This window comes from Hypomesus transpacificus, chromosome 6 (assembly GCF_021917145.1).
Source record: "Hypomesus transpacificus isolate Combined female chromosome 6, fHypTra1, whole genome shotgun sequence".
In the NCBI taxonomy this organism is placed as follows: Eukaryota; Metazoa; Chordata; class Actinopteri; order Osmeriformes; family Osmeridae; genus Hypomesus; species Hypomesus transpacificus.
This window is the reverse complement of record NC_061065.1, coordinates 14,531,358-14,741,812: the sequence shown is the minus strand read 5'-3', so window position 1 is coordinate 14,741,812 and position 210,455 is coordinate 14,531,358. Positions and strand designations below refer to the sequence as shown.

Here is a 210,455-nt window from a genome sequence, read left to right as displayed (position 1 = left end):
CTGGAAGGAAATTGGTGCAGAAGGTTGTGATGTCACTGCCTGCGACATCATATCGTACAGAGGACGGCGTTCAGACACAAGCCGAGGCTGAAGGTGAGTTCAAGGTGAGTCGTCTTGTCAAGCTTTTGATACGTTTGGCCAACCTCGGCTAGGTTTCAAAAAGTTGTTTCTTAACAATTCTAGACCAAGTTGAAAAAAACAAAACAGTCCTTTTGTTTGAAACTCTGGATGCATCTGGCCAACAGAGGAACGATTTCGGAGTCCTGGTTAAAATCTATATCAACCCTGCATTAACAACAAACTGGTCTTTACTTTGATCTCCAAAACGTCAATATGAGAACTGCAGGCGGTGAAGGATTCACTGGTTTCCACATTTCATACCCACTCAACTGTGATCTCAAGCCAATGCTATATATGAGTGGGGAGGAAGCCTGCAGTTTTGACCCATCATTCACTTGACTTGCAGATCTCATAGTGTGAAGCTCCAATTAGCTGATAGTGCTGAGTGCACACCTTCGCTGAGGAGATGGTAGCAGCTCTCCAGCATGGAGCACACGCCTCACGCTGAATAATTACAAGCATCCAAGCAGTGGAGAGGGAGGTGTGTGTGTGTGTGTGTGTGGTGAGCATCTGTGTACAGCGTGTGCACATGCATTAGAGAGAGAGAGAGAGAGAGAGAGAGAGAGAGAGAGAGAGAGAGAGAGAGAGTGTGAGTGTGAGAGAGAGAGCAAAGGAGAGAGTGCCAAAGAGAGTGAGACCAAGAGAGAGATAGACAGACAGAGAGGGAAAGATAGAGAGACAGCGAGAAAGAGAGAGCGAGAGAGTTGTTACTGCAGGTGTAAAAATCAATGGCTGTGGCAGTGCAGCCCTTCCAGTCGGGGTGCAGAGTGTGAGATTGCCTTGTGTAGCGTTTAATTACAGCCCGAGTCTCAGAGCAGAGGAGGCCCATTGATTTTCCCTTAGTCCTTCATAGCGGAGCTGGAAAATAAAGGGCTTGTTTCACGTGCAGGCTGTGTACACAGACACAGCTCTCAGCAACAAGACAATTCAAGTCACTGAAACAATAGACGCTCAATCCACAATTGACTACATAACAAGGGAATGGTCCATGTGAGAACGAAATACTAGGTATAGAATTTGATCTCAAATTCAAAGCTGAAAGTATAAGTGTGGACAAGTGTGTGTGCTGATGCTGCATGTGTGTATTGATGATGTGTGATGATGATGCGAGTGTGAATGTGGTGTGTGTAGCTGTGTGTAGCTGTGTCTCACCTGTAAGCTGAGCAGCAGGGCGTGGTAGCGGGCGGTGAGCAGCGTGGCTCTGGTGCTGACCCGGGAGCTGACGTGGGTCTCCTCCATCACCTGCTGGGCCAGAACCGACAGGCCTCCGCTCTGCTGCACCAGCGCCCCCTCCTGCCACCGCTGGGAAACGCAGGGCAGAGAGTTAGCATGTACCGCTAACATGGCTAACGCGCCATGAACTACGGTGTACTGCAGTTGATGAAAATGTCCTGCTCTCCCCTGTCTCTCTAATGAACTTCATTCTCTTCCTCACTCCTTCCCTCTCACCTGAAGCTGTTTTAGCTGGGCCTCCTTGGTAGGTCTGTCAGACCGGCGGTGAGTCCTAATGTTAGCCTTCTTCTCCATATCCTCCAGCCATTCAGCCAGACTCTGGAACTTCTCCCCAAGTTGCCTTAGCCTATCCAGGGTGGAGCCCAGCTGAATGCCAGTCTCTTCCAGCCGGGCCTGGTAAGCACCCCACTCACGCTGCACAGTGTCCAGGGCTCGGTCCTCAATCTGGGGCACGCCCCACGGGATAACGCCCTCTCTGCTGGAGAGGACGGAGCAGAGCAGGGAGCAGCCCTCCAAGCAGCGTTCCTGGAGAAGCTGAGGGAGGGAGGGGGAAAGAGGAGAGAGAGAGAAACAAAGGATGACAGGAGGACAAAGACAGGGTGGTAGTGTCAGAATGCTGATCGAAAGGAAAGTGATAATTGTCTAGTATCACCTCATAGAAACATCATTACAACCCCCAGTGTCACACCCCATGTCTGACCATTCAGGCTTTTTACAATGTTGTTAAAATAATCAATGCTATCTGATGCAGAGTCAAATAAACAAACAAACCACTCCTGCAGTGTAGCCCCACAGTACACGGTAACCATAACTACTCCCTAATCTCAAAATCCTAACCTCTAATCCTATCCTTTACCCAAACCCCTGAAACTCTAAACCCTAACCTTTAACGCCTGCCCCATTAACCCCATCCCCCTCCACCTTTTCCCTGCCAACCCCTCAGAGTCGCTGCGGGGTGCTGACCTGTAGCTGCTGCAGCGTGGTCTCCAGTGTCTCCACATCCCCCTCAGGGTGGATGAGAGGGCCCAGGGTGGCCTGCTCCTGCTCCAGCCAGTCCTCAAACACGTGCAGCCCCCTCTGGTACTCCTGATGGACCAGCACCAGCTGCTTGGCCTTACTCACGGCAGCCTGGGGGGGGGGGGGGGGACACACACACAACAGGAGGGAGAAAGTTTGAGCAACAGAGGAGTCTGCTATTTTATTAGGACTTCTTACAACCCATGCTTTCAACGTATTGTTTGTGGTGTGGAGACATATGAAAATGTAATTTGAGACGGCTCAAGAGTTTCACCTCTCATCAGTTTCGGCAGTTTAAAGACATCCAGACATTGGTTAAGGCCCAAACAGTCCATGCATACTTAATTGGATGAAGAAGTATAGTGTAGTGTAGATGCTTTTGAAGTTGTTTTGTAATGGTTTAACCCATCAAGCAAGTAAATTAAAAGCACATTCCTAATTCCAGACACAGCCCGGATGTGAGTTGTTTTGTGTGTGTGGTGTGTGGGTGTGTGTGTTTGTCACCTTGGCCTTGTCTTTGATGGAGGAGTATCTCTGCTGCAGCGCCTGGACCTCCTGCTGGGTAGTGTAGTGTTCAGCCATGTTGGAGCCTTTGGTAGCAATAGTCTCCAGAGGGCTGCTGTGGCTTAGAACTTCCTCATACAGCAGCTAATCACACATGCAAACAGGGACAAACAACCACACAATCACACATCGTTACACTAACCGGACCTGAATCCAACATTTTGAGAAAGCCCAACTTCGTATGGATCTTCCATTATCGGTAACACCACAGCCGTCCAGCACCTTGGTCTTGCCCAGGTTGGCTGTCTTGTCCCTCATCTCAGAGTACGGCCTGTCTGAGCAGCCCAGAGTCTCCTCCACCCTCTCCATCCACAGGGTGAACTGACCCACGTCCTCCTGGTAGCTGGTCCACTGGGACAGGGCGCCCTCCAGCTGGCTGTGAACACACAAGCACGGAGACACCCTATTCATCCCAGACCGATCAGCTCCTCTCCCATTCAAACCCAGCTGTGATCCATCACCGGACCAAACGGACAAGGTCCGCTAATTGACGGATGGATCCTATTTCCATCGGTGACCTTCTCTGACCTTTTGCACTGGATGGAGGCGGACAGCAGGGCGTCCCAGGAGTCCTTGAGGTCCTGGATCTGCTTGCGGACCACGGGGACGCCCTCGGCCGACGTGTTCCTCTGGACGGCCTCGCCCCGCGTCAGCAGCATCTTCAGCTGGATCTCCCTCTCCTGCCGAGCAGCCAGCAGACCCTGGGGGTCAACAGCACCAGAAATAACACCTTAGGGCTCGGCTGGACTTGGTTTGTCCAGTTCCTTGCCGTTTCATCTGTTGTACTGTTACTTCATTTCAATTCAGCATTGAAAGGTTCTACCAGGAACCTGAGAGGTTTCTCAGGTGGTTCCCCCCCCCACCAACTGACCTCCAGCTGGATCATCCTGTCCTCCAGGACACCCTTGTCTGCGGTGGGGGAGAGGCAGGTGAGCAGGACCCTCTGGGCCTCAGACACCCAGTCCTGGAGCTCCTTCAGGCCCTGGGAGAACAGCCTGTGCTCCCCTACGATGCGCTCGATCCTGGATGCCTTGTCCTGGGAGGTGGAGGGGGGGGGGTGGGGTGGAGGTTGGTAAAACCTAGGGATCTTGAACGTCTAAATAATCGTTTTGGACTGGACTGGAACAACAGTAGGTAACAAAGATATACTGTAAAATGACTTGAAACCGGTGTTTCAAAATACAATGAGCGTGTGGAGGGTTTCAAAGTCATGTTTTGATTATAATTTACAGAATTCTGCACTGAGTCGAGAATAATGGAGACATACTGTAAGTGCCTGTGTTACACCTTGCATACACAGAGAGAGAGAGAGAGCACCTGAGATTGAGCTCAGCTAGCCACAAGTGGCTTATCTCCAACGTCGCTGTGCCTGTTTCCATGTAACTGAGGGAAGAGTATCTATAAATAGCTCACTAGGTACATAGCTAGCCTAGCAAGTAAATAAGGTTCATTCATCATCCCTGGATGGACACTCTCAGTGTGAGAGAGAAGGGCTAGCGGTCAGCACAAAGTTCACTGATATAAAACATGATGAGGAAAACGTGGTTTAAAGGTCACAACTATTCTAGAATAAAAAACAATTTCCTGTCTGGTGTTGTCTAGTGTTCATAAATGTTGGGTTGTGGTCCAATAAATCTGGTGCTGTCCTCAGTAACGACACTCAAGTCTTTCCTATGGTTGGTGACTCGGCAATTCCTCAGGCTAATTTAAAATAAACAAGAGGGAGAGGTGTGTTTTGCTGACACACAGAAACAAGTGTTTTAGCTGAAACGAGCATGTCGGCCCTATGATTCATGAGCTAAAATGCCCCATTCCGTTACGCAGGGAATTCTGCTCGACTCAGCAACATACCGCAACTACATGAACACAGACACAGCCACACAGTTGACGACATGAACAGACAGATAACCCGACAAGATGTTTGGAGTCTTGGAGCGAACAAGGCGTGAATGAGGCAACGGCACACCACCAAGCCACAGTCGAGCACAGAGAGAAGGGGGTTACAGAGCAGGGGTCAGGTGGGGCTGGGGTGGGTTGGGGGTGAGAGGGTTACCTTGGTGAGGTTACTGAGGGCCAGGTACTGTGCCGATAGCTGGGACACTCGGTGGACGAAGCCCTTGCCGGCTGTCTGACCCTCCCAGAGGTGGTGGGCCTTCTCCCTCAGCACCCCCAGCTCCGCCTCGCGACCAGCCATCTCCTCCAACACACACTTTGATGTGTGTGGGTGGGTGTGTGGAGGGGGGGGGGGGGGGGATTGGGGAAGGAGGGATTGGGGAGTTTTGGGGGGGAGTAAGGGGGTGAGGAGGAGGAGTTGATGAGAGGTGAGTAAACAGGAGACGGAGACCGGACAGAGGCACAGCAACAGGAGCACATTAACACCCAGGGATCACAGAACAGTGTGCTTGGGAAGAAAAAAACAGCAGCGTTTTCAAATGAAGTTGTTTTGAGACAGGAGGGCACGTACGCCCAGGTAGAAAGACAAAGGAGCTAATACAACTGGAGGTGTGGATCGTGTGGAGGTGGGGGTTGGGGTGTAGTATTGTAACCATGGTTTAGGCAGATACATACAGAGCCTGCATTGTGCAGAACAGCAGTAGTGCTTTTGTTGAGGGAAATGTAATTGCTTGCAGGGGCCACAGACAAAAGCTAGCATAAAGAGGAAGGGTGACAAAGTAAATACAGAAATAGCAACAACGATAAGGGCAGGCTTTGATATTGTTTTTTTTTCTTTTGTCAGTAATCTTTTCAGTGCTCCTGTCGCGCTCTAGCTCTATCTGTTTCTCTTTCTCCAGTTCTCTCTCGTTTCTTTGTCGACAGGGCCGTTATCGCATCTTAAAAAGGTCCTTTTAGCCGCGCGGTACACTGGCTCTGACAGAAAAGAGAATTAATTAGATTTTGGACTTATCCACGACTATTGTGTCAAAATGTGTGAGGCCCAATCTGATTCTGTGCTGCTTGACAAATGTGATTAGGGCGTTCCGCACTCTGAGTTGATTTGTGATTGAACTCCTCAGAACCGCATCTCCTTTCCTACTCAGCTGATTTCATAGATATTTCCAAATACATTTTTATTATGAATATTTAATGGAAAAGGTTGAGTGGCAAGCCTTTGATTTTACCCCCCCCCCCCCCCCCCCCAATTATCTTATTCCTGTGGAGGTTGCTGAGGCAGAGTGGGGTGTTACAGCGGTTGTAGTATAACAGTTGGATAAGCAGGGGGGAGTGTGTTCACTTGTTGGCGGGAGAGAAGGTGGTTGGTACCTGTAGCTTTCCGAGCTCCTGTTTCTTGGCCGAGAGGTCGTGAAGCCGGGCGCTGCTCTCCTGAACTCTGACCTCTGTGCTGTTCAGCCAATCCTGAAGGGGTGCGGCACTGGCCTCGAACTCTCTCATCTGAGACTGCAGGCTCTGATGATTGAGGATGTAAGTACACACTCGTATGAAGAAAACAAAACAACAAAAAAAGGTCACGCTGACACAATTGCACAAACACACACAAACACCTTCAGGGCTGTCTCCCTCATCTGCAAGTTGGACATCAGGCTCTTCCAGTCCTCCCTGGCGTTGGCCACCTTGGCCCGGACCCCGTCCACCCGATCACCGGGGACCACAGCCATGAGCAGGTCTCCGCAGGCCCCCACGGTGCTCAGCCTGGACTGGCCATGCTCCCTGTCTCCCAGAAACTCCTACATACACAGGGGCCACAGAGGTGAGGAACCCAGAAAATAAGTGGTGAAAATAAAGAAGAATTCCAAAGAGAGACTTTTTTCCTTCAGCTTTCTATTTCTATGGGGAGGAGGGGCAGATACATAAAGGGCAAAGATGAGAGTCGGTGAAACTTTAAAAGCGTGGTTAGACATGCCCTTCAACCCTTTCACACAGCCCCCCTCTCACTCGCGCACACACACACACACATGTCTCTCTGGGAGCTGGGCAGAGCTGGGCAGAGCTGGGCAGAGCCGGTGACAGCGACACAGCAGGGACTGCTGCGCCATCTGTGCAGTCAGCACATCACTTCCACACACTTGAGATCCAGTTCTGGTCCCCTCACACACACACACCATCTCTCTCTTTCCCTGTCTCCCTCTATCCTTGTCTGTCTCTGTTTCTCCAGTCCTTCACTTCAATGCCCTCTCCCTTCCTTTCACACCTCCTCCCCTCTCCCAGCCAGAGTAACGCCATAGCGCCAATTAAGCGTGACACAATGCCCTGTCTCCCTCCCCGCCCGCCCCCCGCCCCCTGCGTGGGGCTTCCTGAGGGTCAGCCATGTGGAAACATTGTTCCACATTCTCCTCCGAGTCAATAATAAATAAAACATGACCGCAGCCATATTTCTCTCCTCCATATCCCCCTCTCTCAAGCATCCCCCTTCACCCACAGAGTCCCACAGGGTACATTAGAGGACAAGTGGAACATAGACGCTGTAAATATCCCCCCACTCCCCCCCCCAAAAAAAACACTGTCACAAGCGCATTCCCCTAAGCAACCTTTGCCGAGCTCACTGTTTGGTTTCCACAAGGTGACATTCCACAATGGGAATTCTGCATTCCAGAATCTGCTTTCTTGTTGCTTGGTTCTAATAACAGCAGGTAAGTATGTGAGGTAATTAGCCTGGCTGGAGAGCTGTGGTATTGTACACCTTGACAGACACAGGAACAGGCATGTCAATGACTCCTAGACAGACCCCTAGGGTCTTCTAAAGACCCTGTCACACCACCCTGTCATGCTGCCAGCCTCACGGGCAGAGAAGGAGAAAGGGGGGAAAAGAAAGAGAGAGAGAGAGAGATAGAGGGGGGGGGGAGAGCAAGGAAAAGAGAGAGAACAAAAGAACGAGGAATTGAAAGGAAGAGAGATGGAGTGATGTAAAGAGAAGTAGAGATCGCTAAGACGGCGAGATTGAAAAGAGGTAGATAGATAAAAGGAGGGAGAAAGAGACAGAACCTTCTGTGAAGCCCCTGGCTCTAAGCCTAGGTCTAGCACATCCAGCCCACCAGGTTCCTGGACCACCTTGTGCTTGGAGTTTCAACAGCCAGCTATTGTTCTACACTGTGAACACTGTTCCATTGAGCAGCACCCTGGTTACTCCTGGCCCGTGTACAGTGTATGTACTTAGCTACTTGCTAAGTGTACTATACACCAACATAAAATGTGTCAGGGCCCATGCGTCTGGGAGCCGTAAGGCCTCACCTGGATCCTCTGTAGGCTGGTGGTTGCCTCGGCAACGCTTTGTGGCACGTCAAAGCACTTGGCGGTGCTGATCTTGGCGTTGACCAGCCACTGCTGGAAGTCCCGGAGGGCGGCTCGGAACTTCTGCTCCAGCAGACGCTCCTTGTTCTGACACTCCCTGGACGCGCACAGGCTCAGACTGGAGGAGGAGGGGAGGTGGAGAGATGGAGGAACAAGGAGAAGGATGAGATAGAGAGAGACGGAAGGAAACAAGGATAGAGAGGTGAATGGATGGGAACATTGAATACAAAAAAAAGAAGGTTCAAAAGGTTATCTTCCCGACATACCGCGACAAAGAGAAGCCATTGTGAGAAGAATGCATAAACATACATGCACAAAGCAGAGTAGCTGTTTGATGCACAGTGTAGGTAAGATACAGTCTGTGGCTTGGATGGTAAAAGAGGAGGAGATGTGGAGGGGTAGAGGGTCAGGGAGAAGTGAGGGATGGGCAGATGGAGAGATGGAGAAATGGGTGAAGTGGAAGGGATGACTTGGGGGGAGGATGGGGGGATGGGTGCAGAGGGGTGCAGAGGGAGGGAGAGGGGAGGGGTTTAAGAGAGAACATATGTGAGGGTTAGGATTCAGGGGGAGTTGTAGTGGGGAAGAGAGGATGAGACGGAGGGGCGGACAGGTCAGAGAGAGGTGAATGCGGAGTGTGGGAGCATGTGAAGCAGTGAAGGAGGGATGGGAAGGAGGGGTTGGGATCACAGAGGTGGGGGGCAGTTTGGAGGGAGTGATGAAAGGATGGAGGAAGGGAAAGATGGAGGGATGGAGGGATGGAGGGATGGAGGAAGGGAAAGATGGAGGGATGGAGGGATGGAGGAAGGGAAAGATGGAGGGATGGAGGGATGGAGGGATGCAGAGAGAGGGAGGTGAGCAGAGGCAGCTGCTCCAATGACGGGTACAGTCCAGGGGGAGGCATGAGAAACTGACAACCTGGCAAAAACATCATAACACACACACACACACACACTGCAATTACACATACACACACAGCAATGCTTTACGTCCAAATGTAAGCCTCCACACACACACACACACTTGATGTTCAATGATGCAAGGCGTGCAGGGAGAGATGCTACATCGGGAGTGAACCTGATGTGAGAAGCACTTTTTCTGCTGTGAAGACAAAACACTGCATGGGCTAAAGAGGAGTGGAGAGCAGTTTAGCTGCCCCTTCAAATCCTTCCCTCTCCCTCTCCCTCTCCCTCTCCCTCTCCCTCTCCCTCTCCCTCTCCCTCTCCCTCTCCCTCTCCCTCTCCCTCTCCCTCTCCTCCGTTCGTACCCTTTAATGCAGGACAGGTGTTGCGAACGCGACAGCCAAGACTGCCCTCTGACAGACTGAAACCTTGCGAATATTTAGGCTGGACATGTCGAGTAATTCCTTCTCCCTGACAGAACAGACCGATCCTGTTGCAGTGGTAACCGTTCTCAGACTCCACAGACCCTGCCTCCAGCAGATCGAGTCCAGCAGATACCCTCTCTCTGCACTACAGAGGAGTCACAATGGAGGGTGTCATGAGATCACTCTGAACTCAGACTACTGCAAAGAATTATCAGGCACAATTTTACACACACAATCACACAGACACGATTCACTGTTATTGGAATTCCCAAGACGCCCTGTGGGTATATTGTAGCTGTTTGAAGAGCATCACATGGCGTGTTTGTAAACGAGCTCTACGTAAACATGTGGACTCAATAAGAAGCAATTAAAGATCTGTAAACACAAACACACACACACAAGCGTGCTGCAGTTCAAGTCCACTGAACTGCGTGTGTTTGACTTGCATAAAACCACACTCGGGAAACGACAACAACCAAAACAGAGACAGACACTGGCGGAGAGGAAAGAAGGAGGAGAAATGTCGCTTAGCAACCGGTGGCTCCATCTCCCTTCTCTCGTTCCCTGTCACCTATGACCCCCCTCCTCCCCCCCTCCCCTTCAGACGCGCCCAGACACGCCCACACACACGCCCACACACACACGCGCGCGCTCCTACCGACAGGCACCGCGTGAGGCTCACCTGTTGTGCTGCTTGATGACAGCGGTGACTCTGTCGGAGTGTGGAGCCAGGTCCCGGGAGTAACGCACCAAGTCGTTCAGCTGGCTCTTCAGTCGCTCCGCCATGGGCTCTGCGCTCTGCAAGCCCTCCAGCACCTCCTGCAGACACGCACAACCACGCTTAGTGTGTGTGTGTGGCGGGGGGGGGGGGGGGGGGGGGGAGTGTGTGTGTCAAAGCCAAGCAGCCTCCTGGATCTGCATAACACAGCTTAGTGACAACAAACACACTCCTATTCCCATCCTAGTATGGTCCTTGTTCTCTCCTTACACACTCACACACACACACACACAGGCACGCACACTCAGACACCCAGAGCAGAGTGCTGTTGGTATAAAAGCATGTCTGTTCTTCAGGGAGTGGGGCAGGAAGGACTGTGGATCGCTTCTCTCCCGCTCTGCTTGGCATGCCTTGCATTCTGCTCTTGCAGTCATGATCTCCCCTCCCAGAAAAACATGGACAACCTCTCTCTCCCCCTCTCTCTGACGTTCCTTCACCGAACACTCCCCCCCCCCCCCCCCTCTCTCTCTCTCTCTCTCTCTCTGAGTCTCTCTCTCCGTCTCACACACCCACACTATACTCACACTCTCGCTTGTTTTCCATGCTCCTCTTGTCCTTCCGTCTATGTCCCTCCCTCTCCCTCGTACTGGTCTCACTTTCTCGCTCTCTCTTGACTCGCCTCTTTCCTCCCCCTCCCCCTTTCCCTCCTCCTCCTTCTTCTCACTCTCTGTATCCCTTTCCCTCTCTGTTCCTCCTTCTCTGACTCTGACTCCTTATTCCTGCTGCCTGCTCTCACACTATTTCTCTTTCACGCTCTCACTCTTTCTCTCTCTCTCTCCCCCTCCTCCCCTCTCACACTCCCTCCCCGTGGAATTCAGCTGTCAGCTTGTGCAGATGCAAGAAAGCTCAAACAAACACGCCACACACACACACACACACTCAAACGAGCGTGTAACATAAACAGGGCCGGACACAGGAAACGGGAGAGCTCCTTGACAGCCCTCATTCAAGAGAACAGCACAAAGAGAGACAGGAGAAGGAGAGGAGCTAAAGAGAGGCGCGACGCAGAGCGGGACTGTGGCCCTGGCCTTGAGGGGGGAGAGAGAGCCAGGACTCTAAACATCCTGCAGTTGTTTTAACTAGGGAAACGGGAGGACAAGGAAGGAGGAAGGGAAACAGCTAAAGTTAGAGAGAGAGCTGTTCCCAGAAGAAGGAAGGGATTAGTGTTCGAAAGTACGTTCATGTCCACAGAGTGACAGGGAGAGAGAGAGAGAGAAAGGGAGGGAGTTACAGGAGGAGGAGATAGAGGGGTTCTGTGCAGGGAGAGTTCGTGAAAAGGGGATAGAAAAGGAGGGGGAGGGGAGGAGAGGGAGAAAGAGAGGATTGTAGCTGTCACTCGTCGGGTGTCCAGGAAAAGCTGATTTGTGAACCTAATCTGTGTTGTGTCTGGATTTACAAATTAAATGGATAATTACTGACGAGGAAAGCATGTATGTGTGTGTCGACAGTGTGTGTTTGCGTGTGCACAGTGTGTGTGTGTGTGTGTGTGTGCGTGCGTGTGCATGAAGCTAAAGTGTGGACTTGCTATACACACAGGATTGTTCTGCTTAGTCTCTGCTGCCAAGTTTGACAAACTAGCACCTGCATGTTTATCAGTAAGCCACCACAGACCGTCCTCTCTCTCTCTGTCTGTCTCTCTGTGTGTCTCTGTCTCTCTCTCTCTCCATCCTTCTCTCCTTACCTTTGCCAGTTGCCACCCCTCCACCGCCTCCTCCCCGATGGTCCACCCCTCCGCCCGGCTCAGCTCCCGGCTCCACCCCGCCAGCCTCCCGTCCAGCTCCCTGAGCTCCTCCTCCAGCCTCTCCGTCAGGCGGCCGTACTCTTCCTCGGAGGCGGTGGCCGTGGCGAGGGCTCCCTCCAGGCTGTCGCGGGCCCTCAGGGCGGCGCCCTCCCACTGCTCCAGGGCCTGGGCCAGCGCCCCCAGCTGGCGGTCCATGGCCTCGCAGCCGCCCGCCGCCGTGTGCTCCGCCGTGAGCGCCGCGCTCCTCCGCACGCGACTGAGGCGCTCGCGGCCCTCCAGCAGCCGACACTCGACCCGCTCCTGTGGGTGGGGAGGGGGGGAGGGCCGAGAAGAAAAGTTGCTACGGTAACTGCTGCTATCGGGCGCGTTCAATTGTACTTGACAGCTGAGGCTATTTCAGGCAGCCTATAGGACGAGGCTTTTTTTTCCCCACTCTCTCTCTTCGTCTCTCCCAGTCCTTGACTGAAGTGGTATAGCTGTGGATGTGTGCAGAGTCGCTCTCTGCATGAGATAGCAGCATCCTGACCAAGGCCACATTCAGGTACTCACACACCGGGAGAAAACATTAACCCTGCGAGGGCATGTTCAGGCAGTGTGGAAAACGGAAAAAAACTGTGATAAAGCTGTTTGAATACGTGCCTATAATCATGTTTTCATTCACGAGCCCATTGGCGGGCCCCGCTACGCTGGTAATGTGATAATTAAAATCCACACGTGAAATGTAAATGTAAATGGAGGTTTTCGCACATTTTTCCTCCCCTGTGTAATTGTCATCCCATTGAATGAAGAACGGGGGGGGGGGGGGAAGCAGGAACCGTGAGAGGTGCCAGTTGTGAGATGAATGATGAATGCGTTTGACATGTGAATGATGAAGACCAAAAATGTGTGAGCTGTCGAGTGAGCTGGTCTTGAGAGTTTATTCAGCTGGGAGCTCAAACTGACAACAATGGAAGGAGGATGGAGGAAGAGCTTGAAATGGATATTATGATCTGGATTCAAGTCCAGTAGAAGCAGTTCCAGGTGTATGTACGCGTGTGTCAGGTGACTGCTAGACGTGGAGGACCACTCACCCTGACCTCAGACAGTTTCCTCTGGATGGACGCCGAGTCTCCACACGTATCTGACCAGCGCTGAAGCTCCTCCCCCACGGACATCAACCAATCAGTGAGCTCCCTCACCGCCTCCAGATACTCCTGGTGTTCTGTGACCACGTCCTCTGCCCTCCTCACTCTCTCCTGAGAGAAGATCGGTTCGTTACATCACTTCTATACCATGACATCTATACAGTAGTCCCAACCACACACACACTCAGAATCCCAAAACCCCAATCTCCACCTCACCTCAACCAGGGTGCTGAGGTCATCAAACTGCGCCTGGATCTCAGAGCGCGCTCCCTGGTTGAAGTTGGAGTCGCCGGTCTTCTTGTGGAGCTCTGCGGCCTTCTCCTCCAGGCTCGCCAGCGCCACCTGGTGGTCCTCCAGCTCAGCCTGCAGGGCCCTGAGTCTTCCCAGCTGAGACGCCTTCTCCCTGGGGCCCAGCTGGGGGGTGAGGGGGGCGCAAACCTCCGCCTCCACGGCCTCCAGCCAGCGCTGCAGCTGGGCAGCACTCTCCAGGTAGCCACCCCACTGGGAGACCGTCCACTCCAACCGGCTGGAGCACAGGAGAGAGGCGGATAGAATGGACTGGATGTTACAGTGGACATATATAGCATTGGAAACCATGCTTCTCCTGTAGGAGATGGAAGTACACGTTATACTGTGAGACCATGTAAGATGTTGTGCACACGGATAGAACGGCTTCAACATCTAGTCTTGCTCGTCCACCCCTGTTTAGTCACACTGACGCCAGAAAACACACAAACACAAAAACACGTAGAGAAACATGGACCATATCTCAATGACCTCTGGTCATCACACACGCGCACACGCATCACCTGCTACCAGCCTTGCGCCAATAGCCTACACTCACACACACACGCACGCACGCACACAGATGTACATACACACACACACACACACACACCCGCATGCGTACATGCGTACACATACACACACACACCATGAGATCCTCTTGTTTGCTATCCTCCATTAAGTCTCTAATGAGATCGATCTATTCTAGCAAGAGGGGCAATAACCGCTCAATTACACACACGCACACACCTTTTTCCACAGACGACAGATCCATCAATCAGGGTTACAAAAACAGACAAATCCGTCTCATTATGTACTTAACCTAACTGTAATGAATGGTATTTTGAAAGGGGTCTGACGTGATGAAATTCATCCGTCCCAATCAGAGGGGACTGTGGAAGCACAGGTGGTCCTAAACCGGCTTAATGGCCTCAGCCACACCCCAGGGCCCCAGTCATGACAACACCGTCACCTAGACAACTGCCAGGGTCAAAAGGTGGGAGACAGGGAGACGAAGCCTCAGAGAGCTGTGATGTCAACTATGTGCAGGCGCTGTAGCTGGAACGAACCATCCATCTAGTACAGCCCTGCATCTGACTGCAGCCCGTCTGATAAATGGAAGTGGACTGTCGCAATGCGATCAAAAATCGGATGGTATTTAAAGTGAGAGCAGCGAAAATGAAAGCATGTGTGAAAAGTCACAGTTGAAGCAGCTTGTGAAATGGATTAGTGTAAAAGTCAATAAAAAGGTCTGTCAGGTCGTTAATAGTGTCGGTAACAAGGAGGTTGTGTTATGAGGTTGTCGTTAGAATGCAAAAGGTTATCGTTTGGTTAGGTAGAGGTCAGCGGGCCATCTCGACAGACACAGCAGAGCTGGGCTTCTTACCTGTGGCAGCTCATGGCGGTCACCAGCAGCGTGGCCCACGCGTCCTCCACTTCCTGGAGCTGGGAGCGGATGGCTTCCTGTCCCGCCTCCCCGCTGCAGCTCCTGACGGCCAGCTCACCCTTCCCCACCGCCATGTTTAGCCTCACCTCGCCCTCACCCTTCAGCAGCAGGATGTCCTGTCCACACACAATGCTCTACTCAGTACTGTTCCTGTACTGTACTGGGTAAAAATAGGAACGGTTTGTACTGTCAAATAGCACCCTCTTGTGTCTCATCAAAGAACTGCAACAACGTGTTTCATAGGAGTAGACTCAGTAGAGTGTTTTGTGGTGTTGTCTTTAGACGGTCATTCACTGTGACTGGTTCTCTGTCTGTGTGATCATTTGGTGTGTGTGTATTAAATTGATCCTACATTTGTGTAACAAACATATCATAGTGTGTGTGGGTGTATGCGTGTGCATATTCATTCTTGCACTCTCCCTTTCCCCGTCCAGTGACCTCCCCCACTGACCTGCACAGTGTCCAGCCGGGTCTCCAGCTGGTCCTTGCTGCCCATGGTGCTATCCACCGTCCCCAGCCTCTCCTGGATCTCCTCCAGCCATGTCCACAGGCCCTGGAGGCTCTCCCCGAAGGCCTGGCTCTCCTGGCAGCCTCGCAGGCGATCCCTGGCCCCCCTCAGGAGGGCCTGGTGGTCTGTCTGGAGCTGGGACGCAGCCCTCAACTCCCCTCCCGACCCTCGACCTCTGTCACTCATGGACTGGGAGTCCAGGCAGAGACGCTCTATGGAGCTCCTGGAAAGAGAGCATGAGAAGAGAGGAAGAGAGAGGGAATTTAGGGAGTGTGGACAGCGAGACTACACTGAAGTAAGTAGGACAAAGGCCACTTTGAGAGTTTTCACAGTTGGAAGTCACAACAATGTATTTGGATAGTGCTCTAAGACTAGAGCTGTTCCCATGTCTGATCCAGCCTACACTGTACAGTCACGTACACACACACACACATACTCACACACACACACACACACTGACACCCACCCACCTCCTTGTCAACAGCTCTCTGTGGATGTCCTCCACCCTCTCCAGCTCGTGGGTGCTAGCGTGGACTCCTTCCTGGCAGTCTGCCCCAGGAGCAGCTTCTGTCTTCAGGCTCAGCTCCATCTGCACCAGCCAGCCCGTCAACGCCTCCACACGACCCTCAAACCTAATGGGGGGCAGAGCAGAGGGAAGCTCGACAAGGCTCCATGATGCCAATAGCGATGCACTGTAAGCGGTGAGATGGCCGAGGCTGAAGCTGTATACCACACAGCACTGTTTTAGACCAACACCATGGACACCCACAGTGGAATGGCAACACGTAAACAGATGTAAGCACAAATCACCCCCCCCCCCCCCCCCCCCCCCACTTAACTGGACCTAACCTGCTGCCCACACACAGTGGCACACTGAGAAACACACACACACACAGTTACCCGGTGAGGATGGCGATGCCCTCCTCCAGGTCTCCCTGGGTCTGCTCGCACCCCTCCAGGTGCTGCAGCCACTCCCCCCGGCAGGCGGTGAGGCGCTCCTGGACCTGTCCCGCCCCAGCCTTAGGCAGGTGGAGCACCAGCCTCTCGGCCTCCTCACCCACCCGGGCCAGGCGCTGCTCTCCCTCCGCTTTGTGTCCTAGCGCCACCTTTGTACGAGAGAAATGCAGCTGCCCATCAAAGGAGTTGTGCATTCAAAGTCAAAACGTTTTTTTTGCTAAATGACCAGTAGCAGACTCCTATGAAAATAACTTGTCAACATGAATGGCACACACATATTCCTTTTCATCAATGATTTGATAGCAGCAAAAAGAACATCTTAAAATAGAACTCAGCCTTTTAGGGACAGCTGAACAGAGTGATGTCAGACCGCAGTCCCTACCTTTAGTCTCTCTAACTTGCTTCCCAAGATGGTAACATCTCCTGATTGGTCAGAACATTGTTTTAGCTCCGCCTTCAGCCCCAAAAGCCAGGAGTGAAAGTCTTGGACCAGCTCTGATCAGAAGAGGAGGAAGAGAGAACGCAAGAAATGAGAGAAAAACAAGAACGAGGGAACAGCCAAGAGAGCGAGCGAAAGAGTATTGACCAGGGAGAGTAGAGAGTGTTTTACACAGACAGGGAAGGAGAACCGTGGAATGGAAGAGAGGAGGGAGAGAGAGAGAGACAGAGATTACATGAGCACAGGAGGAGGGCAAAGGAGAGATGCACTGAGGCAGATGGGATGTGTGGGTGTGTCTGCATGGTGCAGCGCCAGGTTGCCTTGGCAACAGGCCCAAATGACTCCCCTGGGAGCAGCTGTGACGAGAGCGAGCGACATTACTCTCCGAGGCACAGGTGTGTGTGGGGCTGTGTGTGTCGAGCACCAGACGGGGTATGTGCTGCGGCTGACAGTTTGAGAGTGGCCCCTAAGAGGAAATCAGGGCTAATCAACAGGCAATCTGAGAAGCACTGGCACCTGAAGACCACATGACACGGTAGTGCACTGCTACACCGTCGACCTCAGCTCTGCGTCGTGTGAACTGTTATTCGACCCACAATTGACTTACATGCTTCAGCGTGAAGCATCAAAACATGGTGACCTTAAAAGGGCACAAGATCAGCCCATACAGTATTAGGAATCAGTGCTTCAACACCAATGTGACCCAGCCAAACCCAGAGTTGACACCCTAACCCGTAACCATCGTTTATCCATCACGATGGCCTCCTCATACCACTCCTCGCCAGGCACCTCACCGTTGAAGTTGGTCTGCAGGCCATCCTGTAGCGTGTCCTTGGTCCTGGACAGGCCCTGGACCGCCACCTCGCTGCGCTTGTTGATGGCGGTGAGGTCGGCGGAGAGGTGGGACAGCTCAGGAGAGGGGTGTGACCTGCAGAGGGCGCTCAGGGCCTCTCTGGCCGAGTCCATGTCCCCTCTGTGCTGCTGGAGGGCCCTCTGGAGCTCCTGTGAGGGGGGGGGAGGGAGAGAGAGAGAGAGACAGAAAGAGGGACAGAGAGAGAGACAGAGAGAGGGACAGAGAGAGGGACAGAGAGAGGGACAGAGAGAGAGCGAAAAGGAGAGAAGAAAGAACAATTTAGAAAGATATAAGACCCAGGGAGACGGGTAAATCACCTCCATTTGACAGACAGACATTGGAGTTGGGGCCATCAAAGCTCAGCAGGTGTTGCTGCACTGAGACGTCACCTTGACTCTGCTCATGTCCTCTGGGCTCGAGGCCTCAGTCAGGCCCGACAAGCAGCCCTCCACCATCTCCAGCCGCTCGGTCATCTGGGATATGAGGTCCTCCAGCCTCTGCTTCTGGAAGCTGTAGTAGGTGAGGGTGTGCTTGACTTGGTCATACACTTCCTGGGCGTGGCCCACTTTCTTCCTGAGGTCACACTCCATCACCTGATAAGATACAGCAACACACGAGTCACTCATCACCGGTAGAGAAACGTATCGCCCCGTGGGGAGAAAAACCCAGAGCTGCATGATGAGAGGAGTAAGCAGTCCTGTAATGACGCGACATTGGAGGGTCAGGTACCTGGAGCTGGACAGGGGTGTCCTGGAGCTTGGCCCGGTCCTTCAGCTGGGCCACTCTCTCCTGCAGGGCATCCAGCTCCTGCTCTCTGGCCTCCACCTCAGCCTTCACACACAGACAGAGGAACACCATGTTTCTCTAATAGTAGTTCTATTATTTTGTTTCAACGCTGACAATGGGGAAATTCTGTATTCTTAATTTAATTCCTGGACCACATTAGGCGACATGCATTTGCATATGGTATAGCATTCAGTACAGTATCATTAATCTTCTCAAATGTTATAGTCCAATGGGGTCCGACCTGAAAGGTGGCGAGGCGGGCTTCTGTCTTCGACTTGTCACTAAGATTGGCCAAGCCATCTGTGAGGTCAGCGATGGAGCTGGTTGCCCATTGGTCGATACTGAGCTCCATGGTCTTGAGGTCATCCCATAGAGACACACAGTAGCTCAGTCTCTCTGTGTTGGTTTGGATTGTCTCAGATATCTGCAGGGGAGACACAGATACCAGCCGCCAGTCAAATGGGTTGATTTACAGAGCGTACCAGCAAAGAGAATCCCTCATCTTCTTTCTCCATCCCCATCTATCTCCCTCTCCTGTTTGCATCACATCCAGTTTCTCATGTTCTCTATATCTCACTTTCTCTCTCCATCGCCCTCATGTTCTCCATGACATCCAGTCTCTCTGTCTGAGCCTTTGGAGGTCCTCTGAGACTGTCTCCACCAGGGACACCTCTCTCTCTCTCCCCCTTTCCCCCCCACCAGGGACACCTCTCTCTCTCTCCCCCTTTCCCCCCCTCTCTCTTTCCCTTTCCCCCCATCTCCCTTTCCCCCCCTCTCTCCCCCTTTCTCCCCCTCAACTCACTTTCTCAATTTCACTCTTAAAAAGATGTTTAATGGATGTGACAGAAGGCAAGCAAAAGAGAGAGAGCGATGTGGAACAAGGGAACATTAGAAAGGGAGGGGGGGGGGGGCAAAGGATGAAAAGGCGGATAATATGTCTAGACTTGTTTATGACATGCTTGTGTGTGACAGCTGAGCAGACAGCAGATTCCCGGGAGGAGAAGAGGAAGGATAGAAGGGAGGGGGAGAGAGAGAGCTAAAGAGACAGAAAAGGGACACCTTTAGACAGTGGAGGCTGACTGACACAACAAAGGCTGGTGCGTCGAGAGCTCCAATCTTTTGTCGACGGCAACATTATTATTACGGCTTTCCTTAGTCTACCTTTAAAAGGATTTACCAAAACGTTCCTCGAAGGCTGAGTTTACACCTGGGTTTACATGCAGCTGAGACGGGTTAACTCTTTGTTCAACATCAATCCAACTCAATCAATATTCACATTCAGATCCTGTCAAGCCCATTCGGGGAATTGAACTGGTGATTAGGCAAAGCTTGTTCACACTGTGGAGCTGACACCAATATGTACATTTGTACAGTGTTTATCCTGTACAAACCAACCTTCACCTACTCTTTATAATAAGTCATGTCTTGATTTCATTAGTTAATGAAATAATAGTAGTGTAATAGTAATAACAGTTGTCCTCTCTGTGTTAAGGTGACCTTGAATATCCTGACAGGTATCAAACTAATAAATCGACTAACCCATATCCCCAGCCCTCATCCCAGCCTCAGTCCCTAACCCTAACCCCAGCCTCAGCCCTCACCCATATCCTCCGCCCTAACCCCAGCCTCAGCCCTCCCCCATATCCCCAGCCCTCACCCCAGCCTCAGCCCTCCCCCATATCCCCAGCCCTCACCCCAGCCTCAGCCCTCCCCCATATCCCCAGCCCTTATCACAGCCTCAGCCCTTACCCATATCCCCAGCCCTAACCCCAGCCCTAACCACAGCCTCAGCCCTCACCCATATCCTCAGCCCTAACCCCAGCCTCAGCCCTCACCCATATCCTCAGCCCTAAACCCAGCCCTAACCCCAGCCTCAGCCCTCCCCATATCCCCAGCCCTCACCTCCAGCCACAGGTCCCTCAGCCTCTGCACGTCAGTCTGGATGCTGAGGGAGTCACAGAGAGGAACCTGGTCCAGCTCCCTCTGCAGGTCCTCTCCAGTGCTGATGAACAGGTCCATGTCCCCCTGCTTCTCCCTCAGCTCTGATTGGACCACCTCATGCTGAAGGAGACAAACAGTCTGAATACCTGAATACTCTCACAGGTCAACCCTCTACTCAGCACGTCAGTAAATGTATTGCTCAGCAATATTGTGAAGAGAAGAACACACCCTATGACTTGGAACTGTGATGTTTCATTGGGTAACAGGGACAGAGATGTAATGACTACATATCAACACTAGAGGGACTGTAGGAATACAGCACTTTGGCTTTTGTAACTCTATAGAGAAACCAGTAAGACATAACATGGCAACATGGCAACTACTGTACATAATCTGAGGACTAAATCATTTCATTTTATATACTGTCTGGTATGCCTTGACCATTTGTTACGAGCATATGAATAATAAATTAAGACTCAACATCCTGTGGCTTGCTGAAATCGTACACAGACACCATCTCAGGTGACTGAATCAAAGACATGGTAAGTTGACTAGAATGACTTGAATGGTTCTGACCCGTGAGAGGGTTCTCCTGGCCTCCTCAGGGTTGTGGTTGTGGTCAGGTTGGTTGTGGGTCAGGCTCTTGGCGTTCTCCACCGTGGTGCTCAGGCTGGCCCTCAGACCGTGGAACTGACGCAGGAGATCCACCAGGCCCCCACACTGCTCCTGGCTGGACACACCATGGATACACAGGGGCTCAGTCATCATGAGATCCAGACAGACAGACCACAGGACTTCATTAAAAGTGTTTAAACTATGACTTTATTTTACTGTTCTTTCTGATTCAAGAGCTACCTCGGTATATAACTTCCAAGTTCCAAGCCTCCCTCCTTCACTGGATACATCTTTCTCTTCCTCACTCTCCAACTCACCCATTCACAAGGAGCCTTCGGAGGTCGTCTGAGGCTGTCTCCACCAGGGACACCTCCCTGTGTGCCTCCCCAGCCAGCTCACTGTCTCTCTGGGCCAGCTGCTTGCCTCGCTCCCCCAGCCACTGCCTGGAGTGCTGGAGAGACTGCAACTCTTCCTCCAGCTGGACAAAGAAACGTAGTCTGGGGAGGGGGGGGGGGGGACAGTGGTGAATAACTGGCGTCCAGAGAGAGACTTTATAAGCATATAAGGCAACGAATACATCTACACGTAGAGTTGGGTCAAGGTGAAACTAGGATGGAGTTGAGAAGCGACATTAGCCAATGTATTTTTGACAGTGGAAATTGCAACTGAGTGAAATGAGCTCCCACCTGTTCTGAAAGGCCAGGACGGAGCTCTCCCTGACCCCCTCCTGTCTGGCCCTTTCCTCCACATCCGTCAGGCTCCTCATCACCTCCTCTCTCCTCTCCCTGAAGGAGCTCCACAGTGCTCCCAGGGCCTCTGCCTCGCTCTGCCTCCACCCCAGGCCCCTCTGTACCCCCTCCAGAGCCACCATGAGGGCCACCGCCTGCCCCCGGCACGAGGTCCTCCCCTGGGCATGCCCCATGTCCCTGGAGCCCCTCCAGTCCGCGCCACTCAGGTGGAGGTGAGCCTTGCTCAGCCGTCCGTCCAGTCCCACCGCCTGGGCCTCCATCCGGGCCACCTCCCCAGCCACCTCCCCCAGCTGACAGTGCAGCTCCTCAGCCTTGGTGCGGTCCCAGCTCCCCCTGCCCTCCACGGCTTCCTGGAGCTCCTGGACGGCCCTGGCCGCGGCCTCGTGGCTCTGGAGGTAGACCCTCAGCTCGGCCAGGCTCTCCCTGCGGAGGTGGAGCAGGCGCTGGGCTTCACTGAGGGGCTGCAGGCAGGCCTCTCTCTGGCCCTGGAGCTGCTGCTGGGCCTCTGGGCCGGAGGAGGAGAGGAGGGAGGCCTCTCTCTGGTGAAGGCTGTCTCTCATGGGGCTGTGCTCCTGGAGGGAGGCCTCATGCTCCTGGAACACAACAGAACAGTCACAGCGTCACCTCCATGCGGCTATGTATTGTTAACATGGATGTTCGGAGGATGAATCACTTCTACACCCAACTAAAACATTGCAACCCACCTGGACCTGGTTGTCAGCTGCCTCCAGGTCAGCTAGGTCAACCTGGGAGGAGCTTCTGAGGACAGACAGGAAGCTCTCGCTCCACTGGGTCAGCGTGAGCAGGTCCCGGTCAAACAGCTCCACCTCAGACAGCTGGGACTGCAGCTGATGGAGCCTTCAACGGAACAAGAAAGCAGCCAGAAGAAAAGTTCAATACTGGATGGATCTGGAGCCAAATGGACACGGCAAGCTTCCCTTTGTATAATGACAGATGTAGTCATGCTCGATTGAGATGTTTAGAAGTTAGGTTCAAATGGTATTCACTTTGTCTATATGTCCATAGAACATTGTAATGCAACACTTGTACTGTAATGGTCAGTTGCCTTTTCTAGTCTAAAACAAAAGGAAAATAAGGGGTTTCATCTCATCTCTCTCTTTTTACGTGATGTTTAATCTCTTACCTTTGAGCTATGCTCTCCCTTATTATGCTGAATCTCTCTTCCTGCCGAGTGAGGTCATCCTTAAGCTCCTGGCCCCGCCCCTCGGCCACGGTGGGGTGCAGACACGCCCCCAAACTCACCACCCCCTGCAGCAAAGCCTCATGGGACGGCACGCCACTCTGCATTTCCTAGGGAGCACAAGCGCAAGCTCAAACTGCCAGTACATTTGAGCAATTTTGCGTATGTCAGTCATTCTAAATGGGGAGAGACTCTGATAGAGGACGTGATGGAAGGCGTAAATTGATTTAGAGAGAGACCGATGGAGGATATGCCAGGCCCTACCTGCACTTCTTGGAGTTTCGTTTGAAGCTTTGCTTTGTCAGTAGAGAGGAGAGGAGAGTCTGGACAGCACACAGACTCACAGCGGTCCAGCCAGCATTTGAGGGACGAACCCTCTTTCTCAAATCTGAACAAAAATGAACAGTGGAACATTATTTCAGTTACAGTATGGCAAACACACACACACAGATACACTTATACACACACCAACACAATGATTCTTGTTCTTTACCTTTGCCATAGAACCAGCAGGTTTTCCAGAGTGGCTTGTTTCTCTGTAGCTTTCTCAGAGTTCACTGCCTGGTCCTTTTGGAGACCAGTTATCTCTTCATCCAGCGGACCCCCCTCACCCAGAGTCTTCATGCCCGCGGATAGAGCCACCAGCCTGGGCTTTACCTGCTCCAGTGCCTGGCTCACATCCTGGAACAAAAGAAAACACATACAGTTACATGCCAATGGAACAACATGTCCTGTCCTGACACCTCAGTATCTAAAGCTGACATGGAAGAGGATTCCAGAAGGCTTGTTTGAGCTTCAGTATTACCATATGCTCCTGGAGAGTCCGGTAGGTATCAGAAGACGAGCTGCAATGCATGATGGGACAGTCCAGCTTCACTTGAAGGTCACTCATGGTTTTCTTCATCTGATAAAGTGACCATTCAAAACACAAATGATTGTTGATAACAATTTGATTATTCTCCATTTACAGCATGGTGAATACCTGACACTAAGTTCTTCTTTGCCCTCACAGGGGTCTAGATTCATATCATGTACAAGCTCAATTCATGTCTCCACATTCCATTCCAGTGGTTCTACCTGTTCCAGGTTGTCCTGGAATCTTAGCCTGCAGGAGGCGCTCTGGTTCAGCTGTCCCTCCAGCTGCTCCGCCCTCTCCCGAAGCTCCTCCCAGCGCCGCCTCACCTGGCCCAGTCGCCCCCGGATACGCCCCACCTCTCCGGGGCTCTGGAACATGGCCAGGGCCTCGGACTCTGCCTCCAGCTGGGCCAGGCCCGCCTCCCTCTCCTCAAGCCCAGCCCCCACCGTCTAGGAGTGAGAGCGGGGGGAAGGGGAGGGGGGGGGGGTTAGAAGAGAGAGGATGGGACGAGGGAGAGAAAGAGGGAGGTGAGGAACGGAGAGGGGGACGTAGAGAGAGAGAGGGGGACCATGGGATAGAGAATGAAGAGACACGGACATGAGAAGGAGAGGTTTTTAACAACAACAAAAAGATTCTGTGATCGTTCCAATCAGTTAGCCAGGCTGTGGCTCACAGTAGGGCATAAAGACCCTGCTGCATGGGCACTGACAGTGCTGAATCTACACACTGGATCACAGCCCACTGTACAAGATTCTCTCTGGGAAAGACAGTGAAGAATCCAGATGAGATCTCCCATACCTCCACCGTGCTCATGTGTTTAACAAGGTGGTCGGAGGGAGAGGCGAAAGAGGAGGATGATGAGGACAAAGAAGGGTTCACTGCCTCCAGATCCTTCTCTTTTTCAGAGATCCAGGAGGAGAGGACCTCTGATTGGCTGTTGAAGTGTTCCCACTGTACACAGACGGCCTCCAGCTGACCAATACTAAGAAGACAAGAGGAACACACTAGTCACCTGACCAAAACTACTGTACACACACACACTTACAAACGCACCTCTATGGAAAATACCACTTACCAAATAACACACAACCAACACTGTAAACATCTAACTGCAAGTCTCAAAACCGCAAAGAAAATCGAATGGGGAATGTATTAAAGATGGGGTCCATACTTGTCCTTGAGGGTGTCTTCCAGCTGAGTGACCTGGTCCTTGGTGGTCTCCGCCTGCTGCAGCAGTGTGGTCTGGTTCACCGCTCCCAGAGGGATCTCTGTAGCCATCTCCAGGAGGATGTCTGCTCGAGCAACAAACTCCTCACTGCACATGTACAGGTCCTGTGAACACGGATGAGGACATGTTGGACCTGCCGGACACTTCTCAGTCCCTCACACAGACATCCACACATTATTGGTTGCGTGTATGCATACACCCACACACATACCTTGGTGTGGGCCAGTTCAGTGTGAAGACTGTCCATGCCGCTGAAGATAAGCTCCCTCTGCAGGACAGAGCCGGTACTGCTGACAAACTCCCACACAGCCTCGCGCTCCGCCTGAAACTCCTGCCATGCGCACAGAGTGGCCTGGAGGGAACATACAGGTACAGTACAGGGGAGGAGACCAGACACACAAGGAGACGGTAGAAGCACAGAAGCACCCATGAGCAACTACAAACAAATACACACACACGTGTGGATTTCAATGCACGCGCACACACCATGTGCAGTGTACTATGCAGAGATGAATCAATCGCATGGTAGTAAAGCTGTGGTGTACAGTGAGTCCGTTAATTAAGCCCCTGGATGAGACTCACAAACGTGAGCGGTCTATAAAACACGCCGATCAATGACACGGTTTCACAGAACATGACCAATCATTGATCAGACAAGGGCCAAGTGACACACACGCACACACACACACCTGCAGGTTGTGCTCCTGCTTCCCCGCTTCGCGGTCCACCTCTCTGAAAGCTCCCTCCAACTCCAGCAGGGACGGGCTAAGCCCCTCCCCCATCTGACTCTGCTGACAGTGGGCCAGCAGAATCTCCGCCTCCTTCCTGTCAGCATGGAGACGCTTCAGGTGTTGCTGCAGGCAGACAGAGAGAGAGACAGAAGGACAGAGAGGAAGAGAGCGAGAGAGCGAGAGAGAGAGGGGGAGGGAGACAAGGAGAGAGAGAGAGAAAGAGAAAGGGGGGATATAGACGTTGAGAAACCGAGAGAAGCCCAGAAAGAGAGACAGAGAGAGATACTTTATTGTACAGCACCCGTTTCTTCTCACCCTTTTGAGGATAGAGCCACAGGCAGTAACAACCCACAGACAGACAGATAGACAGACGGGCTAACCCTAACTAGACATGCAGACAGACAGACAGACAGACAGACAGACAGACAGACAGACAGACAGACAGACAGACAGACAGACAGACAGACAGACAGACAGACAGACAGACAGACAGACAGGCAGACCTGATGAATGAGGAGCAGCTGTTGAGCCTGGTCTGGGTTCTCTGCCTCCAGGATCATGAGGGTCTGCTCCTGCGCCTCCTTCCTGGCCCGGAGCACCTCCTCGAGAGCACCACGCACCTCCTCCCTCAGCTCCTCACTGGGGGTCAACGCAGAGCCTTGAGCAACCTGGGAGGGGAGGACAGAGGGACAGAGATGATGGGAGACATGAAGGAAGGACATCAGCAGAGACTGAGACTATAACAGGGACTACAAGTGTAGTCAAAGTCCGTCATGGACACAGTGGCGTCTTGCCTGGGAGAGCGAGGAGCGGAGGGCTCGGAGGTCGGAGGACAGCTTGTCCAGGGTCGCCCTCTTCCTCCTGACCTGCTCCTCAGAGCTGACCTCATGCAGCACGGCCAGGCGACTCCTCAGCCAGGACACGCTCCCCTCCCGGGTCTCCACACACTCCTGCAGCTCCTGGAGGACAGGGGGAAGAGAGAGAGACAGAGACAGAGAGAGGAGGAGAGTGAGGGAGTGAGTGATGACAGGAGAGAGAGATAGCGTCGAGGGACACAGGAGGAAAGTTGAAGGTGGGAGGATGCAGGTTTTTCAATATCCAAATCCCATGTGCGGGATAAGAGTGGGAGAGGGTTGGAAGTGGATTAAGATCTCGGTGCTCACCCGGACAGCAGCGTCCACTTCTTCCTGGTAGGCGGAGTCTTGCGCTTTTTCGCGCAACACCCTCACCTGGCTCCTCTGACACGACAGCCAATCAGAAAGCTCAGAAAACCTAAAAAAAAAAGAAGCCATTCGGGTCTAGATTACCATATTCATAAGCAAAACTGTAATGTCAGTGAGAACAAGGTCATATGTGCTTAAAATAATATCCATGGGAGGTTCCTGGAGAATTTGTACTGAATCTTATGCATTTGAACTTTTCTATTGTTCCTTCTCGTCTTCTCTCACCTGTGATCCCACTCCCTCCACTTGTCGGGGTGCTGCTGCATCTTGAGGTACATGGCATCTATCTGACCTTTGACCTCTTGCAAGGCCCTCTGGGTGGTCTCCAGGGCTCGCTGGGTGGGGTCGTTGTCTGGGAGCTGCTGACAAAGCTCCTCCATGGCGGCCAGCCTCCTCTCACATGCAGCGAGAGGATCTCGCTCTCTGAAGAACATCTGGGGCCGAGACGGCAACAGAAGAGAGAGGGATTTTGTGAGTCTTTTATCACCCACAAAAATCGGTCAATAAGCCTCCCTCTTCTCTCTCTCTCTCTCCCTCCCTCTTCTTTTCTCTCTCTCCCTCTTACCCTGTGCTCTCGGATGATTCTCTCGCTGCTGGTGGCAGTCAGAGCCTGGGCCTCTCTGGCGAGCTCCGCCCTGCACTCCTGAAGCGCCGCCCACGCCCTCCCATGCTCCGCCTCCACCCTCAGACGCTGAATGTGGGCTGGCGCCTCCGCCTGGGTATCCTTCAGCGAGACAAAGAGAGAACAAGAGTGAGAGAGAGAGAGTGAGTGTGAGAGAGAGAGAGAGAGAGAGAGAGAGAGAGAGAGAGAGAGAGAGAGAGAGAGAGAGAGAGAGACAGAAATAGGAAGACAGAAATAAACGACTTTCAATCAAAGACAAAAATACCACAAAACATGTTAGACGCAAATTACAAATGGGTTGATAAATGAATAGCAGTTGACCATTAAATCAATTTGTCAATACGTTTGTACGTGTTTGCATACCAAACAACCATCAATATCAATGACAAAAACAACAGTATATAGATTGCAGGTAGAAATAGTTAGCTCATTAGTGAGAGCGATGTCATGATTCGACCTCTGACCTTCCAGAGCTTGTGCAGCCGGCGGACGGTGTCCTGCAGTCCCGGCTGCTCGTCCTCTGGCAGGATGTCTGTCAGCTCGTCGCACGCCTTCAGGAACATACTCAGGACCCGCTGGTCTAGCTGCCCAAAGAACTCCTGAGTAAAATAACCACAGTGGCTCGATGATGAGGTTGCAGTAAACGTTGGAGCCAAAAACAAGATTTTGAATGGTTGTCTTTTTCTCTCACACAGTCATGGACACGCACTCTGGAGTCTCACAAAACACACAGGCACACAATTATCAATCACAATATCCCCTCCCTCTCTGTTCTCCTCTTCTTCCTCCTCCTTGTCAGGTAAACATACAGACACACACACACAGACACTCCCTCAGAGGGTCCTGCTCACCGAGTGCTTCTTCAGCAGCTCCTCCGCCTCTCCTCTCTCCCTCAGGCAGCCCTGGGCGGTCCTCAGCACCCGCTCCAGCTCCTGCCGGGACTCCTCGAACCTCCTCCTCAGGCTGCTGTCGGCCTCCTCCTGGCGCCTCCACTCCCCGACCTCCTTCACCAGAGCCTGACCGCAGGGAAGAAGCACAGGCAGGACTGCGACATGGTTCCACGGGTGTATGTCATTCTTCACTTTCAGGAAATGCAGCTTTGATCTATGGGATTGTCAATTAGGTGTGCGGCCCTGGGATGACATAGAAAATAATTCCCCCCACACTGTGAACATTTCCCAACATGGGGGGAGTGTATTTTCTACAGAATGTTCTGGTCTTTTACATAGCACCTGACTGAGGGAGCACTGACAAGCCGTGTTCCATCCCAGACCAACACGTACCTGTGCAGAGGACTGCAGGTCGGCCACTCTCTTCTGCTGGAGGGTCAGGTCGAAGCTCTTGAGGGCCCTGCTGTTAGACAGCACCCTCTGCAGGGCGAGGAGGTTCCTCTCGATGATGGCCAGACAGCGCTTGCAGCTCTGCCGCTGACTCAGCAGGTCCTGGAGGGAAGGGGGGGGGGGGGGATGTGCATCAGCAGAGATAAGAAATGACCAAATCCGTTTTCTGTGTAGATTATATAGACATCGACAGGGACACACAGTGCACATGTGTATCTCTAGCTATTTGCCCATCCAACGCTGTAACATGTCCTCTGTGTAACCAGTGACCTCACCTGCCAGCTGTGTTTGTGTGGAGAGTCGGGGTTTCTGGTGCTAGCTGTGATGCGGCTGGCCCTGTCCAGGGAATGGTAGAAGCCTGCGATGTGCTTCTCCATCTCCTCCAGCAGGGGGAGCAGTGAGTGGCACTCCCTCACCAAGCAGGGGCATCTCTCCCTCACCTGAGGAACACACAAAAGACCTTCTTAAGGCCCAAAACAGCAGCACACAGTTCCTTGGCAGCTAGCTGTGAGTTAGCTGACGTTGACTGAAGATTTTTTGTTGTTGTGCTATGACAGGCTGACAGTGAAAAGTCATATTTCAGAATGTAGTTGAGATATCTAAGTGAGGTATACAACATTATGTATTTCTAAATGTTTTAAACACAGTAAGTCAACTTTAATCATGAAAAATGTCCTCTCCTCTCAGTGGGCTCTGATGATGCCTACCTTACTCAGCTGACTTTTGACCGTTGCCATGGTAGCCATGGCCTTTGCGCCCTCGTCTTGCGGAGCGTCTTTGGCAAGCAGTTGGGCGCTGCGGGCCGCCAGCTTGTACTGAGTCTCCATGGCAACCACCTTTTGCTTGGTGTTCTGAATGTGAGATTAGACAGGAGGAAAGGGCAAAGTTTGTCTGAGTCATGTCAACGACTGACTTCATCGCGTTTCCAACACTCAGTCTGAGCTGCCATGCCAAAGTTTGTGCTGTGCTTTGTTTAATTTCCTACATCCCATATGAAGGTGTTTTGATTGTGACCAAATCCCATGCAAAAGATTTGAATAATTCCAATTTCTACCAAATGGCCCCAGTGGTATTCATCTGAAATGTATTTGTTTTTCCTGCAGCAAACCATCTGTGGCCTAGTTTGTGCGAACTGGAAACGAGGGGGCGCTGGTGTGGAGAGGAGCCTGACCTCCACGTCCTGCAGGAAGGCCCTGACGGTGAGGAAGGACACCAGGACGGGAGCGCTGAGCTTGGTCTCAGCCGTGTCCAGGAGCTCCCTGAGGGACGACACGGCTCGCACGTAGTCCCTCCGCCACTTCTCCTGCTCGTCCGCCCGGGCGTACTGCGCACAGGAGAGACAGGCGGTCAGGTCCCCGCGGTTACCGTGACGACAGAGGTGTCACACTCAGCCAGCTGAGGCCGTCCGCCAACGTGTCAGGCCCAGCAGCAGGTAACAGGTGTGCGGGACAACTGGGACGACGAGGGACTGACACGAACACAGCCTGCCAGGATTCCCTGGTGTCTTGTCATGCCGTTTTAATCGTTTCAGCTGAATGTTTGGTTTCGGTGGGGGCTTGTGTCTGGTTTGTGTTTGTTTTGTTCTGTTACCTGTTTGACTTGGACAAAGAGGTCCCTCCATCTCCCGTTCAGCAGGAGCAGCTGCTGCTTGAGCTCCCGCGACGCCGCCTCCTCGCACGTCTCGATCAGGAAGTTGCCCGCGTCGTTCATGGTCGCGTGCTGCTCCATCCACTGAGGCAGGGTCCTGAAGAAATCCTGGGGGGGGGGAAGAGAGAGAGAGAGCGAGAGAGAGAGAGAGAGAGAGAGAGAGAGAGAGAGAGAGAGAGAGAGAGAGAGAGAGAGAGAGAGAGAGAGAGAGAGAGAGAGAGAGAGAGAGAGAGGGGAAATGAAATTCAAGGTAATTAGCTGTCTATTCTTTGGCAGTTTATTGGGGTAATAATCTGACAGTTGGGGTAACCATGGTGACCTGACAGTTGGGATGTCCTCTGTGACCTACTGAAGTCAGATGAGATGCTTTGACAGTCGGGTGAAATTCCTTGATTTAGAGGTTAAAACATACTAATAACTCAAACTGGGAGATTTGGTCTTATTGGTTGGTGACAATCTTGTCACAATTTCCTCTACATCCCCAATCTGATACATTTTAAACAACTCTTTCACTGTCTGCATACTTACATGATCTGTCCTCATTTCACTCAGTAAGTTGTTCACTCATTAACTCGTTAAAGCATGTAATACTCCCACCCTTCCCCATGCACTCAGTAGTGATCAGTGTGGCGTACTCCCTCCCTCCCCCATGCACTCAGTAGTGATCAGTGTGGCATACTCCCTCCCTTCCCCATGCACTCAGTAGTGATCAGTGTGGCGTACTCCCTCCCTCCCCCATGCACTCAGTAGTGATCAGTGTGGCGTACCCGCTTGGTGTTCTCCGGGTGGCTGAGGGCTGCTTCGCCGTCCTCCAGCCAGGCCTGCAGCGAGGCCACGGTGGTGCTGTACCTCTCCCAGTTACACAGCACCTCCTCCAGCATGCTCCGCACACTGCGCACCTCCACAGACAGGCTCCTCCACTGGGTCACAACCTCCCGCATGAACCTCCGCACCCCAGCCTCCCCCTCGTCCACTGTGACACACACACACACACAGAGTTGAGAACGTATACACAAATACATACACACACTTGCACATGCACAATGTGGGGAGGATATACACAGAAATAGATACGCCCTCTCAACATACATACATTTACATACATATGTGTTTGATTGTATAACTTGATTCATAGAGCACAAATGGATCTCCACTGAATGTGCCACACCAGAACTGGGATCTGCATGGTCGATGCAGGACTGACAGCCCTGTCCAAAAAGGACACCCACATTTAAATTGCACATCAATAACTTGTGCAATCACTCCCAAAATTGTGGGAAATTACCCATCGAATCTCTTCTCCTCCTATTTCGGCTCTTCTCATCATTCTATAATCATCTAAGTGTAGCCTTCAGACAGACAAGACTGACCAATCAGAGCTCAGGACACAGGCCACCAGCTGGGCTCATGCAGTCCTTTTTCAGCATCCAACCAATCAACATTCACATTTTATTAAACTCCCTACTAGTCTCTCTCTCTCTCTCTCCCCCTCTGTCTCTTTATTTTCCTGTATACCCTCAAGCACTGCAGCCCCGAGACTGAATCAACAAGCTAGCAGGCTGCTAGCTAGCGTCCAGAGACTGCAGAAGTGGGGCACCAGTAGCTTTAATGGGGTTGATTCCCCACTGAGAGAAGAGCATGGAAGAACCTCATTTAGACATAGCCTGGAGAGAGAAAGAGAGAGAGAGGTCTCCACCAGCAACACTGATAAAGAGAAAAGATTCTGGAGGAGGGGAAAGGTTGATTGGTTATTGAGTCGTTGAGAAGAGAATGGTGGAAGGTGGTATATACGGTGAGAAGAATGATTCAGTCGTTGAGTTTCAACATTGAGAAAGTGTGGAGAAAGTACTTGACAAGTGAGAAGAGGAAATGTCTCCAAATTGTCAATCAAAGTCAAACACAATTGGTGTAATTGAGGGGAAAAAAAGAAATCTTCAATTTGAAATCTAAAAAGGATTGTGGAGCCTTACCTGTGCAATCCGCCTTGACATAGAGTTCAGCACTGCATTTCAGAGTCTGGAACAGAGTCTCATACTTCTCAAAGAACTGCTGCCCTTCAATAAAAGACTGAGCGAGAGAAAGAAACAAACTGCTTATGAACAGTTCACTTTCACAATGACAATCCATCTCTACAATGATAATCTCTGTTGACCCAATTTCAAACCAAAATCTAATTCTGGGATGCTGGACGCGCCTTGGGAGTATTCTAGTTCTGTAAACTCACAAGGTAGTTCTGGAGCATCAGCTCCACAGATTCCTGACGTCCATATTTGATAATCCAGGATTTGAGCTTGGACTCAGCCAGTGCCAGGAAGGCCTGCATGCGCTGCTGGCTCTCCAGGTAGTCCATCTTGGCCAGGTGGATGTTTGAAGACGTCGATACGAAATTCATTCTAAAAGACGACAGAAGAAAACGCCTACTTTATTCACATGCTTTGCTAACGTGCTCAAATCTAGAACTGTAAACTGACAAGGTAAAGTCTCTGGGGAAATGCTTGGTCAGCAGTTTTGTGTGAAAAGGGAGGTGTGTGTGGACTGTGGAGTCAGGATGGGAGGTCTGACTCGTGGGTGAGCCACACACCTCTCAGCCATGTCCTGGAGCTGCTCTGGGGGAACAGGGACCCCGCTGACACACCTGTCTTTGTGGATCTTCTGAAACACCTGCTGGTGACCCTCCAGCCCCTTCAGAACATCCTACACACACACGCACGCAAACAATCCATCAGAATCACATCCACAACGCTTGATCTCAAGTGCCATTTCCCAACTTGCCCCCCCCCCCCCCCCTTCCAACACACAAACACTGTCTCTTGCCTACCTTGTGCTGCTGCAGGGTCTTGTGCACGGTGTTAGCCGTCTCGTCATGTGCCTGCTGAACAGGGACTTCCTGCCGCAGCGCCCCCTCAGCCTGGTGGAGCCACGATCCCACCACACTCAGGGGGGCGGGGAGCGCCCGGTCCAGCTGCAGGTGCCAGTCCAGGAACTGGGGGGGAGAAGATAATCAACATGTTTAATAGGGCTCATATGCAAACAACGTCTTGGTCTCAGAATGAGTCCCAGTCTAAATATGAGTGAAATCAAAAGAACAGCGGAAGCAGTTTGTCCCCCTCACCCTGTTGGACACCCTGTCCCAGGCCTGCTTGACCAGGGCCTGGTCCATGGTCAGCATGCCCTCCTTCTGGGTGGACTGGAGAGCAGTCTCTGTCTTCTTCCTCCTCATCTCCAACTGGACACGCAGACTCTTGAACAACTAGGAGAATGGGGGGAGAGAGAAAGAAAGAGACAGTGAGAGAAAAAGAAAGAGAGAGAGAAAGAAAGAGATGGTGAGAGAACGACAGAGAAAGACAGAGAGAAAAAAAGAAAAAAACAGAGGGAGGGAGAGACAACGAGAAGAGAGAGAGAGAGAGAGAGAGAGAGAGAGAGAGAGAGAGAGAGAGAGAGAGAGAGAGAGAGAGAGAGAACAAAGAAATGACTAGAAGTAACTTTAGAACTGGGGTCAGACTTCCAGAAGATGAAAGAAGCAAAAACCTGTTAATATTGTAGGACATCAATTTCATGCACATCCCACTCCGAAAGACGTGCCCGACAGTTCCAGCACGCACAGGACAGAATATCTCATGCATTCATGGAACCTCTCGAAATCTGTCGCTAATTGTCTTTCAAGCCTCCTCCTTACACTGCCTCAATATTTTCCTACTTTCCTGTATAATGGGAGAAGGAAAAGGGGATCTCCCAACTGCTGTTGAATATGTATCGTATCCTGAGGCTGAGAAGCTGAGCCAGATTGGGTGGAAATGCGGCAGCAGCAGCATTGTGATCCCCGCTGTGTAATACCACTGATTACGCTGATAATAGGAGCGTCTGTGCCCGGAGAGTGTGTGCCCAGACAGACTGTGTGTGCATATGTGTGTGTGTGGGGGGGGGGGGGGCGTGTTTGAGTGTGTGTGTGTGTACGTTTGTCTTCTATGGAGCTGTTTGTGTGTGCTTAGCTGCATGCAGACACCCAGATGGACACACACACACACACACACACACACTAACCTGGTACTGCTGAGTGAGATTGCCCTGGTCCTCCTGAGCCTGTGCTGCCTCTCTCTCCAGCTGCTCCAGCCAGGTCTTCAGCTCCCGCAGGCTCCGACACTGCTCTCTCTGGGTGGGCCGCGCCAGCCAGGGAGGGAGACCGAGAGGAAGAAATGGACAGAGGGGAGGAGAGTGGGCAGGGAGGGAGAGAGGGAATTTAGGGGATGGGAGGATGAAGAGAGGACAGAGATTTTGTCCAACGGCAAAAATGGAGAGAGGGAGAGTAGAAAGAAAGGAAAACAGCAGGAAGGAATAAAGTTTGGAAGGGCAAATGAAGTGGTAAAGAACAAAGGAGGACGGATGAGTGTAGGGCAGCGTGGATCGACACATTCCGATTGGAAAATATGGGAGAAGAAGAAGGAAAGATAATGCAATAGAGGAGTCAAGATGAAGGGAGATGACAGGAAAAAACATACATTAATGAGGGAGGCAGAGAGAGAGGCAACACACGCTATTATTAGCAAAATATTTAATAGCAGTAGCTAATTTCATGGCTATCAGATACACTCAGCTCAGCCCAAATCCTGTCTGAGACACACAAGCACCATTTCATTGGATTAGGAATACCTACGACGATAAATCCTATTTAAAAGGTGGTTAAACACTCCATTTAATTTGAAAGCCATTATTATGAAAATGTTTCAGTACATTCAACTTCAGTTGGCCAGCCCATTCTGAGACTCTTTTCTGTTCATTCAGAATGAGAAGCCCTGCTGAGGGAAGCCTTCTGCTCTCTCAATAGCAGTGTTCCAGTCTGGAGCACCCTACAAATCACTTTACATGGTGGCTAGGTGAGTCGCTCTATTTCCCCCTGCTATCCAATCATTCCAAAATCTTTATAAATTAATAAAATCAATATGTTTGTATATGACGATTCAGTGAACAAAATCTGAACATAAAATAAACATGAAAGGTATTACATTTGACAGTGATCAAAAAAGGGGTATAAAACAATGCCACAGATGCAGGAAATAATACAAATAATAATTATTATTATACAAAGGTCAAAATCTGGTTAAGGACATATCTAAAATCACAAGAAACAAGGGTGTGGTTATCGAGTAATAAAGTCAGAGCTGCAACCCCCTTCACCTTAAAATACCCTAACTCTGTTCCTAGGTTTTTCATCAGACCTGCATAGTTGAGCGTAGAGCACATTGCCAGGGGCCCTCATTGTCATGGTAATGGAACCGACAGCCTCAGTGCTAATGCTAATATAATGTTAATATCGCACAGCATATAATACAGGCTGTAATACAGAACTTCCTTTTCTTATTATGACGGGGAAATGCTCCTGCTGGGATTCCCCTCAGGTAAGATTAACAGAGGTTGTAGAAAGAAATGACTTCCTTTTACCACATCAAACATTGTTGATTTGTTTCACCAATTGCGATGCATCCTTGTGATGCTACTATAACATGAATGTTTTACAGACCGACACAGATGTAACAATAGCTTATCCCTAATGATCTGAAATAGCATGAAGCGCTGTCTTTATTGAAGTACTGCATAAGGTACTTAGATTGGTGGGAATTTTTAATTAATATTGTACTACAGTTTGGGACAAATCCTAAAAAGTTCTTCCTGAAGGTTTGATGGAGAACCTTGGCAGATTTTAGGATCTAAACGTACCTCCAACATTTCCTCAATATCTCGAGGAGCGAGACCACACTGTAGATTAGAGGCAGCCACAACAACCATAGGGATGCAGTCACCAAGCAACCACACCACAAAGAGAAAGGGAGGGAGGGAAAGAGAGGAAGAGAGAAAGATAAGCGTGCAAAGAGAAAGTGAATAACTGGCAACACACCATATTACCAACGAGTAAGAAACAGGGACATGTTAGTAGCGAAAGGCAGAATTATGAGAAAGATAGAGTTTCAGGGGATTGAAAGACACAGCAATCTCTAGCCTGTGGATTTGAGAAACAGATATCTGGAATGGTTCAAAACAACGCAAAGTACAAACACATGTAGGCCTACAGGTGGTACTATGAGTTTATCTGAGAAAAAGAAGAAGAAAAAAAGGTTGAAGGAAGGAGTGAGGAGGAAGGGAGGGAGGTGGGTTACCTCTTCCTCCAGCTGTCCCTCAGAATCACTGTGTTGGCGCTGAGGGTGGTGCTTGAGGAACTGAGCCACGTAGGTCATGATGGACTTCTCGTCTGGTTGGTCCACATCTACGTCTGAGGACGGAGGGAAAACACAGAGGGATGGCGGTCAAGATGGAAAACACCCTGAGATATTAGATGCACTGTACTCATTGATAAAGAGCACCTTCAGACCACCAGGAAACTGCTCTCAGAACCCTGTCTGTGAGAGCCTGACTGAGGATGCTCCAAAGCGGTTGACTCCTGTAGCCTAATTGCCCTTAATTACTCTGGTGTCAAACTGCATCAGGCAAAGCTCATTGGGAGGGCAGGCGTGAAGGGGCACAGATGCTGCTGTGTCGACGCTGCACTCTGTAGGGAATTCTCTGATAAGTAAACGGGCCAGAATTGTAGCCCCCTGCGATATCGAAAGACCTGTTTGCTTATAATGGAACATTATAAGATGGGATATTGTGTTTCTGCCTCTGTGAAGGTAGTATCAACCTAAATCAGTGTTTCTCAACCCTGGTCCTGGGGGACCCAACATGTTTAATGCATTTCCCTCTTCCAACACACCTGATTCAACTGAATGGCCTATCATAAGGCTCTACAGAAGCCTGATAACGACCCATTCATTAGAAACAGGTGAGAGAGTGTGTGACTTACCTTCTGGGTCAAGGAGCTGTGGGATACCCAGCTCTGTTTCAGCCAGTGAGAAGGCTTCCTGCAGATTCTCCCGATTGGTCCTTTTCTGCACGCACTCTATGTCGACAAGGTTGGGTCGTAGAGCGAGGAGAACCGCAAAGAATGCTACGCCAGTACGCCAGCTCTGGCCAAAGTCCCTCACCTCAATGCCCAGACACCTAGCATGGTAGAGAGCAAAAACAATGTGCCACACTCTCTAATGATAGACAGATAAAACAAAGTTTCCACATTAAAAAGTCTAGCTTAGCATCATCATGACAAGTAGGCCAATCCACACATGTATAGCTTCTCACTGCAATTAGCAGATGACATTATTGCCACTATTGGTTTCAAGGATTTTACACTATCAGTATTTGCTGTGGCTCCTGTCAATCATACTTAGTGGCAGTCTGCTGGACCCATCTGAGCAGTGCCTTCCTGGCCCCGCCCTGCACAGGAGGGAGGGACTTCCTTTTGATGGGTGGGCTGGTGGTGTCAGTGCTGCTGGTGGAACTGTCCAATGAGGAGGTGCTGCTTGACAGAGCCAGAAGAGCTGGTAAGCTACTGGTCAACTCTTCGATCTGTCAGTGGAAGGGGGTGGAGAAAAGGCAGCGATGATATATTGCTGTAAAGAACTCGACAGAAGCCTACAGAACCTAGCCTGAAGAAGTACAAACAACAAACAGATCCATTTTTCTTTTACTTAAAATGTTTTTAAGGTGCAAAAGCTCTCTGTAAATAAAACAATGATGCTAATTGATAACATGCTAATTACAATTATGATCATCTCTCCACAGATAATCTCAATTCCAATGAAAAAAAACAAAACAGACATTACCTGGAAATAGAGGATGATTGTCCACATCAACCCCAGTACTATGGAAGGTCTTCCATCCACAATGTCAGTGGAGTTAATGTTGACTAGCTTTATCTGGGGCAAAACACATGGAAGAAAAACACAAAAAACATGTAAGAAAATATCTTCAAATCAAGCTGCCATCACTACAATGCGCTTGACTTGTACAAGTCTGTGCAATTTGGGTGATTTAGACTGTAAAGGACACACAGAATATGTGATATGAGAATAACTAGATCCAGATAATCCTTACAACCATCAACCTTTTATACAAAAATGTAGAACATTCAGACAATTAATGACAAATCGTAAGAGGTACTCACCGGAGATCCCCTGCATGCAGACTGGAGAGACAGACCAGAGAGAGAGAGAGGGACAGCAGTTAGAGGTGGTAGTGTAGTCTTTATGGGGTTATTGAAGGGGAGGTGGCTCATTGACTGAAAGGGCAGGTGATAAGGACTCTTTGTGGTGAGATAGCCTGGATGGCTGGCTGAGATGAGAGATATATCACCTCTATCCAGGCACCGGGGATTACACCCAGCAGAGAGAGAAGGAGAGCGAGAAGGAGAGAACGTAGGAGAAAGAACTAGAGAGGGGGGGTGGAGTAGAGAGAGGAGAGAGAAAGAGAGAGAGGGTGGAGGGATAGATGGAGAGGGCCTGTGTGTAGATGTGATCCTGGACACCATATTGAATAACGCAGGGGGTACATCATTGAGTTCCCAGTCTGAGTAGTGTAACACAGCAGGTCAACATTAAATAACTCGGTCAAGAGAGCTGAATGGAGGGAGGGCTTGGGGAGGAAAGGGCTTGTGCCATTGATAGTTCCATTTAAGAACCCACAGGGGGTATAATCACAGCCACCCATCACAGAAGACAGATATGACCAGGTCACATCAGATCCTACATCATATGAGACTAAGATAAAAAGGTGATGACTTGTGGTGATGAAGGATGACCCAACCTATCTGATAAGAAGAGACATTAGAAAAGCAACAGGGAATAAGAAATGTTGCCAGTGGCAACTGATGTCTGAGATCTGAGCTGAGAAATATGGCAGGCGTAGTAAGGCTACAAATACATTGGAATAATGTCTAGACCTACCATCACACAAGATTTACACTGACAGTCTGACTAACACTCACACAGACACGCTCAGCAGTATACAAGCAGACACACACACACACACACGCTCCCCTCCGAGGAGCACGGCAGGGACGCCCAATCTCCCCGTCTCCATTGCAGACGACAGATTACCAGGGTAGGATTTACAGTTGAACCCTTGTCACTCTGGAGGAAGTGGCATCACTGTCCCACGAGACCCTCCGCCTCGAGCTTTATTTATGTATATCCAAGGACATGATGCTGGGTGGCGGCACCAGACGTCTAATACAGATGGGGAGGGAGGGAGGGGACTGCACCAATATCCTGTTCTGTGAATACCGTCGTTTCTCCGTTCGAGGAGAGGGGAGGAAGTGGTGAACAGAAGTACAGAACAATAGACGATGCGGGAGAAGAGGAGAAAACTTGAGAAAGCAGAAGAAGGGGGATGATATCAGACGTGAGGGTGGAACGAGGCACGAGAGAGGGGTGAAAGAGAGAGAGAGCAAAAGTGCTAGTGGAAGATCTGAGTCGTGAACAGGGCTGAGGCGGAGGACAAGACGCTTGCGAGAAAAGATCAACTTGGGGTCAAGATTCAGTGTTTCTACCCCGAAGGCCAGCACCTGAGCCTGGTGTCCAGGGAGTGGGGGAGGGGGGAGAGGGAAAAAAGGAAAGAGAAGGAGAGCGGAATAGAGGGGGAGAGGGAGAACTATTACCTTTCTGCCCTCCAGGAACTTGAGGGCCGTGCCGATGTTGGAGACCCAGTGGATCCTCCTTAGCTTCTTGCCCTGCTCACATGGCTAGAGGGAAGAAAAGAGGGGGAGGGAAGAAGAGGGGGAAGGGGAGAAAGATAGGGGGGGAGGGGAGAAAGGGAGGGCGGTGGAAGAGAAAGGAAGGGGGCAAAAGGGACATAGACAGAGAAAGGAGACAGAATAATTTAACAAAGTGATTAAACAACAGGGTGAAATTGAACGGAAAGGGAGGAAAGGCAGGGAGGAATGAAATCGGGAGAGAAAAGTAGAGATAAATTGGGAACAGAGAGACAGAAAGAGAGAGATAAAGACACAGAAATAAAATCAAAGTGAATGTTTGCCCATCAGCAAGGAGATCAATATGACATAGACAGACAACAACCTGAGGCTATACTGGCCTGGTGGGATTACAGTGTGTGTCTGTGTGTGTGTGAGTGGGGGTGCGTGTTTGTGTGCAGGGTATGTGTGTGTGTCTGTGTGTGCAGGGTATGTGTGTGTGTGTGACCTATTCCTGTTCTTCCCATCAGTTAAGTTCAAATCAAACATCCTAATAAAGACTGATCAATAAGTATTTCCATCTAGCTCTGACACATTTCTGGCCCACTTTAAAATGCTTAAGGACCTCCTCTACAGAAACATGAGTCCTTTGCCAACCCAATTCATTGTATTCAATGTCTCTATTATTTAACCAAGGGGCTTAGTGTCATTTAAACTCAACGTGATCAAGTGAAGGTTGGTTGTTGGAACATAATCCTGCATACCAGGAGGTCTTGGAATGTGGTTGACACATAAAACAGTAAGATAACAAACTGGTAGGCTGGTACAGGCCAGACTAGACCCAGTCTGGCCGGACCAGACCGGTTTACAAAAGTTGATGCCTGACATGAATCCAGAGCATGACGAGTCCAGTACTCACCAGTTTCTGTCCAGAGAGGACCTCCAGGAGGGCCAGTAACATCACCCCATCCTTGATGTCCTCAAACAGGTCTGTTACCACCAGGGGAGGAACATGCTGTGGACACGCAAACACACACACACAACAGCCAGAAGTCAACACAGTCAACAGTTTCAAAACGTGGTTGTTTATGTAACTTTTGTGTGCCCATAGATCCAACCTAAGCCTGAATCCAAATATCTGAGATTTATGCTCAACCGATCTTGAAGTACCGGTATTATATGTACAGTACATCTTATAGGCCTAGAGGTTTAGCTGCAACGCTTCTTGCAACATTACTTTAAGCGGTGAATTATCATTTCACACATTCAGTTCCCTTAAGCTGGTCATTTTACAGACTTTCATTGAAGAAATGTAGATAGATATTAGCCTATATTTCTGAAGAGCTTGGCAGAACACTTTTGATGGACAGCTGGAATCAAATCTGAGAGGCTTGTCTGTAAAATGCCTCCCTAAATCCACAAATGTGCTGACGACTTGAAACTGAGCCTCTCTCTTGTCCTGACCTGCCCAAGCCCTCCTCACTGCAGAAATCCCCATCTCTACATTCTCCCCAACCCGACGCCACATCAAGGATTTTTACTTAAAGCGCAGTCACATGGTGGGGCTGAGGCGGTTTAGAGGGGAAAGCATTCAGATGGAATGAGCCATTCACAGGGAGATTAGTGGAGGGCGGGGGGGGAGAAGACAGAGAAATACATAAAAAAGAGACAGACAGCAAGAGAGAAACGTGAGATAGAGGGAAGACAGAGATGGAAAGAGAAAGAGAAAAAGAGAGAGGATGGAGAGATGGAGAGGGGGTGGACGACAGAGAGAAAAACAGTGTCAGAGTAGATGTAAGGGACAGGAAATTGAAAAATAGAGAGAGACGACTCAGCCGTTTAAGGACATGAGAAAGAATGAAAGTGGCAGAGATAGAAGATGGATGATTGGGCCTTGCCCCACACACCAGACAAGGTCCCCTGCTTTCATCACATAAACCCATCTCCAAATTAATTAGCAAATACCACTTTTCTAATACACTGTCATGGCTTTGAATATTTTAATACGCAGAAGACTGCATTTGTGCCGCTTTTCATGACTGACAGAAAAACACTTAACATAGGCTCTTACAGAAGGATGAATGATACCACAAGCTAATTGAAGTTAAATTTACCTATTAGTTCATAATAATCCTCTGGCTAATGAGAGTGTGGACTAATTACAAAATAAGAAAGTAATATCCATTTTCTCAACTCAAGTCACAAGAATCTGAAAAAAATAAATCAAGAGCTTAACAAACTAATTACATGTGAATGTCTGTGACTTTAATTGATTGAGAGCTTTGCGGCTTCTGGGAGTGTGCGTGTCTGTGGTCTCAAGTGTGTAAAAGACTCGCCTGGCATATCTGAAAACACTCAAAGATCCCCCCCCTCACACACATAGTGCAAGATGGTAGGATGGACACATGTATATAAATGGAGGAGAGTGTAAAATACTGTAAGAGGATGGAAAAGACGTGAGAGGAGTGAAGCTCACTGGAGGAAAACGAGAGTACAGGACAGACAAAGAGGAATACTGGTATACAATACATGTTTTGGGATGACAGAAATAGTGAGAAGAGAAGAATCCTAAGAATGCCATGCTGCATTGCATAGAAGAATGAGTGATGGATGGCAAAGAGAAAAAATCAGGGTGAGAGATGGCGCGCGAGAGAGAGAGAGAGAGAGAGAGAGAGAGAGAGAGAGAGAGAGAGAGAGAGAGAGAGAGAGAGAGAGAGAGAGAGAGAGAGAGAGAGTTGAGAGTATGTGAGTCAGTGTGAATGGCAGCCGTACAGAGAGGAACGGAGGAGGAATGTTTACAATGGTCAGTGGAGCTTCACTTCCTGGAGCAGTAATCACTGTGAACACTTGTCTGCTCATTACTGGGGCTGAGGCTGCGTGGCTGTGAAATGATGATGAGCCAACGCTCACACTGGCCTGCTCATAATTAAGCCCTAACCTTCTCAGAGAGGATTTGTCCAAATGGAAAATGAGAATCCTTTACGATATCTCCCGTTCTCTCTCACACACACCCATGCTCGCCGCCACTCCCTTCTCCGCTCCTTCGACAACCAGAGTCAAATTTAAGTGCTCAAAAAGCTGAGGGGCGTGGATTGTACTGTACCCTTCACACAAAGACTACTTTTGCTGAGATTGATGAGGTATTCTTTTGTTATACCTGTGGATGAGAGGGGGAAGGGAAGAGGAGTAAGAAGGACTAAGGGCTGGGTGTAAAGGGTAGCCTATACCCCAGCCTTATCTCACCTAGCTGTGCTTACGATTAATCACATACCCCTAGGCCCTGAATTAAAGACCTGAGATACGATGACTGCTAATCATCCACATTGCCAAGGGCACGTTCTTTCCTCTGAGAGCTAAACAAAACCCACTATCTCAGCTGAGGCCCTTCTTACTTCTCTCTATCTCTGGCTCTCCAAGACTCCCACCAACTGACTTCAAGAAGAGGTCATATGGAACCACAAAGTTGAAAAACGTGGTTTTCTTTGTGCTGTTTTCTGTGGGAAATTGCAGGAAAACTGCTGTCAATTATAGCACAAAGTACTGTACATGCCTATTCATCACGCCCGTCAACGAGCTCAATATTAAATGACGCGGTTTTTCGCACCTGCTGTTTTGACTTGTGACCTGTTCTAATCACAAACCGTCTCGTTCCGTTCACCGACCTGACACCGCAATATACCAAGACAAATATAGAGTTATCATCGTCGCTATGGTAATGTCATGTTTTGGGATTGAAATGTTGAAAGCGGAGAGCTTTAATTGGGGATAGAGATTGAATCAACAAGAATCTGAAAAAGGTAAGTACTAATTATCGTTTGGTTGTTGAGAGCAATTAGAGCAGGAGTTGAATTACTTCCTAGACGAGGAGGAAAAATGTATTTGTTTGAAAGAGATAGGCCATTGTTAAACTACCTGGACTAATGAACTTACAATTGTAAGTGAATAAACTCTTTCACAGATACTCCAGTCACCTGAGTTGGCCTAGGCCTACTGGCGATTTTGACGCATAAAGTGAAATTACAAAAAGTTCAGCAGTTCAGCCTTCCATGTTTGCGGATGGAAGCGCATGGAAAAGAACAAAATCTAGATCACACAAATCTTAACAAATACAGGATAAAGTGTTTACCTTAAACGTCATTAAATATTATCGGACGGGTAGTAATTTTCTGCTGGAGAACTCCTGATACGTAAACGTTTAATATCATGTCAAGGTTTATTCGCTACAGACTGTCTGCCTCCTCCAAATTAATTTTCTGCTCCGCGTCTCCTCGGATCAAGTCAGGCCGCGGCAGCCGTTGCTCATCAAATTGAAATGGAAACCTTGAGTGGGGCGGCTTGGATTTAAATAACACTTAATTGCAAGACGTGGTGTCGCGGTTGCCTTGTCCACTCGCTCACGACTCACACTTCAGGCTCTAATGGGTTAAATTGAGGTGCCTAATTCGGTAAAATATCATAATTATACTCACATGACGAGCCGTTTCATAGCTGTGACGGCTGTAATTGTTTAGGTTACAGACAATAGAGAGACAAGTAAGGTTAGTCCTTACCCAAAGGCAAAGCTCTTATCAAGAACAATCGAAATTCATTTTTTATAAGAGAAATGAGGTAAGCTGTTAAAGCCCCAATCATATAAATATGAAGCAGAGCCTATAGCTTGAAGAAAGGGTAGCATGATATTCTTTCAGAACGTCGAAGCAATTATTATCTTTTTGGAAAGGTAGAAGAAAGCCTGGCTACAGGCTGTTGATTTCAGGCTACAGTAGTCTAACATGAGTTAGATGAAAGTATGTGAAGGTGTACGTGCCTGTGGCTGTGAATGTACTTGTATGTGTGTGTGTATGTGTGTGTGTGTCTGTGAGTGTGTGTGTGTTGTCTTGGCGGGCACACAGTCTTATGACCCACTAATTCCTCAGCAGCATGTGTTGGCATGGGGAACAGTTGACTGGAAAGTGGATGGTGCAAGATGCCTGAAGAGGACAGGAAGGGAAAGAGAAAGAAAGACAAAGAGGGGGAAGGGGAGGAGAAAGGGGCAGTGCAGGAGGTGTGTGGGTGGAGGGACCATGGTGGATGGGGTGGATTTCAATCCAGGCACTTAAGGTAGAATATGGTTTGTTGATGCAACACAATACTGGCAGCAAACGACAGCCTTACCTTGGCCAAGTGGGAATTGATCCATTTAGTGAAGGTTCGTTTCTGTACCGCTTCTTGCTCATCTGAAAATCCAACATCAAAACAACAGGGGATCAGTTCCATGTTACACAAATACATCCTGTTTTTGAATTGAATTTCTTCTTGTTCTGGAAAGTGGATTGAGCTTTATCGGTTAACCTTGTTAGGGTCCACTTCAACCACGTCTAATGTGTCTAAATAGTTTCATTGCTCTCCATTCTCTAGTCATGCAAGGAGAAGTGATCTGACATTTAGATGCCATTTCCCCCCAACTGTTACCATGCCCATATTGACTCCAAAGTCCATGTCCATCACTTAACGGATGCCCTTTCAATGATAGAACGAGGTCATGATGACATTAACAATTCTTAATCATAATATGTGTTCCTCGGGTTCTGTTTCTGTATTCGACAAGCTCCTACCAACTGTCCTGGCAACAGGACAGTTTTTGTCTGGATTCACAGGTAATGTAGAAGCACCACTGTAAACATATTGATGTACTCGGGGTTGAAGGGCACGTCTTGTTATGGTCACAGTGATATACATCTGTAGCTGGAGGTCCAATCAATACCACTGATGTTTCCTGACGATGTCCTTTAGAAAAACCACTCAACGTAAATGAAGAAAGGACTTCATTATTCTATGGTCCCTAACAAAGACAGGAGAAGAAGATACTTGGCGATTTGCAAAGCAAGAGACCTTCCCTAGACAAGACTTGAGTTGTATATCCTGTTAAACGCCCATACACCAGTCCACATGTCCCTGTATCCATCCCAGGCAGTCGCACACAAACACACTTAGTCAGCAGTCACAAAAGTAAACACGTGTTCCACACAGCCATGGAGGACCAACCCCCCCATCGACAAACACTTCCCACCACGCAAACACTTTCCTTCTCTCCCTCAACACACACACATCAAACACACACACACACCATGTTATGACGAGGCTGCATAATGCTTTCCCCTTTTTTCCCCCCTCCTGGCTTATGCACAGAGCAATATCCTTGAGATAAGCGTGTTATCAGGCTGAGAGGACGCCTGCCACAGAGCTTCACCCTGCCTTAATGAAACACGCTGACTGATTGATTGCACACAAGTCGGTTAGTGTGTCAGTGATCAGTGCAGGGCAGATGTGAGTTGGGTAAGGACAGAGGAGGAGTTGGGGGGGGGGGGGGGGGTGCCCATGCATAATGCAGTCCTATATTCACGCACACTCACATGTGCCACTGAGCAGGTCTCGCTTTTATGATTGAATCGTTTGATCAGGTCTGAAAAGGATCTAATATTGATGAGAAGGAAAATGGGTGTGTGTGTGTGTATCTGCCTGTGTGTGTGTGTGTAGGTGTAGGTACTGGGTGTGTATGTCTGTGGTTCCAAGCTCCTCCTCTCAGGGACGAGGTGACTTTGAGCGGTACTCAGGCACATGCACTTACAGCACAGAAATACACACAGCGCAAACACACACACATGCAGTATATTTCCACAAAGGAAATAGCCTTTCTCAGCAACCAAGCTTCACAGCAGCATTTTAACACACATGATTACCCCCTGTGCCATAGATAGCCTGTATCATTAATGTGATGCCCAGCCTCTCTCTTCCCCTCCCTGGCCCCTGTGGTGACAGCGACCTTAGTAAAGGACCATGACAAACGCGTTTGTCCTCTGGCCTCTAGAGTTGAACTGCATCTGCTAAGTGACTGTCACATGACAGGCAGACAGACAGACAGACAAGCACAGGCTGGGAGACAGACAGATGGTCAATTACAAGAAAAGGACCGACAGTCTGACAAGAAGGCAAATGTATAGATGGACGGAAAGAAAAAGCTTGTAGACAGAAAGAAAGAAAGAAAGAAAGAGAAATACATACAATACATACAAAGAAAGAAATACATACAATCAGACAAACTAATGCTGGTAGACAAACAGACAAATAGTTAGATATAGACAAACAGACTGGTAAACAGCCAGACAGATGTATAGTTGGATAGGACACAGACCAGCAGCTGCTGGTAGACAGACAGGCAGCTGCATGGCACAGTCAAAGTGCTGGTGTTGAGTCTGTCTGAACTGCCACAGAGGCAGCGCGACCTCCACATGCCCCTGTGGCTGAGGGGAAACGCCCCCTTAACAGACGCGCGCACACAGAAACGCTACACGCGTTCCCCTCTCGGTCGTCCTCACGTAACACAGTCTGATCCCCAACTGTGTTGTCCTGTCTGCGAGGCTAAACGAGGAGGATGACTGCTCCCACGTACTCACTGCACCAACACACTTAGACACACACGTACACACACACACACACACACACACAGATTGTGCCCCACTTACCACGCAGGTAGTGAAAGAACCCAGTGACCAGGTTTAGAGATGTGTTCTTATTGGGGGAGGCATCCCCTCCCGTTCGCCGTGCCATCCTGTACCCCCCTCGGTGCTCAGAGCCCCCCCGGCCCTCATAGGTATGTGGAGAGGACATCCACAAGCGTCCTCCGGGAGAGAGGACACTCGCCCTTCCTCCTGCCCTTGTTGCTTCCTCCCCCGGCTGGGGAAGTGTCTCTTCAAAGCTCCCTCCCCCTTTTAGTTCTTCCAGGAGCTTGGGTGGCAGGTTGGCAACACCAGAACTGTTGCTCTTTGCTGGTTTGAGGATGTCCTCTTCCTCCTAGTCCCGGTGTCCTCTGTGCTCCGTCAGTCGTCCAAACGTGCTGTTCGCTGAGTATTAGTTTTGCATGTCCGTGTTTTTCCTGCCTCCTAAGCAGCTTGAGTGTGTGCGTGTGTGTGCCTGTGTTAGAATGCAAGCCAATGTGTGTGTGTGTGCGTGTGTGTGTGTGAGTGCAGCGCAGTGCCGGCTTCTCTCAGCATCAATCTTTCTCACTCCCTCCCTGCTTCTCTCTCTCTCTCTCTTGCTCCCTCTCTCTCTCTCCCTCACTCTCGCTCTTAGTTGGCTGCAGGAACAATCCATTTCCCTCCAATGGACAGCCAATCAGAGTGGGTGGGAATGGGTGATGTCACCAGAGCCCTTGCTGTATTTGGTGAGGTGTGGGGGGGGGGGGCAGTGAGACAGGGGGGTTTAGCAGGTTGGGGGGGAGAGAGAGAGAGAGAGAGAGAGAGAGAGGGGGGGGGGGGGAGAGAGAGGGGAGGAGGGGGAGAGAGAGAGAGAGAGAGGGGGGGGGGGGAGAGAGAGAGGGGAGGAGGGAGAGAGAGGGAGTGGCAAAGCTCTGTCCCAGGGCTCCCACAGTCATGCTCTGAAACACCGGCCGACAACGTCAGGGGCAGATAAACGTGCAGGAATTCCCTGTGAGCGACATTCTTACACTGCGTGTCGCTCTCTCTATCCCCTTCTCATCTTTCTGTTTCTCTGTCCGGCAACTTGGTTAGGTTACCCCTTTTCCCTTTACCCATCCCTCTCATTCTCTTCTGTCCCGGTCTAGCATGCCTCGCAGTCTGAATCTCTCTCTCCCCCTCTCTCTCTTTGCCTCTCTTTGCCTCTCTCTCCCTCTCTCTCTCTCCCCCTCTCTCTCTTTGCCTCTCTCTCCCCCTCTCTCTCTCTCTGCCTCTCTCTCCCTCCCTCTCTCTCCCTCTCTCCCTCTCCTTCCCCCTCTGTCCCTCTCTCTCTTTCTCCCTCCCACAGACTACGGGGCTCAGAGTGATGCAGTGCTTCCATCGTCGTCTGCAGGGGAGCAGACAAGCGGAGGCTGAGCCTGTGCCTCAGCTCCTGTCTGGTCTCCACCTGCACTCTCCTCACAAGCTGCTTCTCTCCCCCCATCCATACTGACCACTTGCTTTTCCCTACAGGAGTACATAAGCGGGCGAGGAATGGAAAGAAAAACAATGGATGGACAAAATACACAGTTTTAGTCCTTCACTTTGCTAAAGGTTCAAAATTAGCAGTACCACTCTCTCTCTCTTTCTCTCCTTCTCACACACACATTCTGATTTGCTTGGGCTGGATCGGAAAACGTCATTATCGAGGATGGTTCCTGGAAAGTAATTCTGAATGCAGATTTGTCCTATCAGCCTAAAAAAAGAGATGAGAACCATTCATCATTACTGTGATTTTCTCTTTTGTTCTCCCGGTTTCCCAAAAGGGATTTTAATTATGAAGGTCATCAATAACCAATGACAGCCGTCATCTGCTTTCAGTCTCCAGATAATAACCCACTACTGATAGCCCTCCTAGGAACAGTCTAGAACGGACGTTACAGCTACACTCAATGGCAAAGTACATCTGAGAGAGAGACAGAGACAGAGACAGAGAGTGAGAGAGTGAGAGACTGAGAGAGCGAGAGAGAGAGAGAGAGAGAGAGAGAGAGCGAGAGAGCGAGAGAGCGAGAGAGCGAGAGAGCGAGAGAGCGAGAGAGCGAGAGAGCGAGAGCGAGAGAGAGAGAGAGAGAGAGAGAGAGAGAGAGAGAGAAGGTGAATGTGTGTGTGTGCCTGTCTGCCTGTGTCTGTGTTTGAGATTGTATGGAGAGGTGATATTTCTTTACTGTCAGGTTTTCTGAATTTACATATACATTGCCTTTACTTTTGCATCTCAAAGCCACAAGCTTACACTCTTCATACCTGCAGAGTCTACCTCACTCCAACCACTCACAGCAACTATTGCACACTGTATGAATCCACATGATTGTCAATGATTTCATCAAATTCAACTCATTAAAGTATTATCCCTGCAGGTCAATTACCTCAGGCATATCTTGCAGGAAGATGTTTGAAAAACAGGCTTAAAACTTCTGATATAAACATTTGTTTTAAATATAAACAGGGTGACCCAAATGGATCCCTCCCTGTGCTTACGTAACGTCTGACCAGAGTGCTATTAAGGACGTCTGAAATGAATTAGACAGTATTGACTGGTGAACTCATCAAACCTGCCCAGCTTTTTACTATACCTATCCTCTGCCACAGAGCAACGTTGACCTTGTCCAGGAGGTACTCTTTATCTCATGCTATCTGTTAGCTGCTGGTAACGGTTAACAACACTCTATTTTTAAGCTTGAAGCAAATGCATTCCCCTGTTTTGCAGGTAGTACTGAGGTAGGCTTACACATGAGCTGTCCATGGTGCTGAACAGCTGCAGGGGACTACCAGCAACACTGTTTGAAACTGTGCATATGTGCACACTGTGCATAGGACTATGCAACTGTGCATAGTCCTGCTCAGTTCATTTGAGTTAATTTGCCTTTTGTTTTGAACATTTGTGATTACAAAACCAATTAGGTTTGTCTTGCTGGAATCTACATTACAGCGTGAGCCTCATTTGGTGCTATCGTTAAGAATGGTTCTGCCAGAATGTTTGTGTTAATGCCCTTGTTCTGTGGAACGTTTTGACTGTTAACACACTGTGTCCTGGAGCAGATGACAAACTGTTTTAATTGTCTCAAGGGGACAAAGAGTTTAGAAAAAAACAACAACAGTAAGCCATACACAAAACTTGAGATATTTATAGGGCTTATTACTCTTCTAGAAAAGTAACACTCACACACACACACACAAAAACACACAAACTGCAAAACAACAACAAATGCCCTCGTGGGATACACCAAGCACAATCCTTGAGGCTACACAGGCTCAGTATAAAGCCCTGGAGACTTCCAGATTAGTCCAGGACTAGAAGCAGAAAAGAAGAAGAAGGCTGGTTGGTGGGGCTGGAAGACCAGACCACATTTGAGCTGCTCTGATTCCCTGGTGGAGCCCCCCCCCCGCCCCTCCCCCTGACAGGGCCAAACCTGCAGACACGTCTCTGGTTGTGGAGGGGGTTTCTGGGGTCAGGGCCCCAGCACTCACACAGGTGCGAGTCTCCAAGGGGGAGGCAGCCTGGAGGAGTGGGAGACCGGGGGGGGAGTCGTTCTTCCAACCATGAAAGGAAAAACAAATGGCCTCCTTAGAGAACTGCGTTGGCTCTTGTTGTAATCTATTCACCCAGAGGATATTTGGGTTTGTTGTCTGAATGGCCAAACGCTTTCCTTCACTCTCACTGAGCGGAAAGGGACACAGCGCCACCTCATGGATAGCTAGGGTAGTACCACAATACTGTTTTTGTGGAATTGACTTGAAACACATTATATAAGCAAAGATAGGAATCCAGCTCAAGGGGATGGCGTTGATTTGTCAATACGTTTTTTTCTTTTGCTAAAGGCATAATCAATACAGCCATGCAGTCACCTGCTACTGAGAGACACGTTAGAGGAAAGGAGGGAGTGAGGAATAGAAAAAGGGAAGGGAAGGAGAGAACCCGGCAAAGACAACGACATAAAAGTATTAGGAACGATAAATGACGAGAGGAGAGGGGCTGCTTTTACCTTGTGATTTCCCAGAAGGCCTTGCAAGTCTCCATTTGAGCATCTCTGATCCCTGATTTCATCTGTGAACGATCGTCCTCATTAATCAGCCGTGATTACCGGCCACATACAGACAGGTGCCATGACAGGGAGACTAGGAAGCTAACCAACCACACAGACCTGCTACTGGAAGTCTGTCTGCTTTACCCATTATTTGTATCATTTTTTGGGGGGGGGGGGATTGCTATAGCAACGATGCATCGCCTACGAGGGTATTATTTATATCTCGCTAATGTACCATGCCTGTTAAAGCAGAGGAGGAAGGGGCCAGATATGTCTGGTTATCTCAACGTACACACTTGCAACAACCCGTTTAACTCGCTTTAATGGCTTTTTCTTTCCCAGTAGGCACACACACACACACACACACACACACATACATCTTCAAACCGCACTTCCTGAACTCCATCCTTAACCCCTCCTACACCCCTCCATCACCCTCTTCACTCCGCATCCGCCTCGCCACTTTACAGCAACACCCTTTGAACAGCCCCTCTTACAAAGCCCACTCCAACGTCACACAAACACGCACACACACACGCACACACTCACACACGTTCATTCTATTCACCCCCTCTTCACCCCTCTCCCTCCAACACCCACCCATCCCATTTAATTTTGGAACACACTTTATACCATGAAGTAGTAAGGAGGAACTCCAAACGCTGGTCCATTAGCATGGCTAATTGCATTTCACTAATAATGACACCACACTTACTGAGAGGAAGAGAGGGGAACAAGTCAGAATGATTACCAAAAACACCCACTTCCCCCCTCACACCCAGCACAACCCTCCTCTCCAATGGCAGATGTTCAGACAGCGGAGCGTGCCGCTGACGAAGATGTCAAAATATCACCTTTGTGTTCAAACCACTAGGCTGCTGAGAGCCGGTAATTTCGCCACAGTCCCACACCTGCAGTTGGGTCCTTTACACATTCAAGAGCTTCACATGAAAGGGGGAAAAAGGAGAATGGATGATTTAGCTAACTCACTCAGTACACATACAAGTTGGGGGGGGGGGAGAAGTGGGTCTGTACTTTGAAATATCACTTTGATATATTTTCTGGCGACTGTCGTTTGCTGTAATATTGCAAATTAGCTTCGGAAACGACACCTGGGCTGGTGAAGGATATTTCTCTGATTATTCGGGGCTCCATAATGATTTAATCAACGTAGGATCAAGCCAAGCTTGGACAAAAATAACATCTGTGGGATCAATGGAATTGATTCATTTCTTCTAGAGAACTCTTTTGTGGACAGTCCAGCAGGCATAGGCTATTGATAACACTCACGTTGACACTGAGGGCATTAGGGAGCTTATATTTGGCCAAGATTAAAACATGTTTGAGCTGTGGTGTGTGTTTCTGTGTGTATGTAGGGGGCGGGGGGGGGGGGATATTGCAGGAGTGGGTCAGACAGTCTAAGCTCCTTATCCAGTTTCAGCTGGCCAGCCACACTTTGCAGGCTGGAGAAAAGTAAAAGGATTGGTGTCTAAATAAATCAAAGCATTCAATCCAGTAAACCATCTCCTGTCCATCTCTCTAGTGCATGGCACAATACACTGACTCATATGACTTAAAATACTAAAGACAGACACAAAAAAGCACTCAACTGCACTCCAAAAGGGTTGTCTACATCAGCATGATGCAGCTGTCCCATCCATCGTCTACTATTTTACCAAGACCCAAGTAGTTCAACGATAACAACATAGTACACCTTTTAGGGTTATATTTAACACTTTCTTCTTCTTTTTTTCTCAATTTATCAGTCACCATTGATAGACCTTGAGGACACTACTGTATGTAATGTTTCCTCAATGGTCCTTGTGTTTTGTAACAGAACAACCGGGCACCAGTTGATGGGCACAGGACAGGGTTTGTTGGGTCAGGTGGTAGGCTGAGTTTGTGTCTGGAAGGGGAGCCTGGAGGACAAAAGAGAGCCCTTGGATCCAGGTACCAGCACACACGTACACACACGTACACAAACATACACTCCCCCCCCCCCCCCCCCCCCACCCCACCCCACACACACACACATACACACACACACACTCCCCACCACACGAATAAGCCTCTGTTACTCAAGCACAGATCACCACTATGAACATACAGCACCACACAGGAACATAACTCACGTACTGTGCTTTCTAACACAGCTTAAACACCATAAAGGATGAAAGATGACAAAGTAATTATCTTACATTCTGGGTCACATTCTGGGAAAACTTCAAAGACAGACGATCTTGTCGAATTCTTATGTCAAAGTCTTAAAAAGAGGATATTCAAGGACATTTCAAAGAAGTGATCTGATGCCAGTATGGCCTCAAGCACAGCTTGGGGATGATATTGAGTCACATCTGGTAACCCGTGATGTTCTCCAGTACCTTATCCTCAAGGGTCATTCCAAGACCTTTTGACCTTCAACTCACACCTCCAAATGCCAAACATGGTACCAGCGGCCAATCAAATGACATCGTCTTCATCTGCCAATCACTTGAGATGAAAACAGATGGAGAGAGAAGCAACGCGGTCTGTGTGAAAAAGATAAGAGAGGAAGTGATGTTGAAAAGTGGTAGGGGTAGAAGAAGAGCTCTTTCACTGTCGTTGAATGCGTGTCAGGGTTTATCTGTGAAGCCCTCTGCCTTGTCTGTCAATCAAAATCTGTATCAGATTGTCTTGTTGGACAGAAAGTGTTATTGGCTCAACCATAGAGGTTACTTATACTGATGTGAGATGAAAGAGAGGGCACAATGTCTTCAACCTGATTTGGGATTCACACAATATTCCTCTCCCTCTGAATAGAGTGTTCCAAATAACCATGAAATCCATGGTTCCATGCTTTCTTCTGTGTTGTCTGATTGGTTGTTTCTTACAGTTGATGGTTGGGTAGAAAAGGGGAGCGATTGTTCTCTCTTTTCTTCTCTGCTAGTCTTCTTTACTCTTTGTATTCCCCCTCATCAGCCTTGGCATGAGGTATTTTTTATCTCTATCTTTCTCTCTCTCTTACAATATTTGATTTGATATGATAATGGTAATACTTGAAACCACTCATTTAGTAACAAGTATGTCTTGGAATTCCTTTGTGCTGTTAGTAAATATAAACTCATCTAATTTAACCCATGGTGTCAAATAACCATGATTCAGCACATTAGATTTATGTTAAGGAACAGTTTACTTCCATCAGACCAAGGCTTATTTTTTGTTGTTACAAAACTTCTACACTTAATGCATTTTTTCTGTGAGTAAACTACCTTGAAATAGAAATCTACTGTACATGAAAATAAATATACATAAAACAATGAATGATGCCTTTATGACAGTGCAATGTAACTTCATGTGAACTTGTCACAGAATGTAAATTGCTTCATTGTATTTGTACCTGAACCATAGAGACCCAGCTGACCTTCCAGAGGGTGTTAACATTAGAGAATGACACCGTTTGATTGACAGCTGCACGAGAACGTCATTAAAAAGGGCGGCAGACTGCAGTGCCTACTGCTTTGTTTGGGACGGACTGCCAGGAGCCCCAATCCTGAGAAGTGTCACTCAAATGTTCTCTAAATGGCAGGTGAATAGAGATTATAATCTAGAAGATAATATTAGATAGAAAGCACCCACACAGTCACACAGACACACACACACAGGCTCTCTCTCACACACGCACACACATTTAATCAGACATATTGGCGTGACACAGAAGCAGAACCAGAGAGAGGCAGACCCGCAGGGCAAACAGACCCATGCTGATTGTCATGTGACTGTTGCTGTGGCGACGGGTCATAAACACAGTCTGGGATGTAGTGCGTCTTTAGTAGGACAAGGTGCCACACGCCGCCAATGTTCACACCCACACACACACATCCACCCACACCTTCTATCTGGGTCTAGAATAATGATTACTGGCTAAGGGACTTGGGGTTACACGGCAGCCTGCTCACTCTCTGTTATTCAGTTTAGAGCTAACTGGGCTACCAGAACCACTGACTCCCAACGGTGCAATGAAAAAAGAGGCATCACAGCTATTTTTAGCTCCTCCTGTGTGTGTATGTGTGTGTATGTGTGTGCATGTGTGTGCATGTGTGTGCATGTGTGTGTATGTGTGTGTATGTGTGTGTATGTGTGTGTATGTGTAACCAGAGCCAGATTCGATGAATGGTGGTGTCAGAATCACAGAGGAGGTTGGACCGGCTCAAGGTGACCGTCTGCCTCGGCCCATTTCCGTGCTGGCAGAACCACTACATCGCCCCTGGCAACCACATGTTACCGTGGCACTGTGCCAACCTGTGGAATTGCGCCAATCCCAGGAGCCACTGGGAGACTTATCCCACATATCTGTTTTCAATCTGTCTCGGTGAGGTGTGATACACGACTTCCTTTTTCTCACACGGTTGTGTTTCTCCATGTGATCATCTGTGGTACATTTTTTTCGGTAGCCAAAGAGATGTTGATGTCTTCCAGATGTTCTCATGTAGGCTTCCCTTCCTTCTCTTCCCCCCACCCTCTCCTTCCTTTCCTTCTTGTCCGTCATGACTACAAATGCAGAGGAAGCTCGTAAAAGAAGGGGGACCACATTCCATGTTCATGGACAAAAAACACCCTCCGAAAAAGCCATGTGCTCTGGACACAAACACCCAGACATCCAGGTCGAGCCAGGGTGGAAACTCATTGACGAAAAGAAACTAAAGTCTAACCAGAGTCAATTGACCACACCACTACACCTGCAGCCCAAGAACAAAAAACACACACACACATGGAGACATTGTCACAAGAGGCTAAACGTATGCCAACACACTGCTTCTGTGCTTTTTCCACCCACTAAAGCGATCCAAAAAATAAAACAGGTGATCTATTTACATAAAACCGTTTCCTTGTTAATGAGCGACAACAAAATGCCCAAATTCCATGGCATATGGGAGAGTTCAGTCTGGGAGGCGTTCAAAGAAGCTTCACCGTTCCCTGCCATATGGTGTCACTAATTGCTGTTTTTCCCTGCAACACTGTGTGCACAAGGTAGCATACAAGAAGAAGAGAGCAAAGAAAAAACCAAACCAAAGAACCAAAACTGGGGCAGAAGTTTGTGTTTGTATAGATGTTGTTTTGTTGAACAGTTTATTACTGAGAACTAAATTAAGCCTGAAGGGAATATTATGAGTAAACATTTTGAGGTATTGATGAGCGCTGATTATAGAAAACTATTGTTTTATTTTTATGGGACAGTGGGAGGAATTTGCAGAGTAATTAGTGAAACATAAGATCTGTTGGGATACCCTGTGTTTTTACTAACATATGATTGTTAGAGTAAGGGAGTCAGATGGCTGAGCGGTGAGTGAGTCGGGCTACTAATCAGAAGATTGCCGGATCGATTCCCCGCCCCGCCAAAATGACGTTGTGTCCTTGGGCAAGGCACTTCACCCTACTTTCCTCGGGGGGAATGTCCCTGTACTTACTGTAAGTCGCTCTGGATAAGAGCGTCAGCTAAATGTAAATGTTAGAATCCATGCAGATGGGGGCATTTGATTTACAATGGTACACTTTTGCAACACATGCAACTGCAAATATATTTTCAGATAGCATATCTAGGCAGGACGTTTTATTTTGCCTGCTCGGCTGACTTGATGCTGCTAAGCATCTTCTTGAAGGTCCACCTCAATATTTTGCATGTGATAAGGGCGACTCAAAAATTCAAGGATGTTGACGACATGTATCTCAACAATCCACCTTCCTTCAACCACATAGGAGGACTATACAGCAACAAGGACTCCTTATCTGCCAAGGCCTTGCACGACAAATTGCACTCACAATAAACCCCTGCCTGCTGGTGTTAGGCAGATAAAGGTTTTGCTTACTAGTGTCAGAAAGACACACCCTAAACCACAGGACCAAGCCATCTTCTCCAGGGGAGATAAAGAACAAGTCATGCTTTGATGGAAGCTGCATTACATTTAATGTGTTACATGTGATTTGCCTTAAGTGAACAATGTTTTCTTGTGTGACTTTTGTGGTTCATGCTGTTTGGTGACATCCTTGGGCTTTGATTGAATTACATCACTTTCTCAAGGATTAAATTAGATCTCCCAGAAAACATGCAAGGACCTTCTTAAGATAGAAGGAAGATAAACTTGAACTTGAAACTTGACCTTCCATGCCCTACAGGGGCCATAAGATTCTTCAGAACAAAATAGCCCTACAGGCAGAAATATTTTCTTTTCAAATTGAAGAATGACATATTTCTATTACTAGCTCTGAATAAATTATTCCATTATGTGCAATAGCATTCACCAAAGTTCCCTCGGAAGAATACAACTTCTTTAAACCCACTCTGAATAATGATTTGAGAGCGCCATGTGTTGAGGGATGCTGCCTCAGCTCTGCTACAGTAAAACCTGCCACCTCTGAAGCCATGCTGGACGCAGCCATCTTGGATCCCTTCCAGCACTCCTCTGTCACCTGACTCCCCCACTACTTGGATAGGGGCAATCAATCCAGTCCAGAATGAGATCTGGGAGTGTTATGTGCTACGGATCCTTCTGCAGCTGAGGTTGTTTCTAAGCAACAAAGCAAATATCAGCTATAAAAAACAACTTAGCAGAATGATGCCAGTGTTGACAGAGATTAGCCCAGCTTAAATTTGTTGTAAGAATACACTGACAGATGAGTAATGATGATTGCAGAGCAAGACTATAGCAATTTATCACGGATCCCATTTGAAAAGTTGTGTATGACGTTGGATGAGATTTGCAGTGGTTTCGTGTGTGTTCTTGTGGATGTCGGTGTCCACACGGTGGCAATAAAAAGAGTAAGCAGTCCTTCAGAGAGGAGCGACGAGAGCAGAGACGAGAGCAGAGAATAGGCTTCTCTTCGTCAGCTCCTCTGAGGATTAGCTTAACCACTGTCTGCCACTACACACACACGCCAGGATGGCAGCAGCACACGTACATTCAGCTACACACAGATGCACACACACACACACACAGATGAACACACACACACACATAGATGCACACACACACATGCAGACATTCAAAGTGAACTGCCGGAAAACATTCCAATAACTTCAGTAACAACACACACTCCATTATGTCCTGAAACTCGCTTAAAGTTGACCTTCAGCACAAATGAGCAGATGACATGCACACTGTACAGACAAAACATCATTGAATGCAACCTCCAAATACCTACATGAACACAGTATGATGTTGCCTTGGACACAAGCAGTCATCCGTTATCACAAACCTTATCATGCCAGGAACTCACAAACACAGACAGCACATAGCTTTGGTACTGCCCAGGAAATAGATGTAACATATTTGAGCTGCACATAGAAGCTCCCATATATGACAACAAGAGGAACAGTGCAAGGAAACATACCTTTCAGGTTCAAATCACTTTTTGCTGTGTCATACCTCAACCTTAGCAGTGGGTCACCTTTAGAACCACTGCAAACAGAGCAGGAGAATGAATGAGTAAGCAGAAAGCCCCTACCTTGCAGCCTCTGCATCACATTGGCTATGTCCCTGGCAGAGCGCCCATAGTGCCTGGGTGATGCCATGCTGCTCTGCTGTTCTCAAGTCAGCCAAGTTGTCCTGCTGCCTCAAGCTGTCACCACACCAGAGGCTGGGACTTCTGATCTGGGATCAGGCGGGAGTGCATGCAGTAGAACAGTCTCCAAACTGCGGGTTAAAGTCTGGGTGCTGTGTCCATGATGCTGTATTTCCCTCAACTAGTCATCCCTGTTGCAGTAGCAGGCTGCAATCTCTCACACTCGCAAGCTCCTCCCAGTCTACGTGTGCGTGTCTCGGTCTCCCACCCTCCCCTCTCTCTGTCTCTCTCTCTCTCTTCCCATCGGTCTCCCTTCACTTTCTCTCTTTCTCTCATGCAGAGAAGACAGCTTGCTGCTCTGTGTGTGATGCCACCTAGTGTCTACTCGCGGCACATCTCTGGGTCTCTTGCCCTGCCCACTGAGCTAGAGAGAGAGCGAGAGAGAGAGAGAGAGAGAGAGAGAGAGAGAGAGAGAGAGAGAGAGAGAGAGAGGGAGAGAGAGAGAGAGAGAGAGAGAGAGAGAGAGAGAGAGAGAGAGAGAGAGCGAGAGAGAGAGAGAGACGGTCATACTGCAGTTGGCTTTGTCATTTTTAAATACCTTTTATTTATCTTATTGAATTCAATGGAAGACAAACTAAGGAAAATCATATCCTCCCAATTATTCACAATACAGTTGACAACAACATCTCAGGATGTGAAAACGGACCAATAATCAATACACATACATGCCAATGATACACCACTGCACATTACTGGTGCTTTCTCTGTGGCTGATCGATGCTCTTTAAGATGCAGGGGACGAGCAGACTGCACCGCTGGCTCTAGTCACTTATCGAGATCCGTAATCCCATTAGACGGACCCTTTTATCTCCACAGAAGGGCTCTTGAAAGAGGGGTGGTCTGGTGGCATGCTGCTCCTCTGAAAAGAATGAGAGACTAACTGATTTTTTTCTCATTAGGGCCCAACACATCTTCTACGCTGCATGGGGCTTTTAAAGCCCAACCTCTTCATTCTTCAAACAGACTTGAGTGATTTGTGGTTTACTTGATTGGTTTAGGTGATATAGCCTATGTAGGTTAATGATATAATTGATATATTAGCAGGGTATCTTCTTTGGGGCAGGGGTGACAAAAGAAAGGGCAGTTCCAAGCAGTCATATAACCTATAGTATAAGCTAGCCTACACTAAAACTTTGACACTACGCTTTGTTGGTAAGGTTTGAGGAATTTGTGTTGTGATAATAAGATGTTATGTCCTTGTCTTTCTTCAATTCCAATGCAGTTAGCTATGTTCCCAGGCACAGGAGTTTGAGTTGCAAGTCCAGACCAGAGCAGTGTCGTGTAGTTCAGAACGGCCTACACAGCAGCAGCAGCAGCAGCAGCAGCAGCAGCAGCAGCAGCAGCAGCAATGCTGACTCCGACATTTTTACGCAGCGTGTATCTCGGGGTGACCTCTATCGGGCGGGGCCCCACAGGACCGGGCAGAGTGCGGCGGAGGATGTGGTGCGTGGTAATGCTGCAAATGTCTGAAAGAGAAGGTGCAAAAAAAACATGATGTGAAAGGGATTTCCTAAGCCTCGTAGCCCCAGCGAAAGCACACTTCTGTCTCTCTCTTATCTGATCACACCTAGCTCTACAAAAGCGTGTAGGTAATCTTCTTCAGGCGCTGTCAGCACTTACAGTAGCCTACTGAAATCGTATTAGCAATTGTTCGTTCCCTACCTGTCTGTCGACCCCTTTCCCTTGACACTAGCAGACAGACTGACAAATAACATGGAAAGTGGCCTCTAACGTGTGTGCAAATGGTTCGTTCGTGCATGAAACAAACAATTCCACCTTAGTAGGATAAATTAGGCTATTTTTCAAATTAATCTGCCTGCATCATCTGCTGCTGTATACAGCAGTTACGCCGAGACAGAAATCCCAGTTTGTCCATTTCCTATGAAAGTGATACGAATTTGTTAACTGAGATTCCTGAGGAAGACTTTTAGCAGAAGTGAACAGAATGTTCAGTGGATAACGACTCCACCTACTGTTCCTTAGTAGAAGACAGCCTACAATGTGGAGACCGGGGTTATGAAGGCATTTCACGAAGGTTTTTCTTTATGACCTAATTGTACATTGCTTTCATCTCTACGGTTCCACAGCTTTCCATCAAAGCTCAGTTCTGTGAAGGCTAGATGTTCAGCATAAACTTAGCATAAATTCCTATACACAAGTCTACAAAACATTGCCAAAGAAAAAATAGGATACTTCTCCCATTTCCCCCATTCCATCTATCTAAAATCTGCCCTCCAGAGCATGTTATTAGTTGTATTTTTATCTGGGCAGGATAGCAGGATGGGTATGTGTCAGGCCTATGAGGCTGTGAAATGGGCAAATCAACCACACTTTGTGTGTGTGTGTTACCAATTGGATCCTGAGCAATACATTGGAACTTCATACAATGCCCGGTTTGTGAGATTATAAAGCTACAGACACACACACAAACAGAAATTCCTGAAGTTATAATTAGATATGTCAGCCATCATACATTATAAATGATTCAGCCATTCGAGGCTTTATAAAAACCCACTTGTGCACAACAATCCTGCCATTGTATAGCATTTTGTTTATTTAGGCGGGGATATCAAATCCCATAAACCTACTACCTCAGCCACCCACACCCTTGAACAAACCATCACAATGACCAAACAGCCTTCAGAACAATACTAATCAACTAGCGTAGGTTTGAACTTCAGCTGTAGCATCAACACATTCTTCTCTATAGAAGATTTGCTGGACCTCCCAATCACACAATGTGTTAACAAATCACACTACATGACCCGCCCATGTGGGTGTAACGGCTGTTTCCTTTTTACGGCCTTTAAGACGGGGCAACAATTAAAGGAAGTCTCAGCTGCAGTGTAGGTACATGAGCTTTTCCATTTGCTCTCTCCTAAAAGGCCCCAATATGAAAGTTACTCAACTTCCTTTTCCCTCATCAACCAACCACATCGCAGACCTAAAGGGGTTGGTTAGGGGTTAACAGCGTTCAATAGAAATTCCTTGTGGCTTATCATAGGCCCTGGTCACAGCGGTATAATAGTCACTAGCCAAGTCTTGTTAGATCTAAGAGAGTCTGAGAGGGGAGAGGGGAGGGAGCCAGAGGTGTACAAAGCGAAATCTTGGTTGTGGTTGCTTCCCTGTCTTATCAGAACCAAGTGTTTTCACTGGACCTCTATGACCAGAGCGTTCCAGACAGCATATAAAGGAACCACTCACTATCCTGGCACCCTCTGTGGAAAGACTGAGGTTACTCCCAAAGAAGCTGCAGTGGAGGGCTCTGATATCCCCAATTCTCCATTAGATGTTTTTGCAGCATTAAGTAACAATCGTGTGTTATGGTTTCTGCGTGTTATTGAGCTTCTGTATTGAAGAGTGTCACTGCTCTGGCCTGGTCTGGTGTTGCCTGACATATTTAGCTCAAGCCCAAGAGGGTAATTGGTGGTGTAGGGATACTGTCGCCTGTGGTCTTTTCTGCGGTGTATTGAGAAAATAAAGATTTTTGTTTTTACATGTTTATAATTTCTGGAAAAATGAGAAATATGAGAGGGTAGTGGATTGTCCCATGACGAAAGCACAGGACAGGGAAGGTTGGAGGTTGAGGGGGGGTGACTTTGTATCTCATTAATCAACTTTCAAGGAAATGATGGGAGGGGAAGTGAATGCACCAGGTCCCCCTCCTCTTCAACCCACTTCTGCAGGAACTCTGTCCAGTGCAGATAAGAGGGCCTCAGAGCTAATTTTGCGCAGGAAAGCAGGAAATGTGACAGTGAATTTTTCCGCTTCCACAAACAAGAAAGCCGCCAGGCTGGCCTTGGAGGGAATCCTGTGTGCCTCTGGGCTGTAGAGAGAGGGGGAAAGACAGTGTGTGGGTGTGGGTGTGGGTGTGTGTGCACGCCTGTGAGAGAGAGAGAGAGAGAGAGAGAGAGAGAGAGAGAGAGAGAGAGAGAGAGAGAGAGAGAGAGAGAGAGAGAGAGACAGACAGACAGACAGACAGATATATAGACAGACAGAGAAAGTTAGCGACTTAGGCAGATCGAGAATAGGAGAAAGAGAGGGTGCAGAACACAGAGGCAGGGAGGACGGGGAGAGTGAGTGAGTGAGAAAAGAAAAGAGGGATTGACAAGAAAGAGAAGAAAGACAGAAAGAGAGCCAAGGAGAGAGTGTATGCGTAACGTTCTCTCCTCTACTTCTCTGAAAGCACTGAGAGCGTTATGGCTGACAACAACACAAACCTCTTTCTGGAAATACTTAAACCCTTTGATGTTGGTGAGTTCTCTATTGCTCTTTCCACTCATGCCCCAAGAAGGTTCTTAGTTGCCACATCTATTCTCTTAAACACTCTTTATTAAGTAATACACAGTAATAAGATATATACATTAAATTATTTTTGAAACTGAAAACAATGCAACTGCATGTATTTCATCACACCTTATAGACCAGTGTGGACACATAAGACTATGACACACTAAAGTCAAGAGTATTGCACTGTCCTGACTATTGTGTGTTTTTCCCCTCCATCTTCCTAAATGTCATTTCCAGATGATCCCTGCTTAATGTCTGCTATATCCCTTTCCCCAACAGAGAGGAGACAAAAAAAAGCTGGAAGCAATTTGCTTTACACTTTATGAAAATGAACTGTAGCTAAAGGAAATGTTTTTTTTTGGACTAGCTTCATTCCATTTCGATGAACCCCTGGTCCTTCATTCTCTCTCTCGTTTCTCCTGAACACATGTGGCAGCCGTTGCTTTCAACTACAGACTACAGAGTATGTTGATCCCTATTTTGTGGGAAGGAGATGCCATCAGTCAGCATTCTCTGGAGGCTTGCGCTGGTAAACACCACAGAGGAAGCACTGATTATTTTGTCTGGAGGTGCCATCTTGCAAGACTGTTGGCAGAGAAGGCTCGACGATTTAACAGTCAAGGATAGCTACTACTAGGGGGCTTTAAAATGGACATCATTGCTTTTGGTTATGAAGCATTTCCCTGTACTTGTGAATGTGAATACCCATGCCCAGTTGTCAGTGATGGTCACATTACTCTCTGAAATGTACAAATATCTAAACCTTAAGATTTTGCCTGTTGAACTCAAAAGATTGATAATGTGCTACATTACTTGTCAAGTCTTAAGAGAAACCGTTCCTAGATCTACAAACAAGAGACTATATCATAGGAATGGACTGACTGTTCAGTACCCTCTCAGTTTTAAGATCTCTAAAGTCTGCTCAAACTCATTGTCAGTGTTCCCTTTCCTTCCACTCTCTCTGCTGTTTTCTATCTCTCTCTGTTACTCTCTTTGTCTCCCTTGATCTCCCTCCCAGTTTCCCTGATCATAGCCTTCTGTGTGTCCATGGCTGTGGGTCTCCTCTTGGGGGCACTAATCTACGTGGTCCTGACCTGGATGTCTCGACGCAAAGCCGGCTCTGTCAGCATTACCCGCCGGCCCCCTCGCCCGTCCCGCGTCTCCCCCCGCGCCCGCCCTGGCTTCAACCGCAACAGCAGCTACGACCGGCGCAGCAACAACAGTCTGGTCAGCGCCGCCTTCAGTTTCCACCGCCAGGCCTCCTCCCCGGACCAGGCTGACCCTCTGGGCCGCAAGCCCAGCTTCAGGGCCTCCACCTTCCATCCACTGCTCCAGTGCAGCCAGATTGCCCGCGAGGCAGAGGAAGGGAGCCAGACCACGCTGCCTCGGACTCCGACTCTGACCACTTCAACTGGGTCCGCTCAAATCGCAGCCCAGGCTGCCACCCCTCCCAGGCCAGTGTCTTTCTGGAGCACTAGTAGTCTGAGAGGGTTCCATGCCACACAGACCCCACCTCCAGCCTATGAGAGCATCATAAGGGCCTACCAGGAGACCTGCACCTAAGGGTGGTGTGGATGTCACTGTGGGGCTGTTGACTGTTGACAAGGCCTGTGGAGTTTATGGACATTTGTAGAAATAATGAGAAGCTTTGGTGCTGTGTGTGTCTATGCGAAATGCATGTGTGTTTGTGTGTTGTGCGGGTAAGAAGTGGTGATGTCAATGGTTTGTGAAGATGAGGTGTGTGCGATAAATTCAGTGTATGTGTGTGTCATATTGTGGTATCACATTGATTTCCATCACAAATTCAGGAGTATGTACCCGGATGATTTCCAATTTAAGAGGTAACCAAGACATTGACCAGCTCTTCATGAAACAAACACGGTTTGCAATAACCAAGGAAATCAAGAATATGACAAGAATTGCATACCAGGCAATTTACTAAATACCATGGGAATGTGATTATGAAGGTATTTTTTGTGTGTGTATATTTTGGATGGAATTGACTCGACGATATGATTATAAGTTATCAAAATAAATGTCTGAAATTGTTGATATACTGGTAGTTCATCAAAGAATGTGAAGGTAAGCTAGTAAACTGGAACATGAATGTGTCCATATTTGGTTTAGATATGGTGTCAGCTCTAAGGTCTCCCCCGTACAGGAAACCCTGTCACTGTTTCCTCAGGAGGGAATTATTTCACTGGCCTGAAATGAAAGGTCAGGTTCCTTGGTGTCAAGTTACTGACCATCACTGGAAAACAGTATCCATTACAGTATTTTGACTACAGATTACACACAACACTGTTGAAAACTGAAACAAAGATAGGCCTACACAAACACACACACAAACTCCTTTAAATGCAGAAAAAAATATTTGACCATTAAAGCTACCATTAAAAATACTTCGAATTGTTACGGTAATCTTTGCCGCGCTTTCTGTTGTTTACGGTACGTGACGTGTTTCGTGAGACCATTGCATTAGTTTGCCATGTTTTTGAGGACGCCGCTAACAGTCGAGGTCTAATTGGAGGGAGTCATCTAGGCGCCCAAATCACTGTAATTTAGCTAGTCACCAAATGAGGTAATGATGTATAAAACGTTCACAACTTTATGTACAACATCAAGTGTCAAGATATCAAGATAATGCATGACAAACTAAGCTAGCTAGCAAGTTAGCGTAGCTTTCATAACATTTCAGTAGCACACAGTGTCCACACCACACAAAACAAGATAGCAATCACGTGTGGTTGTCAGTAAGAATACTTTGCTTGTTTGATCCAGATAAAAGCAGCTGTAGACATGACGGAAGTCCGTTTTTGGTACGACAACTTTAACTGGTGATTTTTTTATACTGCTAGGTATCTAGTACAAGGGTTTGTCCTTGTTTCATATGCAGGTGGAAGATGTCTGTGGCTGCGCTTCGAATGATCCGCTGTCGGCGACTGAGCACCACTGGCCCGAGTATGAAGAAAGTCTTGCCCTGGAGGGACATACGTACGTTGCATTGGAACTGTGACCCATGGCTAGTAATGTATCCTTATGGTTAGGCATTGAAGCTAGTATAGACAGACTGAAGATATTACCAAAAGACACTGGTGTTGTGTGTGGTCACCTTTCTCACTAAAGACGGCATACATTATTAGTATCAATGTCCTCATTAATGGACTTATTCTTTTTGACATTTAGCGAAAATTGCTAAAGTCACCGGTGCTGTTGTGTTGGGGTATGTCAAATTGACTTGACAACGTTTTTTTCTGTATATATATATATATATTTTTTTTTTTTTTAAATAAATAAAATAAAACCTCCTTAAAAGCTTTTCTGGTCTGACAATGTCTGTCTATCACCCCCCAGGGGCTGTGTTTTCATCACATATGAGGTGGTGACCTTGAACAGAGCTGTGACTATTGATACGCAAGCCATTCTGCAGGAGAAACAGAAGTCCTACATATACCTGCGCCCCACGCCTTCAAAGGAGCAGGACAAGATAAGCACAGGTACTGGAGGATTCACCTTAAGCTTTATGACAGGTCGTATGGTGGTATCTCGGATAGCACGCATGTATGCAGTAACATAACGTACAGTAGGCCTACATTACTTTATTGTTTGTGCTAACTGCTCTGTGTTACGCCTGCCACGACACAACAACAAATACGGTTTCAGTAAATGATTATTGAAATCAATAAAGCGCCACATCCAGACCAGGTGTCCATCTTAACAATCACTCCCTTCCTTCCCCTCTCTCGCTCTCTCTCTCTCTCTCTCTGTGTGTCTCTTTCTCTCTCTGTGTCATTCATCTCGTCTGTTCACTAATCTCACTTCCGCTGGTCAAGGCTGACTTGTTTATGAAAGAAAAAGAAATAGCCTCCTGCCAAACCAAGCCAAATTAAACAATTAAATTATGCATGCTTACATTATGAAAGGTGAAAATGTCATTTAAATATTTGCTATAGATTTGTATTGTTTCAGGGATCACAAACAAAGCTAGGAGAGAACTTCACAAAGCAGTTCGTACATTTCTGGAACTCTCCTCGAGGATTCTTCTTCGACCACTCGATGGTAAGAAAAATAACATAAAAAATCCCTGCTGATGTCCGATAACTGTATTTTGCCTCACCACAAACAGGCAGGCTTCTTATTCTGAGATAACTGGAAAGCAGAAGTCAGTGATGGAAACAGAAATATGCTCAATGTTGCAAAGAGGAACTGAAGTCCAGCTGTGTTATTGGAGATGGTCTTAGACAGACTTTTGTAGTTTTGTTGGTGAGCCTCAGGATGCACCTGTCCCTTCGTCTCCGTGTGTGTGTGTGTGTGTCTCCATGTGTGTGTGTGTTTTGTTGAATTCAACTGTTGGGCTAACTACCCCTATCTTTTATGCATTTGTTAGACTTCATGAAGTGTGATTTGTATTGTATGACTACTTTGAAAAGATCACACAGAAGAAAAAAAGTCTAAATGCTTATAAGGAATGTCATATTTTGAAACTTCACAGTTTTCCAATTGAAAGCAGCCCGATTGAACGGTCCAGGTTGGCAAACTCTTTATCTAGGTTTATTGTATAATAGTAGCCTTCTGTGGTAGTTGTTAGAATCCTAGGGTTTTCTTTTGTTTGGTAACTATTTGTGATTTACATTTAGACACCATGGTGTTGAGCTTATGGCTTGATGTATATATCATATTGATATTGTGTCTATGTGTATTGTAGAACACCTGAGTCGTGTGGATGCAGATCCCCATGAGGTGGCACTGTGGGTTCTGTTGAAAAGGACGCGGTCCAACACCAGGTCTGTCAGACTGCAGGCAGTTCAGGACCTGGCAGGCAACCACCACTGGCATGGTGAGGAAGACCGACAGCCACCACACAGCCTCATGACCTTTCACCTCCCCATCCCACCTCCCGCTTCCAACTCTTCAGTTTCTTTCTCCAACACTTTTCCCGTCACGTCGGTTACAGCCACCATCCGAAATGTCTCAGTTAGCTCGTTCTCCTACTGTTGTGACAGTAGGAGAACGTGAGCTCGACGTCACACACAGCCGTGTGTTGCAGACTACCAGTTCCAGACCGCGGCCCAGGTGGTAGACCAGCGGACGGTGGTGGGGCTGGCACGCACCCATCAGGTGGACCGGCGCTTCTTCCTCTCCCCACCTCTTCTGCCCGAGGTCCAGGATGTAGGTATCTCCTCCTTTCACAACGACTGTATCTCTGAAGTTCCACGTATCTCTTCACTTGTTTTCACAGACAGCGAACAGTAGATGCTCGCGCACGCACACACACACACACACACACACACACACACACACACACACACACACAGAGGTTGGCTGATGAGAGGTTGCTCCCTCTGCTCAGGGGTTTTCTGTGGAGGATGGCCTCAGGCAGCTGCTGGCGTCTCTGCCCCAGTCGGAGGTGGACGCGTGTGTCCAGTACTTTACCTCGCTCGCCCTGCGGGAGAGCAGTCAGTCGCTGGCGACACAGAGGGTAAGACACTCACACACACTCATGCAGTTACGCATGCACACACACACTCTGAGGTGAATCAACTCTTTTAACCCCTTCACACACATTTGCCCATATACCTGATACAACCTACTTGTGTGTGTGTGTGTGTGTGTGTCAGGGTGGTCTGTGGTGTTTCGGGGGGAACGGCCTCCCTTATGCTCAGAGCCTCACTTCTGTCCCCTCTGAGAAGGTGGAGTCCTTCTGTCTACAGGCTCTGGTTCAACACTCCAAGGTGAGGACCTCACCGGTCTTTATAACATGTTGCATCACCTGTTTACCACTTCTAGTCTCAGAACTCGCCCCAATCTCCATGTCCCTCGTCCAGGTACAGAGTCACTGTGACCACATTGTGGCCAACGGGGGTCTGCAACTCCTCCAGAGGGTCTACCAGCTTCGCAAAGACTCCCAGAAGCTCCAGAGAAACATTGTACGCATCATTGGCAACTTGGCGCTTAACGACAGTGCCCACCAGGCCATCATACAGTCAGGTAGGTGAACGCCACTGATCACTGACCGGCCAACAGATCCATTCCTCTGCGTTTCCGAGGTCTGAATAACATGAATATTGTATGGAATATAGTTCAGTGTCATGTGACTTTCGTCCACAAATACAGGAAAGGTTCAAAGTGAAGTTAGTTTTGTCATGTGTGGTGGTGTTGTTTGGCAGGTTGGGTGCCTGTCCTAGCAGAGCTGATGCAGTCCACACACATCATGCAGGCTTCCCATGCAGCCCGCGCCCTGGCAAACCTCGACAGAGACGCAGTGAAGGAGAGGTACCAGGATGGGGTTTATGTTCTCCACCCACAGTGTCGCAACAGGTACTGTGAGGTCTTCACCACTGTCATCACACATAGGAATGTGTTTCTCATCTTGATATCCAGTATACACAATATAGCATATCAGTCTATTTGTTGCTCTTGATTCTTGTTCAGCCAGCCAATCAAAGCGGACGTGTTATTCGTCCATGGGCTCCTGGGGGCGGCGTTTAAGACATGGCGGCAGAAGGATTGTGATGTGACTGAGGAGGAGAAGGCGGTCATAGAGGACTACACAGAGTGCTGGCCCAAGGTAACCACTGCTGCGTGGAATGACTGTGTCATTACATACAGACATGACATCAGTTTCAATGATCTAGAAGCGTGCACATTCTAATGCTTACTCTTTGCTTTGTGATTGGCTCCTTTTTGTCTGTCCCCTTAGTCGTGGTTGGCTGAAGACTGCCCTAACCTGAGGGTTCTGTCGGTAGAGTACGACTCTCACTTGAGCGACTGGAGGTCCAAGTGTCCTGCTGAAAACCAAAGGTATCTGTCTATATATTTGTATATGTACAATTATATTTTGGATTGGAAGACTTCGGAGATGTTTGTGTCTCTTTTTTCAGTATTTTCTACTGTATGGGTTTTTATATATCACTTATTGCAGACTGCTTCTGATTATTCGACTCCATGCTCCGTGTGTGTGTGTGTGTTTCTTCAGGAAGTCTTTGGCCTACAGGAGCAGAGAGCTGCTTAAGAAGCTCAAGTCGGCTGGGGTAGGAGAGAGGCCTGTGGTCTGGGTGGCGCACAGCATGGGAGGTATAACACACTGGGTCGTCACATGATTCTGCTGTTCAAAAGAAACAATATCTTCGATTTTGGAATATATTAGTATTTTAGCTTCATAAACAATAATATTGGTTATGGATTTTAAGGATGTTCCCAACTTTTGAAATGTTATGACACGGTTCATCTTGTTAGGCAACCAGTAACAGCACACCCAAGCCCATTGACTGATTTTCCCCCTAGGGCTGTTGGTAAAGAAGATGCTACTGGACGCCGCCAACGACCCGGACCTCCAAGACCTGATGAAAAACACCAAGGGCATCATGTTCTACAGTGTTCCTCACCACGGAACCTTCATGGCTGAGTACTCGGTCAACGTCCGATACCTCCTCTTCCCCTCTGTAGAGGTCAAAGAGCTCTGCAGAGGTTCGTTTTAGGCTCAGACAGACATGACAGAAATGTGATGGGGTTTAAAGACATATTGAATGTGTACTGTTACCCCCTGGACCATCAACTTTGATTAGGATCTGTAGTGAAAACCCCTCTGTTCTATATCTGTCGATCAGTTAGAATTGGCATTGTAGCTAGATGTTGTTGCAAGGTCTTCACCTCACTCCCTTATTCGTCGCCCTCTTCTGTTCCAGACTCCCCGGCATTGCGTGACCTCAATGAGAACTTCCTGGACATAGCCAAGAACAGGGACATCAAGGTGCTGAGCTTTGCCGAGACTCGGCCCACCACTATTGGACCCATGATCAAGATACAGGTGGTGCCCCCACAGTCAGCAGGTAAGGTCTCATTTCTGGAATAAATATGTGCAATGGAGTGAGGGGACCAAGGGAATGAACCACAGATCACGGTTGTAGTTTTAACCGTTTTGATCTTGAGACCGTTGACCCTTCTCCTAATCCTGTGTCTTCCGCCTCTTCCAGACCTGGGGATCGGGGACCTCATCCAGGTAGATATGGATCACCTCAACATCTGCAAGCCTGAGAAGAAAGACTCTTTCCTCTACAAGCGCAGCCTCCAGTTCATCCAGGATGCGTTGCAGGGCTACGTCAGCTGATGAACACTGATGGGGTCCAGACACTTGAATAAGAGGTGGGGGTATGTTGGGGTAAGGCACCACCCCTGCCCAACCTACCTGCCAATCTTAAGAAGACCTAACTGCCTCTCTTTTGGACTATTAGTAGAAAGATTTTGATCATGGTGTTCATAGGAAATATTTTGTGGTGACTTGAGAAATGGCTGGGTTTATGTTGGATAAATCCAAGGTGCTCCAAATGTTTTCCATCAGAAGTCATCCTAAGAAAAAGAATACATGAACCACTAATAGATCATGTTTTAGGAGATTGTTTTTAAACATCATCTTGACCATGTTTACAATCAGTAATTGAGTGGATGAAAAAAAATCTAATTGTTCCATTTTGGTCTTTTATCTTAATCATGTAGTGATTTTAATACTTCAAACCCTCTGCACATGCTTTTCTAAGTATAGACCGCACTGAATTGCCATGCCAAGTCAATACGTGAATTGCAAAGTATGAATTTAATTTGTCTATTTTTAATTTATCTTATATATGTATGATACATAACCTTGTTAAGTGCCATGATGTATGTCCTCTCAAGCCTTACCTCAGCAACTAAAGTATTATGTCAGGTTGATTTTTACTTAATCTGACACTTGCTTATCAGCTCCATTGGTTTTCTCTGTTAACAAGAAACATTTTGTGCATAGCATTACCATCAATATTCCTGTCAAATAAACGGGCTGTGCAATACTAAATTATAATCATTGTTTCATGAATGTTCTCATACATCGACAGTGGCTCACCTGTTAAGAGTGCGTACCACGTAGGCTGAGGCCTCACCTGCATGACCTCCTCTTGCACCCCTACATTTCCTGTCACTTTAACCCAATACATCAAAAAATGCCGTAAAATACATAGAGAAAAAATATTTTCTCATACCAGCACATGGCTGAAAATATACCCATAGTTGGGTCCTTAAAAATGTGTCGGTGTTTTGTCCCTCATGAGACCCCATACATCCCAGAATTCTTAGAGGCAACGTTAGTGAGAAGCAGTGAACGTAAACAAAGCCAGCAACACAGGTAAAACGGGAGACAAGTTTATTAATAATTGCATATAAGTAGCAGCAGCTGTATGTTGTTCATACGAATAACCATGCGTGTGGTGTGGCATTAATTAGCTTGCTTGTGCTAACTACATTTGATCACAATTAGCAACTCACAAATTCTGGAATTGCCTGCAGTTCATGTAGCTTAGCCACTCCGTTTGACTTGTTTCTGGTTAGAAAGACAATCAGCAAATTCACATCTCTATATTTTCTGAAGGAACGGTATATTTTTTGTTGTCCTTTTAGCTGGGTCCCATTTTTATTGCTACCCAAGTCCTGTCTGCCTGATAAAATGGTCAACGTACTCAAGGGTGTCCTTGTTGAATGGTAAACCTAAAGTATTATAATCTATATTCTGTAGACTATTTACATGTATGCATTTAGCAGAAGCTTTTATCCAAAGCGACTTCCAAAACAAAGAGGAAACTAGACTGTTGTATGTTGTTCTACATAGCGGTATTTAATCATCCCCCACACCCCAATAGTGACCCGGCCATGAAGCAGTTTCTACTGTACCTAGATGAAACGTCAGCCCTGGGAAAGAAATTCATCATCCAGGACCTGGACGACACGCACGTGTTTATCTTGGCTGAGGTGGTCCATATCCTCCAGGAGAGGGTGGGAGAGCTCATGGACCAGAACTCTTTCCCCGTCACCCAGAAGTAAAGGAGAGCAGAAAACTGTGCTCGTCTAGAATTAAGGACAATGTACCTTTGACAGCCAGTCTTTGCTGACTGGACGGATCTTGTGAATTGATTACATTGTTTGCAGCAAATTCACTATTTATATTGGGTTAAGAAACACCCTTTAGATATAAAAACATTGAACAGCATTATCCTTTACATGCATTACATATTTGCATTGCTGTCAGCACATGTATCAGTGGTAGGAGAGTTTTTATTGGGATTTACGACTCGATAGGTTTGTTCATATAATTGATCCAGTGTGGATGTAATTTTTTTCTGCATAAAACAAATACGCTTTGATGGTTGTGAGATGTACTCACCAGTAGAGTGAAGATGCAACCAGTGTTCACTGTTCTCTTGGTGTGTTGTAAGTGCTGACTTTAATACATAACTCTTTGGCTTTTCAAAAACGTGGAATAAACTTTTGATATGCTTGTAGTTTCCGACTGGTTTTGACCTTATACTTCAATAAATCTAATTAAATGCAAATGCCCTGTACATTTTCAAGCACGCATCTTCCTCGTGCGCCCCCCAGCCTGGGCTCTACTAATCTGGCATAGCAACGTTGATTGACTGCGTAACGGGAACTGCCAAGAGCAGCTGGCTAGCCAGTTATCATGGATGAGTTTCAAACTGGAGAGGAGGTTAGTGGACATAACATCTGTTTCAATAATGTGGTTGGATGAATAGCGAATTGTATGCACACATATTCTGAATATAACATACTGGGAGCTATAGCTCTAGTAATCTGGCTAACTACAATTTTGCTATTTTGCTGACGCTCGGTCTGTAGGCTAGCTAACTAGCTCTAGCTAAATCATCTTTTGTTTCTGAACCAGACTGCCTTTGTCGTCGACGAAGTGAGCACTATTATCAAAGAGGTAATTAGATATCGAGAGAGTTACCATTTATGTCCCAATATGATTCATTTATTTAGACCGATTTCTTTCATTATTTTGCTAGTCTTCTGTGATAAACATAACCTATCAAGTTAAACCCTTCCCGTTGCTAAGGTCATCAATAATGATACTGGTTGCTAGCCAGTTTCCTAGTCGTCACGGGAGGGGACCTAACTCGGTGTGAATCTGTATTTAGTCAGTTGAAGGAGCTATTGGTGGAAATGCTTATCAGCATAGCCGAGTGAACCAGTGGACCACCAATGTAGTGGAACAGTGCCTGAGCCAACTCAGCAAGCTGGGCAAGCCTTTCAAATATATTGGTATGTGGTCATGTGGAAAGACTTACCTACACTACTGCGTTCATCTGCAAGACAACATGACATATCCACCTCTTCAGTCAATTTAAATACACTTACTAATGTGTCTCAACAGTGACATGTATCATCATGCAGAAGAATGGGGCAGGTCTGCAGACAGCCAGCTCATGCTTCTGGGACAACACTACGGATGGTGAGAGTCTGGCACTGTCTCTCTCAAACATAATCCTGATACCTACACTACAGGTCTCAAACCACATGGTGTTCAAGATGGAACTCATCCTGGTTGTCTTCTGTGCTTTCAGGTAGCTGTACGGTCAGGTGGGAGAACAAGACCATGTACTGCATTGTCAGTGTTTTTGGCCTGGCAATCTGAACTCCTTACCTGCACAGACCAGACACTAGTGTTCATGAATTAACTTTTCTGTGTATCTAACCTGCTGGCAATTTGACCAAAATGTTCCCAAAAATCTTTTTTTATACCTTTTCCGGGCCTTAACATTGTCATGTTAAGATTTGCTACAGTTTGATTAGATTATTTTCTGTTTCCAACAATTTGTCCTTTGACTTATTTATCAATGATATGCACATCACACCTAGATATGTTTAGTATAAAACTACAAACACATTCTGAGTTTGTTTTAATGAATACTTTACTGGATACAGAATAGTGCTTTATTTACATGTGGTATTTACAGTGCAGACAACTCTTTCTATTCTCTTTCGATTTCTGTTCAACTCAAATCAAGCTCCTCCAAGGTCACGTTTATATTATTGAAAGAATTTCAGTCACAAACACTCACATCAAAAATATTTACACCACTTGCTAGACCTATTGAGTGAGAACAAGGCACAATCTATCAGAATGCGTTCCATCAACATGTCCACCTTTTTCTTTTCATCCTCAAACGTTTTGCTTCACACTTCAAATGACCAATGCCTTTTACACCTTTTACCGATTACAAATGCATGTATTTCTTTTTGAAATGTAGTACCATTTTATATGAAAAACAATGAGTCAATGTAATAGGTTGGTTAGTGTGAGTGGAGTATCGATAATACAGTTCAGATTTAAAAATGAAGGAAGAACATAGTCCCCCTTAATAAAAAGGCAGAATGACTTGTTTGAAGAATTGGCATGAAGTACATTCGCAGGCCAACGGTTTCATACAAATAAGCGCAAACAGTGAAGCATTCATGAGACAGTTCATTGGAATGATGTCCAAAGTCATTCGATTCCTGTTTCAGGAAAACGAAAGCTGATGACAACAATGAAAGCCAAAACAATACAATATCAAAAGCCATCACTGGGGCAAAGGTAGAGTACATTCCCAAACATGGAGTGCAATCATAAAGCTGCTACAGGTATGTAAAGGTTGGCAAAGGAGAGGACATATATGTAGTCATACCAACTCCACTTAAGGTACAATGTTACTATAGTAACATGGGTCACACTGGACGTCCTCAGGGGGTATCAACAAAATACTCTACAATTAACTACTGAACACATTAAATATGTGGATCAAGATATGTGCATGAGTCATAACAGTGGCAATCTAGATTTCTAGAAATACTCCCCTTAAAAATGGCAAAACAACGCAAAGACCAAGCACAGACAGATATGATAGTGGTTTGACACAATTTCAAAACAAACATTGATAACCTTTCATTTTCTCTATAAATAAAAAAAATCCTATCATCATTATTGGCACTGTTCCCTTTACCACTGTTCATCTATATCAATTAGAAATAAGGAAATGCCAGTCATGAAAAAGGGTAGTTTTGATGTGGCTAAATGTAGTTTCCTTTCAAATTCCACCGAAAGTTTTGAACTATGAAATGCTACAAAAACTTTGTCCGACACACCTGCAATATTTTCCTTTCAGTGAAATTACATTCAAAAGACTTTTCAGTTTTCTATTTAAAAATATAGTTATGTACACTTACAGTATATCACTATTTGCATAACCTATGCAAACACTCCTTATTGAACTCGGGTGGTTTGTTAAATACACCACCTGGCACCTCAAACATGACAGGAGAGCAAGTGATGCTCCAATCAGAGATCACATCAGTCAGTGTCGCTCTCATCCTGGTACTTGGCGGTTGCTTTGATGGCACGGCCATTTTGTAAAGGCATTTCCTCGTAGTCGCTCCTTAATAAAAAATAAAAAAAAGATGAACAGAGTGACAAAGTGGAACATAGTAGATGAACGCTGAAGGGTTAGTCAAGGATGTTGTACAAACGAGATCACTCACCCATATATAACTTCATCATCAGAGTCATTCAGCATAGAGAAAGCAGGATTGTCCTTCAATTGGGAATCTGGGGAACAGATAAGTAGTCCTAATGTCATACATTTCTGGGAGAAATGACAATGCGTACACGTATGTTTTCTTCTCAACTGACTTACCATAAAGAGCATTTTTAGAAGGTGAGTACACAAAAGCTAATGTGTATAAATAAAAGTTGAGCAGGCCGTAGAATGATAAAAATTCAGCTGGTATGTCTGGAGTTAAGGAAATGTATGAAAATATAATATAACATGAACATGGCATAGCATAATATGGTTGAGGTTTTAAACTGTTTTACTGTACACAACACTCATAACAGGTCAGACCGCCCAATGCAGTCTTAGTAAAGGATATAGTTCTGGTAGTGGGTAGACAACTCTGCAACAAAGTTGTCTTGTAGAGCCTTGGAGCCAAACCGGAGGTACAATATGACCATACTAGGGGAACAGAAATGGTTAATGCATGTCGAGACAAGGTCACAGAAGACAAATAAAACAAACTTACAGACTGATGGATAGATACTTTATACAAACACATACCTTATCACAAGGACCACAAATGTCAGGGCAGTCAGAAACTTCAAGCGCAGATCTAGTGCCCAAAAAATGAAGAAAATACATTTTGAGAAAAGTAGTGTCTTTAAGAACTTCACTATAACTTAAATCAGCAGGAATAAACAGGTAACCCGTAGTGAAAGTTAGTGACGTGAAAAGGGATGGTGGTTCTGTAGAACCCATGTCAACAGTAGCCTACCTGTGTACGGCATGTTCTTGAGCTCAGAGCATGCTCGGACAATGAGGAAGATCAGGTACAGGATATACAGCGTCACCACAATCAGGAAGAAGATCTTCATACCCTGCAAGGAAAACGTAGACCTTTAATGAAGAGGTCGGACCAGCACACAAAACAACCCACGTGAAGAAAGTAAAAAAAAACATCACATAACTTGCCGACTAGATATGCTATTGAATAATTGCAAAGAAGAGTTTATTTTACCTGGAAGTTTGATATGTCAACTTTGTACTGGTAGGTTGGGTCCTGGAGTTCATTGACTCTGTAAGTACAACAACGTGGCATTTTAACACACTGATGAACACAGAGAGGTGGTAAATTCAACAGAGACATTGGCAGAGTCCAGACTTACGTCTGCCAAATTCCCAGTGTCACTGCAGAAAGCCACAGGAGGCCTACGACCACCAGCTTGGGCAAGTAGAACGTCAAACATTTCCTCTCACCCTAAACAAAACACATGAACGATGAACCCAAGATGTCAGTAAGGGGTTGATGAACCAAGCACAAACATGGATAGGCTTTAGGTTGGAGGCTGGACCCACCTGAACCCTGATGCCATGGTAGACACAGAGCCAGAACAGTAACAGGGCACACAGGAAGAGGGCCTGGAAGAACGCGTCCAGGGTTCCTGGGAACCAGCTGTTCACCAGGAACGACAGAGGGAAAAATGGATCTGAAACCCAAACATCCACAGTCAGAACACAGGGATTAACCCAAAGACTTGGGAGGTTGTGCTAGGTGTCAGGCAGTTACTGTTACAAAGTACATTGAGTATGATTTAGTAGTACAACACACACAGCAGACAGAATGAAAACTAGTATCCAGTCAAAATTCAAAGAAAACAAAGGCTTAATGTCAATCGACTACAGTACACTGTTGACTACACTGACTACATACACACTGACTACATAACTTGCATAGTGCGACGACTGAGAGAACCTGGATAAAGACAGAGAATGGGCTCACCGTTGTACAGCAGAAGGAGAGGCAGCAGGATGGACATCCACTTCTGCTCAATGCCCCAGTCCCTCATGGAGAACTTCCTTAGTGAGTGGGCAAACATGCACTGGAACACACAACAACAGTCAACAAAAGTCAGTGCACACATGCATAGGAGGTCCACTCACAGGCGCGTGGACTCACGTGCACGCACAGCCCCACACAGACATCCCTTACCGTCACCATGAAGGTCAAAACCACAAAGACGAAGCGGAACCAGATTTCCACTTGCGAGAACAAGGGATTATACATCTTCCACTGTGGGAGAGAGACAGAGCGAGAGCGAGAGAGAGAGAGAGGGTGGGGGAAAGAGATCACTGTCACTCCTCAGGTCCAACTTCAAAGACACTTTTATCTGATGAAACAGCGATAGACAGAACGATGGGAGCGAGGGAGAGCGAGAGAGAGCGAGGAAGAGCGAGAGAGAGACCAGTGTTTGCTGGGCTGCAGCAGCTTACCATAAAGTTGACTTTGACGTCGTAGGTAACATTCTCTAGGCCTTTGAAGCTCACGTTAATCTGGTACTGGGTGTAGTTCAGGTAGCCCAGGTGTACCACAATGATCTCATCACACTTCTGCAAGGGCACATATGCGGGGCAAAAAGCAAACGAGGATTGGAAATACTCATATGAACGGCTTAACTAATAAACAAAGAAAATATCAGCCCAGTGCCGTGTGGGTCAAAGTTTGATTGACGACTGCCAGAGTGATGAATGGATGGCTCATTGGGCTTGACACGTACAGCTCCGCAGTGCAGCGTGCGTGGTTTCTGATGCACGTTGTTACTGATGTGCATCACACTGGCGTCCTGCATCACTCCCTTCAGCTCCACATTGATCTCAAAGTGCTGCTGGAAGTCCACCACTGACCAAGGAGCAAGCACACACAGCACACGGTGTCACACAGCTCCTCATTACACTCAAAAGGGAATATTTTGCTTGTCTCCTAGTCGATCAATACAATTATAATGGGTTCTGTCAGCAGATGCTTTGAGCCGAAGCAATGTACAAGGGGCTGGATTTGAACCTGTGACTCTTCCACTAAGCTATATACCCCCCTCCCCTGTGAAACTTAGGGTTAGGTCATCTGTTTGCCCCAAAAAAGGGTCTTAACTCCAAGCTCAAGCTGAAGTACTTTTTCATCAGGTCTCACCATTGCTGTGTTCCACCTGCATCAGGCAGGTGAGCCATAGCTGCTGGTTGTAGGTGGTGAGGGGAGGAGACTTGAGGTGAAAGGGGCCAGTCTGAAAACAACAATTACACATCTTATCATACAAGCTAAGCCCTGTGAACAGGAGAGTGAGATGCATGCAGCCACATCAAAAGGCATGTATCCTGTTTTTCTGGGCACAGAAATGATGAAGAGACTGGAAAGTTATTTTTGGATAGGGCAAATAACTGGTGCTAAAATTAGAATCAAACACATGCATTTTGTGCTTAAGTGGCCGCAACTGTGAAATCCATGACTGGAGTACGACAAACAAAGGTTCATTATTCCCTTTCTATGTTCCTTCTCACCCCTGGTTTTCCTTACCTTTATTGAATGGTTTTTGACAAGCAGTTCTTCCCCATTGTATTTGGTCTCTGCAATTATGCTTGGGCCTAAAATTGAAAGAAGAATGATTCAACAATGACACACAAAGAATGATCCCAGTGTACACAGCAAGCTCCAAAACGAGTATTACTTCCTCAGAAAGGCACTTCTGTCCGTTTACTGAGGTTGTTAAGGTGCATTGTAAAAAGAAATCCCCTCAAACTAAAGTGTAATGTGACCCATAAGGGGCTTTCTGATGTGTGACGTTACTACCTTGAGGAATGTAGCAATATTTCTGCAAACGTTATCAGTCAGGGAGTTGTCTGTCAGCGGGTTTTGATTATATGGGCCAGATTAAGTTTACATACCTACTCAAGTTTTGCTCAGTTTTACAGCCAAATTAGTCAATAGGATTACAAACCAATTCAGTCTTTTTCTTGTCAACAAAGCAATAAATGAAGCCTAAATTCGCTCAAAGAGTTATTTCTTTCCATACCTTCAATACCGATGAAGACTGTGAGGCTAAAGCAGACCAAGAAGACCACGAACACAAGGACAAAATGTCTTTTGGAGAGGGTGTAGAGCCGCATAGGGGCCAACCTGTCACAAACTCAATGTCAGAATTGCACCTCTATCTTTCTTTCACATACTTTCACCCACCCACTCTCTCTCTCTCTCTCTCTCTCTCTCTCTCTCTCTCTCTCTCTCTCTCTCTCTCTCTCACACACACAAACACAGTTAACACATGTTTTACTTGGGTATTGGGAGATCATTAGCTAAAGACAAAAGACAAATTCGAATTTCAACTGCTGGAGGCTAAACTCTTTTTGCACCTTGTATTTCAGCCAGGTGTGGCCTGTTGGCTGTGTGCACTGGACAAGCAATGGAAGAAAACTGTAAAACCACGAGCCGACGCTAAAATAAACAGACAGTTAACCAATCCTATGGTTGACTATTGAGTTAACAGCAGCCATGGAAAGGTAGCTGGTTGGCGAACCTAAACCTGGTATCGCTACTGCACCAGCATTTGCAGACTAGCCAGCGGTGCTGACTGAACATGGAACAGACACACAAGCAAGCAGCGGGCAGGGAAACCCAACCATTCGGCACATAACCGGACATATCAGAATAAAAGTAACATATCGTTGATGAAGACAGACTTGAACTGACTAACTTACAAATCCATGTCGTTGTTTTATCACCCTTGAAAGCGAGATAAAATAACAAATGTACAGAAAGAATCCACATCCGTATACATCAGACTCTGCGACAACTGGAATGCTACGTCATCGTGTGGGTAGGAAGCAAAGTCACGTGGTTTCGTAGGGAAAGGGGGCACTATGGGTGGCAGTTCCTCCCGCACGATTGTAAATCTTAGTTAGTGCAGTATTGTCTTAATAAATAAAAAACACTAATGTACAAAATATCATACGTACATAAAATCGTATACACTGTCGCATAACTAACAAGGTCAAATGCACAGGCTGCTTTTTATAGCACGAACCTTTGCAGTTTTAGAGGGTTCGCCTCATCACACTTGTTGCCCTCTGTAGGCCTTCATCAATAAGGCATTTTCTATTGGTCGTGGAAACCCACACCAACAACCAAACCCAATGCTATACAAAGTCAACGCATCATTGCAATATTGGCAAAAAAGTGTTTTTTTGCCCCCCCCCCCCCCCCCCCCCCCCCCCCTCAAAATGACTAAATTAAACATGTACAGCTACAATGCATAACACTGCGGTGGTACGTGCATTGACGTTGCATACAACCATGTTGAGTGTTTATAATAGCCTATTGTTTGTGTGTGCTTGGATGTTATGTATAATGTAGGCCTATGCACGCCTACGTGTCTACAATGTAGACCATATTAATTGATGTAGGCCTATACATTTGAAGATGTATCTTATATTTATGTAAATGTGTTGGTCGCGTGTTAGATTAAACACGCAGATTACATAATCAATAAATGGTTGTTTAATACATAAAAATGGTTGTTTAATACATCGTGAATGACATACAATGAAATAGGTTTCATGTTAGGGTAACAGCCAAACCTGTAAAATCGATCGTCTCGATAAGGTGTCAAGTCTTCTTTTAATTCGTTGTAGGCTTCCTGTATCTTTTTACAGAAATATTTCAGCTCGCTATAGAGAGGGTTTTCTAAACCCGAGTAGTCGGTGTCCATACTGCCGGTGTCTGGTGCCTGAAAATGGCGATGGGAAATAATCCGCACCCTTTAGAAAACAACACCGGTGTATTTCTTTTGTGTTCTCTAGTTTAATTGAAAGTGCAGTCAAAGCTTTTTTGTTTGTGCAGGTCCAAAGAAAAACCCCACTAAAAACGAAGAGGGGGCGGAAGCGCACATACAAATACAGGGGTATGGGTCACGTGGATAAAAATCAGCACCAAGGATAGAGACAGCTCAGTGAACAGCGCTCTTGATGCATGACAGTTCACTGCAGTAAGGCAGATGTGTTCAGCCCAATAATATCGACTGTAGTAAATATTTTTTATAATGGTTTAATTGCTTGATTACGTAAGTGTCATGTGTAATGTGTAATGTTTCTGTGTTTTATTTTTAGACGATCTGATGATAGTGTTATTAACGCACATCATTGACAAGCAAAGTTCTCTGAAACAATGACATTTTATTCAAAAGATGCGTGACATATACAATTGTAAAATAATTTACATGGCATGCCTTACTACCGTTCACTATAAACATTCAGTCACCAAATCAGACTCTTTTTTTCAAGTTTTTTTTTTTTCTCCTAGATTTTTCTACGTCTACATGTACGAAGCACATTTCTTCTCAAAAGAAAAGCCAAATCCTACAATGTCTATAATAGGTCACCTCATCAAAATCATTTAATGAACAAGCCTCACAACCAACAACCAGGCAGCATGTATTCAGTGATTTATGTGAACCCAGGTGGACTGTGATTTGTGACGAAATAACACATAATAAAGAGAAATGAACATGTCAGCATTGATCTTGTAGATTTTCATTGCATTATGATAACAAACAAAAGGATTATCGTAACAGTAAAAAATGCATTTGCTTTCTGAAGGGGGATTGGTGGAAATGCACGCACTGACTGAAGATAATAGATAACACTGATGGGATCCATTGACCTCACAATTGAACACAGACACACTTTAACTTGACAGCTACATCCTAAACGACTACAATACCAACTACACTCAATAACTGGGCACTTACTCTTTTCCATCCAATGCAAACTCAATGACAGAAAGTTTGCCTGGTCAAAATCAAATCACCTACCACACCCCACAAATGAGCTGTCAGTAACAAACCCATAGCAAGACAAATAAATGTTCAGCAAAAGTCAAGTTATGTACAGCCTTTAGTTCAGGAAATAATCTCATATAAATTAAATGTACAGACAAGCAAAAAAGATGGTGATTACAGTTTATCTCCACATAACTTGGGGGAAAATTGTTATTGAAAATAAAAAGAAGCGGGAAAAATATTTCCTTCGAAAATATTGCACAACTAGACTAACACAATACAAATGGGTCATTGATTCAAGCAAAATTCTTCCCAGCTCTTATTCAAAAGTTTCGCTTTTGAATAAGAGAGCCAACTGTCATGCATCTTAGAAGAAGAAAAAAAAGCTTATAAAATCAAAGAAAAAATCTAATTGTTGTCAAGATGCATGTCTGGTCAGGAGTGATCTATCCCCCTCTCTTGTTCGCAAGCTCAAAACACATAACACTGAAACCTCTCTTCCCCTTTATATCGTCATCATGTTTCTTACAATTGAGCTAATCTTTTGGCACACACTTCTGGAGTAGGCCTATACTTCTCATCAAATTAGGCCAAGCTACCCTATTCTGATCCTTGTCAAATATACATTTGCAATGTAACGCTGGTGTAGTTCCATTATGTACGTAATTAAACCTAAAACGGATAATGCTGACAACAGGCTACATCATCAGCTGCAGCTCAAGCACCACCCTGAACCTCCCATATTAGTCTCCATTTAAACAATGCTTCCATTTCAGATCGTTAAACCGCGGGGATGTCAAACCGTTTGACGCTTTACCAGAGCTAAGACCGAAACTGCATGAGTGATTCCGAATGGTTATCTGTTGTAGATGCATTAATGTCACACTACCCGCTTTTCTCTACGTCAGAACACAGTGGAGAGGTATGTAAACTGCTGTCCCTCAAACTCCATCAGATGGTTTTACTCAACATTTACCAGTGATATGTTGCAGATATTTACATGACGTAAAAAAACCAACAAAAAAAACAAGTATGAAATGGCATAGGTGAAAAATAAAAATATATTTCCTGTACCTTGCTTACATTACATTTAGTAGGGGGTGAAGAGCAGGGACTCTCACCACCCCTACCCACTGATTCACTTCACAGAAGTGACAGCACGTGACAAATCATTTCACGGCCCTTTATAAATACTTTTCAAATGCACCCTCCCTTGCTCTCCTCCATCGGGTAGTCACTCATTGACTACGACGGGACATGAACATGTGTCACACTGCTTTGTCACCCGAAAAAGAAATTCTAGATCAACGACTCCCTCATGAGAGGAAGAGGAGGGAAGCATTTCCGTGTTGTTAAAACAGGACATGATGTTGAGAGCAAGGCCAGGGATCAGATGGTTGAACCTTGACCCTCTAGGACCTCTTCTTTGTGACCTATCACAATATCACAATGACAGAGAAATGGGAGACGCATCAAAGAGTACAGGGTGTCGGTCACAGTTCCTTTGTTCACACCTCAGAGTCTAATTCTTCTAACTGTATTTGTTCAAAAATCAAACATTATTGAAATAGTAACCTGTCTCCCAACTAAAGCTGACACCTTGAAATCTACATAAACAAGGTCCTAAGTATGACATCATAATAATATTAATATGAACAACCATTATTACACAAATAAAATTGAGAATAACATATGACGTATGCAACAGGAGGGAAAACAAATACATTGATAAATAAATCCATGTGTGAGCGACATGTTTTTTTCCTTCAAATTTCAACTTTGTGAAACTTGGTAAAAGGAGTTCAGCTTACATCTCTTTTTTCCCCTTTGCTCCCGGAGTACTTAGCAACAGGACACTCGAGACAATTTGCACCAGTGCTCCAACAACAAAATGCATATATTGAAGCCTCAATTCCAGCCAAGATTAATTTAGATTGTAACAAAATAAGAGAGCATTAAGAGAAAAGAGAGAGAAGTCTTTTCTTCGTCCACAAAGTTTGATCTTTAAGTTCAAGCCTAAGAGCAAAAAGCAGTCTAACAACGTTTCTCACTGAAGTTTCATACAGCAATGGATTTCAGTGCCCAGCAGTACCTGTGCGCTCTGGGAAAGAAAGAAGTAAAGAGAAAAAGACAATAGCGACATCTTCAATCTCCAAAGATAGTTTTTTTTCAAGTATTACTGCCACTCTTTTTCATGACCGCACAGAGATGACGACTCTTAAAGAGTCATCTGGAACTCAAACCGTTTGGTTGTCAGTTAAGTGTCCGCTAAACTCTATTAGCTTCCTTCAGCTAAAGCAGCATTTATATGCATGACGACTACAGAAATCAGAGATCTTTGACCCAGAGGGCATTCTGTAAGACCACTGCCTCCCTGACATGGCAGACTATGAAGCCCCTCCTTGGCACCTGCAAGCTTATTGCACCCTCTGGTGGCACCATTGTGCAGTGCAGTACTGCCTGTTTCATTTCCCCGTCTGCAATCCAGGGTTTGATTTCTGTCTCTTCTTCTTCAAAAAAAGAACAGTAACTTCAACTTAAATAACCATGTCGCTCCAGCAGATGAGTCGTAGGATTCAGGACAAGGGGGCGGGACCACTCATTTCAGGCGCTGAGTGACATTGGCCAGAGCCACTGCAAAGGCTTGCACAGCAGAGAATGGGTACTGGAAGTCTAGGATGTAGGCGTTGCCATCAATCCTGCCAAACTGCATCACCTGGACACAAACAAACACATTGGTGATTCAGTTCAAACAATATCTGGATTACCTCAAATGCTACTGCTCTGTTTGATTGTATGCTGACTTACTGATCTCTCTGTAAACAGTGTTTTCTATACCTTGCCTTTCAAAATGCCTCTCTCTATTCTAACTGCCCAGCCAGGTTGAACCTCCTCCTTACCTGTCTGCCCTCCAGCTCGATCTGGAAGTTCTTGGCTGACTCCTGGGTGACACGACCTCCAAAGTCAAGCTGGTACACCTGGGTGGCCTCGTTCCACAGAGGCTGCTTATTGGCCATGACGTAGACGAATCCCTGGCTTCCCAGTCCCCGGTCCTCCTTCTCATTGGCCTTGCGGCATTTGATCTCATCCAGCTCGCTGGCCGCGCGGAGGCTCCTCTTGCTCTTCCAGCCCTTCTTGCTGCTCTGGCACTGGTTGAGCAGCTCGTCCCCGCTGATGAAGAGCTCGGGCTCGCTCTCCGAGCTGTCCTGGAACTCGCTGGTGGTGGTGGAGGCTTTGCTCAACTTCTTGGCCTTGAGCTGCTGCTCCTTCTGGCCCTTGAGCTTCTTCTTGTCCCTGCCGCCCAGCCTTGGGCTGGAGATGAGAGAGTTGAAGTCCCCCAGAGCCCTGCCCTCCTTCTTCGACTTGCCTCCCTCTGCCAGCGGAGGGACGTTGGCCTCCTCTGCCCGCCCGTCCGGCCGCTTGCGGTTCTTCTTGCTGAACTTGTCGGCCGCTCGCTGTGGCACGGGGCTCTCCGTGAGGGAGAGGACCTCCTGGAAGCCGGCGTCCCCGGCCTCCGCCATGGCTGAACCCTCCTGCTGGCCCCCATGACTCTGCAGCTCCGCCGGGGGTGGGGGTGGGGGAGGCGGGGGAGGAGGAGGGGGCGAGAGGAGGGACTTGTCCACCGCCATGTGGGAGGCTTTGGGGGGCAGGGGCACAGCTGGGCTGGGCATGGGGGGGCAGGGGTTGTAGGTGCCCCAGGGTGTGTGGAGGGTGATGGGGGGAACGGGGAGCCCGGTGCAGGAGCTGCCTCCTGGGTACATGGGTGGCAAAGGGCAGCAAGATAGGTTGGCCAGGCTGGGAGGGTAACCAGGGGGTAGGACCAGTGTGGCATCTTGCTGGGAGAAGGGAACTGGTGCTACCAACTCCTTAGGGGAGCATGGGCGCGGTGAGCCCGGCATGGGCTGGAGCTGGGGTCCATTGAAGGTGGTGCCTGGAGGGTACTGGAGGGAGATCTGGTAGCCTGCGGCGGCCGCCGCAGCCTGGAAGGAGGCTGCTGCGCTGGGACTGGTGGGGGACTTGGGGGAAAGGACGAAGGGCAGCCTGGACACGTCGAGGTGCTGGGTGGGACTGAGGATGAGCGGGGGCGGTTTGTGGTGTCCCTGGGGCCCGGCGGAGGGCAGGGTGGCGGTCCGCTCCTGAGGCACCCACACCTCCTCTGTGGCAGCCGGGTCCCACTGATACGGCGGCGGTCGCTTCAGGGTCAGTCCCGACACGTCGGCGCCCCCTAGAGCCAGGTGCCTCAGCGACTGACTCAGAGCCTCGTCCTCGGTGAAGGCGGAGTTGACGTAGTCGGCCCTGTCTCTGTTCCCCCCCCCTCCTCCTCCTCCGCTGACGTTCCCGTCCAGGGCGCTCAGCAGGTTGTAGGAAGACTGGGAGGCCAGCGGGGAGGCGCTGTTGGAGTGGACGATCACCGTGCTGTGCAGGGCTCCGTTCCCCGGAGGGAAGTCCTGTCTGATGATGGTTCCCCCGGCTATCCCGTTGCTGCTCCCCGGCGCACTCCCACCCCCACTTCCTCCACCGTTACTGCTGCACTGGCTGCAGGTGTAGAGGGCAGTGGGCACCCTCTGCTGGTAGGAGGCTGCCAGCGCATTACCAGCTTTGGCCTTCGGGGGCAGTGTTCTCTGAGGGTCCAGCATCTGGGAGACTTTAAGCGCCGCTTCTCGGCTGTTCCTCCTGAGCGTGGCGTGGATCAGACTGCTGTCCAGCCTTTGGCCGGGGCTCCGCCCACCGCCGTTGCTCTGGTTGGCTGTGTCGGGGTAAGGGGGCGGGTCTCCGCTGGGGATGGAGTAACGAGGTACGGTGAGTCTGTTGAGGGTGGCCGAGGCGTAGGGCAACTGGATCTTTTTCCCATCGCCCGAGGAGGATGACGACGACGATGTGACCCTGAGGGTGGCTGAACTGCCGGGGCCTTGCAGCGTGTACACGTTCTGGTTGCAGACGAGGCGCGTCCGAGGGCGGCACACCTCCTCGACATTCCCGCTGCTATCGAAGGTGGTGATGCGTTCGTACCCCAGGGGAGTCGGGTATTGCGCCGCCTGCTGGCCTGGAGGATACAGGGAAAACTCACCCTTCTTCAGGCACAGCTCCCCCGGAGGTGGCGTGCCGCCGTTGCCCCCTGGTGTCCCGGAGGCGGCGGCGGAAGCCACGGCGGCGGTGGCCGCAGAGGCGGCGGCAGCTGCAGCTACCGCGGCGGCGACGGTCCCGGGGTACGGGGGCGGGGGGTTCATCTTACTGAGCTCCAGCGGGGCGCTGAACACCACCGTGTCCCCTTCCGCCAGCTGTGGCGTCGAGCGCGTGGGCTTCATCTTCAGCAGGTGCTCGTGCTCCGCGGCGACCAGCCGCTCCGGCCCCAGGTCAGCCTGAGGAGGGTGAGGGATCTGGATCTGTAGAGCCCCCTGCTGGAGCTGGTGGACTGTGGCACCCGAGCCCGGGCCTGCCGACAGGGAGGGGACAGGGCTCGAGAGCTGGTGCTGCTGCATCTGATGGTGCTGCTGCTGTTGCATCTGCTGTTGCTGCTGCACCTGATGGTGCTGCTGCTGCTGTTGTTGTATTTGCTGTTGATGTTGCAGCTGTTGCTGCTGTTGATGTTGATGCTGCTGGATCTGCTGCTGCTGTTGCAGCTGCTGCTGTATCTGTTGGTGCTGCTGTTGCATCTGCTGCTGTTGGAGCTGCTGTTGGAGATGGTGTTGGTGCTGCAGCTGCTGTTGGTGCTGCTGTTGGATCTGCTGCTGCTGCTGCTGCATGTGTTGGATCTGCTGTTGGATGTGCTGCTGCTGCTGCTGCAGTTGCTGCTGCTGCATCTGTTGTTGTTGGAGCTGTTGTTGGTGTTGCTGTTGGAGCTGTTGTTGGTGTTGCTGTTGGAGCTGTTGTTGGTGTTGTTGTTGGAGCTGTTGTTGGTGTTGCTGTTGGAGTTGCTGTTGGTGCTGTTGGAGTTGCTGGTGCTGATGATGTTGCTGCTGTTGATGTTGTTGTTGGTGTGGTTGTTGGTGTTGTTGTTGGTGTTGTTGAAGCTGCTGTTGGTGATGCTGCTGAATTTGTTGTTGTTGGTGCTGCAGTTGCTGCTGATGATGTTGCTGCTGTTGTTGCTGATGACTTTGTTGCTGGGGGTGATGTGAGGGCGGGGGTCCCACTAGAAGTCGGCTCATCTCCAACCCTCCAAAGATCACCTGCCCAGGACTTGAGTACCTGGCAGGGACCGAAAACTGGGCGGTCAAGATGGTGTCCTGACCCTGGTCCGACCCCCCACCACCACCAGAGGCTCCGGCGGAGGTGGCCGTGGGATTGGACAGTACGTCCAGTTGGACATTCTGATTGGCTAGAAGGGACTGGACCAGGCCGATGCTTTGGGTAGGGGACATGGCCTGGGCAGGGCTGTGGATGGGTGCGATTGGGATGTTAACGGTGCACGGCGGGTTGTCGTCGGAGACCCTAGAGGGCCCTGTGACAGGAAGGTCATCCTCATCCTCACTGAAGACGTTGGGGCTGAAGACAGGCAGGTTGATGTAGTCTATGGAGATCTTCCTCACCTCCGGCAGGTAGATGGTCATCTGCCTGGGCTGCAGGTGCAGTAGACTGGTCTTGTAGATGACTGGAGAAGAAAGTGACATTGAAGTAACTGTGATCCATGAGTAAAAACTAAAATATGTTGTGTTAGGGCAACACAATTAATCCAATTTTAATCACGATCACAATTTTGGCCTCCCACGATCAGATTTGCGTGAACGAGCGATGTCTAAAATGCGTCATTCCGTTCGTAGAACGCTCCTTATCGAAGTTTCTTTTTTTTTGGCTTCCTAGAATGTATTTACACAATGTAAAATGGAAAATAGTGCCCTGTTGAAGTTTTGCTACATTTTCTATTTTGTTTTATTAATTAATTTATTCTTTAAGGAGATGCTGAATTTTGGTGAATAAGAGGACCTATTTCATTTTGATGCACATATTTGTACGTTAGCAGGAATGTAGCACAATACGGATGTAAAAGCAGTTATAATTAGCCTATGTGACAATAACATTAGTTTAGGTTAAAATCAACAAATAATCGTGTTAATTCATTGTGATCTCAATATTGATCAAAATAATCGTGATTATGACTTTGGCCATAATCCTGCAGCCCTATGTTGTGTAATGCAAATCTAGAATGAATACTAATACATTCTGCAGGGTAGTTACCTGCACCAAGATTCGTGGGCAGGAAGGTGGCAAGCCCCACAATCTTAAACTTGGTTCCCCAAATATTGGAAGTGACCTGAGCAAGGTAATTATGCTGCAAAAGACCAAACGAAAACATACCTTACAAAACATTCCAAATATTTAAAGAAACCAATTATTCACAGAAATAGGAAGTGGTCACATTATGAATCAATTATAAAACCATATCGACCAATCCAATTCAGTGGCTGATTTGGCTGACTACCTGTGTGATGTCATCCAGGGGGAACTCTCTCCGGGTGAGACTAGGAGAACCGATGGAGGGCTTGCGGATGGGTAACCGTGGCGACCTGGAGATCTCCTGAGTAGTGCGAGAGAGCTTGGGCGACTTGCGGGGGTCGATGTTAATCCTGTTGGTAAAGGGACAGACTAAGTCTCTACAGAGAAGGTAACACACGAAAAGAGAAGGTTTAGGCATGCGGTGAAATAAGATCTAAACAAAACAGTGAAGCCCAATATTCCTTCCTTCTTGCAAAAACACTTGAATTAAGCATCGGAGAAAGCACAATATCCATGTTAAGATGGGAAATAGGCTTTCAAAATATATTGTTACTTAAAAAATCTTGCGTCAAAAATCAAGGAAAAGGACACCAAAGTGGTGAGTACACCATGCATTAAGAAAAGTTACAAGAATCAGAGCAAATCATTCGAATGTATTTGATCCGAGCACACCGAGGGGCGAGTCTCTACCTGGGAAGCTTGGGGGACTTGCTCCCTCGGGATATCTTGGGAGACTTCTTCCCCACCCAGTCATCACTCAGCTCGATGTCGCTGGAGTCTGAGCAGTTACAGCTGTCGATCATGGAGGAGATGAGACTGTTGCCGTACACTTCGTCTGGAGAGGGAGAGGGAGAGAGAGAGAGAGAGAGAGAGAGAGAGAGAGAGAGAGAGAGAGAGAGAGAGAGAGAGAGAGAGAGAGGAGGTGGAGGAAAGAGAGAGAAAAGAAGATGAACGAGCGAAAGTTGAGGGAGGTAAATAGGGGTCGACCCATTATAGACGCCACTTAAATGTTAATAAGCATTTTTATGGTTATCGGTATCGGCCATTTTCAAAACCTGGTGCTGCTGGATTGGGACTACTAATTGTTACCCATTTTATTAGCTTATAAAAATCTTCAGGGAACTATTACATGTATTTTCCATTATTTGTTCATTTGTTGCTTGTTGTGGTTTAAATGTACTTGAAGCTTAAGTTTAAGATCCAGTTTAAGTTTTACAAAATGTTTACAAAATGCTGCTGGATGCTCCCTGCACTTTTGATGTTGTAGAGTGCACACCCAACCAGGTACTTAGACTAGGCAAACTTCTAACTTCCCGTCATTAACATTTAGACCGATTCAGTCCCAAACTCTCCTCTCAGAGTAACTTTCTCTCCTCCTTCGTCCCTCTCATTCATATGTCATCCATGAACCGCAGAATACACCCTCGTCTGGGTCGAGCTCATTTATTTAATGGGCTTTCAATTCAGAATGGGGCTGCATGTATTTCATGGCTGGCTTCATTTATCACTGTGTGGGGTGTGTGTGTGTGTGGTATGAGTGTGTGCGCGTGGTGTGTGTGTGTGTGTGTGTGTGTGTGTGTGTGTGTGTGTGTGTGGGGGGGGGATTGAGGGCATTGCTGATTTATGGCTGGCCCAGGGGCCATCCGAGTCCCCATTAAGGAGTTTTTAATTAACACAGACCTGCTCGGCCCCTATGCATCCCAGACACACACACACACTTACTTTCAACCCTCAACTTGACAAACACAATCACTTGCTCAATGGCAACCAACACTGGATAACTGTCCTGTATCAGTCATCCCATTCTTACAGGGAACCTGGGTACAAGCCTGATGCCCCCCCTAACACATGACAGATAGAGATAAAAGATCACCCGCAAAATGCTCTAACTTATTATCAAGACGACAGCTCGGTATCCATTTCACTACCACCACCTTTGTGTTGAGGACATTCTGAAGGGACGGCCACATCGGGCCTTAGAAGGGCAGAAGCCTATTAAGTCTGGATAGTGAAAGTCACAGCAGGGAGGAATTCTAATGCACGGCCATGTTCTCCGAGAGAGTTTCCTCCTGTGCGATGTCACATGAGGATAAGGGGCCCTTCGCTGTGTGCACGGCTTAGAAGAGGAAAACACACCGGTCTGAATTGGCGGACTTATAGAAGAGCCGGTCTTGTATGTAGAACGTGCATGGGGGAAATCATCGGTGACATTCTACTTTGAGGGAGATTCTTTTTTTTTTTTTACTGAATCAACCCTGATGACGAGAGATTCTTCTCCGTCTCCCACTCACCGGCCTTCCCGTCCGTTTTGGGGTCCATGATGACAAACTCGGGTCGCAGCTTGCTGATTCGCCGTCCCTTGAGGATGGGCACCAGGCCGCCGAGGTACTCCAGGTAGAGCGTGTAGCAGGGCCCGCCCACCTCGGGGTTGTCCTCCGTGCGCTTCATGGTGCAGTGCAGGCGCTCGTTCCCCACCGTCGGGTAGCTGACGAAGTCGCGCATGTTGTTGGGGTCCGGGATGGGGGGCTGGAGGGAGAGAGAGAGAGAGAGTGAGAGAGATAGACAGAGAGGGAGAGATGTGAGACAAAGAAAAGTGACAGATGGACGCAAAACAGGTGAGAACATTCACCCCCATTCACCCCCCACCGAGACACCCGGCCGACGGGCCGAGGAACCCCGACTTCACCTTGATGGTGGCGGCGAAGGCGGTGGTGACGTAGGAGCCCAGGCGCGAGGGCATGGTGAGCTTGGCCACGTCCTTCTCCTCCCTCAGCGCCGTGGCGATGCCCTGCTGGCACAGCAGCTGCAGGCCGGCCACGCGGTGCTCCACGCGCACCACGTAGAGCGCCGGCCCCGACGCCAGGAACAGGCGCGAGTCCCGGTGGCCCCAGCACAGCGTGGTGATGGGACGCTGGGGGGGAGGGGAGGGGGGGGCGACAGAGGGAAAGAGAGGAGAAATAATGCTGATCACCACCACAGTGATCCGGGAGAAAACCACGAGGGGCGCGTTTGTGCGTCTGTGCGTGGGCCTTCCCCTGCGCCTCACCTGGGTGGGCGTGTCCAGCGTGTAGATGTGTTCTCCGTGGACGTTGTAGAACTTGACGACGGCGTTCCGGGTGCAGTCGGGAGGGGGGGCGGCTCGCTCCATCCCCGCCACGGCCAGCAGGTCGCCCTGGGAACACCACTGGACCACCACATCTGGGGAGAGACAAGAGGCAGGTCAGAACACACACACACAACACACACACACACACAACACACACACAAGGTGACACGAGCCGAGGAAGAAGGAGTAGACAGAAGAAGGGGAGAGAAAAAGGCAAAGGAGAATGAATGCACACACACACACACACACACACACACACTAGTGTACCTTTAAGGCCGGTGTGGATGAGAGTGGGAGAGAGGTCGTCATAGTTGTTCATCAAGCTGATGTCTCCCGATGTGAAGCTGACCGTCAACAGGGGCTTCAGGCTGTGCACTGAGGACGGAGACCAACCACACGACTGCGTTAGCACAACCGCTTACCACCACGACCACCACGGCATGTACAGGATGGACCACAGCGACCACATTAGACGCGTCACGGCGACATATTGAAAGAAGCAGCCCAACCAAAAAGGCAGGTTACAAATCACAGGGCAAGCCGGTCAATCGTAAATCCATTAAGACCGCTTAATGGTTGCGGTCCCTACACAAAGAAGAGGGTAACAACCTGAGCAGGACAGTCCTCTTTCTGTGGTTTGATGAAATTCAGATAAATTGATTATTTGAAGGAAATTGATGGGTCACATCGAAGATAGAGACCACATGAAAGGATAGTAGGTTGGATCAATAAGCATTTCCAGTGTGGGCCATAAATATAGATGGGAAGTAACTGTGTGTGTGTGTGCGTGTGTGCGTGGGTGAGATGAGAGGGGGACAAGGACGTTTCAGTATCTTTGGCAGCTGGTTTAAGTGATTTATCTTTAGTAGGTGGTGAGTGCTTCTCTTCAAACAGACAAACACACACAGCCTTCACCTTACTTCCATCCATCTCCTCTACTGGCGCAAACAAGTGCGATGGTGTTCCACTGCTATGAATAACGACACGGAGACACGGTCACCTTTACTGTTCACCATTTCAACTCGAGCTCCTTTTTGAGGCCGTCCTAGACAGGGACCATGGACAATTAGCACAAGCATGTTGTGCTTCACTGAGATGTAGCGCTGACACTGTCCCCCGCCACCCTCCAAAAGAGAGTCCCTTGCACTCAGTCCCACACGAGCATGAGAATGTTTGCTGTGCTGTGTTCTGAAGTGTTGCGTTGCATGTAGTGCATTCTAACATCATCATTTATGTTGGTGGAGTCTTGGCAGCCAGACAGAATGGTAGAGAGTCTGGACAACTCCGACCGACGAGCCCTACGGACATGGAGATGGAGAGAGCAAGAGAGGGATAAACGGAGAGAGAAAACAAGTGGGAGAGAAAGAGAGGGAGAGAGAGCAAGAGAAGTGAGAGAAGGAAAGCGAGAGATAGCTACGGAGATCATTTTCCAGGGCCCAATCAATTACTATCGACTCGTTTAATTAGTGAATTAGGGCATCATCAGTGTTCCAGCAAAGGCAAGCACTTTGGATCTTTACAACACAGCTGCACTGTAAAACCATCACTGGGGTGGGGGGTGGGGGGTCATTGATGCAACCATAGCAACAGAAGGAGAAATAAACGAAAGGCAGAGAGAGAGATAGAAAGATTGAGAGAGAGAGATAGAAAGAAAGAGAGAGAGAGAGAGTAGAAAGAGAGAGAGAGAGAGAGAGAGAGAGAGAGAGAGAGAGAGAGAGAGAAAGGGGAAGACGGGAAGCAAGAGCTGGGAGAAGAGAGAGAGAGAACCCATAAACACCAAACCCTCCCCCACTGACTGGGAAACCGCTGAGGCGGGCCGACCGCTGTTCCCCCAAGCCGCATGCCCCGCGAACCTGCAGGAAGGCGTGTTCCGCCCGGACACTGAGGGGTGGAACAGAGCCATTAGCGAGCCTCGCTAGCAGCTGTGTGTCTTTGAGTTAACTGGGGCATCACATTACTTTGGAATCAAACATCCTGCTGGGACGAGGAGCTGAACAGAGGGCGAGGCCTGTTTTCTTCCTGGTCATTTCCGAGGGGCACGATGTGTGTTGGTGTGAAGGGAGTTAGAGTAAGGGCCAGGTGTTAACGCCATTCAGGACAGTCCTTTATTATTTAGGGCCCGTCAACCATTCGGCTGGAGAATGCACCCATGTTGAAGAACGTACGCATGGTGGAGAACGTTCTCATGCATCCTGTTTGTTTCCAGTAATAGCAACTAACTGTCATCAAGGAAACCAGGTGGTGTTTATAAGCATGGGTTTTATTGCTCAAGTTTCCGCCAATAAAGACCTAGCTGGCGATCATCATGATCGCATCAGTAACAGCGTTTGTGTGTGTGCATTAGTGTGTGTGTGTGCATTAGTGTGTGTGTGTGTGTGTGCATTAGTGTGTGTGTGTGTGTCGCAGACCCAGGGGTCCGGTGACGTGTGCCTCAGCCTGTGTGACAGCTGCTGTTGTTACGACAACAAGCCCCGCCCAGCCTCAACCACCGTCCCCCTGCAGCAAGTCAGCAATCAGGACTTCCTGTGGCAAAGTCGGACCAATGACACACACGTCCGCCCCGCCACGTCCTCCCCTCCTGCGCTGGGCCCTTTTCCCCCAATCCCCCACCCCCCCCCTTTCCACCCTCCTCCGTCCGTTTTCACACTCTCTTGATTTTAGTGGCCATCGGAGGCCCCATCGCAGTGTGCACGTGTTCAGTCCTCAGTGGCCCCCCCCTCCCTCCGTTATCTGTGGTTGGGTCAGGAGTTATCACGCTAGCCTGTCAAGAGAGCATCGCCGGCACAAGTACCTGAAGAAATTAGCTCAGCGTCTTTCAGTAGATGTATGGGGAGGGGGGGGGGGGGGGGACGAAGCCAGTGCTTTAACATGCCTTTAACATGGCACATGAAAGGTAGAGATGCGAACATTTTGATTTTTCGAACGCAGTTTGAATGTACAGCACGCAGTGGCCTTAAATGGCGGCTAACATTAAAATAACTTTCAGTCGAGACCTTCAGGAGAAAGACATTTGGCCACAGACAAGCTCTCTTTACTCTTCTCAAAACAGGTCACCAAAGGAAAAGAGCGGAGAGGGAGACAGAGATGAGCGAGAGAGAGAGAGAGAGAGAGAGAGAGAGAGAGAGGGGGGGGGGGGGGGGGGGGAAACGGAGGAGTAGAGGACAGATGGCCACACATCTGCTTTCATCTCCATCCGTGGGATGGAACCAGCTGTTCTCTGGTGTTCCGTTTCCAGAACATACCATCTCCTACGGTATCCTCCATCTTACACAGATTAAAACTGTGTGCTGATTAAATCATTGTTCTCAAAGATTATAAAGATGAGTGGGGCTGATTCACCCAGGTGGGGGGGGGGGGGGGGGGAGGCAGGTATTAATAGCCTATCCTATCTAGGGAGAAGGGGGTATGGGGGGTGGACATACAGAGGATGGAAGGGGGGAGGCTCACCTTGCCGGAAGGATTAGTCATTGGAGGCTGTTGGGACAGGGACCGCACCGTGTGTGTGTGTGTGTGTGTGTGTACCTTGCGGTGGGAAATAATCGTCCGAGTCGGTGTCGCTCTCGCTGCTGTCCTCCACCAGGAAGTTGGGGTAGTTCCAGGACATGCTGACGATGCCGTCCGACTCGTGCAGCAGGATGTGGGCCAGCATGCGCCCGTGACAGTCCATCACGATCACCTGGCCGTCCGCAGTACCAAACAACACCTGCAGGGGGAAGAGGAGGGGCCCGGGACAGGTGAGCGCGATCCGTCTGGCGGACATGCTGAGACAAAAGAAGAGGACTATTCCAGAGGAAGCCTACTCTACAGGGGCAGACACGATCCCACACTTTCTGTCTATGAGTAATGTACCAGAACTGAACATACGAAAGACTCTTTCTCGGATATGAGAGAGAGAGAGACAGGGAGAGAGAAAGAGAGACAGGGAGAGAGAGAGACAGGGAGAGAGAGAAAGAGAGAGAGAGAGAGAGAGAGAGAGAGAGAGAGAGAGAAAGAGAGAGAGAGAAGGGGAAGACGGGAAGCAAGAGCTGGGAAAAGACAGAAACCATAAAAGGAAGAAAAAGGGAGAGTGACGGGGGAGAGAAAACAGTGAAAGAGAGGGAACTCAAAACAGACAAGAGAGCTAGTTCAGTGACACCTGAGCTGAGCTGAGCTGACGTGGCCACACGGCCAGACCCAAATGCACCCCGACAAAACCGACAAACACGGAGACGGGGACATCCCTGACAGTGGCCCTCTTCAAATACCACCTGACGACGCAGCCTGGAGGGCGGGCGACCTCTGCGCTCTGACACAACGGCTCTCAAAAAGTCCGTTGTGGTGAAGACGCACTCAGACTGAGGTTCAGTTAAACACGCCGAAACTCCGATGCCCTGACCGCCTGTCTTGTTATGTAGGGCTGTTCTAGGTATGTAAGGGGAACAGCCGTGCCACAAAATGGCGACCGTCCGCCACACAGGCTGGCTGCCCCGTGCTCTCAGTTTCCAGCCTCACGACGGAATAATGAATGGGGTCCTTGGAAACTGCCGGGTCACAGATCCGACATGGCCGACGCGCTGCTCTACCTGCTGGTCGTCGGGGCTCCAGATGCCGCAGGTGATCTGGCTCTCCAGGTTGATCTCAGACGACCAGTGTCTCTGGCCGCTGACCGAGCCCACCAGGACGAAGCCGTCCCGGTACGAGATGAGAGCCTGCGTGCCGTCATGTGACCAGGTGAAGTCGCTCACCTGGAGGAAGAGGTTAAAGGTCAGCTACAGGGACAAGGTCTATTTATACACGTGATCATTTCGCCAAAGCAACGTACGGGGGAGATTTGAACCTGGGATCTCTGGACCTCCAGTCAAAGCCCTCTACCACTGAGCTATGCTTCCCATGTCCCTCCCCATCATAACCCGCAGTGCTGTGGTCCGCTTAGAGGCACGGTCAGTGTTGGGTCTGACCTGGGCGCCGCGGTCGTTGACCAGCTCCACAGACCAGCGGCCCTCGTACTGGATCCACACGAAGATGCCTCCGTCTGTGTCGCAGGTGGCCAGCTTCTGGAAGGGTTCGTTCCAACGCACCAGCACCACCTAGCACACATACACACACACACGCGCATCACAGAATAAATGGAAAAGAGCAAAGTTAGTTAACTAGATTTGAGAACATATTGAGGAGCTAAATTCAGAGCCTGGAAGGGAATCAATCAGAAAGTGGGTCAGCCTTGTTTCCAACGTGACGCAAACGAGGTGCTAATATCCTTGTGTCTAAAATGAGTTCTTATTAGCCCCCCCCCCCCCCCCCCCCCCCCACCCATCACACACCACTCAAGACTACAGTCTGGTACAATCAAAAACTCGTGTGTAATACTTGTAAAAATAGCTCTCTTTCCACAGCGCCATTCAAACTCATCACTTGAAACTGGGTGGGGGGCTAAACAGCACTTCCCCTGAACAAGGGGGACGTGGATGGTGTCGTTACTGACTGACTCAACACAAAGAGAGAGAGTGGATGAGGGAGGTTTGGAAAAATAGCACAGCAGAAAACACAAGTCGGAGAGAGAAAAGCCAGACAGGCAGAGAATGAGAGAGAGCAGAAAGAGGATAAAAAAGAGGTGTGCTGCAGAGGAGAGAGAGAGACAGAGAGAGAGAGAGAGAGAGAGAGAGAGAGAGACAGAGACGGGGCTGGGTTGAAGGACCAGATCCAGCTGTCTGGTGTGCCGGTGACAGCAGCTCTGGGCGGAGCCACGACCCCCCTGAGGTCAATGGAGAAGACAGAGAGACACAGACACCCAGTGTACCTGCAGCACAGCTGCGACCTCTGACCTTTTGGCAGTACCTCACACCAGGGGAGGTGGGAACGGAGAGTAGGTGTGAACAGTCTCTCTCTTTCTGAGCTTGCTCTCTCTCTGTCTCTCTCTATCTTTCTGAACTCTCTCTCTCTTTCTGAGCTCGCTCGCTCTCTCTCTCTCTCTCTCTTTACTCTCTCAGGTCTGTAGCGTGACTCTGCCTATTCCCATAGGTATAATCTCAAGCCTGGTGCAGATCTCCTCTCGCTGTAAAGCACGTGGAGAGCACACACACACACACACAGAAACAAACACAGCAGAGGCTTTCCAGCGGCTTAGACTGACCGCAGGTCCATCAGATCAGCTCTTGTATGGGTTCAGCAGTAGATTACCCCCCCCTCAATCGCTCGCTCGTCCACCAATCACGCTCAGCAGCAGCTTTCACGGGGGAGCACGTTGGACGGGCACGCTTCAGCCGGGCTGAGCGCTCACCTGTCACCTGTTTGTGGGCTCATGACTTCTGGTCCAAGCTGGTGCGTGCTGGAGATTGGAGGGGGACGGAGACTGTGTGTGAATCTACCGTGTGGGTGTCCGAAGGAGCGCACACACACACACGCGCGTGCAGACGGACACACACACACTTCACCATGAAAATGCGCTCCAACCAACGGCCGCCCATTTCCACTGGACACGAGGGGAAGTTCTCTCCGATAACGGCCGTCCCTCCGGCCTTCCATTCTCCCCGTCTCTCGCGTGCGCGCAACATGAGTTGCCCTGCACGCCAGACTGACACCGTTCAGCCACCCACTCCCACAGACCCCCATCCTGGAGGAGGTCTGAGGGTCCTGTCCTGTCCCCCACTCCCGTCCAGACTGATAGGAGGCCGGACAAAGAGAAGCGCCGTGCACCGGAGGAGGAGAGGGAGGATGGAGAGGGAGGATGGAGAGGGAGGATGGAGAGGGAGGATGGAGAGGAGGGGGAGAGCGGGGCAGACACACAGGGGACAGCCTGCCCTCTCCATCATGGCCCTGGACCTCCGTGTCACAGCACGATAGAGAGAGAGCCTTGTAAGGCGCGGAGCCCAGGTCGATTCGAATGGATCTTTTCGTTGGTCAATGTCGCTCCCTCCGGAGGGCTTTGTTAGGATGTGCCGGCGACGCCGTAGTGGGTTGTTGTGATTGTTAGGGGGTAGGACAGTCACAGTTAGGGTGTCGTGTGCGTTTCTGTTTCTCCGTATGACATGTTTGTGTGAGCACAAAGCTCTTTCCTGCTCTGTAATGCGTGTTGACAGGGCTGGAGACAGAGACACTAGGCTCGACGTCATGTGACATGTTTCTGGCGGCCATCAAGCGGTGATTATTTCGGGATGTTCCAGTGCACTGTCTGCGACCCCTCTCAGGCTAACTAGATTGATTTACTGGATCGGTTTCTTTAAACAGTAAAAAAGGTTTGCAGACTCAAAAGGGAACAGCCGGAAAATAAAGAAGTAACCACTTACACACACGGACACATGGAAACACACACACACGCACCTGGTCTCTCCACGGAGGTGAATGCAATTCTTGAGTGTGTGTGTCTGTGTGTGTGTGTGTGTGGGAGTGTGTGTGTGTGTGGGAGTGTGTGTGTGTGTGCGAGGAGATTAGTGTGAGCTGGGCGGGTGGCCGTGAGGGACAGCAGAGCATCACACAATGACACAGTGTTTCAGAGGATCAGACGTCACATGGAGACAGTGAAGACAGTCTGCTGGTTACACACTTAACCTCACAGTCACAACCCCCCCTCAGAGACTGACACACTGGAGGACAGGGAAACACGACGCCTCACAACCCCCCCTCAGAGACTGACACACTGGAGGACAGGGGAACACAACGCCTCACAACCCCCCCTCAGAGACTGACACACTGGAGGATAGGGGAACACGACGCCTCACTACCCCCCCTCAGAGACTGACACACTGGAGGATAGGGGAACACGACGCCTCACTACCCCCCCTCAGAGACTGACACACTGGAGGATAGGGGAACACAACGCCTCACAACCCCCCCCTCAGAGACTGACACACTGGAGGACGGGGGAACAAGACGCCTCATAACCCCCCCTCAGAGACTGATAAAACAATAACAGTAACCAAATGGCTTTCTCAAAAGTCTGCGAACACACTGTGTCTATTGGACCACCTTCATAAGTTCCATATTCATTTATTCATGAAACCGGAAATCTAATGAATAAGTTAATGAAATCTGCGGAATAGGATATGAAAGTGGTTTAATTTGGAAGGTGTGAGACTAACATTTTCTATGCATAGAAGCAGCTTTCCCACTGGTGAATTGCACACAGGCTCTAAACATGTTTGCATTCACCATGGATGGATGAACACACACACACACACCAAGAACGCAAGTGCAACAGAGAGAGAGAACAAAAGGAGAGGGAAAGATAATGTCCCTCTGGTCTCTCTTCCTCTCTCCCCCCTTCTGTGTCAGTGTCTGATGGGACATTCAATCAGAGGGGGAACTCAATTAGAGGAAAGCACTGCGCTAGGACCTGATGCCGGGGGCGGGAGCAGGAGGGGGGATGATTTGCTGCGGGACATGAGGGTCAGCAGGAGGGGACCTTGGAGGTGGAGGGGGGGGCGTGCAGAACTTTATTACATATCAATATCTGATCAAAGCGCATGTCCGCTGGTTATAATGGGAGGCTGGGCGCTGGGCGCTGGGCGCTAGTGACTGGACACGGCGGCCTTGGACAAGACTTTATGGCGTGTTGCTTTCTCATTCTCTCTCACACACACACACACACACCTACTCTCTCAGGTGTAGGTGTTTGTGTGTTACATAATAAGTCCTCGACAGATAGATTAGCGTGCTAAAGCTGCCAGTAAGCACATTCAGCTTTTGACACTTGAACGCGCCGCAGGTCTGCTAACCTAATGAGAAGAAACAGACAAAGAGAAAGGAGGGGGGGGGGGGGGGGAGAGAATAGAGAAAGATTCGAGGGGGGAGAGGTAAGGAGAGAGACATAGGAGAAAAAGCCAGCAGGTTTTGCATGGGGGGGGGATGGGGGGACTACGTCGGAAGAGATGCAGCCAAACCCGACTGGACACGGCTGAGGATGACCCGAGCTGTTACATTAGCCATCACCTGCTCATCCACTGCGACCCATGAGGACTGAGCCCCGGCTAGATGAGCCACCCTCTCTTCCCCCACCTCTCCCTTCTGTCCTCCGCTCGTCCTGGCCCTTCCCTTCCCTGTCCCCGCTTTTAATCTCCCCACTCATCTTTGCTCTCCTCTCCCCCCTTCCCCCACCCCCTCTCCTCCCTTCCTCTCCAGGCAGGTCCCAGGTCAGCTGTGGGCCTGTCCCCACATGGCCTCTTCCTCCTCCACAGCTCTAAGCTGATTTATTCATGAGGCTCCAGGATGGAGCGTCACGGGGCGGGAGGAGGAGGAGGCTGCTTTTAATGCGCGCGTGGACACGTGTCCCAACATAGACTCACATCACCACCACCACATCTGGGCTTCAGGGATGGGGCGGCGGGGGTGGGGGGGAGGAGAGCTTTACACAGGGGCAAACAGGCAGAGGGATGCAGCTCTGTGCTTTATCAGGATTACACAACCACTTTGGAGGCTAGGCTTCAGACCGTGCTGTTTTCCTGGCAAATCATCATCTCTGATTGGACTGGCTTGTCGAGTGCTAGCAGTGGTGTAGTGCAGACCAGGGGATATGATCCCTACTGGCGACCCACTGCAGGCTGCAGGCTGCTACGTCATGATGTAAACACAGCTATTCACCCGCGGGCCCAACAGAGTGCCCAAATGTGATTTCCGAGGAGACTTGAGGGAGGTGCTCTGTCGTTGGGTGTGGTAAAAAGAGCGCAGTTAAGGATCCGTTCCAGTCATGAGCAGACGTATATCAAAAGTAGGTCTATGTGTGTGTGTGTGTGTGTGTGTGTGTGTGTGAGTGAGTGAGTGAGTGAGAAAGAGAGACAGAGCTAGACAAATCAACAGTCATCAGTGGTCCCAGGGTCTCCTCCACCTGGTGGAATATGACACCTCCAATCAGCCTGCAGTTTATTACCCCCAGAGGAGAGAACCAGGAGGGAGGCCAGGGGACAGGCTGCTCCCAAACCCACTGGGGAAGACAGGGTGTGGTCCTCCTGACACAGAGGGACTGAGAACAATGCACCAGCCAGCACACTCACAACGGAGTTGATCTTCATATTGTACTTGTCCCCCCTCTCCCACACACACACACACACACACACACACAGCCTATTTTCTTTATTGCAGAGTCTCCAATGACAGTACACATTTCTTATTTTTAGCCCCAAAAGTAAAACGCCTCCCTTGAGATTGTCACTGTTAATGCTCCTTCATCTCACTGCTTGCCACACACACACTCCCTCTCTCTCACACACACACACTCCCTCACACACACACACGCACACACACAAACAAACAAAGAGACAGAACTCAAAGCTCAGTGTTGTCATCAGCCGGCGTGATCTGTTCTGGTGGGAATAAGATTGACAGGCAAACCACTGTTAACTGTCAAGTACTTGTCCTATTTGTTGGATCGTTGAAAAGTTCCACTCTTCCCAGAGATGGGGGGAGGGCTGCTTTTTCAGATGATATTATTAAAACAAGTCTTGGAGCAGATGGAGGCTATTACAATCTCATTGAAAGGCCCATCGCTTTACTTGTTCTTTTCAATTGGGGCAAGCTACTGCAGGATATGTATTTCTGATGTACAAACAGATTTGTAGCAAAGATGCTTATGTCCCACTGCCAGCTGTTGCTGTAATATAGGCCAAAGGAGAGCCTCACTGCCCCTATAAACCAATGTGCGCGCCGCACGTGCACAACTGTGCACACACACACACGTACAAACAGAAACACCAACACAACCACGTACACACAATCGGTGATGACAACTCAGCGTCCTTCAATGAGGTAGATGTGGGACATGGCAGAAACGTGCTGACATGGCAGAGCTGTGGTGCTACAGTCTGGTCAGGGGGAGCTGTGGTGCTAGCACACAGTCTGGTCAGGGGGAGCTGTGGTGCTACAGTCTGGTCAGGGAGAGCTGTGGTGCTACAGTCTGGTCAGGGAGAGCTGTGGTGCTACAGTCTGGTCAGGGAGAGCTGTGGTGCTAGCACACAGTCTGGTCAGGCAGAGCTGTGGTGCTATAGTCTGGTCAGGGAGAGCTGTGGTGCTACAGTCTGGTCAGGGAGAGCTGTGGTGCTAGCATACAGTCTGGTCAATGAGAGCTGTGGTGCTAGCACACAGTCTGGTCAGGGAGAACTGTGGTGCTAGCACACAGTCTGGTCAGGGAGAGCTGTGGTGCTAGCACACAGTATGGTCAGGGAGAGCTTTGGTGCTACAGTCTGGTCAGGGAGAGCTGTGGTGCTATAGTCTGGTCAGGGAGAGCTGTGGTGCTATAGTCTGGTCAGGGAGAGCTGTGGTGCTATAGTCTGGTCAGGGAGAGCTGTGGTGCTAGCACACAGTCTGGTCAGGGAGAGCTGTAGTGCTATAGTCTGGTCAGGGAGAGCTGTGGTGCTATAGTCTGGTCAGGGAGAGCTGTGGTGCTATAGTGTGGTCAGGGGGAGCTGTGGTGCTAGCACACAGTCTGGTCAGGGAGAGCTGTGGTGCTAGCACACAGTCTGGTCAGGGAGAGCTGTGGTGCTAGCACACAGTCTGGTCAGGGAGAGCTGTGGTGCTACAGTCTGGTCAGGGAGAGCTGTGGTGCTAGCACACAGTCTGGTCAGGGAGAGCTGTGGTGCTATAGTCTGGTCCGGGAAAGCTGTGGTGCTATAATCTGGTCAGGGAGAGCTGTGGTGCTATAGTCTGGTCAGGGGGAGCTGTGGTGCTAGCACACAGTCTGGTCAGGGAGAGCTGTGGTGCTAGCACACAGTCTGGTCAGGGAGAACAGCAGGACTGAGTGGCCCTGCCGGAGAAGACGAAAAATAATTAGGCCTGCGAGGTACACACATAACCAGATGATGACATCTCCTGCTGCCCGCTCCCTCGCTTGCCTCGCTTCTCCTCTCCGTTTGCTTTCTTCCTTCCTTCCCCATCTCCCTCTGTCTCCCCCCGTCTCACACGTTTCTCCTACCTCTCTGGAGCCGTGACGCTTTGAAGTCCACATCACAGAGCGTGTGCGAGACTCACACCTGGCCAGAGGAGCCCTGCACGGCCAAGCGTCTCATCTCCTGGCCGCAAGGAGCCTTTCACCCTTTCTCTTCCCTACTACCTCCCTCTCTGTCTCTCTCTGTCTCTCTCTGTCTCTCTCTGTCTCTCTCTGTCTCTCTCTGTCTCTCTCTGTCTCTCTCTGTCTCTCTCTGTCTCTCTCTGTCTCTCTCTCTGTCTCTCTGTCTCTGTCTCTGTCTCTGTCTCTCTCTCTGTCTCTCTCTCTGTCTCTCTCTCTCTGTCTCTCTCTCTCTCTCTTTCATACCATTTCTTCCCATTAGTTTGTCTTCTTTTGTATCACCTCCTTCTCTCGTATCTCTCGCCTCTCTCGTCTCTCTCTCTGTCTCTCTCTGTCTCTCTCTCTCTGTCTCTGTCTCTCTCTCTGTCTCTCTCTCTGTCTCTCTCTCTGTCTCTCTCTCTCTTTCATACCATTTCTTCCCATTAGTTTGTCTTCTTTTGTATCACCTCCTTCTCTCGTATCTCTCGCCTCTCTCGTCTCTCTCTCTCTCTGTCCTCCTCAGTCTCCCTCTCTTCCTGTCCTCTGACTTCTGTTGTCCTTTCCACTTTACAACTTTTGGAATCAACAGTGTGTCTTCTGTGTTCCTCTGAATTTTCCCTCTTGTCCCCCTCATCCTTTCATGAGCACGTAAACCAGAATGGTAGAAACAAAGACAAAGTATAGATGGCAGGTAGTCCAACATGGTGTGACACTTTACACACACGCCCCTGAGAACTAGCTACCTTGTAATCAGCGTTGGCCCCAGCCCTTACTGAGTGGTGAAAAGTAAAGCAAACAAACTAAACAAAATGTAAACTAGGGCAAGAACACAAGCATCCATCTAGAAGGTCCCGTTCTTGTTATTACCTTGAGACCCCATCTTTCAGACGTCCACCTCAGAGATATACGTGCCAGACAAGTGGCTGTCGTTCTACACAAACTGCCATCCACTTTTCCTCCATGACCAGGACTGGCTATCGGCCAAAACACCCCTCAGTTCAAAGCTCCTCTCTGTTCAAAACCTTGTGACACTTGTGGTTCAAAACAAACTTCCACGTTGTAAAGATAACCACAAATCCTCATGTCGTCAATGCAGCTGGGGTGAACAATATGCTTACTTAACCTTGGCTCACATAGCGGTGTCCTATGAGGATAAGCTAACGTATTCTGGTCTGTTTTACACTGGGAACAGTGAGTCTGTCACAGCCAGGACATGATGTCATTTCAGCCAGGATGGCAATGTTGAGGGCTGGTGTTTGAAGGACGTTTCCCCCCAGGATGCTGAGAGAGCAGCTTCTTGGGTTTGCAGAGGGGTTTTAACATGAAGGGAAACATGTCTCCTCTCCTTCGATCATCTATGGAGCATTTCTAAAACATGGAGGATAACTACAGCGTCACCGTCATCATACTCAGCATCAATGCGTTCAGTGGTTCGAAAAGTAGGCTAACTAAAATGACTTCCTTTCCTACAGGACACCTCCCTGCGTGTCTGTTCTACACCATGTCGCTCCCTCACCAACAGGTCCCAGGAGAAAAAACACTTCACCCCAAAATCATCTCACCAGAGAGACACTCCTCAGTCTCACAAACCAGAACCTCAACTCTCCATTTCACTGCTCGTCACCAGAGCTGTGATGTGAATGAGCGAGCACATCTGTCATAACCCGACAGAACTCATTAGGCTACGTAATTTCCCGACTGTCAAAGACGCAGAATTATGCGCCGGGCCGAGGCGACCAAATGATGGATTTTACATTCCCCCCAAAGCGTCCGCTTATTTCTTGCCTTAGATCAAATATGGGCCGAGGACAGACATGATCGACTTCATTACGGGAGAAACGACGAGGAGGGGAGAATCTCCGTCTCTACGGGTAGACAGGAAACCCAACCCTGGGGGAACGCAGGCTGCTGTTCTGAGGCTACTCAGCACCACTCAGCAGCACCCCTCGCCACAGTAGGCCCGTATTGTGGTGGACCAGCGAGCCACATGGAGCACATAGGCCCTCGCTCCGCCATATTGTCACTGTGAGAGCCAGGAACTAGCTTATAGCCCTGTGTGAGTGGGCAGAATGGACAACACTTCAGTGCTTCACTGTAGGGCTCCACTCTCCAGTCAGCTGCCTTCTGGAATGCTGACACAGCAGCTTGGCCCATCTGACCCACAGTACCAAACGACACTCTCACGCTGAGAGAACGTTTCAAACACTGTTGAATTCTGGGATGAGAGGCATTGAGAATACAGTGCATTCAAATCTGTTCACACAAACGTGCAATTATGAGTCAAGAGTGCTTAATTGACATGGCATCAAACATGTCTATTCCTTACCACTAAGGTGATGATAAAAAAAGTACTTTTTGAGCATAATGCATTAACTATTTTGCAAGAGCTTCAATAATTAGGATAAACATTCTTCGCCATCGAAATGTATACATTTTGTTGATAAAACAACCAAAGTTATTTTACCTCACTGTTATGCCCTCGGAGGTTGAAGTTGATCCTCTGTGGAGTGGGCCGGTCTCTTCTACAATGGCTGGATGTGAACGTAACACCAACAACTCCCCTCCCGTTCCCGGTGGCCAGCCAGCCTTCCTCATAGTAGCGTCTCCTACACACCGGTTTTTCCTTCTCGCTCTTGGGCACCCGGCCCTTCCACGACAAGCAGAGGATGTTGGAGTCGCTGCAGAGCACGGGTCCATGTTCCACGGCGGCGAACATGCCTTCCTTCTGAGAGCGCTGCTCCAAAATTATCCGGGAGATTCGGAAGTAAGGCGCCTGTTTGAAGCTAGCGCGGACCCAGTTATGGGTACTTCGCCTCCGATGTAAGGAAATCGGTACCGGGCAACAAAAAGTGTTGCATAATACTTGAGGGTATCTTGGGTTATTACGGATTCCCCATGCTATTCAAGAATGTACTAGGACTATGGACCCATTCGTATTTTGGCAGTTCTTGTCTTTTAGGTTAGGGTGTCTGATTGAAATGATACAAGTCATTCACTCAATTATTCCAAGATAGTTGATTGCGAAAGTATGCCCGTCTACAACGTGGAATGACAGTGGCAGATCAAGATTGCATAAACGGAAAAGGCACTGGTGAATGTAATGATCAGATCGGTCCTACCTTTAGCCACTGTATCAGCTGGTATAATAGTATCGATCACAGGTCGGGTGGCAAACTACTGACCAAGATTCACTAAAAGGCCCATCCATGTACCATTTAATTACAATTGTGGCTTCATCATTTCATCCATTCAACCAACTAATTTAAAAATCGTTCTTCTTGTAATCTTCAAAAAAACAAACAAGAAGCATATCCACAGACGCACCGGCTTTTGTTTCACTTGATCATGATATGAAAACTAAACCAGAAACTGCCCTGTATTAAAAAGGGGCGTCTTTTTTTTCTTTGTATGGTCAAATTCGGTGTGTCATAGTTAAACCGTCTGTCCGCTTTCCTTGTGCGATTTCCGTTGTCTGAAAGGAGTAGGGACTCCTCGCATCAGCTGTCTACCCACGGGAGTGCCGCTTCTCCCGGCAACGTCATTACGTCACCTAACTTGTCTTCCAATCCACGTCGGGAATCCCGTCAAGGAGCGCTGATGAGAACAAAAACGGTATGATCGAAAGGATCAAAGAAAGAAAATAACACCACACTTCATATTACTGGCATAAAAAGCAAGCAGAAAGAGAAAGGAGATAGCGATAGGAGGAGATGGGGAGTGAGAGAGAGTGCGTGGGCGGATGTCAAAGCCAAAGAACAGTAGCCAAGCTGTCATTACACTAAAAATACAATGAATACAAAAACCGAACAATATAAGATGGGAATGAAAATGAGAGGAACTATATTTCCATCGTATAACACAATAGAGGCTTTCGAGAGACGAATCAATGAGTCTCTCCTCTAAAGAAGCTATAACCTATAGAGACAAAATGCACACAAACAATCTATCAGAATCTTAAGGTAATTTTACCACAATCTCAATACCTATGGCTATGGGAAGTTCCACTGGACAATCGGTTTGCATGAGCGTTTAGGTCTTCTAGACACATTGACAAACAGATTTGGCACAGCCAGAAAAACTGAGTGCTGGTCTGACTGGGTAGCCCATAAAATATCAAAGTAAAAACACGGTTAAAATGCCCACACACTGCCATTAGCTTACTTGCTAGCTAACAAACTAGTCAAACTAACAAGTTCATATTCCATTAAGCAACCTACTACCTTGTTACGTTTTTTAAGCAGATACAATAACGATGTTTAGTTTCCTAGACACTTACTAACGGGCTAGGTGACCATTGTAGGACCTTGGCACTACTATCATCAACTATTCGCTTTCGCTAGCTTGACTAGCAATAGCATTACTTGGATGGATTTGCTAATTAGCATTAGCAACCTTTTTGTCGTTCCTATCTCGATAGATCCAATTATTTTGACCATTATAGTAACAAGGGGATATCAACGTTGTCCTTGCTATATAATCACATGAAACCTGTTGTCATTATCGTCAGATTCATATCAATGGATGATCAATTGCTTACTTACCTCTCTTCACTGTCTCTGTTGCTGCCACTGTACTGGCAGACACAGGGCCCTGGTTACTGTATCACGTGACACACACATGATTTGCCCTGCTTTGTCGCTTTATTCTAGCCCAGATGAGAGAAAGATTTACCATAAAGAAGTACCATTTAAGGTCACGATTCCTAATCATTCTGAATCTACCAAAAATTACTTAAACACAAATTCCCCTTATCATAGTATCAGTCAGAGCATTATTTCCTCAATTTCTCAACGGCCGCTTTGTATTTGTATTTTTTTGATGTACTATCACTTACTGAAATATATGAATATAATATATCGTTCATAAAATACGTCTCGTGGTCACACCTAAATGTGTAGTTATCATCCTTTACAAGAGGGGCAGCATAACATCGTCTCTAGAGATTCAATTCGTGCACTGCCACTTTAAAAGAATCATGGCTACCCCCATGGCTGTTGGTCGAAACATTCGCACTGCAGCAAGGATATTCGTTGGAATCTCACAATCGGTACGTTATGTATTTAACAAACTTGAAATTATAAGTCTGCATTGTTTAAGTAGGAATTGTACACGTTTCTAAGCAGCTCAACAGCCAGCAATGTATTCTAGAGATGGATTAGCTCTCGAGCTGTCATTCACACCTCTTGCCAAAAATCTTTTTCTTAGGGACCACGCTCTTTAAATGCCTACAGAGGGCAAACACAATGCACAATTATTCGGTAAGTAGGCTATATTTTTTCGTAGATTAACCTTTATTAAAAACACCAAATTTGGATACTGGAATCATGCTCATCATTAGTCTTGAAAGCCTCAGTATTCTCACAAATTTCCCAAACTGTTGAAGCCGAAGTATGACTGATAGATGAAGTCAAGCTTTATTCAGAATGGCTGAGTGCAGTCAAATACGACAGGACCGATGGATGCGTTTTTAGTGATGGGTATGTTATTCAAACGTGTTAGTTAGAGGGTTGAATTTGACAGCGTTCTGTTTACCCATACAGCAGGCTTCCTTTGACGTCGACCGCATGCATCCACACTGGAAGGCTCTCTGCATCAATCCCGTCTTTGGTGTGTTTATACATTTTCTTGAATAGGTTACACATATTACACATACGGGTCTGGAATGTATTTATTTAATGTCCCATACACATTTGTTTCTAAACATCTTGGTAACACATTACTCAGGTGTTTTGTTTCTCATTTTAGGTGATGGGTCTGGAATGTATTTATTTAATGTCCCATACACATTTGTTTCTAAACATCTTGGTAACAAATTACTCAGGTGTTCTGTTTCTCATTTTAGGTGACAGAAACAAAGGAGCCGGATGTACTTTTCCAGAAGGTGTCTGTGCTGGTGAAGGGCCATGAGAAGGCCGTCCTGGACAGTTATGAGTTTTTTGTTTCTTTGGCAGCCAAAGAGCTGGGCATCACTCTGGGCAAAGTGTGAGTTGTCACAAAGGCTCAGAAGTTCAGAATGTTACGTAACCTACTTCATACTACCTGATAATATTGGTGTAGGCCTATTCAAAACATGATTACAATCCATTACTGGTAAAACTCTTCATATTATAGTTTAATTCATTGAATTGTAATTATGTTAAAAACATAATTCTATTCACTTACTTGTGGGATTGATTGACATGTAGCTTAGTAATATTCAGTCAAATTGTCTTTATCATGCTTGTTCGCCATCAGATTTGAGCCTCCCAAAAATATCGAAAAATTTACACTGCTCAAGTCTGTCCACATCTTCAAGAAGCACAGAGTCCAATATGAGATGAGGACACACTATCGGTGTATTGAGGTGAGGAATTCATAACCTTATGATTCTTTCTATACTCATTCTATTTCTGTTCCCCACCGTTGAAGGACTACAGTAATCAAGGATGTTCGTTTAGGCAATCTACCCCATCGGTTTTCATGATATCCTCTTGTGGTCCATAAGCCTGTAACTCCAGACTTAGCTTTAATGTATTTTGTCACTGATTATGGGAAAGAGTCAATGGGTAGATGAACAGTGGGGTGAGGTGGGACATCAGTTGTTCATGTTTATGTTCTTCCCTGCCCCCCCCCCCCCCCCCCTAGCTGTGTCATGTGACAGGCTGCACAGCAGATGTGTATCTGGAGTACATCCAGAGGAATCTACCAGAGGGCGTGGCCATGGAAGTAACCAAGGTATGATTGACATATGTTACAGAGAGCCATTAAGATGAGTTCAGTGCTCTAGATTACCTTGTTAATTAGATTGTGCTTTGATATTTGGTGTTTATGCTTAGTCATTCGGCCACTGTGCACACAGTTCTTAACGTGTCCATTGTTCCATCTCCTCAGACCGCCATGGAAAAGATTCCTAAACACATCATGGAACCAATGTGGAAGGACCTGACCTCTGAAGAGAAGCCCAGCCAGTAAGAATGGAGTGAACAGAGTAGCTGTTCATTCTCTGGATGCTCTTAGAAGTCAATAGTCATCAAACCTCCAACTTTCTTGTAGAGATCAACAGAAGGTGATTGTTCTAAACATGTATATTAATACATTCTGGTTTTGGACATCAGAATTATAAACACCTCTGCACTCCCCCTAGTGACAGCATTGGTGAACAAGCAAGATAACATGTAAGCTGCAAGGATCGCATCCGTCAAATATACAATTACTCAACTTTTTCAGTTGTCTGCTGTTGACTTCATACCAGAGGTTGCTAACATGCAGCTTATTTGAATAGGTTTATTGTTTTTCAAGTATGATGTGAGACTGAATTATGTAAAAAAAAAAATGTTTGTTAATAAAGTGTATATATATAATTATGACATTCTAGCATCCTGTTTTGTTTTGGTGCATGAAGCTTTAATTACATGCAGTGCTGTGTCATAAGGGAGTGAATAGAACAACAGTTATCAACATGGTCTGCGGTGTGTTTGTGGTACAGGAAAAAAACACAGCAAACAAAAGAAATGTAATTGAAAAAATAATTTAATTGAATAATGCTGTACAAACAGACTGGTGCTGTGAGAACAAGCAGGAGGCGAAAACTATTCCCCCTTGTCTGTCCATTGTCCTCCCCAAATGAAGTCCAGTCATGTGCTCATCAACATATGGACTCTATCCCTGTACTAGCTGTTCTATTTCAAGCCACCCCCCCACCCCCCTCCCCTCATCTCCTTGGATCAAGATGAGTCATATATGAAACCTAAAAGAACACTTGGCATTAATCATATAAAGACCCAGAATGACTCATCTTCTCCACACAGAGCAGCAGACTACAGTACATCTTTGGGATCATCTTAATCGCTGATAATTCAGGCAGTGTAATGGGTCGGATGTCACCTTTAATGGCAAGAATACTCTACCTTTTCACTTATCAAACTCATAACTGAGGGTATAGTAGATGATGGACTAGGAAATACTTACACACTAATCTTATAGGTTGTCATCGAATAAAAAAGAAAACTGAGTCCAGACATACACCCTGCACTTTACATGTGGTAATTATTAATGCCTCATCAATCGCTGTCAACATAGTGTTCTCTTGGGAATCATTATATCCACTGCTGCTGCATAAGGAAGATGTGAAAGGATCAATTATTCTGTGTTACATAGATTATTTTGTAGGCTACATCTAATGCAATGTGATTCTAATCATTATTGAATAGAAGACGAATGAGTCGTCGATGCAGATCCACTTTTTCACTGTACACATATAACCCTGTAACAAGAACATATCAAAAGAGTTTCTATCCCAACATTCGTTTCTCCAGGTCTGTCTCACCTGGCTCAATGGACTCCTACGCTCTGGCAGGGCTTTCTCTTCATATCTGTCCTGTAAAAGACAATCTGCAGGTATTGGGGGAGGGGGGGGGGTGTAGGGAGTTGGGGATGGAGGGAGGGAGAGATGGGCACAAGATGGGTCTCACCTTAGAGGAGAAAGAGTGGGTATGACACAGCACATCACGACAGAGGGATGGGGGGAGAGGGAGAGAGAAGCTGGGTCTGGATCCTTCAGGACACAAAGAAGGTCAGTCTGTGATCATCATTGTAAGAGGATAGCAGCTGGGGCAGGGGGAGGAGACTGGAGGGGGGGAGGCAAAGAAGCACTTATTTATTGATGGGGGAAATGGACAGAGAGGAAAAGGTGCAACACCTGCAGTGTGCTTCTGTGACGTGGCATGTGTGTGTGCGTGTGTGTGTGTGTGCGTGTGCTGCTAATGGACTAGACGTGAGCCTCCATTGATGTCTTTTGCCGTAAGGGTACCAAATAAAGTGTGTCTGTGAGTCATTGGATACGTGATGTGCTCTACTTTTCCTCTGGTTGTTATCTAGTTCTGGATGATGCAGAGGAAAAAACAATGTTCTCTTCATGTTCTTGATCATCCGTTTTAGGAGGGTTTGGACCATGACATATCAGTGCATTTTTCATGATGAAAGGTATTCTAAAAATAAAACTAAAACTATTTCTCATTTCACGTCATGCAGGCGACCCTATCCTGCTGAGGGTGTGTAGGAGGTATCGCACCTTTACATGCAACTGCATGCATTGCAACAGACTGGGACAAGATTAGGGGAAAAAGTCAAAAGAGATCAAAACAAATGAGGATAAATAGAGGCATCGTTTATCAAAAATATTAAACAGAGACCCTATGGATAGGTTGGAGAACTATCATGACACTATAAACCATTTGTCTGTTCCTGGGATATGTACTTAAGTCATGCTGTAATTCCTAAAAATTGCAATATATTATATCACAATTCATATGGGGATGATGATGTCCTCCTTTTAAACAGACTACCACTTAATTCTGATTGTGAGAACGTTTTGTATATTTTGGCGGGAGTACATTTCCAGCACACTTCCTGTTTGAAATGAACACACGCTACAAACTGTGGTCCTCAGAGTAGTTCAATACAAAACTGTGGTTGCTGTTAACCTCAGCCCTCAGCACAGCTAAAATATCATAACATATTTTATCGACCCATCTTATATCTACAGGACAGATTTAAATTCCCTTAACGGCCTTGGTCCTCCAACTTCTTTTTAACAAATATTGTGATGTGTGCTCCAGTGTATATGTGTGCAGCAATTCAGCTAGATAATGGATACAGAACATTCATAAATGATGTGCAGTGTTTGATCATTTGCTTAGCTTTCATGGAAGCATCAGGACAACAACAGCAATATTTATGTGTAGCTGTATTCTCTTCCAATACATTTTTGAACAAAGTTGTTCTCTTCATTCAACATGACATGAGTTGTACGGTTGCTTTAGGGTGACACTGAGGCGATGCTCAGAATGTGACTTTGAATAACCAGTAAAAAGAATACAGTTCAGTTTAGGTTTAGTTTTATTTTTCTTTCTCTCACGACTACGTCAAAACTGTTGACGGTTTTCAAAAAGCACATTCACAAATTCACAAATTGTAAGTTATGTCAGTTACATAAAGGTAATAACACTTTAAAACTAAACACAAGAAATAGTATCTTATGGTATAATTAAGCAAATACTTTTGTCATTTGCTTTCAAATATAATAGAGATATACTAATATATATATATATATTTGTTCAATATAGTATCCATTTATATTCATAGATTTTATTTTTGTCATTCCATAGTATACTGTAGATTGCTGAACACAAGCATGTTCCAAACAGCAATATATGTATTAACTAAAAATAGCTGCACATTAATGATATAAAGTAGCACGTATAGGAGCCATGAATGCATGAATGTCCAATATAATCTTCTCACTTACAAAATGTGTAGGTGAGTCTACACAGCGTTTGTGGTGATAATGTACTATTTGTGAAGTCATGTAATACAAAACTATGTCCAGTAATGTCCAAACTATGTCCAGTAATGTCCAAACTATGTCCAGTAATGTCCAAACTATGTCCAGTAATGTCCAAACTATGTCCAGAAGGAAAGGGAGGTCCAAGGAGTCATCCACTACAGCTACTGTACACTGATGCTTGAGGGCTGTTTGTGCTCTGGTATCTTTTCACCTGTATTTGTTTTCTCTCACGTCTTTCCCCTCTCACTGACACATACTGTGGTACACTTCTAGAACTCTCTACTGAGGGTCGGAAAATACTTTTTAAGGCTCACAGGGTGACCACAAGAACCACAGGACATCTAAAGAACGGAAATGTTGACACCTTCATCTTGGGTAATAATCATTCCAATGTGTTAACATTAACATTTTAATTTTAAGAAACAAACTTGTGTTTTTACTTCTAGTAACAGAATTTACAATAAACAACGGTTTTACACTGTATGAGGCATTTTAAGTGTCCTCACTTATTGTAGTCTGTTTCACCTATTCTCCGCCATTATACAATATCAATACGCATTTGGCTAAAGGAAGTGTTTCACATTGTGTTTAAAAAGGTAGGCTTTGTATGACACTTTTCTATGTCTGTAGCCGCCGCTATACACCCCACCTTGCTACAAAACAAGTCACTTGTTTATTTATTTTGGGGTCAGGCTGCGTTAAAAGCGTCGGCCACCAGGGGCCCCTGGCCACCTCTGGCCTCTACCAGGTGGTGGGTGTTGCGGAGGAGAAGCTGGTCCATTGTGGTAGCTGTGTAAAAGGATAAAATCACATATTTGATTCTCTTGCTCTGCCACTAGGAGGCACACTCTGGAGTGTAGTGCACTGGAGGGTCTCCCCCTTCACATACTGTGCTAATATAAAGGTCATTTCAGTTTTGGTATGTTCACCTAAACCGTTTCATGCACTATTTAGAACAGGTGCCCTTGATTTTGAGCAGGGTTTATGATCTATTGGCCCTAAATGGAGGTCTTTACCTAATGTTTTTTTAATAATTTGATTCAAAATGAACTGAATGGGAAAGGCAGGGGAAATGGAAGGGAGTGAAACTGGATATTATTTTAGAGCTGTAGAGAGGAGAGGATGTTCTGTGTATGTGGTGTTAGTAAACGTCTTACCCTCGGGTGCCTCTGGGGTGGAAGGGTCGAGGGGGCCCGTGGGGCATACCCCTTCCACGCAGGTGAGGGGGTCGCCCTCTGAACCCTGGATGCCCCAGGGGGGGAGGGGGGCCATGTCTACAGGGGACAAGATCATATCAGGACATCGTGTCAAAAAGGAACTCCATGGAGAACATATCCATGGTTGTTAAGATAGCTACATAAAAGCTGATGAATTGATAAAGACCCAGACTACCTGCATGATATTGGTGCCATTCAACATTATAAGTCCAATCTATATTCTATTCTACTAATTACTTGGGGCATAGTGTGGTTTAAATCTAGTTCCACAGTGACCCTATAGATCACAGATATGGTGTGTTTCACCTGTGCATGGGCGGGTAGGGCCCTCTGAGGTGCAAGGGAGGGGGTGGGGGAGGCGGAGGACCCATGTGCATAGGCCCACCCCTTCCTCCACGTCTACCCCTGAAGTCTGGGTATGGGCGCATCCTTCCTATCCCTCTCCTGCACGAAAGGCAATGCATCATGGGAGAATGAGTCATTTGTCATGTCATTCCAACCATTGGAGAAAAACAAGAATAGGCTTTGTGGAAGGAAGATTCCATGTGAATACCTGTCAATCATGTTTATACAAACTGCACAGCTCGCCTGACAAATATCAAACTAATCCCAGATTCCTTCAGCGCTGTCTCTTTCCCAACCTCGAACATGGTTTACTTTTACAGCGAGAACCCAAAATAAAATACTGATATACTGTTGTTGGATTTTCAATGACCAACACATGACAAAACATTTCTTATATTGTGTGCAGATCATACACATCATACTCCTTTAACCTCATGTACAACTGTTGTATTCAGTACTGTTACCTCATAGGCCCAAATCCGTTCATGAGCATGTCCCGCCCTCGGCCTCTGCCACGCCCAGGGGGACCAAAGCCTTTCGTCATCATGCCCCGCCCACCACGAAAGCCCCGGCCCATCCGACCCACTCGACCTTGACCTTTGAACCCGCGACCCCTGTAGAGGTAGCGAAAAAAACAAACATCATATGGATGGATGTGATGGATGGATGCAAAGTTAGACGATGGCCAGAAATGCTCACATGACAGACCTGGCTTTGCTCTCTGATATGGATTCCTCAGATGCATCTTGGGAGGTTTGTGTGGTTTCTGTCACCTGTTCTGTGTCTTCCATCTGCAACAGACATCACATGTGGTGGAGTCAGATTACTAGCCTTTAACGAAGACCTTCAATAAAACATTCCAGTGGCTCATTTGCTCACTGATAGTAGGACTTCTCAGTTAGGTTTGGCTCCTGTTGCACCGAGGTCATAGGTCATCATTTAGTTCTATATACATATGACACAAGGCATTCAGCGTAAGACAGTAAGGAGACAGTAGAGACTTACAGTCCATGATGAGTTATGATATCGTCATGGTACATCCGTTCAAGGACAGAAGATTGTGGTAGTGTGGAACACTGTAGTATTTTGTGGCTAGTGGCCCCAAAATCTTTCCTATAGATATTCTCATGACACTGACTCAGGAGGGCATAACAGTGAGTGATCTATGCATAAAAGCTGTGGTCTGGTGTCCGCAGACACACAGCCTACCAACATGATCATTAGAAGTAAACCTTATTTATAAACTAAAAGTTTTAAAGAGATCAGTAGGATGTATGTTTTAGTTACATTAAGGTTTGACTTTCAGTAGGGACTAGCAAACTAGAAAATTGAGGGGTAGACCTACACATTTTCTTATCAAATTAGTATGCAGACAAACCAGCAACAATTCCTCTCATGGATAAAGTCAGGGACAGAGCTAGAGATTTTCATTCGGGGTGGTAATGGGTTGGCAGAAGGAAGTTGTTGGGTGGCCTCCCAGAGGCGAATCAAACCCAAAGTAGGGGGGTACAGTACTCCCTATGGTAAATGATTAGGCTAGAACATTGTAGTTTAAATTAAACAGTAATCATTAATAAATCATCATTGATAATTGATCATAAATCATCATAAAACATTAATATTATTTATTGAAATGTTCTGTAATGTACAAATAATATTTTTCCATAGGAAGACAGAAGTTCATGTTGTTTAATTGTAACTTTCACTACATGCTCTTGTGGTTCTTCCCTTTGGGACAGATTTTTCACAATGTACGCTTCATGTTTTGGCTACCCGCAATGTTTGGGGCTATCTCGTTGTTATGATCAGTGACCTATGCACTTTTGTAAAGCTCTCTATTGGAAGTCGTTTTGGAAGCATAAGCTAAATGCATTTAAAAAATAATAATAATTGGGGTGGCAGTTTTTATTTATTGGGGTGGCAGCTGCCACCCCTTGCCACCCCTTAGATCTGCCACTGGATAAAGTGTACAGTTGAAAAGGCCTACTTGATACAACCCTGGGTGATCCTAATGGGGAGTGTGAAATTGATCGCGCATCAGCCAGCACTGTGGGGACATTACCTACTGCCAGTCATCTAATCTGCCATCTGTTCACGGTGGAAACCACTTGCATCACATTTGAATAAGGGGCAAATTTGAATAGGTAAAGGGTTAGGGTTAGAATATAATAAAGTCTAAGGCCTCTCACTCAACAACACCAGACAGTTAAACCCAGACGTCCAGCTAATGAGGTTGGGTGTTTACAGCAATGTTTAAGAGAGTGGTACTGTGTTGTTAATAAGGTGCTACTGATTTCAGCTATAACTTTTACAAAGCCTTCAGAAGACGGGGAAATCACACAGATTTCATTTCCTGGGGCTAAATGAATAAATGGTTGAGAAGATAAATCAAGCCGTCCTGAAGCTACAAGGTAATCAAGCGGGCAAAAGACAGTTGCAGTCCCACAATATTTAGTGGCTGACAATCTACACTAGAACACAGGGTGTCCCTATAACATCAGATGTTATTAAAAGGCTTGTTGAACAGTGCATGGTCTTCAAAAAGACACATACAATAAAGAACATCCCCCCCCACACACACACACACACACACAAGTAGAGATCCTTCAAGATCCGTTAAAGCAAATCTTGACATGACATGATCACAATTAATAACTGGCTGACACATGAAACGCTCACAGGAGATTCATAAATAGTTCCAGTCACATACTGTAGCTGGGGATGGTAAGCATGCCTACACTAACAGACAGATAGACGGACCTTCAGAAGGAGAGAAGGAGGGGGGGGGGGGGGGTCGTCTGATTCAACCAATCTGTGTCATGGGAGTTTTGCAGTCAGAGTGGCATGGAGGAGAGCTGCTGAGGAATACTGCTGTACAACGTAGAGTATTAATAGTGCAGAGGCCTGGGCCCATAGGAGAATGTAGCACCTGCATCATTGCAAGGCCAGGAGTGGGGCCGGGAGTGGGGCTGGGAGTGGGGCTGAGTGTGGGGGATAACGGGGGAACAGGAAAGACTGGCGTACAGACACAACACAGACACACCACATCTACATGCTGACAGCTGGTGAATTTTCTTTGAGAACCAAATGCCCCCCCCCCCACACACACACACATGCTGGTAAGAACTTGACCTATCCATTGGTGTGGCATTTTAAAATCTGCCTGAAGTGCTCTGTGGAAATAAGGACAGTTTCTTTCTGCTTGTTTTACCATGTCAAAAACCAAACCAGCAGTAGCCATATTGAGGTGTTGTTAAGGACTGAATTTCTCCTCACAATAAAGGTAAACTTACCAAACTGAAAACACCATGGAAATTGGAGTGCCCATGCAATTATGTTTTGGAATTCAAATGAATAATATACTTGGTTGTGGATTTACTGCTTCATAAGATGGTAGGCCTATTATCTATGCAAGAACACACTTTCTATCTTTAGATTTGAAGCTCCTTGGAGGTTTGAACTATACCCAAATTGAAGATTAATTTAAATTTAAGGATTCTTTCCTTCACAATACACGTCTTCATAAATTGTGCTTTTCCTTTGCAGGTTATATTTCTCAGATCACTGAGCTTGACATTTACTGCTGTCCAAATTATTTATTATGGAGCAACGATTAAAATGTTCAATTCAGCAGATATTATACTTTAAAATCATGAGGATTTAAGCCGTACATGGTCTACCTAGGGTTATAAAGGAATCCCTCCGGAATAAATGCAAATATCATTTTCCAACTGTTGACCATACAAATAGCACGTTTCTAATATATATATATATATATATATATATATATATATATATACAGCTAATGTTAATGCTTGAGGAGATGAGGAGGGAAATTTCCCTTAGCCTGTTTTGGTTCGCATCGAAGATGAGTTAATGTGCAGACAATGTATTAGTTATGATATAAACACTTCGGATCATTCGTATGAATGAGTAAGTACCAAAATGCTTTACATTTTCAGGGGCGTTCCTAATGTTGCTGTAAAATAATACAGAAGGAATGACTTACTGTTGCCAACCTCTATGTTGTAGTAAGGCGAGGAAGGTCCAGAAAAAAACAAAATACTGTTGTTTTTTCTTTAAATACTTAAAAAAATTATAATCTGCATAGAAAAATAGAAACGTAAAAAATGTTGTACCGTGCACCCTGTCCCTATTACGCTTTGAAATGGCGACTTCAGCCGACCCGAATACATCCAAGGCTCAGATTGCCTTGTCAAGGATACATTGTAAAGGAGAGCCACGCCCCCAGGAAATTAAACTGCTCTGCGATTGGTCGATCTTCATCATTGCGATGGCCTTAACTTTGACACTGTAGTCAAATAAATAGGTTTAATGTTTGTTTTTTAATAGCCTATTGATATGTGTTATCAGAAATTGATTGCATTAGCCTTCATAAACCCAACTCAACAACATATCAGCCCATAACCAGTAAAATATTTAAACCAGTGCAACCAGTCATAGGGACAATCAAATTCAATTGGGGTATGGCTAAAAGCCTTAAGAATATGGCTTATTTGTAGATTGGACCTCGCAGAAATTATCTAATGAAAGTGTGGCAACAGAAATGGATATACAATAACATGCAAAGCCCAAATTATAGCCTACATTTAATTCATCATGAAAACAATGACACTTATGAAAGCAAATGTCAAAAGAGTACTTTTCAAGTGCCCACATAATAACAAATATTTACAGACATGGGGCATGAAAATAATATGGAAATTAAGTTATTAGAGACAGCATCACCACTCTCATGCAAATAGGTACCAAACAAACCGAACCAAACTTTTTGCCAATGGTTTACAATCACACCACTGGCCTACAGCAGGTACTATTTCCTAAAATTGCCAGTTTTGAGCACATCATTGCGCACAGTTCAGAATGTTTGAAAGTTCTTTGATGTATTCAATGGTAAATTTAAGAGTTTGGATTTTGGTCAGCGGCTGGCCTCTTTTACTGTAATCCGGAGGCAGGTAGTCGCGGAGTTGGTGTAAAGCCTCTGCTAGACTCCTCATTCGCATTTTCTCCCTCTCGCTCGCCTTCATTCGCCTCTTAGTCGACATTTTTGGTTTGGTCAGCTTCTGCGAAGTGCACAGGGTCGGGTTGCGTCCTGATTTGTCGTAGGAAAAAGTACCTGGTGAGGAGCACATCGAGTCAAATGATGACTCGGGTGAGGTGGATTGACTGCTTCCAAATTCCCTTTCTTGTGCTTTCCAATCCCAAGTGGAGAGAATTTTTGCTGTAACAATTTCTATGTCACTATCATCCATGTTAGTAATATCTGCAGACCGAGTCTCCATGCGTGACAATAGCGCCAGATGATGAGAAAATTCTGAGGAATGGTAAGGTGAACCGTTTTATACCAAGGCAGCTTTCCTGCATTTTATGAGTTCACAGCTGAGGCGAAAAGTTCAAAGAACCCTAAGTGCCAAAATGCGACCTTTCCCGAAGGACGCCGTTAGTTGTCACCAAAGTGCGAATATGGCTAAATAGACGGATAATGTGTAAAAGAAAGAAAAATAATTGGATTTTCCTTTGTGGGCAATCGTTCTAAAAGACGACACGACATCAATTATCAGTTTCATGTGATTTGTTTAATGAACGAATGAAAGGGCTTTTCACACGTCCTTGACATATGAGCAGCGTGCATGTTTTTCTTCTGGCATGGAGAGGCAATTTATGGAACATACAAAAAAAGATAACGTAGGCATATGCTGAAAGACAAATTACCCAAATACACTGATGTAAGAAAATCCCTGTAATGAAGTAGAATTCACAGTTCGCGGGCGCGTAAAAACCATTACGCACATCAAGTAACGGCTAACAAAATGCACAAATAATATATTTGAAAGTTTATGTCTTCTTTCCTGTATTTTACAGCAAATTATAAACCCACAGATTGGTTTGCCGGATGTTCTTACGGAGGATGTCATTACGCACACGAGCAAGGAGGATGCAGCTGTCACCGAGACTCTGTGAGACGCACTAACCTGACAGGCCTTTCATGTCTGGAAAGGTGTGCAACGAGTCACTACTGATCAAAAGAACCAGCACAGGGCGGGTCATAAACCCTCTACTGTTGGGGAGCCAGTGACGACGAGAACCTCTGCGGCCCAGTCTATATCTGTGAAATGATTTTTTTTACCAAGTGATTGTTTATGTATTTATAAGGACGTTTCCTTCTCAAATAAGACGATAATAAATAGCTCTACAGAAAGTTGTATAATTGATCAGCCAAACAAGAAAATGGATGCAATATCGACCTAGCAATCATTTGCTGTAGTGCCTTTTGCATGAACTTGGATGAAGCAATGAAAAAGTAGGCAAATATTTCAAAAAACACAGAAAATACATATACTGGTAAAGGGTGTTTAATAATTCTACCAAATCATAAACATCCCCAAGTACTTTTTATATTTTATTACTGCACTAATATAAAAAAAATCCTCTCCACTTGAGTACAACATATACAAGCAATGGGTCACTCCATTTAAATCACCTACAACACTACAACTACAACAACTACGCTCTGGATAAGAGCGTCTGCTAAATGACTAAATGTACAACATTTAGTTCAAGAACTTCAGCCTCAGCCGCTCAGCCAGTGGCAGTGGGCTCTCAGCACAAACCACCGAGTCATCGTCATCGGAAATGGTCACTGGGGAACTAGGGATTTGAATGAATACATCATCATCAACAATGGTGGCTGGTTTTAGTGGCACAAGCTGGTATTTCACCTTGGACAGAACACAACTATGTGGCACCTGTCCAACCACGCTGGCGGGTATGGTTTCCGAGGCTACCTTGGTGATGCTGGGTACAGAGACGGGCTTCAGCGGGTAGTCAGTGAGGTTGAGGCACCTGGGCTCGTCTGTAGCCCTCCTCTGGGTTTCTGGTTGGTGGTTCTCCACATCGCTGTCCTCGCTGGATGAACACACACTGGTGCACACGCTCTTCTTGGTAGCATGGTGTCGTTTGCAGTTTTTGTCTCCCTCGCCGGACTCAGAGTGGCTTCGCAGTGGTAGGACAGAGGATGACGAAATGGCTGCTTTTACAAATGTATACTTGTGTTGAGGTTTGCATTTACCAGACCCATCGTCTTTCGATCTTTGTACTTGTTGTGCCGAGGATCTGTGGGTGCCTTTTGAGAGCTTTTGGTTTGAGGATACAGAGTTGAGCTCATAGGTCCCATTCTGGTCCTTATCAACCAATGGAGCTTGTTTGTTGCCATTCGGGGGCTTCCCTACTGGCTTGCGATCAATCAGGTCTTTATTAGGAATCAGTACAGTTGGCTTGGCACCCTGGTTATGAGAATAGATAGGATTTATGGCCTTTGAAACAGAGTTCACATGCTTTGTGACATGATCATGGTGCAGCTCAATGATCTTCACAGATTGGAATGTATTCCTCTTAAGAACCCTGTCTCTAAGGGAAAAGTCTGACTCACACGGCTCTGAGGATGTCGACTCAGCTGGTCTGAGATCAGATGAGGAAGCCTGTGTTGTTTTCCTCTCCCTTTGCTCGACATTGTCCTGCAAAGTTCTGACAGGCTTGGGACCTGCAATATGAGTGCTGGTCGTAGGGGGGGTTGGCGAGGAAGTGAAAGACATAGCCTCCCAGTCAATGTCGCTTAGGTGAAGTGCGTCCATCACTGTTGAGATGGACGGAGATGATGCCATTTCCGGACTTTTCCAAGAGGAGGTCAGAGAGGGAGGTGATCCCACATCCGTTCTCAGAGGCTTGGTAGAAGCTTCAGGAGGGGCCTCCTCCCCCGGGCTCACACACTGCTCTGAGGACAGGAGAGGAACTCTCTCTGGTCTGAGGTGACTCGCGGTAGGTGGATTGGGCTCACGGTTAGGCTGTTGGGGGTTTCTTTCAGTGGTCGAGCCATGCAAAGACATCTGGCTCAGGAGGTCAGAAACTCCATCGCACGCATCAGCTGGTTCCTCTTTTTTACTCTTCGGTTTGTTCTCTGAAATGAGTCAAGGAGGTGATCAAATTGACTTACTAGTCATCACAATAACGTCTCAAATCGGCTTTAACTAGCACATCTCCATTTTGACACAGGATGTAGCCTATTTTCAAAACGAAAGAAATGGAACAAAGTACAATTACATTAGCTAGGTACAACTTTGCCACCACCAGATTGATTTTGAAGTCTGCTGAAGTATTCGTGCACACGCCCTAACATGGCCTCCTTCCACCCTTCAGGAAGCTCTGCTCTACAGCAGAGCTCTTCAAGGGGAGCGCACCCCAACCTGTCTAAATGGACAGCAGCTACTGGGTGACAGACACCTTTGGCTCATCAAAGCCTGTGGTGCTGGGAGTTAGAGCTGCCAAGCCCAGCATTTCCAGGTGTCAGAGGCGCTTTTAAGAGAGACCCGGAAAAACATCGCAAAGCTCCAGGTGCCTTTGATCACGACACCCCGCTTTGGACCTGGGGGAATGGGGATCAGGACTCCGTTTTAGGGCCTCCTGATTTTGAAAATCAGCCACTTTTGAAAAATATTATATTTCTTATGTTACCCATTTTACATAACAATTCACGTATGCTCACCAAATACATATATTTTCCCCCTCCCCCATTTCATTTAATCACTGAAAAAATAGTATAACTTCAATACTGGGGCTTATCCTTTTAGAAAAATTGGCTTTCGTAGTGTCTTTCTTTATGTTATTACCAACAGACAGCAGTAATAAGAGTAGGAAGCAACAGGAAGTGTTGTCAGCCTTACTATTGGTCTTCTTCTTCTCTTCTGCCAGGGCCTTCTCTCCCAGGTAGAGCTCCACCACCTCTGGGTAGGCCACACGGAACAGAGCCTCTTCCTCCACCGTCCTCACTTCCTCCCGGCTTGCTGCAGCGTGCTCCTCAGGAAACACATAGTGATCTGACACACAAAATAGAACCTAGTCAAACAAACACTTGTTTAATATATACCGAAAGGCAATGGTGAAAGAGGCATAAATTGTATTTTGGTTACTGTTAAATGTTGCAGTCATTCAAGTGACTTGCTTTCCTGAACAATATACTTGATTTTTGTATATTTATTATCAAACCTAAATGGTGATTAAGATTCTCTGGAGGAAGAAAATATCAGATGAGGTTGTTAGCAAAGAGGGACTTTGATATGACAGTTTTCCCAGCCTGTGGAGGAAGCTGCTTTAGCACCTGGTGGTGTTGGGGCTTATCCGTCACCTCTGTACCCAACCTCACATCAAGTCACTAACAGACAACATGGTGACAAGCAGACCATGTTTACAGGAGTTTGGGCTCATGTGAGGGTTACTCACAACACTGCCACACAAAACCTAAAGGGATCCTTCGACATTGTGTGAGTTCAGTCCCGTAGATGGTATCACATGAATAGATGAAATAGCCCTTTAATTGAGTCTACACTGATATCATAAGGACAATATTAAAACACTTAAATGGCGACACTAAACATCTTATTCATTTCATAAACAATAACACTAAAGCCCAGTTCCCCAGACATGAATGGAAGCCTAGTGGGCCTAAGAGACCATTTGACTAAATATTCAAATGAAGATACAAGTGTTTTACAGTGGCTGAAGCTGACCTGGTTTCCTCCAGATCACTTCGAAGCAGGCCACCGCGTTTCTCACTCGTGGTTTCCATATTCTGCGTACACAGCAGAAAACATGACATGTTGTATCATGTTGAAGTTGTTTTCTCTCAGGATAACAACCAATGAATGAGTGTTCAGTCAACACCTACTGTATTGGTTGAATCTGTGACGATGTCTCTCTCCCATGCCTTCTGTTCATCAGCTCACTGTATGTCATCAAGACCAAAACCTTTGCACTTGTGTAGTGCTTCGGCCACTCCATTTTATCGTGTGCGAAGTTCTAGAAAGAATTATAAAATTAATGTTTAAAAACATTTAAATGTGTATTATACAATGATACCCTTAACAGAAACAATGTTTAATGCATTTTTCATCTACCTACATAAAACATCAGAATTGATTGTGTACCTGCATCAACAACATATTTGGTTTTCTCCTTTTGAAATGGTACACAGGCTTGTCTTTAGCAATCAGAAATTCATTGACGATCTGAGAAATGCAAGAAGAGCAAAATAGTCAATATTGATGCAGACCAAGTCATACTACTTTTTGCTGATTCAATAACAAAAAATATAATACTATTCACTTTACCTCTGTGAAAGGGAATTGATCACTGGCCAGAGTTTTCCTACAGGAACGTAATTAAGTCAATAGGTATTTTACTTTAGGATGAGCATGTCATTTAACATCTGTACAGGCGTTTTTTCTCTCTCCTTATTACGCTTACTTCCTGATGCTGGCCTCAACTGAAGAGGTGTGGTAAGTCGGCTCATAGCGATGCCAGTCACAGGGGCACTGGTAATCGTAGTCCTTGGGCTCACAGAAGTGTTTACTGTCACACAATACACAGCCAGCGCGTTCATGGGCCTTAGCTGACCCTGCACAGTAGAGCGAGAGAGAGACAGAGAGAGACAGAGAGAGACAGAGAGAGAGAGAGAGAGAGAGAGAACCACAACACTGGAATCACATTTGCCAAACACAGCCCCTCACATGTAGGTGCCTGTCATAGCACAGCATGGTGGCTTTAATCAAGCACGTACACGTCATGTAATCATCCTGAATCCCCCCCCCTCCCCCCCTCTGCTTCACACCTCTCGTCCACACCAGAGGCTGAGGGGAGATGAGGGCAAGACTCACCGGGATGGCGGCACACCAGGCAGTGAGGAACCTTCTTTCTGCCCTCTCCTGAAACACCAACACCCTCCTCCCTCCACTGATGGAATCTGCCGTGGTCAGAAACACTCAGATATACCACTGATCTTCCTCTGTAAGGTCGGGGTTGTTTTGCACCGTGGTTTAAAAAGGAGACTATGCTGGGGGAAGAAGATGTGAATGCGCTATACTTACTTTTGTAAAAGAGTTTGTCCTTTGCATGTCTTAATAAGCTTCAGCGCCAATTCTTTACCAACACCTGGTATACCCTTGAGGAGGTCAAATGAAACAAAACAAAATAAATGCACATATGCCGTATATTATAATCTACCTACTGTATCGTCTTTTGGCTACAGTTCAAACTTTAAACGCTGTTAATGATCCCACACTTTTGTCACAAAAATGATCTGTATTAGAAGTGAATACCTTAGGAATGTAATCACAGCCCAGAAGGATGGCCAGGCCAACTAGAGTTTCCCTCTCCAGTTGCAGCTCTAACTGGACCCGGGGCATCTTGTAGCAGTCAACCTGAGGATCCTGCCAGGGGGACAACAATCAATAATACAAGTCTCTGTGTTATTGGAGAAATTAGAATCTAGTGGAGGGTTTATTTGACTGCTTGAGCAAGATCCGTGACAAGTTAGTGGTTTCATTATCCTGTGACTTAAAAGAATGTTGGTGGCCCTGCAGGGTCATGGTTGATTCCCTGTGAGGTTGTTTGCCTGACGAAGCTAAGATATGACTGGACTACAACGTCATTGTTGCTATTTCTCGTGCGACAATCAAATACTCACAGAACGCCTCGTAGTGTACAATGAAAACCTCAAAAGCGTGACTCTGATCCACATAAACATCGGAAACCTTTAGAAGTCGTCACAATGCTTGATTGGATCTACCAATCGGATTGTGGGGTGTTACCTTGGTGTTCATGTTGAAGTTTCTGTAGACGGTCTGAGCGCCGTAGAGGAAGGCGTCTCCGTCGTTGGTGATGCAGCCGTCCACCAGGCCCTGGGAGTCCAGGTAGGCACACATGGCCTCAGCCTCCCCGGCTGCTGTGACCCAGGGAACCCCCAGACAGTCCAGCATCTCCGCACACTGCAGAGAAGACAGAGGGGAAGGAGTCGGGTCAGATTATATTCACTTTCTTCAGCGATTTTACACACAAACACACACTTCCCTGCATGTGTGTGTTATACAGTCGTACTACACTTTATGGATATTGTGCAGCTTTTTACATGTAGTCAACAAACCTCTCTGAGCACAGCATTAAAGCGCCCCCTGGTGGTTCCTTTAGTAGTGGTTGTTTTAGTGGTGGTGGTTTTAGATATTGGCTTTTTGAACCCCCCGAATCTCATATCTGTCCTTTTCCTCATTGTCTCTGCTTTGAGTTTTGGAGCCTCTCCTTCCATGACAAACACAAGCTTTACTCCCATTAGCGTGAGAGACGAGACTCTGAAAAACAGGTTCCTGGAAGAGAAATGTATGGTTGGATGCCACTGTAGATCATATAGGCCAACCTTCTTTCAGTAAAATAAACAATGAAAGTACCAACAAACTATAGTAACAGTGTCTTTAACATTTACTGACAACATATTGATTGTGTGGCACTTTGTGTGGCACTTTTACCTAAGGTGTGGCTTGGTGACCTTCCCCATCATTCCTTGGACGTGTTGTGCCTCACATACCCATAAGCTTAGATCCACGGCCAGTGTCTTTCCAGCGAGGCTGTACAACGGCACAGACTCACAAACCGGGCCAAGAATGGACCACAGGTCGTGCACACCCATCACTGGATCTGGATATCCCCTCTCACAGTTCGTGCTGAAAGAACAGTTTAGCGCCCGGTGTTTCAACTACAAAATAAACAACTGGTACGGCTGGCTAGACGAATGTCTACATAAAAAGCTAACGCAACTGTGTAGTGATCACATGCCACGACTCATATTAGGAAAATACATCGGAATACAGCACATTTAAAGAATAAAACATATTTTCCATAACAGGATAGGGCAGAGCGAACTTTCAAATTCAGCGGCATACACAGATATCCTGCACATTTCCGGAGTCCTTGAAGCCCTCTTTCCGGTCACCTTATTTTTTTAGGAGAAGTTGGTTTCACCCTACAATTTTTTATAAGTATTTTGCCACTTTCAGTTTCACACACCTAAACACATTATTAGCTATTTATTTGATTGTATTTTTTTTGGTTTTGAGATTTCATTTCTGTCGAGCCTTGCCCCTCACAGTCTTTCAGCCAATGAGTATAAACGACCGAGTTCGTCATTTAAGCGCGGATTCAGGCAGTGAAGAAGTACAAAGAAGTGGATTGGCTTTACTGGGACAGACCGAGCTCCTGAAGGGAATTATCTAATGCGCAGCAGTGAATATGTTAAAAGAGAATGTTTGACATTACAGGTCTTTACATTAGTAAACGTTTTATGAACATCGGGGACATCATTTGATTTCTTGTTGTGCTCCAACTGTTTCCCATCTGCACGTCACCAACGATTTACAGGTGAGATTGCCGATTGTAGCTAGCTAAACTATGGTAGTACTAGAGGCAATAATGGTAATGTCTGATCATCCAGTCAATGTATAAAGTCTAGAAGCTAATCCATTAAACCTAAATAGCATTTTTTTTTTTGCAGGAATTATGTGATGTGTTGTTAGTCTATCTAGCTTGCTAGCGTACTTTTTGTATGTGTCGTGGCGGAGAGGTTGGATTTGTCAATCGGCGAGAAGTTTCCCCCATGTGTCATCAGTCAGTTCATATAAACAAGATAATGTAAAACGTAGTCGGAGCTGAGCTTGTCATACTGGCTGTCTAGTTACTTTGCGCTACTGACTTTTCAGATTAGATAACAACACTATTATGTGTCACCACCTTCAACATAAATATACATGAAAGTTAATGAAATGTCGTACACACTAAAGATAAAAGGAATTTGTATGAAATGTTGAAATACATTTACATGTATTCATTTAGCAGACGCAAATAATCGCCAAAGGCAAGAACCACAAGAGCCTGTAGTTAAACAAGGTACAATTAAACAAGATGAACCTCCAAAAGTGCAAGAGTGTACCTGTAGAAAAGCAGGCAATTGACGCCACTCGCTACTGTATGTTTCCAGCAAAATCAGTCAGTATAGTCTACGTCGTTTCAGTTTCGTTTCTCAAAACAGGGATAGGTGACATAGGAGTTTGGACTGCAGTTTAGTTAGAACAGCTTACACGTTTGATCGTTTACGTTCAGTTCAGTTTACACACACACAGACTACATACATTGGTGTAATAACAGGTCCTCTCTGTCTATCGATAGTCAACTTGAGAATGTTTTTCCATGTCTTCAAACGATCTTGTGATTGTTTATCATTGGTTTTACAGGGTGTTTGACAATGTCAAAACGGAAAAGCACCTCTTTTGAAGAGACCCACCCCAAGCGGGGCAAGCCAGCTGAAGAAGATAATGTTGATGAAGTTGGTCCCAGCCAGCCTCTTTCCTTACAAAAGGTAACATATTCCCACTTTTTAGAATATCCACACCTGACAGGTGGTGTGGCTTGATATCATCCCAGTGTGTTTGGAGGGAGTACAGTCTGTGGACTTAATCATATGTCCTTGTGTTGTTGCAGACTGTTGGGGAGGTGGGCATTGTGGAGAGCATCACTTTGAGGAACTTCATGTGTCACTCACTGCTCGGTCCATTCACCTTTGGTTCCAATGTCAACTTTGTTGTTGGAAACAATGGAAGTGAGTTTAAGCCTACCCTGAACACCTCACTGTTTTTGGTTTGCACCTCTGCTTGCATCGTTTTACTCTTAAATGTGATGGTAGAATCGACATGGTTTACTGTGTTACAATTAAACATGTGTACCCAGTGTAAGTTGTTGATGCTTTGTTTGCTTGACTTTGCTGGTTATCATCAAGTGACATCCCTAGGTTTACGTGCGGTCTTGTTTTCCAATGTGACAGGTGGAAAGAGTGCTATACTGACAGCTCTAATTGTGGCCCTTGGTGGCAAGGCGCAAGCCACAAACAGGGGGTCTTCCCTAAAAGGATTTGTAAAGGAAGGAGAGAGGTAACTTCACACACAAAACATAGACATAGTCAAACATCAATCCTGTCATTTCATTTTCCTAAAATGACTTACGGTCTGAAAGTGTCAGAAACTAGTTAGTCGACAAAGACTAACCGGAACTTCTAGAAAAGTCAAATGGAAAATAGTTGGATCCGCTTGACTAAAAGTAGGTTAATGTCGACCACTCCCACTCACTTTTTGAAATTCCTTTTTGAGTTACAAATGTCAGCCAAGTCATTGTTGCACAAACAGAGGTGTGTGTGCAAGTGTGTCCAGTTAAATATGATAGTTGTCTAACTGTTTGTGTTGTCCTTTCTGCCTTAGCTCTGCAGATGTGTCCATTACGCTCCGAAACAAGGGGAAGGATGCCTACAAACCTGAGGTGTTTGGCCAGGCCGTTATCGTGGACCTGAGGATCACACGAGAGGGCATGAGGTCCTACAAAGTCAAGTCTAAGGCTGGTAATTGACTCTTGATTGATATGTGAACGAACAACCTGACATACTATACATCTACTGCATATGTCTGCATGGCGTTACCTGGGCCCCATTGAGGATCCGTGCTTGTCGTCATGCTGTATTATATGTTACTCGCTTTTTAAAACGTCTGCTTCTCGATCCCAGGTCAGCTAGTCTCTACCAAAAAGGACGAGCTGATGGCCATACTTGATCATTTTAACATCCAGGTACAACCAATTTATGACACGAATGCAGTTCATAATGTTCTATTAAATATGTGAGATTTGATGTGTGTGTTAAGAGTTCAGGGGTTGACTCATTTGAACATTTCTTCTTCTTCTTCACCTTGTCTCTCCGCAAAGGTTCACAATCCTGTGTCGATTCTCACTCAAGAGATGAGCAAGCACTTCCTCCATTCCAAAGGAGAGGGTGACAAGTACAAGGTGAGCAGAGGCCTTATAGCTTTATCATTCCTAAATGATCATGAAGTAACTTTGGAACGAGTGAAATCGAATAATATAGTAAATTGCTTTAAAATGGTGTGTAGGATTTTCAAAATGTGACCGATGAATTGCTAATTGCGTCCAAATTGGTCTCGAGAGTGCAACCATTCAAACCTGAGCCACCATCATGCCCTCCGTCCTTGGATGGAACATGCATGGGCTCAGGAAAGCGGTTGGTTTTGTCACATTGGTTGTCACTGGGTTCACCGTTAGTATGTTGCTCTCCCAGTTTTTCATGAAAGCCACTCAGCTGGAACAGATGAAGGAGGATTACACCTACATCATGGAGACTAAAACCGTCACCCAGAGCACTGTGGAAAAGCATCAGAGCGTGAGTGTTTCTGTGGCTCAGCAGATTCAAGGGTTCTGCTGTGTTCTCATAAACGTCAACAACATTGCAATACAGTACACTATGGTGGATCTCTTACTGGAGTGGATTTAGGCATATAAAGCCTTCACTGCGTCTTCACTGCGTCTTCACTGCGTGTTTATTTGCTTTCTCTGCCCCAGTCTCTGGAGGAGCTTCAGAGAAATTACAAGGAGAAGGAGAAGATGTACAATAGCTTGGCGTCGCTGGATGAGATGCAAGCCAAGTTGGAGGAGCTAAAGAACCAGATGGCCTGGGCTCTGGTGAGAATCCGGGGGTCACAGGTCTCCTAAGGCCTCCATGACATGCTATGTCTTCATGCTCATTATCTGTTGAAATGTAGTTGGTCGTCAATGTTCTGATGCGTTTAGCTGTTACAGCTATTCATCAATTTGTAGTTCTTATTCTTCAGTTTGTAGTTTTTGGTTGTCTGTTGTTCTCATTGGTCTGTTTATAGTTCTTTTTTTAGTCTGGTCACACATCTGATGTAGGTGACTGGTGTGGTCCTGTGTTAGGTAACAGAGATGGAGAAAGAAGTGAAGCCTTGCAAAGAAAGGCTGGAGTCTGAGGGGAGGGCCACCATCAAGTACGATGAGAAGGTGGAGGAATGGAAGGTACTGGAATTTTGACCTTCAAAGCACATTTAGGTGCTCCTCTTTGTGTGTTGTTTTTCTCGTGGACATCCATCAAACCTGTCTCTGTGACCTCACTTCCTGTGCAGGGGAAGGTGGTGGAGGCGGAGAAGAGGGACAAGGACATCCGTGATCAGCTGGATGACATCACCGTGCGTGTGCAGCAGATGCAGCCCAAGTTGGCCCAGCTGAGGGCAGAGGAGCAGGCTAAGAACAAGCTCTACAAGGCCGTCGAGGTGAGCAACAACACTCGCGCCTGACGTCTGTCCAACACCTGAATCTCAGTGGTCAATAGCCACACGTCCAAAAAAATGTGAGCCACTGTGTCTGAATCCGACACAGACGCACAGCTTACCTTAGCCAATGCCATTGATAGGCGTAACCTAGGGCAACCGCAGGCGTCTTACCTCAGACGAAAGAGGAAGGATCGGTCGAACCTCAGCTTTTTACATTTACATTTAGTCATTTAGCAGACGCTCTTATCCAGAGTGACTTGCATTAAGTACAGGGACATTCCCTGAGGCAAGCAGGGTGAAGTGCCTTGCCCAAGGACACATCGTCATTTTGACATGGCCGGGAATCGAACTGGCAACCTTCAGATTACTAGCCCGATTCCCTAACCGCTCAGCCATCTGACTTTACTTCTCCAGACCAGTGTCCACAAGAACCGAAACAACCTGAGGGACCTGGAGAAGGACAAGGACCAGCTGTCCAAGAGGATTGACGAGCTCAAACAGAGGTAGTGCTTCTCTTCTCGTCGCCACTCTCGTTTCTTCTCCTTCGTTTTTTCTCTCTCTCTCTCTCTCTGCCTCTAACTCTCCCTCGGTCCCCCACTCCCCTGTGTCCTCTCCAGTATCAGTGAGACGACGGGTGCAGAGAGCCAGCTGCGTGCGGAGCACATCGGGAAGCTGCAGGCGGACCTCGACGCCCTCAGCTTCCAAGACTCCACCCTCACCCAGCAGGTCGACCAATACCAGAAGGCCGTGGACAGGGCCAAGGACGAGCTCGGCAAGATGAAGTGAGTACTCGATCCTCTGACGTCCACCTGTGTGAATCTGCTCAACGAGATTCACCCAGAGCCGACCGCTCGCATTTAGAAAGGGATCGGTCGGGATTTCAGTTCCAAAAAGACATCTTCTATCCGTCACATATCAGGAAGTGTGAACGCGTGAGATGTGTCGGATATCCAAACCGGTGTTGTGTGGTGCGCTTTCAGGCGGGAGGAGAGGCCGGCCCAGGTGGCTCTAGACGCTAACCAGAGGAACCTTAGGACCATGGAGAACAGTCGCACCGACCGCCTGCGCCGCTTCGGAGAGCAGATGCCTGGGCTGCTGGCCGCCATCGAGGAGGCCCACCGGAAGGGCAGGTTCAAGCACAAACCCAGAGGGCCTCTGGGTAAGGCCCTGTTTGTGTGTGATAAAGCTGTGGGCATGCAACTCGGTTGATGCATTCCCAGGTCTGAAAAAAAGGGATTTGAAATAGCTTTATTAATACCCAAGGGGAAGTTGCAACAGACAAGAAGAGGAAATGAAGAAAAAAGTAATACAAATCCCAATACCAAGGGCTGTATATGGGGTAAAGTGAAATCACAGGGTCATACACGTGTACAAAACTATTTAACCCAGATTATACAGGTGGCTCAGATAACACTGCGAACAGTAAATGGAAGTGAATAGCGAATGTGAATGGTGCCCAAACAGCACTGCTGGTGTTCCGTCTCACAGTGAGGCATTGTAGAGCTGGCGAGAAGGACTTCTGACAGCGCTCCTTGTGACACCGGGGTGTGACCAGTCTGGCGCTAGTGGTGCTCCACTTCACAACAGCCATGTCGTAGAGGGGGGGGGGGGGGGAGACCTTCAACACAGTGGGCAGCTGGAGGGGGGCGGGAGACCTTGCCACTTCCACTAGGGGTATATAGATATACAGTGCCCTCCAAAAGTATTGGAACAGTGAGGCGAATTCCTTTATTTTTGCTGTAGACTGAAAACATTTGGGCTTGACATCAAATAATGAACGTGAGACCAGAGATCAACGTTTCAGCTTTTATTTCCAAGTATTTACATCAGGATCTGATGCACAACTAAGAAAATATCACATTTTGTTTGAATCCACCCATTTGTCATGTGAGCAAAAGTATTGGAACAGATATACTTAAAACATATTTAAGTGAATAAGACTTAATATTTAGTTGCAAATCCTTTGCTTTCAATAACTGCAGCAAGTCTGTGACCCATTGACGTCACCAAACTTTTGCATTCTTCCTTTTTGATGCTTTCCCAGGCTTTCACTGCAGCCTCTTTCAGTTGTTGTTTGTTTTGTGGGGTTCCTCCCTTCAGTCTCCTCTTAAGCAGGTAAAATGCATGCTCTATAGGGTTTAAGTCTGGAGATTGACTTGGCCAGTCTAATACCTTCCATTTCTTGCCCCTGATGAACTCCTTTGTTGTTTTGGCAGTGTGTTTTGGGTCGTTATCTTGCTGCATGATGAAGGCTCTGCCAATCAGTTTGGTTGCATCTTTCCTTAAATTGGCAGACAAAATGTTTCTGTAGACTTCCGAGTTCATTTTGCTGCTGCCATCATGTGTTACATCCTCAATGAAGATTAATGAGCCCGTCCTAGAAGAAGCCATGCAAGCCCAAGCCATGACATTACCTCCACCGTGTTTCACAGATGAGCTTGTGTGTTGGGGATCATGAGCAGTTCCTTTCTTTCTCCAAACTTTAGCCTTTCCATCACTTTGGTAAAAGTTAATCTTTGTCTCATCAGTCCATAAAACTTTGTCCCAGAATTTTTGAGGTTCATCTCTGTACTTTTTGGCAAATTCCAGCCTGGCCTTCCTATTCTTCTTGCTAATGAGTGGTTTGCATCTTCTGGTGTAGCCCTTGTACTTTTGTTCATGAAGTCTTCTGCGAACAGTAGATAGTGATACCTTCACTCCTGCCATCTGGAGGTTGTTGCTGATCTCACTAACAGTTGTTTTAGGGTCTTTCTTTACAGCTCTCACAATGTTTCTGTCATCAACTGCTGATGTTTTCCTTGGTCTACCTGTTCGACGTCTGTTACTTAGTACACAAGTAGTTTTCTTCTTCTTCAGGACATTCCAAATGGTTGTACTGGCTATGGCCAATGTTTCTGCAATGGCTCTGATTGATTTTCCATCTTCTCTAAGACTCACAATTGCTTGTTTTTCACCCAAAGACAGCGCTCCGGTTTTCATGTTGTTTTCACCTCTGAATACAGTCTGCATAGACAAAACCTATCTTACCCAATCTGAACCTGAGTGTAGAGATTCAGTGGTATTTATTGATTGAATAATGTATGTAATAGGACACACCTGGGCAACAAAACACACCTGTCAGTCATATGTTCCAATACTTTTGCTCACGTGACAAATGGGTGGGTTCGAACAAAAAGGTGATATTTTCTAATTTGTGCATCAGATCCTGATGTAAATACCTGGAAATAAAAGCTGAAACGTTGATCTCTGGTTTCACGTTCATCGTTTGATGTCAAGCCCAAATGTTTTCAGTCTACAGCAAAAATAAAGGAATTGGCCTCACTGTTCCAATACTTTTGGAGGGCACTGTAGATATATATATCCATCAAGGCTGTCTTTTTTCCCTCTCTTCTATCACGTTCCATCTCCTCCCCACCCTCTCTCTCTCTCTGTGTCTCTCTCTTTCTGTCTCTCTCTCAGGCTACTGTATTGGTCTGAAGGACCCAGAGCTGGCCCTGGCGGTGGAGGTGTGTCTGAAGGGCCAGATGCAGGCGTTTACGTGTGATAACCATGACGACGAGCGTGTGTTGCAGGGCCTGATGAGCAGGGTCTACCCTCGGGGCAGACCATCCATCATCACCAGCCAGTTTCTGCCTCATAGGCATGACACCAGCAGGAGGTGTGTGTGTGTACACAGTAGGACTTTATGGAGGGCCTAGTGTCTGGTTCATGTGAAGTGTGTTTCTTGTGGGTACTGAAGTGTGTGTGTTTGTGTGTGTGTTAGGGAGGTGAACCACCCCAAGTACCCCTCCGTACTGCAGGCTCTGGAGATTGAGGACCCCGTTGTGGCCAACTGTCTTATTGACCAGAGAGGCATAGAGTGCATCCTGCTCATCAAGGTAAACACACTCACTCACTCACTCACTCACAGACACAGACTCAAGGTCCTACAGCGAGAGGCTTGTGTTTGGGCATCTTCAGTTCCAAAACGATCAGCTACCACTTCCCACACTAGTTCTCCTGTGCAGTGTTCCTGTCCACTCTTTACCGCGGTGTGACGGGACTTTCTGTGACCGTGTGTGCAGGACACAAAGGAGGCCCGCATGTTGCTGCAGGGCAGGAACCCCCCGAGGAACTGCTCCCAGGCCTTCACCAAGGACGGAGACCAAGTGTACACCAACCGCAGCTACGCCTCGGACCAGAGGAGGCCCAACTTCCTCAGTGGAGATGTGGAGGAGGAGATCAGGTGTGTGTGTGTGTGTCTGACGGAGAATACGGACTTGAGAAGCCACGTGTCCATCTGCCTTCTCTCGGTCTCCAGCCTCTGCCTGTGTTTTCTCCCTGCCCCTCTGTCTGTCTTTCATCCAACTCTGCTGTCTCCCTCCCTCCCTCCGCCTCCTCCCTGTGCTACCACCAGGCACCTGCAGGGGGAGATACAGAACCAGAGTGCCTACATGGTGCGCTTCAGGCAGCAGATAAAGAAGGTGGAGGACGACGTGAGGCAGAACGAGGGCCTTCTGAGGAAGGCCCACGAGGAGAGGAAGAGGACCAAGGTCAGCTCGCCTCTCTGATCTAGTCGGCGCCGTCTTAAATACAAGATGAGATTAACTCTCTTCCCCGCTTCTCCTGGCCTCACTATTTTACCTCCCTCCTTCCAACAGGACAAGTCTACGAAGCTGCAGCTGGAGATGTCCGACCTGCAGAACGTGGAGGAGCCTCAGTCTGAGGACCTTCGACCTCTGGTGAGTACAGACCCTGCTGGGGAGGCAGACCGAGGAGGCTGGTTACCACGGCCAGGAAAGGGGGAGCCAGGGTGAATCATTCACAGCTGAGGGAAGAGGAGGGCAGGTGCTGTCCTTATCAGTCCACTGGCCACCCTCTCAAAGGCTACTTTGAGCCGATGCTCTCTGGACGCCGTTTCAGAGCACCTAAGGTCATGAGTAAGCGAGATGGAAATGCATTCAAATTACTCTTTCAGTGTGAGTTTAGTCACACGTGTCCTACTGATTGACATTGCATTCGCCCACGCATTCAGTTGGACTGTACACATCATTTCATGTCACATCTCTTGTACGCACGCACGCACACACTGACACGCGCTGTGTCCCTGCAGGAGGAGGAGCTGCAGGAGATCATGGATAAGATCGCCTCGTCTCGCGTGGAGAACGAGGAGGCGCGAGGCAGGATGGCCCAGCTGAAGGCTGACTGGGAGGTGGTGAACCGGGAGTACCAGCAGCATAAGGAGCAGATCAGCAGCGTGGCCGAGGAGGCCGAACCCATCAAGGTCAGGCCCATTAAAAGCACGGTTGGGTAAAGGTGGACTTGCCAACTCCTAATGAGGAGGAATATAAGGAAAAAGCCTTTTTTCTTTTTTTTACTAGAATATTATAGTACTGATTTTCTTGACCAACTTGACATTTGAGGTTGAGAGTGAGACGCATTCTAGTTCTGAAATGATGCCTGTGCGAGAACTTTTAAATGTTCGTAAGGAGTTGTGACATTTCTGAAGGGGAAATAAGGGGGAAAGGGTGTGCTCACTTTGTGCCCCTGTCCCTCCCCAGGACGATCTCAATAAGAATGACCTCGAGGTGGATAGGAATAAGCGCCACAGGAAACACTACGAGGAGAAGCGCACGGTTCACCTCCAAGGCATCCAGGACCTAGAGGCCGCCCTAAAGGACAAGGAGAAGGAACTCACAGTACGCAGGAGTGGGTCTTGGGTGGTCTCATGTTTTGAATGTTGCACGCGCGTGTAGAAATAGGAAGGTATGTGTATGAGCCCGCTTTCGTCTCCACCCCCACCGCCCGTCTCTCTGAACATTTTCTATGCGTGTCCGTTAGACGTCAATCGTCAAGGCGTCTGAGATCTGTCCGGAGCGCTTGGAGGTACGGAGGTCCGCCAAGAGTCTGGACACTGAGATCAGCCGACTGAAGCTGAAGATCAGTTCCCAGCAAGACCAGCAAGGGGACGCTGAGGATATCATCAGGTACACGACCTCTGACCTTTAACCCCCCCTTCCCAGCCCCCACACGCTTCAGCATCAGACCATCAAGCCCTGTATTGATCTGCCGCTTCTGGCTTTGTGTTGATTCAGTTAGCACCTCCCAACATCCTTCTCCCGGCCCCGAATGTTGTGTCGTAACCAGGTGAACGTGTGTGTGTGTGTGTCCCTCCCTGTTCACAGACAGTACCACGACGCCATGGATAGCTACAAGACCGTCTCCATACAGGTGAAGAACCTCAACCAGTTCGTCCACCTGCTGGGACGCATCATGAACGACCGACACAAAGTCTACACGGAGCTTCGCATGTATGTGGAGACCCACCCCCCCCAGGATGCAACCATCTCAATGCTGCAGTCATCAGACATGGTTCTGACACTAGGTGTGTTCTTCTGTTTCTCTGTAGGTATCTGGCTGTGAGGTGCAAGTACTACTTTGACTCCATGCTGTTCCAAAGAGGTTACACAGGGAAGATGACCTTTGACCACAGGAAAGAGACCATGTCCATCTCTGTAAGAACCCATCCGATCCACACGTTTCATTTCCCAAATGACTCCAGCAAAACCATCCTTGGTCGTCAAAAGATCGTACTGCTCACTCGTCACGAGAAACAATCTTTTCACCCTGTGTGTAGGGTCTCAGTCGTGCACCCTGTCACACGCTGTCTGTCTCGTTCAATCTATCCCCCCCACTCTCTCTCACTTTCTGTTGTCCGCCCTATCATTTCCTCCTCTCTTTTCTTGGCCTCCCAGGTGCAGCCAGGTGAAGGGGACAAGGCTGCTCTGAGCGACATGCGCTCTCTGTCCGGCGGGGAGCGCTCCTTCTCCACCGTGTGTTTTGTTCTGTCCCTCTGGGCCATCGCCGAGGCGCCATTCCGCTGCCTTGACGAGTTTGACGTCTACATGGTGAGGGTGCAGGATGTACAGCAGGATATACATGTACAGCAGGATATACATGTACAGCAGGATATACATGTACAGCAGGATATAGAGCAGGATATAGAGCAGGATATAGAGCAGGATATACAGCAGGATATAGAGCAGGATATACATGTACAGCAGGATATACATGTACAGCAGGATATACAGCAGGATATACAGCAGGATATACAGCAGGATATACAGCAGGATATAGAGCAGGATATAGAGCAGGATATACAGCTATACTTGGTTATTAGAATGAATCATTACTTTTATTTTTATTTTACGGATCATTTCGTTGACATATCCTCAATGTTCAAGTAAATTGCTCCCTTAAAAATCCAGTGCAGATTTAGGTCAGCTTTTACAAATGTTGCACATTGCATGTTCTCACATGGTGCATGTTCTCACTTTGCCGCCTTCACCTAAAGAGTTGGTGACTAGGAGGTTGGTTGTTTTGTTTCTTCAGGATATGGTCAACCGAAGGATCTCAATGGATATGATGTTGAAGGTTGCTGCCAGCCAGAGACACCGGCAATTTATCTTCCTCACCCCACAGAGCATGAGGTACCTGCCAGTGTCTTAACAATATCAATGTTTCTTTAACTTAATTCTCATGCTGGTAGTGGTGGTTTAAAAAATATATTTTTTTATAGAAGTATTCAAATTTTTGTAGATGGTCTGAACCCTGTGGGCTGTGAATCTTCTGAGCTAAAACTGAAGTGTCACTACTACACTGTAGTTGGCTTATTGTCGTTGTCTTTCTCAGCTCTCTTTCTGTAAACCATCTGATTCGGATTCTCCGGCTGAATGATCCAGACCGCAGTCAATCGGCCCTGCCTTTTGGCCAGAGGAACCAGGAGGAAGAAGAGGACTGAGAAAGAAGAATGACACTGACTGAAGCCTTTACTGCACACACTTGGTAACGATGTGTTTTAAGTGTGTAAAATATTGAGTAAAAAATGTTTGTGCAATTCTGTTCTGGTTGAGATATATGTATATAATTTTGTTGTTTTGCATTTTTTAATGACTGAATTTTCTATTTTATTTCTCAGTGCAAACCATTTACTTATTACTGTAAATGTTATGGATGCCTGAAAGCACATGCATGTGTGCTTGTTTATATTGTTTCTAGCTTTATTTAGAAACTTTCCTTTTTTTTTCCCTTAATTTTGATAATCGTATAAGAGACATACCTAAAGTTTGTAAGCTTTACATTTTCTGAATATTATTTACAAACAACTGCATGGCAAAACATATATATATTTCAGTTGTTTTGGACCAGTTGAACAAATAAATATATTCATGTTTTGTACAGAAATTGGCAGTTGTGAGATGTTTTTTACTTTTAAAGGTAAGACCAGAGATTGTAAGGAGGGTCATGAAAAGTCATCTTTTTAAATAAAGTTCACTGCATTTTGTCTCACTCACATTTTAAAACAGTTTAGTAGCCCACTACTATGCTCAGATTAACTTTATACTAAGACAATCTTCTACTGTTAGCGACAATAGCCTTGTAATATTGCTAAATATCTATTGTCATGAATTGAAATTTGAGTGTTTCATCCCTTTAAAGCAATTTCTCTATGGGGATGAATAAAGTACCTGTCGTGTTTTGATGTATTAACAATTCCAATGCATTACACTACAGCTGACAGTGTTATTATAGTTTACAGTACAAATGTGTGCTGAGTGTGACTTTAAGGGTTCAGAGCCAAGTCTTGAAACCAGACAGTCAACATGTAGTCCAATAGACAATGCTCAACGCTCACGCTCAACTCCAGTCAACGTCTGAAACAACACAAATCGCTCTACTGTAGCAGTAAGAACATCCTACAGAATACCCGATAAACATGAACGATAAATCTCTAGCTTCAAGGTTATTTGATAGTTATTCAGTGAGCTCTGGTGAAACAGAAAGAGCAGCAGTATATCACCGGCAAGTAGACTGTGAGGAGCAACATGAAGAACAGTTGGAGAAAGCGAGTAAGAAAACGAAGAGCCACCGCGAGATTCATCTTTCATTTTTGCCAGAGCGATACAAACCCTTAGAAGAAGAGGACGAGGCAAGAGAAAAAGCCAAAGAAGCAAAGAAGAAAAAGAAAGCGACATATAAAAAAATAAGAAAGGTATGGATTAAAAATACTAATACCCTCTAGGCTCAACTACTAAAAGTATTTCAATGGATCTTTATTCACCCAATGATTTGCACAACGACTTACCTCATTTTATTACTAACGTCAGTACCATACAATTTTCAGATATTTTCAACAATAGAAATCCCAAACGAGTATCCTTACAGTACTAATTTCATATAACTTGGGTAAGTAGCCTAGCACCATTGGCATACTGGTATCACGAGTCAGCAATACCATACAATATTAAACTAAATGAAATATTCCTGAACATTACTAATTTATGGTCACTTAAGTGTATTAATCAACTTTGAATCACAAATTGTATTAATTGATACACATAAAAATGTATTTTCATAACGGTGGGTTACAGATGGACTAACAGCCTATACAGGATTTATCCAAATTGTCAATTGTTGTTTTCCCTGTGTGTATTTTCTAATCACCTCTTAATGAACACATGGATAGGACTATAGGATGACACGTTTAGAACTGAAGTTATTGAACTGTAACATGACAGGCTTAATAAGAAATATATAAGATGCTGCTACAGAGATACCATTTTGCAGAAAATAATAGTCGAACTGCTGATCCATGCAAAGCAAAACAACCTATGTTCTCTGTGTTACTGGTAATTTACTGTAATCTCAATCATTTAAATAAGGAGGCTCTCTCATTCTCTCTCTTTTTTGGGAGGGCTGTAGTTGTTTTCTTTAAATAGCAGGTTACACTATGCACAGGCAAGCATTTACTCACACTTGGTTGCCCAGACACTCATCCGAGCTCAGACCATCACTGGTCTATTAGTCAGCCAGACTAAGCCCATTGATTTGCTAAAGAGCTTTGGGCCCACTACATCCCACAAAGCTTCAATGTGATGTGACCCTTTCTGCCTCTCTGATGTTGTTGGAAAGTCACATAGATAAAGTTAATGCTATGACCAGAGAGTGTGGCAAATAGAGTCCTTGTTGTCGGTTTTCAAGTTGGTCTGTTGTTTTTCAGTAGTCTGCTCCATACTTGATAAGAATACCAGAATCACAAATTACAATTGGTAACCTGTTTATGTGTTTACAATTCACTCACTGGCCATGACCGCAACTTTATAAATACCCTTTATACAGGAAATGTCCTGTGTTTGCGTGCTACAAAGCAAATGTCTATCACAGCCCTCATGTTCTTAACAAGTGGAAGTGTTCCAATTCAACATAAAAGTATTTCTTATCCGCCTGAACATTAATCATGACTACTGTCACGTTTTCCATATCGTGTTGATGCATGCTTGCCCCAGCCAAGTTTACAAATACACAGATTTATGGCTTTATTGAGGACAATTCTTGGATCTTGGTTGTAAAACCTGAGGTGTTGCTGTAAATTATTTTGTGAGGAACAAGGAAATGGTTAGTGTGTGTAGAAAGCTTATCTGATCAAACCAGAAATAACATTGGGCTATGGTAAATTATTGTATGAGCTCATAGTTAACATTGTCTAACAATAGTGTCTATTGTACATTAATTGGGATATATACATTGTTTATTTAAATAGGTGAAAGAAAGAAGGTCTGGTTAAAAGTGAATGGTTGGCTGTGTGTACAGGTAGTTATTTTTTGCTGTTTTTGAATGTCCCCTCGCACAGTCAAACTGCTGGATTTGTTCCATTTGCCCTTCCCTTCCTGAACACTGACCATGGAACCCTAATGTTCAGCAAGACTGCCTGTTTTAGTTAGAGGGAAATGTTGCTGTTTCCCCCCGCTGTTCGGCCATTGTTCCAGAATGGTACAGAAGGATTTCTTCATAGTTGGCCTAGTTCTGTCTTTTTGATTGGATCAAGAAAGCAAAAACAACTTTGAATAGCATTCAATAAGAATATGACTCGCTGCTTACCCATCAAAGTCCATCCAAAACAATATGCCAGAGTGGTGGTTAAAAAAAATGTTTTACTGGTGAATAATATAGTTTAGAGTTCTTAACTTCATAGTTATTGATTGGGTGAATCTGTTCTCCTGTGGGGCTCTTGTCTTTCAGAATGTTGGCAAGGCCTTTCACTACAGCTGGAAGTGTTTGATTTTGGGCCTACACAGCTTTACAGCAGGGTACTCCACTCCCATCTCTGCAGCTGCCAACCTCGTCCCAGACTTCCACGCTGGCAAAGCCAAACGCTGAGTTGGCCACGTCATCATATTTTCTTATGATTCCTAAAACCACAATTTCAAGTCAGGTTTTGCACTGAACAAAGATTTTATATTTTATATTGTCATCTGTGAGGAATACAATGTTCTTATTTTAGTATTATTACAGACACTAACAGATTATGATCATAGGTAATTTACAAATGTATGTATTTTTATTGACTTGTTATACACATAATGTTTGAAAATAATTTGTATTTATGAGATGAAATTATTATACCTGTATACAGTTTTTATCTTTTGTACTTACTGTGGTGTTTCAGAAAAGTTTAGAAAATATTTGTATACATTTGGGTAATTCTGAATAGACAAAGATAATTACTGATTGTACTGAACCCTAAGAACCTTAACTAACTAGAACAGGATCTTAGTAACTATTATGTGATTACGTTTCTCCAACGTAGCTTGTGCCTTTTTAGATCAAATATAGCAACCGCTCTTTCCTCTTTCACTAAAGGAGACAGTGGAGTGCGAAAGGGAGCTGAAGCCAGTGTTTCCCACAGGTTCTTTGACCTCAGATTAAGTGAATGAGGACAGGAGCTTATTAACAAAGAGATTTAGAGGAAAGACTTAACATGGTGGCCAGGGGAACCAAAGCAGGAAAAGGAGGCAGAAAGGATGAGAGCCTGGGCTTCCTGCTCACAGGGAACCTACTGTTTGATTACACTGGTCTTTTATTCTGCTTGTGAACACAACATACATATTTCTGCTTGTGTCTTGATGCTTATTTTGTACTGTACATATTTAATCATGTGTTGATCATCTCTACAGTAGGCCTATTTGTGATTTGATGCATGGGCATGTCTGGGCAAGGCAAGAGGAAGTGTAAGGAATGATTGTTCTGGCCGACAGGTTAGCCAACCGTGTATCCATAGAATGAAATGTATTCGTCTGCTAAATCAAATAAACTTCTGAATCCGATGTATAAAAGGTGTAAATAAATAAATAAACTTTTTTTTCGAAGTGGTGGCACACTGGATGACGTCCTTTGCCTGCGACGGCTGATGTGGCTTCCGGTATTTCGTTCAGCTTTGTTGACAAAAGGTAAACTGCCTAGTCTCCCAGAGAAGGCTAACGTGGGCTTTGCAAGATGACGAACCAGAAGGCAGGGAATATCAGTTCAATTCCAATTGATGCATTTAGCAATATGCGAATCACATCTATATGGACATATCTGATGTCTGTAAGTATGATATTTCATGATTAGCTACTAAAGTAAGCTACATTCTGTTATTAGCTCGCTACTACTAGTACAGTACTAGAAGTAGAATGACATAATAGCCTCGGCAAACAGGTTGAGTAGCTCTAGTTAGCTAGCTAGCTCTAGAATTGTACATTTTATTGATACACATTGGATTTGTATGACTGCTTCGTGTAGTTACACAGTTTGCTAACGACGAATGAGCAAGATCCAAGTAAAAAGTGTGGCTAAATAAACGTGCATAGTGTGAGGCAAGTACAGGTCGCTGATCAATTTTGTAATCGGAGAGATGTAGTAAGTGTTTTAATGTATTAATCAGATATTTATTACGAGAAAATAATAATTGTGATTTCCCGTCCTCAGATACAATGGTCTGAAACATGGCTTATTGGGTTGCTAGTGTTTCATGTTCTCTCTTTCTGCCTGACACTGCTGACCTGTAGATATTACAGACTCCAGATCTTTCACTTCCTTATGATGGGTAAGTTAAAATGTATTTGAAGTTTGATTGCCACAATGGTACAGTATTCACCAGTTTTTCACAGTACTCAAATGTGTCTATAAAAGGTCAATTCTGGCATTTTAGATGATACCCACATGTCTACCATCAATAAACTCGTATGCTGTACTATCTCACACGTCTTTCAAAGTTTTCTAACATCTGGACATCCAAAGATCAAAGATGTTTGATCCAGTTCAGATTAATCTAGATATATTCATATTGACAGTGTGCCCCTGGCTTTAAATACCACTTAGTGGGAAATTATATGGTTCCTCTCTTTACAGTGTGCCTGGTGTACAGCGCTGAGTACTTAAATGAGCTGGCAGCCATGAACTGGAAGTAAGGACAGCATCTATTTACCCACAATATTAAAATGTGTCAAGAAAAGCTTTTAAACTATTTTAATGCACCATGAAGGCAACTTCAATGTTTTCCAAAGGCCAACTAGATGTAGACTATAATGAGCATTGTACCTTACTAACGTGAAATTATTCTGTTTTCGTTGCAATGTATTTACAGGTTGTTTTCACAATTCCAGTACTTTGACTCCAAAGGAATGTTCATATCATTGGTTTTCTCCATTCCCCTTTTATTCAACGCGATGATAATTGTGGTATGTGGTTACATCATATCTTTGGTTGTGCGCTTAGACTGTCAGCTAATGTGTATATTAATGTGTGTGTGTGTGTGAGTGAGTGAGTGAGTGAGTGAGTGAGTGAGAGAGAGAGAGAGAGAGAGAGAGAGAGAGAGAGAGAGAGAGAGAGAGAGAGAGAGAGAGAGAGAGAGAGAGAGAGAGAGAGAGAGAATGGGTGTGTGCTATATTTTGATCGCTGTGTTAACATGTGTGTGTGTGTGTGTGTGTGTGTGTGACAGGCATTGTGGGTGTACCGAACCTTTGTTACCATGACTGAGCTGAAGATCCTGCAGCTGAAGAGGAAGGCCCACAGAGAGAGCAGGAAGAAGGCAGAGTGATGTGACATCACATCCTGGGTGAAGCAGTCTGGGATCGTCTGGTCCGGCCCCCTGTGTGAGCAGGACACAGAACAGTGTCACTAGTTGACTCGTATCTTAAAGTGGAGGCAGATTTGCATATGGACGTACAGTACACAATAAGGTGTTTGATCTGAATCTATTGTTTTCCATCATTCTAAAGGGTACTTTAAATGGGATGCCATCTGTTCCATAAACTCTTTCCCTACCCCTGTTACTCCCTATTGGAGCTCTCAAAGGACTGGTTTGTCTGGTTTGGTGGTGTTGATCAGGTTAAATACTGTTCTCTGTAGTGTATAACCATTGTGTCATGGCATCCAGTATACTGATTTCTTTGTATGAATGACCAAAATATGATTGTATGTTTTATAGAATTGCCTCAGAATTTTAAAAGGCAGTATACTATGGTAAAGGCTTATGTATTGTTAAGTTAATAATAAAAGTTGTGCTCATGCTCATTTTCTGTGACAGATATTGCTTGGATCCTTAGTGACCAGCATTTGTAAGTGATGCAAAATAAATGTCTCCTTTGCCAACTGACCCTTCAAGTGTTCTCCTGTTGTCCACAAGAGGGCGTGATTCACCCAGTCAATTCAGCCTGTGTGTGCTCCACTGGGCCAAGGAGGAAAAAGCCAAAAAAGATGATATAAAGTTTGAGCCTCTCATCCAGTCCTGCAAAGTAGAGTTCCTATCCAACAAGGTAGAAAACATTTACCCCAAAAATGTCCTTTGGAAAATAAAACTGTTCATTTCTAAAGCCCAATTCCTTAAAAAGAAGCCAATAACGACTGTGCTTTTTCACAACTCAGTCAATTTTTCATTCTTTATCGGCAAGAAGAGAACCAGGCAAGAAAAACTGGACTCCAGCTGCGTGTTGTTATTCATGCCTATTACACTTATTTATTTTTCCAGATGCGAACGACGTGTGTGTTGGTATGCCGACCTGTGCTGAATCTGTCAGGGTCGATTGCTAGAGACGTGAGTGATCGGGCCGGTCGGCTGCAATCCTGTTATGGAAGTCATCTGAGGTGGGGGGAGAGGGTGTGGGGGGGGGGGGGGGGAGGCAAACTTGGCAAGGCCTTGTCTCTGGTGTGTGGGGTTTGTTGCATGCCAAAGGTTTGTATTTCTCCCCCCCTTGACTATATCTTACTGAGTGATCCACGGCTGCCAAAAGAGCGGCCTTTAGAAGTTTCTCTCAGAGTCCTCTGCAGTGGCCAGTTTAGGCAGGTGGCTCCACACAGCACAGGCTCCCATGCATGTACAATACCACGCTTTAAGAATAGATTAGAGGATAGGATATAAAAGTAAGGACCCCTGTTGAAATGCAGCTACAGTTACACAAAAAAGCAGAGAGGAATGGATGAGGTTTAGTAGAAGTGTGTTAAATATATTACAGGAATCATCTGGACATACTTATTGGCTTACTAGGAATCTTCTGGGATATAAAGTGTCTGGCAGGTGTTTCATGGCCCACAGACAATTGTATCTCTGAATCTCTATTGAGTTTGTTCAGATCAGCCCTTGATTACATGACATGAGATTGGAGGGTTGTCTTGAACATGTTTGGCCGACGTTTTCAGATTCACGCTCAATGTTCTTCTCATGTATGAATACTTACAGTCTCCTTTCAGAAGACAGCATGTGATTGAATGAGTCACACTAGGCCCCCATCTCTCTTACCTTGTAGCCCTTGTTAGAGAAATCCTACTTTGATTTGATTCCCAGAACAAGACCTAGTCAGGTATAACTGAGGACCTTAGATTGAACCAAGTTTGAGAATCAGACTTCAGACTAGCATCTGCAAACCATCATCCAAAACTGCTGGCAGGGGTCCCAGGTAAACCCAGTTGATATGGCAAGGAGTTCTGCCAACTTAGGTTTAGATCCCCCCACCCCACACTTGTGTCTTGCGGATGTTTTTGATTGAGACCCGCCTGCAATGAAGGAATAGGGCCAAATAAACAAAAAAACATTTATTCAATATATAAAGTAGTGAGATAAACACATGATCTCATCCAATGTTGTTTACTGCTCTGCATGGCAGTTTACATACACTGACACAGAAAATAAGCAATGACTTCACTCATTCAACCAGTGGTGGATATCTTGTGGCTGTGTCTCTCTAGTTTCTGTAATGACTGGACAGCTATCCTGCTAGCATTCAGTTGGACCCAAGCACAACTCTTATTAGAAAAAGGGTAGACATGAAGAGGTGGTAGAGACTAGAGGAGGCCTATTTGTCTTTGTTTAGCCTACTTACACATTTCCAAGTAAGAACTCAACTTAAAAAAATGTTTACCGTCAAAAGATGGATGGTTCTTTGGGAATGAGTGGAGACAAAATGCTACATTCAACAAAGGCAATACTGGCAACCAATGAAAACAGCTATTGCCAGTCTAAACCGAGGCTAAATGATTGAATGATAAATGAGACAGCCGTTGTGGAGTCATAGCGGCTCATATGCAACTTCTTTATGATCCGTTACCACTTCGTGGACTCTCAGAGATAATGTAATTGACTTTAAGTGGCCTTACCCTTGCTGTAGCACTGAATCTGATCCTCGTCCTTTTCATTGGAGTGCGAGGGCTCCTGCGGTGCGTCCGTGTCCTCCGTGGAGTGACCGCACTGCTGTGATCGTACACCACTTGGCCCTGTTATGGTATGTGACACAGCCAAGCTGATGGTAGTTTCCCATCAGCCCCTGTGACGCCACGATCCTTCTCCCCAGTCACGTGTTTTCGAGTGTCCCGTCTTCCCGTCACCACCATGTGGGCTGGTAACAGCGTGGGATAGCCGGATCCGCATCCAGGAAACCGGATATGCTGCGGAGCACACACAAATGCACAGATGCACACAAATGAGCTGTGTTCAGTCTGCATTAGGATGGTTTGAGGCAACACAGAGAGCTCTGCATCCAAGCAGAAGCCCTTCCCTTACATTACAAAGACTCGTGCCCTTCCTGTCCCTTTATGGTCCCGATCACTTTCATACACATCATTTCCTTACCGCTCCGCTGACAAGCAGCTGAAATGTTGTGGGTTTTTTTCCGGATGATGACACAACACAAACAGTTAATGCTCTTGCTTGGAATCAAGTCAGAAGCAGGAACATGAACTAAAAATGTCCCACCACAACGCTAACAGCCTCAGCCTTAATGTTGTATAAACAGCATCCAAACGGGGTCGGTGTGAAGACTACACCAGCGCTGACAGCACTACACCAAAGTTGATTCACAAATCAACTTTTGAGTCTTCAACAGGCTGTGTGTGTGTTTATGTGTTGTCTGTGTGTATGTGTTTCTTTTCCCCGGGTCAGTTTTGGGACTTCCGGTTTACATGTTCCTATAAACACCACCGTAGCTAGCTATGCAGCCTAAAAGCTAGCGGTACACAGGCAGTAAGTTTAACCTATCCAATGTGCCAGGCGGGGCCAGCCAGGGACTCAGCACCCAGTCTGTGGAACTTTCCAGCACAACCTCAGTCCCTCCAGGTCAGCACCAGGGACAGTGCCCCTGGGCTCTGCAGCAGGAAGAGACCTGCCATCCATCAGCAGCACCATGGACAGCACCCCTGGTACACACCACCCCGAGCGCTCCCAGCTCGTTCTCCAATCGGCCGCCAACCAGCTTCCCGGCTGGGACCAATCGGTGTTCAGGGTTAGGAAACGCTGCCAGGATTAGGCTGCATAGGAAGCAGGTGCTCGCTCTGCCCACCACACGACACCATTTACATTTAGTCATTTAGCAGACGCTCTTATCCGGAGCGACTTACAGTTAGTACAGGGACATTCCTCCGAGGCAAGTAGGACACAACGTTATTTTTTTGACACGGCCAGGAATCGATCCGGCAACCTTCTGATTACTAGCCCGATTCCCTAACCGCTTAGCCACCTGACACCATAGTCAGCAGACACGCCAAAGCTCACGACCACCTGGCCGACGGCTCCAGTGGGGCTTACCGGCCTCTTCTGAGCGTCAGCCTTTGCTGTCTCCCTGTCACAATAGGTTCATCATTAGATTGTATGTCAGATATGCATGGATTATCATCCTTGTCCACCGATACATAAACGGCCACTTAAGAGCTTTTCTGTGCTTTCAGTGATTATATGATTCGACTCAAGGCTGCAACATCTGCTCCTTTATTGTATACAGTAGACCAATATAGAGCTAGATGAACAGTACACCCTTCTGTAATATCTTTGAGTTAATGGCACACACACACTCACACACAGTCACACACACCCTCACAATGTCTCTCTTTCTCATTTGCTTGTTGGGTCTTGTTCACACACTCACATTTGACACAGAGGCTCCTCCTACTTTGAAGTTTGGCATCAGCATCTGAGACATCAGCCCATTCATTTGAGAACACGGGTTTGAAAGCTTTCTTCGGCACTGAATCATGTGCACACACAAACAGCTCTGGAAATAATTGAGAGACATTTTTCTTTTGTTAAAAGAAGGACAATTTTGAGTTAGGAACAGAAGGGTCAAATAAACTGTCCCTTACTCAAAATGTTCCTTCTCAACTTGCGCTGGTCTCGCAATTTCTTCCAGAGCATATCGTACAATCGTGAAACTGTTCATGTGCTCATACACACACACACACACACACACATACACACACACACACACACATACACACACACAGCACACACACACCCGCCCCCTGCTCTTCCTCTGAAGAGAGGTGGAGGAGAGGCGAGGGTGGAGAGAGTGGGAGCTCTTCTGAGATCAAACCACCGAGGGCCTACGTCTTAACCTTTACCGGCTGAGTCACATGATGCTCCGTTTGTCTCCGTCCCCTTCAGCCCTCTCACCGTGATTCATTACTAAAGGCGTGAGTTAATGAAGACGTAAATTCTTGCAAACTGTCCCCCTCCGCATGCGTTGGAGGAATTCACCACACACACAATTAACATCAAAGAACAATATTGTAAGTGTTCACATTTGCACTTGAAAGGTCTGGATCTCCAAAACACTGATCATTATGCCGACCAGGAGACAAGCCAACAAAGTGTTGTAACTTGAAAGAGGATGTGGTATTGCTTCCATATTTAGAGCAATGTGCTGTGTATGATTTTCATACTCCCATGGCATGACCAGAGTTTGAAAACAAAGTGGACCTCCTGGATGTGTACCGTGTGCTTTTAATGAGTTGGTATCCCCAGATGTCCTCATTTTCCTCACTCGTGTGACTGTGAGGCACCTCCGAGCTCCTGGCAGAGTCTCTGGGTTTATCTGTGGTGTGGGGGAGACGGGAGTCTTACAGTAAGAGTGGAGGATTTGAACTCTGTGCCACATTTGAAACCCCTTGAGAGGCACTGAGGTTGCTGCTTCCTGCAAAAGCTCAGCTCTGATTTGAGCGGGCAGATGTGTGTATGTGTGTGTTTGTTTCAGACAAATGACTCCAGGTGGGGGGTTAGTTCATGTGCCTATGGCCATCCACGTGACAACTTGTAAAAACACCTTGCACCTTGACCCAGAAGTGATATGGATCAAGGTGAAATCCAGATTTGATGAAAATAATGTCAAGCTTGTCAATAAATATTGTGAGTAAATATTGAGTGACAGACTGAGTGAATGTGGCCAACACCGGGTAAAACAGTTTTGTAGCTCTCTTAATCTCTCACAGCAATAGGCAGCTGTTGGGGCTGTTTAGTAAGAAGAATGAATAGCTGTCTTTCTCAGTTGTAAACAGAATTAGGCCGGTGAGGACCATCAGTAATGACCGCATGTTTAAATGATATAACTAACTAGCTAAACTGTTGGTCTTAGGAAGAAACAAGAGTTAGCAACATCCTGCGTAAAACACATTCCTCCTGTCTGTCACTGGCTAGCATTTAGCATCAGAGGACCTATAAAAAAACGTTGATTCCATCATGAGTACAAGCTGAATTAAACGCTTAATGGTTTATTTATGGAGGGGCTTCAAAAAAAGAAGCGAGGAAAAAGTAAACGTTTTACCTCAGGAAGTACTGTAAACTGTGAATGTTATGAGAGGAATGAATAATGTATTAAAACATCTGATGAAAAATGCATAGGCTGAAAAACAAATATCCCTGAGAATTAGCTCTGTGTTTCCCCTCAAGATGGCGTCTTTCACCTTATCAGATCCTGTACGTAAAATAAAATACTGAAAAGCTTTTTTGGCATTCAATATGAGAAATGTTTTTATTGAGTTGTAATTTATTTAGTTATCCTAACAATGACAGTAGCCATTTCCTACATACTTTTGGGTAAGTAATTATAGCTATGCTTATTAAAAAGTTTAAATGGCACGTTATTACAAAACGTTAAAGTGAGAGAAGCCACACCATAGGGGAGTACAGAAGGATGCAATAGGATGTTGTACAGGAGCAGTCGAAGGATGTGCTACCACAACAAGATCAATGTTAACATCCATTAGAAAGTCCAACCTCCTCAATACCAAGTTTCACTTGTTATAACTTTGTACAATTAATTCATAATGAAACAAGTAGGGAGGCAAGTAGGGTGAAGTGCCTTGCCCAGGGACACAACGTAATTTGGCACAGCTGAGAATCCAACTGGCAACCTTCTTATTACTAGCCCGATTCCCTAACCGCTCAGCCACCTGACCCCATGGTTATGTGGTTGATGTAACCTTATGTAACTGTAAAGTGTGGCAGACTTTGGTAATGATTGGGAGCTGGGAACTCCTAACCTTTAACATTATTTTCTCTTTTCCATGTTTCCTTTTGGCATCCCCTACATCTCCCCCATATTTAACCTTTACTTATCCTTTCATCAAGATTGTTCTCACCCCGTCTTTTCAACATGAGTCACTTTGTACACAGACTGTGAGGAAGGGGAGGACATAGGGAGGGGTTTGTCGTAGCTCTGATTAGATCAACTTTCTCATGGTTCCCAACCATCAGGTTATCAAGAATGTAATATAGGACGACCAGTCTGTAGGTCTCAGAGTTTGGTCTCCATAAAAGCAATCTCCTTGTCTGGCTTTCAAGCTAAATTGCTTCACATCTGGAAATGTAACATCCACAGTTGACAGATTCACCCTTTTTGGACACACAATTGAATACATCTGTCCAAAAAAAGTTGAATCGATCCTTCCGACGGTCAAAAACTCAACCACATCATCCATCCTCATGATCCATGGTGTGGACCCATGCTTACCTCATCTGACCTGCATGTGGACATGAACTACAGCGTCATGCCAGCTCCTCTGGGGGATAAAACACAAGTACAACAGAGAAAACTGCCATGTTCTCTATCAATATTTGATTCAGATTAAAGCATAGGTTCACCACAAGGAGTGTATGTGTGCACAGTAAGGACTGTTACTGTAGCGCAAGGTCTTGACCTCTGGGTGTCTTGTAAAATAACTATGGGAATATTACAAATAGAAACCAGAGCTGGAACAGCGTCAAGCTTCTTTAAGTGTCTCGCTGTGGCCTGTCTGAACCCGATAGTTCATTAGGTTGTTGTTGTAGATGAGGTTGGTGTTCCGATCATGACTATGGTTAGTTTTCATGACTCATCTAACGTAATAGATTCACAGTAAGAGGCTGATCACATTGATCTAGCTTCAACTTAGGTATGACATATTTACTGATGGCTTACTGAAACGTGAAGATATTACGCAAACGTCTTTTCACAAGTGAAAAGGAGGGCCTATAAAGTTACAACAGCTGGATCGATATGTAAATGATATCTGACTCATCTGAGTCATTTGTGATCATCATTGTTTTGTGGAGAGGAGCTACTGTGTCTTGAAATGCAGTAAGAAACACACAATTATGTACACACACAAACACACACACACAATAACAGGTAAGGTTCGTACAAGATCACCTGAACAAGTTCTCTCCTCTATCTGACTCATGGGAGGAAACAATTCTCAACTATTATTACTCAATTCGGAAGGTTCCATCTTGTTATCATTCACAAAGAAGATGTTCCAGAATATTCTTGTTTGACTTGGGTTGGCAGATGGTCGGCAGACGGAGCCCCCTCTGGGCTCCCCACCCCCCGCTCCCTCTTCTCCCACCCCTACTCTCTCCAAGGAGTAAACACTGTTGGCGTCTACTGGAGGTATTTTGGATCATGTCTGTTTGCCGTTTTCATGTTTTGGGAAATTACCCTCCGGGACTTGAACTGAGGGGGGCCTGGGGCCCCCGGGGCTGCAGGGAGGGCTACACTTCTCAGTCTCAGAAGGAAACCTGGGCAAACAGGCGTGGTGACGCAAGAAGGATCGTGGAGGAACGGAGGAGTTACTGTGAAGCAGTTTGCCCAGGGGAGGAGGATACAGGGCTTCACCTTTCCTCTGGAGTCATGAGTTTGCTCTGTGTACAGGAGATCGGAGGACCAGGAAGAGGAGAATCGTCCATGGGAGTTTTCAATGAGTCATCGTTTGGTGTCAAAAGGTTAGAAGGGGATTTTTTGTTTTTTTGTTGTCTTTTTCTCTAGGGAGGGGAAGTTTGCCTCGACTCAATCTTCAGCGTGCTCACTCACATGGAACTCCAAAGAACCAAGGTTATGTAGCTGAGCATGAAACTGTGCAAAGGGAAAGTGAACCATACTTAATTCAATATACATAACAAAAATGACAACCAAAACGTTACAAATATGTTCCGCTCCATCACAACATGGCCAGGGAATTCACAGTGCCTGGTGCATGGTAAAAAAAAAATGCACCTGCATTTTTTTGGCCCCTTTTTTTGGTGTGATCAGCACTTTCTGCACTACCAACAGAGCAGCAGTGACCCTAACCCTAACCCTGTGACGACCCCAGTCAAGAGTCATGACACAGTCTCCTGGGCACATTTATCATCAACCTGTAACACTGAGATGAAAACAAGCACTCAGACAGGCAGACAACAAGCATTACTCTTTAATGGCCTGTAGGGGGGCAGAGATCCGGATGGCTCGGTGGGTGGCCCAAGGTTCGACAGGGAGCCGTGCTGTGAACAAACGTCACGCCTACGCCGTCTGCCGTGCGAATCATGCGTCGTCCCATTGAGACTTGTGGGTAAGCAGAAAATAAAATGAGATAGGACCATGAAAAAACAGGGAAGTAATTTGTTGAAAAGTTTAAAATTAGCCCTTCCAGTAGGGGGTCTCATGTTGTCTTTACGTTGCAAAAGGGGAGTCTTGCACACACAGCGCCGTGGGAGGGACGTGCATTTGGCCGGTGTGAGTTTATTTCCAAGCTTATTTTCATCCGTTGTGTTTTTTTGACCTCAGGAATCATGGCAGATCCATGAGCCTTCAAAATGGCTTCCAACCCCTCAGTTCCTCCCATACCTTCCATTCTTTCAAAAACATGTGAAATCTCCCCATCCTCCTTGTTTGCTTATTGCCGTCTCATAAACGGCTGTAAAGCAGGCTGGCAATGTAATTCGAGGGTTAAAAAGGGGGTTATTTTGAACCCTCGGATTGTTGAGTGATTTCATTGTCAGCAGACAGCCCCGAAAAGCACATATTTATTGACTTGAGTTATTACTCACATTGTCTGACCATTGGAAACATGTGTTGATGTGGAACCGTCTAGGCTGCCAACCACGGCAGGCTTGTTACACCAGCACTAACCCCTCCACCATTGTTACATCTGCTTTCTATCGGAAGATGGACAGACAGGGGCACGGAAATGCATTTGTCTTTGACACATGAAGCCAAGGAGGAAACAAAGATTCATACGTCTCAGATCCACTGCCTTTTATAGAAGGTCCTGGACTAATGAGATCGACCAATCAGGTGATAGATTGTCCACAGCTCTGTTGGCCATTTAGGACCAGTGTCATGTGGTGAGCTGACTCACCGGCCAATGAGGGTGGAGATGATGCAGAGGAGTGAGTCATAGATCCAGACAGATGTGCATGACAGTTCGCTGTGGGGAAGACAAAGGACGAACACTCTTCATTCTATAAACTCCAGCAACTCTTTACATTAAGGTTACATTAACTACCATGTAACCACATAGCAATACCTATGGTGAAAAAAGGATTACCAACAACTCATTTAGTAAAGCTTCAAAGTCCAACAGACACAAGGCTTATGTTTATAACTTAATAAAACTACTAAATGTATTTTACTACAGCATCTCAGCAAGTAGAGTCTTTAATTTTCCTGACATTGACTTGATGAAGACCAGCATCCCATTGAAAGGAAAAACTCAAAGTAAAGCTGAATTGACAAGGCAATCTTCATAGTGGATGACTTGAATAATAAATAATCAGTCTAGCACACTAAATCAGACAAAGCTGTCCTTAATTTTATTCAAACACTTATTTTTCATGCACAGGCATGGAGTTTAGAAAACAACATGTTTTTACCACTCATTAGGGCCAAGTCATACGACTGGGTTCAAATGGACTTTGGATTTCCACCTCCTCCATCTCCTTCAGCTCTCTGTCCGAATCAGATGACACTGTGTTGTGTTGTGACCCACAGAGTCACCCGCTGGGCAGAGGGTTAGGTTTGCCCCTTGTGTTCCCCATCACAGGGAAGACTGAGGTCATTCACACGGATTCATTCCATTAAATAATTAAAAGGTAATTTAGGTGCATTGGATTGGTCTCATAGACAGAACGTATGGGGCTGAGCCATTGGTTTAACTGTCATGCAAATCAAGTGCACTCAAAGTGTTTGGAACTAGAAACTAACCCTGGGGTGATTTGGGGTTAGTCCTCTTAGACTGTAGGCCAAGTAAAGCTTGCACTCGGTAAAGCTTGCATTCACGTTGGTCAAGGAGTTAACTGGTCTCGTGTGATGGCTATGACTCATTGGTTCAGTAATAGTACATGGTTAGATTGTGTGACATGAATTCTAATGAGCACAGAATGAAAGATTGATAAGGGTAAAAGCTCTTCTTAATATGTTGATGACTCAGCCCAGATGTATTCTATATCAATAAGGGTACAGCAATAAGGCTTTCTTCACCCCTTCCCTCTCTCTCTTCTCTCTCTTCTCCTTCTTCCTAACTCTCTCTTCTCTCCTATTGGACCACAGGAGGTCATGACATCCACAGACAGGGAACAAGGCATGTCATTTAAACCGTTAGGATTCCATAATTAATTTGAACCCGTCGTGCGTTTCAGACACAATCGTCAATTGGTGTAAGTAGCAGAGGAGACTGGCCGGGTTGGACATGGTGTTCAGACAGGGAGAGATGTGAGCGACTAACAAGCAAATATCATTCAGCAGATCTGTCAATCTATTTTTTTAACTTTTGATTTTCCTATTGCAGTCATTAGTTTCGAGTACAGCGGAACTGGTCTTCAACAACCACATAGTTCCACTGTTGAGACCTCATTCAGTTAAACGTCATCATGAATTAGTTTCAAACTGAGTTTGTCTCTGTCAATTCAGAAGGAGCTGTGTCCTCTTTACATCAAGATGATGGAAAACTGATTTAGTAAAAAGGTGTTGACAAAGCAGTTCAAATAAGGATGGAAAAAACGAATGATGCGCCAACAGCTGTGTGTCCGTGTGCGTGTGTGGGTCATCCAACCGAAACGTTGCTCTGTCCAACTCATAAAACGTGTCAGTTTGTTATCAGCTCTGGAGACTGGAAATAATGCTCCCTCTTGTTTTTGTATAATTTTGTCTTTGTTTTTGTCATATTTAATTTTAATTTCTTTCTCTGATGACTTTTGTTCTGATACGATCCCCTCACCCCCACTCCCTGTCCTCTCATCTCCAAAGCAAGGAACTTTGGAATGACTCCAGCAACAGAATTGGCCGAATTTTTACAAATAAATACAACTCTGTCTACTGAACACCTTTGGCCCGGAAATGCCCTGTGAAACACACCCTGGAGCAACCTCCCTCCTCTCACACTCCAACACACTCATCTCCATTCTCTCCATCTTGTTTTCTGCCTTTGTCTCTGGCACTCCTGTGTCTCAACCTCCTTTTTCTTCTTCTCTTCTTTGGCATCTCTCCCTCCTCTGGGTCTTTTCCAAGGATCCCGGAACCCGTTCCTAGAGTGAGCCGGGTTGGTGTTGGAGTCCACGTGTCCTCCAACAACACAATGTCTTCTCTTATAATGACCAGTCAGAATTGGATGCGTCATGTCAGACACCAGGCTGGACCCGGGAAGGGAGGTATAACATGAGACCTATTAGACCACCCACTCATACTCAGAATGGAACATCATCGTGGAAAGACCTAGAACATTATTAACACACCTACATCTACTCATCCAAGCCTCAAGACTAGGATGCTTGGTTGTCCCCTGACCAGGCTCTGCCTGAAATAGAGCCGCTGGGTGGGATCTTCATTAGAGGACTGAGCACTGCCTCCCTGGGCCATAGGAACCAGACCTGTGTCACTGTCAGAGCCCAGCCTCTCACTGGGAAAACACTAATGGTACTGTCAGCACATTTGTCAATGACATCACTACCTAGCCATAATGCCCCTCTCTCAGGACTGTGTGGTTGTGCTTGTTAGGATTGTGGGGGGAGATGGTGTCAGATTAAAGAGAGGTGCGAGAAGGGAGGCTAATGTAGGAGGTGGAGGCACTGAGCAAGACTGAGCTCGAGGCTGGAGGTGGGGCTACGGATGAGGGTGGAGGTGGGGGTAAGGATGAAGGTGGAGCTGGGGGTAAGGATGAGGGTTGAGCTGGGGGTAAGGATGAGGGTGGAGCTGGGGTAAGGATGAGGGTGGAGCTGGGGGTAAGGATGAGGGTGGAGGTGGGGTAAGGATGAGGCTGGAGGTGGGGCTAAGGATGAGGGTGGAGGTGGGGTAAGGATGAGGGTGGAGCTGGGGGTGAGGGTGGAGGTGGGGTAAGGATGAGGGTGGAGCTGGGGTAAGGATGAGGGTGGAGCTGGGGGTGAGGGTGGAGGTGGGGTAAGGATGAGGGTGGAGCTGGGGGTGAGGGTGGGGTAAGGATGAGGGTGGAGGTGGGGGTAAGGATGAGAACTATGACTGTACTGTGAATGACAAGGCCATTATTAGCTATGTGTGTTTGTACAGTGGCACCAATTTCCCTTATGGTTGTCATGAACACCATAGCCCAGATGTTCATCTGTTGTACTCACAGTTCACATTTAGTGCCATTTGTATCCTATTTTGTTTGTCAGTATCATAGACATTGTAGATGACCAGTTCTCCTGAAACAGATCACCCTGAGATGAGAAGCATTGTCTGGAGTCTTTAAGGCTTGACATTCTGAAATTCAGCGGATTGGGCTTGTATTACATTACAGAGTGTGCTATTTAAAATCCTAGGAAGTAAAGCCACACTCTCAACCACAAATGTAGTGTTTTAGTTGTGTGTTCTCTGTATTTATAGAGAGAGATTTGATATAGAGATATTCTGTCTATATAGTGTAGTTTGTATACATACACTATATAGAGATATTTTCTCTATATACTGTAGTATGTATACATACACTATATAGAGAAAAGTATTGGGACATCTACACATTCCACCGACAGGAGCTTTTACAACATCCCATTCTAAATCCATAGGCGACATTTATAGGGCTGGGCGGTATGACGGTATATACCGTGCGACGGTAGAAATGTGTCTACCGGGAGAGATCGTTTCAACCGCGGTATACTTTTCAGTGTTTCCCACACATAGCCTAATTCGTGGCGGTGCGCCACAGAATCAACACCGGCCGCCACATATTGCGTTTTTTTTAAACACTATTTAGGTTAAAACACGCAGCGAATACTTTCAGCTGAATTTCCTTTCCCTGCTCTCCGACTTCCTCCGTCTCTCTGTCACTTACGCGTCTTTCTCACATACAGTCACAACGTCAGCACACGTTAGCAACGATGCATGTATACGTCGTTCTAGTAAGACAGACAGCTATATCAGCGAAGATTCAGCATTAGTGTCGTAGCTAAAGATCTAGGAAAGTTCAGGCTACTTTTCGCTAGTTACCTACGAACATGTCTTAATCGAAGGTTCCCCTTCGTTCTTTTGGAGAGAAGTCAGGAGCTAGCTACTTACCCGGCGACATATGGTCCATGGAGCCGATCAGTAAAATAGTTATTTAGCACTAGCGTTGCTACCTGCATATGCAGAAATTATTTGTTTGTGGTTGATTTTGTGAAGGTGTTAATAATTTTGGATTAATATTTAATATAAAGTATGTGTAACGAATTATTAACAAAGGAATTAATTTGAAAAAATTAAAATTACTCATTCCGTGACAAGAGCTTTTGGCCATATCGCCCACCCCGCCGCGACAATATGCAAAATAATGTGGCATGCGTTACAATGAATACTGTATTCCCTATAGTGTCATTTTCCAACATAAATCAATTTATTTCACAGGAAATTCACTGAAAAACAGTAACGGATCAAATCAATTCATAGTCTGTTGTAGTACTTCAGCTCAGTTCTTACAGCCAAATATACTTATTTTACAGCTGCACATAATGATGTGTTGAGGAGGACACTGTCGACTTGAACATTCTTCAGTGACTGATCTCTGTGAAACATCTGGGCCAAGGGGTCAGACGAATGCTTTTCTTGTTGTCATGCTTATTTTAGTTGAAGTTTATTGAGTTCTTTTTCACTCCCATACTCTGTTCTTGATTTTTTTTCATCACTATTAGAGGTCCTAACAATCAGCAGACACGACCAGGGCAAATATACACAAAATGTACACCGCCAACATCCTAAACAGCAAGGTTGCTGACACCTGATGCTATGCTTGATGTGGTGGTGAAGGATCTTGACATAAGCACACATTGTTCCATAACAATGTTCTGATCACGAACAAACATCTTGAAGATCTAATCATAAACAGGCCCGGCGTGATTGTTCCCATGATCAAAAGAAATCGATGGAAATGAAGATTATTGAATACAGAGCCATGTGAATGAGATTTATACCTTTTTTACATGAAACCTCCAAAGTCTGGAGCGAGATGTCAATTGCTTGGTATTTCTTTTAATTGAAGGTATTAAAAATGTATTGTGTTCTCATAAATTGATGCAAGTGTTATCTTCTCCAAATCTATTGTTATCCTTCGCTCAACGATGCTCTGTATGACCTCTTACCCTCTTAAGGGAGGTTTGCGTGTTATCCCCGGGAATGTCTTGTTAAATTTCCTTCACTCATACAGTATGTTAGCCTGGCTGCCAGCCCAACTTCTCCCCGCCCACAAAAAAATTTGGTCGGGAAGTTGGGTCTGGAGGGTCTCGTATTGGGGACAACTACAGAAAACCAGAATCGGGATGGACCAATGAAATTGCCAGGGCGGGTTTTATACAATGATGGACAGATGATCAACAGTAACGTAATCAACAACGTCACGAAAGAGCGCTTGGGTTGAATTTGTTTTCAACAAACAACATATTACGTTGCTCTGATTGGTTGTAGGTCTATCCAATTGAGCAAAGAGGCATTTGTTTTAAGAGTTTGGTTGAAACACGCCCCGTAGTCACAGCCCAACGGAGAGTTTTCAGACTCATATTCTGACTAGAATTATGAGTATGACAACCTCAGGCTAACAGTATGTATTTGTTTGGATCAAACCAGGTGAAGATGCATCTCTCCACATTTGAGGTCACTTCATTAAGGCCACAGGAACCACATACTTGCCATCCTCAACAAGTGTAATCAGTGACTCATACAAGTGTGTGTGTGTGGTGCAACGTGTCGATGGTAGCCCGCCTAGACATCATGTACTCTATGGGAGTGTGGGGGTAGAGGTGACGAGAGGAAGAGAGAGAGAGAAAGTGAAAGAGAAAGAGTTGGAGTTTTGTCAATGAAGTTTCACTGAGGAGAAATAGATCCTCTGTGCTATCATCAACTGCTCTGCCCTCAGCTCTGTGGGCTCCACCCCCTTCAGGATAGAGGGAGGGGCTGATGTCTAAGAAAAGAGAGTGGTCCTCCAACAGGTGGTGTCTTGGTACGCCAGAAATTGAGATTTTGTGCGCTGTCTGACATAGGACTGGGAGAGCGGGAGAGCGAAGACACATCCGTAATGGTGAGTGGAATATAAAAAGAACACAACTGTAAAATCAGAAAGAATGTCAGATTTAATGAATATTTTTTTGTTATGGCTAGGAGAATTTCGATTTATTTGTTCTCATTGGCTCAGTCAAATCTTTTGTGGTATAAACACACAGACACACAACCACACCGTTTCTTAATGGGTTTTTGATTATCCACGCTGTAATTACAGGATTTACACTTAAAGCAGACATTTCCCCACAGCTTTCTGTCATCATTAGAAATAGATCGGGAATCCGTCAAGGAGGACCATGAACAAACACACACATTCATGTGTGTAAACATCAATGTGGCCAAATAAACAACCATGCACGCCTCACACAACGGACCACCAACAAAATGATTACACGCACGCACTTGTGTGAATGCACATGCACACAACCTCTCATCAGTGTCTTCCCCACAGACCTAGTGGGAAAAGCCATGTCCAAAGCCATGACCCACAATATCTCCCCTTCTCCCTGCCTGTCTTTCAAGCAGGGCCAGATCCAAGGAGGTGCAGGGGTTGGCTACAACCCCCCCCTAGATTTCTGCCCCCCTCCCCAGTGATTGGCTGGTTGATAATGGGCAACGTAGGTTAGAGGTCTGCCTCCACGTTTACCAAAAAAAGTTAAATCAACCTTGAAACTCTTGCCACTCACTTGTTCTCAAAGTTATTGTACATATATTGAATTGTCTATTGTCTATGTCTTATATGGAGGGCTTTTGACGAATGGTAAAGTGTAGCATTTGTTTTCATACAAGATACATGGGCTAGTAAGACTTTAACAGTACAGTAGTCTTTTAGCTTGGTTAGTGTGGAAGAAAGAAATCTATACTGCTCATTCAATGCTGCTATTTCATATGTTCTATGTCTGTTGAATAAAATACATCAATACCTCAGATATAAAAGTTGTGTAGTGACAACACTGAACATATATTGCAAATATAATCAATGCTTCATATATAATAAGTAAGGATGAACTTATATTTCAAATGTATGATTATGCACCAAGATGTGACTGTGTCTGTGAAAGTGAGAAGTGCGCCTTGCTCAGGAGAATATGCCCTTAAGTGAGAAGAAGAATGCCATACGTCAGCCTAACTGGCAGGGAGGGGTGTACGGGGTGATATGATCTGCTGCAGTCAAGGCCGGTGAGAGGTACCGGATGGGGGAGGTAAGATGGCCACACTACGGGACAAGCAGAGGGTACAATGGGCCTCACAACTCTTGAGAGCGAGAGTCAACACCAGGAGATAAGAAGAAGATTCATTAGACCCTACTATCCTGGTCCACGTAACTCTGTCATTATCATGAAATGGATCGTTTTTGGTGTGTGGAGTGTTGACAATTCAGAGAGTGATGTAATTGCACCAACTCTTTATTTTAATCAGGGACATTCCTATGAAATAATCTTACATATTCTGTAAACGTTTCACAACATTAAAGGGGTCATTTACTGATTTTATAGGGTATTTCACACTGTTCCTTAAGGTCTCCGAACAGGGCATGTAACATTGGTTCGGATGAAAATGCACCCGGGCGAGCATGGTTTAAAATGACAGCACTCCAATGCAGCAGGTTCTGCAAACATACCCCATGCACATTTTCAGCCAAGGTTTTCAGGCATTCAACCCAAGTTGGTATCGCTCTCGAACTTGGTTAAAGTACTCAACCAAGCTCGATGCATGTTTCTGCTTCTCCTGTCGACAATTTGGAGCCAGAAATGAAAAGTACATCACCTTCACTTGAAAAGGTTTTACCAACTGGAAAATGCCAATGTTTATTTTATATAAAGCTCCAAAAACGTTTTGGCACTCCAATGAATGCCAAAAAAGGTTTGGGCTAAGCCCCGAATGTTTACAACGCCTGGCTCCACGCCTGATTAACACTCAAATCGTTAAACAGTCTCAAAAATTATAACAATATAAAAAATATACGACCCCTTTCCGTAATCATGATACCCCCCAGAAATGTTCACTGCACCCCCAGTTAAAGCAGACTGCACAACCCTGCTTTCAAGTCACTTTTGCTTTTGATGACAGTAATTTTGTGTATTGGTGAGACTTCCCTCCACCTCTGTCGTCTAATGAGAATCAGCTATCATGGTAATACAGTCGAACCCTCTTTGCATCCCTCTCAGGCATTAGGCTGAGGATCTCTGATTCAAAATAATTTAACTATAGTTAATAATAATGGGAGAGAGAGCTGGAGATGGGATGTATATCAAATCTATGCTATGTCTGTGGTACTTCTGAGCATGCAACAAAGCATTTTGTCTGGAAACAATTATCTTTCAGGGTGAGTGTCATCTTAACCGGAGTCCCATCTCTCCCTAGAAGCCAAATAAAAGCAAGCAACAGGAGGTGGACTTGGATTTCGTATCAAAGAAAAGCAGACTGTAAATCTGAGCCTACTGAAGGGGCTCGGAGCCTATCAAAGTGTAAGCTTGATAAAGGGATGACTTACATATGTATCCTAGCCAACAAAAAAAGTTTTGGGGTGAACTTTAATGGCCTTTTAACTTTTTCAACTCAAGATTATTTTTGGTATTGTATGGGTGGGGGGTTCTGTGTGTTTGTATGTGTTTATGTGTCTATGTTCATATTTTGAGGTTTTACATGAGTTGTGTGTGGGAGCTTACAGTGTGAAGATTGGTATTTGTGCATGTATGTGGGGAGTGGCAAGTAACAATGAATTAACTGTTCACTGAATCATCAGTGTTTATCATGCCTTAGACAGGCTGTGGACCACATGTTAGCGTAGCCCCCCTATTGCAAACAAGCAAAGATGCCACATTGGCCTCTCGAACACAACTCTCTTTGCCAAAGGTTATCGCAATAATTATAAAGCACACAAATTCCAATTACAGCCAGCCAAACCATTGGTCAAAATGTGAGCTGAGACATTACAGGAGAAATGATAATGGCTTCCATGTAGCAAATGCAGCAGTTGATTAGCGGCCTTAGCTTGCAACCAATGTTCTCAGCATCCTCAGTTCTGAGAAAGGATTGTGGGTGTGTTTTATTGTTTGGACAGTAAGTCATAAACTCTGGGGCTCCCCCCCTCTTTTGGGAACCTCCTTGGTGTGGCAAATGGAACAGTATGGTGTGTGATTATATTGAAAGTGATTGTGTTTATTATTGTTTATTCTGTGTGCATGTTTCTCCACAGGCAACTTTATACGAGCATGTGGTGTGTTTTGGATGTTGACCTGCAGTGACAGAGGGAATTATTTTTTGGCTGAGGGCTGGAGGATCCAGAAGGAGGGGACTGAAGTCGTCTGCGACCCTCCAACAAGGCTTCTCTGACAGGCTTCACATTGAGGCTAGCATGCCGTGTTTGTGGGAGGACTCCTGGGTGAACTTGAAATACAACATGGTCGACCCCACCCGCCACTGCCACACTCAAACACATCTCCACCCTCCTAATCTCTGTTTCTCTCCATACCCCTGTATCTGTCCCTGATAACAAACACGTGTATTCTATACAGCTGAAGGGGATTTGTGGATGGATTCTCTTTTTTCTTTCTTTACTGAGAAGGAATGTGTAATTTGTGGTTTTGGAATCCTTTACTGATGACAATTTAGTTAAACATTTCCTGTATTCATACTAATACCGTCTGATGTCTAGAATTTCTGGTTTCGGCTTATCTACAGTTTGTCATAAAACCCATGTAAGTAAAGGTAGCATGTGCCAATTTTTTACATTTCTTATGGCCATTTTTATAAGCATGATTATGGCCCACTACATAATTTCTTTTTTTCATAACAGCATTGACAGCTTGCATTATGAAGGTTTTCAAACACTGTATGCTGTTTAAAGACTTTTGTGGTGAAGTGCACTGCCAAGGGTAACAGAGCCTATTTAATAGTGAAGTGAGAGGGAGGTGCAGGTCACACTGCTTTGTACTCTCAGGTGATCCAGCTAGAAGCAGATCGACAGCCCTAAAAATGTATAATAAATATGTTTTATATCCACTAAACTTCTGTCAGTGCGAAGGAATTAGCGCACACACTCAGTATACACACATTTGATCAGACACATAGAGTACATACACACACCTGTCACAGACACACAATACACACACACACATACTTTATACTTACATGCAAACTTACACGTCAGACGCATGAACATCGTACACATATGTGCTGCAAAGGGTCAGGTACAACCTCCCATCCCAATCTAGAACCTTCCCATAGAAATGGGTGGCGCAACGATCCTGGACGGCTGCAGTCCACGTTCTGAGGCACAAGCGAGGATATGTAAATACGACCTTTCGACCTCAGTCCATCCTTTCTTTTCAACATTATTTTCATTTTGGTGGGGAATGTTTTTGCATTCTCTGAATCCTGGTCCCTGGAGTGAAGAACACATTTTGTTATTGGCAAGATGGTGTGAACTCTGCAACCAAAAACCTGCAATTTTGCAATCAGAGACACACGCTCATTTTTCATTCTGTCATCATAATACAGATGCCTCAAGTTTATTGAGTCTGAATAAGGCTTTGTAAATAAAGGACAGCTTCATGTTTAACAAGATGAGCATGGTTTTGTAAGAGAAGGCTAGATAAAGGGTAAAGCTAACTTGTAGTGAAGTTTGTTTGACGGTAAGTATTTGAAACATCATGCTAAAAACGGAAACTCTCAAAAGCTATTTCCATTCTGGGCATACACCACATCTCTGGACTTATTACTCAATCAGACATTTTCGGTCTGGATGGGTTGACACATAATAACTCGTGTCAGAATCCATATTCAGAGTAATCGCAGCACTGAAACATATTCTTCTCTGGCCTTAATAAAACATTAATACATTTAGTAACAGCTGAGTGACACTATTAAAAGGCTCTAATTGTCCCAACTCAAGCCCTTGTGTCCAGGTCAGTCAATGTAAGTGACACCACTTTGCAAAACATGTGAAACATGCATAGACATACTTAAAGGAGAGAGAGAGAGAGAGAGAGAGAGAGAGAGAGAGAGAGAGAGAGAGAGAGAGAGAGAGAGAGAGAGAGAGAGAGAGAGAACTTGCACTACAAATGGTCGGAATAATACATGGACCAAAGCAGAGGATGAACGCAGGATTAGGGGAGATGATGGATGGATGTCCAGGGAGCAGTGGGAACAGCCAGCAAAGACACAGCAACAAGCCACTGGGGTTGGAGGGTGAAGTGGGCGGGGTCTCCATAGTGATCATGCGCAAAATACACGAATGATAGAACGACAGAGTTAATGGCAAGAAAGAGGTAGAAGAAAAGAGAGTCAAAGCCCAGCCAGTGGGATGAAAGTACTTAATATGTCTGCATATCTGTGTATGAGATGGGTTAACTCTGGTCAGAAACCCACCCAGGGACAGGGCGTATCGTGTGCGTGGTGTCCAGACAGCAGTTAGTCATTTGACGTAAGGATGAAGCTGATAGGTAGATGAGTGAGCGAAGAGAGAAGAGAAGGGGGACGTATCCCACAAGCACACAGAACCTTTCAGTGTAGCTTTGCTTTGTTCATTGGCCAGGTACGTTTAAAGACATGCCATTGCTTCTGTGTTCTGTGTTACAAATCCTAGTGTTTTTGTTGTGTGTTCTGGTCAGGTGACAAAATAGATCAGTTGTGTCACATGACAGGTGTACGAAAAAAAAGAAAATCAAAACAGATGAGCAGGTTGCAGAAAAAACAATGGTTCACCTCGTTGTTGAGTGTTCAGGTCATTAGAAAGTTAATTAGTCTATTTTGTGATCACAAAATAAATCAATCAAGGCAGGAACAGTTTCTGGCTTTGCATGAAATCGAAAATATGTAAGAGGAATGTTGGCAAACCTCTCCCACCTGATAACATTTTAACATCCTTGATTACAAAGTGTGTCTCTGGCCAGGGCAAAAAAAAAAAAGCTTACTTCACATCACTTATTGCTGTGTTCTAGTGGAGAGAGTGCCCTCAGTTACCCCTAGAGGAAGCCAGAGGCAGGACCGACCAGACCGGGGAGAACAAGAGGTGTGACTGGGTTGAGACAGGGTTCACATGTCCGCCGAATGATCACATCAACTTCCAGAACACACTTATGCAACAGATATTAAGAAACACAAAACTCGTATCAGATAGACGGTTGAATGGTATGTTAATAGGTGGCTACTTATAATGAGAACTAAGCGGGAAAGGTTCTAGATTTTTGATTAAAGAATAATCATTGAATTGAAGATTCAATGGTTTCTGATTGAAACCTTATTCCGTTTTTGGTGTGTAATGTGTCACTGCAGTATCATACTAAGTTGTGAAAGGATAATTGCGTGGGTGTGGACACCACAATATATCTGAAACAGTTCAGAAAGGGATAAGGGCAATAGTAGTAATCTGACCCCTGACCTTGTGGAGGTCAGAGGTGGTTGTGTGCTCACTTACATTCCTGCCTGGTGAACATGATCATGAGCACTGTTTTCTCTCCTTAACAAGGTTCACAGAAAGCAAAAAATAAGTCATAGTAGACCCAGTATGTCTTTCAAGTTTGACTAAATGAATGCTTTGGACAATGTGCACAGGATGATGATTTGTTCAGAGAAGTCAGAGACATAGTCACGTTCTAATTGATTTAAACACAGATAAGAGAGGAAGTGATTCTTAAAGACTGTTGGACCCTAAAGGTTCTGAGTCTCAAAATGTGTGGTTGAACTTATGGTGGTGGTCCTGACGCCAGGCCAAAGGTTTTAGGGAATGGGTTACGAGAGGAGATAGGGGCGGCTTTGCCTTCTATTTGAGAAAGGGACGTGAACGCGAACCGACAATAGTGAACAGACTAGGCTTCTGCAGTGAGTTCCGTAATTTTTAGTTATGACATCTCTGAATGGTGTATGGTAGCTACTGCATGGGTCCAAGAACATGACGGAAGAACTACTGCACTCTTTAGCAGTAGACTAATATGCTTTAGTAGTTTACAGCATTCACAAGTTATAGACCTTTTCACTCTTCTGAACACGTCAACAATCAATGTGCTCTTCTATTGCTGATGTGACGGCAGGTATGTAATAGACGTGGCCACGCTCCGTCACAAGGTCTACGGCCGATGTTCGCCATTCGCTGGGCTACACGACACCTCTGAATTGCCAAGCGTGACCACTTCCAGCTACGCCAACGAAAAGCTATAGCTCGTGTTGACGCGGGTGGCCTCTATACTTGAGGAGTGAGTTTCACGGATTCACACCCGTTATACACTGACACCCACCTTCCCCATGACATTTAGGTGGAATAACGTATCATGTCTAGTTTTCCAAACTCTTTTTGATACTCTTTCCTGTATTAAAGCCACGCTGTGTTAAACACCGTGAGAATTCAAAGGTGGAAGCGTGTGCTGTGTTTAAGCTACAGGTGAGCTGTCCACGGGCTCATTACGCACGTTGAAAAAGGTGTTCAATTCGTGTGTAGGTGTAGGTGTCTTAGCAACCCATGCAAGAGAACAATATTTTCTTATCAACGCGAATAATATAAACAAGGTATCAAACGTCGTGGGATTGAATACACTTTCCACAAACAGGCAACATGGGCAGTATTATCATGAAATACAAAATAGCCTACTTTGTATTACTTTGTACTACTTTATGAGTGTGAAGGTGGAGGGAGGTAATTGGATCGCAGACAGTAGTCTACATAGGCTACTGGAGTTTAAAAGGGAACTACGAGAAAACATAACTAATTGACACCCAGGCAAAAGCTCGTGTTATATGACCCATGTATTTCCGTTTTTGAAACTGCGCAATACTAGAATCCCTTATAACTCCAGTTATTGATTTGAAATGCATTATAGTTGAGGCACAAAACGGAGGATATGAGAGCATTGCCGACGAGATGCCGGTATCTGTGAACGTCTATGTTGGTCAACTGGAATTTCAGCAGGAAAAAAGCTTCCTGTAAGCGCGCAAGTGGAGTGACGGAAAGGGGGGAGAGCAACCTCACAAAGTGAAATGATCATGATCGGGAATAGCCTATAGAGATCTTTTTCTCTCATGAGTAGTGTTCATACCGCGTTTTCAATTAAAGACATGGCAGGTGATCCTCGAGGGACAAGTTCTTACGTCTGCGAGCGAGAATAAAAAGTGAGCGGCAGCCTGATATAAGAGACCTGACATTTCAAAGGCGCACAAGAGTTGCGGAGCGAGCCCAGCAATATTTTTTTCCACCAGCAAAAAATTGGGTGAAGGATAATAAGAAGATGTCCAAACGTTCAGCCCACATACAACTATAACAAACAGATGTTACGCTCATTTCTTTTTTTCGGTCCAATAGACCTTTTAAACCAAGGAATTACATGTAACATGACGGAGTGACTTTATCTGGCTCGGTTTCTTTGCCGTTTTAACATCGTACCTTTACTTGGACATCAAAGCTACATACTATTTGCGGCCAGGGGCAATACTAGAAGGCTTCCTAACCACTTTCAAACTATTTTCAGTACCCTTCACTGCATGAACAACTGCTCCAAAAAGAAAAGTAAGTTCTCTCAACACATTGTTTTGTTTAAGAGTAAGCTATGAACCAGATACTATTTAGGCGGTATTTGAGTTATTGTTAATTTAGTTCAATTAAAGAGGATGATATGATGTAGGCCTAGGCTATCAGTGTTATTAGCTGATGGTTTATGATTTATGGTGGCGAGGTTCTCAAGATAAGAAAACAATTTAGTGATTTACTGTGTAACATTTCAAGTGGATTTGAGTTTTTTGGGGTTGTAATTGTTGACCATTCTTACAGGGGTCTAGTGAAAGTCACGGCAGCAAAAGAGAAGGAACTGCGGTATAGCAATGAGCGGACAGCCCAAGTTTGTAATTATGGGGCTCGTGCTGCTAATATGCACTACTACTCTGCAGTGGGCAGAGAGCACGCCCGCCGCAACAGCCCCCACGGAAGCGAGGGATGACAAGAGCCTGCTTAGGCAGATAGTGGACATCGTTAAGCACGTGGAGGATAGACGCGGCGAGAGAAGCGCGGAAACAGCATCACAGTCGACTTCGAGGAAAGAATCCCCGGGGGAGCCAAGGGAATCACGCAACCACAAATCAGAGAGCGGGGATCAAATTATCGGTGAGCTTCGGGTTGACAGCTTGGTGTTCCCTAAGTGGAGCACACAAATAAATACCTTAACTTAACATAGCAAGATAAATGGGACCGTCATTAAAAAGTTATTCATAAGAATGTTAAGCTTGTCTGCAAAAGTCACACTTTTACACTGATCCCTCTGTTTCTCTTTCTTTTCTCTGTCTGTTAGAAATCTTCCCCAGAGATCTCAGAAAGAAAGAGAAGTTTCTAAAACATTTAACAGGTTAGATGAACTTCTGTGTTTTATGTGTGTGTGTGTTTTTGTAAAAGTGTGTGAGCGACAGAGATTGTAATACACACTCCTTGTGTGTGTGTCTCTCTCTGAGAGAGACAGAATGACACACTGATCTAATACAAAGTGGGAGAGATTGCACATGTTAATGACATGAACGCCTCTGTATTAATTCAGGCTTCCTTTTCCCCAGGTCCTCTGTACTTCAGTCCTAAGTGCAGGAAGCACGTGTACAGGCTTTACCACAATACTAGAGACTGCACAATCCCAGCATGTAAGTTCTGCATTTCCCCAGACAGGAAACATGACATCAGGAGTTGTGTATACTTGGATTGGGTCGGGCGTTTACAGACGCCACACATGTGTTCTGGATAACACACCATGGTAATACACAGAGGGCTCTAACTGCCGCACGTCTCTCCCCCCTTGTCTCTTTTCCAGACTTCAAAAGATGTGCGAGGCTTCTCACACGATTAGCAGGCAGCCCGCGATGCACGGAAGGGTAGCACAAACAGAGGTAACAAGACAAGTCAACTTGATGCTTTTACATGGCTGAGGGCTTATGTTCGAAACGTAGAAACGGCCTAAAACCTTATGCATGTCAAGGAGATGATACGAAAAAGGTGACATTCTACACCTGCTGCTTCTCTGTCCCAGCGAGACAGGTCAGATATACCTGTGACTGGTAGAATACTGCACACCTGTACACACAAACCCAAATCTCCCCAGTCGAAGGAATATATAGACAAATGTTCTTATCCATGTCATGCATGCTCTGCCTACACAATAAATCTGTAACAAATTATGTTGCTCTATCCATTTCATGCTGCTTTCGGAGAGGAAAGAATTCTTCGGACGCTGCCAAGTACGAGAAAGCACTAAATTTCACTTCCTCTCCCTCGCAGGTTAAAGCCAAACCAGAGCTATGTAGAAGAGCCCTGAAAAAAAGTGCCTTGGACAGTAACAGGGAAACAGAACAAACTCCATCCAGTCACGCCATTCCGTACCGTGTCCTCCATCAGAGAGTTGTGTTTATCTAAAGGCATGGATTACCTCTCCTAGGTCTGGGGCCCCAAGAGGCCTGCTGCCACTGGCCCTTAGAAGGAAGCATCCAGAAGACAGTGACCAAGATAATACAGGTGAAGAGAAAACGAATTAACAAGAAAACATGGCAACAGGGCCGTAGCCCCTGCTGGCTGCCAGAAAAAATATGACTTCTCCCCTCTTGTTTTTCACCAAAAGAAAAGGGATAGCTTTTTTTTGTTGCCTTGTTTGTTTCTCAATGCAAAGTTGATTGAGGATATTTTTGTTGTTGTTGTTGTTGGGGTTGCGTATGACTTGTATTTATGTACTTCTGCCATCATCTCTTGTAAGCCGCACAGCCTATTACTGGACAAGAAGTTCTTTATCAGACTCTGCAGTCACCACATTCTTACACCTACCTGAGCACACACTGAAAGTATGATTAACTTATTAACTGCATGAGCATTCCCTTGCCCCTTCTCTTTGCAGGACATGCATACAAAAACAAGAGAGACAAAAAAATAGTGCTGGTTGCAGTCAAATGTGTGCTATACTGACATCATCCTGTGAATCTAAGTTGTGTGATACATAGTATATTTATATACTCTTTGTTGTCACATGTTCATCTGTACTTTGTGTACAAACATTCTAACCAGTGTGCAATATGTACATATTGTCAAGACGAAAATGCATAAAAGGAATTCATATGACGACCATAAATTAAAGAGTCTGACATATATCAACTGGGTGTTGAAAAACATTTATTTAAAATGAAATATATTTAAATAAATTATAAGATTGGTACAAATATGAGTGTTTTCTTTCTTGTGTCCAAAGTGTCAAGCTCTCAACCTCGTTCTGAAAGGCAAGTCTGTATGTCTGAATAAGTTTGAACTACTTTGCCATTTCTGTAACACAGAGAGAAAAGACAACCCTGAATATGTGGACACTGGTCTGCTTTGGAAACTCAACTTTAATTTGTGCTTAAAAGACCACTGAATGAAAGAGTTTGTCTTCTCAGATCCACATAATCAATAGGCTTTCTAAACTGCTAAGTAAATATTTGTGAGAAAAGTTGGATTTGATTTAGCTAAAATGACAAACTAACCAAAAACTTTATGTTTGTTGACCTGCAATATCAGTGTGGTATAGACCATATTCCCTAGTGGCAACATGTGTTTGTTTAAGTTTGTTAACACAGCACACAACTCTAACCAATAGTTTCTAAGTTAAATACGTAAAGCCGTAACGATGTGCTACCATGGAGTAGCACTGAATTATTAATTGAGAAAAACAAAAAGACTGGACCACACATACTGTACGTTTACTGATATCTACGACCATTCCACTTGAACAAAGTTTAACAAATCTTTCCTCCTCAGCTGTGATAACTTGTTAGTTTGTTATCTGTTATCTTTATTCTATTCTCCCTCAGGTTTGGGACATTTGAAATACAATTCATGTTTAGAGATATATTATCGGCTCCTAACTAATTGAAACTCCTTAACATTGGTGTGGAATTGCCAGTACCAGATTGCAGGGTTAAGATACATGTATTTTTGGTTATTAGGTTAGATGACAGAGTCATTGTATGCAGTCATTAATCTTTATTCTGAATGACAAAGGTAAAGCTCATAACAGTAATTTACATCAGTTACTTGGTCTTACACTGTTAAAGGAGAATATATGTGGATTCAGAGACCAAATCCTAGTCTATTTAATAGACTAAAAGAGTTACTACTCCCACCAAGATTAGCATTTGGACTAGCCTTAACTTTTGTTACCTATTAACTTCAAAAGATCACCAGTCAAGCAACCATACTGAAGTGTTTTGTCAAAGGGTGAACATTGTGTTTAGTTTTCAACTACTTTAATAACGTGCATAACAATATCTCCATTTCATATTTTATTATTTTCTCTTTCAAGTGGATTTATAGGCAACAAAAAGGGACATGGGCAAGTGTAATACCTTGCATCCTGCCTGCTTATCAATCTAGCCATATTGCAGACGTAGTCACCTGATGATATCCAAATGGGGGAAACCATCGTTTCCATCAATTGAAAAACGTTTTTATTAACACACTTACTGCATAATTCTAAATGAATTCATGTTTGTCCATTTGTGTTTTGGTATATATCGGGCTTCAGCAAGTATGGAGAAGAAACTCAAGGCGTGTTCAAGAGTATTTAGGTTGATCCTTGTCAGAGCTTGAATGTTGTTAGGAGTTGGCTTCCAAAAAGGCTTTACAGCATCTCACGCATTGTTCATACACCTTTTCAAAGTCTTCATCACCCCCCTTGGTAACAGAAAAGAAAATGAAACTGATTACAGTATGTGCATTAATACAGTGAAAAATGCAAAACACAAATTATTTGCATCTCCAGGTGAACATTCATTTGGGTACATCTAAGAGGTAGAATATACATTAGCCTTCAAAAGTTCCCCACATTTTATGATGTTTTGGAATGTATTTAAAATACCTACTCTAAAATGAGGAATTTTAAACATTCACATTCAACATTCTTTATTTGGTATTGCAGTGGCTACAGCCTAGAGACCATTTGTGTAGGCCTCTGCCAGCTTTGTACACAGATTTGAGCTGGTTCACCCATGCTTTGGATGAAAGCATCTTCTAAATGTATAAAACGTAAAGTGTACTACGGAAATAGTATTCATTAGAATCTATGTTCACCCTGTTAGGTCCTACCTGGAACCAAATAATTGTTGTCTTGTAGTTTCCCTTATAACAGGGACAAGAACATGAAAAACCACAAATGGGTGTAAGTAGAAGGTGTTTCTGGAAGGGAAAGGCTCCAGGTTCCATTGAGCTGCACCCTCCTGTGAGACTTTTACCGTCTTCATGGACGAACAGAAAAACTCTCGCCTCCATTCAGCGAGACACACACAGAGCTGTCTGGCACTGGGCCTGGGCTCCTTTACACTGTCACACCTTGTGGCTACTGGGGATGGTCCACAGTACAATGTTGTGGAGGCTACAAAGTACGAGTCTTTACACCATGTTAAATCCTATAGGGCTCAATTCCAACGGCTGACTGATACAGGCACACATCCACATGCACAGCTGCTTGTAAGGGGTAATGGGAATATACAGCCAATTGGATGAACACCCAAATAGGATACACATACATTTGTGGTCAATCTCAATCTGTTTTCTCATCCATTACCATAGATACTGTACTATTCTGTCATAATCCTGGTTCCAAAAGACTCCAGTAAAGCTGCAGTTTCACCCATATATCATCAGGTGATCCGCAACTGCAAAAATGCAATTCTTTGTGTGTTACAATAAATGATTCATTTCCATGCTACATTTTTTTATGTTACAAAAATATTGGACAGGCGATATGATTTAGAAGGTTTTTATCAAGAGCTCCAGTATCCAAACATGCAGACTGCCCGTCCTGAAACATTCCTGAAAAGCTTTTCTTTGTTTTTTCCTCTCCCTCACTTTAGAAACAAACTGACTGTAGATCAACAACGAAACTTCAATCATCAACCCCCTCCACTCCCCAACCCTGCTAACTTTCCCTCAGTATAACTACCCCCCCCCTTCCCAATACTTCCCACACACCCCCTCAATCATCGCATCCATGTAGGAATCCAATTGATTCTTAAGCGGCCCCACCAGACTCCACTTCCACAGCCTTTTGGCATGACTTCCGAGAGCAGAGGAAGCACTTAAGGTCGAGAGGAGTTAACTAAGCCATTACACGTTATGAGCTGGTAAACGGAGAGGGTTGAAAGCGCGTGAATCTTTCATAGAAAGTGTCAAAGCCCCTTCCAGCAGGAGCTTTGGGGCCTCCCCACAGAAAACAACACTACGGAAATGGAAAACATATTTTGGCTTTGAAAGTCAATATTGAATGATAAAGTACGACATTGTACTGCTGGGAAAAGGCCTTTTAGGACAAATTAATTATTTTAACGTTTAGTAAGGCTTAATTTATGAACGTTTCCTTTTTGCTTTAAGTTCAGAACAACTACTTTCCGAGCTGTTTTGAAATCGCTTTTGGGGGGGCATTGCTTATTTAAGTACAGTCGGCTTCCCATTAGGCATGTGTGAAGGTAAGTTGGATTGGAGACTTACATAGTAAGGGTCTTTGATTATCAGCTGTTTCTCAGGGTCGTACGAGCCCAGCAGCTCAATCTTAGCGGTGCTGTTTTTCACCGACTTTGCCTTCTTATTCAGGTCACTGTTCAGGGAAAAATAGAAGACACATTAAACTTATAGACAGCGATGGAATACAATACAATAACCTTGAAAAGGCATAGAGACTATACCTGGTAAATACCAGCAGAACAAGTGTTCTGAGGGACATACACATTAGAAAGAACCAGACACAAAACCGACTCCGGCATTTAGCCCTCAAATAGCGGCCATGAAACCAAATCTATCTGGTGCATATGCAGGATATTCGGGGAACCATTGACATGATAAGGAGAGGCTCCACATCACCCATACACAAAGCTACAGGCGCTTTCTTCTCTTTGTTAGCTAAGCCAAATAATTGGGCTATGTTGCTTAGAAACACAATAATAAACTGGAAGGGAGCCGTGTCCCTTTATAAATATAACCGCCTTCGGATGTGGAGGTCAGATCCAGTGTGTGGGACATCCCATGTACCAGGGTCTAGTGGGACGTCCCATGTACCAGGGTCTAGTGGGACGTCCCATGTACCAGGGTCTAGTGGGACGTCCCATGTACCAGGGTCTAGTGGGACGTCCCATGTACCAGGGTCTAGTGGGACGTCCCATGTACCAGGGTCTAGTGGGACGTCCCATGTACCAGGGTCTAGTGGGACGTCCCATGTACCAGGGTCTAGTGGGACGTCCCATGTACCAGGGTCTAGTGGGACGTCCCATGTACCAGGGTCTAGTGGGACGTCCCATGTACCAGGGTCTAGTGGGACGTCCCATGTACCAGGGTCTAGTGGGACGTCCCATGTACCAGGGTCTAGTGGGACGTCCCATGTACCAGGGTCTAGTGGGACGTCCCATGTACCAGGGTCTAGTGGGACGTCCCATGTACCAGGGTCTAGTGGGACGTCCCATGTACCAGGGTCTAGTGGGACGTCCCATGTACCAGGGTCTAGTGGGACGTCCCATGTACCAGGGTCTAGTGGGACGTCCCATGTACCAGGGTCTAGTGGGACGTCCCATGTACCAGGGTCTAGTGGGACGTCCCATGTACCAGGGTCTAGTGGGACGTCCCATGTACCAGGGTCTAGTGGGACGTCCCATGTACCAGGCTCTAGTGGGACGTCCCATGTACCAGGGTCTAGTGGGACGTCCCATGTACCAGGGTCTAGTGGGACGTCCCATGTACCAGGGTCTAGTGGGACGTCCCATGTACCAGGGTCTAGTGGGACGTCCCATGTACCAGGCTCTAGCCCTAGTCTGGCCGGTTTAAGACTTTGACCGTAAACTTGATTTCAAAACGCAGAGCCACTTCCCTAGTCTGACGCCATCACGGACAACTGGCCCCTGTGTGACTGTTTAAGCTTTTACATGGAATGGGAGGTGGGGGTCAGAGCGGAGAAGGAAAGAGGCAAACAAAAAGTGACCCACTCTGCTCTGTAAATAAACTCGGCAAAGCAGAAAAGATTAAACGGTCAAAGAAGATAAGGAAAAACAAACTCCCAGCAATCAAATCCTGCTGACTCGTTAGGGTGAAGCTCTAATGATGGTTGAAGGACACACTTAAACGTTCTGCCTTGCAATTATAAAACTTTGTGAAGGGGGGGAGAGAAATACGGTAGGGAGTGAGCTAGAGACATACGGTAGAGACATATGAGGGAAAGAAAGAGAGAAAGAGATACAGTAGAGGGAGAGAGGTAGAGAGAGGGGTACAGTACAGTGTGAGAGAGAGGTACAGTACAGTGAGTTGATATGTGTGTGTGTGTGTGTATGTGTGTGTGTGTGAGAGAGAGGTAGAGAGAGACATTTGGAGAGAGGGGTACAGTAGTGAGATGTAGGAAGAGAGAAAGGTAGAGAGAGAGAAAGAGAGAGAGAGGGAGGGGGGGAGAGAGAGAGAGAGAAATGTAGAGAGAGAGAGAGGTAGAGAGAGAGACAGGGGTACAGTAGTGAGAGAGGTAGAGAGAAAGAGAGAGAGAGAGGTAGAGAGAGAGGGGTAGAGAGAGGGGTACAGTAGTGAGAGAGGTAGAGAGAAAGTCCCCTCCGGAGAGTAAAGACGAGGCATCCCAAGAACTCAGTAAGCTGCTTACTGACCGATCCGCCGTGGGCATGTGATCTCAAAATGATCCCAAACGTTCAAAGTAGCAACAATATCCCTCCCCCTCCCTCTGAAAGAGCTTAAGGTCAGCACTTGTTAAAGACTGACTTCACCCTCCACATTAGGTCAAGCTTGAGGTATTGAATGTATTTTTTATATTTTTATTTCTTTTCAATTGTGTTGTAAAACCCTTTAACTGGTATAAAAGTCTTCCAGCAATAGGCCTGAATGCATGCAGTTGTTAGAATGTTTGGTGAGAATGGCAGGAGAGCATACGGTTCTCACAGTAAAAACTAGACAAAGGATTTTGACCAGTTCTTAGTGATATTGCTAATACTGCACATCTAAGCCTACCTCATATTACTTTCATCCATGCAGAGAATGTACTTGAAGTTTGTAAAATCTTCCTTAGTCACCTATGGAGGGAAACAGCAGAACAAACATTAACTTTGGCACTGGTACAGGGAGAACACAGGCAGAATGCAGCCTCTCTAGACTGTCAGAAACTAGGCCACAGATAGGTAGGTATCTAGCACGTTCTATTAGCACGGTAAAGACTTCACTCTGCTCCAGACGGAGTCATGAAGACATTCACAAAGAGAACACCCTTTCTGAACTCGGAGAACTTGGACAACATCCAAGGTGAAGATTCAAGAGAAATAGGGAGTCAACAAGGGAGTGCGCGTGTTTGTGAGGAGAAGAGAAAGAGTGTTTGTGAGGAGGGGTAAAAGAAGAGAGGGGAAAGGGAAAGGTAGAGAGGGAAGAGGTGGTGTGTGGATTGTGTGAGCGGTCCCACCAGTGCTTCCCCTCTTCCCCCAATCCCTTCATCCGCTTGGTGAAGGAAGGGATCAAAGCATCACATCTGTAAGTATGTGGAGGGTGTTGTGCAACATGCTGCTCTTACTCAGCAGCCATGTCTCCAAAGACAGACACCCCCTAACTCCATGTTCCCGCAGGGATAAGGGATTTTGAGGTCTGGTGAAGCATTGAACAGGATGAACATGTATTCAGAAAGAAAGAGCCTACCTCAAAATGTGTGAGGTCAGTGACTGAAGTGTGAATAAGTGATTTTAAAGAATCAATCTGAACCAATGCATTCTTGAAAAGGTAGCTCAATTATGCATTGACATTATATGCTGTATGAACCCTAGGTATTTTTCGACATGTTCGTATTAAAAACATCTGTTTTAAAACTGACCATGACACACCGAGGTAAAGCCAGGTTATTGTACATTTCTGGAATAGCTTCCTGACAGTTAGGAGGCTGATCTTAGAGTAATGGGCTGAGCGACCGGGAGAAAGAAGAGACTTTGTTTATAGGCAGATAACAGATAACAACCCTGCAGAGTTACTGAATTATCCAATAACGGGCTGGTACAATCCAAGAAGGGTGTGGACAGATCACTTCATTAGATGGGATGGTCTGAGAACATCTATGCTTCTTTCAAAGCGTCATGATAAGCAGAGTAAATTCTCGAGATAGATGGATGACAGCTACCTGTTTGACTAGGAATTATTATTGTTATTATGATGATGTTTTAGCAGGGTGTAAGCTTAAAACAATGCAAAAGTAATACTTCCCAAATGTCAAATCCAGGTTCCTGTTCTACCCCATTTAATTTTCCAGCCAAAGCAAAGCATCCTAATATCTGATGTAATTATTGTGTTTGGATGGATGGAACTGACTAAAACAAACAAAAATAAACACAATTTTATTAAACAGCGTCGCCCTGTCTCCAACCAATCTTTCCAGAGTCTGTTCTGTTTAGGCACTGGCGACAGACGGAGAAGGAAAGCTAAAGTTCAAGTTGTGTGTGTGTGTGTATGTGGGTGTGTGTGTTGTGTGTATTTGCGTCAGGGAGGTGGTGGCGGGGTGAAAGCAGGAAAAACCCTGAGCTTGTCAAAGTTCAATGTGTGGATTTGGGTGGCTTGGGGGCCCAGGGTCTGAGCTCCCCATCCCTGCTTTGCGGGGCTTAGCCCAGGCCAGGGTCGGCGTGGAGGAATGACAAGCGAAAATGAGCGTATCCCCAACCGTGGGTCAGGCAAGTCCCTGAGAGCTGGCGGAGAACGAGGGGGAAAGGAGGAAAACTGGAGACGACTGAGGGAGAGGGGCAAGGGGGGACATGGGCTTCTGACAGACCTATGGAAGCTATCGAGTATCCAGCGTGGGACCATGCTTGGCCTCCGGACATTGTGGTGTGATTTTAACCAACACTTTCGTCCGTGTAGAAAAAGCATGAAGCACTGGCTCATAAACTATTCAGTGATGTCGACTTCAGTGTTGTGTTATCCTTCTCGATTGTTGCATGAATAGGATTTATAGTGTGAATAAATGCACATGGCTGTACAAGTCCTACCGCAAACAACCCACGCACAAACATTTACAAATCCACCAGATCCCAGTGACCCAGCAAGGACCAAGGGGCGGTTCTATTATACCTGTCGGGCCCTGTGATTGGTCTCAATGCCATGCTTGCTTAAGCAGGCCAGACCTCGGGCGTCTGGAAGGCTGCCTGTGTTCCAGTCAGACGTGGCACCACCGTCTATGACCCACTGCAACAACAGAGAACACAAGGGCTAGCCACCAAGGCTACGAGGGAGGGTAGGAGGTCCATACCTGCCGGGCAATGTGCATCATGGGTACACCATGCTTCTTCATGCAGGCTTGGCCGCGGTGGTCAGGGGAGCTGCCTATCTCGTAGGTCGAGGTTGCAGCACTGTCTATCCTCCACTACGCCACGGAGGAACAACAGCGGCAACACAGCAAAATCATGTCTTCACAAATGGGGTATACAAACTCACATGCAAGATATGTTCTTTCCTCAAATATTGAACTCCAATGTTAGTTTATGGCGGCTTTTGTGGTTAAGAAACAAATCCTGATACATGCAATTATAAATCATAATATTTGGTGAACTACAGCATCACTTTAAAACATGCTGACACTTGGTTTAATTTGTTTTTCTTTGTCAAGGGTTAGCGTTTGTCCTTGTGAATTACCTTGATTCAGCTTTACTGTTCAAGAGGACATAGAAAGCAAATGAACACACTTGCCAAATCTCTGGGAGACAACTGCAGAGTTAGAGATGTGCTGTACGGAGCCTACATTTTCATATTCATTCATTATAGTTCTGCAAATCAATCCATATTTTATGCCTTTTCTTGCTGCTAATAAAAAAAGTGTAGTCTAGCAAATCTGAAGGACTTCTTCCTTCAACACAGTGGCTGTTCTGTATGTCAAATGTGATGCTAAACTAATACTCTGTCAATGCAGATAGAGATCTCACCTCGTCCACAACATCCTTGTCTGTAGCCATCTTCCTGAAGACAGCTTCAGCAATGGGAGACCTACAGATGTTCCCTGGAAATACAAACAAGGAAAACATATTCAAAATCAATCTATAGCATTATAATAATTCACAGTATGATCTTATGATGGATACCCATTCTTCCTAATGTTGAAATGCTACAGTGTTTTAGTCAGCTTTGTGATATTAACAATGACAACTAACGAGCATAATTCGAAATATGTAACAGTATGTGTCTACATATCAATGGATGTGGTGCATTATGCAATGTTTTATTTGGCTCTACAAGGTGCATAGCTAGTATTGCATATCGGCAGCCTTTATTTGACAGAATATGCTGCCTGACCTTGTGGTTCCTAATACATACGTTTAGCTAGATAGCTACATTGGGGTTATATATTTTGGGTAAGCTGATTTGCCTTGAACTTCAAAGCAATTTGAAGAACCACACTACAATTCTTGCACTAACATTAATGTGACACTATGTTCTCACACGACAAAGTGAAATAGGTAATTTGTGAATTGAGAATCTGTTACAAGCTGAAGAATACATTATCGGTGTGCAGTAAGCGGTAGCTAGCTAGTATCAGTACGAGCTAATGCTGGCTAATCATGGATTGATGGAAGCCAGTTCAACTTTCTAGATATCATAGCTAAACGCTTAGAAAGTATTTCTGGCTTAATTGTTATAACATAACAACCAACTTTGAAACTGCATACTCAAACTGATTTGTTGTTTGGTTTGAATCATTATTTCTTACCCAGGCACACAAACAGGACAGACTTTCTACTGTTGGCTGCCATGTTGGTATGATGGGTCCTGTGTCACAATATATAAGGTGTCCAATTCTTCTGCCTGGTTAAAATATGTTTCTTCTTCTTCAGCATTCCAGCGTGTGGTAGTATTATCATTTTATCTCGTGTTAGGTGGTAGTGATTATTTCAAAGGTGATTAAAAGTCGGTTGCAAACTATGTCCAGTTCTAGGGGTCGTAATATGACTCATTTTTCGTGCTCGGTTTTAATGAAAGGAAGGAAATCTTTCAGGGTTTATATAATAACAATAAATTTAAGCTTTATAATTCCCACTGCCCCCTTCAAAAACCTATGGTATATGTGCAATGTAAAATCATGACGTTTACTCCCGATCTGAGTGTGGACCTGTGACTTCGGAAATCAAGAACCTGTGTAGGTTCCATAGAGTTAATAGGTAGGTTCACCCTAGATTTCAGCTGCCCTTCAGGTTGCCTTATCCTCATCTATTTTTAGCAGCTGTTTCCATACTAAGACATTAAGCTTGCTTGGGTTTCTGTACGGAATACACAAGTCATGGGAAAGAAGAGTCCCAGACTGCATAAGGAGTTTATATACCTAACCGATTACACTATGCCTGTTGTATAACTTACTTACATAAGTGTTTGTCCAGCATTTACAAATTTGGCCCTCAGTTTTCTATTCTCTTACTTGCAGTTGTCAGATAAAATGCGTGAGTGAATTAGTTCAAAAATACATCTCTTTGATCTTCTAAGCCAAAGATCAGGTTTTCAGATGTTCCAATTCTCCACAGAATTATTGTCCCTCTCTCTTCTCTTCACTGTAACAGGACTAACTAAACACATTCAGTGGAACCCCGACCTAGTGCTTGGACAGAATGGCACTCCAGTTGGTTGTCAAGAGGTGGGACTGGACAAATAAATTGTCTCAGAATGTCAGTTCATCCTTAAGATTGGTTGGAGGTCTCTGGATGTCGTATGAACATTTCTTCTCTGAAATTAAGCAGGTGAGGAATACATCTATGCTTTTACAAAGTGCATACTCGAAAGTTCATAGTGACGACACCACAAAAGTGAAAAATGTGTCTGTAGCTGTATATTGCACATGCTCCTGAATAACCATTATTAGGCCCACAATTTGTGATAAATAAACAGCCTCTCTTGTAGCTGATTGAGTAGGTGGTGACCTTATTACTGCAAATTGGTGCTGTATGCATAATCACTTATTACTGGTGGGTTAGATAACAAGAGACAGTAAACTATAGCTAAGATGCAAGTTGCAATTTGATTTTACAATTTGTGAGATCATTAAATTGAATGACTAAGACAAACTCATTCATGCCATAAGCACTGCTGATTAATTATTGTTAAGGAGTCACTAAAAACATAATTAAGGAATGATGCAAACAGCAGCACATTAATGCATAGATGTTGCTTCTAATAAACAAGTCAAGAAATGAACCTGAAAGTTGAAAGGAAGACAGAGCAAGGAAGAACTGGTTCTGTCAATGAAACGGCCCACAGTAGCACAGTGGGCATTGAGAAAGTGACGATACTACTGTGGGAGAATAAGCTCGTAAACTTTTATGTATCCCCTGGTAAATGACTAATGTTACAACTGTGTTTAGCAAGTACGTTCCAGTTGAATTAAATGGATCCTCAAGGGATACTCACACTTTGCTTATTGTTTTCTCAATGTTTTCAGATTCTTCTTCTGTCTCTCACATTTTCTGAAGATCACAAACAGATCTCCCTAAAACTACTTCATGAATCAGGTATTGGACCGAGAGCCAGAACATCTATCATGGTGGGCTGCCAGTATGCAAGTTGAGTGTTGAGCAGGAGACATTCTTCTGTATTATATACTCTAATGAGGCTGTCCATGTGATTATGCTAGACATGGCCCTGTATCTTTGAATGCAAGCAAAGGAAAAGACAAAGAGAGAGAGCCAATGGTGGATGTAAAAGTCACATCTGGACTACACATTTAAAGTATGTTAGAGCCAGTAATGACATTTGGATCTGGTGCCTGTTTTCACTCACGTACAACCTTGCATGGAGTCAACCTTGCATGTTACATTGTTATATTGGACATGGGAATATATTGACAGTATTTATTAAGAATACTGTCAGGGAGCTTTGCACCCTATTTTGTGATTCCAGTGCCCCCTTTAGTGTAAAAAGTTGACTAACTCTTGGCTTGTCTATTTAGTAATATGAACATTGTCTCAAAGTGGCACATTGTTTGATGAATCAATCAATTCTGCAGATTGTTCTCACGTCTTATTTCAAATTTCCTACAAATTTCCTCGAATTAAATAGTAAAAAAAAAAAAGCCGTGGCACAAGTTCATCTATAATGCACTTGGCTCCATGAATGGCAACCCATGCACTAGCTTCTGGTTTGTGTTTTGAAGCACAGTGTTAAATTGCAGAAGATTATGAACATCGTTTAACTTGGGACAACTGTTGGTTTTCATCCATAGATGGTCAGGGATTTTTGCAGCGCTTGCGTCTTTACCGAAGCGGAGAGAAATCTGTGGAATTATTTATGACATGCCTGGGGCATTCTATATTGTTAGCGAAAGAGTGAAACCTGAACATCCTTCTATGTTTGGAAAAATAAACACGTTGATTGGTAATTGTGAACTCAACGTCTGGATTGTTCATGGACAAACGTTGTAGCTTGAACTGCAGTCTTTTCAGTGGTGGAGAAAACATAATATCAAGTATGTCCAATGCAATAAAAACAGTCAAGACAGGCTATTGTTTATTTACAATAATGTATTCCTCTGGAACCTTCTGGAGAGTTCAGTTGTATGTGTGATGGTGTCCCTAACTCTAACTCCCTTATCCCCCAAAAAAGACCAGTGCGTAATCAAAAGCATCCTTATACTCTGTTACCATTTTAAAATGAAGATAATAATGTAAACCATATTTATAGCAGTTGTGACAGCTTTTATTCCCTGAACACACGTTAAAGGACTAAATTCAACTGACAACCTTGAAAACCGAAATTCACATGATGAAACCAAACCTCCTATTAAGTATATAGATACATTAATCTTGAAAACAAAGAATTGAAGGTGTGTGTGCACATTCAATGTGTCTGAGCGTGTGTGCATGTCTGTGTCATTACAGGCAGTCTATCCCATGGATAAACTGCCAAAAGAACAGGTAGAGGATAGTAGATCAGAAGCTTGTACACATGCTTCCCCCCATGAGAAACCCCTTGTCATATATCCTCCTCTTGTGCCTCCGCCAAGCATTACATTATCTCAGGGAATTCTTCTCAAGTTGATGATGATTAATCCGAACTGAGGGGGCACTAAGGACAATGTGGAAGATTAGTCACACAACAGACAGGGAAGTGCGGCCCTGGGAAGCCATGTCTGCCAATCAACACTAAGCTGTTTGTGACTTTAACCAATTTACTGATAAAACAATTGCTTGATGCTGACCAAGTACCAGTTAACCAATCCGTTTCGGGCTGAATGACTTAGACAGCCTTAACAGTTGCACTCCAATATTCTTGAGTGATTCCTCCCAACCGGCCCCCATTTAAAGTGAACATCATATTACTTTTCCTGACTATCACAGCAGACCACGGACTACGTCTTCGCACATGTCATTAGATCTATTATTTCTGTCTTTTATTTGTTATCCATGATGCGGATAGGTCGGAATATCTACTCGGGACATCACCAAGTCCGAGATGCAGTGTGGCACCCCTCAGACCATCCAACCCTGTGGATCTCAACCCACTCTCACCTTACCAGCTGTGCATGTGCTGCCATCTACTGTCTCGTGTGTCCAGTAAGCAGCCGGATTCTGCCTTGTGTACATCTGTTTCTGGTTAACTTCTATAGAGTTCATGGTTTCAGTTACACAAAGAGGGTGTAGTAATGAGTGTGGAGCAGGGCTGGGGGGTCTCCTTATTATCAGGATGCCTAACGCCAAATTCTGTTATAAATTGTCGTGCTCCATCTGCTTTTTATATCACATTTTTATAACCAATTGTTCTGGATAGGTTTTCCCTCCAACGTTAATTAAACACACAAATATGCCTGGGTTGCCAGGGACAGGCACGACACACAAATAAGCAAGATAGTGATCGTACACACGATTAGCTTGCCTAATCTTTCTTGTCATCAAATTGGTTTGGAATGGACAGATGCTCACAGAAAAAAGCGAGAACTAAACAATGTGTAACAAGAAAGTGTTGGAATCCATCAGGGTTTTATTCTTTTGGCTGCCTATTCAAACCCTATTGCTTCAAGCTAACCTTTAACATCACTGGAAACTCTGGAAGACGTAAGCTTGGCAAACAACAACGGGAGAAGAGTTTGAACAATGCACTTTTATAAAGTGCCATTATGAATCTTAGTTTGAATGCATTCAGACACAGTTCTTGTTAATCCATTTATTAAGAAGTGTTCACAAATCAAAATGAAGATTATTTTATCAGTAAACAGTATGCCATTTGGCAGTGTAACTCATGGAAACATGAAGCCTTAACTCCCCTAGATGGAGCCAGATTTTCCATTTTACCTCAGAGGCAGCATAAAAGTCAAATATTTCCAATGTAAAAATGACATAGGATATATCCCCTTCTGTTACGTTTCATTCCCAAAATAGTGGGTTACTTCACACAAATAAATATACAGTTCATACACACTCACACTTTCCACAGACAGTTCTAAAGGATAGGAGGGTTGTAAAAAGGATTGTTGGGACTATCCCATTGCTGTGAGTAGGCTACAATAGGTTAAGGCAGGAGGACTGAGTAGTTTTGTTGACCGATACTTTATTCCACATGATACAATACATCATTGTAATATTTGATTTGGCGTATGGTTGTGCTCGCAGCGGCTCCCTGCCGCACCCAACGAAGACACCGTCTTCTGAGACACGGTCTCGACATCCGGGCAGAGAGCAGCAACAGCATTCCCCTGAGAAAGAAGAAACAGAAGACCAGACAAAAGGGTGGAGGCCAGGGAGGTTGAGGCCGCAGGAGGCCGGGAGAGTTTGAGTCGTACTAGGAATGCAGGAGCTGGGATCCCTGCTATATACCCAGCCCTATTAGGAGGGTGTGCCTGAGCGTGATGACGATTTGCTGGTCGCGCTATAGGTCTTGCGTCCCCCTGCATGAACCTGCTTCGCTTGTTTATATATATATGTTAGGGGGTAGGCTACAACCCAGGATGGGAGATGGTGGTATTGAGGACAGGTTTTGTGTGTTAGTAATAAGGGAGGGGGGGAGGGCTTGCCAGGAAAGGTGTGACTACTTTTTACACCCACACAAGTGTGAAGATTAAGATAAGAGAAATATGTGCGATAATTTAATATTAAATCAGGAATAATGTTCATCAATTGAATTGATCAACATTTTGTCGGTATGCAAAAAATGTTAATGTTTAGGAAGCTGCACCCAGCTTGCTCCGTTGTGATGTCATCATCAGGTGTACTTTGCACAGCACAGTGTTTGGCTCAACCTGGCATTGCACGGGTTGGGTGGGGTGCTCAAATACCTGTTCGGGCAGAACACACCGACTCCGTTTCGTGCTCGGACAACACACTTGCTTCTTAGAAAACTCACTGGGAGTTGTGTAATTCTTGGAGATTGCCTACTGTGCGTAAAAGGGCTTCTAAGAACGGGGAACCCCTACATTTTAGAATAAAATAGTTTTTTGGTTCAGAACATCTAACAACGATGACCACTGCCGATGCAGACGCAACTAGAATCCTTGGCAAGGGTCCAGAATATCTACGAAAGCAGATGGAACTTGACAGTGACACGAAGGGAAGAGTGAGCGCCGTGGAGAGGCTAGCAGCAAGTAAACCACAATATGTTAAGAGTCAACAGGTGGTCAACTCCACGCAGGAGCCAGTAATCAGCTTTGGGGCTCCCTCAGTCAGTAGTAACGGGTCATCTAATCGGAGCTCTAATCGGAGTGGTAATTATGTAACTGGGAAGACAAACCGGAGTGACGCTCAAAGTGGGCCCTTAACGCCACTGGAGGACAATATGGTACGTCGAACAAGTTCCAAAAAGCGTGACTCTCTTTTACTGTACAGACAGAAATGCGATCTTCTGAAAGGATCGTCAGCTGAGAAAAACAAACGGAATTTGGGACGCAGGCTACTACTGACCTCTTTGATTAAGGCAAATGTATTACCTGAGGCAACAGGTAAAGAATGTGATTCGGAAGATGGCCATACCTCACTAACAGCACCGGGGGGATCTGGAAGAGAATTGAAAAACGACTCAAAAACAGCTACTTCTGAACAGTGTGCGCTTGTAACCCTTGACGTATCCACGGGACAACGGGTGGACATCAAAAGCCTCGCGCAAAAAGAGGGTTCAGGTATAGATGGTAGACTTGCTCACAACAGAGTAACTGAAGTTAAAAGAAGGAGCGGCAAAGGGGTCGGCCGTTCACACTCGGATATCAGCTCAAGGTATTCAAAGAATTTTGCAGACTTTGACGCCTTCTTCAAGTATTGCGGGCTAGACAGCGAGATCATTGAATCTCTGGGCAAAGAAAACTTTTCCGCGCTTTCGGACAAAACTGCAAACAAAATCCGAAGCGTCAGCTGCTCAACATCAGATGGAGGCTTCTCACAGAACAGCGGCGAGAGTGACGGATTACAACAAGAAGAGCTGCACGAAAATATCCGTCAGGAGACTTCAGTCATTGAGCGCAATGCAAGGATTATCAAATGGTTGTACAGCTGCAAAAATGCTCAGGAGTCTGGGAAAACATTACGAGACCTTGAATAGAACTATGGTCCTACATGGTCTTAGGCTAGGCTATGTCTCATTGCCTATATTGTTATTGTGGGTACTAAGCCACCTTGAACCATATAGTTTTCATATTTTCAGTGTACAATCCAGTTTACGAAATTTTTTTAAACTTCATTTTCAAAAATACAAAATGTCTCAAATAGGCTAGTATCTGTCTTTCAATGTATGTTTAGGCTTCCCCTTAATAAAGTGCTGTTAATTGACAGGCAACGTATCAAATATAAATAGGCCTATAGGCCTGTTTCCGATGACAGCTCACTGCCACAGTTGTCCTTATGACTCAGGCTGAACATGATGAATAGAGGAAACCCAGGCCATGGGCCATAGCAGATTCCTTTAGGTTCGCTCTGCATCCCAACAGTTGATAGGTGTGTGAGTTTGTGTCTGTGTGAGAGCGAGAGATAGAGTGGTAGAGATATATGTCTACTTTAAACACATGTTTTTTTGTTGTTGAGTACGAGTCCAGAGACAGTATTCCATCCATGTGTCAGTTTCTATATCTTTCCATTCTTACCTTCATAATTTTTATACTCTGCCATAACGAAAGCAACACATAATGCACACACAGCACCAATTGAACATGATAAGGTTGATACATTTCAATAAAACATAATTTCTTAATCATTTGTATATCTTATGAGTAAATATGAAGACGTAAAGACGACCAGGAACACTGTGTCATTGTGTTTGTAAGTAAAAACATTTAACCACCGTATAATTACTTCTCAAGTTAATTCAACTTGAGAACAATAAGGGAACAATGCACCTATCGTGTGCCTGTTTCTGGGTGAAAGGTCTGAAAGTATATCTCATTCTTTTCTTCTTCTCTCAACGCTGTCGTCTTTAATTACAGCCCACAAGGTGTAAACTGAGAAGGAGAGTTAGAAACTGACCATGAAGTGTGGAATGCTCTCTCTCTCTCTCTCTCTCTCTCTCTCTCTCTCTCTCTCTCTCTTTCACACACTCTCTCTCTCTCACACACACACACACACACACACACACACACACACACACACACACACACACGAAGTAGAGAGTACTAGCAGGTATACACAGACACAAGGGTGGATACACATGTATCTCAAGCCTGTTTTGAAGGTGCTTTTTAAATTGTTAAGACAAGTCATGTCCTGCCCCCACACTCCATCCCCCAAACGTATGAAGCAACCATAGAGTAAAAAATCACCCACACACCTCCAGCCTTCAGGGAAGAGTAATGTATTACAATAAAATTCGTTAGACAGCACCAAATGGGATGTTCTGATTTAAAAACTCTATTTAGCCTAATATCTGAAAGCAAAATTATGACAAAACATTAATAACTTTAAAGGTAGGTTGTATAGAGTATAGGGTTCCTGGACAGGCGCTGTGATGATCGTTTCCCTACTTTTGGCGGGACACTGCGAAATTGTAAAATAAAATATAAAAACATGCAGCCTTTCCTCGGGTAGGCTATTTGGGTGTTTAAACCAAACCACCAGGGGGCGTTATCACATAGTAAAATTAACGTCAACTTGAGGCAGAATGGTGGAAAAAACAAGTAACTGTACCTGTGGTTACCGCCGATTTCCACTTTCTTATGGCTATGCCACGGGTTAATCTAAATAGGTTTTGGAACGAAAATGTTATCTCCTTAGAGAAAAACTGTCATATTTATAACATTCTAATCATGTTACGTGTATTAGGCTATCATTCATTTAAGAAAAAGCTTTGGTTTGGTAAAAAATTGGTACAGGCTGTAGCCTACGTCCCATTTGGCACACCCTGCTGTTTCGGGACATCGCGCGTTCTTTATTGTCACAGGGTTTGATGAGCGTGTACAATCACAAAGAAGTAGGCCTATCTGTCTTATCGAAATATTTACAAACACAAATGGAACTCACTGATATTCCGCTGATCAAGATCAGAATGTTTAATAACCTTGAATCACAACACACCATTACGACACATTGATATAGATGCTATTATAGCAAAACAATACACTTCAAACTGTATCTTTTCAGTTTGCTTGATGGTCATCCCGTTTGGCTTGACAGCTTGTCTCATCCCTTCCCCCATGTCCAAATCAAAACACTCAAACATGTGCGAAACTCAATCACGTGTAGGAAAATGTCTAAGCAAAACACAGCCGATCAGAAATAAGGATGACCGACAGCAATGATAGCCAATAGAAAAAAGGATATTGGGTAGCAACAGAATAAATAAAACCAAGACGTCCAATCAAATCACACTAGAGGGCGTTACACATTCCACTCCACTTACTATGTTTTACTTCCGTCAATATTTCTAGAAGAACAGCTAGTCCTCTTTACAACAAAGGATTCCGTCTCCTAAGGTTTGTGACATTGTTTGTTTTATAGAAATATCGTTTATAGTTATGTGAAGCGATATTTTATGCACGTTATTATTGCTTCTCTCTTGATAATTCTCAGCATGTCTGGTCTTTCTTCACTGAATTTCTCTTCTGTTCTCAATCATCGCAGCGATCACTCAATTCATTCCAAGTAGTCCTTTTGTTTATAACCAAGTCTAAAATGTAGTATTAACTATTTAATTCCTTTAACAACTCTATGTCAATGCGTGCGATGCTTTTGTACATGGAAGTGCAATAATATTATCCAGCATATTATCCGGAATCATAATGACAGATCGTGGCAATGTCAATTCATACAGGTACACAGCCAACTGGAGGACTGAGTGACAGTGACGTGTCGTTGTTAACCCGGGTGAAGGATGCCTTTCTTGGGTCAGGACTGGAGGTCGCCAGGGTGGAGCTGGATCAAGACCGAGGACGGTTGGAAGAGGATTGAGTTCTTTGGACACAACTTGGGAGAAAACAACAACGACATAGATTTGGAAGAGTAAGTATTTGTCCCATTTACCTTTGCCTCCTACTCAATGACATGTACTTACACTGCATCAATATTCTATTTTTCTATTTTACTACATTGCTGGCCTAGGGTCATATTATGTTGATGCCTTTGCAGGCTCTACTATTTTATTTTGACGTATGTACTAACCCCTCCAGAGTTCCTGTCTGAATCAGCCAAATAAACTGTTCACATGTGGTTTAACATTATCTGTTTCCATTGATAGGGAAGAGTATGTGTGTAAATATGTCAATTTTTCTGAGTAATGCAATGCTTTAGCATGTCTGTGAGCATGTGTTCGTGTATGTGTATGCACTGCCTAGCAAATGTAAAGGATATTTGGACATGTTGTAAAGCCATTCATAAGAAGAAGAATGTTCATCTGAAACGGTGATGTTTTCCAACTCAAGACAGTGTCAATGGTGAACACTCTGAGTGTTCTGGTTCTGTGGTGGCATGACTGCTGAGGCAGTACCAAGTAGATTAGCCTTCACACTCCTCTTCCTCCAGTCCGTGTTTCTTAAAGTCTACTGTTCTTTTTTATATATCTGGGGACATGAATTACAATAACATGAAACACTGTAAGATTATTATGAACAGTCCCTTTAATTCGTTTATTTATTTATATGTTTAAAGGCTAGCTTGGTCTCCATTTGATCTCTTCACTGCAGGGACTCCTTTGAACTAGATAGACTTTGAAGTTTTAGGCTAGAGGACAAATCCACTGCAGTCACTTTGCAGGGTATTATGACAATCAAAATCTGGAATAATTAAACTAATACAAGACTTCAGTTTCTGCATTTAGTGACATCTAGCCATAAGAGGAAATTGTCTGCTTTTTCATTTCCCTTGTGGATTATTTTGGCAATGTAAGTAATTGCTTTTCTCTTGTTTATTTTCAATTCATTAAGTCAGTCTCCCAGACTATTGAATCCCCATGTGATAATATTACTTACAAAGCTTCAGTTACAGATTTCAGACCTAGCTAGTCTAATTCTCTTTCATAGTTGCTTAGCTGGCAACCTCCCAGGCAGGTGTTGCTCAAGGCTTGAAGCAGGAACCATGAGCCCATCACCCCTGCCTGATGGGGGCTGCATCCACTTGATGCTTAAGGCCCCTCACTTGAACTGTCCCTTTGACCCAACCACTGTGCTGAACACACCAGCTGTTCCTGCTTTACTGGTGGAAAACCTTTCAAGGGTCACTGAGGGTGCATACCTTATGCTAGCTTGGCATCACTAGACCAATTCTCAAATGCAAATGACTCAGGAAACCTCTCTATTCATTTTCGATTTCCAAAGGGCTTTCTCATTGGTCACAGAGCAAAATACCATCCCAATTTTATCCAAACGAACTGGATAGAATTGAATAGCCTAGATCAAACAATCAGAGCAACAAAATATTACAAAAGTATTTCCCCAGGTTTAAACTGGCTACTGCCTGTAAGATTATAAAAGTACCCATATGAATGCACTGTTTGATCTGATGAACCATGCTGATAATATCAGTATAGCAGCTAAAGTCAGGTCGTAGCTACTGAGACCACAGAGACTGTGTTCTTTACCCAAGGAGGAAGTGTTCAAGCCAGCGGGCATGTGAAACGGTATCACCAGGAAGTGCTTCAGGCTGTTTTGAGATAAGAGCGAGACTCTATTAATATACTCTAAAGAGGGCCACATGGATAACAATAGGAGAACTGAGGGTAGTGTAAAGCGTTTCCAATACACAGGATATCATTACCATAGAAGAAGCCGCAAACATTTACAGGATGGAGATTGCATCCCATAATCGCTGCCTGTCATCACGCTGGTGGTATCATGGCAGTGTGAGTCAAAAGCAAACACAAAAGACAAACTCTTGGGTACATAAGACTGTGCTGAAGGTTACTCAGAGGAGGAAACCTTTAGGGCTGTTGTTGTTGTTGTTCCTCTGCCTCAGTCTGTCATTCCAAAGGGTTAAAGGTTGCTAGTACTACTGCTGTAGTCTTTCTGTTTGGGTGATTAACTGATGTAAGTGCAACCTTATGGAACACACTCTTCCCCCAGAAGAATTATGACTACCTCCTAAGTTAGATTTTTATGCCCTTCACTACATCCTCCCTGATCTTCTATTCCTCGAAGCAATCTATCCTATTCTCACATCTGCTTTGGCATATGTTTCAACTTAACATTTACCCGCCTACTTTGGTTTAATATTCTTTGTGTTTCTAACCCTCCCTCTTGTCTTAATCATTAAACTCTGAAGCGTGTTCAGTTACATTTTAGGCCAAGTACATTTTCTTTCCCTCTGAAAGGGTATTCACACTCAGATGTTTTGGAAAATATGTTATTTTTACATTCTTTGTCTAGTCTATGTTAAGCTTTTCCCTGTGGGCAAACTGGAGTCTTTGTCAGTGGGAGAGCAATGTTTGTAATCAGCAGGAAACATGCGTGACCTGTATGTGTGGCTAATGGTCCCGAAGGCAGGTCAGAGGGGGTTCCCATCCTGCTCTGCCTTTGTTGGCCAGGCTTAATGTGACTCCTCTGTCCGTCCAGACACACTTCGAAAGAACTCTGAACATATATAAATACGCATAGATACTGTGTGAATGGGTGTGACCATGATTGGTCATCATCACCACATGGGTGTCCACACGGAAAAACAAACAATGACACTGCATTTCACAACAACCCATTGTTCCCTCAGAATGGCTGTCTTCCAAAAGCCCAGTGACATCGTGTAGAATTACTACAATAAGTTACGGATGGTAGCTGAACATATATATTCTGATAATATAGCAATATATATATATATATATATATATATATATATATATATATATATATATATATCTGATGTATATATATATATCAGATGAGGCTCAATATTATTAGCATTATATCTGCTATCATGCTTGCTCGAAACTGAGGTTGTGTTGTCGGATTTATTGAAGACAGTGCCACAACTGGAGGTTTGCCTGTCCAGATTGATTTGTCCTGTTGGAAGAGACACAGTACAAAATGTTAGCCCCTGTTGCAGCCACAGCTCTCAGGCACCTCTGTAACAGAGGGGCAGACAAGACAGAACAACATAAGCGCACAGTAACACATGTACCCCACAATGGACCCGATCCAAAATATGCGAAACGTTTACAATCAAGTGTATTTAAAATGTAAAGACTTGTGCTTTTTATTTCATTAAAACTGCATGTCTAATGTAAAGCACAGTCTGAATCTTTTGACCGGACTTGATTTGATTTGGCCCTTGTGTGCAATTTGGTGCTTAATCTAAGGGAACAACATTCCACTGCCACACATGCATGTTTATCCAATCAGTCTGTGCACTGATTGGATAAAGCATGAGAATCCCGGGGCGTGGATTACCCTGGTCCTCCCATCTCCCCTTTAAGACTCGACATTTGGATCACATCCTACTCTCAGGACCTCCTTCTCAATAGCACGGACACACTACACCACGGTGTTTCTCATACAAACTGTTGTTTATTAAGTTAAATAATTGATATAAAATAATTTCTAGTTCATTCCATTTTCCAATTTTATTGACGTATTGACTGAGCAGTGGTTTTAGGTTGGATATGTGAGTAATGTTCAACCAGGATCACATTAGTTTGATTCTCTTGCTGTCTGAGAGATTGTTTTCCAAACTTCCAGCAGGTGTGAGGCACAACATGTTTCATAGCTGGGTCATGTACCGGACTCTCTGACAGATAGAAATCCTTAGGATCTGTTTTCTGTGGAACGTTCCTGAATCACCATCAGTCTCAAATCTGTCTGGTGCTCCGGTCATGATTTCACTGTCTGACCTTATTTGGAAGAAGAATCAGGCCTAGATAAATCAAAGTCTTCATTGTCTAAATGTTGTCCTCCTACTAGCTTCCTCTTCATCCTCTTTTTTTGCTGTCTTTCATAAGATATACTGCATCTACATTTTGGCCATTATTATGAATGATTAGAACGACCGTATACTAAGGAGCTCATGCACTTCTGAAAACACATCAACTGATCAATCATGTTTCTCCCTGAAGCAGGCAACATGTCAGAGTCAGATAGGTAGCCTGTGGGTCAGTCAGCTGATCCTCACCACCACATAGATTACTAATGCCTGGAGAACAGAGCAGCAGAGGGGCACTTTGAGGAATCAGCCAATTACTGGAGACCCACCAGGCTAAGCCTCTCTTCTGCTCCTGACATGTGACCCCCCCCCCCCCCCCCCCCTCTTATGGGGAGGGTTGGATGTCTGACTGGTTATTGTCTATTGTTAACTTTCAAGTCCAATGGTCGTCATTGGTGCTAACGTGTTGTTTGTGCTGGCATCAGGGAACTAGTGGTTGAACCAGCATGTGGCAGTCATGCCAACATATAGTTTGCAATACAGTTGTTGGTTTCAATCTCTTTCACATTGAGAGTTCTGCAGAGCAGCTCTCTGCTTAATAACTGTGTACACAGTGCCAAAAACTGAAACGGGTGGATTATAACGAAGACTTTGGATGGCAACTACAATATTTGTTCTGTAAAAAAAACTATAGAGAGAGTAATAGAAGGCCTTAGTGATGGAGTGAGAACCCAGTAGTTGGATGATTTTGAAAGATGTGAAACCCATTAAGCCTCGCACGTCCCCTGTGGGTAGGAAACATTCAGAGAGGAAATCTGAATCATGTGAGCACATCAAGGCATCGCTGTTGCAGCTCTAGCCAATAGTTATGTGGTAAGTTCTAATATGTATTTATGGATGGTTAAAGTGGATGACTTTGAAACCTCCGTCATTCTGAAAAATGCCCTGGAGGTCAGCCATGCCAGTCTTAATGTCCTAATCAGGCCAGTCATCCGGTCATGTTCACCAGTGCCATCTGCAGTGCCCAGTCTCCCTGGGTTGCATAAACACACTAATGCCAGCTCGCCCTGGCCTACAAGCCCTCGACTGTGGTAGATTCCTTAGAGCAGCTATGAAGAAAAAGTGGAGAGCACTGAGTTTGAGACACGCGCGCACACAGACAGTTTGTGTTATTTACCAGGTCTGTAATTATCACACAATGGCACACTTCTACTCGTGTGAAACAATAGAAATGACTCATTTTCGCTCGTGTCTTTATGAAACAGGCTCTGTGATGACAACAAAGAGAACCTGTTTGTGGGAGACATGTGTGAGGTAGCAGCCAAAAAGAGGAAAAAGAACTTCTACAACAACAACACCAAATCTCAATGTAAGTGTCTCTCTACCACCAGCGCCTTCTAGAAAACACCAATGCCGGTCGGAGTGTGGCCAACTGTGAAAGCAGAGTGGCTAGCCAAGCTAGAGGAGAAGTGTGCCAGCAGTTCCTAAGAAACTCTTTTGATAAATCACCTAATCAATCCTGTCTGTGTGACGGTCTATCTCTCCTTTCGCCCTGCTCTGCTTTCTTCTCCTCTAGTTGTTTACAAGGAGAAGTGGATCTACGTGCAGAAGGAGAGCACAAGAGAGGTAAGAAGCGCAGGAACAGGATGGAAAGGTTCAAGTTGTTAACTGATGAATATGATGACGAATGATGGGCTTTCACAGCAGAATGTTGGTTCGAGACGGGAACCTCATTGTGTATTTAAAGTAAGGATAGTGACGAAATGATACAATATGCAATGTGTTCATTTACAAAGTAGTCATTTTGGAGCCCAATTAGGCATAGCAACACATCATGGCTTTTTAGTCGTAATGGGTAGAAACATCCTACGGTAGCATGATGTACTTAGGTAGTGTGTGTTTTCCAATCTGTCAGCGGCACGGATACTGCACATTAGGGGAGGCTTTCAACCGCCTAGACTTCTCCAGTGCCATCCAGGACATCCGGAGATTCAACTATGTGGCCAAAGTAAGAGGCTGACCATCATCATCACTTATACTGGGTTTGTGTACACTTCCCTGAGCTGTGTTCTCATCTGTCACCTGCTCTTTCACTTCCTCCTCTCTCTCGCTCTCTCTTGCTCTCTATTTTCTCTCTTCTCCCCTTCTCTTTTACTGTTCCTTTCTCCTTCTCCCCCCCCTCCATCCCTCCCCCCCTCTCCCCTCCATCCCTCTCTCCCTCCCCCAGCTCCTCCAGTTAATAGCTCGTTCTCAACTGCCATCTTTGAGTGGAGCGGCCCAGAAGAACTACTTCAACGTGCTGGAGAAGATTGTACGGAAAGGTGAGGAAGAGAGACAGCGACAGAGGGAAGGAGGGGGTGGGGACTGGTAGATTGAAAGAGGTGGAGAGTAGGGAGAGATCAACAACGGGAGGAATAGTGTCTTCTCGTGTGGATCTGTTTTCTCTGTGCGCTCAGTGATCTTTGGGGCAGTGCTGTGTTGTCCCTATCCCTATTCTGCAGATACTAGTTGTACTCCATACTTCTCTGGCCTTGTTCACTTGGGGAGGTGAAATACAGCCTCACATAACACCGAACAACACGTACCCCTCCCTCCCCTGTGGCTTAAATACAGTCCTCAGGGGAACTAAATTACGAATACCGGGTTTCCCGGTCCCATTTAGCCGGGGCGCCGGGGCCCAGTCCCACTCCTATATTGGAGCGAATGCTGAGACACAGAACCACAGGACCAACATGCTCTGTCATTACTGGGTTAGGGTTACCGGGCAGATCAGAAGGGAATTTCCCGATCTTGGAGGAAGTTCAACCAACAACACTGTTGAAGAGGAGAAATGTGAACGAGTTAGCGGCTGTGTTTTAAGAGCTAGTTAGCTTTGGCTGCGTTCATGCCCTGTAAACACAGTGTTCCCAAACAGGACGGAAACAAATCTCACCAGCCGTGTTCGGCTCCCTGCAGGACAAACTGCATCGTACGAATGAGAACGAATGTGAGGGTTTGGACGTTGGTCTGACGTCAGTCTGTCTCGTTCTTGTAGTGCTGGAAGACCAGCAGAACCCGCGCCTTATCAAGGAGCTCCTCCAGGACCTGAGCTCCACGCTGTGCATCCTAACCAGGGGCATGGGCAAGTCGGTCTTGGTGGGCAACATCAACATCTGGGTGTGCAGGCTGGAGACCATCCTCAACTGGCAGCAGCAGCTGAACAACCTGCAGATACCCAGGGTAGGACTGTGGGGGGCGGGGGGGGGGGGGGGGGGGTAGGGCGTTGGATAAGTGCGGGTGGGATTTATGCGTTTGCGCTGCTTTGGGCTTGTGTAGAAGAGACCTTTGGCATGGTGAGGGGGGGGGGGGGGGGGGCATGGTACAAAAATAGAGGGGGAGAGACAGGAGAATGGGGGGAAAGAAGAGAGGAGTTTGCCATATCTCTGAGGAGACAGAGATATGGCACTCTTGAGTAGAAACACCCAGACTGATATATCTACTATACTATATATCTTTAGTAGTGTGCTTGACAGAAAGTTCAATGGTTCACAGTTCATGTTCTTATTTTGTGGTCATCAAGTAGGCTTGATGCAAAGTGTATGTGATTGAATGACCTTGTTCAACTATTTGACAGGGTAATGACTTCATGTGAAGTAACATGGTTAAGAAACGAGCTATGTCTTATTCAATTATTTTTGTCTCTCTTCAGCAACTGTCCAATAGGATGACGCTCAGTGATCTACCCTTGCACATGCAGAGTAACATCCTGTACAAGTTCTCTGATGCCTGTGACATCATCAACCTGGGGCAGGCCACGCCCACGCTGCACATGCTCAGTGAGGACTGGCACCTTTGGAAAAAACTCTGCCAGTTTCACTTCACAGAGAAACAGGTGAAGGGCTAAGAGCATTTGTTCTTGTAAAAATGCTCACAATATCAGTTCCAAACACAAATAGAATCCTCACTGATGCATGATATATGTATAACCGCACCACCGCAACAAGTGAACCTGGAGTAGAAGCAGAACATGTGAGGCAGTGCAGTCACCAGTAGAGGGCAGCATTGGCCCATCAAGTTACAAAGAAGAGTCCTAGTTTAACCATCCCGTTTAACAAGTAAAGATAAAAGTGGGGAGGCAGTACTGGAGTTTATAGAAGGATATAGATAGAGTTATACTGGATACGTTTTAGCTGTCCTTCCAATTGTAGGATATGCATTTAAAATCTATTCTGTGTGTGTGTGTAGGTCTGTGGTCATGTGATCCTGTCAGAGCGAGGCCATGTGGACTGGAAGCTGATGTACTTCACCCTGCAGAAGTATCACCCCAAGAAAGAGCAGTACGGAGACACGCTGCACTTCTGCCGACACTGTAGCATCCTGTTCTGGAAGGTAGGAAGATGTGTGGGGTTTCCTCTCTACATAGCAGGGGCCTGACACCTCGCAAGTGACGCACACTGAAATGAAGAAATTCCATTTTTTCAGTAAGGTTTTGATGGATAGATTTATTGAAGGCCAGCGTTTATACCATCCAAAAAAAGGGGAGTATTTCTTTCAAGAGGCCTTGGGAGTCTGTTTGACCTTTCAGATTTGAGGCATCATTGTATTGGAACAGGCTGTGATTTAGTGAGTGTATAGCCGAAACATGATTGTTTGTTAATCAGTTGTTACAGATACTCCAAGCTGATACGGTCTAAGAGACTGTATTGAGACAAACATGCTCTCACACTGATAGCAGCTCCTTAGAGGGCAGGAATAGGGTGGGAAAGGGCCAGACTTCCTTTACCTACGTTTATGTGCTATTTCTCACCCCTTGTTCTTCATTCAACACTAAATAACTTCCCTTCAACCCTCCAACCCCCCTACCGCTTACAGTAAGGCGTCTTTATTTAGCTACGCACTCAAGGCCCGTGATTCTTTGCTCCGTTTTTCGAAAACAAGGCACAAATTATTCTCCATGGGGGTAAGCAAGTTTATGAATGACGCAGGTTAGGGTTTACTGGGCCCTACTTATGCTCATTTGAGATGCCCAAGCAAACGCCCAAGGAGGAAATCATAATCTCTGACCCTAGCCTTTGTATTCACATGGGTCAAAGGTCATCTAAATTAGCTTTGTTGATTGTGTTCAACAATGTCAGCTTTTTTTCTCTCTGTATAAATCAACCTGATTACATACTGTGTGTTGGGTGATATGTAAATGGATGGGGTGCAAGATGAATCATTTGAGACAGTATTTTGAAAGTTCGATTAGCCAAGTATCAGGAGAGATGGCATTTCGGTAAACCGAGCTCTACTTCTCTAACAGGGGTATCTCTTCTATGTTTCTACCTCTCTGTCCCCCCCCCCCCCCCCCCCCTTCCTTCCTCACCATCGTACTATAGAGAGACCCCACTTAGCCATCATGCCAGGGCTTTGCATTAGGCTAGTTACTAATCCTTGACCTCTTTGCAACCCTCCCCATCCTTCCCTCCTTCCTCGCTCTTTTCTTCTTGATTCCCAAAGGATCGCCACCTGGCGTTGGTCTTCAAGGTATTCTTTCCCGTCATGCCTCCGTGGCTATCCAACTACCTGTTTGTGTGTTTTTGTTGTTTTGGCCTGTCACAATCGTCTCCTCAGTTTTGCCTTTTTGGTCATGTCTCTTTTTATTTTTCTTCTTCTGCATGTTAGTCACCCAGGGATACACTGTGGGTCAGGCAGCTGTGTACAAGGCCGGGCACTAGGCTGAGTGGAGCCACCCTTTGTGGAACTCACCAACTCAATCACAGTCAGTCACTTCAAGACAGAATGAGTTGTTAAGGTCTCATCCACCATCAACGTTCGTTTCCCTCAGTCTCTATGTACGATGCTGCACACAGAGATGTGTTGTCTCACATGACCTGACAGTAACCATTACATTTTTGTTCCTAATGCCTCGGTTCTAATGAGCCTCCCCCTGTTTCCTGCAGGACTCTGGCCACCCCTGCACAGCCAACGACCCAGACAACTGCCTCACGCCCGTCTCCCCCCAGCATTTCATAGACCTCTTCAAGTTCTGAACTTCTTTTTGAACTTGTCCAGAAGAAAAGGCCAGTTTCCTCATGTCTTTCTCCAGTGCTCCACTCCTCTCCTGCTCTCCTCCACTCTTGTGCTCCATGTAAAGTGTGTACCAGCTTTTCATGTCATTTACCCCCCCCCCCCCCCCAGATCTAAGGGCTCCAAGAGGAGAATTCCATTCGTCAACCCTTTTTTTGCGCACATTTTGGACAAAGCGGAATACGAAGAGAATTATAGGAAAACGTTTGTGGGATGTTTTTGACAGGGTAAGAGGTGTCTGAGGCTTTGATGGACCTTTTTAAAGAGAACTGCTTCAGGCCACCAAACACCTGGGAAGATACGTGTTGTCGTTTCCTTTGGTGATTGGCTGTGTTGTTGAGGGTGGCTTGATGTCAGCTGTACCGCTTCGTGTTTGTTTCTGTTGTTAGTCTCTCCTCAGTAACTGAAAGCATGTCAAGTGTAAGTCTGTTTACGTGTGTGTCCTCTGTGTCCTTTTGCCATGCAGTCCGTACCTTCAAGGCATTGACACTAAAAAGAAAAAGTGCATTTGCTGAACAACTATGACTTTTTACAACAACTTTTGTCAGTTAAAATGTACAAAACATAGTTATTTATGAGAAGAAAAAAAAAAGCATTTTGTATCCTTCCTTTTGAACATTTTTAATAATCCTTACCATTCCAATAACCGATCTGTATTTGTTTAAGAAGGCTTGTTGGTACTGTCATGACTGTTCTGGGATGGTATCTGATTATGTCATTATTAAATATTTCTAAAAAGCCATTCCATCCTGTGGTTTCTATGTGTATAGGAGTCATTCTGTTGAAAGATCTGGCAGATAACATCACTAATTCATATTCATCAAAAGTGTCTTGGCAACAAGGTTATTCATATGGGCTTTGTACATTTTTGTGTTTCTTTAAATTTTGCATTTCATGTCTGTTAAAGGCTTCTAAACATTCTCAACAGATGTCTGAGGCAGTGGCCTCCATCAGAAGTTCATATAGTGTCAAACTGTCAAGATGTTACATAAGCAAGCTCCATATATATATCAGTACAGCTTCTGTGAAAACAGTCACAATAAGTGTCAACTAGCCTAAGAGATAAAGCCTACTAAAAATGAGCAAGTAAACCTAAGAGGGGAGACAGGGTTGAAATAACCAGAGCCAGTCTGTCCACAGTAGCTTTTTTATTCTTGGAGAGAAATATGACCCTGCCTTTTTGTAAATACAGGATACAGCCAACCTTGGCAGGCTAGCCGTATCCGTGCACAAACTTGGCTTTAGAAGAAGGGACTCAGTAGCTTTGCAATAAGGACAGGAAAGTGAACAGGCTGAAGCCATGAATTCTTATTAAGGTTTGGTCAAACTGTCCAAGTCCAACCATCTACATGGTTGGTTGGCCTTAAATGAACTCTAGCAATCAGAAAACAATGATCAAACAATTAATCAATCAGATGAATGTGCTTACGCACGTTTTTCAAACATCATTATACACTCATACACACACACACATTACAGTATAGACCAACAGCAGATTTCATAGAGCAGAAAGGCTTCATTACGGGTATGGGAGAAATCATTGGAAACCATGGGAACCATAAACCAAGAAGTGTCCTCTGTAGTCAACATTTATAACTTAAGAAGTTACATGGATGGGTAACATGCACGCACGCACACACACACACAGAGGCGATGTGCTTTTATGGTTAAGCCAGCGCAAGGCTTGTATTAAAGTTCAGCATGATCATGCTCACAGCCCTGGAAGCCCATTAGCTATGCTTATTAAAAGCCGAGGCCCCAAACACATTCCTTGTCGAAACACTTGAGGACAAGGAACAGTAGAAAGAACCACTTTTAGATATGCCTTACAGTGACAAAGCAAAGAATGCATCTTCAAAATGTACGTACATAAACAAAGGATATACAAAATATCTCTAGAAATGATTCTCTTGACTTATAATATCCTATAAAAAGTTACTTAAGGCCAGAGAGTTGCACAGTTTAGGTTGGAGGGTAGTATAAGGATCAGTATTGTGGTCCTTGATTTTCCTTCTCTCCGTTTCCAAAGCAGCAACTCTCTCAACACTGACAACACAGTCTACCCCTACAGACAAATGACCAGGTATTTCTTGGCTCAACCTTTCTGCCAAATAAAAACATCAATCCTTCTAAGCAACAATTTTTGGGGTTGTGGTTGCAATCCAGTACACCCATGCCAATCTTAGGACCATTTTAGGGAAAGCTGGCTGTTGATTGGGTAGCCAAGCCAATAAAAGGAGAAGGTGAATGTGCTCTGCAGCCCTCTCAGTGTCAGTAGAACAACCAGGACAGTTGTTTGGAAGCACATAGACAGACAACTTGTTTCTCTTCTTCCTTTTGACAGGAGCTGAATTGACGTAGGCACAGGGATCTCAGGTAACAGCGGCGTTCCTCTTATTTAAACCCCTCCCACGAGCTCTCTGACACACTCCCTCGGCTCCGCCTCCTGATCCCCGCTAGCTTGCCTTTGGCGAGAGCTGTCCACTTGACAGCTGTGGAATCTTTGGAGTCTGACAAGTTAGCATAGCGAGAAGAGTCCTCCTCTAGACCCAGGCCTGTCCAGGAGGGCAGCCCAAGCGGACAACTCAGGGCCTGGGGTAGGGAGACAGGCGAGTCCCTGGTCCCGCTCTGGGCCTCTGTAGTGTCATCGGTCAGCGTCTCCGCCATGTCTCCCAGTTGAGGAGGCTCCCAGCCCTCGATCTTGTCCAGCTTCTTGGTGGGCGTGATCTGCCTCATCGTCATGGTAACGCTGTCCCAGAAGCAGTGGCTCTTCTCTGTGATTGGCTTATTCTTCTCCTTTTCCTCCTCTTTGACTTTCTTGTGGGACCTTGATCGGTTGGACACAAATAAAGGAGGAAGGAACAAAGAAGTCGAATTTATGAGCACCTTTGCCATTCTTCTCCACGGCCACCATTAGTTTGCACATATAGAACAAGTCAGACACGGGCCACTTTACCACAGGATGTCACTGTTCAGGATATTAGCACCGGAGGGTGGAATATTAAGGTATAAGGTTTAGGGTGTGGGGTGCCTGGGGGTCATTAAGTGTTTGGGAGTGGTGAGTTCCCTATGGAGAGGGCCATTGTACAGGCCTCCCCAATGGCATTGTATGTTTCTGATGATTTACCCTTCCACCTCTGCCATACATTCCACTTCCCTGAGTGTCCAGGATGCTGACGTGCGCTACTGAATGCAGTGCTGTCTATTAGCAGCCGTAAGTACCTGATCGCAGCCCCGCTCAACACGAATAGGAGCCGTGCACATGCTGGGCTCGCTGGTGAAAACAGACCTGTTGCCCAATCCTATGTCCTATCCTACATGACACTTATGCATCATGGAGCAAACTGAGCGCCATTGAGCTTGACAGGATCTGGGCGCAAATCCGTCCAGTGTAAGTCAGTCTCGAAATCTGCATGTCACCTGTAATCTGCAGTCTTGTCTCTCAGTCTGGCTGTCTGGCTGTCTGAAAGAGTGTGTGTCCCAGATTAGAAAGAGTGAGAGAGGCACCCTGCTAAAAGCGCTTAGTGTCTTCACCTTCTCAAAGGGGGAAGAGGATACACTTCCTAATCTGAAGGCTGACAAACCAACAGGCAGATGGGCAGACAGACAGACAGACAGATAAAAACGTGTGCGATAAGATTTCGGCTTACCCTCGCCTGTCTGCCAGTTTGACTCCCGTAATCAGGAAATGTTCATCATCTTTCGAGGAAAACATCTTCTTATCCTTCCTCTCTTTCTTGGACTTGACCTTCTTCACTTTGACCTCCTGGTGTTCCCAAACAGAGAGAAAAATACAAGATTATGGAAAATCTTTTGAGCTGTTGTCATCAGATCACAACCTGCTTCGGTCGCCAGGTCAGTGACCGAAGTTGCTGTGACCGCGACTGTCTTAACCATCTGGTATTTTAATATGAAGAAATCAATCTGTGTTACCTGTCCCCTGTGTCACAGTATTTACAAAGGAATTGCTTACGTATGACATCACATATTTGTCTGTGAGCAACTACAACAGACCATGGCAGCCAGACACCAGTCAGGAAATGTTGTTAAAGAGAGAGAGAGACACAGACTCAAAGAGAGAGGAAGAGAGAGAGGGGGAGAGGTGCAGTGCTGTTCCCCCACTGGGCAGTGCATTCCAGTACTGTAGAATACAATATACCGTCCTCCAGACCTTCAGACTCTACTGACACACAGGAATGCACTCCTCCCAGACCTCAGCACTGATACCCAGCTCTTCAGCTGACATGCTGTCTTTTTGCTTTGCGGATTTGTACCCATGTATGTCAACCATCAAGGTCATGGGTCACTCCTTTTAGCTTTTATTTAGCTTTTAGCTCTCTCTCTCTCTCTCTCTCTCTCTCTCTCTCTCTCTCTCTCTCTCTCTCTCTCTCTCTCTCTCTCTTACACACACACACACACACTCAAGAGTTCTCTGTTGGCCCAGTTTAGTTCTTGTTGTTCTAAAGCACGGGATGTTACAACACAAACACACATCTAGTTTACACTGAGGGAGCCAATCAAAACAGCACATCGGAACACAAAGGACCATGGGAGCTTCACAGACTCGCAACTTCACATGTTTTCAGTTTGAAGGATTTGGATTGTCCTGTACTTTGCTGTGAAGTGGAGACAGGCCCAACTTCAACAAACACTCTCTCTCACACACACACACACACACACACACACACACACACGCGTTCATTCTCTAGAGCCGGTGCTCTCTGCATACACACACACACTCGGTGAAGCTTTATTTACACAGCGTTTGAGGAATGAGTCATTAAAATACTTCACAGTGTACGGTTCCAATGAAGTTGAGGGATGGGGTCCATAAAGAACAGAAGGATGGTGAGTCCTCCCTATCTCCTCTCCAGTCATCCTTTCACCCTCACACCAACTCTACAGGGGGGACCGCAGGGACATGTATTCTGAACCCCGACACTGCTCACAGTATTTCCCCGCTTTGTGTGTACAGTACAGTACAGTACAGTACAGTACAGTACAGTACAGTACAGTACAGTACAGTACAGTACAGTACTATACTATACTATACTATACTATACTATACTATACTATACTATACTATACTATACTATACTATACAGCTACTCAGCATTCTGCTCCAGAATTAGGCCTCAGTGTCTAATCTCTCAGGCCAGCCAGTGGAGCACTCGCCTCACTAAGCTCTCTGTGCGAGTAGGCCAGCCTTGCCACTCATGCCAGCCGGAACAATGGAGGTCTTATAAGGGAGAATTCTTCCATCCATACCTCCGCGTCGCTGACGTCTAACGCAGGATTAAAAGCACATTGTATGATTTTGTTGCCCGTGTTGTTGTTGCTGAACTCTTTCAGCTACTTATCGAAGGAAGGCATGTACAGTATATACTGTGTGTATATACACTGTTGATATTATGAAGATGGGTAATGATTATGGATTATATGATTGAAAATGAACCTCTTAATCACTTTTTACTTTTATATGCTATATTACTGAAAACCCGATGCAAAGCTGTTGGCTGATTAGTATTGCCACTAATATGTAGAATATATTTAGGGGCGAGAGAAGACTGTGTGTATATGCTTCTTCCATAGAAAACTACAAGGCCCAGATATCATGGACTACAAGGCCCAGATATCATGGGACAGATTTAGGACCCTACGCCCAGGAAACAAGTGCAGCTGGTCTTCAAGGCCAGAGCAAGCCAAACAGTAGTGTTTTAATTACAGAA

General features: G+C 45.9%; 18 protein-coding genes across 27 annotated transcripts in view; 10 read left to right on the top strand and 8 right to left on the bottom strand.

Annotated features, from left to right (window-relative positions):
- Positions 1 to 1,071: 1,071 nt before the first annotated feature.
- Positions 1,072 to 47,713, bottom strand: LOC124469104 (nesprin-1-like). Its single transcript, XM_047022195.1, has 66 exons — positions 47,629 to 47,713; positions 45,281 to 45,342; positions 41,046 to 41,141; positions 40,094 to 40,177; positions 38,262 to 38,354; positions 37,823 to 38,004; positions 37,406 to 37,602; positions 36,723 to 36,835; positions 34,615 to 34,722; positions 33,686 to 33,823; positions 33,392 to 33,556; positions 33,155 to 33,267; positions 32,798 to 32,966; positions 32,544 to 32,640; positions 31,341 to 31,546; positions 30,517 to 30,681; positions 30,098 to 30,250; positions 29,634 to 29,777; positions 29,202 to 29,366; positions 28,870 to 29,028; positions 28,438 to 28,602; positions 28,051 to 28,185; positions 27,530 to 27,688; positions 27,190 to 27,398; positions 26,905 to 27,013; positions 26,523 to 26,700; positions 26,245 to 26,399; positions 25,700 to 25,864; positions 25,222 to 25,362; positions 24,954 to 25,114; positions 24,581 to 24,764; positions 24,004 to 24,231; positions 23,732 to 23,830; positions 23,420 to 23,607; positions 23,191 to 23,314; positions 22,870 to 23,036; positions 22,430 to 22,583; positions 21,663 to 22,318; positions 21,294 to 21,473; positions 20,938 to 21,091; positions 20,323 to 20,481; positions 18,662 to 18,844; positions 18,364 to 18,465; positions 18,024 to 18,227; positions 17,576 to 17,783; positions 16,725 to 16,837; positions 16,286 to 16,491; positions 15,856 to 16,017; positions 15,329 to 15,608; positions 14,818 to 14,993; positions 13,362 to 13,671; positions 13,092 to 13,256; positions 11,962 to 12,321; positions 10,185 to 10,321; positions 8,119 to 8,296; positions 6,435 to 6,617; positions 6,196 to 6,339; positions 4,988 to 5,143; positions 3,806 to 3,970; positions 3,463 to 3,635; positions 3,157 to 3,310; positions 2,875 to 3,018; positions 2,317 to 2,481; positions 1,570 to 1,887; positions 1,273 to 1,422; positions 1,072 to 1,086 (listed from the first exon to the last, which is right to left on the bottom strand). The coding sequence occupies exons 1-66, from the start codon at positions 47,711 to 47,713 to the stop codon at positions 1,072 to 1,074; spliced, it is 11,115 nt and encodes a 3,704-aa protein (XP_046878151.1).
- Positions 47,714 to 63,168: 15,455 nt separating this feature from the next.
- myct1a (myc target 1a) lies at positions 63,169 to 65,385 on the top strand. 2 transcript variants are annotated; one of them, XM_047021914.1, is made up of 3 exons: positions 63,169 to 63,488; positions 63,804 to 64,053; positions 64,543 to 65,385. In XM_047021914.1, the coding sequence occupies exons 2-3, from the start codon at positions 63,990 to 63,992 to the stop codon at positions 65,085 to 65,087; spliced, it is 609 nt and encodes a 202-aa protein (XP_046877870.1). In that variant the 5' UTR covers positions 63,169 to 63,488; positions 63,804 to 63,989; the 3' UTR covers positions 65,088 to 65,385. The 2 variants fall into 2 exon arrangements, with proteins under 2 accessions (XP_046877870.1, XP_046877872.1); XM_047021916.1 differs by lacking the exon at positions 63,804 to 64,053.
- Positions 65,386 to 65,900: 515 nt separating this feature from the next.
- Positions 65,901 to 72,357, top strand: serac1 (serine active site containing 1). Its single transcript, XM_047021917.1, has 17 exons — positions 65,901 to 66,105; positions 66,421 to 66,518; positions 66,711 to 66,747; positions 66,879 to 67,021; positions 67,494 to 67,583; positions 68,230 to 68,361; positions 68,572 to 68,693; positions 68,875 to 69,003; positions 69,143 to 69,256; positions 69,350 to 69,512; positions 69,692 to 69,842; positions 69,957 to 70,092; positions 70,225 to 70,325; positions 70,501 to 70,598; positions 70,809 to 70,991; positions 71,210 to 71,353; positions 71,498 to 72,357. The coding sequence occupies exons 1-17, from the start codon at positions 66,101 to 66,103 to the stop codon at positions 71,629 to 71,631; spliced, it is 1,980 nt and encodes a 659-aa protein (XP_046877873.1). The 5' UTR covers positions 65,901 to 66,100; the 3' UTR covers positions 71,632 to 72,357.
- Positions 72,358 to 72,602: 245 nt separating this feature from the next.
- On the top strand, positions 72,603 to 73,828 carry gtf2h5 (general transcription factor IIH, polypeptide 5). Its single transcript, XM_047021908.1, has 3 exons — positions 72,603 to 72,678; positions 72,951 to 73,031; positions 73,190 to 73,828. The coding sequence occupies exons 2-3, from the start codon at positions 72,997 to 72,999 to the stop codon at positions 73,368 to 73,370; spliced, it is 216 nt and encodes a 71-aa protein (XP_046877864.1). The 5' UTR covers positions 72,603 to 72,678; positions 72,951 to 72,996; the 3' UTR covers positions 73,371 to 73,828.
- A 98-nt stretch (positions 73,829 to 73,926) lies between these two features.
- On the top strand, positions 73,927 to 75,158 carry dynlt1b (dynein light chain Tctex-type 1b). The gene is made up of 5 exons (XM_047021907.1): positions 73,927 to 74,034; positions 74,230 to 74,271; positions 74,486 to 74,609; positions 74,722 to 74,799; positions 74,912 to 75,158. Exons 1-5 carry the CDS (start codon positions 74,008 to 74,010, stop codon positions 74,980 to 74,982), a joined length of 342 nt encoding a protein of 113 aa, XP_046877863.1. The 5' UTR covers positions 73,927 to 74,007; the 3' UTR covers positions 74,983 to 75,158.
- Positions 75,159 to 75,262: 104 nt separating this feature from the next.
- Positions 75,263 to 82,552, bottom strand: tmem181 (transmembrane protein 181). Of its 2 annotated transcripts, none has more exons than XM_047021906.1 (17): positions 82,283 to 82,552; positions 80,722 to 80,825; positions 80,226 to 80,293; positions 79,845 to 79,935; positions 79,435 to 79,556; positions 79,151 to 79,267; positions 78,870 to 78,950; positions 78,660 to 78,759; positions 78,236 to 78,366; positions 78,046 to 78,137; positions 77,898 to 77,955; positions 77,655 to 77,757; positions 77,441 to 77,492; positions 77,256 to 77,338; positions 77,021 to 77,110; positions 76,866 to 76,932; positions 75,263 to 76,762 (listed from the first exon to the last, which is right to left on the bottom strand). In XM_047021906.1, the coding sequence occupies exons 1-17, from the start codon at positions 82,411 to 82,413 to the stop codon at positions 76,678 to 76,680; spliced, it is 1,575 nt and encodes a 524-aa protein (XP_046877862.1). In that variant the 5' UTR covers positions 82,414 to 82,552; the 3' UTR covers positions 75,263 to 76,677. The 2 variants fall into 2 exon arrangements, with proteins under 2 accessions (XP_046877862.1, XP_046877861.1); XM_047021905.1 differs by lacking the exon at positions 82,283 to 82,552 and adding an exon at positions 81,404 to 81,524.
- Positions 82,553 to 82,862: 310 nt separating this feature from the next.
- tulp4a (TUB like protein 4a) lies at positions 82,863 to 110,347 on the bottom strand. Its single transcript, XM_047021349.1, has 14 exons — positions 110,288 to 110,347; positions 108,211 to 109,340; positions 98,737 to 98,865; positions 98,362 to 98,523; positions 97,322 to 97,502; positions 94,067 to 94,174; positions 93,740 to 93,891; positions 93,380 to 93,604; positions 92,985 to 93,219; positions 91,384 to 91,528; positions 90,899 to 91,043; positions 90,655 to 90,748; positions 86,382 to 90,070; positions 82,863 to 86,197 (listed from the first exon to the last, which is right to left on the bottom strand). Exons 2-14 carry the CDS (start codon positions 108,460 to 108,462, stop codon positions 86,081 to 86,083), a joined length of 5,634 nt encoding a protein of 1,877 aa, XP_046877305.1. The 5' UTR covers positions 108,463 to 109,340; positions 110,288 to 110,347; the 3' UTR covers positions 82,863 to 86,080.
- A 357-nt stretch (positions 110,348 to 110,704) lies between these two features.
- Positions 110,705 to 113,083, top strand: mrps10 (mitochondrial ribosomal protein S10). Its single transcript, XM_047021731.1, has 7 exons — positions 110,705 to 110,793; positions 110,952 to 111,004; positions 111,287 to 111,353; positions 111,589 to 111,728; positions 111,981 to 112,089; positions 112,371 to 112,460; positions 112,617 to 113,083. Exons 1-7 carry the CDS (start codon positions 110,722 to 110,724, stop codon positions 112,695 to 112,697), a joined length of 612 nt encoding a protein of 203 aa, XP_046877687.1. The 5' UTR covers positions 110,705 to 110,721; the 3' UTR covers positions 112,698 to 113,083.
- Positions 113,084 to 113,291: 208 nt separating this feature from the next.
- On the bottom strand, positions 113,292 to 121,839 carry si:ch211-51e12.7 (uncharacterized protein LOC336335 homolog). 4 transcript variants are annotated; one of them, XM_047021610.1, is made up of 7 exons: positions 121,642 to 121,839; positions 118,341 to 118,423; positions 118,097 to 118,246; positions 117,594 to 117,731; positions 117,228 to 117,344; positions 114,052 to 114,116; positions 113,292 to 113,836 (listed from the first exon to the last, which is right to left on the bottom strand). In XM_047021610.1, exons 2-6 carry the CDS (start codon positions 118,421 to 118,423, stop codon positions 114,092 to 114,094), a joined length of 513 nt encoding a protein of 170 aa, XP_046877566.1. In that variant the 5' UTR covers positions 121,642 to 121,839; the 3' UTR covers positions 113,292 to 113,836; positions 114,052 to 114,091. The 4 variants fall into 4 exon arrangements, with proteins under 4 accessions (XP_046877566.1, XP_046877565.1, XP_046877564.1 ...); XM_047021609.1 differs by having other exon boundaries at positions 113,292 to 113,833; XM_047021608.1 differs by having other exon boundaries at positions 113,292 to 114,116.
- Positions 121,840 to 122,497: 658 nt separating this feature from the next.
- On the bottom strand, positions 122,498 to 122,971 carry msgn1 (mesogenin 1). Its single transcript, XM_047022194.1, has one exon. The coding sequence runs from the start codon at positions 122,933 to 122,935 to the stop codon at positions 122,498 to 122,500; it is 438 nt and encodes a 145-aa protein (XP_046878150.1). The 5' UTR covers positions 122,936 to 122,971.
- A 322-nt stretch (positions 122,972 to 123,293) lies between these two features.
- LOC124468777 (flap endonuclease GEN homolog 1) lies at positions 123,294 to 131,751 on the bottom strand. 2 transcript variants are annotated; one of them, XM_047021735.1, is made up of 14 exons: positions 131,458 to 131,751; positions 130,001 to 130,195; positions 129,625 to 129,841; positions 129,293 to 129,469; positions 128,801 to 128,911; positions 128,570 to 128,643; positions 128,360 to 128,445; positions 127,950 to 128,100; positions 127,814 to 127,850; positions 127,631 to 127,711; positions 127,372 to 127,502; positions 127,214 to 127,275; positions 126,371 to 126,523; positions 123,294 to 125,607 (listed from the first exon to the last, which is right to left on the bottom strand). In XM_047021735.1, exons 2-14 carry the CDS (start codon positions 130,159 to 130,161, stop codon positions 124,205 to 124,207), a joined length of 2,844 nt encoding a protein of 947 aa, XP_046877691.1. In that variant the 5' UTR covers positions 130,162 to 130,195; positions 131,458 to 131,751; the 3' UTR covers positions 123,294 to 124,204. The 2 variants fall into 2 exon arrangements, with proteins under 2 accessions (XP_046877691.1, XP_046877690.1); XM_047021734.1 differs by lacking the exon at positions 131,458 to 131,751 and having other exon boundaries at positions 130,001 to 130,477.
- On the top strand, positions 130,633 to 142,970 carry si:dkey-119f1.1 (Structural maintenance of chromosomes protein 6-like). Its single transcript, XM_047021733.1, has 27 exons — positions 130,633 to 130,889; positions 131,759 to 131,883; positions 132,006 to 132,123; positions 132,346 to 132,451; positions 132,776 to 132,912; positions 133,075 to 133,136; positions 133,272 to 133,352; positions 133,642 to 133,743; positions 133,923 to 134,042; positions 134,295 to 134,393; positions 134,501 to 134,647; positions 135,062 to 135,150; positions 135,265 to 135,429; positions 135,628 to 135,806; positions 138,107 to 138,305; positions 138,411 to 138,525; positions 138,712 to 138,872; positions 139,044 to 139,179; positions 139,288 to 139,368; positions 139,740 to 139,910; positions 140,188 to 140,325; positions 140,468 to 140,613; positions 140,812 to 140,937; positions 141,036 to 141,141; positions 141,382 to 141,534; positions 142,019 to 142,116; positions 142,319 to 142,970. Exons 2-27 carry the CDS (start codon positions 131,770 to 131,772, stop codon positions 142,425 to 142,427), a joined length of 3,258 nt encoding a protein of 1,085 aa, XP_046877689.1. The 5' UTR covers positions 130,633 to 130,889; positions 131,759 to 131,769; the 3' UTR covers positions 142,428 to 142,970.
- A 648-nt stretch (positions 142,971 to 143,618) lies between these two features.
- Positions 143,619 to 149,102, top strand: tmem18 (transmembrane protein 18). Of its 2 annotated transcripts, XR_006956261.1 has the most exons (8): positions 143,619 to 143,678; positions 143,811 to 143,872; positions 145,706 to 146,721; positions 146,834 to 147,052; positions 147,434 to 147,551; positions 147,857 to 147,911; positions 148,092 to 148,185; positions 148,446 to 149,102. XR_006956261.1 is itself a non-coding variant. In XM_047022284.1 (5 exons), the coding sequence occupies exons 1-5, from the start codon at positions 146,960 to 146,962 to the stop codon at positions 148,542 to 148,544; spliced, it is 459 nt and encodes a 152-aa protein (XP_046878240.1). In that variant the 5' UTR covers positions 146,920 to 146,959; the 3' UTR covers positions 148,545 to 149,102. The 2 variants fall into 2 exon arrangements, 1 of the variants encoding a protein (XP_046878240.1); XM_047022284.1 differs by lacking the exons at positions 143,619 to 143,678; positions 143,811 to 143,872; positions 145,706 to 146,721 and having other exon boundaries at positions 146,920 to 147,052.
- Positions 149,103 to 172,315: 23,213 nt separating this feature from the next.
- Positions 172,316 to 176,049, top strand: LOC124468929 (ALK and LTK ligand 2-like). Its single transcript, XM_047021970.1, has 6 exons — positions 172,316 to 172,975; positions 173,237 to 173,566; positions 173,751 to 173,804; positions 174,007 to 174,087; positions 174,255 to 174,330; positions 174,719 to 176,049. Exons 2-5 carry the CDS (start codon positions 173,287 to 173,289, stop codon positions 174,317 to 174,319), a joined length of 480 nt encoding a protein of 159 aa, XP_046877926.1. The 5' UTR covers positions 172,316 to 172,975; positions 173,237 to 173,286; the 3' UTR covers positions 174,320 to 174,330; positions 174,719 to 176,049.
- A 379-nt stretch (positions 176,050 to 176,428) lies between these two features.
- acp1 (acid phosphatase 1) lies at positions 176,429 to 185,239 on the bottom strand. Of its 2 annotated transcripts, none has more exons than XM_047021971.1 (6): positions 185,160 to 185,239; positions 184,378 to 184,451; positions 183,708 to 183,821; positions 181,445 to 181,506; positions 178,946 to 179,051; positions 176,429 to 177,133 (listed from the first exon to the last, which is right to left on the bottom strand). In XM_047021971.1, exons 1-6 carry the CDS (start codon positions 185,200 to 185,202, stop codon positions 177,056 to 177,058), a joined length of 477 nt encoding a protein of 158 aa, XP_046877927.1. In that variant the 5' UTR covers positions 185,203 to 185,239; the 3' UTR covers positions 176,429 to 177,055. The 2 variants fall into 2 exon arrangements, with proteins under 2 accessions (XP_046877927.1, XP_046877928.1); XM_047021972.1 differs by lacking the exon at positions 183,708 to 183,821 and adding an exon at positions 183,530 to 183,643.
- Positions 185,240 to 189,721: 4,482 nt separating this feature from the next.
- On the top strand, positions 189,722 to 192,844 carry fam110c (family with sequence similarity 110 member C). The gene has a single exon (XM_047021558.1). It carries the CDS (start codon positions 190,883 to 190,885, stop codon positions 191,951 to 191,953), a length of 1,071 nt encoding a protein of 356 aa, XP_046877514.1. The 5' UTR covers positions 189,722 to 190,882; the 3' UTR covers positions 191,954 to 192,844.
- A 1,092-nt stretch (positions 192,845 to 193,936) lies between these two features.
- fbxo25 (F-box protein 25) lies at positions 193,937 to 205,451 on the top strand. Of its 2 annotated transcripts, XM_047021479.1 has the most exons (11): positions 193,937 to 194,312; positions 194,651 to 194,838; positions 199,944 to 200,047; positions 200,255 to 200,304; positions 200,594 to 200,686; positions 200,906 to 200,999; positions 201,713 to 201,897; positions 202,367 to 202,549; positions 202,903 to 203,046; positions 204,157 to 204,183; positions 204,600 to 205,451. In XM_047021479.1, the coding sequence occupies exons 2-11, from the start codon at positions 194,711 to 194,713 to the stop codon at positions 204,687 to 204,689; spliced, it is 1,098 nt and encodes a 365-aa protein (XP_046877435.1). In that variant the 5' UTR covers positions 193,937 to 194,312; positions 194,651 to 194,710; the 3' UTR covers positions 204,690 to 205,451. The 2 variants fall into 2 exon arrangements, with proteins under 2 accessions (XP_046877435.1, XP_046877436.1); XM_047021480.1 differs by lacking the exon at positions 204,157 to 204,183 and having other exon boundaries at positions 193,976 to 194,312.
- si:ch211-225h24.2 (uncharacterized protein LOC564539 homolog) overlaps positions 204,820 to 210,455 on the bottom strand; it is an 8,331-nt gene continuing 2,695 nt past the window's right edge. Inside the window, exons 2-3 of the mRNA XM_047021481.1 lie at positions 208,377 to 208,482; positions 204,820 to 207,553 (exon numbers count right to left, since the gene is read on the bottom strand). Of these exons, the coding sequence (XP_046877437.1) occupies positions 207,121 to 207,553; positions 208,377 to 208,482 (539 nt within the window). The 3' untranslated portion in view covers positions 204,820 to 207,120. The remainder of the gene's footprint in view (positions 207,554 to 208,376; positions 208,483 to 210,455) is intronic.

Bases quoted from the DNA above. Each gene is read 5' to 3' on its own strand.
- LOC124469104 (XM_047022195.1), bottom strand. From the start codon at position 47,713: ATGGCACGGCGAACGGGAGGGGATGCCTCCCCCAATAAGAACACATCT. The intron at 38,005-38,261 runs GTAATGTCTGTT...TTCCACTGACAG, and splicing joins CAATCATCCTCTATTTCCAG to ATCGAAGAGTTGACCAGTAG. The intron at 27,014-27,189 runs GTGAGAGAAGAC...TTTTTTTTTTAG, and splicing joins TGGAGGGAGTGGGATCACAG to GTTTTCTGAGCTTTCTGATT.
- myct1a (XM_047021914.1), top strand. From the start codon at position 63,990: ATGTTGATCCCTATTTTGTGGGAAGGAGATGCCATCAGTCAGCATTCT. The intron at 64,054-64,542 runs GTAAACACCACA...TCTCCCTCCCAG, and splicing joins TTCTCTGGAGGCTTGCGCTG to TTTCCCTGATCATAGCCTTC.
- serac1 (XM_047021917.1), top strand. The intron at 68,694-68,874 runs GTAGGTATCTCC...CCCTCTGCTCAG, and splicing joins TTCTGCCCGAGGTCCAGGAT to GGGTTTTCTGTGGAGGATGG. The intron at 71,354-71,497 runs GTAAGGTCTCAT...CGCCTCTTCCAG, and splicing joins GGTGCCCCCACAGTCAGCAG to ACCTGGGGATCGGGGACCTC.
- gtf2h5 (XM_047021908.1), top strand. From the start codon at position 72,997: ATGGTCAACGTACTCAAGGGTGTCCTTGTTGAATG. The intron at 73,032-73,189 runs GTAAACCTAAAG...ACACCCCAATAG, and splicing joins AAGGGTGTCCTTGTTGAATG to TGACCCGGCCATGAAGCAGT.
- dynlt1b (XM_047021907.1), top strand. From the start codon at position 74,008: ATGGATGAGTTTCAAACTGGAGAGGAG. The intron at 74,035-74,229 runs GTTAGTGGACAT...TTTCTGAACCAG, and splicing joins AGTTTCAAACTGGAGAGGAG to ACTGCCTTTGTCGTCGACGA. The intron at 74,272-74,485 runs GTAATTAGATAT...ATCTGTATTTAG, and splicing joins TGAGCACTATTATCAAAGAG to TCAGTTGAAGGAGCTATTGG.
- tmem181 (XM_047021906.1), bottom strand. From the start codon at position 82,413: ATGGACACCGACTACTCGGGTTTAGAAAACCCTCTCTATAGCGAGCTG. The intron at 80,294-80,721 runs GTATGGAAAGAA...TTTCAATTTTAG, and splicing joins AGTCTTCATCGGTATTGAAG to GCCCAAGCATAATTGCAGAG. The intron at 77,956-78,045 runs GTAAGTCTGGAC...TTGTACTTACAG, and splicing joins ACACTGGGAATTTGGCAGAC to AGTCAATGAACTCCAGGACC.
- tulp4a (XM_047021349.1), bottom strand. From the start codon at position 108,462: ATGTTCGCCGCCGTGGAACATGGACCCGTGCTCTGCAGCGACTCCAAC. The intron at 98,866-108,210 runs GTAAAATAACTT...TATGTGTGCTAG, and splicing joins TCCGAGGGCATAACAGTGAG to GTGGTGCTGGTGCGTTGGAA. The intron at 91,529-92,984 runs GTGAGTGGGAGA...CTCCCTCTCCAG, and splicing joins CAAAACGGACGGGAAGGCCG to ACGAAGTGTACGGCAACAGT.
- mrps10 (XM_047021731.1), top strand. From the start codon at position 110,722: ATGGCTACCCCCATGGCTGTTGGTCGAAACATTCGCACTGCAGCAAGG. The intron at 110,794-110,951 runs GTACGTTATGTA...TCTTTTTCTTAG, and splicing joins TCGTTGGAATCTCACAATCG to GGACCACGCTCTTTAAATGC. The intron at 112,461-112,616 runs GTATGATTGACA...CCATCTCCTCAG, and splicing joins TGGCCATGGAAGTAACCAAG to ACCGCCATGGAAAAGATTCC.
- si:ch211-51e12.7 (XM_047021607.1), bottom strand. From the start codon at position 118,423: ATGGAAGACACAGAACAGGTGACAGAAACCACACAAACCTCCCAAGAT. The intron at 118,247-118,340 runs GTCTGTCATGTG...CTACCTCTACAG, and splicing joins ATATCAGAGAGCAAAGCCAG to GGGTCGCGGGTTCAAAGGTC. The intron at 117,345-117,593 runs GTGAAACACACC...TGTCCCCTGTAG, and splicing joins CCCTACCCGCCCATGCACAG to ACATGGCCCCCCTCCCCCCC.
- msgn1 (XM_047022194.1), bottom strand. From the start codon at position 122,935: ATGGAGACTCGGTCTGCAGATATTACTAACATGGATGATAGTGACATA.
- LOC124468777 (XM_047021735.1), bottom strand. From the start codon at position 130,161: ATGGGTGTGCACGACCTGTGGTCCATTCTTGGCCCGGTTTGTGAGTCT. The intron at 127,712-127,813 runs GTAAAGTGAATA...TGCATTTCTCAG, and splicing joins ATCAATTCCCTTTCACAGAG to ATCGTCAATGAATTTCTGAT. The intron at 126,524-127,213 runs GTCAGCTTCAGC...TTTGTGTGTCAG, and splicing joins AGTGATCTGGAGGAAACCAG to ATCACTATGTGTTTCCTGAG.
- si:dkey-119f1.1 (XM_047021733.1), top strand. From the start codon at position 131,770: ATGTCAAAACGGAAAAGCACCTCTTTTGAAGAGACCCACCCCAAGCGG. The intron at 138,873-139,043 runs GTGTGTGTGTGT...TGCTACCACCAG, and splicing joins GATGTGGAGGAGGAGATCAG to GCACCTGCAGGGGGAGATAC. The intron at 139,369-139,739 runs GTGAGTACAGAC...GTGTCCCTGCAG, and splicing joins CTGAGGACCTTCGACCTCTG to GAGGAGGAGCTGCAGGAGAT.
- tmem18 (XM_047022284.1), top strand. From the start codon at position 146,960: ATGACGAACCAGAAGGCAGGGAATATCAGTTCAATTCCAATTGATGCA. The intron at 147,053-147,433 runs GTAAGTATGATA...TCCCGTCCTCAG, and splicing joins TATGGACATATCTGATGTCT to ATACAATGGTCTGAAACATG. The intron at 147,552-147,856 runs GTAAGTTAAAAT...CTCTCTTTACAG, and splicing joins CTTTCACTTCCTTATGATGG to TGTGCCTGGTGTACAGCGCT.
- LOC124468929 (XM_047021970.1), top strand. From the start codon at position 173,287: ATGAGCGGACAGCCCAAGTTTGTAATTATGGGGCTCGTGCTGCTAATA. The intron at 173,805-174,006 runs GTTAGATGAACT...CCTTTTCCCCAG, and splicing joins GTTTCTAAAACATTTAACAG to GTCCTCTGTACTTCAGTCCT. The intron at 174,088-174,254 runs GTAAGTTCTGCA...TCTCTTTTCCAG, and splicing joins AGACTGCACAATCCCAGCAT to ACTTCAAAAGATGTGCGAGG.
- acp1 (XM_047021971.1), bottom strand. From the start codon at position 185,202: ATGGCAGCCAACAGTAGAAAGTCTGTCCTGTTTGTGTGCCTGG. The intron at 183,822-184,377 runs GTGAGATCTCTA...TCCGTGGCGTAG, and splicing joins ACAAGGATGTTGTGGACGAG to TGGAGGATAGACAGTGCTGC. The intron at 177,134-178,945 runs GTAAGTCTCCAA...TCTGTTACCAAG, and splicing joins TAATCAAAGACCCTTACTAT to GGGGGTGATGAAGACTTTGA.
- fam110c (XM_047021558.1), top strand. From the start codon at position 190,883: ATGACCACTGCCGATGCAGACGCAACTAGAATCCTTGGCAAGGGTCCA.
- fbxo25 (XM_047021479.1), top strand. From the start codon at position 194,711: ATGCCTTTCTTGGGTCAGGACTGGAGGTCGCCAGGGTGGAGCTGGATC. The intron at 200,048-200,254 runs GTAAGTGTCTCT...CTTCTCCTCTAG, and splicing joins CAACAACACCAAATCTCAAT to TTGTTTACAAGGAGAAGTGG. The intron at 204,184-204,599 runs GTATTCTTTCCC...TGTTTCCTGCAG, and splicing joins ACCTGGCGTTGGTCTTCAAG to GACTCTGGCCACCCCTGCAC.